Below are 203,612 nucleotides of genomic sequence, written 5' to 3'. Positions count from 1 at the left end.
GTGCATTTTTCACTGAAATTGCTTGCACAAGTTGCAGAAACATGGCTGAGAAAATGTTTAAAATCCACAGAAAAACTGCACTATTTAGGTTTTGGAATAACAACATAATATACTTATGAAATTCCTAAATTACATTGTTTTTGTTCATGTTTTAATAATACTTGAATAAGATTATTATGTGAGTTGATGTGCTTGGGTGTGTCATGGTGCAACAGCCCTGAGATGACTTTAAAAGCAGGTGTGTGTGCATGCATGTGTGTGTTTCTTTCCTTCCTTCCTCCCTCCTCCTTTGTGTGTGTGTGTGTGTGTAAGGTGGCGCACTGAGTGAGGGAAGGGGGGGTGTAAGCACAGACAGCACTGCAGTGCAGATAGATGAATGCAGTGGCCTGGGCTGAGTCAGCAGCATGTTCCCAATAGGCTCAGACTGTACAGTGCACTGTATAGCACCTCCTTACCCAAAGCAAGCAGAGGAAGAGCGAGCTACAGCAAGAAGATGAAAAGTAAAAGAGAACAATGAACACAGGCACACACAGTAAAAAGCCTGTCTGTTGCTATGGATTTCTCCTTCACCTCCTACCTGCAGTGCTGCATGTCTTTGGACTGCATCACTTATTTTGTGCAGTTTGATGCTGTATTTTACAGTATACTCACACTGGCTTACTGAATAACAAATGATAGTATTTTACTATTATGATGATAAAATATTGATACATGCAACTGTTAATAATTGGTGTGTTAAAAATGTAATTCTTGAATGTTAAAGAAACATGTTTTTTTAATCATTTAAAGGACAACATTGGTAGGGATTCTTGATTTCTGTGTGGCCCTGTAACATTTTGTTTCTCCTTGCATCCATCTGAATTGCAGGACTTCGTTGCAGAGGTGGGACGTGGATTAAGTAGGACACTGGTGTGATCTGTCGGGCTGTTCGGGGTGGGAGCAGGTTTGTGTGAAGGGGAGAGGGAGACTGAGGGAAAAGGAAGTGTATGCGTGTAAGGCAGACAGCGAGGAAGAGATTGGATGTCTCTAAGGTATCAATGACATGTAATACTGCAAAACTGCTCAAATATCTGAGTGAGGTAGTGTTTTTTCTATTTCTGTGTCACGTATGTTTCAGCATACAGAAGAAGGGGTGGAAAGACAGAGGAGGCATAGATCAAATATACTGTATCTACAGCAGGTAGACTGACCCACATACTAAAAATGCCCCACTACCTCTCTTAGGTTGTTTTTCTTTTTCATTCCTGTCCGCTAAGAATGTCTATACAAATCACAGATGTTAAGTACTGTGTTTATTAACCTCTCCAACAGATTCTGGAGAAGTGCCTCAGATGGGCAGTCTTACAGCTATCTACCTCCCTCTAGTGGGACCTGAGGTGAATGACTCAAGACAACTGTGCCAATTCATGGGGTTAAAGGGATAGTTCATATTTGTTGACATGAGGTAGTGTGAGTTACCCACTGATGTGGTTGTGTTATCACATATGGACTTTAGCCCTCAGTCAGTTAATCCTGTGGTCTCAGCAAACCAGCAACTTGTCAGACAGAAATGAACAGTAAATGTGGCCAATCACAGTCAGCCGTGGTGGCCCCTTGACATCCAATGTTTTTTTAAGGGTGAGCATTTGGAGATTTAACTGAAATCACATTAACTATCCCTTTTTGCAGTCAAAATTAATATCAGTTGTTTAAAAAAAGGTGTTATTATTATCTAGTGTAGTTTATATCATTAAAAAGAAGGAAAAAAGGTATTTTGGAAAATATCAGAAATGGTAGACTGAGCTTCAGCAGGGGAGCAAGAGGAAAAAGTAAACAAACTTCCCTGATAGTTTACAAGCCAGGGACAGACAGTGTGTTGTTAGCAGCAGTATTGAAGAGTACACATAGTGATATTCAACCCAGTCTCACATCATAATATGCAATAGCGACGTTACTCCACAATGCAAAACGTATTAGTTTCACAATAACGGCTCTAAAATTGTTTTTGGTTTTTTTGGCCTAATCTTTTTTACTGGCCTGCGTCCACATCACATGACGTCAAGTTTCTGTCTGCGAGAGCGTTTGACCTCAGCTATCATGTGAGTATAGTCAACCACTGAGGGCGCTGTCAAATATGGGTACAACATGGCTAAAATTAATTTTCAACTATTTAACAATTAGATATTTAATATCTGAACGTCTGAACCAAAACCTAAAGTCCTCAGTGTATTTTCAATTCAGTATTTACATTTATTTCTAATTACACTGCACTAGATCTAGATGTTTGTTTATTTCAGATATCACTTTATTTCTCAGAATCGAAGGAGAAATAATTAAAACTGATGGCCTTAACATTTGCCTATTGTATTATTGAGTTATTAAGGATACTTTCTTGTATTTGTGTTGATGTTGTTCAAGATATCATTAAAAAAATCTATGTTTTTTTATTGAAAGAACATCATCAAACAGTTACATAAAATAGCGTAACACAAGCATAATAGCTTAGATAACTACACAATGCAAAGACAATGATTCAAACATATAAGCTAGGTGGTTTAAGCGATAGAAGCGTCCATAGCAACCACCATAGCAGTATGAAAACATGTTCTCCATCTAGGGAGAACTGACGGTAGTCTTATGAATCAATGAAAAGATAGGGGGCCTTTCATGAAACCAAAAAATATACACTGTAAATGCTTCCCTTTGGTTTGTGATTTTTTTCTCAAAGGAGAACACAGGGTGTGCGATTTACAGAGAATGCATTTTCATTTCTGTTGGACTTAATTAATTTAAGGTATGTACACTGAAAAATGTTATTTCAACTAATGGTTCTCTACTCCTGTGTCCCTTTGAGATACTGTTTTGTATTGTGCTTCACCGACATGGATACCTCATAATATTAAAGTCCCCCTCCTCTCAAAAATGTTTTTCTTCTTGTTGAATGTTTTCACATTCATCTGCTGAAAGTACAAAGTTTCTCTGTGCTCACTGAAAATCTGATTTTAAGGGCCTACAACCCTGATTTGTGACATCACAACGAGTTTGGAAGCCAATCATGGTCCAATATTCCATTTACACAAGTGTGATGTGGAAACCTGAAGCCTCAAGCGCACAAACATTGAGAATGGACTTAATACTGAAATACAAGACCTCTTGTGTCCAGCAGTAAAGCTTTTAAATGAACAAAATAAGCATATTCATAGATTCTGGATTTTTTAATGAGGAGATGCCATTTTAAGGATTTTAATGTGGTAATTATACTTTTTTTGTGGGAAAAGCATTTCAGACACACATTATTGTTCCAAGCAGAGTATTTTTATATGTAATTATACATGTCTGGAGGGGATCTTTAAGCATACGTTATCTCTCCTAAAAAACCTTTTTAACATGGACACACACACACACATAAAAAAACAACCCATAAATCTTGGGAAGTTAGTGTTAGTTTTACTTAAATTCAACTTTTTTTTCCTTATATTTTAAGTTCCAAGGCAGGTTTTTGTAGCCTTTCTACTTGCCCTCTACCAAACATTATGCACACAATAAATCATTTAATATTATAATGATATATAATATTATCTTTTAAATTACTTCATTGAAAATAACCTTATAGGCTACTTCTTTACCAAATTTTAATTTTCCTTTACAACCTGAATGTTAAGGTGGCCCTTTTTTTAAATTGTTTAGCCTGTAAGACCTACCAGAGGGCTAAAAAAACCCACCTTCATATTCGTTAACTTCCAAGCTAGCATCAAAAAACGTTCAGGCTGCTGCTACCTGTTCAGGTTTCAGTTAGAGGGTCTAATGAGGCTTATTTAACAGTAATTATTAAAACAATTAGTCTACCTTTAAATGGATTTAAGTCGGATTTCTTTACCTTTCACTGACAGCTCACCTGGTGGTCGTTTCAAATTCGCGGGCCTCCACCGTCTCCCAGTCATCAGGTACCCGATGTGACTGAACCAAATACTGGACTGGAATTGTTTGAATTGACTATGTCAAATGGTGACTACTTCTTGTGGTAAAAATGTGTGATTATTTATTGCTACATAGCAAATTATTGACAAAAAATGTGGTTGTTACAGCAGGTCCCTCCAGTTCAGACCATGGAGTCCCGAGGTCGCCCCTGGTGTTGAGCCTCAGGGAACATGCAGAGCTCCCCTCTCTGCAGTGAGTCCGTCTGCTACACCTGCACACTTCATTTTAACACCATTGTCTGGCGTGTTTGCCTACAAAGCTGCAGATAGAGCTCCGTATAGCGTAATAGCTGCCTAGAAATGAGTAAATTATGATTTACTAAGAGTAACTTAATGATTGGATGGTGAAGTATTGGTCACACAAGAAGGCGTGGTGGAAAGTAGGCCTAAATACTGCAGGACTACTCAAGGACTGTAGTAGAGTGTACAATATTGAGGTTCATGTACTTTTATGCCTCTGTAATACCTTTATTCAACCAAATTTCAGAGGGTAATATTGTTCTTTTCACATCACTACATTTGGCAGTTACTTAAGATAGGAACAAAACATATGAAATGTCACATATCATTAAATTAAACTAAAAAATTAGTGGTAATACCCAATTAGAGCTGAAACAATTCATTGATTGTCATAAAATTGATCTCAATTATTTTGATAATTGTTTCAGTTATTTCTCCAGTAAAGATTTCACTGTCAAATGTGACTATTTGATGCTTTTGTTTGTCATATATGAACAAAAAGAATGTTTTGTTCATATATGACATGAAATTTCACTTTTAATGACATTTTATAGACCAAAAGATGATTAAATAATGGAGAAAATAATCAGCAGATTAATCAATAACAAAAGTAATCGTTAGTTGCAGCCATATACCCAACAAAGTAATACATACACACTCTGTCTGCATATGACTATTTTTACTTTTGATATTCTAATTTTGCTGATAATAATTTAATACTTTTACTTGAGTAAAATTGCTGACTTTTACTGGTTACAGAAGCTATACATCTTTCACCACAATAAGTTTGTCTATATTTGACTGAAGAAGACAAGATAAAAAATGTGCCAAATTGTGCCATTTTCAGACTTTGCGGTACCATCCACCCCAGTCCAGGACACACTGAAGTTTCCCATTGGCCAGAGGGACAAGCTCTCCAGACCAGCTAGCAACAGTACAGTATCTCCACTGGGTAAGATCCTGAAACATCAGAGTGACACTCTGGGCTTAATCAATGAACATTCAGCCCATTCAGGTTTAGGAATAGTATATTTAGTAGCTACCAATTGTGTTATGCCTTTTTGTCCCTATACTTTTTTGTACAAACACAGTGCAAACTGTGCCTACCTTTGGAGAGCAAGAACCTTATAAAAGTGGACCTAAACCCAGAAAACTGAAAAAACAAAAACTGAGCCTGGAAGCCTACAAGATTTAAGTTTCCTTGCAGTCATGTTTTGTTAATTTGCGTTTAATTTGCTATAACAACATCAGTGCTGACAAACAAAATGTATTTATACTCTATCAGAAGGTCCATGATAAATGCTAATGCATTCCTGTTTATTTCTGTTTTCATTATATTTTATAACTAACTTTATAATACTGTTTTTATTAGTTGTCCATCATTACACATCTTAATTCTCACAGTTATTGATTGTAATGAACACCTGAGGTAATTCATAATAATACCCTGTAGGTGTCACTGTTATATTTGTTATCTCACATTGCTGCAGCTGCTGCAGTACGACTTTAACTTGTGGATTGGAGAAGAAATTGTTACGATTGTTAGAGAGACAGAGACACAGCACTTTGGCAAAGGACCATATGCATCTCACAGGTTAAAAAATACATTAACATTAAAAAGATCAAACCAACTGAGCTGATTGCTAATAAAGAGAACTGAACCTGGATCTGAGAGGCTGCTGATATGAGGTTAATAGATGGTAATAGAGGTTTAGTGAAAGTTTTATATGAAGATGGCTGGTTAAATGCTTGCTCTCATGAATACTGTGTGGTTTGAGGTTTGTTTAAGATGCAGAGACTTTAGGAGGGTGATGAGGATTATAGTTAAAGACAAGTTTTATGTAAAACCGTTTTGGGTGAAGAGGGTTTTGCTGTGAAATGCCTTGATGTTGCAGCAGGGTTAGAGTCACTGTGGATGAAAGGACAAAAGTTTTAGACATCTGTCACACGCCACCGCATGCCCTCTGCCCTCCAGACAATACAGCTCTGGATAGGGGGGTGTCCAGTGGAAGAGGGTCAGGATCCACTCCTCTCTTCCTGTCTTTTTATCCAACACTCTCTTGAGCCCCTTATGAGGTCTTTACACAACACAAATCGACCTGTAGTTCCTTACCAATTTTATAACTTGGATTAAAAAAATTGAATTTACCAAAATTACAGTTTATTCACAAGAGGAATAAAGATATGGATAACACTTTACTTTACTGGTCTCTTACTACTGAGGGCTGATATTCAAGTTAGTTGAGTTTAAAAGCAGTTGTTCATTTCCAGAGTATTTTCCACCCAAATACAAATGTAGAATCATTCATGTATTGTATTTAACTTTACTCTTCTTATATATTGAATTGTATTCTTGTCTTTAGACAACTTGTACATTTTTGCATGTTTAGCCAACCTGCTGTGCACTGAGTAAAAGACTCCAGGTTAATTAATTGGAAGTGGGACAGTTCTACATAAAAAGTGCCACATTACGTGTTTTTTCCCAGGAAACTTCTAGAAAATTATTAGGAATTTTTCATGAATATATAGACAGGTAAAATAAAGTATTGCCAAGATTTTAAATTAGCCATCAAAAACCATATCTCAAGATTATCACTGGTTGAGTGGAGCAGAGCGAATAGACATTGTGGAGCATATTCCAACTAGAAACAAAATAAGATCTCTGTCTACAGGAAATATGGAGTGTGGCAAACAGTTTTATCAGTGTCCAGTTGATGTTATAATATTGGGTAGGGCAGAGAGAAGAGCTGTATTTATATTCATTTAATTTTTGTCAAGTACCCTGCAGACATATCTTGCTTCGATATGAAATTGGACTTGATCAGTATATTTGTAAGGATAAAACACCAGCGGTTCTCATCATGTTACATTTTAGTGAAAGATAGCAACACTCAAACCTCAAACATTTTTGAATTCCACAGACAAAAAGACAAAGTCAGATTTTTTTGGTATGATATCTTCATTTCCATGACACAACAGTCTTTAGTGAGGTAGACTATAACAGGTCAAGAATTAGAAACATTGCTCCTTAACTGGCATGTGAAATTACATGAAATAAATATTTCCATGTACAATGTCTTCAAAATGAGGTAGAAATGGTTACAGAGAATGTACAAGATACAACAAAAGTACAATTGAATTACAAAGATAACACTGAAATCCAATTTTCTATCTGCTGGACAAATTCAGTTCCACTTAACTTCAATGAATCAGAGTAACACCAAGAGACAGCAAATACTGTAGACTGTGTGTAGATCAGTACAGAGCACATTCTTTGTGTGACATTGAAGAGCATTCAATTTATGTAGCTAAGCGCTTAAATACTTTTAAAATCTGGGGGTAAGAATACATTATTATTTTCTTAACACCTTTTTAATTATCTGTATTTTTTCTTCAGTATAATTTGAAGCTAATTTTTGCGTGATTAGGATATTTTTTTCCACACTCAACCACATTCTGAGTAAGTTTAATTTTATGAATGTGCTTACTTTTCCAAAACAGGCAGTAAAATACCTTTTCATCACACTGGATCTCAGACTAAATCTGAAGCACCATTTCAGCCTAAATCTTACTATAAAAGGGGATCCACTCCGAGAGCATGCCTTTAGATAGGAGTTTGGTTTTGGTTCATTTGCAAAACTAATAATATGGCACAAATTCTGAAGAGATGGCATAATGGAGCAACAAAGCTACAACTCAGTGGGTTGTAACTGTACATATTTCCTGACAGTGCACATACTTTGTTAATATTTGTCACAATTAACGTCATGGTGCCAATTTATGTTAGAACTAAAATCAAGCTGATTGACTGGCGACAATGTGTCAAGCGGTTTTAAAATACTGGTGTGGGAAGTAGAAATGGAACACTTTATTAAGACATTTAATAAACATACCTATTATAGAGCGTATACTGCAGCATGTGTTTGTCTTGATATGTCAAAGGTGGTTCGTCAGGAGTGCTTTGTTTTGACAGTTTGTCCATAAAACCGTTTCCCCACTGCTAACTACAGTACGTACACTAACACTTAACATGTCATTCATTTCTCCACCAAAACCTATAAGAGAATTACATCTATACATGAAGAAAATATGTTTCATATATCTAAAAACATCATTGATGTACATTATGGCATGTATTGTCCTTTTAAAAAAAATATCTGAATTACATTCAACATTTCAGGCCTTGGTACAAAAACCTCAAGTTTAATTTCCCAGAGCTAAGAAGCAGTGTGGATTGTGTGTGTGTGTGTGTGTGTGTGTGTGTGTGTGTGTGTGTGTGTGTGTGTGTGTGTGTGTGTGTGTGTGTGCGCATGCATGTGTGTGTATGTGTGTTTTCACTGTTAGTATCAAAGGCCTTGTAAGTTCATCGTTTCCCTGAAGTGTTCAGAGTATATTTCGCGCTTAAACAAAGCCACGGCTCCGTTTTCATCTTGCTCCATAAAGCTCCCTACAAACACCCTAAGGTAATAACATACATTCTTATTTTATCATTCTGAGGTAACAATATTCTTCCTGAGTATTCAATAACACGACTATAAATCATCCTTTTGAGAGGCAAAAGTAAAGAGAATGCATATCAAAAAGTAAAAAGTAAATCCTAGCAGACAAGCAGGTAGATCTTCATAAAGAATGTAATGTTGAGCAGAAATGTTCAGAGGCACTCGCTCAGACTCATACAGTATGTCCTTACTGCAACCTGTATTCTTCTCAGTCTGGGCTGTGCATCTAAATGCAGGCAACAAACAGGTTTACGTCCCTTTGAACTGTTTGCTCAGAGTGAAATTTAGCTGTATACAGACTTTAGAATGGTTGTCTGTTTTTTGACAAGGCATAAGCTAGACCAAATATTACATTATTCTCAGATTCTTTAGAAAATACACCTGTTAGTTGTAGGATTAGCAGTTGAAAATCTGCATGTAAACAACACGCTTTGAAGATGATCTGCATATACTATGCACTATGTATACTGTCACTTTGTGAATGCTAAATAAATTTTTAAAATGAACATAAAATCTTAGATTATTTCCCCACTCTTTCTTTACATCAAAACTATTTAAAGGGCGGCTTCATGTATACTATGTAATCATTTGATAAGCAGCTTTGTATGTATAAACTGGACACAATCATAAGTAGCTCAGCATTGAAAAAAAGGTTGAGAACAAGAGGCAGGTCTCCAGGATAGAAATTAGATACAGAACAAGAGAAAAAAGGGGTTTAACTGAATAAAGTCGAGAATAAGTAAAGATAGGGGGAAAGCAAGGGGTGAGCAGGGAAACATTCATTTCTCAAGGCCGAGTGGCACAGCAAGCCTTGAATCAGCTGTGTAAAGTAGCAGTGATTGTGCTGAAGTAGTATGGCAATCTTACCATTTTAGTTATTGCTCTCCTTACTTTTTGGTCAGAAAATGATTTTTGTGGTGTGGTAGAATATATTGCAGTCAAAGGCCTTTTACATACATAGTGGCCACAAATAATTACACCAACTTCTAAAACAGCAACATTGCAGTGCTGCTGCCACAGCAGAAAGGAAATAAATAGGATCCTGAGAGAAACAGACACTCATACATTTAGACTGTCTTAACGCTATCTATGTAGAGAATGCCTTAACCTCACTCCTAAGACTTACCTCAACCTTACAGGGCAAAACACCCCTGTGAATCTTTGGAAAAACATGAATAATGAAAATGTTACAGATGCTCAAGAAATTCCACTTGTGCCCTCTTGTGTTTGCTAGTGATATTAAACCTTTCATTGACAAATCCAATGTTAATTCCCAAGTTTATCTGCATTAAGAACCCTGGCTGGTTTTGGAGAGTGAGGGAACCTTCTCAAAAGCCGACCAGGGCTGTCAGCGCCCTCCAGTGGGGTCCTCAGATCGTGTGTGCGATGCAGGTATCTTCATAGACATTCTCTGCTGCTGAGGAAAGTTGTGCTCCCCGCTTTCTCCCGCTAGGCCTGATGGTGGGCTGTAGTCCCCTGTTCCGCCATAAGGGGGCGACATCAGGGGCTTTCCAGGTTTGTAGGCCTGTGGGTCTGAGGCTGAGCCACTCATATCGTAGCCATTGCCGTGCCCGTTGCCATGACTTTTGCTGTGACAGTTTCCATGGCCGTTGCCATACTTTCTGTAGCGTGATCCCTCCACCTCGACTCCCTCTTGTCCTTCCTCTGCCATCTCAAAGGCCTTGCGTTTCAGTGGCGCCCCTGCCTCGGAGCTCCCTCCCAGGCTGTGAGATGGGTAGCTGTAACCTCCCCCCACCATAGTGGGCCTAGGGGCCAGAGGAGTAGGGGCACTAATCCCAGATGGTAGGTAGGAGGCACTGGGGTGGCTATATCCAGAGGACAAGCTGGTTTGAGGGTAGCACCCTGGAGGGTAGTTGTAGACAGGAGTGCTGGCGCTATAGCTGGGCACTAGAGTGGGTCCAGCCTGCAAAGAGTGTAGAGGGGCAGGGGGAAGTGCTGTGCCGGGCTGAGGGCAGTATCCTGAGGACAGGTAGGTGCTGTTGTAGGCAGGAGGATATTCCTGAGATGACGGGGCACTGCAGGAGCCGGCACCACTGTAGCCTGGATCAGAGGCCAAGTTACTGCTCACTACTGTCACACTTCCTGTAGCTGGGATGCCCACAGATGCAGAGCCCACTTTGGTGCCAGTTAATGCTTCCAGTCCAGGATAACACTCTATGCCCTGACTCAGAGCCCAGGGCTCAGCTTCAGTTTTTAGGAAAGTTCCAGGCTCTGCGTAGGCCCCTGTAGCGGGGCGTTCATAGGACAGCTCCAGGCCTGAGTACTTCTCAGCATAGCGTTTGAGCAGAGAAGAAGCAGTAAGGGCTGATATGTCATCACTGGCCCAAGGGTAACCTGCAGGGGCATAGCCGCGGCGAGCAGCTGTAGCATAGGGGTCGTGTTTGTGGGCAGTCGGGGGTGAGGTTGTAGAGGTGACATCTAGGTGCTGCTCAGGCCACTGAGATAAGGGGGCGGTGTGCTCCGGAGACCAGTGCATCTTCAACAGACCTGTCAGAAACAAGACCAAAATAGTTAGTTCACATGATCATAAAATGATACATTATCCAGATCAGATGAAGGTTGGACATCTTTCTCTGCCTTCCAAAACTCAGCAGGAAGCTAAGAGTCTGGCTTTACGAATATCTGCCCTCATAATCACCTTGCTTAGCTTAGCCTTTTCCAGAATCATGTCAATGCTTAGCCTGTGCTCTTCTACACAGTCTCATCCAGGCAGGGGACAACAGTTCTAATCTTTATGTGGAGCCAAGCTGCCAACATAGCCCCCAGCCTGGTCTCCACGGCGATAAGCCTCTATCAGCCTGCGCACTGCCCTCTGCCTTTGCCTCTCTCACATTGGGGCCATTGTTGTCTCTCTGTGAGTCTCTTAGTCGACAAAGCCACCCCCACCAAGCGTGTGATCTAATTCGGCCCAAACCTCAGGGGTCTGCTGGACAGGGGGGAACAGAGGGTGGGGTCTCTGTGTAGAGGGGGATCAGAGTAGTTTTTCATACTGGACCAGTATATTTACAAACACTAATATAAGTGTACCAATTGATTTAGCAGTCAAAAAAGTCTGGTTTTCACGTGCCATGTGTGATTATACATGCACATTTACACAAACAGAGTAATCCACTGGTTTAGTGGTTGTGGGCTTTGATTGGCTTTTGCTGGCCTTGTCTTTTTGAACTGGTATTAGGCTGACATTCCAGGCATTGCAGAGTATTATTAAACTGTCCTGACCCCAGGCCTGGACCAGAGGGGCTTCCCTACAACAGCACTGGACAGAGGAAGAAGCCACCGCCTTGGTTTCACCAATAGGAGTGATATCTATTTCTATCTGCCAATCATTTTCCTGATTATTTCAGTAAAATGACAGAAAATAGTGAGAAAAGCCCAGTAAAACTTTCCAGAGCCCAAAGTGACATCTTCAAATGTCTTGTCTGAAACCTAAAAGTATTCAATTTGCAACTGGGAAAACAGTATATCCTCACATTAGAGAATCTGTAACCAGAGAATGGTTGTTAGTTTGTTTGAAAAATGATTCAATTTATTAATTTTCAAAATAGTTCTGATGCTAGACTAATCGGTTGATTGCCTTTATTCAGTTCATCTAAATATTGATTGGGTCAAGTTTTTTTTGAGGATTCTATCAGGACAAAGCAGGAAATAATAGCAGCAGTGGTAAGTGTTGGGGTTCTTCGTCATTAGACACACACACAACCCACACACACGCGCTCACTCACACGTCTGGTCTGAAACTGTCTACATGTGGATTACACCAGGTTGTGTCACATGTCCACTAGGACCACCAGATGGGCCTCTAAACGGTCCACATGTTGATCCCTAAATTAAATGATCCTTCAGCCCAATAATCCCACTCATCCAATCCAGGGATAGCAGCGCTCTCAACCAGCACAAGCTCCACCCTAGATCTGAGAAATCCCTATGCTCCAGGGAATTCTGACCTATCATGGCACTAGCCCCGACACCAGAACAAAAAGTATTACAGGCACAGGGCTAAAATAAGACTTTTCCCGCCAACATACATTCACACCCAGGTAAACACAGTAGTAGAGACCCCCCTAAAAAATCAACAGGAGACAATATGAGAGATAATCATTTACACTAAGGTTAGAATAAAAATTATATCATGACCCAGAAATATACTTAACTGTGAATCGTTGTTTTTCACACTAAATCTACAGATCATGGTTGGATTATCGAATGGGTCCAAAGGGTTAGTGGGGTCCATAAGCCAGAGCTTCTGCTGTGAAACAACTGTTATTAACATTTCTCATTAATGAATTAAGGACTCAGTCATTCGTATCATCAGAGCTCTAAAAGTTCTTCTGATAACCTGAAAGAATAAACTAAATGTTCACTCTGAAGATGTCATCATGACATCCTTAGAGGAAGTGTTTATCCACTCATTTTCTGTAGGGCATTAAAGCCTCATACTCTAACAACACTACTCAACATTAGTCCTTGACTTTTCTGGTGATCACTTGATCAAACAGTTGATTTTCACTTCGCTGTGAAGGTTTACGCCGTCAGTCGTGTTGGGATATAGGTGGGTGGGTTTTGTACTGTGCTGTTGACATCCATGTTTTGATATTCCTCCATTATATAAATACACATGGAAAAAATGTAAGAATTGGAGGTAAGCAAGATATAACACTGGCTTGGTGGATTTCCAACCAAATCATTGGCAACTATTTTGTTTACCTAAGGACCATTATTTTCGATTAGAAATGTTAACTATAATTAATTAATATTACTGATCAAACAAAAGGCAGTCTGCTAGCAACAAAGGTGTGAGTGTGTAAAGAGAGAAATGTGTATGTACAGTACATGTTTTCACTTGTAGAAGTACATACGGAAAAGATTGATCTTAGGTAAACTGATTGCTGTGTATACCTCCAAAAGTATCATTCACAATTCAGTGCTTGAAGGATATCACCGAAACATTTGTCTAATTGTTAAAAACACTTATTCTAAAACAGGAAATGGAAATGAATACAAAAAAGGAGAATCATATGGGCTTCCAACGCAGACTACAGCTTAAGTCAACTTGCAAGCTGATTGAACTTGAATTGTATTTTGCAGCTAGTGTTGAGAACCCGGTTGAGGAAAATCTTTTTGCAGCAGTGTTCAGTAGATAGAGTACTTACTAATTGCTGTGCTGTTTTGTGTTTAAAATTTTTACTCATCACTTACTGAAGAGCAGAGAATTTCCTATGAACAAGTGTTCTTGCAGTTAAATTAAAACTGGATTAACGGTGCAAATAAAGACAGCAATACCTTTAGTTTTATCTTTGTTGTTTGTAATGTGAGCTACAGAGAAGGGAGGTCACATGTTACATCAATTGTGCAGGTCTTCTCTGATATCTCAGTCAGAGTATCTAAATTCATTACGTGATAAATTAGACGTAATGTCTAATTATTATTTAAAGTACATACTTTGACTTTATTGGATGATAACATCATTTGGATCTGTCAAAACAAGGCTGCCCTGCTGGTTGTAAAAACAAGACTGAGATATTGGAACATTAATCTATCAGTAGTGTGCACAAAAATCCCATCAATAAGTAAAGAATTATATTTTTTAAATCCAGTTGCCTTGTGACAGTGTTCACACACATTCAAATCCAGGCATCACGCATGCAGAGACACATACATGGTCATCAGACTGATACTCACTGGTCATGCTGATTGCAGGCATGAGCCTGAGCCAATCGTTTGCTGCTTTGCTTTCAATCTACTCCTCTCACCCCGTCTTCACCAGATGGTCTATAATCTATACAAGACATATTCGACCACAGTAATCTACTGTGACTAAAATCCTGATCAAAATTCAGCAGAGGAATGTGAAAACTGATCGAATGGATCACTCTGAGATCAAACGATGGAAGAGTGAACCGGAGGGTCTGCATGGGTTAAGGACCAGACTGAGTAAACCAGACTAATGAAGGATTAGAGGTTACAAGGCTTATGGCACTGTCAGTGCTTGGTGGCAATCTGACAGTCATGGACAAGAATTAAAGAAGCATCACCACTGGAGAACTTACTCCTCATCTTCACAATAAGCTTGTAACTTAGATACAGGCTTTATTCCAAGATGGGGTAACTATTTAACAAAAACTGAAATCTTACTTGATATTTACAGTGCAAAATAATGATGATTGTCTAAAAATGAATGGCCATTATTCAGGATTATGAGTAACAGATATGTGATTGCAAAAAAGTCAAGGCAAAAGTAACTTGTGCATTGTTGCTAGTAATCATTCTACTATCAAATGTCCAGCTATTTCTCACTTTTAAAAAAAAGAAAACTTTTCTTTCATATACACAGACACCACTCTAGTTATAAATATACTTAACTACAGTTAGGTACCTCCTAATAAACATAATTGTTTTTTTAATCGACTGATCAACATCACGTTCTTAGTGCATTATATTCCCCAGAGCAGACGTTCTTTCATATTTTCACTCTGTACATAGTAGGCATACTTAATAGGACATATTTGTAAGGTATAACAATTTTCCTGGACATGTGAATTTCTGTGACTGATTAAAACCTCTTACTGTTCATATGTGCTGTAGCATCAGACATCTGTGTTAAAGTGAGGATATTAGGGTTTTGGGGGTTTGGGTATTAGGAGGGATGATTGAGGGAGCCCCTAACCCTAATCTAGCATCTCACGTTGGCTTGGGACTTGGAAACACCCCTCCATTCTCAGCCATGCTTGGCTTACCAGGAGACAAAGATGAGAAGTAAGCCGGCTTGGTACTGTTAAAGCTTCCCTTAATCATTGTGATTATCATACTGCTGTACAGCACCAGTGTTTCCTCTGGGTGCGTACTGCAGCAGTTTGGCTAGTGTGAGCACATCAATAGGCAGATAAATGGAAAGTTCACAGGGACGAGAAAACCAGAGAAACAGAAAACAGCATTTATGTCAGTTTGATATCAGCAGTTGTGAACTAAAACACACTTTGTGCCTCTTTGTAGTTATTCTGTAATACCTGTTTATTGTTGTAGGACAGCTGTGTCACTGGTGTCACTTCTAATGTTTGGTGCACCATGAATTTAAAGACCCTCAAACTGTATTAATTTTAAAGGACTTTGATGTTAGTCCAGACAAGCATGAAAGAAATTTAAAGTCATTTTTCCTCACATCCCCCTAAATCATGACTTTCCATGGCTTCTACAAGGTAGTTGCAAGTTTTCTGGGGATCCAACATTTCTCCCTCCATCTCCCCAACCTCTTCATATGTTAGTATTTAGGATTTATATTAATTTCACCATGATTGTTCACTCAGTCATGTTCATTTAATTGTTGTACACACCAGGATTTATCTGGGTAGTTTGCACCACTTTTCTGTGGTTTAGTTCTAAAGCTGGAGCTCTAAGTTATTGTTGTAATGAGTTGTCTTGATGACAGTTTCTACATTAAAAAACATGCTCCTGCTGCACAAATGCCACTTATCTCTTGAGGAGTAAATAATGACACCCCAGGAGTATGTGATGATGATGATGTGTGTAACCGTGTGTGTGTTTGTGGCTGAACCCAGTTAGGCTTGAGCACCTGCTCATTCTTTCCCAAAGCTGCTCATTCTTTCCCAAAGAATGAGCAGCTGAAGATCAATCAGTTTTGTGTTACTGTCAAACCTGACTTCAGTGATAGTCCACCTAAGATCTAACATGTGAGTATCAAACATCCCCAATCAACCCCTGTAGGCTTGAAAGGGGGCTGTAAAAATTTCATCATTGATGGGGAACAGAGGTTGTGGTCGCACTTAATTCCTTGAAACCGCATTTGTACCTACATGTTGGTGTTACTGATGTATAAATCAGCCTCAGTTCTCTCTTCAGACTTTTGCTTTAAGCTCTATCCAGAATTACTAACTAAAAGAGAGAACTTTTGTGCATTATGTTATGAGTAAAGCCTGAATATTTAAATATTGAGGGTCACTGTAGTAACACAGTAGGAACCTACAGTATTGTAAGATTTACAGTTCTGGTTATATGCAGTGCCCTTTATTACAGTAGTATTATCTAATTTATTTTATAGCCATGATGAAGATAGTATCTGCACTACAAATGGCTCTGTTAGATGAAAAAGAGCTAATATGTGTTGCAGTATCGATAAAAGCAAAATTACATGAGAAGAGGAGATGGACTGGAAGACGACTGAACGTGTTGAGGCAGGAGGAGGGGATCACGCAGAGGGAGGTTAGAAGGAAATACAAACATCTGAAGTAGACCAATCCTGCATAGACACTACATATGGTTACATAATTGAAGAGGTGCATGAAAGCAACAGCAAAGCCCTCTGGGAAAGCAAAAAAAACCCCACCACAGTCACCTACAGTGTAGCTACCATGACACTTAAATGCAAAAGTATAAATCAGCCTCGAGTTTCCCAACACTTGTGAGTCTCCTGCAATTTGACCAGGGCAGGAAGTGAAGTAAAATTACAGCGCTGTGGTAAATCCCCTGTCCCCTAATCTGTCTGTGGACACCTATACATGGATGTCACATGGCCTCAGGGTCCACCAGCCAGCAAAATTATATGCAGTACGTGTGTGAGTGCACCAGTGTGAAAAGCAGGGAGTAGGGTGCTTGTAAACAGCAGCCCAATCGATTCAATAAAGAGATGGACTGAGAGTAACCCTTCCACATCTCTGTCCAGACCTCAACAGCCTCCACTAAAACCAGTTTCTGAGGTCTAACCTTTCTTTCTTAATGAAAAAAATCATCAGTAGGATATTTAGCAAAAATCTGGTAACTCTCTCACTTGCCTCCCCACATGATTTTCTCTTTTAAGGAAACACAATTATGCAAGTCATGAATGTTTGCTCTGCGTCAGTGGGGGCTAGTTTGACTCGTGGTCCACTGCATGGTCAGTATGAGTAATTAGGGGTTAATTAGATGAAAGTGCATGTGGGGGAAGGGGCTAACTGGAATGGGATTTGGGGGGTTGTGAAGCATTTGAGGTGGCTGGCTGGTTGGATGAGGAGTGGAAGAAAATCACCCCTCTGGAGCTGAAAGGTTCTCTGTTAGTGCTTTTTACCCCACTCACAATAAACAAAAACTTTACATTTCCTGAGGACAGACAGACACACGCACACACACAAGATGCACACACACAGGCTCAAAGCAGAGTATACTCCTATGTTGTGGTTTTGGTGTAGTGTTTAGCCTCAGCTGGCCAACAGACAGAGAGACTCTTGGTCATCTATCGGATGAGTCAGGCTGCTGGTATGCCAGGAATCTAACCTGAGATCTATTTACAAAGCACATATCCTCTACATACGCTCGACACACACTGCCCACTCCCGGGGTAAAAGAAGGTAAAGAGAAGAACATGCTTGCTTACAGTGTTGATAAATGACCCTATCAGCTATTTGCACATTATTGGGTGATTTGTATTAGTTAGAGTTAATTCACACTGCTGGCAAGATCAATACAGAACACATCAAGAGGAGCAATGGGATATGAATATACATGGAGCGTGTCAAGACACACTGTTGTGAACACACACACACACACCACACCGCACCACTATCTCTGTCCTCCTCACTTACAGAGTAAATGAGGGTTTGATTGTTATGTAAGCAGTGACCATAGTCTAAAATGAAGAGTGTGAAGAAGGATCCACTGAGGAGAAAACCCTCCCTCTCCCTCCTCTTTCCCCTTCCCCCTTTTCTCCTGGCCTGCACAGTCCACCAGACCGCTCTGCTGTCAGCTGTCAATCAACTACTGTACCATATCTGATTCAACTTTTACACATCTCTAACCTACAAGTCACTTCTAATTGCAAATCACATGACGATATAAGTCAGAATAGGATTTTTCCACTCAAACCGATACCAATCACACAGTTTTATTTCTAAGCACTACTGAGAAACTAGTTCACTTTAAATAATATTGCCCCTCCTTTTCCTTTTATTTCATTTTTCATTTCTCTTTCACTCTGATTTCTTTCACACTCCAAAGTCTTCCTTTACTTCCTTGAGCCTCCCTCCTTCTCTCAGTAAAGACAGGACTGTGTCCAAGCCTGTGTGGTCAGTTTTTCCCCTCCCCCACTCCCTTAGCTCGCACACACACATGTGGCAGAGGCTGGCCTGGCCCCCTCTTTGCTTATTGTGTCCACTCATATATCAGGCTGCAGCTGACCAGTCCCCTCCTCATGTCTTCTCCATCTGCCCTTCACTTTGCTCTTTCTCTGTCTCTGTCATTTTGCCACCAGCACAGGTCTTTACCACGACACCTAATGAGGATCTGAGGTGTGCAACAATTTGCTTAACAAGCTTGCATGATTACTGTAGTGGACTGGTGTGTGTGTGTGTGTGTGTGTGTTATAGGACTAATGAGAAGCTGTTGACACCAGAGGCCACATGTATAAATGATACGTACACACAAACACCATAAACTAACCAAAAGCTGCACATAAACTTGTATTTATAAAAACAGAATGTGTGCACGTCACATATTCTTCAGACCAGGCGTACACATGTTTTTATCAACGATCTGAGGGTGATGTGATGAGGTGGAGATTAAATATAAGGTGAGAGAAAGCATCGTTTGTTTAGGTTGATAACCAGCTGCACTGATTGTGTGATTGTTTTTTTTTTACACAGAGATTTGTAAAATGCCAATCAAAGGTGCATTTATTAAGGTAACATTGATTAATTACTTTTGTGTGATTAATTTTATCATTCTGCATTTTATTTTGCTGTTAGTTGGTTTAGATATGAGCACTACAAAGATTACATTTTGAGATATCACTGCTGAAGATGGTTCATGTGATGAATTAATGATATGGATGGCATAACAGCCGCATGGCCGTGCGTAATGGTCACACATATTGACTGTTCTGACTGTTGAAGAACCTCGCCGGTGTAATAAAATTAGTGAAACGGCACTTTTTATTTCCTGTTTGTTTCATTGACAGGTGTAAAGACTGGTGGAGCAGGTTCAGGGTGTGTCCTCATTCATTTATGGCTAATTGTCCTCCATGACTGAGATTTGTAAAACATGCGTACACACAGCTTTATAAATCTGACCAAAAAAATGTGCAAGCATATTTCTGTCTGTTCTGTATTTCTGTCACTTCACCCTGGTAACTGGCAACTAAAAAGGGCTAAAACTGCTCATCACTACCTTCATGTCACATCATTATAGACAGAGCCCATAATGAGGGTTGGATGATTGTGATAGCATGTTTACTTGTTTGTGTGTGTAGATTGGAAAGAAACCTGTAAATCTGTGAAATTGTTAAAATAAATGCCAGCATGAGTGAGTTTAGTCGAGGTCCCTGTGGGAAGAAATCTAACAAGACACTGCGAGTCTTTTTGAGGGAGGAATGTGACAGACGTACGTTAGTGAAACTTGTGTCTTCCCTGAAATACTCCAAGAAATTGTTAACATCCACCTCTGTGTTACTCTATGGAATACAAAATACATGTAGTAAAATGGAAGTAAATCCCTGTTGCATTATTCCAATCAGGTTAGCGTCGTAATCCTGTTAAAGCTTGGCCTAATCAATAGCCCAGTCAATCAATATAAGCATATTCATCATCAGCCTGGGTAGCAACCTCCCATGATTAGCATAAATACATGGACCATTCTGTGATGTGTCAGTGAGATTAATGTGATTTAATCTGCTTCTACATACTGCTGTTGCAAATATAGAAAATATATCTGTCAACTGTGATAACACTCAACACTTATTAGGAGTTTGGCTTTTCAGCTTGCAGGACTGACTTCAGAGAGAAGAACAGTTCATCCAGACTGCATTTTTATTAATTGTGCAGAATTGGTGTTTCAACACAAAACATCTTGATAAATGTGTTTTTGTATCAAAATGTCAGCTCTTTTCCACCTCGCCAGAGCTTCTGACTATGCTGGTGCTGTCAGTTTTATATAAACATTATATTTCTTCCATTCTTTAGCAAAAGCTCAGAATACAGTCTATATTAACTTGCTCTGTAGGAAGGACGGTGGCACTGTAGGTGCTTTAGGTCAAACTGTTATACTATATTCACATGGAGGGGCTGAAAAAACAGCGGCTGAACAGTTTCTGTGAAATTCCTCAATGCAAAGCCCGGAGACTCAGCTGTTAAATCCATTAGCGTATCTGCCTTCTCAACATGACTTCTCAGAGACCCCCACCCCCCCACCCCAGCCCCTTGCTTCCCTCTCTACAGCCGCAGGAGATTAAATCCTGGACAAAAGAGGAGCCAAAAAAAAGGAGATGTACAGAAAAACAGACTCAGACCAAGCTGGGTCACATTGTTCACGTACAACAGGCTGAACAGACCCCCTTCACTGGACATGCCCACACAACATATAGAGCTAAGCAGGGGCAGCAGGCAGGGTACGCACGTGTAAAAATAAAAGCAGTGCAGACTTACTGTATGGGGTGACAGGACTGAGCATTCTGCAGCCCTGGCCCCAGGTGAAGAGGAAAGGACTGGATCCACTTGGGTGCTAGTGAGGGCGCAGCTGCATGCTGTGGGGCCTCTCTGGGCTACTGCTTCTCCTGCTGCTGCTGCTGGTTGCACGACCGCTGGCTCGGCTAGTGACTGGCCTCCTGCAGCCCTCCATGGTTCATCTCCCACTTCAACACCGCTCCGACACACTGCCACCTGAAGAGCGCACATGCCAATATCAGAGCCAACAGACACCATGAGTATGACTAGGATGTTTATTTTGATTGCTGTGGTCACTCAAAGCCAGACAAAGCCAGAAAAAAATGAGAAATTCCTGAGAATACATAAATGTATGATACACGGTTAGTTAAATTTAGCTTATTTTTTGCATTAATTACATTTAAAGTTCAGTATAGGTATTAAAAAGGGAAATACTTGCAGTACGAAACTGATATTGATTGATATTGAGCTCAACATGCTCTCTACATTTCTGTGTGTTTGTGTGTGTGCACATGTGTGTGAGAGACGGATCCAGAGAGTTTGAATGCTAAATGCCCTGACAGAGAAGGGGGCTTTTCCCCTCTGACCACAAAACCGCACGGCCAGTGAGACAAGTTTCTACTTCTTTGAAGCCACCCGTGTTACCACACAAACACTGCAAACCATAACAGCAAAGAGAACTTTGCACTTTCTCCAGAGTGAGAAAGATATGCTGTTTTAAAAAAATGCATAACGAGTGTTATGTGAGGGAGTGCACAGGCTTGTAACAGCCCCCGCCTGGGTTGACATATACAGGACAAACTAGTGAGAATGCCATTCATATATATATATATATATATATATAAAGAAAAGAAACTATAGCATATACACAGGAGTAAGGAGAAGGAAAACATAGACAAGGGCATTTAACACAAGAAAGAGAGAATAAAGAACACTGAAAAGGACAGGAATGTACAAGAAGCAGCAGGAACATTGTCATTACTGCTGAAAACATAGAAAAACAACATTTTTATCTACAAGTGATTAAATGCTTACTGACCTGATCATGCCTGTATTTGCTCGATGAGTTGTTCAATTTTGAAAGTAATCCGCTATTCCACAAAGTACAACAGGGGAGCCGACGTGTGTATGTGTGTGTGTGTGTGTGTGTGTGTGTAAGTGTGTGTGAGGCTTGCACTCTCTTCTGGGACCCTATCTTTCTCCTCTACACTCACTCGCTCGCCCTCCAGCTCCCTTCTCCCTCCCCCTCCTGCTCCCTCGCCTAGTGACAACAGAGCAGCACACACATCCCCTCCCCCAACCGCGCCACCCCTCCCCCTCCTTCTCCCTCTCTTTTGTTAAAACTATTTCAGCAGGAAGGGAGAGAGAGGGAAAAAGTGACCAATCATGCAGTGTCAGAGAAGAGCCTGTTTCCCCCTGCTGTGTGTGTGTGTGTGTGTGTGTGTGTGTGTGTGTGTGTGTGTGCATGAATATGAACATGTGTGTATGTTCTTATCTGTGTGTGTGTGTGTAGGCTTGTTTTTTTGATAGGAGAAGACCTTCAATCTGATGAATGGGCATGTGGGACACATGCTACTGAAAAATTGTGGATTTTCTCCTTCGCTGATCACATGAGAAGTTCAGTTATTGTCAATGACTTCTATTGATCTGGTCCATTGATCTTAGTATTGTTGGAAGGGTGGGGTTGAAACAACCGTGTCAATATCACCTAATTCCTGCAGTACTCCCCCCCCCTTTACACACACACACACACATACACACACACACACACTAGCCTGTACACATGCATGGGCAGCAGCGAATGACCTCTACATTGGCCTCAAACCCTTGACTAAGAAGTAGGTTAATTTCTTCACCTGTAATTTATCAATATCTAATATATTGCTCGCCTTGCTTTTATTTAATTTTCATTTTCAAGGTTCATTCAACTCTTTCCCTCTCACCTCTATTTTGCTCTAACCTCAGTCGCTCATACATGGAAACACAGCTGTGGTTCTGCATTTAGAGTTATGGTGTAGGCGGGACAAACTGGTCCACTCCTCATGTTACTCTGCTGTAAACACTCAAGGCCCTGCAGGACACACTCCCTTGGCTTTGGCTGGTCTCAACACACATACACATACACACACACACACACACACAGGCACATGTTTGACATGTGTGAGCTGTGTCTCAGAAGGCGGTTGTTCACAGGACAAACTGAATCTTTCCCTTGTGATTTAATCTTATTAGACCATAATCACACTTCTATGATTACTAGTTATAACAAAAATAAATACTTTTTTATGATCACCTCCCTCGTTGTTACAACAGCTCAATACCGGCTCACTGCAGTCCTTCTGATTTATGGAGATAAAGCTCCTGTGAGCCAACAGCCAACTATTATCTGAAAGTACCATGACTTAAATTGCCGCAATAATAGCAGTGGAGGTGGAGGCTTGTTACAAGACCTTTCATCAGGTGACTCAGAGGAGTAATGGCTAGTGCAGTGCTCAGCTCTTTCTCCCTTACCTGCTTTGCTGACAGACACTGAAAAAAAAAGCCATGCTGTTGTTTTGCAGGCAAGGCAACAATACATCTAAACAATCGCAAATGTGCTGCGGGGGCTGTTCCTTTCATCATAGATAAGGTAGGCTGTTTGATACATTCTCCGTGTTGAGTTGAAGCCCCCAGATGTGGTCTCTTGTTACGTCAGGATCACCTCCACATGTAGCCATGCGGCCCTAAGCAGGTCACTGGGACAAGCAGAGGGACAAAGGCCAGAGTGTGCGCTAATGACAGTGGGACCGAGACGTGCAGCTATCAGCAGGTTGGGGTTTACTGGCAGAGATAGAGGAGAGAAATTTACTTTGCAGCTCAACTAGTGGGACAAATATAACACGAATGCACACAGGAAGACAGATATCCACACACACACACACACACACACAGAACGGCAATGCTGGAAATTGGACATGGTAACTCTAACCCCCGGGTCCCTTTGGCCCTGTGGGTGGGATAGGTCACATGATAGCACCCCAGAGAAGCTCAGCTGTTTGCCACTCTAATTCTGTCTCAAGCAGCTGAGCACTGGCCCACTGCTCCACTGAACTGTCCCAGTAATCATAATAGCGCGCGCGCATGTGTGTGTGTGTGTGTAGGAAGAAAGAATGGGGTTAATAATGAAACAAGGGCCAACTCTATAAAAACTGCACCGCTGTTGCAGTTAAATACTTAGAATACAAATTTCATTCCCACATGCCCAAACATGTTCACATGTTGTACAGAAAATGATGTGAGGGGTGAATTATGAGACAGCGTAGAGAGGGAGAGGGCAAAACAGGAACAGGAAATCTTTGGAAAAAGAACAGGAAATGTGTGTATTGTTGGGATTGTCTCCCACAGGCGATGCAGTGTCAGCGTAGTACTGTGCTTGTATTTAAAGGATACGGCTAGTGATGCTCTATAGTTTTCTTATTGTCAACAAATCCAGTGAAAGGACCAAAACCAACAATGAATTGAACGTCAAAAGCTTGAATTAGCCAAATCCTCTGTGCCATAGACCTAAACTATTAAAAACATAGAAATGAGCCACCCCGTTGCACTGGGTGACATGTTCCTCCATCATGATGAGCTAGGCCCACATATACTGACCTAAATACTCATAAATACTCACTAGAGCACCACATGTGTATTGATCCACAACTGAAAATAGTCCCCAACAAATGCACTATTTACTCTGGTTTGGGTGATGTTTGCTAAAACTACAGTGACCAGCTGTTTTAGGAGATTACAAAGCCTTTTTAAAAAAAATGAAACTATATACTTGTGATCTGTTTTTAAAGATTTATGTCCTCTGTAGGAACCAATGGGCCCGGGGGCTACAGATAGGGTAGGGAAAGGAGTATTGAGACATTACCCTATAAAAAGGGCACACACATTCATGTACTGTATCAGTACTTTTACACACGCAGCACACAGACAAGCACATGCACTGAAGAGTTTAATCATAAGGCGATTAATATTATTAATGCTGTGGTTCTGTTATGTTAATTCTCATGGTTGTCTTGTCAAGGAAACACAATACTGACTCTAATTCACCTCCTTAAAAAATCAATAAAAAAGAGGAGAAAAGCATATCGGTACACACACACACTAGCACATGTGTATGCACACTGACTCCTCGTGTCCTTTCTTCTCATCAAGTACAGAATGTCAATTAGCCAGGTTCACATTCAGAATACTGTATGTCTCCTCAAGGTTAAATGGCACTGCTAGGTCCCAATGATTTCCAATTATAGCACTACAGAGGAAGCAGTTAAGTGTCCGCCAGAGGCTACCTCATGTCAACTGTTGTGTAATATCGTATAATAATGTTGACCACTGTCCCTCTGAACAGAAAAATCCGGGCAAAAGAGGGTTTTGATTCACATTGTTTTATATGTAATCTACAAAACACCACCCAAGGAAGCTTACTGCATGCATGCACATACACACACACATGAATGCACAGCACACACACATGCGCTCCCCCTCTAACACACACACACACACACACACACACACACGAATGCACAGCACACACACATGCAGCGCAGTGCTCCATGTTAGAGTGGCTTATTGTTCTCGGATATAGAGGACACAATATCCAAGTCTGGTAATAGAGGTTAGATTAATTGCTGACAAATCTGTATTCAGCAGTTCCCTTTCTCTCTGCTTGACAGATTTATGACAGAGATTGATGGAGGGGAGGGACGAGCTGAGAGCCGTCTCTGTTCAGTGAGAAAAGAGGACAACAGCACAGCGAGTCAAAGAGAGACGGAAAAAGGAAAAAAAGAGAGAGAGAGATGAATAGAATTGTTTTGGTTGGATCTTACACATGACCAACAATTTTGTCTTTGAGCTTGTATGAGGCATTTACTCTCATATTATGTGCTGTTCTGATCAGAGTAGTTTAGTTAGAATAGTGTTCAGCATGTATAATTTTTATAGCTCACACATTTAAACCTAAAAAGATATGTATTATTTTTAATATAACTAAAATAATAATAATGTTGGAGTGAAATTACGAGTTCTTACCTTCAGGTCACTCTTTAATGAGCATTATGAGGAAAAATCCTTTAGTGCAGCACACATTTGGACTTGTAGGAAAAGCACAGGTGTTACTAATAACATTAACGATGGCTCTGTTCTATTCAAGTGTTCAAAACATTAATTATGGCCATATTTCATTCAGGTGTGTCACTTTCAGGGCTTAGTGGTACACCAAAATGTAACAGATTTTTATAACAATGGATCAAATGACTATGTATAGAGGTCACTCGTAGTGAACCCACAGAGAATTATGACCTGACCACAGTTTCCTTCAGCTCTTCAGAGGTTTATACTGTGTTTTAACTCTTTATTTTGGTCGTATGACCCAGTTTGACTGTTTTGGTTCAATCTCACAGCTCTGCAGTTTTTGGTTGCAGCAAGCAGCACCAAATGACAGACAAAAATGTTAGCAACTTGCTGGTCAACATTGTGGAGCATTAAGTAGCTGGAGTGGAGCCCAAAACATAACTAAAAGGAGAGAAAATATTCACATTCAATACTCACATTCGCCAAGTGGACACAAACTTCAAATGAATGCTACATTTTGCTCTTTGTTGCTGTAGGTGTAAATAGTGTGCACTAACAAGTTGGCCAACTTAAAAGGTGATACTGCTGCCCCCAAAAATCTTTTATTAGTTACACCTGTGCTTTTCCTGCAAGGACTTTTTCTGCTGTAAAAAAGTCCTACTGCACAGGCTCATGCACACAATCTCAGCTCAGCTCCATGGTAAATTAATGACAATGCAAACTATTAAAACATCATTAATGCCCCCCCAATCACTGATAATCATTTAGCATTTTGTGGCAGTCCCACTGAAAAAAGGGCATTCCAGTCTGCATTCCAGCTCATGTTGGCTCTTCAGCTCTCCTTCACAAAAAACCACAGGACCTTCACATGAGCACAAAGGATTTCTTTGAATGCATTAGTCTTAAAACAGAGACATTAGGGCCAGGGTCCGTCCTCAGCTGATTGGCTAGGTGCTGGCCATAGGCCATAATGACCGGACCCACATGATAATAATCAATGTAAACAGACAAGCTGAGATTACATAGTGCAAAAATAATGTTTGTTTGTTGTTGTTTTTTTGCAACATTCAAAGCAGTGTAGGGGATCCAACACAGTTTAATGGCTTATGTTGCTGATCCCTGCTTTAATACATAAGGTAAAAACCATCTAAAATATCCTGCACCTCCTTTCTTCCATCTGATGTCACAGTCAACAGCTCGTCCGATTGGTTGAGGTTGCAGCCCGCCAGCTGTTTGTAATCAGGAGCATTTGGGAGTCAGGCTCACATGACACCCTCAGGGTACACATGCACACTTAGGTATATACATACAGAGTGCAGTGCATCTTTAACCTCGTAGCCCTTCCCACAGGCTACTCCTTTGCAGTCAGGATCACCTCCAGATGTGCACACTGTGTTCTCACCTCAGGATAAAAACCGGGGGAGGGGCGCGGCACAAGGAGGGAGGGGACAGTCCCATGAAAATGGAAACAGCTCCAAGAGGTTGGGAGGAAGGTGAAACAGTAAAAAAGGTTTTAGACACCTCATGTGAGTACTTCCTAAAATCAGGGGCTGGAATGAGTCTTTATCTTTCTTAAAAAAAAAATAATACTTGAATATGAATAAACATGTAGTTGGCAAAGTCCTTGCATGCAGAATCAGCTTTAAAGGATTCTGACTTTGCTGCCTCCTAGTGGGACAAACATTAACTACATCAGTATTCATTAATGGGTAGGTTCACAATTTCACAACAAAATCTGTCCTAAACCAGTAGTCAGGTGCCCTAATGAAGGTTGACACATGTTTTTCTTGCTGTAATCATTCCTCCTGTTCATACCGACTATAATGCACGTTCAATGTGATGGTGATGGTGGACATAATGCACAGCCCTCCTTCCATTAAAAAATGTATTTAAAAGCTCATTTGAAGCTGAAATGAGGGTTCAGCTTTCCAAATTAGTCAAATAAATCCAATATATTTCAAAGTTACTGTCTTTTTAGTGTCAAATTTCCTCTTTCTGTTACAATCCTTCCACTGCAGCATGAGAGGAAAACACTCAATACACAAAGAGATTTTATTTTTACTAAAGACTAACTGTCGAAGATGTCCACTTTATTTGACAAACTCAGAAAGCTGAAGTCTCATATTATTTTCGTATAAGTGAAATGAATAGAGACAGAAATTGTGAATCTATCCTTTAAAGCTCAAACACACGTTTCAGTGAAGTATCTCTTTTTACTGCCGAGTTAAATTATTTAACCAAACATCACAATGCAATAACTCAAACCACATTCTTTTCATTGCAACTGTAATTGTTTATTTCCATTTTTCCATAATCAAAAATTAAATTACATATACATATAAAACATGGAGAATTCTTTTGCGTAAGACTAATCATTCAGTCGTTGAAGAGACAAGGCAGCACTCTTTCTATGGCTCCAAGACTGTAGGATTAAGGTTACTGCAGTACAGATGCTCTTTTCCCTGAAAGCCTCTCTCCATCCCACATCTCTCTCTCTCTCTCTTCCATTTCCTCTCCTGTCACCCTGACCTTGTCCTTGAAACAGACACAAGTTTTGTCTTATAGTCATTAGAAGGACATAGCCTCACACGGTGCACAGTTTTCACTTTTATCTACACATAAAAATGAAGTAACAAGGGTCTTTTGTTGTGTTTTTATATGAAAAAGAAACAGTACGATTGTCCAAAATGGGACTGACATTTAAATGGTCTGTTTTTAGTTGGATGTGAGGTGATCAAAAGTTTAAAAAACTGACGGCACAACAGGAAGTGGTTATGCACTATATGACAGGCACACATGTACATCACTTATATTTACACTCACATCCATTGAAATATACAACCTCTCCAGGTCACATGTATATGCAGTCGTCCTACAGTATACTGAAGTCATTCTACTGTATGTCTTCCATACATTCACATATACATTAATGTGTTGAAAATCAAGTTTAAGACACATGATGTTCATCAAAATTACTTTAACAATCGCTAAATAATTAAATCCTTTTATTAGAGCACATCTACAGTCATTGAACACTGGATGTTTAACAAACATCACAATTTGGTCTCGTCCTTTATGGAAGCTTTTTTTTTTCATAATTTTTCTCAATTGACACACCATTATTCACTCTTTGCATCGGGTGGCACTCACTTGGGTGATTTTGAATATATATTTACACAATTAATAATATTTCGTCATGCCATTCATTAGTAAAGTTATGGGTCCTCAGACACACAAAGAAAAATTCACATTCAAAAGTCTGACAGAATCCAAGCAGAAGTACATGACAGCAAACACACTGTACAAAACTTTCATACATGTGTCGGAGGAGGTATTACTGAATGTGATGTTACAGTGATAGATTACTGGACTTCTGCACTTTGCTTTAATGATGGGGAAACAGCCTCAAAAATGGTCATAGAGCAATTATTTAACTGATATTTAGTTGGGCAGTAAAAGTCCAGGCATTTATTAAACATTAATGAGTGAATCCATCAATTAACAGGTAAAATATTTTAAATGGAGTCATTTATATAGATAGAATATTTTATTCATTAATTGATATTTAACCAGACAGTAAAGATCCATCTTTAAGTAGACTGATACTAAAATATTGAGTCTTTTATTTATCCCTCTCTTAATTCTCCCATGAAATATTGATAAATTAATCATTTTATTACCAGTTTCAAGGCCCTCTATGTCCTCTAAAAGGATGTGACAATTACAGCTTATTGGACAAACTCCTGATGTCTCCCATCGGAGCTCTTTGCTCTCCATGTAATAACCTGACAGTATTTTATTGAGTTCATTCATCAAAGTATTATTCATGTGCTGCATTCTTCAGCCTCTCTCTTCTCTCTTCTTGATTATTACAGTATATATACAGAAAGAAAAGGGAACAGGTTGGAATTTTATATCTAAAAATAAATTATTGTAAAATCATTTTTTTTGCGTAATCTCATTAAAAATAAAATATATCATAAAGTCTTTATCTACAGAAAGTGCAACTACAAATAAAGTATTACTGAAGATCATGCTCTCAAACGCTAATCTCTCTGACCCCTTTAGCTCGCCGAGCTTTGAGGTCACACTGGTGTGTGAAACTCAAAAAGGAGAGTCTAAAGGACACTCGCTGGATGTGACTGATAGAAAATGAAGGGGCGTGCATCACAGTAGAACCTTGTTTATCCGAGATGACGTCTTTAAAACCAGCATAATGAATGAAAATGTGTCAAAATATTGTCTTTTAATGTTGTGTAATTGCAGATTTTCCTTTTTGGAACAATGTAATGAAGTTCTTTATGGCTTCAAATGTTGTATTTTCCTGAACAGCCTCCACACAGTGATGGATAAACAATGTTGACCCAGCACAGAAGAACCCTGATAAATAAGAGTTGTGGTAAGATTCATTTTAAAGATCCTTGAAGGATACACTCACAATTTTTTAAGTCTGTCTTAAAACAATACATATTTATTTAAGGCTTCATATTGGCTTCAAATAAACTTTTACATACATTTTTGCACCAATTGTGGGTTGTGGATTTTGTCCCCCGTCACTTACATTGAAAGTGCATTATGAGGGGATCTCTTAAAAGCCAGTATGAATGGGAGGAATGACTGCAGCAAGAAAAGCATGTGTCAGTTTTCATTTGGGCACCTGACTGTTGTTTTAGGACAGACTTGAAAAATTGTGAACCCATCCTTTAAAGTCAATTTGGGTATGATTTTGGGTAAATTATTGCTAAAATGAAAATCCTGTAGCCCCCCCCCCCAAAAAAAAAACCAACAACAAATAGTTATTATTGTCCTGATACTCAAAGGGTTACACACACACACACACACACTCTCTTACACACACACACACGTTTTCTGCTCTGGTTTCCCCTGACCTGACGTCATTCAAAGTGCCTTGCAGGAGCATTCATTAACTTGTTTGAGGTAAAGAAATAAGACACTATACTAACACATGACAAACATTCTGTAGAACAACCTCCACCCTACACAATCAGTAGTTAAAAGACAAATGTCCATAAAGAGAAAAGATTACACCTAAAAAAACAAACAAAAAAAATGTTGAGGATGCCACTGCTTCGAGTGAAGTGGGTCTTCTGACATTTACAGTTTTCAGTTTACATTTTCACACAGAACTGACACTGAGAACTGAGAAGTTTTATGGCCCAAAAGAATTGTGTGTATTACTGAACCTGCAATGTATTTTTATCTACCAAATACTCGACCATATCATCACTATTAGAAAAAGAACACACTCTTGGCACATTAAATAAAAGAGACTCTACTAGATTTAAGGAATGATAAACCTAATTATATTAATAAAAAGAACCTGGTTTGTTTTTAAAGGAGCATTTACACTCCATCATATAGCCCAGCTAAGTGAACGATAGAGGGTGAAAGTTAGGTGTTGTTTTTGATGAAACGCTGACGGTTATTCAATGTGTGTGTGTGCTCTTCTGTCTTTGTGAGGAACACATCTTCAAAACTGTTGGTTCTTACTTTACCCACATTACACTGTAGTCAGTTTATTAGATACATCTAAACTAATGCAGTCTTTAGTCATTGATAAAAACAGGGTGGACAAATGATTAAAAAACAATTCAACAGCACCGCAATCTACAGCCAAGATGACTGTAAAGTTGAATCAACACCTCTCTTAAACTGTGTGAACAGAAAACTGAGTTGTGAAGGTAGGATTTAGTGCAGAGCTGTTGTATTAGACTGCTATCTGTACCTAATAAACTGGCAACTGAGTGCAGGAGCAGTTTAAATCTGTGCAAGGACTCAGGCTATGGCTAGTAGATATTTATAGACAAACAAACAGCTGTCTCCTCATGTGCTGGAAAACAAAGCATCAAGACTTAAACTGATGATGTTATCAGGTGTCATTTTTCGAGCAGGTTTAATGACACTAACTTACTGACAGACTGACTGGACTCTTAGGCTGTTTAAGATGTTACATCCAAATGGGTTTTATATGAATATAAAGCTTCCAGATCCCCGTATCTCAGTGAAATCACCATGGCTGCCGGCTGCTGTCACAGAGTCCTCGCAGTTATTTCATTATTTATTGCCACCATCAATGGAGCGGCTTCAGGGTGGATTTGTCTCTAGATTACATTTTTTGAGCCTGTCTCGCTGCTCTTCACGAATTAATTACAACTGAGCAGTTCGATAGTATCGAATTATCACAGGTGAGGGCAGTTAAATGAGAAAATTATGTCTGTAAGTTTTATCCTTTGTGTCATTCTTCAACTTCACACTGAAGATAGAGATATAACATCCTCCCTGCCTGGTTTAGCAGCTGAATGTAGAAGATCCAAGAATTAATGGTGGTTAAGGTGACTGAGGTTAGGATTAGATTAGGATTTATTTTGATTTTAGAGCTTCAGTTTGGGGAAATGCAATTTTAAATACAGCATATATTTACAGCCCTCACAAAGACAGAAGGAAGTATATGTGTATGTCTGTGTGTGTGTGTGTGTGTACTGCAATATTATGTGTTAAGGGTAGCTGGTAGAAATCATTGAGACTTGTTTCTCTAAGCACTGAAATGGCTGACAGTCGAAGCGGCAAAATCCCACCATCCTGTGGTCCAGAACTTCACGTCAAGCGGCACAGTCGAGTCTGCCAGGACTGCGGAAATCCTTTACTCGTCTATGAACGTGATCCCTTCAATCCTAAAACATACAAGCCCAGAGTTAAGACAGAAGAGAGCACAGCTTGGCTGCCCTCAATTTACAATTACAAGTCAATGATGAGCTCTTGGAACAACAATTGGAAAACAGTAAAGTCACAATGTGTAGTGGGATGATTTCCAGATAACAGGGGTGAGGAGACAGAGAGAGGGTGTGGCCTTGCCTTCTTAGCAGCCACAGGACGAGAGTCCTTCTTATTGGAGTTGAGGGATTTCCACATGGTGGTTTTAGACATTTCATCAGAAATATTAATATCAGAGGGGTCACACCTAAGGAGCAGGGAGAGGAAAAGGAGGGTGAGATCAGAAGGTAGGTAGGAGGACAGAGGGTGAGTTAGGACTTTGGGAGAAGTGTTAGTATTCACAGGGTGCAACTGAAAACAGACCACCACATACCAAACAAGACAAGCGAGCATATAAATGGACATTAACGTTAACAGTTCTTTCATATTTGTACCAATCTAATCAATGATCTGATGCCCATGCTGTCCATTTGAGTGTGTAGTACATGTGTGTGTACTCTACCTGGGATCATGTGCTTTTGGGGTCTGAACTGGCTTGCAACTCTCCATGGGAATCTGAACTGTAGTTGTATCTTCCGTCTTTGCACTGAGCATAACCTGTGATTCCTGTAAGACACAAATTCCCGCCATCAACAAAAACAGTTGATACTCTCAGGTTTAATTATTATCATCTGTGCCAACGAAGATTGAATTTAAACTACCTCCTCTATCTTTTTGGAAGCATCATCTAGATTTTTTTTCTTCCATTCAGGCATTAAGTCATCCAGGTAGCTTAGCTCTCGATTAGAGAAGCACAGGTCCAGAAGTTTGCGGACGAATACCAGAGCCAGCACCTGCAGGCACAGGAGAAAAGGAAAAACGTGTTATCTCAGTGGAAAAGTATGAAAAGACTACTGGAGAAAGAGGGAGTTGTCGGTGGTGGAGGTGGTCAACTCACCATCATTGGGAAGACGATAGCAGCAGGTGAGGTCTTGATGACCCAGAGCAGCACCAGACAGGTGAGTTGGGTGAGAGTGAACAGGTGCACCTTCCTCAGGGGGACATGGCGCAGGTAGATGAAGTCTGGCTGATGCTTCGCTGGCATCCCAAACAACTTTAGACGGTCAAAGAACTGAGACGTATGATGTATGCATGATAACAGGTGGTGGAGATAGAGATAGCAAGAGACAGAGAGAAGTCAGAGAAATGAATTAATGATTGCAGAGAGACAGATGGTGAATATGGCAAGAGAAAGAAGTGATTATGAATGACAAATATAGTTATATATTTCTGCTAATTAACTGTCAGCCCTCGTTGAATTTTAGCAAAATTAATCTGAAGAGACAGCCAAACTAGTAAGAGGCTGGGATGCAGAGGGCAACATAACATGAAATACTCTCAGCTGGAGCAATGACTTGGTATATGGTCAGTTGAAAACAGTGCAGCATAATACAGCTGGACACAGGTTACAAATCATTCTGATGGCATACATTTTTGATTGTAGAAAGATTCGACAATCCAAAGTTCTGCACACTGTTGCTTTAAACCACCTTCCTGTGTCGCAATTATATATATTGCAATGTACAGTGGATACCTGGATGCCTTTTAATGAAGAAGCTCCCATGTAAAGGAAAACACCATACAACACCGGCATAGGAATAAACTGAGGGGAAAAAAAGATACACAAATCACAAAGTATTCACAATTTCATTCTCTCATTCCACTGTCTGACTGTCCCAGCCAGAGGGGGGCAGCATTGCATAATTTGTTTTACTGACCTGCAGGGCTCCAGTCATGAATACAGAGCAGCCCATGAGCAGGAAGATGACCAGGCCAGTGAGCCTCTGCTCTCTGATGCCCAGGAAGCGAGGCTGCTCTCCTGGAGCTGAGCTCTCCGACTCCAACTTCAGGCTGTTGACATGAGAGATGGACAGGACTGTGGCGGCTACGAACCAGGGCAAGCCCATGATGGAGCACACCGCCAGCATCACCCCAACCATTAGCAGGTCCAGGTGGTACCCACAGCCTTTCTGCAAGACAAACAAAAGGACAAATATGCTTGTGCATAACTGAGCTACAACTGGAAGTAACAGTGCAGAATTGAAAGTTTACAGATTATGCAACGTACAAATAAATAAAAGCTCTATAATCTAAACTCTGATATTTTCTCTTACCAGCAGTTTGTGCTCTTTTCGGTTGATGATGACGGCAGTTATCTGTTGGTCCATGAAGATGAGGATGGTGCAGAGAAGAGCAGGAATAGAGGCTGCCAGGACTGTCCACCATGGGTTGCGTCCTATTGGATTGATCAACCACCCTCTGTCGTCTCTGGTGGGCTGTTGGAGCACATTCAAAAGGTTTGGAGATATGACACAAATGTAGTTTTATGGAGTTTTATATAAACGTCTACAAGTGGCATATTTCATCTCTACCTGGAATTTGCTGGGCACCTTTAACTTCTGGGAGGGCACCCCAATGACATAGTCAAGCAAAACCATGACGACAATGGTCAGGAACACTGCAAAGTCACTGATCATGGACCGCACCTGAGCACAGGAGATAACAGTTAATAACAAGTTTGCCAATGTCTGATAATCACTATTTTAGCCTGCTATCATATTTGTTGTTTACCTTGGTGGGGAAGTAACGACTAGTTTTGAATTGTTTGAGGAATGCAGACACGAAGAAGGTGGAGAAGAACAAAATGGTAGACCAGAAGAGAACGTCTGGGGTGTAGGGGCCATGGTGGCCACATGCTGTCCCGACAAAGTGTCCCTGCAGACTGATACACTCCTGTAAAGATTCATGGAGGTTACATTAGAACAAATTTGCCTCAAGTGATACCTCAAGGGAAAATAGAAAAAAGACACAAGTCTACAAAACCGAACAACGGAAACAAAACGACCCTTCAGTGTGCTCAGTTAAACACACAGCAGTGAAAGGTTAATCGATCGAATGTCCTTGTCAGTGTTTACAAAGGTCCTTAAGAGAGGTTAGCTGCTCAAAGGAAGGTTAAGGGGTTAGTTGAATGTTAACAAAAGTAAACACACAGGAGCAAATGCAGCGTGTGCTTTCATGTGAATGATACACTGACATTAGACATTTGAATGTGTGTTTGTATTCACATAGCTGCGTTACCTTGACAGTAAGGTTGGCCCAGGGTACAGCAGCAGCTGTGATGTTTTTGTCACTCCACAGCTCTAAGGTTTTATTACTGGGATGATCAGGCTCTGCACACCTACAGCTACAGAGAAAGAGAGAGCATGGCAAAGAGCACATCAGTGTATGGCAGCTGACTAAAAAATGATGGGTTAATGCTTTTATTAGTTAAATTAGGCCAGACACAAAGGGAACTGCATGCAGGGATGTGATTTAAAAGCTAATAGAGGAGAGCAGGGATAGAGATTCAACAATGGCAGCTGCATATCTTAAATGAAGAAGAATGTATATATGAAATAAATCTACCAGGTGAGCATGCAAGTGATACTGTAAAGGAAACCCATAAAGTGAACATAGTGTTCCTCACTATGCCAGCGTGAGTTTGTCCAGATCGCTGTGTGTGTTGAAGGGGTAGATTTCTCCCAGGTGGAATAGCTTCTCCAAGGCTTCATAGATGAAGATGAGGCAGATGAGAGCAGCGAAGGCCTCTTCTGTGAACCGAGTGATGTAACACACCAGAGAGCTAGCATCTGTGGCAACCAATAACAAACACAGGAAAGCTGTCCACAGGCCAATGCAAGTCCTCAGTGACAGATAGGACAGGTCGTAGTCCCTGAGAGTAAGGAGAGGAGAGGAGAGGAGAAAAACAATCAAATCACACAAATGTCAGAGCAGTGATCATAAAACTGTCACAGAGAGGTTGTCGTAATACATACTTGCAGAATTTGAAGAGGATCTTCTCAAAAACCAGCACAGGGCCTGTGCTGCCCAGGATGGTTAGAGGTTGGCCAGCAAACAGAGAATAGGCAACTCCCGTCATAGACGCACCAAGTAAGGACTCAATGGCACTCTAGAATACAAAGAGCATATCTTGTTCAGAGCTGCGTCGATTAGACTATTAATCAATTAGTCAGACAGAAAAAAAAATCAGCATTCATTTTGATAAGTGATTAATCATTTCAGTCATTTTTCCAAGCAAAAATGGCAGATATTCTCTGGTTCCAGCTTCTTAAACGTGAGGATTTGCTGTTTTTCTTCAACACTGTATTCACAGTCAATTGAATATGTTTGGGTTCTGGACAGTTGCTTCCAGGAACTACAGTACATACAATTTGGGACTGTGTCTGTATCTGTGCAAATGTTGAGTGTTTGTGCTCTTACAATGCGTCCTTCAGTTGCCTCTCCCAGCAGTCCTCCAAAGGTGATGACAGGAGACATGCAGGCACAGTAGAGGAAGAGGAAGGAGGCCACACACTGGAGGCTCAGACCATCCCTAAAGTCACTCACATAGAATGGAGCCTTCCTTTTAATGTCCAGTATCAGACCACCAAACAACCTGACCACAACACATATGGAAAGAAGAAAGGTGTTACAGTTTAGGGAGCAAGCTGATGACTAGAGAGGGAAATTTCAAGTTAACTCATTATGGTTATTACATGATCATTTGAATTTCCATTTTTAAAGGAATAGTTTGAGATAATCTTATTCGCTTTCTTGCCAAAAGTGACTCCACATAAAACAACAATTAGTTGTTGTAGTTAGTGTACGGATTAAACAAACAAGGTACAACTCCTTAATTAGTTCACTTTAGATGTGCTTATAAACCTATTTTTTAACTTTGGTAAAAGTCTGGCCAGCTGGTTGCTTCCTCTTCTTATGTCAAGTTAAGATAATCGTCTCCTCTGTTTTTAGCTTCATAGTTAGCACACAGACCAATGGTAGCAATCTTCTCATCTAACTCATGGTTAGAAAGCAAACAAGTGTATTTTCCAAAGTCAAATTATTCCTGTAAGGAGGGAAACAACTAATCCTTTTCATAAGGAGGTAATTCCAACATATTAAGAGATGGCTAGCTGTTAGCAAAAAGGCATAATTTAATGTTAGTCCTATGAAATACAAAATAACTAAGAAACTTGGGTCTCATTAGTTAACTTTACTTCTTTTAACAAATGGCATGGTGGCATTTTGAAGATTACTGTTTCACTAAGCAGAAGCCATGGTCCTCCCACATGGGTCATTTCACTTATTTTCCCTGATTAAAGTTCTTCTCAGAATATGAGGGTGTGGGCAGACTGCGCTTGACTGACATCTCACTTACTCTCCTGTCGAATCTGTTATTGATACACAGGGTTCGGTGACCTCATGTAATTCCCAGGGCTTTTAAAGAACCTGTAACCACACCCAACATTGATGTCACTTGGTCCTGGAGTACACCTGTACATCACTACAGAAAGGTGAGAAGTTCAACCACTGGAGCTCAGCAAAAAACAAGATTATCAGGGGTGTTGACTTATTCCTTGAGAAATAAAGTGTTTTGTTGTGTCTTCAGGCTATCACACCTGACAGTGGTGGTTGTCACTTGTTTTCCCAGCTTCTCACAAATCCACACTTATCCCCAGCAACTGACATGGTGGTGAGTGCTAAACTCAGCCTAGGCTTCGACACATCTTTTCAGAAACCTAACAGGAGCAACCCCATGTTTTTCCATAGACTTTATGAGAGTATCCTGATATTCACCATTTATTGTGTATAACATTAGTTTTTTGATGTCTGAATTTAGCTTCCACTGTATATTTACAGTGGATTATGGCACAATCAAGCAAGCTTATGTATTGATAAATAAGCTTCCAAATGCCAGTTTACCTTCCAGTTCTCTGCAGCTCTGGCCCATGGTGCTCTGCATGCAGCTCTTCCTCCACCTGGCAGGCTGTGCCATTTGGGACTCCAGGCATCTTCCTCTTCTCCTAGAATAACCCAGTGACAGTCCAGGACCAGCCAAAATCAAATACAGCTATATACAGTATATCACTCAAACAGTCACTGTTATTTTCTTTTACACCAAATCAAAGTTTTAGTTAAAATTCAGACCTGAAAACCAAAGGCTTATCAGGGTTATGTACCTGAGAGGGGACATTCTTAGGAGGCTCGATGCGGATGGAGGGGTCCCACTCCCCTGGTGGCAGGACAGTCACCTGGTCCAGGAACTCATCTATCCCAGCTAGAAGGTCACCTCTGTCCTTTGCCTTGTACGCTACATCATGGAAGATCTGGTCCAGAGAGAAGTGAAGGACAGAGGAAACTTAACTTTGCAGAACATGTTGATATTTGTTCTGTGAAGGTTTCTGAAGTTACATTTTAATTGAGCTCTCACCTCATCAGTCATGATGGTTGCCATGGAGCGTCCAATTTCATGGTATTGCTGAGCCTTTCCATCTGGGCCCAGGAGAATGAAGAGGAACCTGATAATTGTCGGCAGATGGTTAAAAGTATGTACATCATATTAAGGTTTTTGAATTCACATAATTCATTTTTATAACCAAAGCTGCAGAGAGCTGTGTACCTGGTAGGTATGGGGACTTCAGTGAGTCCAGTGAGCAGCACAGCAGGGGAAAGGCGGACAAAGGCCACAATGGGCCTCTCCAGGAAGTCCAGCTCTCCCACCAGCACATTGGAAGCCTCTGCACCCTCTGGGATCTTCTTCATGAAGTGCATGTCCACCTGGTGAGACAAAGCAGAGGTTGGTATCAATTAATAATACAAAAAAACCCAAAAACAACTCAATATTTACAGTGGAGATTATTTTTTAACTGATGTACCCCTTGCATCCTGAAATGTTGTCAATCAAGGCACTGTACAAAACCGCAACAGGTACAGCCTAATACTAGAGCACCTAGCTAGCCTATATACGGTGGTGATATCAAATTGGAGAGATAGTGTGTACTCCAAGTTCTCTGGTGTAAGTTAATGGCTAAATGGAAGCTTTTAGTCGTTTCCTGTGTAGCCGGGCTTTACAGTCTTAGACAGCTGCTGCTTTGAGATGCACTTTGTAAAAATGTACCATCATGAATAACAAAAATTACAACAAAACAAAAATAATAGTATAAAATCCTATAAATAATATTGTGTAATAATATTACAATTATGTTTCATGCCAAGAAAGCGTATTGACTTGAATTCAATGGCACCCACCACTTTTTTCATAGGGAAGTATATGCGGTCAGTTTTGACCCATAATACAACAGATGTAACAATAATTGCTTATTTTAACCTATAAGAAAATATAAACAAGTTATTTTGGGAATTATTTTGTTTATCAGATCACTCCATGGTCTTATTTGCCTATTCTGTTCATTATAAGCAATAAAATAGATAAATTGTGCCTATTTTAAACAAAAAATGATTTGTGCATTGTAAGTTAAATGTAGTCTAAGGTACATAAAATATCAAAGTAAGAAACAAAAAATAAACATTTTACTGGATGGTAATTCGTTTTTTTCAGTGCTTGTTAATGAATTCAAACATGGGTCAAATTTGACCCATGAACACTAAGGGTGTAAACCCTTTTCAAACACAATAGGAGGGTTAAATTGCTGATGTGTTAAATTGTTAATGGTTAATGTTTATCATGAAATGTTTTTCCTCTGATACTGTTTTACTTATATTCTATTCTACAGCATCCATCCAACAGTGTCAAAAAGGGCACACATTTATGTGGAAAAACCTCATACCTTGCTGAGATCCACTTGTGTGCTGTCCTGTCCGGCACCATTCTTAGCTGGTTCTGTCACTGGAGGAGGCTGGGGCAACGTGGTTGACCCTGCTGGACAATCAAGTGAGGGTATGTGTGTGTGGGAGAGAGAGAAAGAGAGAAAATGAGAATCAGAGTCAGTACATTCTGTATTTTTATTATGCTTCCAAGTACAAAATTAAAAAAAAAAAATTATGAAATCTATGAAGTCAGTAATGTTTAGCTGCCAACAGATCGCCCATTTGTCTGTTTGAATAGTCAAACAGATTTTGTACCTGAAAGCATTCAGTGTCACTGTTTAGAGATAACACTTTTCTCTATGCCTGTCTCTTACATAGTCTGGTTGCTTTTGGTTTCTTGCTGTCCATGTTTATTCCTTTTATTACCTTGCATTTCTCCATCTATTAAACAGAACTGTCTCTGATTTAAAAAATTCTTTTCGTTTTGTTCGTTTTCTTCTGACAGACTACACTAATCCTATCAACAAATATACAATAATGTTATTCCAAGAAATCATCTGAAATAAATATTTTGATGCCATTGACAAAATTTGATCATAAATATATTTGTGCAACATGATACACAGTATGAAACCCACCTGTCAGAAGGGGCTCTGACTGCTTCCGAGTTCCCTCTGCAATAGAGCGTACAATGGGGATCAGGTTCTTCTTCTTCTCATTCTGGTGGTGGTGTCTCTTCAGCAGGGCCTCACGTACCTTCACCCTCACACTGTCATCCAGCTCATGGGATGCCTCCTGGTGGTCTAGCACCATGTCTGTAAAATACAGACAAAGAAAAGTACACTTACGTTACTCACTCACTCAGTCAGACTATCATGAAATTATTTCATATCAGTGGCAGCAGACAGCTTATATTTGTACAATCCATGTGTTTGTGCTGTTTTGACCAGAATTTTAATCATCCATTTATAATCAATAAGCTCTGTGCACATGAAACCTAGTTAATAAAGAATCCCAATTCTCCAACTATAGAGCCTTTTCCTTTAATTGCTATAGTTAAAATGTAATAAACCTCCTCAGACATGTGTCAGTATTTTAAGGCACAGTGAAAATGTGTGTTGGAAGGGTTACAGTAGGTCAATATGTGTCCAACACATCTGGTCATGTGGGACTGCAGCGAATGATCAGCATCTTTCCATCTTCTGCTCTCTCCTCCTTCCTCTGGTCCTTTTTTTCCACACTGACTTGCTGAGTCAGCACTGGATCTTTCCCTCCTATCTTCCCTCCTTCCTCCACAGTCAAACAGACTGTCTGATACACACACACACACACACACACACACACACACACACACACACACACACACACACACTGTGGTGCCTGCATTGATTCTGAGCACACTTCAAGGCCAGTGCTAATGTGTTGAGCTCAGCATCTGTATAATCAGCCATGTTAATAAGGAGAGTGACAAAGAGGCCTGAACTTAGATCAAAACTCAAATTTGACTTTAACATCTTATGTAGCCTCCACTCACACTTCATGGGCTTGAGATGGATCAAGTTCCTTCTAATTTTAGACTACAGCAACAGCTCCGCCTACTCCAGTGTCTCATCTGACAATCAGCAATCAGTAACTCATATCAACATCAACATGAGATACATTCAGTTATATCTGTCATGTTAAAAGTTCTGGCATATGCTGCCTGCTTTATGTGAAACAAACACCCAAACATTTTTTAATGATAATTCAGTTATATACAATCTAATTTAATCATTATAAGTTAGATATCTAATTTTTAAAACCCAGAGTTTGATGTAAGAGTATGTTGATTTCAAACATCAGAGTTTCATCACTGATTTTATCTTTACCCTGTTGAATTCCACTAAAATTATTTACTGGAATATTTGGTCACCACGGTGGTGAGTTGAGTAGGGAGAATGGCCTTCAACCAGAGAGCCTGTGTTCAAATACATCTATTTTTCATGCACTTATTCCTATTACATCCACATTTTCTAGAAAAATCTTGTCATTAGACAAGCTTTCATATCATGACTTAGACTCAGATAATCAATCTTATGACTCATTGGGGCTGCAGAAGATCATTTCTTCTGTTTCTGTATTAGGATTAGTTAGTTCATGTAGTGGCTATGGTAATGTGTATTTTACTGATGTAACTTCATGTTATTGCTAGCAAGAAATTTACTGTGAAGCATTTTCTATTACTCTCTATTGCATCAAAGTCACTGTAGAAATACATTTTATGTTGATTTTCTTACTTAATAATCAGTTTTTAAACCTTGCAAAGATACACAGGTAAATAAATCAATCCCCTTTTTTGTTTCTATCTCTTCTGCCATCTTGACTGCTGTTTGGAGTCCAGGTGCTGCTGGCAGGAGTCAAATGGAAAAAAGGGGGAAGTGAGAAGAGGAGTGGAGAGCTGGAAAACAGGAAAGATTGCAGACAACAAGGCTGTTCAAGCTATAAAACCTGTGACACTCTGACCATGAGGAAGACAGATTGATGGAGAGGCTTGTAACGTGGTTATTTGTATGCGTGTGTGTGTGTGTGTGTGTGTGTGTGTGTGTGTGTGTGTGTGTGTGTGTGTGTGTTTGTGTGTGGTGGGTGGAGAGGAATGAAAAAAAATTAAATTTCATGGACATGGATGTACAGGAACAGTGCTGACCAGTCGTGTGTTAATTGCATACTTGCATGCAAATGAGTTTGGACTGTGGTAGCAGCTTTGTCTAATTGCAGATTTTATGCAAATCTGGTTCAACAGAAGTTCAGCAGCAATATTCCAGTAGAACACAACCACAGAGTGCAGAGTTAACGACACACAATTATTCTGTTTGTTCAGCTCAATGTCACAAACTGAGCCTTTGTGCTTGTTTATGTTTACATCATAGGAAAGTAATTTTGTGTCAATTTAGACTTTTCTGTGACTGACAAGTTGAGTCTCTGTGTGTGCCTGTTTGATGATATTTCCTCCAGGCCTGTACTATATATGTGTCTTTTCTCTCAGAAGGATAGATGGACTTATATCACACACCCAGCAGGCATCTCAGCTGAGATATAGAGCCTGTTTTGAATCAATGAGTGTAATATTTACTCAAGGACAGAGGCAATAAGACTTTAGGGAAGAGCGAGACGGGAAAATAAAATGTCAAATCATATCGTCATTTGAAAAAGCGACACCAGTCACTTATTGTATACAAATGATGAAAACAGATTTCTTGCAAAGTCTTTCTAAAATGTTTGTGATTTTTTTCCACTCAATTCTCTGGGATACAGAATGGTCATGGGATTTTCTGATCATCTAAAATGCAGCCAAAATTGTGGACAGTTCTTTTTCTAGAACAGCACTCTGGTACTGAGATGTTTTAGACATCAGTTGGAAATACACTCACCTGCAATCTCTTCGATGCAGTCAGCATGCATGTCAAGCAACACGCTGCCATTGATGATGCAACTGCGCAGCTCAAACAGACTGTGGAGGGAAAGAGTAGCAACGTAGGGCTTACTCCACCTCTCCCCGCCATCCTCCACATCTTCCTCAAACTTCAGCCACCTGCAAGGTAAAGACAGGCAAGAGATCAGGGAGCAGCTCAGATTATGCATTATTAAAAAAAGATACTTCCCATCCCACACACACATCAACTTTACGTCTTTTACATTGTGGTTTACACCATTTCCTCCCAGGAAAGTGTTTGACATGTGAAACTTAAATTTGACATTTGATCCGCATGAATGAGCTCACAGCACTGGAGCTTTTCCCCCTTGAGCAAACTGACCATAAAATGATCCTGTAAGCTTTAAATGTAACTACCACCTTTACATTTCTCTTCGTAAGAGTACAGCTGTAGAGCTGCCGGGCTGTCAGAGACTTTACTGCCAAGCTTTGTTGCCTACAGCTCCCACAGGAGATCCTGACCTGGCTGTTTCCTTCCACTCGGCATCCTTGCCATCCTTCACACAGATCTCATCCAGCTCAGTGAACAGCTCGTGGGCCACATGTTCAGCATCTTCCTCTGTGCCCAGAATGAACTGGACCCGCTGGGACGGTGTATCTGATGAAGTGAGAGGATGTGAGGGAGGACTCAGAGGTGAACTGTGAACACAAAACACTTTCGCAAACAGACACAACACTACTTTCTTTGTCATTACATGCCTTTTAAATAGCCACTGAGTCCAGACTCAAAAAGACAAAACCACAACCAAATCTACCTAAGCACATGCACACACACATGCAACATGCTGACTAGTTCCTGCTATTTGGTAGCTAATTAGTGGGTTTGTCAATTTTAGCCAGGGGGGTTGTGCGCACGCGCGTCTGTGTGTGTCTGTGTGTGTCTGTGTGACGTGCTTACAGTATTGATTAACAATGACCACCTCCTCTCAGAAGTGAATGTTCAAGTATTCATGCATGTTCAACACCGAGCTATGACCAAATACTATAAATACTCTGCCTCTTTCTCTTTGATACTGAATTTGATACTGAAAATCAAAAGACACTGATAGCAAGGAGTAGCCTAAGAAGAGGTTTGTGTGTGTATTTGTTTGTGTGGTACCATGAGTGGATGTGGTTTTCTCAGTTCCCTCGCTCTGTTGTGTTGCGATGCTTCCTGCCCTTCTGTCTCTCTTGCGGTGCCGAGAGCCGTGGGCCTTGTGGTGACGATGGCTCTGCCTGGGCATCCGAACTCCCACATACAGAGTCCTGTGGCCTGAAAAAGAGACACCAGAAGTGATTTTATCTTTATTACTGAGTAATGCTTTTATACACTTACTTTGTGACATTATATAAAAAAGAGGCAAACATTTGAAACAATTTTGCTGCAATATCATCATTAATGTCTAATGTTTTCACTAAAAAGTCAATTTAAATGTCAGTGTTTTAGTTGTACCACTAAGTGCAACCAAGTTTTATTAGACAAAAATACAGTTCAACAGAGCATTGGAAAAACCATGAAACATCATCATATAAATGCCAGTAAAGGTTCTGGGGAGTTCAGTAACCGCTCATTACAGGGATACAGGGGAGGACAAAATGAATAGTAAGTAATTAAATATGAATACTAATCTAATAAAGACAAAGTGCCTGTTGTCCTCAGATGAGCTTTAGGCATTCTGAACTGTTCAGGAATACACTTGAAGAAGAAGGAGAGTAAGGACAGTAAGAGCAGGAAGAGAAGACTGTTACTTACGTTACGTTTGGAAAGTTATCTGATGAAGGTTGCAACTGAAACATCATGCCTGTCATTTTTTAATATATTTTTCCCTTGGGGTGCACATTTACAAAATGTTTTGGTAAAGGTTTTTGATTTAGTTTCTTGGCAACTACCCCAAGAAACAAAATTGTTACCTTCACATTTTCTTACCTTTAAAATTCTGTCTAGGCTCAGTATACTGTTGCTTTTGCAGTTCTAATGAAATTTCACTGCAGTCTGACCCATCTTAGTTTAAAAAATGTTTGCCTGATTATCAAACCTCTGTTAGACCTGACATACTGTTTAGTACTTATTAGCCCTTCAGCATGTGTGCCTTTCTATCATTGGGGTGTGGTGTTTGGGTAGCTTCTGTAAATATGTACACAAGTACATTTCATTTTGGCCTGCCTAATGAAATCATTTGAAATCATAATTAGCTGAGGATAAAAAAGATTCATTCTGTATTCCAGACAGACCAACTAAAAGAGAAAAGAACTGCTAATGGGCAAAGCAGAGTTAAATAGGGTGCACTGTCTCTCAGTTCAGATGGTTAAACAAAGACTGAAAGTGAAAACTATTACACTGAGGGTTAGATGTTGGCCTGAAGCTCCATGGGGAGAATCAACACTCTGCTTCCTGTCCCACATTAGTCTTAACCACTGCCAACTTTAATTATCATTAGTGCTTTCAGTGTTGAATGCAACATGCTGTGACAACAAGAGACTTGCACATGCACGCGCATAACACTGACAATGATGGAGTTTAATTTGAATATCAGAGCAGAGACTTCTAAAATTAAACCTTGTATGTTGTAACAAGAGTTTTGGGAAGTCTGAGGCACTTTGATGTGTGTGGGCATGTGTGTGTGTGCATAACAAATATATTTTGGGGTGCAATGAGAATACAAAGCTACTGAGCTGCAGCTGAGTGCTCCATCTCTCAATGTATTATTATCCCCCCAGGAAAGCGGTAATGGGCATTGTAACACACACACTGAAACACACACACACACACACACACACACACACACACACACACACACACACACACACACCTGTCTCCCTCCTGTGATGACAAATCAACCTCCCAGCCTACTCTGGATAGATGGAGGATTCATTATTAATGTTCAGCCTTATTCATTTCCACCAGACAAGGCGACAATATAACATCCCAGTGTCCTCAAGACAACTCAAACTGTAAACTATCTGCAAATGCGTGCAGGCACACACACACATCATACACACACACACACATACACACGCTCACAAGAAGTACGACAGAAATTACTCAATCATGCAGATAACTTTGCTCCACCACATTGTACAGTCTAATAAAATATTTATAACATAAGTGATCTTAGGAGATCAGCTGAAGGCTGAGTAAGGTCAGGTCACCTGTGGTTTGAGGTAATTACAATGAGAATGCAGTATATTACTGGTACTTTTCCTTATATCCATTGTTTGAAATACTTCTTTTTTTATACTTCTGCTCCACTACATTTCAGAGGGAAGTAAAGTACTTTATACTCAACTTCCTCTAGGCTATCTAATCAATACAGCAATGTTTTTCATGCAAAACATCTGTTGAGCTTATAAATATGATTCATGATTAAAGTTTGAGCTAGCTAGCAGTACGACTGTGGAGGATACAGTTTTTTCCTGATGAAATGCAAACTGTGAGTACATACTGCTCAGTGGGTGCAAGGAGCACTATTTACCATGCACATGTTGTTGCCAAGCCACTGTTAGCTTAACAAAGTAAAAATATGGACAATGTTGTTAAAACTAAAAAATTAACAAACAATAGAGCTCTGCTACTGAAATGTATATATATGTATATATCTTCATATGTATATATGAAAACAGTTCTGTTTGCTGGTACTTGACGAAAAGGAAATAGATCCAAATGTAGTTACAGGGTAAATCAACACCCACTCAGTTTCTGCTGCACAATGGTTTGAAAGCGTGCTTCTCTTCTGGCAGCTCTCCAATCAGTGATATAACAGCAGAACTTTTCAATCAGCTGCTAATGACGAAACACCTGCTGCGACATCAGTGATTGGGGTGTAGTCAGATGTGCAGCAAGGTCTTAAAGAGCAACAGTGAGAGCAGCACCTTTAAAGTTGACAATAATGACCAGTAAAATAACTGTGTCCCTGCAGTTTCAGCCTTTTGTTTTCTCTGTGTGACACTGATGTACTGTGCAATTAAGAATAACATTTACACCACAAAGAACATCTGAAATGTGAGATGAATGGCTCAGGGGAACATAAGCAACCAAAAAAGAGAAAAATGTGCAAGAGCGCATTCTATAATAATACAATAATAATATGGTGTAGTGAAAAGGAAACATTCTTCTCAAATGAAAATTGTAAGTCTTTCTACAAAAACATGTTTATACAATATATTTATAGTCATACAAACATGTATGCCATCAGAGTCATTTGAAACAATCACATTAATACTCTACATACAGGGCTTTGACTGTTTTTCCACCTGTGTAGGTCACTCACCTTCAAGTTCCTCCTTCTCATAGTGGATGTTTAGCACTGAGCTGGTCCCTCCCTGGTCTACTACCACCTCCTCATCAGGCCTCTGATGGACACACAGACACACAAAAGACACGTGTGAGTATCATGTTACTGTTCCTATTAGTGACATTCATTGCAGATAATAAGTTTCTTTACAATCCCCTCTGTTTCCAGCAGCCATACTGTGCTCATGGAAAAATACAACTTTGTAAAACACCTTCAGCCCTTCAAGGAAAAGAATCCTGAAAGGTCATTGTGTCCAGAAGTGTCCTGTTAAAGAGAGGCGACTGACACTGTAACAGAGCCACTAATTGGCAAAACTGGCAAGAGCTTTTCAAAGATGGGCATCAAATTCCAGACAGTCTATTCTCAGACTGTCTGGCGCAGACACACAGGGACGGACAGGCAGGCATGCATACACACATCCATATAAACGCACGCACAAACACATGCCAGAGGTAAACAGTACGAGTATGAGTCATTGGGAGAATGTGCTAGGCTCTACTATTCAAGGGAAATCAAATCAAATCAAATTAGCAGAGTGGCACATCCATCAGTGCGCTGCTGGTGGCAGTGTGCTGCAGGATGTTGCTGTATTTTACTATCCCAGTAACAAGGCATTCTCATAAAATGTTGCTTTCTCACATGCAGTGGTGATCATGTATCTTATCGTGTATTATCCTGTGATAATGAGGGCAGAGTACTGCGGAGTAGTCTGAATGTAAATGCAGCTGGATGCTTCCTTTCTCTGTGTGAACATACAGTATGTAAGAATTTGCAAATGCTGCCAGTAAAATCATTAGCTACAGTCTATAAATAAATGCAGATGGTTCAGAGGTTGCAAAGTCCAAACATGCCAGCCAACAGCAATATACAGATGTATTTGACTAACTGCACACATACACACTGGTGTATAAATGCAGCTCTCTACATAAGCTTCCACCCACTCTAAAAGCATGCATGATCTGTATGTACTGGACATGTTTTTTTGAGTGTGTGAGGGTGGTGGATGCAGAATTGGCTGGAACTGAAGACTGAACATGAGACCACAATATTTGGCAAAACTGACACCAACCCTTTAAATATGATTAATGACTCAGAATGTTAACCTTATTGAAGAAATAAATCAATTTGGAAATATTTATAACTAAATGAATAGAAACACAGTAACATAGAAAGACAATGCAACTGAGAAATGACACAGTAGATGACTATATAAGAGAGTTATCGTTCAACAATGAAACTCAGGGTGAAACCATGTAATAATTAGTTAGTTAGTGTTATTGTCCACAGTGTGAAACATTGTCTTTGGCTGACCTCTGAACAGAGATGACCTGGAATATATGATACATGATTTAAAAGGAAACGTTTAAAATACTGAGGGGTTATAGCTGCACTGTTTAGTTGGTTAAAAAGGAATAAAGAGGCATCAGGTGTTATACATTTAGTGTTTAGTAAGTACATTTGCGGATGACATACACAACTGGTGGCTTGTAATTGCTTATCGTTCTACCTTGAAGGCATTATGCCCTGAAAAGAGATTATGAATTGTCAGAATATATCTATACTGTCAGAGATAGAAAGCAGAGACAGATCCTAACCAAGTACAGGCTCAGTCACAAACTGGCAATCGAGAAAGGAGAACACAAATAATCATGGCAAACAAAAGAAAACAGAATATGTGGTCACTGTTCAACAGGTGAGGTTGAGACACTGATGCACTTCCTCCTAACATGTTAAACATTTAATGAATTACGGAACATTTACTTTAACAGGTTCAACTCTGTAATTTCAGATTTTAAAGAGCTTAATGAGCTCTCAAAATTAAAAATACTTGTAGGAGAAGGAGACAAGGCAAATCATACTGCCCAATATGTATCAACATGCCACAACCTGAGGGACAGTGAATGACCTACACACACACACATACACATCATTAGTATATATCAATCTTAATGTTATGTTAATGATCATATTATTGTTATTTTGTAATGTCCAAATATGTGCACAAGTTATATTTTGATGCTCTGGCAACACTGTTATTGAAATATTTCATGCCAATAAAGCCCATTGAATTTAACTAAATTGAATTATGTAAATTATGAAGATTTACAGTCTCTGTCATGCAGTGTTTTATTGGTCAGTCCAATATCCAGCGAGCAGCGAATGCAAAACGCACTGTGTCATTGACCGCCACATGACGGCCACAGAGGCAGTAATAATTACAATTTGTCTTCCTGAAGTGCTGTTGGAAAGAACTGAGAGTTTGTATTAGTGGACTGGAAATGAAAACTTCTTGGTTTGTAAGAGCAGCATTTAAGAGCAGGATCCTCATTTATTCTGGATGAAAACATGAAACCATGTCTTATGAGAAATATAAAACTATATGTCCTGTTAATGGAAATAATTGGTCCCTTCATTAAATACGAAATTTGCTTTAAACGCACAATATGTAATTTCAGCCGCTAGGGGTCTCTCAATCAAAACAATAACAAAAGACGGAGTGTGATTACGGTGTGAAGTAGCAAGGGATCATGGGAGTTGTTGTCTTCGTTGTTAAATAACCAGCTTCACCGGGATAGGATTACTCCAGTGTTAATCATTCGGGATGTTTTTACATTTGGGAGCTGAATTACCCGCAGAGGTCTCCTCCTCTCCAGAACAAATGGACCCGGAGATTACAGGTAAAAACACTGAATAAAGCTGTTTCACCTAAAAAATCAGTGTTTCTCTGACGATGTACGGCGACCACCGGACGTCCAGTACGGGTGGCTGTTAGCAGAGCTACTGCTAACACTTTATTTCTCTTATAACTTTAGATCCAGACGTTCAGCTGGTTTCTCCTGGGAGCTGAATTATCCGCAGAGGTCTCCTTCTCTCCAAAAACAAACGTACACGCAGATTAAAATGTTAAAATACTAATTAAAGCTGTTTTACCTAAAAAAAAATCAGTGTTTCTCCGACGATGTACGGCGACGACCGGACGTCCGGTACGGGCTGTTAGCCGAGCTGCTGCTAACACTTGTTCGGTTTATTTCTCTTATAACGTAAGATCCAGACATTCGGCCGGTTTCTCCCGGGAGCCGAATTATCCGCAGAGGTCTCCTCCTCTCCAAAAACAAACGTACACGCAGATCAAAATCATTAAAAATACTAATTAAAGCTGTTTCACCTAAAAAGTCAATATTTCTCAGACGATGTTCGGCGACCACCAGACTTCCCGGAGGGGCTGTTAGCTGAGCTGCTGCTAACGTTTGCCCAGTTTATTTCTCTGATAACTTTAGATCCAGACAGCCAATGACTAAAATCCTTCTTCCAGCTAAAAGATATAGTTAAAAGCGACCTAAATTTATCATGAAAATGTGGCTTAAAACTGAACAAAAGTCAGTTTATAACAGTTTCTGTGGAACAACCACAATGTCTTATCTTGTATGTGTGTAAGTTACTCTTTGGTAGACGCCATTGTAGCGGACAAACACAGTGCCCCCATATGCATCTTGTGTGTGTTTACTCTTTGGTATGACGCCATTGACATGCAACCAAATGAAACGGTCCGTTACTTTAATTAAATTACAGATTTCTCTGGGTTTGAAAATTGTTGGAAACATTTGGGATAATGTAAGTACACAACTCAACAAAATATATAACAATATAGTTGTTTTTAGACATTTTAATGGAATAATTACATATTATACCTTTAAAGCACCCTGTGTGTGTATAGGACTGTGTGTATTGGGATTGTATGTATGGAGCAGGAGCAAGCAGTGATTTTTCTTAATTCTCCTGACGTTTGGCTGATAAAACACCACATATAGTTTATTGACTAAAAAATCCCTTTTTTGAATCATGCTTGTTTCCGCCTGCAGTTATTAAGTGTGATAAATGGGGAGGGTGCTGTACGTCTCTCTCTCTCTTTTGAAGACTGTATTTACATGCACACTAAAGTCCCTAAGCAGTTTTATATCTTCTGTCTCATTGCATTAGCCGCTCCATGCTGCTAAAAATGGAAATGTTAAGCATGTTAGCACAATATTGTGATAAGAAAAAACTAATTAACATGCCATACAGACAGATAAATGCCTTACCTGATCAAACGCAAGAATTTAAATCCAACTCCAAAAGCTTTCCGTTTTGTTTTTATGCCAGCTGCTCTGATATCAACTCAGATAGCCACTTGTAATTCACACAATTGTTGAAAACAGCTTTTGGATCCCAAGACATTCACTGAATTCACAGGTGTGGGTGGCCTAGCGCTGGCTTCTTGCCTCTTTCCACACTCGCTAGTCGCCACCATTTAAGTGCTATGGGATTTCTTTCTCTTTCCATGACTGAACACTTATTTATCCCAAGACAATTCTGTCCTTTTACAGAATAAGGCTACTCAATTAGCAAGTCATGCTGGGACCAACCACTGAATGTGACTCATGGTTTTATAATTATGTTTATGCAGGGGGTGGAAGTGTGGTGACAGAAAAGAGGCTATGAAATGGGCTTGTGACCCTGTATGTAAATGTACATGCAACACTGTCAAAGTGCTCTTAAGCAAGACACTGAACCAGCACTTGGACTAGTGAAGATGCTCATTAGCTAACAGTCGCTTCAATGGTGAAATGAAGTGAAGATATAAATGATGCTGTGTAGTGTGAACTTAAATCTTTGTAAACGATTAAATAAATATTTAAGCATGCCTGGTTGAAATACCTTTGTAAAGAATGGTTTCTCTTTTTATTATAATTACTATTTGATTATATTCCTCATTTGCTGTAATTCCTTGTTTCGGTAATTTTTGACAGTGTTATTATGGGTAATAAAAAGCATCAAAGTTTTATTTTGTACACAATACCTCAACATTTTGCAATAAAAAAAAGTACAAAATTGTCCTTGATTCTAACTCAGGATTTCTAAAAATATATAAAAAACTACACAAAAATACAGTGGAGTTTTGTTTTATTTCTGTCTGGTTTTAGCCCAGTTTGAAGTAATGCAGAAGTAATATTTATGACGAACTTGACAACTGTACAGACCAATATGTAGCACAACTGTTTCCAAGTCATTTCTGCAGATCTGTCTTATATTGGAAAGTTTGTCTTCCAGTAAGCTGTTACTTTTAAATGCATCACTGATTAAGAAAACAATGTTATGCGTACACACATTAGTGAATCTCTCCTTTCATTCACACATGATCTTAATTCCGGTAGGTGATTTGTTAATTTTTAACAGGGGGGATAACCCAATCCTAACCCTAACCCTAACACTGCAGGATTATCATATAGGCCTAGCCTAATTCTTGATATTATAATTGCGATTACGATTTCGGTTTAATATAACTGCTATCAGGCTAAGTACATATTTTGTGTAGCCTACTCTTTTACTGGATGTGGACATTAAGCATATTTATGCTTATTTTTCAAAACGCGTCGTAGATTTGATGGCTCAAACTTTACCTCAAATTATGTAACTATAGCAGCAGAGTGCGGTGTGGCCAGTGCAGGTTAATTTCCTCAGGACCATTGCCTGCTCCACTCCCAGGTTACACCAAACATCTACTGTAAAAACTCTATCTGTAGCCATGTCTTCCCTAAAACATTTTGTTAGAGGTGGCTTGGTCTGGGGGTGTATTTTTAGCAGCACAGATGCTACTCAATGAATATAGAAATATTATAGGAATATTATAGGAATACTACAGGCAATGTGTGTCTATGATTCTCTCGCACCTCCGTGACTACACATTACTACTTGTCACTTTGATCATGAAGGTGACGCTACTCTGTAGAATATATAGCCTACAATATAGTTGAATATTGAATATTTATAGTATATAGTTTAGAGAAACTGACGAAACTGACAGAAGGGCGAGACTGTATAAATCCGTCTGCTACTTCAGCACCACGGACAGTGCCATGGATTTAACAATACACAGCACAGTTAGGCTACTGATATTTCAGAGCCATGGTCGGGGCCATAGATTCTAACTTGCACAAACCTCAGTCAGATAAAGGATCAATGAGTCAGGCACTAGACTAACATAATCAACTAAACAACCCTCTCTCTCTCTCTCTCTCTCTCTCTCTCTCTCTCACTCTCTCTCTCTCTCTATCCCTCTCTCTCTCTCTCTCTCTCTCTCCCTCTTTTTTTACACACAGTGTTATCAGTCAGAGCAGCTGTGGCTGGTGAATTAGGGCTTCTATGCAATGTGTAGGTTTGGGCTCAGGCTTGAGGCAGTCAGCTCCATTAGAACTGGGGCTTTACCAAACATACATATAGACGCCATACCAAGAGAGCATGGATGAGAGAGAGAGAGAGGGAGAGACTATAAAAGCTCTTTGTCCCAGAGAGGATGGTAGACCATCAAGTCATCAATTAGTTTGGATCCATTTGGTGCACACACACACACACACACACAGAGAGAGAGAGAGAAAAGGAGGAAAATCATTCTTCTGGGGCTCATTCGATAACTACAGAGTGGGCGAAATTGTGTTTCAGAGAGCAAGGGACATGACATGAAACAAACATTTCTTCTTTTAGATCATCTGTTGTGAGCGAGATCAGATAACAATTCTGGAAATCCATGCCATGATTATGATGTTCCTTGTCCTGCATGAGTCCAATCATAATATAAAACAGTTAGTCTGTTTTCATCCCTTTCACAGTTCACTGGTGCACTTAAGGAGCACCTTCTTAATGGCAAATTCATGCAGGTATGTGTTTTTTCAACAGGTTAATGGTTCCCTGTCATTCAAATCTCACCTCCCTTGTGTCACATTAGGTGCTACAGATAATTAAAAGCTCACATGGCACTTGACTTTTTGCTTGCTTTCTGTGTGGGAAAGGGCGAGCACATCTGCGACCCTCTGAGCATGCACGTGTGCATTATTTTCCACTGACAGGGCAGATAATTTGTGTTTTGCCGCCTGCTTCTATCTCCTGGCAACCGTCCCTTTTCTTTACTCCTGTCCTCTAGCTTGGTATCAGTCACAGTGCCGAGGAGGATTTATGGCTCAAAAATAATTTTCCACACAGATTACTGCAACCCCACCATAGAAGCTGTCCACAGATAGCCACAAAATGGCTGTCTGTCCTTGACTTTTTGTCCTTTACAAGCATATCAATGGAGCTGTCTTGTGGCTAGATATAAAAGGAAAAGCACATGACCAAAAGCAAAATCAAAAGGCCTGAGGATACTGTCATGGGAATATGCAAAAGCAAAAAAAATAAACATTACAACTTAAGAGCATTGTATTCTTATAAACACACAGCTCTTTGATATTTTGCTCTAGTTAAGATCTGCTGAAGTGGAACGAGACAAGTATTTGCAGCCCAAAAAAAATCAGTCTGGCCCTCCAAATTGTTCCAACATGATGGGTTATTAACAACATTCTCACCTTATTTAGTAACAATAAGCACTTTAAAAAATCCTTCAATTTAACTCATTCATTTATTCTTTTGGCCCTCTAACAGATTCAAATGATGAAGACTTTAGAACCCCTAGTCTAGCATCTCAGCATTTAAAAGCTAAAAATAGTGAGGTGCTATCACTCGCCTACGTTTGATACCTAAACAACTACAAGATGTATTTTCTGGCAGGGCAGATTGTCCCAGAAAGATGTTACATTCCCAGAGCAGAATAGACAGTGCAGTCGTGCAGAGTGTCCTACTTATGACGCTGATAAACCTCCCTTTGATTCAGACAGTCATTGTAGAAACACACACACACACACACACACACACATGTTCATGCATTGGATTTAATTTGTAAACTGTAACTGAAGTATTACCTCACCAATCATATATTCTCATGCTGTTGCTTCATGACCTCAAAACTGGTTTTGGTTTTTCCTGCATTAAACCCTCATTTCCCTTCCTTCCCTTGAGTTCATGACTTGACTGCCCAGGAAACCCATTTAGGTCGTGTCGTCAGTGTGTGCTTAGAGCAGATTTGTCATTCTTGGGATTAAAAATTTCTTGGAGATAAAACAAGTTTTTCTTAGCAGCAACTTTAGGAAATATCAGAAAGTATTGTCAAAGTGTATCACAGTGAAACCCATTGAACTGGTTGTCATCCTGAACAAATAGAGCAGCAATGATTTGCATCCGTGTCTCCTGACTGAGTGGGGCAATCAATGTGCTTCCAAAATGCCCTCTCTCTCCATCAGGACTGTGAGGGTGCAATGGCCAGAGTCAACGTCAGAGAGATGAGGGCTGCTGGTTACTATAAAGAGGCTAGAGAGCTGGGGGAATAACTGACAAGACACATCACAGATACTGAGCAAAGCAGGCTCATTCTCCAAACAGCACCAGTTTCGCCAGTTACACATATAGCCATAGTTGTTGGAGCAAACGTTCATTCTGTATGAAACTGACATAACTATATAAAGAGTGTAGAGAACAGCCCTGCAAGACAGTGAATGGTAGATTCATAAAAATGCATCCATGATTCAGCAGCACACCGTATGCTTTTTCTCAACTTGCAGTTACCGTACAATGACTTCTTTCCCGCAAGTGAAACACTTGTTGAATATTTCTCTTGAGAGAATTTCCACTACTCCTCTTCATTGTGTTTCTCTGAAGTTTTCTATTTTTATCCACCCACCCCCCCCCAACACCATCCCCCCCCCTCCTGTTTCTAAACTGACCGCTCTCTCCCTCCCCTCCCAGAAGCACCCTCAACTGACAGAAAGGACAGAGATCCTGACTCAGACAACTGGGCCTGTCACTTCCATACTGGGCTTTGTGTCTGAGAGGCAGAGGTTGACACTCGGGTGCCTCAGCCACAGGCTACAACTGCCCCTTCGAAGCATTGCACCATCGCTATCATCTGCTGCATACTGTAGGCACATGTGACAGTGCTTCACTCAGAGGTCAGGTAAACATGAATGGATGAAAAAGATGTAACGGTGAAAAAGTGAGACGGGAAAGGAGAGAGCTGGAGGAGATAGGATGAGAGGGGCGGCTGTTTTGACTGCCTCAGCCCACAAGTAGCATGAGTCATACACACCTTATTCAATGCCACATACACAATTCTCCCTCTCCACAGCCCTCGCTCTCTAATTGTTTTCTTTCTAGAAAGATTACTGCAGCTTTGGTTGGTTTTGTGGGTGAAATAGAATAATATGCAGTATAATACGCAATACCACATTCTGAAACTCCAAACCTTTCAAAACATTTATTAATTTGAGACAATAAGAATATTCCAAATCAAAAACAAAGACTCAAGAGACGAACTGGTGATGGTTGGATGATTTTCAGTCATCAGGTCATATGATATCTAAAAGTAATGAATACGTCTTTGCACTGAACTTGTGAGTTTCCTGCTACACATCACTGCTCTCAACCCTTCACCGCCACCAGTTTCTGGACTCCACTGGGAGTCTAGTACAGCTCATGGCATGACTACCTCCTTAAAATGATGACGACAGGATGGGGTCTAGTCGTAAAAGACTCCCCACATATTTCTTCAGCTCTCCCCATTGTGCATGTAATATCAAATAAAGTTAACTGAATTACTCTTTGGGGCTATCTTTCAATTGAATCTCTCCTGATTGAAATATGAAAGTTATCTGGACCTGCTATCAGTTCTACTGACTGGTGAGGACTTTAAACCTCTGTTTCACTGCAACATGTGTGATTTCAGGCTAAGTGATCCCCATTAAATGTAGGCTTTGGGTGTGCCAGACAGAGAACTCGTTTTCAATAAATTTGATGGACTTTTCCTTTTGGAGATTTGTACAAAACCACAGTGTTTCTCTTTAAAATGCATCATTCATCATCATTTAAAATTCATTCGTCTGCTAGACTATAAATTTGTCTCATTTTATCCATTCTGTGCTGCCAAAATGATTAAAATGAAAGCTTTTTAGGAGGAATGCCAAATAGCTACTGTAAAGGAAGTGAGAAAAGGAACTATGACAAACTAGTGTTGGACAACCTGAGACAAATTTATGATGTGGAGTGCCATATAACAAAACTAAGGTTTGCAATCTTTCACTCTCAGGCATACTGACATTAAAAGATGTAGTATTTATATGTTATCTCTTAGATGCACATCTGCAATTATGTGCAGTCTACACATATCTCAGGCTCTTCACATTGTTTTAGTTTGGCTCATTTATTGTACTGTACAGTATTGTATGACTGTACTATAGTACGGTTTGTGATTGTGTTTCTTTGTGTGCTTCTTTTATTTTGCTTTCCTTGGGCATCTTTATTTCCAAGCTTCTCTCTGTATGGTTATAAATATGAGGAGAATCAGCAGTGCAGATGACACTGGAGAAATACTGTAGATATTCTACCAATATAGTGCTTCTCTGTGCTGCAGGTAAACACTACGCATCAGTGCCAGAGAAAAGTAGTCAATACCCAGTGAAAATGAAGACACTGTTAATATGGAGAATACGGTATTTGATTATGAAATTGTGAGAGGTTTTCTTATATCCATAATTAAACAGTCAATAGGAACAATCAGTAAACAGTTTAACGCATCCTTAACACATCATCTTGGCATCTTGGACATATTTAACCATAAACATTGTTTTCCTGGGTTTTGCTTTATATATTTTTATTTGCTGCTCTATGACATCATTTACTATGTGGGATGTTCTCATCATTTATTTATTTATTTACTAGTGAAGGATTATAATGTGTTTGGTAACATTTTATAATAAGGGTACAAATAATATTGTTAGGCAATGCTTAAATAAAGCAGAAGTCATGATGATGTCATGCATGAATTAATGCAGGATGTATTATGAATACATGTTGTTCACCATTAACAAATGATCAAGTCACTATGACTTTATGTGATAAATTAGTGAATGTTAATTTAATTGAAATCTACAGTTACTGCAGTGGCATTATTCAACCTGATCATATATAATACATCTGTCTAGTTTTGCTAGCTTGTAAACAAGGCATTAAGAGCACTGGGTCCTGCAGCAACATGTAGATGTTTGCATCTGACTACCAGTTTGATAAAAGAAATAGTAGCTTCATAGAGGCTGATCAAATGCATGGGTATAAAATGCCCTTTACTATAACTGTAATTCAGCTTATTTGGTGGCATATCAATTCATGTATGAATTAACATTCATCAATTGACTATCAAGTGTGAACTAATCACATAAAGTCATAGTGACTTGATCATTTGTTAATGGTGAGCAACAGGAATTCATGATACATCCTGTATTAGTTCATGCATTAAGTCATCATGACTCATGCTTTAGTTAAGCATTACTTCTGTACATGAGTTGTACCCTTATTATAAAGTGTTACTGTAATTTTTTTCACTTACACTCTGAAAAACATTCAATTTCACACAACTGCACATACGATAGGAAGCTATAATAACCTTTGTTTCGTTACTGCTTGTCACTGAGCAGCTCTGCTTCTTTACTGAGCTAGAAGTGAAATGAAAGAAGTGAAACCTAATCACAGTATTTACTTGCATCTTGACTGCAATTTTGAAGTACTGGTAGAATTTGTCTTTTTTTGTGTAGTTTTATAACTTTACTTTTACGAATACATTTCAAAGGAAATATTGTACTCTTACTTCACTGCATTTTCAGTATCTCTGCAGATGAAAAATAAAGGCACAACATTAGAGCTGCAACAATTAGTCAATTAATCACTTAGCTGCAAAAATGCCAAAACATTCTCTGGCTCCAGCTTCTCAGTTGTGAAGATTTTCTGCGTTTATGTGTTTTATATGATAGCAAACTGAATAGCTTTTGATTTTTGACTGTTGGTAAAAAAAAACAACAAAAAAACATGCAATTTGAAGACAATAATGAAAATAATCATTAGTGCCCTTTTGTGTATCTAGTTATTATGTAGTAAACTTAAGGCCACTTGGATCACCTACCACATTAATACTTGCTGGGTACAAATGAATACATCAATAATTTACCACTGTGGATACAGGCTCTGCATGCTTTTGATAGCTTTCTTAAGCACATTTCACTGAGTAAAATGTTTCATTTAGAACTTTTTCTTGAACTAATTGAATATCTTTATATCTTCATTCCTGTATTTCCATTTCTACGCAAGCAAAGGATCTAGATACCTTTCCCACTACTTGGGACACCTCAACAGCACTTTTGCAACATTGCAATAGGCTTCAGTTAGGGAGAACATGCTGATCACACCAACATGGTGGAGAAACAAACTAACAGGTTGTTTGTAGTGACAGTAATCTGGAATAACCCTAATGTTTGAATAGTGAGGCTCCAAGGCAGCTTCCCCTTCCTGTCTGAAAGCGGTCTAATCACATCAGAGACTTTCCTGGTCACTTCTGGTCCCTCTCCATCCGCCTCCTGCAATCAAACAGGATGCTGATTATAAATCATCAAGATGGCATGACTACTGGGGTAGGCTACATTAAGTCCATTAAGCCAAGATACTGCATGACATGGTTATAGGTTACACAGCATGAATAAACATCCCACAGCGCTGCTGTGCTCAATGGTCCATTCGTCCTTACTGGTTCCCCTTTTACCCATGATCATCAGCTGACCTAGGTCCTGATAATGGATCACACATCAACAGGAAATTAAGGATCAGTCGATTTTCCCCTTGAAACCTCACTACACCACAAGCTGTCCTCCCCCTGCTGATGCTGCTGGATTGGCTGATAACGAACATGTATGGAAATAGACAGTACTGTGTGGTGCACGGCGTAAGGATGGCGTCAAGGTCATTTGAGGGTAACTGAGAAAATAACATGCCGTCTTAGCGGGAGACATTTTTAAAAAATCCACCAAACTCTCCCATTCCTATTAGCTACTGCTTCCACACATGCGAGTTCAGGGCGAGCAGTTCACATTTTAAATGAGCGCTGTGTGTATAAAATGTATCGGCATCAAATCCATAAGCCGTTGCATTCTCACAGTGTTGTGGCCACCACTTTCCCACAACACATTTAAGAAGTCTAAATAACAAAGACATGTCGGTGCGATGCAATGTGATACGCTCTCCCAAATTACTGCACGTGTTAGCGCCTCAGAATAACAACAACAGCCTCCGCATACAGCACCAACCTGCAGGGTCCCGACACAACTCAGCCACATGGGATAACATTAAATGTAAAAGGTTTAGTCTTTATTTAGAAAGCTAGTACATTTAAAACATTACAGCAAGCAGGATCTGGATGGGAAAAACGCAACAGTCAGAATGGTTATGACATGCAATTGAATAGCTCCCTAAAATTGACACTGTTCATCTCTCCAGTAGCCAATTGTGAGTTTCTAATGGAGCATAAAATGTTAAACTGAGTGTTACAGTTGTTGGAGCTTGTGCACATCTTGCGCTGTGCCACCCCTTCTAGTGTCAAAGCAACGCGCCATGCATTAGACATTTAAAGGGCACTTTACCTGGTAGCTCAGTATGCTCTCGGAGTCGTTGACGGGCATACTCGTGGCCTTTGGGTTAACCTGCTCAGTGTTCTCGGAGTGTAAAGGTGAGACTTTCACAGGGGGCTGATGAGCCTCCCAGCGCTGTCTGAGGACGTTTTGAAGAGGCGGTCACGAGTTGATCACAGCAGCTACTTCTGTTTCTACAGACATGTTGAGTGTAAACATCTCTTCCAGATGAGGAAAACGGTGAAAAGGATGTTTTTTTCAGCCTGTGTTATTATGATGATTTCCCGGCCGCGCTTCCAGCTCCCCTCCCTCCTGTCCTGGCTGTGGGAGCAGGATGCAGAGAGCATCACTTTAGTCTCAGCCAATCAGAGCGCAGAGGCGCACCACGGGCTGCGACGCACTGCTGCTACCCAACACAATAAAGCCAAGACCATTATAAGCTGATAGAGCTACTTCACTCTGCACAATGTCGAGTTTGGCAGCTTCTCGCGTTCAACAGCTATAGTATGCTGGACTGGGACCAATGTGCACAGAAAACCGTTCTGCTCCTTCTTCAGCATTTCCTGCCCACATTGTAATCACACTGCACCATGCAGCAGCATCAGGCAGCTATTGAAACTGAACATATGGTGGCAAATGATACAATTCAGACGAAACTTTGTTTATTTATGTTCACTTTATTTATTTTCTTTAAAAAAGTCCAGTGATGGAAGAAGTACTTAGATCATTTACACACGTAAAAGTAGCAATACAACAATCACAGTAATTAAGTAAAAGTTATCCTGCTTTCAAAATTGTGCTTGAGTAGGTTATACTAAAAGTATAGAGGAATTAGTAGTATCATGTACAACAAATGGATGAAGTAACACTAGTCATTATGCAGAATGGTCATTTCAGGGGTTTATATTATTGGATTATCATTATTGATACATTACCATGTAAGTAGTATTACTTATGTTGCAGCTGGGGCATATTTAAACTATATATTGTCAGCATTTTCAATTCATGAACAATGCATCATGAGATTATCATATATTTTGTATGAAAAAAAATATCTGTAAAGTAATTAGCAATAATATCTATGAAATACACGCAGTGGAGTGGAGTAAAAAGTATTTCCCTTGTAAATGTAGTGGAGTAGTATAAGTATAGGATAGTATGATAATATGGAAATACTCAAGTAAAGTAGTGCTACCTCAAAATTGCACTAAAATGCAGTACTTGAGTAAATGTTCTTAGTTACTTTCCACCACTGAAAAGGTCAGTGTGTAATTAAATGGTTGATACAAGATAATCTGGCCCACTGAACCTAATAATAATCAAACAAGACATGAAATGGCGATACAGTCTTCGGTACTGAAACATGAGCGCAAAAGTGAGCAGTGAGCACATTCAGATGAGAGAGAGAACATGGAGAGTGATATTATGGACCTGATTGATCATGTGACGCACTAGAAAGCATTGGATGCCACCTTGTGGGAAGCTAAAGCATTGCGCAAAGTAGATACACGTTATACATGACATACAGCTCATGCGCACATGCCTTAAAGAGTGACGATGAATGAAGGGTTATTATTTTAAGCAGATGGAGATTATGAGGGATATGGAAGCTATGTTGAGCAGTATCACTTATGTTTCACCAGCATTGACCTCAGCCAGAACTCTGTTCACTGAGTTACAGTAGCCTATGTCCACACACGCGGTGTTCCGCTGCTGATTTAATTGTTCTTGTGCATATGTCCTACACGTGTAAACTACACTGCAATTGATAGCGCCAGTTAAGCGATCCACCTTCTTCAACGCATGGCTAAAGGTGGTAGATTTTTCAGCGCCCTGCATGGCGTCCTGTTTCTCCTGGGTACGGTTGTTATGGCAACTATAAACATTTTGCGGGAGCATGCATGGTTGTTATGGGAACAGTCTGCGGGAGCATGAACGAAGCAGGACTGAGCGAGTCTCTGGACAGAGTGGACGGGTCATTGGAGCAGTGGCAACATTAGGTTTGTACATTGATATTAAATGTAAAATCTCACCCGTTTCTGTTTGAGATGCATTTCAGGAATAGTTTTTATGCATGCCTAATCGTTGTCATAGATGACATGCAGCTTTTTGCATATGCACTGTAGCTATGTGTGTCCGTGCGCGCGCGCCCGTGCGTCTTTTTGCGCATGGGTATGTCAGTGTGAAGCTATGACAGACTCAGTCAGTTCTGTCCAGATTTAGATGCCTACGTGACCCAATTTACATCCTTCTTCAGTAGCTACAGAGATTTGTGCTTTCTCTGTTTATTCCTCAACTGCAAAGGAGACCATTTCGACATGTTGATGGTGATTGGGAAATAGGAAAAAATTATGTTGATCATTCTTTCTCCAGTCAAAACAGATTAAAAAACTATGTAGGCTATGTGTGCATATCTATTTATCTAGTCATCTAGTCCCCTGCTAATCTCTATTAATTAATATTTCTCATCCCAATATCATCTGTCTGATTCATATTAATTTTGAAATTAAGTATGATGATTTAAAACAATATGTTGATATCATATTTCTACATGCAGACAACAGAACACATCACCCTAACCAGCTAAAGAGAGAACTATAAAATGCAACAAATGCCAGGTAAGAGTGTATGGACATCCGTATATACATTCATGCAATGAATTATCACACAAATGTATAGGCTACCTCTGAGAAATTTGACTAAGAAATTTGTTTCAGTATTACACTCTGCAGTGGCTCCGGTGGAGGGGAGGTTACGTCGCAGTGTGCCTAGCCTTCCAGCAATCAAGCCAGACAGGCTGAAAACAGCTAAAGCACTGGTAGAGAAAGCAGTCAAGGTGATTATACGTACAAACAAACCAGACTTCACTGTGTCACCTCTGTATATCCTCCCAGGAGAAAAGCTCATGCACCCCTTCTTCCCTCTCTTTAAGATGCGGAAAGTGTTTTCAGTGCAGGGACCTTATCCTGTGATCCGTGCTGCTTTATGGGCCAGAGGGTGGGTGGAACGTCGTTTGCCCCATCCTGCCCAGAAAGCACCTCATTGCCATGGCGATAAGGAGGAGGATGGTGATGATGGTGATGTCAGTGCTGATGTTACCGGTGAGATGAGGTGTCCCAAAAGCTAAAAACATTGATTTTGGGAAAACAATGTTCAGTGTTCATGCCACTAACACAATGTACAGCTTCTCATTTTAAAGATTAGACATATAATTCATACAATTTCCCAATTAAAGATTTTTCCCCATCATTCATAGATTGTTTGCTAGTCCATCCAGGGATGTAAATTTTGTCTGAAAGCTGGATCAGTAATATTCTTCTATAATTGTCAAAACTAAGAGTGCAGGAGGGTTAACGTAGATGTAATTGGAGCATCTGTAGGAGGGACAGATGGATACCCCTTCACCTGATAAATGATACATGACAGGCACCAACATATATCACACAGACCCCTACTCTTTGTACACACCCCTGTATGCATGTAAGCCTGCGTGCTCACCCTCCCGCTCTCTCACACATACACACACATGCAGCTCTTTACTTATCTCTTTTCAGAGAGAGTGGATGAAGGCGAGAAAGAGGAGAACCTTGATGACATGTATGACCTCATGGTAAGATAATGTTCAAGTGGACCAACCAGCTTGCTTCTATTGTTGTCACATAACATTACTTCTGTGAGTATTTTTGTCATGATGGTGTGTATTCAGTCAGCTCTCTAAATTAACTTAATTTATTCTAGTCTCGCATGGTTCGAAATGAAACAACATATTTCTACTGGACGACACGTCGGGATTACATAGACTGTCGCTCTTTACGGAATGACCAGACGACCAATCACTATGCAAATGCTGGAACGTTTACTACCAAGGTGTCACCTCTAAAGAGTTTTTAATGATTTACAAGCAAAAATAGAAGTTGTTCAACTTTGGCTGTAGGTCAGCCTATACTCTCTGTCTGTACGTTTATATTTCTGCTTGTTTCAGGTGGGGCTCTGTGTGAACTTGCGTAACCTTCAGTGGTTTGATACAGCAGATCCTGACACCTTCTTCCCAAGATGTTACAGGCTTGGGGCAGAGGATGAGAAGCGTGCATTCATAGGTCTGCTTTATAGCTCCATTAACGCAGTCAGAATCTGTTTTATCAAAGATGCAAGGTGTAAACAGGACATGAAAAAAAGTATAAATGGAGGTGTTATATCTTAACCAAACCTACATTCATTTTCTGTCTCTTGTGTTCTTGTCTTCTCACTTTGCTCTTTGTAAAAACAAAAAAAAAGGGGACTTCAGGAGGACGGCATGCTCCAGCCTGTTGCAGCATGTGGTTGAGACAAGTAGATGGAGGAGAGAGGGAGCAGAGGTTGAGAAACAAAATGTCAAGAGCAGTTTCTCTGAAGGTAAAATACAATGATTGATCAGGACAAGGGAAATGTAAAAAACTCTTCTATACCAATCTTGTTTCTCTTTACAGAGATAGAAAATGTGGAGCAGCTATCTGTTGGTCCGGGAGTGATTGACACAGCTTTACAAATGTGTCAAGAGTTTCTCAATGTTTTAGAGCACGGTGACATTGATGTGACTGTGGAAACACCCCCCTCAGTGGAGGAACAGCAGTGGGCGGAGTTTCTGCGAGATTACTACATGGTTGTGCAGTGAGTCTATTTTCTGAGAGTTTCCTGGTATTGCTAGTCTTCTTATGTCACACTAAATGTATCTTGTACAGGACGGACAGTCCACCATATCAAATGAAGATTAGCCATGAAAAAGTCAATGAAAATCAAACTAAATGTATATCAAAATATTGTCAATAAAATGTATACCAAGTTCTGATGAGGTGATTTTCAGTGAGCAAAGAGTTTATGTTAGGAGTTGGGTTAGGCTTAAATATAGAGTCAGGGTCAGGATCACAGTTCAAAATAGGATTATTAGGATATTATGATTACATACAAAGCACAAATAGTGTTTTTTTTAAATGAATATTTGTTTCATACAAATATTTTAAAAATTATTTGTTTTTGGTAAAAAAAAGAAACGATGTCAAATACCAGCGCGCAGGCCAGTCTCTCTCCTCTGCTCCGCTGTTACGTCTATCAGCAGGTCTCAATGAGGGGAGTCACATCCACCTGCTACATGTTGCACATTTCCTTATTTGGACATCACTCTCGGAGTTGGGGGTGTTCCCCAGAGATAAAACTGAGCTACTGACACATGTTAAGTGCTCTCAAGGGACTGTTCCCCTTCTCCTTTCCACAAAGTTAAGTTGTAAAAAATAGGCAATAAATGAAAAATGCAAAGCAAGAGTTGCCTTTGAAGTTCCTCCCTACACGTTACATGGTGTGCTGTCTCTGTGTTATGGGTGTATAGATAGGTAGAGGTCTGTCTCCAGTTAAAGACCCGGTTTGGGGACCTCCTCGTAAAATAGTTTATTCATGAACACTTACTGTAATAAATTACAATTACAAGTACTGGGCTCTCTGCACATCCCTACTGTATAGTATATTAATACAACAAAGTATACTTTGAACTATATACTAATGTATCTATAGCGCTCTATTTTGGGAGTGGTATACAAGAAATGTATATAGCATACGGTTTTATTTTAACTGTGCCTTCGGAAGACTACAGCCAATGTCAACATTAAAACAAACAGGACATAAATTTTGTTTGGGTCGTTTTTTCCAACTTTGAATAGTTCCTCTATTTCAGTTGTCCATTAACATTACGCTCAGAAATTGATTGTTTTTAATATGCATGCTGGTATTTGTAACTGACTTTATTTTGTCTCTGTTTCAGTGTGAATATATGCCTAGTTTCATAATTAATGTTAGAACACATTTAGTGTCTGTAGTGTCAGTGAGTCTAATAAAACATTGGTGCACAGTGACAGTGCATTGATCAGGGGTAGCAGTGTGTTTGTGGAGCGCTGCCAGTCCATGTTGGCCAGACTACAGGAAGTTTGTCCTCAGCTGGACACAGATGGAGTAAATAACATCTGGATCATCAAACCAGGCGCTAAGTCAAGAGGAAGAGGTGAGGCTTTCTTTCACATAATAACAGTTACATCATGGAGTATGTTGATCTTTTACTTCTTCTCTAAGGCAGTACAATACTGACAGAAATACTGAAAAAAATGCACATTGAACATTGGGAAAAAAAACTAATTCCATTGTTTTGTTTTAGCATTATGGTTGCATTATGAACTGTGTCATGCAGGTGTTGATATTGCTTCTATTTTCTATGTTTGATTGGAATAAATGAAATTAAATGAAAAACGCTACTGAAAGGAGGAATTTTTCCAGAGCTCCATTTTACTTCTTGTCCTGCTATTGTGCACAACATCAAAAAGACCCTCTAAACAAACCAAGAAACACTGCATCCTGTTATTTCTGTTTACTGAAACTGTTACAGTCAATAATGCAGTTTCAATGTGTTTCAGTGGGTTTGGTGCTTTATTTCTTTCACATGTCGCTTCGACTGTCAACATCCAGGTATAATATGCATGGATCGCCTGGATGACATTTTAGCGCTGGTGGACACTGACAGAGCCTTGGCTAAGGAGAGTAAGTGGGTGGTTCAGAAATACTTGGAACATCCTCTGTTGATTCATGACACCAAGTTTGACCTCCGTCAGTGGTTCCTCGTCACCGACTGGAACCCTCTGACTGTCTGGTTCTACGGAGAGTGCTACCTGCGGTTTTCCACTCAGCCCTACTCAACAAAAACCCTGGACAGGTCAGGCAGGGGGGTCAGTCAAAAGAGAAAAACAAATGATTTACTTGTACTTGACCTTTACAGTATCGTCTACCTAGTTTTTAGAGGGATGTTAAAAATGCAATTAGGACTAATATACCCATTTTATTTAAAGCACATTTCATGCTTACTTTGCGTTATTTTCCTCAGCTCAGTCCACCTGTGCAACAATTCTATCCAGAAGCACTTCCAGCCATCCTGTGACCGCCATCCAGGAGTGCCTGAGGACAATATGTGGTCCTGCTCCCAGTTTAGAGCTTTTCTACAGCGGCAGGGCCATGGGGCAGAGTGGGAGTCAGTGGTGGTCCCAGGCATGCAGCAAGCTATAGTGCGTGTCCTGCAGACAGCCCAGGACCTGGTAGAGCCCCGCAAGGCAAGTTTTGAGCTCTTCGGAGCTGATTTTATGTTGGGCAGAGATCTGAGGCCTTGGCTCCTGGAGATCAATGCCAGTCCAACTATGGCCTGTTCCACTGCTGTGACTGCTCGCCTTTGTCCTGCTGTGCAGCTGGACACACTGAGGGTTGTGCTGGACCGACGGACCGATCCCAGTGCTTACACAGGAGGCTTCCATCTAATCTACAAACAGGTTGGAATGTTTTATGCATCACACCTAGAGGCAATAGGTATTTATTTCAAGGATGATTCTGCTGAGGAATAGATTATACACCATTTGTGTTTCATTTTATCACCCTCCCAGGCTGCAGTTGAAGTTCCACAGTATGTGGGAGTGAACCTGTTGGTGGAAGGAGCACCCATAAGGCGATCCAGACCTCCACTACAAAGACAAACAGTTATTTCTAACACACCTCTCGCTGTCCACTTCCCATCAGAACACTTGTCTTCAGAGGAGGTTGAAAACACACATAAGCCATCAGGTCAGAAGTCCTGTGCAGTCTCTGCTTTTCGCCGTTCAGGCAAGGAGAACCGAGCTGTGGGAGAGAAAAAGAGGCAGCTGACATCAGATTCTCCAAAGAGGGAGCAAGAGGGGAGAACAGAGGTTCAGAATACCTCCTGTGTTCGCAGATCCTGCCGCAGTCTGGTGTCTGAACAGCCTCTGATCATACACACTGAACCATGGAGGAAAGCACGACGTTTGGGTCTGAGTCTCAATGGGGCAACTCTGGTCCCACGGAGCCTTTCCTTTTCCCTCAGCCCCCCTCACAGCTTTTCAGATTGTAAAACCCAAATCAAACCAGGCCGTCGATCACATATCTCTAGATCCTTCCTCCCCCTGGCAGCTTCTGAGCCTCAGCACAGGACTTCTACCCGGCTCTTTCCTTCCCTCCAGGGTCAGCTCCCTACCCTGGAGGTCTTTAGCTTGCGACCAAACATTGTGGCAGGAACTGTTGCCTGTCGTAATCCAACCTTTTTCTCTCATTCCAGCGTCCACAGGCATCAGTTATTCCTCCACTCTTATAGGCAAACTGTGACCAAATGTAAAGGAGACTGCACAGGAACAGGACACAAACACTAGTGTGAGCATGTTAAGGGCAAAGAGAGGAAAGTCTATGCAGGGCAACAGAGTTTAGGAGGTTTTGTCAGCAATGATGTCGTTATTAATTTATATTTCAGCAGATTGAAAGCCTGGACAACATATTACCCTTATTCGCAAAACATTAAAGCCCCTGCGTGTAGAATTTTTATGAGATTATATCATTGTTTAAATGATTGTGGTGACAAAAGATTTTGTAGAAAGATTGTAGAAAAATGACACAATCTTGGTGAAATGAGACATTTTCAAATCCCACACATAGGGGCTTTAAATATACAATATATGGTTAAATATGGGTACTTTTACCTCACGTTCAGAGTAAAGTGAGACACATACAATATATTTTAATGCTAAATTTGAATAATGTCTTATTCTAAATATATGTAGATATGTTTTATGATTATTATCTTATGAATATAACTACAATCACTGTTGTGTTGAAGTTCATTTATATTAAAACAAATAAGCAAAAACAGCTCATTCAAACATGTCTCTAATGTGGTGGGTATTCTAAGGTGAGTGGGCAGAAAATAATGTAGTGAAATGATCACTGGTTCCATCTTTTTGGGAAAACTGGCAACAGGATGGAGGTATTTTAGCCCACCAGCAGGTGGCAACAAAAGCCCAATGATTAAAGTCTTGCTGAAAGAATAGGCAGCCCTTCTCCATTTGTTGCTTCATTTTGAGCAATACCTGGTTCATTAGGTCTTTTAGCCTAATAATTGCCACATATTTCACCATATAAATGTAATGCACAGTTTTTGGTGATATTTTTGCCTTTATTGGATAGATTCATAGAAATAGAAACAGAGAGGAAACACTGGGGGAGGGAGAGACGGGTATGACAAGCAACAAAGGTCAAACAGAGATATTATGGTTATATATTATGTGTCTTAACCACTACGCCTCCAGGACACCCCAACTGCTGAAATAAATATCAAAATCATAGTTTAACTATTGCAAAATGTCAAATGGGTAGGCTGCACCTCTAAAATTAGTTTGCAAATGATGTCTCATGGCAGCAACAAAAATGCAACTCCCACTTGAACAACTGAATTCAACTGAACTTCAAGAGAATCAGTTTAGCGGGAACTAATGACGTTTAGGTTGCCGTTCATGGCCTTGCACTTCAGTTTATACAAAACCTTTCGTGTAGAATGAAATAACACTCCTACAGCTCAGACAAAAATGATAGTGGAAACAATAATAATATGTGGTTTCTGTAGTTGAACATTGACACTGGGCTGGGCCTGTGTAGACATGCAAACATGTTGATATCTGCAGTATGAGATAACATGTGACTGTAAGTACTATCACACAGCTGTAAAATGCTCACAGAATGCAGTACGTAGTTGTGATTTATGCTTCTACATGTTTTAAGGGACTTCTCCAGTATGAATGGTAGGATGTGAAACTGGCATTTCATAATGCATACAGTCATATGATACAATCATACAGTCAATAAGACATGAGGAGATGTCATCCTGTCAGGCTGTTGACATGATGCAGATGGATCCTGATTATTGCCTCAGGAGATTAACCGAAACCGTTTACAATCATGTGTGTTTACTTGTTGTTGTATTAGCGGGCACAGACGGTCAACCAGCAGGAGATCTGGGCTACAGATCTGCCATTATATAAGTGTTCCCTGTCATATGAATGTTGCGGTGCCATAAAAGAACAAAATCTGAACAGATTGTATTTCATTACTAGATGTGTTCACACACACTCTCCTTCTTTCTCACACACATATAGTCAAAGCCATTTTCCACGGGAAAAAAATACTTTATTAATACACTTATATAATGTATATCAACATTTATAGACAAAATATGTACATCAAACATCTTTCATGTAGGTCCCAAAATATAAAATCTCAAGTACCTCTTTCTATAGAAAACTAGTCTTCTGGTAAAACGTTTACATTCACTTCTCTTCTCCTCACTCCTTTGACTCCAGTATTCATATGTAGTACAGAGAATAAACATCTGAGATTTATTAGCTTTTCACAAGTAAAAGGCAACAGCAAGAACAAACACCAGGTTTGACTTGAGCAGAAACAGATGTTGAGTATGCAGACCAGGTCCAGCACAGTGCTACAGTATGTACACAGTTTCTGAGTACACAAACGTACAATTGTCCACACTCTGCCCTCCTATCTCTGCGGACAGAGTGCAAGAACGGGTATCAAAAATAGAAATGTACAAGAAGTCTATGAACAATAATTACAGAAAATCCATCTCAACTGTCTGTGTTTGTCATTGAATAACAAGACTTCTCATTCAGCGTGGTCATGTGGTGGGCCGTTCCTTCATCCACCCATGGGTGTACCCATACTCTTGTCTGTACACACTTGAGGAAACCCTTGGATGTTATGGTGCCAGTCATCATAGTGATCTGGTTCAAAGGGCATTTTAAGTGATGATAATGGTGACCTACAGGACACAGGCGACAAACTTTGGGTGACGTATTACTGCTAACATCTGGTGCAATGATTTTCTAGAGTACAAATATGGCGTGTCACTATCGCAACAGCTACAAGTGAGATGCATCAGTGTCATCGGCGTTTATACTTTAACAGCAGCATCTGAAACATTTCTTTCTTTACATTCAACCAAGTGTATGTGTGTGTGTGTGTGTGTGTGTGTGTGTGTGTGTGTGTGTGTGCAGGGCAGGTCCAGTTTATATGATATATTTGCACTGAGTATTACCACTGAGCATTAAACATTCAAACTTTGCATTCCTCCAATGTGGATGGATGCTGCCAACCCTCCCATCCCACCCCACCCCGACCCCCTTATCATCTCTACAAGTCCACTTGTTTACTGTTTGACCTCCGGGCTGAGGAACAGAGGAGAAAAATGAGGATGGATAATGGAACGACTCAGTCATGTTCTCCCTCCTACTATGGTCTCTGCTGCTGGATGCTAGCAAAGGACCATCTCGTCAACCCTGTTCTCTCATCTCTCAGTCTTTGGTTTCCAGGTTGAGGGGTGGTACCTGCTTTAGTGCCTGAAGGAGGGCAGGGGAGTCCATGGGGGTTTGAGATATGGCTGGGGCTGGAGAGCCTCCTCTGGGAGACAACACGAGCTGAGGTGGTGGCGGTCTTTCGCTGGACATGGCGGGTGCTGCACCTCCCATGCCAGGGTACAGCATGGGCACAGCTCCTGGATACCAGCATTTCTCCAGCATTGGCAGGTAGGCGGCAGCAGAGGGTGGAATGAGGTAGAAAGGCATGCAGAGGGGATGTGGAGGAGGTGGATGGTTGGGGGATACACTCATGTAACTACCGTAACCACTAGAGGATGACGAAGTGGATGACTCTCCACCTGAGAGCAGCTCATCCTCAGATGATTCCGCCCGGGGTCGTTTGTGGCGCGGCTCATCGTCCTCCTGCTTGATGCCGGAGCCCTGCCTCTCACCCAGCGCTCGCTTCAGCTGGCTCTCCTGACTGTAGTAATCTGGACGTCCCTGTGACACCCCTGACTCATTCTTCTCCAACTCTCCTCCATAGCCGCTGTCTGTATCCGTATCACTGCCACTCTGCTCCCCACTCTGTGGAGCGTACGCCCGCTGGATGACAGGCACACAGTTCCTCCCATAGCCCTCACTGGGTTTAGGGGGTAAGCTGGTGGGGATCTCCTTGTGAGGTTGGTGCTGGTGGTAGGCAGGAATTTCCTCAGGTCGAGGGCTGAGAGGAGTGCGGGGTCGGACCGGACTTTGCAGCACCTCTGCAGCTAACTTGTGAAGGTGACTGATCACGTGGGACGGTGTGAAATCTCCTTCAGTCTCATGACTGGTTAGATATTGAAGGATCTCCTTGGCACACATGTGGAAGCCAGAGCGGAACATCTCCTCTGACTTCTCCTGACTGACGGGAGGCTGCTCTGTAAACACAAGAAGAAACCAAAGTCAGAAAACCTATAACTTTACTACATGTGAGATTTCCTTTTTCAGCAGCTATGGCTATATTTATAGTCACTTATTTGTCTGTAGTTCAGCATAATCTGGTCACTGTGTAGTCATCATAGTAATTTGCATTCTGTCTGACAAAACCATCTTGATTCACATGTACATCTGTGTGCTGGGGTGTTATTTCCACTGGGGACAGGGAGGTACATGTTTCCCATTCTTTTCAAAATTTTGTACCCCCTTTCTTTCAAAATCTTTTTATTATTATTTTTTTTAACAGCAAAAATCATTTGGCCAGCCATCAGATTCTGGCTGTGAATGTGAATTGAGCTGCTGATTGTAAGGCCCTGATATACCCCAAAAAATTGCCATGTATGAGTAGCAGACTCAGACAGCCTGCCTACATGGTTCTATAGTGCATTTTGGTGTCTGTGGACACGGACGTGTTGCACACTTGAAAAATTACTCACTGAATGAGCAAGCGGCAGCTCATAAAAATGAAACGCCAACAGCAGCAGTTAAATTTAATGTTAAGAAAGAAAGGAAATGTGAGTTGGTGGATTATAGGTTATGGGTTAAACAATACAGAAAGTATGACAGCTTTTTCTTATGCATATTTAGTGCTATTCTGGCAGAATTTAGCATGATGACCAACTTAATTATTTCCTGGATTTTGTATTGGTTACCGTAGTCCCTAAATGTACATAGAAATGCAGGAAATGGAATTCAAATTGCAATTTTTTTTTTTGGGGGGGGGGGGGGGGTTTATTGTGTCCTCCCCACTTTTCAAACCAAAGTTACGCCCTTGTCTGTCTGTGTGTACAGTGAGTGATCTGCAGCTCACCAATTTGCATGCCGTTCTGCAGAGCGAGGATCTTCTGCTGTTGTTGCTCCAGAAGAGAGGAGAGGGCTTTCACATGCTTGAGCGTAAGCTCTAAAACCACAGCCTTCTCCAGATGGCCAAGAGTCTGTAGGAGACACATACTGTCAGCACATCCTCACCTCTTACATAACACATACGAACTAAGCTTTACTACCCATGTACACGGCTGTCACACATCATCATCATCAGCAATGCAACAGTTGCAAGGGGCAGTAAACATGTTCTTAAGAAATGTTTAATATTATATGGAAAGATATAAATTATAAATGTTAATACGTGACAGAAGACACATCCTCTTTAAGTCAACTATGAGCTGTCACTCACTGACTGCTGACGCACTAAGAACAGAAGATGCAATACCACTGAGCAGCCACTTGATGGTGCCTGCCACTACATATAGTGAATCACATTATATTTCCCAGCTACAGCATGAACTTACCGTGAGTTTCAGGTGCTCTGGCAATAAATCTTTCAATTGAGCGATGCACTCGTTTATCCGGTCACGCCTTTTCTTTTCAATAAGTCTGTGAGGAAGCTTGTAGGTTTCCTGCAAGAATAAACACCATTGTTAGGTGAATTCAGCTGATCTGAGAGCACACAGCTAGTTCTTTATGATCAGAGGCTGTTACGCCGATAGGGAGGACTCCAGGAGTTATGTCATAGCAGAAATTAGGTCAACCATTTATGGGACTACAGGACTACTGCCAGCATAATTCCCCCCTTGTTGTTCACACGCTTTAACAAAAGCTCCATAAGTAGGACAAGTTGGCAATAAACAAAATAATAACAGACCTTGCTCTCCTCTCCTCTCTTCATTCCTCGCCTGGGTTTATAAACATACATCGGGAAATCCATCCTACAGAAACAAAGAGAACACAGCAGTCATGTATGAGGTAATGGTTTGGTGAAGTGTGAGACAAGCTACTGAATAAATTATATAAACAAGTCTAAGACATGAACAAGGCAAGTAAAGACATTTTTTTAAAAGTGTGACTTACCCCTGCACGTCTGACAGATCAGCTTGGTGTTTGGACAGAGGAGGTGGTTGCGCGCTTGGAATTCGCTCCATTCTCTTTACTCCAATTACGCAGTCAAAGTCTTTTCCAACGCGTGATTTTAAAAAAAAAGTTGCACTAAAAACGCTTCAAAAAAATGTCAAAATGTTTTCTAATTTCTCATTCTTTACCACTAATCTTAATAAAGTAGAGGTTATTTTGGATGCGAAAATGGTTTTCGAGTTAGTCCCTAGGATCTCCACGCTGTGGTCCCGCCGCAGAAGGAAGGTAACCCTCTTGATGGCGCGTTGGGAAGGTGGGGGAGGACAGAGCGACGAGTTAAATAAACTGACTCTCCGCTCAGCCTGACCTACCTCTATCACATGAGGCTCACGTGTTAAACGGCGCTGTATCCTCGGTGGAAGGACGGCCCACTTGCTACAGATAAGAAGTCTCAGTGGGCGGACGGCCGCGGACGTCAGAGCGGAGGGCGGCGCGTTTCGGATCCCGTGTACCACCATGCTGAAGTGTATGGAAACAAGGCTGCGCGAGCCACGGAGGGGAACGTGCTGGCAGAGAACCAGTGCAAGAGTTCAACGGGCACAGGGCACGAGCGGCGAGTGGGCATGGTAGTACCCACCGCCAATAAAAAAAATGTATAATAACACAGTTAAAAGATTATAGCAGCCATAATAGGACTGTTTTAAGGCAAACAATCCCATCAAGCGCAATAAATTATCTTCAAACAGAGAGCAGTGTTTTTATGGTGCCTTTCAGAAACACTGAGCTCAGCACGAAACAGACATTGTCTGTTAACTGCTCTGTATATATTCAGGTATTTAATAATGCAGGAACAAACGGCAACTTCTTTAGCCTCATTATTTCAGTCTGGTTTGATATTATTACTGTAAAACACGTCAAAAATAATAAGAATAATTATAGATGCAATACAAAAATATAAACATTAAGTGGTCTGATTATATTGATCTGCAGAGGGCAGGTGGGCTACTGTATAAACAGTGGGGTCACGGCGGGAGTACCACGTGCACCTGTGCATGGATGAAGTCCGTGTTTGTTGTCATGAGGCGGTGTAGACTGTCACGTTGATCTCCTCATGGCCCCGGGAGCCTGCTGGGCAGGGCACGTCCAGCACATCCAGCACGGGCAGGCTGCACCTGTCTGCTGCAGGCTAGAGGCACAGATCATATCAATTCATCCTCCTTTAATGCTGATTTCAGCCAAATTAAAAGGTAAGTAGAGACAGATTTGTTGAAATTCACATTAAAATCATGTTTCCTCTAATATTTGCCCTTAAATAATATCCCTACATCAATGATAAAGCTAAATTAGCAGCATAAATGTCTTTTAAACCCACTATTGAGTACCACAGACTCACTGTTTATCTCTACAACAGGATATAGTGATATAAAAGTACAATAAGGTTTCTTCCTGACAAATTCAATACGTAATGTCATTACCAGACTCCACAAGACTATTACAGTCTAATCACCGGTCATTAGGGATGATACAGGATAATTGGCCTAATGCACAGAACAGTTTATTGGTGTCACATGTAAACAAGATGTGTGGCTTCATTTTTGGGTCACAACCATCAAGGTGCAAGACCTCAAAGTTTTTTATTAGTCTAATTAAAATCTGCAAATTGTTCCTCTGCTAGTTAAAGTCAGTGTGGATTAATTTCCTTCTTATTGATAAAGACAGTTTGTGAAGCTGTAAGCAAAGTTTAATTTATAATGTGATTTGAGAAAAGTTGCAACATTTCATTCTCCCTCCAGACATTTTTTTCATTATCTGACCACATGTTTCTAAGGAACTTTGCCTGAGGATTACACTCAACAAAATCCCTGTAGTGACTGAATCATATGGACTCATGCCGAAGGTCTTTTTTTGGGACAAATTATTGATTTCAAAGACTTCTTTTCAAGATAGGAAAAACACAATGTAAGCGAGATAAGATTCACGAGGCTACACAAAATGTGCGATGAGGGAACAACATCCCTCACACATGTTGAGGATACTTTGAAAAGTAGAGCTTAACAGCCTCATGACTAAGCATTTTTAATCAAAAATCCATAGTATTGTTTTTATGTACATTTAATGAACCTAAACAACTTCGTGAAAATTCACTAAAGAAAAATGATTATATGAGGTCATTAATTTTAACTATTCATCTATCTTATAAAAGGAAGTAAAAAGCAGTCACTGCCATCTGAAAAATCTGGCTTCCATGAAACAAATTGTAAAATAACATTGATTAAATTAATGTTGAAGTAAGTCTTGTTGAATGCTTCTCAAAGGCTCACATCCTCACATCAGTTCCTTCTGCTAAAGGCCTCTTGGAAAATTCCTAGAGTGTAGTGAATAGAGATGGGACTCAGCAATTACAGAATGACCAGAACACAGGTCACAGTGATTGAGCTATAATCAAATAACCACTATAACGATGGAAGGCCCCCTTGAACACAATCTGGGTAAATGTGACACAATTAGATTGAGATTAGATTAGATTGAATTAGATTTTTTTTAAATCCTGACAATAGTTACTTTATTTCAGTTCAGTTGTAACATTCTTGGAAAATATTTGGGAAAATACCTCTTGGCCTTTTATTGTTTTCAGCATAAAGCCAAAAAAAGTGTTTATTCTGTTAGACAAAAAAAATGTTTGAGTCTTGTATAATGTTTGTATGATGTCAATTATAATGTTTTATAATTAAAGACATGCTTGAAAATAATGTTACTTATGTAACAAACAAATCTTCTGACAAAGGACAATATATTTAAATAGTAATGTCAAAAGTGTTACAATAAACTGTTTCAAAAACTTTTTCTGTGCATGTTTGTATGGATTATACGTATGATGTAATGTCAGAACATCCAAATAAATGGCACTTATACAAATTTTAAATGCTATAAATGGTCCTGCACTTTGCTAAAGTCCACAAAGGTCCAATTAAAACTGTGCAACCCTTGTATGTACTCAACACGCTACCATATTTCCTCATGTGAAATGGTTGAAAGATAAGGACACTTCCTCATTTGTAGAGAACTACAGATAAGATTTCACAGTTCATCTGCCGACAATTTTCCAATTGAACTCTTGTATGAGGCTCTTCATTCATCTGTCTGCAGCACTTTAAAGGAATGGTGCCTCTCAAGTTGTCAATAACAAGTTGCACAGATCATGTGCTTATGTATCCAAACCGCATGGCAATGACTTGGGGAAATGACATATTTGTCACCTTTACGCTCACATTTGTTCTGATTCTTGAGTTTTTTGCAGGTAAACACACTGTTTAACAATCACCAGCAGCTTGTTTTACACGCTTGTTTATTTAAATAGACTCCAAGAATGGAATGTACAATTCAGACACAAACCATCCATTATTATAAAAGGTCAGTTCGGTCAAGCAGCACTCCAAATGACATCTATTAGTTCTTTTTTTTTCACATACACTCAAACAGTCATTCTCTTGTGGATCTTTTACAAAGTGACCAAACAAAAAGTAACAATCGTTTGTGTGCTACAGAAAATATCAGTGCTTGAGGACTAAATGAATTAAAGGAAGATTAAATAATTCAGTGCAGACTTTTCAAAGAAGATAATAAATCAAATTTAACATTGCTTCAAAAATCCTTTTGGGTTCAGTTCTTTCAATGAAATCAAAATCACTCCTACTATTAAGCACAACATGGGACTCGCTTCAGGGTGAAGCAATCACATGATGTGCTCCCTCTCCCCAGTAGGTTTCATTATTCAAAATAATATTTAAAGAAATGATTGTAATAGGTCCATAGAGTTTTTCCTGACAGCAAGCTTACTTTATGTATTTCTGTACCCTCAAAAAGCTCATTTGAGTGTCCTGGAACAACTAGAGCTTTCATCTGAGATTACAAAGACATATGAAAGTGATAAGAAATGCTTGCCCACAAGATAAAAGTCAACACTGTATAGGTTTTATAACAGCATTTAGAAACTTTGTAAAAGTATGGTGATATCTCTTGAGGACTGTTTACAGGAATTGTTTGTCTCCATATTTTAAATATATGATAGTATAATTTCAAATATAAAACAAATACCAGTTCCCAAAAATAGTTCATTCATATTTAGACATTGCATATCATAAAGTATTCCTATTGCTGTCAGACAAAAGCAAAATATTAAATAATTTTGTTGAAACATTTAAACAAACCTTCAAATCCACATGTGACCTGAGTTTGCTGGTGCAACACTGAGGATTAAAAACCTCAATACAAGGCCACATGAGAGGAATACTCCCTTAGAAACAATGGCTGAACTTTGGCATGCTGCCAAAGTGGTACAATGCAGAAGGCATTAAGGGTAGTAAAGCTGAAGTCAGTGTTTTCGTCTCCTAAACCCACAGGACTGGCTTCAAGGTCCCGAGGCACTTGGTGCACACTCCACCCACACAGACACATCCACACTACAGACCATGAGTAACATACTCAGATAACTTTCCCTTCACACAGGCACTCAGTAGCACATATGTTGTAGAAACACTTATTGTAGGAGTGTCTGGTAAAGTATACAGTCATTCATCAACCTAAATACATACTGGAGACAGACACATTTTGGCATTCTCCTCTTTAACACGTGGTACACTTTCAGGAGTGTTCAGGCACTAGTGAAACTGGCCCCAAGGGCCCTCAGGCGGGCTGCTGGGGATTGATGTTCATGTGAGGGGGATGACCAAGAAGACCAATTCGTTGCTTTTGCTTCCTCTGTTCTGTCATCTGCATGGGAAACAGAAAGAACAGTTTAAAGATGACATTCAATCAGCTATCACATTTGTATTCTGACTTCAATTCTTAAAACCTAACTGTAGCTTAAAGGTACCCTGTAGAGTTTTTGACCACTAATCTAGCTAGCACTAGCGCTATGGAGCAAGTTTTTATGAGTGGGTCCCTGTTTTATTTGTATTGTACATGTACACAAGGATGTACATGTATGCTTCAGAACATGTGGCTAACATGATTCCTGCTGCTGGTTTCTTGCTAATTCACTGTGGTAACGTAAAAAGGTGCTAACAAAGGTAATGAAGAAAAAGACTGCAAGCTAGCAAAATGGATATAAACCATGCAGGATTTGAAACACATAAAAACTGAAGTGTAAAAATTCCATGCTGTGGTTTTATGTGGTGGTTATGTGACGGATTACTTCTTGACTCCAGAAAGTTACTGTGCCTGGCCAAGAAACAGTCTGGCACATAACCCCTGTAAAACCATAACTTGACTTTTTTAACACTTTGGTCTTTGTATGGATTACAGTAAACAAACAAGATATAATGTGTTATTTAGAGAGTTAGTGGTAGGTTAATTTTGTTAGTGTTGGGTTTCCAATCTCACAGTCTAAGCAAAGCTAAGCTAAGCTAAGCTAAGCTAAGATAAGCTAATTGGTGGTAGCTTCATATTAAGAGTACAGATATGAGAGTGGTATTGATCTTCTCATCTAACTCTTGGCAAGAAAGTGGATAAATGTATTTCCCAAAATGTTAAATTATTTCTTTGAGACTCAAAGACAATGGTGTGTCCCTTATATAGCCTAAGATCCCCTCCAGCCATGGCTTATACACAAGATGTATATAAAATACATTGAATAACAATCGATGTCTAACATGTTTTTTCCAGAAAAAAAGTTAAATTATCTCATTAAAATCCTTAAAATTACATCTACTCTACCCTTCACTCATTAAATATTTTAACTGCTGGACACAAGACACAAGTACATTCTCAGTGTATGTGCTCTGTTGGCTTCAAGTTTCCACATCACACTTGTGTTAGTTGAATACTAGACCAGGACTGCCTCCAAACTACTTGTGATGTCACGTATCACATTTTTAGGTACATGTCTTAAACTCAGATTTTTGGTGAGCAAAGAGGAACATTCCCCCTTCAGCAGCTGAGTGTGAAAATGGCCTTTTCCTGTCAAACTCTGCACAGTGAAACTCAAACAGAAGCGGTGGGTGGAGGGAGACTTTAACCTTTTCAGATAACAGCTATGAATGCAAAATGTGGCAGTGCATACATTTTAACTTGTGCATGAACACACCCACTCAAAATAGAAAAATGAATATATACTAATCTAGGGGGCAACAATGGACACTAGGCTACGTCATCAGAGTCAGTTTCATCATGGGGATTGTATAACTGTTAGCAACCAGTCCCCAATAAATCATCATGTGTTAATTAAAATGTGATGGTCTTGAGTAATTACTGCTTTGCAGGTTGTCAATAACTTCCCAATGGCTAAACATAAAAGAAACAATCTCAGAAAAGCTTTCTCTGTTAAAATGGAGGCAAAAGAGAATATATCAAGGCTAACGTACTACAACAGGAGGGAGTGTGTGATTTAATGTCACATGATATACCTGCTCCTTGAGCTCAGTCAGCTGTCCAGACAGGTTGGCCACCAGCCTCATGGTTGACTCCAGCTTCTCCTGCAGGTTCCTGATTTCGTTCTGCTCACCCTCTGCATCGCTGCTAACCAGTGACATGGCACGCATCCGTGGAAACCAGTCCAGGTTGTGCTCCTGTGGTCAACCAAGTGTTTTATTGGGTGTTATATCAAAAAGTATTGGTAATTTTAACAAGAAGGTGCTTCTGCTTGGCGATCAAGTGCTTAAATGTTAACTTCAAATGGCACTGATCTACAATCTATGTTTTGGAGGAACAGGCTTAAATGGTGTAGCGGCTTGAGGAGTAACAATGGAGAGTGGATGACCTCAGACTTGAGCACACACACTACAGTAATGGAAATCCCAGTGACCAACATTTCCTTATCATACTTTGATCAGTTTTAGGATCAGACCACAGCTCATGTACAGTCTCGTTTCACTGACTTCCTGTTTGTCTGCCCCTGGCTGTTTGTGTCATTAAATGTGCATGACTGGCAGGTCTGTCAGTTGAGATTAGAAAAGAGGAACAGATTATTGTACTAAAGTGTACAAAGTGTATGTGTGTGTGTGTGTGTGTGTGAGTGAGACGGGCCAGCACATGTTTACAAGTCTGACTCAGTAGCATAACCTGATGAACTACGCTTGATCATAGCTAGTGTATCAAAAACGTGACACAGAAGGAAACGCCCATCTTACTGCTTTTTCATTCAGGATTGAAGGCACATTAAATCCACAGAATGACTTTGAAATAATCAACATACAAGGATCAAATATGTATCGTAAGTCATTGAGCAGTGAAGAACTCAGTGGAGCACAAAAACTAGTCTCTTCCCTTATATATTCCCTGCATGCAGCATTAGATCACCACTAACTCCAAGACAGCATGGACTGATTTACATTTACAATACTTTCATGAAACAAAAGTAGCCCTGTATCATTGTACTATCATGTGCATCTGAGGAAATGTGCTTTAAGGGTGTGTCTGTTCTTTTTGTTTACCTTGATCATCTCAGCCACGTAGCTCTCAGGGCCCGTGTACTCGGTGGAGTCTTTAACTTTTACCAGGACAATAAAGAATAAGTAATGCCACATGTTGTGCTCCTCTTTGATGTGCTCCTCAAAAGTCACTGTCTTGTTGTCAAACTTGTCACGCTCCAAGCCTGTAGAAGGGCAATAATGAACATGACATTTATGGTACGAAGTTACAGTATGTTTAAGAAAAAAAAAAAAAAAAGACGCTGTTCTACCAGTTTCTTTTTCACAATACGCTTTTGCATTGAGGGTTTTTGAAAAGCTGAAACATGACATTGCGGAAGGGAACATGCCTTTGTAAAAATGAACAAATGAAAAAAGTGGGGATGAAACTGTGACGAAATAATAGTTAGTCAAGCTTTATATATTCAGGAAGTTTCATTGAGGTAAAGAGCTCTTTTGCAAGACAAACAACAGAGAGGAATGAGCGTCTCTAACTTCAGTTTGTTTTGTAGTGTATTTTAGCGATAAGGTGCATAGTAGAAGGAGCCAGCATTCCCCATTGCAGAGTTGGTATGGGGAACTTTTAAAACAAAATTATATCCTGTGATCTGAATAGGAAAAAATAACTTGAGTGAATATACAAGTAACATTCAAGATTGTACATAACATCTATAATTATGACAGTGAAATGGTTCCTTAAGAACAACAACGTATATATGACAAAGTTGGAGTAAAAAAAAGACAAACAGATAAGACATATTGGTGACAAATAGCAGAATACAGGTGTCTCAAAACTAGCATAAAGCAAGGTTCATACAAAAACAAATGCATCTGCATTAAATACAGGTTAAATCTCCAGAAAATGATGCATCATCTATGACAGGTTGTCAGATGAGTGTTGTGTCCATGAAAAAGATGAAACAGCAGATTTTTTTTGTTTTGCAGTGCACTGCAGACAATAATGACAAGATAACACCAGATATGTATTTGCTTTGGGGATTTTTTAGGGGCATTTGACAGAAAAATGTATAAATGTAGCCTCTCTGCCATAGTTCAAAAGCAAAAGACAAGAGTTTGCTTCACACATTATAAGTAACTCAAATATGCACACAGAAAACTTGACATAAAAGCTTTTTTAATCTTATGTCTTTTATTGAAATATGTGTGTTTGTGTGCACTGCTGCATATACTTTAATTGCCCAACTAGGGATGAATAAAGCTCTTTGAATTTAATTGAATTGAGGAATAATACAATATTATTAATTAAAGATGATTTTCTAGGGAAGCTGTTGGTTCTCAACCTCAATCACTCCTGTAAAACAGACTTCAGTCAATTTAATTCTATTCTAATATTCTGTTGGTATTCTGTTGTCCTGTCAGTTGGGTCAATTAAATCCTACAACATGACATTGCAAATTTTAATCTTGGCTCAACAGAATGAACACTTTATTTTACACTTTACCTAAATGTACTGAAAACACTCAAGCAGACTGTGTACCTGTAAGCAAATCTGAGTCCTCTGGCTGTATAGTACATAGTTCAATAATGTTACTGACGTAAATGGAGAAAAGGGCAGTGCCAGGAATAGAACATGGGGGTGGGGGTGGGGGTGGGGGGCGCTCGATTTAAACAAGCATGGGTTGACACAATATTCAAACCTATGCTATAAGACGCAATCAATATGAAAGTGCCCCAACATAGCAATTTTCATCTTTAATATGAGATGAGGTGGGATATTCAGTCATCCATTAAATGTACTCTTTGTAATGAAAACAACAACCAAACAGTATGCTTGAGAGAAAATCAACAATGCTCAGTTGGCTGTTGACAAGTTCCTCTTTTAATTTTTCTATAGTAGACGGAGGGTGAGGTTGAGCCTGATTCCTTGAACAAAAGGAACATCATTTCAGCTACAGGTAAAGATTTGTGACGTAAATCAATCATTGGCTACAGACCCAAATATCTAAAAACTAATACAAGATTGAGAGGAAGATCGATGGCTTATAAAAACCGAGCTAGAGCCACTTAAGCCTGTGGAGATCGGCTCCTAATCTCTGCATCTCCTGTTCCCTTGTGGTCCTTCTGGAAACCATAGAGACGGCAGCTCCCCCTGTGGCCTGGCCTTATTTAACATGAGTGAGTCAGAGCTGATGGCTGGCTTGGTGACATAATACTGTTCTCGTTCCATATGCTTACCTGCCCTGACTGCCTGACCAAACATACGTACGTACACACATGCTCACGTATAACATGTACTGTTGGGCTCACACGCATAAAGATGTGGATGCACATACATATAATGTACAGTCACACACACACACATACACATGATAGCATGTACTTATTTAAGCACCTATAATGGACATATGAGGAAATGCAGATGAAGTTACACAGAGAGACAAAGGCAGTGAAGTTGCAAAAAACATATGGTATGAAAATCAAGTGTATGTGTGTGTGAGTGAGTGGGAGAAAATGTCTGTGCGTGTGAGACAGACATGAATTATGGAGGCGAGCGGAGCAGTGGCAGGAAGCCCTCATGACTCAGCCTTCTTTGGAACGACAGTGGAGTGAAAATGGGGGGAGGAAGAGAGGAGGGCAACTGCAACAAGCTACACCTTAACAGACTTACCAGAAACCATAAACACACCAAGAAACCAAACATTCTGAGAGGGGAATTTGGGAATTGACCAAGTAACATGAGGTGGATTGTAGAAGAACACTGATAATGTTAAGTCTGAGACACAGAGCAGCACAGATTAGAGAAGTAATCCTGCCACTGGAAAGTTAGAGGTTTGATTCTCATGACAATATCCATAGGAAAATATTCCAGTACAAGCCACTAAATTGTTGGCAAACAATGTGCCACATAAAAGATAAAAAGCTACGAGTTACACAAAGCAGTGAACCTATCGCAGAGTACTTCATATGGCAACTGAGGGGTGAAACAAATTTGGGAACTATTCTAACAACTATTCCTAAACAGATCAGCTAAGTCGTCTCACCGCAGATGAAGCAAGTGGTCTTCAGGACTTCTTCTTTCTTCTGTTTTTCACTCCTCAGATCAGCAAAGGTGTCAATGATCACACCAAAGATGAGGTTGAGGACAATGATGATGACCATGAAGAAGAACAGCAGATCGTATATCACTCTGGCTGCAAACAGTGGCTCCTGTGAAAGGAATACGCACACGGAATTAGAGTCAGTGACCAGAAAATGAACAGATCACAGTAATTATTCACTTTAATGTGAGGTTAGAGTGTTAAGATGATTTTGTATCGAGGCTGACTGATGAGGAAGACTGTCCCATTTAAATGTATGACCCAAAGGACAGGCCTTTACATAAACATGTGCTGGGAAGGATGTTATGAATTTAAAATGAGGTTAACCTTGGTCATCATGGACATTAATGGAAACACTAGACCAAAGGCGTAACCTGCCAGATGCTACAGTAACAGAGACGGCAGAAAGCCGGTCAACCTGATGCAGCCCCTCTTTAGAAGACACGGTTAAAAACAAAAAGATCCTTCAAGTGTGAAACTTGGGTAAGAAATGTTTATTTTTCGAAGTGGATTTTAATGTCCGATACATTGTCTAGTTTCAATCGCTCTTGAAAAGAATGGCCCTCATGCAGTCACACGCTTGCACTTACTTAGGACAAGCTTGTTTTAAAGCAGCAACATACTGATCTACTGTGTCAGCCATGTGAGCATATGGTATGGTGCCACTTTACTTTACCAATCAAAAAGACTTTTTGGCCCCACTTGCACTGTGTTGTGAATTCTTGAAGCACACATTCACATCCTCTTTTGACATCATTAGTGGCTGAGCCTGAATTCAATGGAAATCTATTTTGACATTTAATTCTCACACAAGGCGGAGGCGGTACAGCTGTAAGGAAACATTGCGAAACCTCTATGCTTTTGAAATAAAAAAACAAGTTAAGAAGATGGGCCCATAGCCAGCTCACATGGCCCGTGCTGCAGCTGCGGGAGTTACACCATCTCAACCCGCATGCACACACACACACACACACACACACACACACACACACACACACACACACACACACATTCAGGGCCTAATCAGGGTTAAACATACCTCTTTGGACGGCTTGCGGAGCACATCCCCAACACCCCCTCCACTCCTCAAGCCGTGACTCAGTACAGTGACGATACACATCAGTAGAGAGTCACAAGTCCGCTCCATGTCACTGTCCTCATCACTGTCACTCCCAAAATCTGAGGAAACAGAAAGGAGAGCTTTAAACAAATCTTTTATTTGGCATGAGAAGGCTAGGAGGCTGTTAAAAGTGAGGTTTATTAATCATTAGTAGGTACATTTTTGATAACAGAAAACATACCTACTACATCGCAGCATATTTATATCACACTGCAGCATAAGAGAACATCATTAAAACTATAGTGCTTTATAAGACTGGTATAACTGAGTAATCAGGACCACTTGGGCCTACATATTTTAGTTTATGAAACGTCAAAAGCATCAAGCTATGGCTCATGGGAGATTCTAACAACTGACAGTCTGCCTGTAGATTTACAATGAACTGTAAAAATCTTAACTGTATGACAGGAAAAGTAACATCAGGCATGATAATATACATTTATTTTAATTATACATTGTAGAATAATTCTGTGAGGTAACTTATTGCCAGGTTTTAAAAGCTCTCTTCTCTCTCGCTGTACTACTCTGTGAAAAATATTCTCTCAAATTATACAGAATACATGCATTTAGCAGTAATGTGGCAGCACTTTAAACACCAGTTTACTACTGAGGTACTGAAGTAGTCATTATTGTCCAAACAATTGCTGCTGCCATCCTGGAGGTCCATTTTGTGTTCCATTAAACCTTCACAAACTGCATTTTAAATGCATCTAAGATGAATTATAATATGCTCATAATGTTCATATACTGTATTTAATGATGATAATAACAAACAATACAAGAGGAGGATTTCCTTGTTTTAAAATATTTACTTTGACTATAAATTAGCATTTGATAGCCTTGTGGCCACAGTACAAACATGGGGTATCATCTGCTGTTTGGTCATAAATATTCTTGGCTTGTCTGCAGAACTTGATATCTATTGAAACCTTGTTTACATGTTTTGGTTCACAGTGTGAAGACAGTCAGTCAAAGCAAAAGTGTTTTTGTTTAGATGGAATGTGAACTTATTCTGAGCCAGGCAGAAGAAAACTGATTAACATTTTTGAATGGCTTATGCAATTCAATAAGGTTTATAGGTCATTGTAGAGTAGTTAAGAAGAAGACACGTTGAATATAAGGACCTCGAACACAGTCACATGAAGGACAGGATGGAGCGCATCATTGTCCCCTTGTGTTTATTATTGGCAAAATCATTTTATATGTCTGGGCTGATGCGTAAGGGACTGATACTGATGTTCTGTTTTTCACTTAACTACAGCAGTTTATATATCTTCTTCTCTGTGGGACGTTTATGGGTCTGACGATGTATCTTTACCCTCTTCATGGCTCATTGCTGATGTAACAGCTCCATACCATGTGTTACTTTGTGTGTTATTGTGTTGACTTTGGTGTCTCCAAATAATTAGTATAGCACTGTAGCACCGAGTCAAAGTTAATTGTATTTGCTATTTTAATCTTGAAGGCACCACACATCCTGACTGGCAGGAACTTCCCAGGCATTTAAACTTTTTTCGGTACATTCATTTGTTAATGTCACATGAGGGTCGATGAGGTTACATATGAGTCTTTCAGGTCAAGTGGCAGTCATGTGATAGCTGATGGAGTCACATGAATTAAAGAGTGAATTAGTGTGAAACTGCACAGCATGAGGACACAGAGCACTATCTAGGCAAAAACATCCCATGAGACCATGAGAGATTTCCCAGTATTTCAGATAGGTTCTACTATACATGATTGCCAGTTCTGTGCTTCTCTCAAACATCACCATGAACCCTTCCTACATGCGCCCCAGCTGGGCTGTCATTTGTATTTGCTCCCAGTTTGCAAACATGGCAGCTGGTCTATACACTTGAACAAATGTCTCCTAAACTATTCACCAAAATCATTTTATGAATAAATGATCATTCTCTCCAGCAATTTATAGTCTTGCAGTTGCAAGAAATAATGCAAACAACAAATTTGACAAATGCTACATTATTTGTGAAAGCTTTTGACTTTTGAAATGCTCATAATACTTTTGCCAAAAAAAAAAAAAAAAAAAAAAATCAATCACTGGCATGAATGACTTATGACCACTGTCAGGATCCCAGGGACTTGAAATCAAACTTTGTCCTCAATAAACCAGTTTGTTTACAAATATGTTACACTTCCAAAGGTCACCCGTTAGGCCAAGGTCAGCCCCACCAATGTCAGCAAGATTACCCACATCATATATTGAGCTTGTTAACAATATTCGATTGGTTTAATTTAGGTTTAATTCAGGACAAGAAATTCCCACAAGAACATTGAACATTTGAATAATATTCATGGAATAGCTGTTTTTAATAACTTAAATATTTAGTTGAACATACGTTTCTTAGGCTACACCTGGATGAACCCCAGTGTTGCAGTATACAGTACCTTCCTGCAGAGTCTCTGTGGTGCAGTTCTCATCAATCCCTGCCCGACACATTCCTGTAGACAAAAACTCATTGGCCAGGCTGGCTCCACTTTCTGTAAAATAAGAAGGGACAAATAGCAAGTTAGCCAGGCTTTTCAAAATTAAGAATCTTCATAGTGTAATCTTTAGAAGCGTTTACAATAATTAATGAAGTCTGTCCTCACTCCAGGTTGTGTTGGGGATACGATCCACCTCCAGGATGAAGTCGTCTTTGAAGAAAATGTAGCCAACAATGGAGAACAAGTAGACCAAGATGAGAGCCAGCACAGCGGTCAGTACAATGGAGCGTCCATTACGTGTCACACTCTTGATTACATTCAGCAATGTCTCTTCTCTGTACACCAGGTCAAACAGCTACAAAGGAGAAGCACATGTTACAAAATAAAAGTATGACACTAGGCTAAATATGCCAGTAAATATGTAAGATTCACTGTAAAGTTATTTAACACCTCTCAGAGGGCAAAATCTGAAATTGTCAACCTGTAGTTTATTAATTAAAGTCCCCCTCCACTCAAAAATGTGTTTTGCTCATTGTTACTTCCGTTGGCTGTTTCTAGCGTCACTGTGCAGAATGATGTATATGCAGAGTTCAACGCTAGAAGGTTGTTTTCAAATTAATCTGCTGAAAGTGGAGAGTTTCTCTGTGCTCATTGAAAATCTGAGTTTCAGGGGTGAGCCTACGGGCATGATTTGTGACACATCACAACTACGTCACAACATCACAACTGTGTTCTAGTATGCAACGTACATAAGTGTGATGCAGAAACTTGAAGCCTCCAATGCACATACAGTGAGAGTGGACCTTTCAGTGGAGTCAGAGACATCTTTTGTCCAGCAGTTAAACTTTTGAAATGAAGAATATTTGCTTATATTTATTAATTCTGGATTTTTCAATAAGGGAGAAGGAGATGTAATTTAAAGGATTTTAATGAGGTAATTGGACTTTTTAAATGGAAAAATCATGTTAAACATATAGTATTATTACAAGCATTTTTATGTTACGACATGTCGAAGGGATCTCTAATGTTACATACCACCATCTTGTATGTGTTGCAAGCTGAATGTGGAGTTACACAAGCATGCATAAGTTGCAAAATAAAAAACAAAACTGTGTTGGATTAGATTTCTGTGCATGATGTGCCTTTTATGCTTTTTTCTTCTTGTGTTGAATCCTCAATTTTCTTTGACATAATTTTTCAGCATCTTGTTATTCAACCAGAGAAAACCCTCCAACTCTCCAAATACTGGCATATTCAGACATGTTATAAAGCAGACCTGATCCTAACAACAACAACAGCAGCAACACTAATACACCACCAAATAAGGAAACATCTGGCTTGCTACTAGGATATGTCCTTGAATGCACCATGATGTAACACTAGAGTTGTATTCAGAGAAAATGTTTTTTCTCAAAACCATTCTGGCAAAGATGCTGCCTTCATCTTTCTGAATGGTTTCACCTGCCTGTCTTCACTCCTTCTTAAGAGGTGTGTATGCCTAAAGTTAAAGAGGATTCATAGTATGCGTGTATCCACATGTATGAGTGTATGTGTGTTTCTCTCACCAACAAACTGTAGAAAAAGACGTGGACAAACACCCCCAGACAGCAGATGATGAGGTAGATGAGGTGGTAGAGGAACTCAAAGTCCATCACCATGGCTTTGTAGCCCCGTGTGAAGGTCCCCCGGTTCCCCACAAAACTTATCAGGAAGATGATTTTATTGCACACCTGGAAGATAAAGTCAATCTCTCTTTTATAATTAGAATGCAGGGTCAGTCACTGATCATCATCATTTTAATATTGAAGATTTCATTGTAGATGTCAGAAATAATCAACAATGGCCTTTGCTGAGGGTTCTGGGGCAGAAACTGAAAGCGTTGACAGCAACATGTTTGGGGTGGTTTTTAAGCTAAATGAGGACACATTCAGCGAGTAAAATAACCTACTTATTGTTGTCTTTCTGCAGTAACTTGATTTCTAAAACATCATGTAGGGTAAAGCAGAAACCTGGTTTCCTGAATCAGGGTAAGGGATTAAACGAAACCCGGTTAACACAGCTACAGTAGATACCAAACCTGATTTGGTCATGTATACGAGTTTCTAATGGGGTTTTTGCAAGAGTGCATGACAAAGACTTCAGACAGGGAAAGTATCACTGTGAAACAGTTTTTTTGGGGGAGGCGCAGTGCATCCTTTTATCTGGAATAATGAAATCTAAAGTCTGACTAAAAGTTAAACTGACACTCAAATGAAAAAGTGAAAAATAAGTCAGTATACAGGTAAAAAAAAAAAAAACGAAAACTGTACAAGCTTTGATTTAAAAATGTAAGACACATAGCCAAGGAGAAATGTAACTCCTGAACAGCTGCATGTAAATGCAGGCTATAGAGTAACCAGGTTACTGCAGTGCATGGTAACGTGTTCTCTGATTTCCTGTCTTAACCTGGTTTCTCTCAATAACCCAGTTTCATGTGTGTATATAAACATAGTGAGGAGAGATGATAGAGGTGTGTTCAAGCCTTTATTTTGTGTGTTTATGTGTCTAGATGTGCTCTAAAGCACGTCTAGAAAATCTCTGGCGGGTGAAGGGGTGGTGTCACTCTCTCTAGGGTCCAGTGACGCACTTCACACCCCATAACACAGTCAGACGCTGCCAGGGAGAACTGTAGGGCCAGGGGCGACACCACAGGCAGACGGGGCACCGGCCTGCCAAGTGGGCATGAGTGTAAGTGAGAAAGGAGAACTGGAACTAACGCGGTAGAGGTTTCTCAGTACGTGAAAGTGCATGGTGCATGTGAATGGTGAAATAGAAGTGGTGTGTTTTTGGCATATCTCTGGGGAAAATTACAAATAAACCACACAAACACTCACTGTCACACACATAGTTGAAATTGTTTTTTCATCCAAATAATAAAAATGATCTCCCTTACTGTACTTCTCATGTGGTATCTATTGTAAGCCAGTTGAGTGACATTTTTCAGAAACTTTGCTGTTGAATTTTTAAAATATAATTTTAAACACTTTAAGCACCACAAACAAAATTTTATTCACTTCCGCTGTAATCGAGCAGAGGCAGAAATTTCAATCATCTCAAAACCAAAACTCTCTGTATTGTTAAGACATCACTACAGGAAGGAGAGAGAAAAAAACCCTGTAAATTGGGTGAAAGGAGTAACTACGACTCACATTGAAGGCACCCAGAAGAAAGAGGGTGGGCTCCAGGCCAACAGAGAAGATGAGACGGAGGATAGTGACAATAACGAGGGCACGGATGCCCAGCGGTTGGGGCATGATGATAACGATGACCAGTGTTGCCAAGACTCCCATCCACAGCAGAGCAGACAGGTGAGGATCCAGCATACCTGCAGAAGATAAATGCACACACACGAGGTAACCAACTGTTTTAATGCACAGGAAAGTTATGAAGGACACCTGCTAAAACTGCCGAAGCTGTTACATAGTGAATTTGCCATATGTAGAAAATATGTGACAGCATCATGTTAAGAGGATGACAGTTCAGGTCGTGGCTTAAACCAGGCCTCATCCAGATCAACACAAGTTTAACTGGCTTCTGCTAAGTTCTGCCTCTCAGGCAAGCCTGGGGCCTTCATTAATGAGACTTTGAACTCAAAGAGTGCAAGTTACATAACACCCAAAAGTATATGACATACTTTTTTGTGTATGTGTGTGCTAAGCTTTACAGTAGTGACACCCTACCAGATGCTTTACTTGATCCTGGGGTAAATCCAGGATTAGTGTCCTAGTCAGTGGTTTCATGTGGCAACGTGTCACTCAGGTTAAAAGCCTCAACCAGGTTTGTCCAGCCAAAAAACAAGGCCACACCCAACCCGCTGCCTCTGTAACCAACACTGCTTTCTTAAAACACAGGACTAACATGTGTTCATTTGTTCTTTTGTGTGTACTCTATGAGCTCTGGACAAAATGCAACCGCAGAGAACTCATAAAAGGAGCAAAGAAAAATTCAGGATTGTGCTGATGTTAGAAAGGTAGAGATAATATGAATGGAAAACATGAGAAGACAGACAAAGGGAAAAAAGGGAAAATGGGGCAGAACTGCAAGGATTAAAAAAAAAAAAGAACGCTGAAAGGGTGGGGGTGCTACTGCAGGCAAGGGAGACCTCCTTTCCTCCCACCTTGCCTCTCCCTGTCTCCTTCTTTCCTTCCCTTCCTCTAGTTTTCTCTCCCTCCCAGTCCCTGTGGAGATCACATGACAGGTGCCACTTACATAACAGCCCTCTCTAAAAATACCTCAGCTGAAAGATTCATGAGGAACGAGCAGGGAACAACACACAACTCCAGTGATGTGGCAGACTGAAAGAGGGGCGCTTACGTGCACTCACAAACTCGGTACCTACTTTACACTTTAGTTCAGCAGCAAATGGATGATTGTGTGCAAATATACTGTAAGAGGCATCTATAAAAATCAGAGGTGGAGACAGCTGCAGGCATGAAGTGTCTGCGTGTGAGCATGAGTGTGTGGTGTTAACCAAAGCTATTCATCAAAAGGCAGTCAGTCATGCATGCAGGCAGAACACACTGACCTAGATCTGCTGCTCTTATAACCCTCATTCCAAAGCCCCAAGCAAAGGAGGGTGGAGAGCAGAGAGAGCACAGTGTGTGTGAGTAAGAGAGAGAAGGCAGGGGCCCAAAGCCATAAAAGTGCCTGTTTAAGCAGGCCAAAGGTATGTTGGAGTCTCACGTGATCCTGTCGTGCACACAGACCCGAGCTCCAGTGTAGACGAGGAAATACAGTCAGACCTTACTCAGGTTGAGTGCTCGTTTTGTACAATGATCAATAACAGGCAAATGGCATTTTAGCTCTGTCAGAAGTAAAAACTATGACATTTGTATTTACTATCACTCAGCTAGAACTCCTTACTGTTTTTGGTGACTCTTTACTACACTATAACCCAGTATAATTCTTAAAGAGCAATGGATGCAAACTTACAGTAATGTGCTCTCAGAAATGTGGTCATTGAATACGTGTAACTAAAACGTGAAACTTTGTCATTTTCTTTACATGAATTGAAGCAGCATGGAAGGTGAACTGAACCCACTAAGAGGTAACACAATAGAACCAAGTAAACACACAGTAAGTGTAGGGTTTGGTAGCTGAATATATTATTTATACATTTATACATATATATATCTTTATATGAGGTGTAAACATAATGTGTGACTTCTTTTTGGATCATCTGATGTGTTGTGTATGACTTGTCCTACCTGAGCCAATGTAAGCACTGTTTATGGGACAGTAAATTGCACAGGGCACTCCCGTGTTTATTGTGGTTTCCATAGTACTGAAAGTCAAATATGAGCTTGAGCTTTAAGGCTATGTGTTAGCCTGTGAATGTGTGTGGGTGTGTCTTAAACAAAGATAGAGGGCTTCTCAGGTCCTGCTCCTAATCCTTGTCAGGTGATTGAAGTCAGCAGATCAGAACATTACGAGAAAAAGGAGATCAGTGGGTCAAGCGCCCGGTAGTAGGATAGAGAGTCAGCTTTTTTTCCATAATCTATCTCTGTGGGTGGTTGCAGCATGTGATATAGGCCATAACAGGTAGTTTTCTTATTTCAGAGTGAAAAGTGAATGGAAAAGAAAAAACTAATAGCTACAACATAAAATGGGTGACATAATGTGGCACTGAGTTGGGGTTTTTTTTTTCTTTTGAGTTTCATTCGTACTGGGGCTTTATTGCTGGCTGTGACAATTGGTGCAATAAATTTAATATCATTGTAGATCCACACACATGTATTCAATTCACCTTTAATCAACACAGGCCATATCAGGACAGATTGCAAAAATGTAAGAGGAGCAGTTTGTAGCGGAGAAACATGACAACAAGCCCCTGTCCTTCCTGTTTTGCATGGTAGAGCGCATAACCTTTGTTTGACCCCAGATTGTGAAAAAGTCTGAATGCAAAACAGTGCAGTGCAGACAAATATGCCTCCATGGTGCTGCATCACCATGCATGAAAGAATCTAACTGCAGAAACAGTACATTATGTTTAATATGCCTGAAAGAGCATCATCAGAACTGCACTGATATCCCCTTGATTGCAAAATATGTAAAATAATAAAGAAACTTAAATCACTGAGTCTCTGGAGATGCATTGTGACATCTAAGAGATATGAGTAACAGGATGTGGAGAATGGAGGAGGATTGGATGTCATTTTTAAAAGGGCTGTTCACACACTCAAACGTCTACTTAAATACAACTGACCTCCATGTACCCCCTCCAGGGGGTAGAAGAAGCAGACCAGCAGGTTCATGAGTACAGCCAGGTTGAAGGAAACGTTACTCCACACTGATATGTTTCTGGAGCACCAGTACAACACTGGCTGGGCTGGAGGTGATAGACGGGAGAGACAGGGAGAGACATTACACATATTTTCCAAACATGATCCATACACTTTGGTTTATCCCAAGGTGACATTTTTCTGTCTTGTCCTTGTTTCTTTCTTGTTCTTGATTTTTTGTTTTTGTCTTACAGACCAACAGACCAAAACCCAAAGATGTTAAATTCAAAATGGTATAAAGCAGAGAAGAAGCAACCAATCCATATTTATGAGAAGCTGGAACCAGCGAATGTTTGGCATTTCCGCTGAATAAATTAATTAAGCTGTAAATTGGTTATCAAAACTGTTTTCAGTTAATTTTCTGTTGTTTTCAGAACTAATTTGATTATCACATACCCAACATGTGAACAAGTTGTGGGGTTCATTTGGGATGTCCACTAATCAGAAGGTTGGTGCTCCTGTCCGCATGTTGAAGTGTCCTTGGGCAAGACACTGAACCCCAAATTGCTCACAATGGCTGTACCATTGGTGTGTGAGTGTGTGTGTGTGTGTGTGTGAATGGGTGAGTAAGCATTAGAAACATTGTGTGCTATATGGGTCCTGATGAGCAGGTTGGCACCTTGCATGGCAGCCTCTGCCATCAGTATATGAATGTGTGTGTGAATGGGTAAATGTCGGCATGTGCTATAAAGTGCTTTGAGTAGTTGGTAGACCAGAAAAGCGTTCTATAAATGCCGTCCATTTACCATTTACTATTCATTTGGGAATAAGGCGTGTCCCATGTCATCTACCCAATTGCTTCATTGGGTCAACTTTCCCCAGTTACTTTACATTAGTAATATGAGGACTTGGACACTTTGAAAAAGAAATTACAGAAAACTACAGAAAGAACCTAAAACAGCCTAGATTGTTAATAATGTATGCTAAAATTTTGATACTGAAGTTTAAAAAGGTCAAAATAAAGACTGTTATATGCCACATTGACCTTTTCTTCAGACACATACCCTGACTTATAACAGACTACTTTTTGATGGTCTGTCCTCTGCTGTTAGTGGAAAAGGAGAAACAGATGCAGGGACTTTTCTCTGTCCATCCCCTCTTCTGTGCGAGAGACAAAATATGGCTTTGTGTGGGTATGTAAGTCCTTTAACGTGGATCAGTAGTGTGACTGAGTGTGGGTGCCGGTCTGTGTGCGCATGTTTGTATACGTGAGCAAGTAAGCTCTCAGTTGTGATTCATAAGGTTACTGTACAAATGTTTCACGGCTGAGAGAATGTGGAAAGCCCCTGTCTGCTTTTAGACAGTGGAAACATGCACACACAAATAACACAAGCACACACAGGATGACAATGTTAACCCTGCTGTCAAGTTGGGGATATGCATCCTTCCATTCATTTCCCATACCCGCTATATCCTGTTCAGGCTTACAGGGATTAAAGTCTACCCCAGCATCTATTGGGTGAGAAGTGGGGTACACCCTGGACAGGTCGCCAGTCTGTCTCAGGGCTAATATACACAGACAGAAAACTACATTCTCAACTACAGTATGGGAAATTTGGTGTTTCCAATCCATCTAACCTGCATGGACTGTGGGAGGAGACTGGAGCATACAGTCATGATGAGAGAATGCAAACTCCACACAGAAAGGCACCAGGCGGTCATCAGGTTCGAACCCAGGACTGTGAGGCGACAGTGATCTAATCATCATGCCACCATGCCACACCCAGGTTGGGGATATTCATCACATTAAAGGAAAGGTTTACGATTTTTCAAGTCTGTCTTAAAACAATAATCAGATGCCCAGATGAACAATGAAACAGACTTATCTTGCTGTAATCATTCTTCCTGTTCAAACTGGCCATTAAGAGAAACTTTCATAATGCACTTTCAATGTAAGTGACAAAATCCAAGTCATTTTGGGAAAAAAAGGCACTGAAGCTGTGCACATCATCACCTGATGAGCATCAGCTGACTCTTAAAACAACTATTCACTGAAGACAATGAGGCTGTCTTTGTGCCTTATTATTATTATTATAATTATTGATAATAATAATAATAATAATTGTCATCAGGTTCAAACCCAGGACTGTGAGGCGACAGTGATCTATTATTATCAATAATAATAATGATAATAATAATAATAATAATAATAATAATAATAATGATCAAGAAATAGCATTTGGTTTCACAAGCTCAAACGTGAGGATTTGGTGGTTTTCACTGTTTTTTTTAATCATTATTAACTTAATATCTTTGTGTTTTGTGTTGTTGGTTCATTTTCTTCTGACATTTTATACATTTTTATAATCAATTAGTCAAAATATATTTTTTGACTAATTGATAATAAAAATATAATAACTTTCATTATTAATATCTCATATATCAGCGATACATATTGGTATGGTTCTGTTCTGGACAGCACTAGGGAGCGTTGGGGGTTACTGCATTCCTGCTTGGATTAATTGTGGAGGAGCCTCAGAAGAAGAGCTGAAGCCCAATTAGTAATGTGTATTTGACCAGTATGTGCACACACACACACAGCACCTCTTACCTCTGAGCTTCTTCTGCCAGTTCATCTCGTTAAAGAGGTCCTCTGCTCTCAGAAAGAAGTCGTTGATCTTGCTGCCTTGCTCGTCCCTCTCTGTGGTGTAGTAGACTCGCAGCTTGGACTCTGAGGTCAGGAACTCACAGATGTTTGGCACAGGGAACACTATCTCCTCCATGGTGCGGTCCTGACGCACAATCTAGACAGAGAGACACATGGTAACCTCCAAGGACAAAATACCTGGTGCATGACAATTTCTTTGCAAATATACTATAAACATTTAAGATCATTCCAATTATTTGTGTTGTTTGTGAAATTGTACTACAGAGGGCTTCAACTGGTTAATATTTTGTGACAAAGGTTGTGTTTATGACCTCTATCTGAGCAGTGTGTTTGGCATAAAACTCCAAGGCCTCATCTCCCTCTCCACTGGTCCCTCCTGGCTTCAACATCATGGACAGCTCCTTATTATGACGCGCCAACTGTATGAAGGACACACAGACAAGAAGTGAGCTGAGCTTGTCACAAAAAACAACACAGGGACAACGTGTGTCTCCTCACACTCCTGCATGAAATTAGAGGTTAATAAATGATCTTTTATAATTACATAACACTATGTGCTGTGCTATGCAGTTGGGCAACCAACATGGGATTCTACAAAACACGTTGCAGAGATGAATACCAGACCTGGTGAGCTAAAATGTAGATGTTGTGTCCAACATTTCTGGGGGAAGCGGCATCATGTTCTTCCTCTTCCCCATTATCCTCCTCCTCCTTTGTGTCCTCAAACTCCACCTCTCCCTGCAGATAGGCCTTTTTTATCACCTCCACCTGGAGAGACACAAACATGCCCACACAACTTTCATTATCGCAGGAGGCATTCAGGATAATATGTCACATCAAAGCTTAGTGGTACTGAACAGCCAAGGCTATAGCTTAGTAACTGCTGCATTTAAGATGTAAAAAGAAGCTGAGGAAACAAATATAGGTTCCTCACCAGCTCTTTAGGCCTCATGTTGTACAGGATCCTCTCAGCATTCTCACTGTCATGACGGCTCTCCATAATGGCGAGCAGCAGCTTGGAGGCATTGTTCTAAGAGTGAAAAAAGAGAGGAAACAGGCAGGGGACATAAAAAAAATCTTCTAGATAAGCCCTGTTAGTTTCTTCATCCAATGAAAACAGACAGTATCCCTGGTGCTCTAGGAAAATGCACTCTGCAGCTATTTGTCTTGGCAGGTATGCACTAACACTAGCTGGAATGAATGTCCAACTCCTATACTTGTAGCCTGTTGGTGATATTCCATCTTTCTGTGAAAGGAAACTACTTCACAGTTTGGTTCTCATTTTTGTCCCGACAGCCAAACCAAAATCCCCGGTTTCAAGCAGAGGTGTAGATTCTTCCACCAGTCCTGCCGACTCACCTTGAGCTCTAACACCAGGTCCATCCGCTTTTTCCCAAGTGGGTTGATGTCATTAAGGATCAGAGCGATGATGATATCAATACCATTGGACTCGTGAGTGGCGATGCAATTCTAGAGGAAAGAGAATAGAAATGTGTAAGAAGGACTGATAGTGTCTTAGTAGAGTCCCAGATTTTGCATATGTCTCTTGTGTACCTGGTTTTCATGGCAGGGGCCTTGGCAGTACTCCGTGAGACTCTCCAGGGTTTGGTTGATGAGGGCCACATTCTTCTCGTTGATGTACAGTCCCAGTAGACCGAGACCTCCCGTGGTGCTGCCACAGATACAGTCTAAGAACTGCAGAGTCTCACACACAAGGTTGTAGTTGTTTTTGTTGTTTTGACAGCGAAGGAAGTTCTGAAAAGATAAAAATGGTTAGAGTCAGAAGGTAAAATGAGCAGCTTGACTGTGATAGGTCTGTATCGGCTGAACAGGATATAAATGATGAGGAGTCAACAAATCAAAAACCAAATACACAGTAAGTACATAGCATTAAAGGAATAATAGTTCAGCTAAAACTGAAAATTACTAACCGTCTGTCACTCAGAACTTATTAGAAGTTTTTAGAAATAACAAAGACTGAATGATTTGGTCAACTGTTGAATTTAAATTGCAGATTTATTTTAATTATCAAGTAAAACATCTGCAGGCATCGCTGTTAGGTTTGTATTATTCTCCAATGGCAACAAAGCCCTCCAGCTGCATTCTTTCTGGAGCCAATCCTTGGAATACAGAGGCTCAGTGGAAGAGCAAGACACGGAAAAAACAAGAGGCTCCGTGAGCACAAATTGCATGAAATAGGAAATTCTCCTTTCATAGCTCTATGAAAAACGATGTGCCAGAGAAGTCATCTCCATATTCTAAAGAAGTCAGGCCTGACCTCTCATACAAATGACAATGATATTTTGATTTGATGAAGGTATTTGTATTAAAACCATGAGAATGTGTCTGGACTGTGTCTAAAAGCCAGCAGAGAAGAAGCAAACACATGCACATAGAAGATGTCACAACCATTTATCTATAGAGAGAAGGCACTGTACCCAAGTGGGATGCACTTTTGGATTTCTGTGAAACTTACAGAATCTGATGCTCAATCTGACCCACCTGTAGGTCACGGTTGTGATTCTCACAAAGCAACTGGAGGAACCGAAGGATGGGCTGCATGATAACGATTACGAAACTCATCTCTCCTTCATCCTGATTCTTGTCCCCACCGCTGGGCTGGCCGTCTGCTGAGGTGAAGTGGTCCTCCGGGTCAGCCTCACGCCGGTAAGAGTTAAAGGCTTTCTTGGTGGCAGATGAGGCCTCCAGTAGTTGCTCTCGCACATCCTCTGTCATGACCACTGCCGAGTCTCTTGCTAAACAGATATAGGCACAAAAGGGGGACTTAACCATCACTGCATAAATCATCTTTCTACTCTGGATTTTCAAATAAATTGTAAATTATACAAATTGTAATTTCATACATTAAATTACAACAGGTGACCTCTGACCTTTTTTGCGGACAGGGACGTCTTTGTCCTGGCTCTCATCATCTCTCTTCCTGTTTCCCAGGTCGCTGGTGTTTACTGTCACTGTGGCTTTGATCTCCAGCTGGGCCACCTTCATGCGGTCGTAGAAGACCCGGAAGAACTTTTCTGATTTCTTGTCTTCCGTCAGACGGCAAAAGAACGAACGCTGGACACACAGCAAGCACAAGAAGAGCATTATTGATCTTCTTGTCAGCTAAGAAGTAAATAATTTATTCTAAAATACTAGGTATGGTGTGGACAGTGTGTGTTGCTATGAATATAAATTAGAGCTGAAACTATTAGTCAATCCATAGAAAATTACATTGGCAACTATTTTGATGAATTGTTTCAATCATTCTTTAAGAAAAGACAACAAAGATTCTCTGGGGTCAGCTTCTCAAATACGAGGATGTTACTACTTTTCTCTATTTTATGTCATTGAAAATGGAATATTTTTAGGTTTTTTTGACAAAAGCATTTTTGTAAGTATTTTTAACTATTTTCTATCATTTTATAGACAAAATGATCATTTAAATAATTGAAAAAATAAGATTAAAAAAAGAAGAAAAAGATCTTAAAGATATTATTTTCAGCCATAATATAAGGCAAAGTAAGGCAAGTTTATAAACTTAAGTTAATTTCAGAGTGTTTCACTTATATTTAAAAGAAAAAAATGACTATTAAAGAGTGAATCTAAAATCTATACAGTATATATGTAGTATAGAAAATAATACATGATATAAATTAACACATGCATTACATAGTCAACACTTTTTTCTTTCCAAGTTTGTATTATGCAACTGATAAGTTACTAAGAGCTCAGTTACTGTGAGTAAAACCAGTGTGATATAACAAGAATGAACATGGACCTGGCATAAAGTATCCAGTTTTAAGATCTGGTTTTGTTTAAAATACCTTGTCTGTCTACGCTCATATATTCTTCCCTATTTTAACTCGGCTTTTGAAAAATAGATCAAAACGGTCTTGACGTGACATTCACAAAACATTATATAATCATAGTGGAGCAAGTCCGGATTTTCGGTGATGCGAGGGTTTAAAACGCTGCAGTTATTGCTGAGGAATGGGGTCATGCAGAATTAGAACACTTTCGAGCCTGCGAGTGCAATGCATACACCGTGTCCCAACCCACAGGGCTGTTGTTTTGATTATGTAAGAGCTGTTATCTGCTGCAGCCTATGGAAAGGCCTCGACCGGCAAAAGACGCCTCACCACACTAGCAGGGTGAAAAATGACACGACAGGGAGACGCCTGGCCTACTTACACAGATAGAGAAATGGAGATGGTGGGGAGCAGGGTGAATAAAAGCTAGAGGCGAAAGACAGACACCAAAGAGGGAATAAGGGAGTAAAAAGGAGGGAAAAAAGCAGATGATTGAAAGAGGGGAATTGAGAGCAAGCGATAGGGAGGGAGAAAATGTTATCAGACAGTATCTAGGCCAGTTCTGAACGTTTGTTACATAACCATCTGTCTTTCCAGGTTAGATATAAAACTGGGCTACTGGAGGAAACAGATAAATGATAGTTACAAGGAAATGTTAAGCAAAATGAACAAAACAAGCCTTGTTTCCCTTACTCCAAGGACATAATGTGAATGTGTTTGTACTGAGCTATTTCTATGCACTGAAATTTAATGTTGAACACACTGCTACACCATTTCATTCAAAATTAAAAATAGCCATCATCAAACAAGAGCGTGTACGCAGCTTATTAACGCAACACAGAGCAGAGCTAACACAGTTTTGCAGCCAAATCTCCTCCAAAGCCAGAGAAACAATGACATAACTGTGTGCTTGTGCCCCAAAACAGATTCCAGAGCCTCGTGCCCCACCCCGGCCCTCCACCACTGAGCAGCAGCCCTCCTGCACGTACGCACTCTGCCAACACTCAGGGACAAGGATGAGATAGCAGAGTGGGGGGGGGAGGGGGAGGGGGGGGGAGCTACGGAGCAAGGCCATCACGCAATAAACTACTTGATGACAGAGTGGAGAGTACAGAGAAGGGATTAGTTGTGGCACTGGCAACCCACTCGCAGCTCACAACTCACAGCGTGCCTGAGATGGTAGGTGTGGGGAGACAGTGATGGTCATGCCTGTCTGTCTCTGCTCACATAACTCTGCCCTCCATCAGTCGGCTAAAGCGTGGGCCTGCGGGGAGGGGGGTGAGGAGGGGTGTAAGGAAGGCAGGGCTCAGAGGGTGAGGCGTGAGGCCCATGGCCAGGATAACACACATCGATTAGACCAGTGCAAACAGAGAGAGGAGCACTCACCCCCACCAGCCCAGACTCCCACCCTCCTCCTCCCACCTTAACCATTACATAACTCACACAGACACATACACTTGTACAGTATAAGCACACACAAGCTGGAGAGTGCATACGCTTATACACTCACTGACTTTTACACACACACACACACACACAGACACACACAAAACTAGGTCAGCTGTCTCCGGCACAGTCACATGCCAATTTCGAGAGGACACACCCACATATCACACATGCTCTGCAATACAGTATTCTTTCCCAAACTCTGTGACTGCCAACTTTATTCTTATGTAATCACATTAATTTTCCGCTGCCTATCATTTAATTCATGTCGCAGCAGTCGTCTCTTGGATAGCCCTAGTTAAAGACACTGCGTTCAGTCTCAGTGTGCAGTCGGGCTCACAGTGCAGGGTTGGCAGGACTAGTACTGTGCCGGCAGGGGTATTTCATTTATGGATCAGGGTTAGCTGAGCTATTAGATTTCACTGCAATGAAGGTAAGTTTGTTTGACGAATGGTGGCTGGAGGGGAATGTATTGGTCATGCAAGAGTTATTCATTATTTCGTCCAACAGTAAAAGTTTTCACCTGCAGCAGCAGCAGACTGAATTTTTTTTTCATTGTTTCTAAGAAGTGAGCTGACTTTAGTGGATTGAGTGAGTCACTGAAACAAAGACAAAGCCTGCCCATAAAGATGGAACACGATGGTAAACAATAAAAACACCACAGCAAACTTTCATTCTATCATTTCTTTAGAAATGTATGTGAGTTTGCGTCTTCCTGACAATGAATCAGAAGTGAAAAACCTGAACTTTCACACCTAACCACGTCGCTGTCTCTGTAGTGTTTCAATACTGGCCCTCACACCCTCGGTTTCAAAATCTGCGCTGCCACATCAAGACACCATCTGTGTTTTGATATCACTTGAAAAGCAAGGACAAGAGTGGCATGGTGGAGAAATGCCGTTATGGATGAAGTAACCACATGGTGGTCAAGGAGAGAAAGGAGTGATAGTAGCAGAGGAGGATGAAGGAGAAAGAGAGAGCAGAGGAAGAAGAGGAGAGGAATAAGCATCTCAGGGGCCCCCTGTAGTGTTGGGTAAACACAGAGCCTGTCTGTATCCATGGAGACAAGCCCTGAGTGGAATGAGACGGAGAGGAGTCGGGCGAGGTGGGGGCGGACAACACTGAAAAACAAGGTCACAGCGCTTTCCCTTCTCTCCTTCCGTTCCGCCACTTGGCATCAACAAAGGGATGTTATGTAACAGCTATTTATACTCGCACTCCTTTTCCCTCTCACCCTCCCGCTCATGTCAGGCAGCACCACATGCAAACCAAATGGAACTGCAGTTCCTCTCTCCTTCCAAGTCCTTTTCCTCTTTTCCTTTGTCTCTTAAAATCTGTCACCAACCTCATCATTTTTCTACCTGCATCAGACTACATTCAGTACATTTTTTTTTTTAATTTTTTTTTTTTACAGTAGTAAACTGCACCTGCAGTGCATGTTTTTTTGGAGGGAAACCGAACAGCATGCCATGCGGGACGAGTGAAACGTCACAAGTCTCAGTGTCACAACACAATTTACAGCTGGCTCTCTCATAGCTGTCGCAGAGAACGTGGAATGTGACCGAAATAAAGAAGAGCAGCAAGGAGCCAACGAGTCTAGAAAGCGCTCAAATGCATCGAGACATCTATGCATGGGTTTTGCATGACAGCAGAAAGAGAGAGCATGTATGTTGGAGAGTGACTGTGCATGCAATCCCAAGTTTTTTTGCGCGGGTTATTTCTGTGTGCTATGTAGGTCACGAGTAAATAGTTAACTGGGTTACGTGAGAAAAAGTTATCCAAGAACCAACAGGTGTTCAGCTCAGCATGTCAAATGAAGACACCTGACAAATGCCAACTTGAGTTTTTCTTGAAGAGAGCAGAAAGCAAACTCCATTTTCCGTCAAGGTGAGTTTGTGGGTAAAGGCGTGATTGATTTATGATCCAAGTCTTGTGATGTCAATAAAAAAGTACAGTGAGCACATGCGTGTAATAAAAGGCAGGGTTCATATTTGTTAGGAAACTATCCAGTACCTCAAAGAACACAAATATTTGCACTAGGTGGTACATTTGTCACACCGCATACAGAGTAGTTTTTCCTGCAGAGAAACCTCCTTTTCAGAACAAACTTGAGAATGCCAGGGTGAGAGGAGCTACAGTTTCTCTTCAATCCCCTCTGTGTTCCCCCGTCCCTCCACCCTCTCTCCCCACTGCCCCAGTTCCGGAGGCCCAGCATGACCCAGTTTGGGCCGGTGGGAGAACGAGGGAGCAGGAGAGAGGCTGGAATGTTTTGAAGGCTGAGACATTCCTCATTGTTCATTCACACAGGCTTTATGTAACACAGACTGATCACGTGACGCAGCTCTGCATCAGCCGTGGGAAGCCAAAGCATTATCTCCGCCACAGTGGCTTCCTCGCTCTAATCTGATTATGCAACCCCCATTCTTACACAACAACACACAGACAGACGGACAGACAGACAGACAGACAGACAGACAGACAGACAGACAGACAGACAGACAGACAGATTGGAAAGACGATGAGAGCAACAGACAGACATGAAAAAGACAAGCAGAAAGCTTAAAACAGGGTGGTTAGAATAGCTCAAGTTAAAGCAAATAGGGAAAGAACATTAATTTACATTGTCTAATGTGCACCGTCTGTAAGACAATCCAAAATTAAGACAAAATTAATAAAAAAATTTTAAAAATAGATTGATCTGTAAACTACTGATGTCATTAGCAGTTGGCCTGGTCTTTTAGAGAGATGATATAGCATTGGATATGAGTGGGATGGGAGCCGCCTTGGTAATGTACATGTGCCGCTATGGTGGCACACTGACCCACATACTGTAGATCCTCTAGTAATGAAAACTTCTATCCATCCATGATACAGCATGCAGATGATCTGCAGATGCCCTGTGGGATAAGCTGAGCCTTTGCACAGATAACACTGCAGATCAGTTACACTAGGTGTAATAGGTAAGTGTATAGCATTCACTGTAAGATTCAGGCATATTCCAGCAGTTTTAGTCGTTCAACAGTAGACGACAGATACAAAAATATTCTTTTACTTTCCAGTATCCATATTTGTATGATAGGGTGGGGTTAGCTGACCTGGATGGTGGTGTTTCCACCTTCCAGCAGCGCAATAGCCAGGAGGATGCTTTCTTGGAAGACTCGGTCACTAGTGGTGTTCATGATGAGGTCAATGACCAGGTCAGAGGCTCCTTCTTTGTCCAGGTGACACTGTACCTCTGCCAGGCTCATTTCCCCACGACTCAGGCCCCCCGGTCCCCCTAACGCTGCAGGACAGGGACAGAGCAACAAGTGAGGTCAGAACAACAGTAGGTATGTGGCCTGCAGTTCCTAACAGAGATGGATACTTTTCATTGACCAATCCACTCGTGTCAAATCTAACCAAATATAGTTTCATCAGCAACATAACCTACAGTAAGACAAAAGCTTGTGAAAGTGAGAGTGAGATACAGGATGTACACCACAACTTTATGATGAAGAAAAAAATCAGTTTGGTCCTAGATTAGTCATATGGTAGTTGCTAGCACCTTATCTTACAGTATCTAGGCAGAAACCTCATTGAATCTGCATCTTTGATATTGTTGGGGAAAATGAGCTCTCATTGTAGCCTGCCCTATGAACGTAGCACATGTTATTTTTCAGCTTATGACAAATAAACAGAATAATAACTATATAGTAATTGGATAATCACAAATATCTCTAAATGATATTTTAATTTCACACTAAAAATTTATGCTCATGCCTATTTTTGATATTTGATACACTAAACTGCGAAACTTGATACACAGCAACCTAATATTAGATAAAAAAATATCCTTTGATACATATTTCCTTTAGTCTTACTGGGTAAGACATTTATTGATCCGGTTTAACATATGGCACAGATTACTTGGCGAGTCCTACATAATTTACTAAAACATGCGAAAAGCTCACTGAAATTACATACTACAGTGATACTAATCCGTTCTTAGCAGTGTAACTGTACAGTTGTGTAAGTCATTGTACATGACTTTGCCCGCACATCCCCCCCTCCGAGGCCCCAGCTTCAGGGCACATATGGAATTCTCAGCCTGGCTCTTGTTTCTGCAACAGGTGCAAAGGCTGTTTTCACAGGAAGTAGCAGCCTGTCACCTAGCAACAGTGAAAAGTGGATACAACAGGGGACGGGGTACACTTCCTGTGGTCTGGAAGTTTGCCAACATCTTGGCGCACATGGGAGAGATGGTGAATTTTTTTTATAATCTCAAGTTCAGATGAAATACTATTTGCCCAAACAAATAAACATCCAGCCCATTCATCACAATTCTATAATATACATAATATGCAAACATTATGGTGTCACGGACTTGTTAATGACATTAATGCAACAGCAGACAACAAGCAATTCTGGTTACTAGGTCAATATGACAGGACTAAATTCATATGAAAAAACAGACTCATTGCATTTCCCTTTGGCACCAATGTGTCTCTCCAAAATCTATATGACGATAAGATGTTACCTCACATTGTACATGGGACATATCAGTAACCAATAATTCAAAAAACAGGAGCAACAGTGAGCAGAGAAGCATTGCTTCAGTATTTTGACTGCAGATAGTAACACAATGACTACGTTATCAGGTAGTGATAAGAGTGTTGTGCTCTACGTGCTCAAAGGGCAGCTTGCAGCACAACTCTGGAGCTGATAACCGGCTCATGGCCAGACAGAGTCCCATCCTTATATAACATATTGAGAGAACCTTGGTGTATTACAACCTGGGACAGAAAACATTTTGGCTAACCAAAAGGAAAAGTTTTATCTGGACTTTGCCCCCTGATAGTAGTTGTAGTCATTACTGGCACTAAAGTCATGCTTCTCTTTGGCAGAGGCTTTTGGTCAATGCTTCACAGAAACATCAGCTCAGTTAGGGATGTTGAAATCAGTGTTTTATGGCCTTGCACACTCTAAACTACATCCCTCTCTTCCTGCTGTAAAGAATTAACAACAAATATCTGTGTTGGGTGTTGGAGATTAGTAGCAGCAGTTACAGTGGCCCCACCTGATTGGTTTTTGCTGGGTCCTACCGGACTGAGGGGGCCATTGCTAAATGACGTCAGGCTGTCTCTTCGCCCACCACTCCGATGGAAGTTGCCATAGTAACGATTCACCAGAATCTGCCTCAGCGCCTCGCCCTATGAGAGGAGAAGAAAGGGAAGGATGTAATGACATGATGTCAACTACGGGGCGAGAGGAGAGGTTGTGTAACAGGGATAACATGCATCATCAGTGATATATGGTGCATTTTAGATCTCCATACACCCCCCCGACCTCAGAAAATGATAGCCTGTTTGCCATCACGAACACGCTCTGTAATCTATAGTTACTGCATGGAGCAACTTTTCATTTTAAATATTTAATTTAAAGAATTCCTACAGTTCAAATTTCTACGCAAGATTAATTTGCAGGCAGAACCCAAAGTTTATGTCACATACCACCCACCCGACCAAAACAGTTATGGTTATCATCAGCAGTGACCCTGTGTAGTGACAATGTGAGGTCCTGGTTTTCACTTAGAGAGACATGGGGCCAACCCTCCCACACTGTGACTCATCCGCTGTTGAGCAGTCAGCCGCACGACTTTGCTGTTGTTATGGCAACCGCAGCCCATAGCTACCTGACAGACCTCCCATGGGATAAAGTGAAGGAAATGAAAGAGAAGGTTTTTTTTGTGTGTTTGTGCGTGATTATGTGCAAATTATTGTCAGCTGTGGGTGGTCCTTGATAGACGACAGAGGCGTTATGTAAGCTCCGCTGTCGTAGTTATGCTCTGGAGGTCACGATTGGCTTATGTAGGAGGTGTGAAGAACAATTTTCTCGTCTTTTATTGGCAAGAGGTTAATCAACTATATGTGTTGTGTGTAATAGCACAGTATGATCAGTCCTAGTTACAAGAGTCAACTGGTCTCCTGGGATAATAATACCGTTTCTCTTTGGTCTTCAGTCATGAGCCAAACCCATCTTGTCTCCTCTCAGCATGTAACCTATCAGATTTAGTAATCTACTGAAGCTATGAAACCACAGTTCTGTTAAAATAAAATAAACTGATTGTCAAGACATTAGAGTTATGGCTATAAATAATATGTCAGTGATGAAGACTTATTGTTAGGAACATTTAATCAGAAGCTAAACATCTGTTGAACATCCCTCCTTGCAAGAGAAGTATGCTCTCCTCTTGGAGACAGTAATTATGTATTAATTAACTCCAATCAATATTGTTATTTTGGAATATTGATAATTAGCCTCTATGATGGAAACGCCTGAGGCTCTCTAAAGTCACTACATTGCCATAAAGAGCATCAGAGAAGACAGGCAGAAGCAAATATGGCGTGAAAGTTATCAAAATAGTTTTCTTTTGTTCCTCCAGTTAAATTACAGCTGTGACAAAGGGGTTAGATGTTACTGATGAGGCAGTGAAGTAGAGTGATCAGAAACACAAAAAGCAAGAATCAGGTAACAAAAGGCTTTTGCTTTATGTCTGCAACATGAAATCTCACCATGAATCTCAGTTGTGTTGAAGTTTTTGATTAAGCTGCCATGCTGTTGTAAGTACCTACCCTCTTCTGGTCCTCCAACAGCTTCTCAGGCTGGTTCTGATCCAGCTGCTGGGTGCAGTGAGGATTGTGAGCAGCAGCCAAACAGATACAAACATAGGGTTAATATTCATGCATTACACAAAAAGGCACAACATCACCCTTTTTTAACTGTTGCAAGAGGCCATGCAAAAGTCTGCTCAGAGCGAGTTGCCATGCTTTTGATTCTAGGTTCACAGGAAATGTTATGGATATGGAGGGTTTAGAGAGCTGGGGCAGGAGATGTGCACAGTGTTGACAATTAAATAAAATATTAAAGAGCATGTCCAATATGATTGGAGCTTTAGTTCATTTTCTGAATCAGTTAACATCACTGTAGGTTGTTTTTTTTCATCTTCTCATGTTGCATTTATTCTTCATATTAGTTGATTTTCAATTTTCAGGTTTTTGTTTTAAAGGAATAGTTTGACAGTTTGGGAAATTATTCTTTCTTGCAGTGAGTTTGATGAGTGATTGTCAAGTCTGTACAGTAAATATGAAGCTGGAGCCAGCAGCAGGTTAGCTTAGCTTACTATAAAGACTGGAAACAGCTATCCTGGTTCTGTCCAAAGGTATCAGATTAGCCAACCAGAATCTCTAAAGCTCACTATGGGCCCTATATTCATGGAGGCACAATGACCAGCACAAGCAGCACTATAACTGTTTGGTATTTTCCTGACCCTGAAACTTGCTTTGTGTGGTATTTTGGTGACCAGCGCACAGTTCACAGGTGGGTGGAGAGGTGCCAACAGGTGGGAGGTTCATTCAAATGAAGCAGCTCAGAGCGAGTTGTTGTACTTTGGTTGAAATTTGGTCTTAGATGTTAAGATGCAAATAGATGTCTCAGAACCACATCTGCTTCTGGCACTATGTCAATCCGCTGCCAATCTGGTGATTTTATCAACAAGAGCAAATGAAATACTTGCTGCAGATGTGCTGCAATAATGGATTAATGCTTGAAATATAAAGTTATTTCAATTAAATATTCTACAACCTACATTGGCACAGAAAATAATGTTTAATGTGGTTAGACCAGGAAGGTCAGTAAATGAGTCTGTATTGAGCTATAAATGAATGTAAGTGATTCTTACAGTAGGCCTATTTGTTTTCCACAGCTGCTTAAAACTGTATGAAAGGCTTCTCCATTATTTCATTGAATTTCTGCAGCATCTGAAGGCAGCTGATACATTGATATATCCGCAGCCTCTGATTAGAGAAGTGCTGCGCCAGAACGCAGTGCCATTATGCATGGTCGGTCACTATGTTTACCTTCATCAAATCGCCTGAAAACGACACCTGGCTGCTACCAAATAAACACACACACCTCTGCACATCAGACTGGTAGGTTATAACTTCGTATTCAGCCTGTTTATGAACGAGATGTTGGGTTAGCAGGGCTTATCCTGTTTTCCAACTTTCTTTTTAGCAAAAGTAGCATCCCATGTTTTATTCTTGAAATACACTGCAGTGCAAACCCTGTTTTGCAACATTAATTACTAAACTGTGTGACCATTTATAAGGTGAGATACATAAGAATTATGGCTGAATTAGTGTCGGTCCGATGCTATCATATAAATGGCTTCAACCAATTTATTTATTTCTATTGCTATAATAGAAACCAACTAATGAAAAAAACTACACCATCTGTCTTTGGCTCCAGATTTGTGGTGATTTGTGTTCATGTCATGATGCTCTGAACAGTCCAGACATTTCCTGAAGAAGTGCTATTAGTTTGTTGAGCTGTAGTTATCACGCTTAACTGTGATTGGCACAACTGTTTCAGAGCTATGAGATCAGTGATGTGACTGGCTGAGAGAGCATTTAATAATCACTACACCCACTGACCTATATTCACCTTCACCCAGCCCTTTTGCAATTTGTGCTGCTGCACATACATGAACCAAAATAGCAGGTTGGCATGGAGACGCCCATGCTGTCCATGTGCCCGAGACCTACCACGCTACGCTTGTCGTTGCGCTTGCTCAGTTAAAATAGGGCCTTTGATCTTGTTTGTTTAAGATGTACAAAAAACAAAATGCAAAAAACAGCATGCTGTAGTTTTACGAGGGACTCAAGGAAAAAAGTGAGTTGATCTATTTCCCAAAATGTCAAGATATTGACAAAAAAACTGAAATCACACTGGAACTGTCATTTAAAGTTGAGGATAAGTAAACACAAGGTAAGAGTTTCTCACTTTGAGCCGTGTTCTGGGAAACGCAAAGCACAAACATTGAAATGTAGACAAACAAGATCTGTTTTCCTTTGTTTGTTTTCCTAGTTTCTTTAACGGTTCACACAGACAATGGGAATTCAGGTAAGACACCATTTTTACGGTTTCAAAATCCAGCACGGGTACAATATGTACAGTATGTGTGCACCAAGGGAAAAGGAAACTGGTTAAGGCGATGCTCCACATAAACTGTTATGTAAAAAGACACACTAGGAGGGGCAGGCGAGGAGAGAGGCGAGGGGCGATGGGGTTAGAGTTACATAATCACTCCAAAAGGAACCAGGCCACTAAACCAGTGACACAGAGCTGCTTACAGTGGCCATCTGTCACCAAAAACACAGAGGGCAAGAGAGAGAGAGAGCAAGTGAAAGATGGAGAGGGAGAGAGAGAGAATAACAAACACTAATAGAGAGGATTTACATACTTTGACAGTTGAACTTGTCGCGCTCAGACAAGGTTGAAGGCATCATGTTTGTATCTCTGTTCAAGGGTGTGTTTACATTTAGTATGTAGTCTTGTTACTGACTGTAATCACCAAATATGGTATGTTACTAGGGTTTACCAACAGTATATACTGTAATAAGTCTGCTATGTAGTTGTTAGACCTGTGGACTCAGGCCACATCTCTTGACAAAACAGAAATAAAAACCTTGACTTTTACGTTATTACAAGTGACTTTTCACTTTCACTTTCCCAAAACTCAAAGATGAAAAAGTATACTCCTTGATGTTTGGTGAGGCCGTTGCACAGGAAGGAAGCATAGTTATGACTTCCACCTGAGTTGGTGTCTAAAAATACTCCTCACTCAAGAAATTCACAACCATGCTTTATAGAAATGAGACAGATGCTCTTAAAGATTTTTAAAAATAAACGTGGGATATGGTGTCATTGAAATATACATTGCTAGGAGAGGAAGAAGATACAGGCCATGCTGGTTAGGTAGTCTGTGAACACCAGATACAAATTAAAGAAAAGCTAACATGAAGTGTTTTTTATAAAGGTGCTCAGCTGCCACAACCCACCAGTAAAGCTTCAGTGCTCTTTGGCATCAATTCTACTGTACAAGTCTCTGAAACTCCACTGAGGGGATGAACACCAGATTTCCAAAAGATATTGCCTCGTGTGGTGTTTTTATGACATATCAGTCCAAAATCTCCCATATTATTAGTGTTAAAATTTGTTGAGATCTGGTGACTGTGAAGGCCACAGCATATGATTTGCACAATTTTCTTACTCATCAAACCATTCATGTCCTGTATGGGAGCATTACCATTATTATGCTTCTCTGCTGATTTATTCAGGTTTTTCTATCAATTTGTCAACCATCTGCAAATGGGTGACAAATTAAAGGAAAAACCAACATATAGTGTCTTAGTAAGGTGTTGGGCCACCACATGCCACCAGAACAACTTCAATGCGCCTTGGCATTGATTCTACAAGTGCATGGACTCTACTGGAGGGATGAACGCCATTTTTCAAAAAGATATTCCCTTATTTGGTATTTTGATGATGGCGGTGGAGAGCGCTGTCTAATACGTCAGTCCAAAATCTCCCATAGGTGTTCAATTGGGTTGAGATCTGGTGACTGTGAAGGTCATAGCATATGATTCACATCATTTTCATACTCATTGAACCATTCAGTGACCCCTCGTGCTCTATGGATGGGGGCGTTGTCGTCACGGAAGAGACCACTCTCATCAGGATAGAAATGTTTCATCATAGGATAAAGGTGATCACTCAGAATGACTTTGTATTGATTAGCAGTGACCCTTCCCTCTAAGGGGACGCAAACCATGCCAGTAAAATGCCCCCAACAGCATAACAGAGTCACTGGATCCCCTCACTGTAGGGGTCAAGCATTCAGACTTGTACTGTTCTCTTGGTGAACACCAAACATTCACTCGCCCACTTGTTGAGAATATAGTGCAGGATGACTCATCTGACCATATCACTTTTTTCCACATCTCTGTAGACCAGTGCCTATGGTTGGTGCACCACTGAACTCTCAAATGTGCATTCATCTTTGTAATGAGGGGTTTATGTACTTCAACCCTACTATAACATCTCTCTCTATGTAATTGTCGACGGACTGTTCTTGCTGACAGTCTGATCACTTCTGTTTTTCCTTTCATATCACACTAATGCACAACATCACAGTCATCAAATGTGTGCTGTCGACCACAATTTCCGACTGTTTACTGATGTCTTTCCCATAGATCTAAATGCAGTTGTCACTTTAGTAACTATTCGTATTGAAACATCAGCCAGTTGAGCAGTCTTTGTGACTGAAGCTCCTGCCATCCGTGCCCCAACAATGAACCTTCTTTCAAAGTCACTTACATCTTTTTTTCTTGCCATCTTGATACAAAACAACAACTGGATCAACTGGGCCTGCTCAGTATTTTTATACATGACCCAGAGCATGACTGGATGTTAATTGCTTAATTGTAGCCTACTGTACAGTACACCTGTGTGGAAGCATCTGCATTCATTGTGTTTCTCCACTCATTTATTCAGGTTTTTCCTTTAATTTGTCACACGTCTGTGTGCAACTAATCGCCCCCGGTCTGACCACAGACACCACAGAGTAACCCCTCACATCCGTCCTGACTACAGTGAATTCCACCAAACTGGAAACTCCCCGGGGCAAACCCCTGATCAGTCTCACACCTCTCAGTTCAGCAATAGAGGAAATGCATTTGCGCCACAAGCACATAGGTCGAATTCTACATAATGTTTCGGTGTTTTTGAAAGTGTGAAAATAAATATGTCTTTATATTGTTGCAGACTGAGTCATGTTTAAACCAGCGGTGAATGACATGAACACTGGGGTTTACCACTTGACTGCTTGTTATGTGCAGATTGAGAAGCAGATTAAATTAAAAAACTGCACTGTGTCATTTTCATTGCAGCTGACCTACTTCTACTAAAACTGTAAAATGAATTGCTGTCTTCACCAGAGTGGGCAACACACGGATGTGAGTGTGGGAGAAAATATATTGAGTAAATTAAAAAAAGGAGCCAGATACTATCTTAAAATCTGGAAGGAGAAAACTATTTTTCTTCTATTGATCCACACGTACACTTTCCAAAGAAACAGGGATGAAACATGACTTACTCCCAACATGGAGGGATTGCATAACTACTGTGACTAGACCACACACACACACACACAGACACACACAACGACACACACACACACACACATACACATACACACACAAGGCCAGGTGAGGAGGGGAGCCTGAGAGCAGAATCCCAACACTGTGTATCCTGAACTCCTCTGGCTCTTACATAACTGACAGCCAAAGAGCAATGAATTTTGCTGATAATCACCTCCCTGACATTTAGCAAATGCACACAGGGGAGGTCAAAAATTCATCTCATGCTATCTCTATTTTTAAAAAAAAACGGTAATACATGTTGTGCAGAATAATATAAACCTACTTCACAGTCTGTGACCCATATAATCCACATTTCCTGTTAACCAAGCTTATATATTCGCCCTGTTCCTCTTCAGTCATATCCTATGCTGTTCAACTTTACTGAAAGGGCAACAGAGGAGACAAGTGCTAACTACGCACCTAAATATCACAGCTTCACAAACACTCACAGGCAGTTTCATTAAGTTTACACAGAGTGGGTGCGTGTTTGCATCCGTGTGAGAAAGGGTGTGAGTGGAAGTGGGGAGCATTTCAAGTGGTTGAGGAATTTTGTCACAATGATTTAATGACGCTAAAACAGAGGAAGAGGAGACAAGAAATATGGAGAATGGCACATGGCGGGAGGAACATGTCTCCACTCAACTGCCACTCTTACATCAGAGCTGCTTTTCATGGGTAGACAGACAGAGATACAACACTTAACAGGTGTGTGAAGGGATCAAATCTCTCTTACACGCTCATGCAAATCCCCCCCCCCCCTCCGCCTCCACCACCCATGCTTACAACTTACATTTACACACACGCGCACACACATGCACGCGCACAACGGCAGTGTGGGTAAACAGCTCCTCCACACTTTTATTGGCAATTACTGCTGAAGGTCACACATCAGCAGAGGGGCTGAGTTCCAGGAAAAAAAAGCCTGGTTCTTATGTAACCTCAGCCCAGAGTTGGCAGGGGCCCAGGAATCGTGCAGCTCGCAGGCAAGAAAAACTAGGACACAGCCTCAATGACTGCCACAGCCCCTCACAGCCCCACACACTCATTAATGCACACACATATGCAGCACACACACACAGCCACAGTGCCCCCTATTGGCGCCGAAAGGACACACAGGGGAAACATCCTACAAAGAGCTGAACATTGACCGAGACAATAAAACACCTTGATGAAAAGAAAAGCAAAGAGAGGGAAGGAAGTGATAAAGCTTATATGGTCTTATCATCTCCACACTACTTTTTGAAAAACCAGACACTGCAAGTCTTCCCTGAGATACTGTAATGCACAGATATGGAAAACCAACCTATATATTTTTAGTATTGTATTATTATAAATTATTGTTCATTTTTTATGTCATCCTATATCACATTCTATGTTGCTTTATCCAGCATTCAAGTCTTTTTCTTTTTTTTTAAATGTGATCTTACATAGCTATGTTAATTTTGTGTCATTTTGTGTTCATTTTTTGTGTCTGTTTAAAAAAAAAAAAAGCACATCTTGACCTCTCTTTTCACTTCTGTTATCTGTTTTGACACTGTCTAACTGTAAAAAATAAGTAATTCATAACAATTTAACTGGGATTGATGTTGGCGGAAAGTAGGGTATGTAAACGTCCAGTGTGAGGACAGCAAGCAGACACAAACGCAGCTCTGGCATCTGGCCCAGCCAGCAAGTGACTCACCTTGGAACTTGGAATAACACAACTCTGCTGAGCAACAAGCAGTCAGCCACAGCACACATCTCCCTATCTCAATCTCTCTTTCTCTCTTCCTCTTTCTCACAGTTTTTCAGTTGATCTGCCCGCCGTTTATGACAGACTTTGCAGCAGGTGTTTCAGACAGAATCCACTATTTGTTACCAGCTGTGCCTGGAGCCCCCGCTAACTACAACACACAGCCACAGCAGCAGCTACAACACTTACAGTTACAGTACGACTTCTAGTGTTACACAGACATAACAGACAGGAGCTCAGAGAAACAAGGGCATGATTAGAAGAAAAAAGAGAAACAACCTTAGGCATATCCATCTCATCATCAAAGGCCCTGAGCTGAAAGAGAACAGAGGGTTTAGAGGGGTTAGATAACGACACAGGAAGGAGGAAGCTAAAGCAGAGGTCAATGATACAGTTCAGCATGATATGTTAGTTAAGTGAGTTAAGACTGTGGACATACTTATCAACTTCAGCAGCTCAGAAGAAGTAGCATTTATAAATGGATATTACCCACAGTGAGCAGAATTAGTGCAGTCTCATACAATGGTGACTGTGACTGAAAGAATTTCTGAAAAGCGTCTGAGAGGTGACCAGTCCTTATTTTATTGACTGCAGAGGAGAATGTGACTCCCTTCAAAATAAGGGTAGTGTTGGATGCTAATGATTGTGCAGTGCAGTACGTGTGTGTAAAAACCTTACATCAGATACAGAACTACAGAAATTACATACAGAAAGAATTTTTGAGGGTTTTTTTTTGGTTTCCATTTCAATTAAATTAAATATTTATCTTCTAGGGGATGAAAAAAAAATTGCTCAACTTTTGAGCATAATAAATCCTTTCAAAATACTAGTGGAGCGCATCAAAAGTATACGGTTAAATAAAACCAAGGCCTTTTTGTTTGTTGTTGTTTCTCCCAATAGAAATCCTACATATTTGTGCAAAATTTACCATGTAAAGAGTATGCACAGACATACCGCATTTATGACTCTGGAGTTTATCTGTTTTCTGTACTTCTCCTACCTTCTCTCCATAACCACGGTCTTTTGTCATCATCTCCCGAAGCGTTTGCAGAACTTTGATGCACAGTCTTTCCTCATTTTCCTCCAGCAGCTGCTTGGTGTGTTTGATCAGCCTGCACAAGTGCATAAATTCATAAGTCTCATTTCTAATGAGTACGCCAACTCAAATCAATAATAGATGTTGTTGCTTGATATTTGTGTTGCTTACTTGCAAATGAAACCTCCGCTCTCACACTTCTTGCGTGAGTCTGTGTTTTCTGGGAAGAGCAGTTCAGGTCGATGCAGCACATCCACCAGAACCGATAACTCGGCCTGGACCAATGGACGCAGACGGTCTTCCAGAGCTGACACAATGTCCTACAACCCAGAAATAATGTTACTGCCTGTATGAATGAATGCACTTGAATAAGCACAAACACACACACATACTGTACCTGCAGCCTCTCGATGATGTTCCTATAGTCCCGCGATGCTGTCACCACAGAGTCTCTACAGGCAGCATTGCGAGCAGAAAGTCTCCAGCTCATGGCTGTCTTCTGGACAATGTTGTTGGATTTCACAAACAGGTTGTTCACCTGGTTGTCCAGGTCCACAGGGATGGCTATTGCTCTGCCTTTGGCTGGCAGGTACACACAGACACACACAGGCAGTGTAAGAATAAATCAGTGCCAGTAATTTTTGCTCAAAAGTCTCTCCTGGAACTAGAAAATGTAACCAAGAATCATGATGTTAACAGTTTTACAGACTGTTAAACGTCCCGTACACTGTGGACTGATTTAGATCTTAAAAGAGAGGGTTTGAGAAACAGGAAATTTTAGAGGTTAATTTGAGTGTTGAGATGGGTATTGATCTTACCAACATCAGAGAGCACTTTGATACAGTTCTCAACAGAGCCCTTCTGGACGGGGACCAACCAGTTACAGTGGTACACCCTGAACACGGCCTGCAACAGCTGCACAAAGACTGGCTGCCTAGTCTGAGAGGAAGATACAAGAGAAAAAGCAGAGAGGCTGTTGATTATTACATTTATGTAGTGGGAAGTGACTCCTTTAGTCTTGAAAGGAAAACAGAAAAAAAGGTGTCCCTCTTTAACGTGAAAGGTACCCATCTGTCATCTACTGCACCAATAATCTGGACCATATTTTAATATCACACACACACACCTCTGCACACAGCGCTGTAGCTGAACTAGTGTGACAGCACCTGTCGTGAGACCAGCATGCTGACTCAGTGGTGGTTTGTTGCTTTTCCAGGAGACCCATCAATCCCTGAGCAGACATTTGCCCAAATCTAGCCCAGTGCAAATCAATTACAATGTACTCCTTACAGGATGCTCATAAGGTACAAATAAAAAGAACAGCATACACACAAATTAAGAATTGCCTCTTACACCCCACAAAAGTCTGCACCACCCAAATGTGTGCTATATTCCTGCTGAATTAAATTGCAACAAGTACCTGAAATATTTTCCCCAACAGAGAGGCCTGCAGCAGAGGATACAAGCAGTGAAGAAATCAAACATGCACAGAAAATAGTCAAGATGTGTCATACATATACTGCATTTCTAAATACATTACTGTACATTTCAGAGACATGTAAAGTGCTTGAAGTGTGAGATGTTTAAAGCCAGTCCAAAAATGTTTCTTTTGTGATTGTGTCAGATTTGATGAATTATTATTAATAGAGAACTGCAGAAGTCAGAGGTCTAACAACTGTCTTATGTTTTGTTCATATTTCACAATTGGAGCTATTCATACAAAAAAGACAATTTCTAGGAATCTATGAAAGGTCCCACACAAAAAGAGGAACTTTTTGCGTACAAAAAGGGGAACTTTGTGTATATCTGCAAAAAGGATGACTAACCAGCACCACTGGATGCCAAGATATGCAGTCTGCTGATGGTCTTAACTTCGCAATGCAAGATTAGCCCTAATGGACCATGACTAACACACGGCTGATTAACACATACGGATGGGAAGAGAAGGGGAGAGAAGGCGAGAACATTCATTCCCCATAACCACTCGCAGTGATGTTAATCAGAAGAAAATTTTTCCAAGGAAGCACTGGTTTTTACCACTTAAGGAGGCACTTAATATGAAGGACACAATCTAATCAGGCTTTTCACTGAGGAGTTTCTCTAGAGAAATAATCACAAAGGACAGCTAATACATGTTCTGTCAGTACTTACATACTCTCTGATGGCCACCTAAAGCACCACACATACATAAATAGGCTGGACGTTAGCCGGTGTTTACATAATAGTTATTAGGAGGGAGGAATCTGTCTCATGTTATCTTTTTTTCTTAGAAGAGGTTTCACCCCCGACTCCCTTTTCACACTCACCAAGCTTAATGGTAGGGGTAATTTAAAGGTTTATTCTGAGAAAGATGACCTTTAAATAAGAGTGTGCAGTCGACATTTTAAACATACTGTATGAGTCAGGGGTCATGACAAGGCTACAAGGAGAGTTCATAGCATCACATCTCTTTTTGTCAACACTTGAGTGCAACTCTACTTGCGTGTGTGACTGATATTTCTACAGCTGCTGTAAATCAAACCTACTTCAGTTGAATAATAATGATCTCAATCTCTCTCAAAATGTTTCGTTAAATTATATGTTCTTGAAGATTGAAACTGGATTAATATTCACATTCATTCAGCTACTGTATATGCTTTAAAACTCACTTGCATGGTGCTTCATACTGCAGCAGTTGTGGTTACATACCTGCAGGCTGGTGCTTTGGTCAGAGAAGGGTGAACTGAAGAAAGTGGTTACGATGCTCATGACTGTCTCAGTCACATATCGCTCCAGAATGGTGTCTGCATGCTTACGGTCACTTGTATTGTTGCACACCTGTAATCAACATACAAATAGCTCATCATGTTTCAATATGATTCTAATTTAATAATTCAAAGTTACTGTTTTATTGGTGCTGCCAGATGTTCCTTACTCTGCAAATGTCAACCAGGAAGTTCTCAAAGAGTTTCCACATGTGGTTGGAGGTGTAGATCTCCTTCATTTCGACCTCAGTGTCCACATAGCAGTGGTTCAGGAAGTTGATATAGGCGATCTTTACCTGGAAGATTATGATCAAACAATTCAACATTGATGCACAAAACGTCTTAGTAAAGGATTTTAAAAAGGTGCTTTATGAATAAAATGTTTTACTGCACAATATGAACAGCACAAAAGAGTAACTACAATATTAAAGAGTTCAGTTCTTTTGGGGGGTGTTTAAAATTCTGTGTTAAAGCTTCTGCATCTATAGAGTTTGCTTAATAACTACATTATTATTGTTATCTCATAGTTGAAAAATCCTAAACATGTCTGTCTGACGCTCATCTCACCTCGGGGATGCAGTCCTCGTGGGTCACCACCCGCACTATGTCATCCAGTGGTAACAGGGAGTTACACTTGATCTCCGTGTAGACGTTCTTGCCCTCAGTGCAGACAGCCAAGAGCTCCACCAGGTGTATGTGATACATCAGAGGACTGTTCTCATCCATACGATCCCGCTCTGAGCGCATCATCTGAACAAGAGTCTGGAAGGAGGCGCGATCATTATAGAACACCAAAACATCTTCGCCAGCATTCACCAGCTGTAGGAGGAAACAAATAAACACAATTAGATCAGGACAACAGGACAAACTGTGGCATAGTTCAAATATTAAAGAGGTGGCCCGACCTCTGCCATGACGATGTCCTGACACTTTTTGATGAACTTATTCTCCGCTTTGACAATAGTCTGCAGAAACTTGAGGTACTGGACATTGCGGCCATGTGTTTCAATGCAGTGAACAAAGTGCTGAACCACACGCTCATTGATCTCACTGCACAGCTGGAAGTTGTTCATGAAGATATGCTGCATGGTGATGGCTTCTAATATCTGAAAAAGTAGTTAGAAGTTTTGTCATTTAAAATCAAAAGCAGTGATTTTTTACAGTGAGAGGTATTGAATAGTGCATGGACTGCTCACCCCTGGGTTGAGGAAAAGATTGATGTGCTTGTGAAGCAGGGCTTGGTTCTGCTGGTTTCCTGCACAGAAGTTCTGTAGGAACTGATGAGCTAGCTTCATGATATCCTGCATTCGCAAATCTTCTCCCTAGAGGGGGAAATACTTGATGAAGGTTTGTTCACTTCTACACACAGACAGAATGTCAGTGAGCTGCATCTAATTGAAAGACATTGACACCTTCTCATATGGGATCTGTAGGAGCTCAAGGACCACCCCGTGAGCCCCCATGTTCCTCAATAGCCTCTGCTGCTGCTTCTTGCTCTTCCTGCCTGACAGACCTTCTTGGACACAAAGCCTGCTGAGCCGCAGCAGGATCTGGGAAAAAAGTGAGGAAAGAAATAAACATGTGAGGAGGAATGTGGAAAAAGTCTCTAGGGATATGCAAAATTTGCAACACAGCCAGATAAGAGCTTGTTAAACATGCTTACAAGTAAAATAATTACCTCTTTCACCACCCTGTAGTTGTAACTGCTGGTGCTTTCTGCTTTTTTTGGTTTGTCTGTGCCCCCCAAGTCCCCCTACAGAGTACACCACAGACAACATGTTAGAGGACAAGGCCCTAGTGTCAACTGGTTTTTCAGTGTTTGTGATTGGTTCTTTTAATATACTGCACCCTTTTATGCTCTGTCTCAGCAGAGAGCCCTTCTCCTGCATCCATGCCCTCATCTGGCCCCTGCCTCTTATATACCCAGAGCTCAGACTTCTCTACGATGGAGCGCAGCTGGTCCAGGTCTGACTTTATTTGCTTGTAATTTTCCACATCTTGGCTGGTGACCAGCAACTGGACCTGTTAACACAAACAGGAAGTGTTTTAATATTAAGTACAGAGCAGACTAACTAGGATGGAATAATGATGCTGATGACACATTCAAATGTTACTCTTGCATTGTGTAATTTTGTGTGTGTACACACGTATGTGTCACAGCTGCTCAGAGCAGTACTTGAATTTCCTACAACTGATATGATATAATAGAATGAGTGCACCTACTTCAAATGGTTATCATGGCTTACATTTTAGATGTATATATTAGTTGTTAGTTTACCTGCTTAAAGGCTTGCAGGACCTCCTGCCTTTGACTGAAGTGCCTGAACAGCAGGTGGAGGGCTCTGGACACCAGAGGAGGATAGTCGTGCATGGTTAAGTGGAGGAGTACCCTCAAGAAGGTACGGCCACCATGATCGTCCAGGTCCAATGGGGTGTTCTCTTCACTAGACACACACAGAAAACACACTAAAATGAAAACACATCCTCTTTTGCATCGTTTTGTGACTCCTTCTGCATTCAAACTGTGATTACCTTCCACCAAATATCCCTTCTGCCTGCTCTTCTATATGCTCAAAGTCCAATGCTCCTGAAATTACAAAAAATATTGTCAGTTCATTGGCCACAGCATGTCCTCTGTAAGATAAAGCCATATATTAATCTGACCTGGCATATTGTTTGGACCCTCCACTGCTCCAGTTATAGATAAGTCACTCTGGGAGTTACTTTCATCAAACTCCCTCTTAAAGATAGACAGCAGACAGGAGATCCTGTAGTCCAGGCGGACATTTAAGATGAACTGTAGAACAGAACAGAGAGAGAGTATTTCATACATGCTAAATGTCCTGTATGGATTCAGTGGGGTATGCCATTGCTCGTCCTTCACCTGCAGGATCTCAATGATCTTGAGCTTGGTGTCCATCACCAGTATGTCCTGTTTCTCTGGTTCAGTCTGAGTCTTTACTGTTTCTCCATCAGAGCTGTTGTTCAAAGTTGTGGGAAGGAAACCCCCTCCTCTCAGGACTACTTGGGACATGAGCTCCCCAACGCCATGAATGGACCTCATCACATTGCTGCCTGGAAACAGGCACACACATACATACATGCACAAGCACACAGATAAACTTTATGTTCATGAAATATTAGGTCCTCCACTGAACCCCCCAGGGTGTTCATACCTTTACTCTCATCTCCCTTGTCCAGCTTGTTGAAAGGGAAAATGGTGCTAACATGGACACAGTCTAGAATAGCCAGCAGGATCTTCGTTAGTCTCAGCAGGTCACTGAAGTTGTAGAAGCCGAAATAAATCAAATTCCGGGCCAGATTCACCACCTAAACAAGGAAGATGGAATGAATTAAATAGGTTTTGTGATTTCACCATGATGGTGTGATTGTGAGTGTGATCCAGAATGTGTCTGACTGACCTCAAAGGTGAGCTTGTTCTTCTCTTTATCTGCAAACGGGAAACTCTGACACACCACATCTCTCAAGTAGTTCTCAACAAACTCCATCGTCTGTGAGAATCGCTCTTTAATTTCATCTTTAGATGTTCCATCATTGTCATAACTACGATTAGATGATACAAAAAAGGACAAATGATTATACAACCTGAAAGAACTGCAAACACACAAAACTAAAAACACATCAAGTATTTAACTGAATATTTAAAATGTCTAATATTTAATACGATAGTATTTCATTTGTCCATTCACTTACTCGTCAATGGCAATTTCTGATGGGATCTCAGACCAGAGTCGTGCATATTTGACAGGCGTAACCTGCTCCTGAGGGTCACGGTCCACATGCATGTGCAGCATCATGCGGCAGAAGGAGGCTCGCAGGTCATAGGGCAGGTCTTCATCTGACATGCAGCGCAAGATCAAGTCCACATCCAGCTGGCCAGAGATCTTGTTGATTGCCAGGTACTGGCGGTCCAAACACATCCTGGCAAACAGGTTCAGCTGGTACCTGTTGCAGCATACACACACAAGTAGAGTTATACTTATAGTACATTTAAAACAGCAAAACTTGTCTTAACCTTCAGAGGTGACGTACTCCACATATGTTTTTCACTCATGAATCTGCCCCAGCTCAATATAAAGTCAGATAAGGGACAAGAACACTCTCCTTTATCCCCAACAACCACATGGACAATAAAGTCCAATAACTACCTGTAGTAACTAATGACCTCCTGGTCCTCCTTCTGGCCCTCCTTGGCATCCTGGGCCAGCTCCCTGATGCTTTTACTGCGAATCTCTTTATTGCTGTCCTTCCAGAACAACCACACCTCCTCCTCATCCTCCTCTGACTCCAAAGAGTTCTCCCCGAGCGGCGCTCCCTCAATCTCGAATCTTGATAGCACCAGTCTGCCGAAAGAGGGAGTAACGGAGAAAAGAAATAATACAGGAATTTTTTTGGTTACAAGCTGATGGAAATAAATGAGTAGGCATTTGTGACTAATTTCTGACACAAAGCTTGATCATATCATTACTGTTACCCTCACAAGCTGTTAGAAACAGTATATGAAAAGCTTACTGCACACATCTGTACTAATACAGAAAGTCTTTCTTTACTAAATCCCACTAGGCCTTCAGTGACAAATTATTTCATTATGCATTATAATTGTTGAAACATTTTTTCAATTAAACATTTAGTCTACAATATGTCATTCCCAGAGCCTAAAGTTATGTCAACAAATTGTTAATTTTTAAGTATGTAATTCAATGATATGGAACCAAGGAAAACAGTCCTTTTCCAAAAATGGAACCAGCAAATATTTGGTGTTTTTACTTGATAATTGACTGAATCAACTGATTATCAAAATAACTGTTGATACATTTTCTGTCAATTGACTAATTAATTAATCTAATGATTACAGCCCTATATCCCTTAATGCCACTTTATGCCTTTTTAGGCATTAGTCCTTTTAAAATAAGGACTAATTCTATATGATACAATTACAGAGTTTTTTTAATGATTAGTACCTAATTTGCTTAGGAGGTAACTGAGATCAATTTTATTTTACGCCCTGTTTAGATGTTATATAGTGCACATTGGCGTGCTGAGGGGTAAAAGACAGAGAGAGATGCACAGTAGGTAGAGGAGGGAGGACGTACTTAGTTTCTATTAAGATGTCTGCATTAGCTGGATCCAGCACTGCATTACAGATGAGCTCCTGTGTCACAGGGATGGACTTATTCATTGACACACACAAGTCTGACAGGTAGTCCAGGAACCTGGACACACACACACACACACACACACACACACACACACACAAACACACACACACACAAAATATGCAAAAATCAATCAACACATGATGCTTTGTAAAAAAGATACAATTAGTTAAGATCAACTCAGACATTGCCAGCCTGCAAAATCCTGCTCTCAGAAAGAAAATATACCATTTACATGACGTGTTTGGTACATCTTATGACATAACACTCCAAATCAGTCTGTCCATAAGACTGTCCTTCAGTATAGTACACTAGAAATGTTATGTTACTATAGAAATGTTAAGTAAATAGCAGTACACATTTATGAATTCAATTAATAAATGTCACCTGGGCTTTATGACTTGCATAATTCTTTATCAGTAACTGACTGATATAGTTTACAATACTGTATGAACATTCTGCTTGCGCGGTCTTCTTGTCTTACTGTATGCATTAACATATAGGGATACCGTATGATCAGTATACACAGAAAATGATCAGGATATTCTTGTTAACACATTATGTCTAACTATTCTATTTCTGATTCTGTCTATGACCACATAGATGTACAGTATGTTGCATACAAACAGACCCACACAAACCTGGGCTCACGGTTCTTGCGGACCAAGCTAACAAATGTGTCAATCTCCGCAGCAGTGATATGTTTCTCCAGCAGCTTGCGGTTGTTATGGAGCAGAGCTGTGATCGTGTCCTCTGCCAGAACATCATAGCCGATCTGTTTCTGCATGAAGCGAAACTGTTTGGCAATATACTCCTGTGGGACAGACAGAGAGACAGTCTGAACATACACAAACCAACCAATTAATCTGGCCCCTTTATCTCATCACATTCTCTACAAAGATGCTAAACCTTGTTAAGTCTCGATCCATTACTTATACTGACTGATAGAGGTCATTTTGGAAGGCAAACTCAAGCTCTCATCTGTCTGCAGAGCATGTTCACAAGCACCAGACTGTCTCCTCATTCAGCCCGGAGAGATTACCCCTCTAACACATACACTACAAGAGAAATCGACTGTTCTTAGAAAAGGGGATTCATGGATTTCACATTTGCAAACATTTGTTGTAGCATGAGCTTGTGGCTGTGGTTCTGCGTATTCTTATTACAAGAAACTTGATAAAGGGGCAAAGCAAGTGAGCATTGCATAATACACAGGGCATGTGATTACACATCTCAGATTCAGGCCACTTTTTGTTTAGATAATTACATCAGTGCTGCTACATAGCAAGGGCCACTATCATAAGCTACGATGTACTTTTTATTGAACTGCAGTTGTGCGTACATCGTTACAGGGCCACTGCTCATGAAGCAGACTTGTAGGCCCAACAAACTACCTGGTTCTTGCGGTAATCCTGCTGTGAGTGACGCAAAACCCGGTAACACAGGCGGCAGATGTGTCTGAAGGGGGCATGACGCTGGTCAGCCAGCTCCTCCAGTCGCAGCATGGGCCCGTCCCCACTGTCTGTGAAGGGGGCCTGCAGCAGCTTGAAGATCTGATACAGGGATAATGTTGTGACAGTTGTAACCATATTAGAATTAGAAGAAAAAATAACATGTTCATACAAATCTGACAACCATGCAACTTTGAGTTATGATAAAGAGATTTGAAGAGGAATTAGAAGGAAATTCAGTCAGGTTCAAACAAGTTCTCATTCAATGGAAAACTTGTGTTTGCGCTGCATCCATTAAGGTGATACCTGCTTGAGAATATTCTGTTCTCTCATGAGTTTCTGCCTTTCCCTGTTTGGTTTGTTGACCATGATCTCGAGCACATCCTGCCCGTTGTTGGGAATGTCCACAACAAAGAACACCAGGTCTTCAAGAAGCTTAGTGACCGCTCTGGTTGCACACGCAAAAAAACACAAACAAAGCAAAAAAAGACAAACAAAGCAAAAACACATGACTATCTTTTTCCTATAAGAAATTTTAAATCTTGCACAACTATGTATTTTATACCTCCTCTCATTCTGTGTGATGGTGCCTTTTTCCAGCTTTCCAGCGATAGATGCCAGCACTTTACTGGCATCGTTGGCAAAGTCAAGGTCTCTCACTTCAGCTGGGGAGACGGGCACAATTGCAAAAGCCTCTTTGTCCTCTTTGAGTGCAGAGGTGCCAATCTGGAATTAAAAAAGAAATGTACAACTTTGTCATCTATGAGATATATCTGAGTATCTAGTATTTTTTTTTGTGTGTGGTTGTTATTACAACAATTACAAATTAATTATCAAACCAAGAGCATATACCGACTCTGCGACCTTCAAGTCCATAACACCACAGCAGGGAGGGGAGGTGGAGTTACAGAGAAGCAATTTTATTCATTTTATTATATATAATTTTATTCAGAGACAGTCTTCAGTTTACAACAGTTTGTCCCTTTGGAAACAGTACACAGTAGTGCACTTAAAACTGTCACTTACACGCAGCATGACAGGTTTTTCCTCCTCCTTGTCAATTGGTTGGTTGGTGCTGTGAACCCATGTGTTGGTGCACAGGTGTCGGAGACGCACATACGAGTTCCTGAAAACACATTTTAATATCTTTTTGGTGCTCAGTACAAGCTGACACTTAAAGAGTCATATTTTAATGACACACAAATGTGGTGACTGCCTCTGGAGACATAGAGCTGAACTTTTTTTCTTGGGCGTCCTGAAAACCTGCATACCCCTAGTTGCTTGGAAAATTGATATAGACATTGAGAAGTTGGATAAAATTCAAATATAAACAATCAGACTGCATTCAAAACTATGTTGCAAGACAGGAACAAACACAGATGGAGAAACTCATCTCATCTGAACGCCTACCATTCTTGTGAATTTATTACCGCATCCTCTTCCTTGGGATGTATTCCTTGTATAAATGTTTCATCAAACATGTTGTATTGAACTTCTCACAGACAATAAAGAAATTTATTGCCACTCAAAAAAACATGCCCAAACACATCTGCTCACACGCTGGCAAAGATAACATAATTTTTGTGATACTGTTTAATGTGAGTAACGGTAAGTCACAGTTTCGGTTGCGTTAACAAACATTAATATACACACACGCACACAAACACATACGCTTTTCGTTGTTTTTTTTCCAACCGTTTTAAGATTACTTAATAGACGGTGGAAGTCCCCTACTTGTAATGTTTCCACTTTTTTGGTTTTCACTGGAAAGAGTGACGTCCATTTCCCTATAATCATATCCACAATAACACAGATCTGAGCAGGTCTGAAACACTTCTGCCACCTTAACGCTCTGGCCTTCCTACCTGGGTACCAATGAGTCTCCCCCTCTTAACGTGGTAGGGTCAAGCTCAAATATGGAAGAGATGTCATTCCCATCAGGAACAGACACCAGGGTGTACATGACTTTGTCCTGGATGTTTCTCAAGCGGGCCCGCAAGGCTTCTTGCTCCGTGTCCAGCTGGACGGAAAGTCGAAACACAGTCTGATTAGTAATTAAAAACCACACATAGATGTTCACTTTCAGCAACATGTGTGTGTGTGTGTCAGGATCAACAAGAGTCAGGTATTTCAGTGGAAGAGTTAATTATTACTGTGAGAAGATTTCTAGTAACTGAGTCTAGGCAGAAAAAAAAGGAAATTAGGCAAGACCACTTTCCTCAACAGAGAAAAACATTTTTTTTTCCTTCTGTCAACTGAATTTTCCCAGTAAAATGTCACAGACTTAATTCAATAAACCAATACTGGTTCGCAGGAGAGACTTATGACAAAACGACTTCATTAAATCAATTAAGGCTTTAAATAAATTTGTAGACTAGACACGATGAAATAAATATCTTTGTTCAGATATTTTCTGTTTTCATTAGGAGTCAAGCATAATGAAAATAGACCTCACAGTAAATTGGGAGCTATTTTCTTTTGCCTGGGGCCTCTGCCATATTTTGGCTCCTTTAGCTATATTTTTATTTTTATTGTTCATTTATTTTTACTGTAGTGGCGAGGCAGTAAACTCAGGAACCGACTGGGAGACGGTTCATTTGTCACAGACTGGTCAGCAGATGTAAACAGCTTCATGTTGACAGCCATAATCGGTTCAGTGAGCTGTGGCAAAGAACTAAGGTACCATGACAGAAAGATGTATTCATAGTGAAAGGCTGCCATCTGCTGGTCACTGAAATTTCATACCCGATCACACTGCAAATATACCTACAGCCATTTACTGCTGGAAATAATAAGTACTACATATTTCATATTTCAAGGGACATTTTCTCTTCACATTTGTGGGAAAAGCTTTTTTGACAGTTTGTTTGTGGGCAGTTCAACCCATGATTAGTTGAGTTTAGCCAACAAGTTAACTGGTTACAACAGTGTAAACATATTGTTACTATGGTTACTTGCAGTTAAAACACCTTGGCCATAGAAGGGAATGTTTGAGATGTACTGATGTACTACACAATTTTAACAGACGCTGACAGCCATTTAGACTGTAGTATTTCTGTGGTCATTGTATTACATCAATTAATTAGATTGGGCATACATTAGACAATAATGAAAACATTTATAACAATGAAAATGTATTGGTTATCTTGATATATATTGTAAATGTTATCTGTTATAGAGACCGGTGTTTCAGCATAGCACACTTACTGAGGAGCGGGACTCCAGGCACTCCTCTTCATACTCCGGATTCACCTGCAAAAATACTAAGTATTTCACACGTGGTACAAAGAGCTATAAGTCCAGATATTTTCTGGAATACCGTTTTATGTAATAACATAATTTATTCTAAATGAGTGTTTTCTTTGTCCTAAAATCTGCTTTATAAGTAACTGAGTAAAATGAACCATGAACATTCCTGCCTCTTTGGTCATATTTACATCACCAATGACATCTCAACATTTTCTTGAATGTAAACACCTGAAGCATCAACAGTAGTAGTAGTAGTAGAATTATATCAATATACAGTTAACTGATAGAGATATTTGATTCAAGTTATTGTGATGTTTTATTTTGTCAATGTCATCTAGCCTAGTAACATATAGTGACTAAAAAAAATTGTCTGCAGTGGACTGACCTCTGCAGCCAGGTAGTGTCCAGTGGCCAGGTGTTTAAACCTGAACAGGCTGTTCCAGTAGCCTGCCCCCCCTCGACATGGATCATGCTGCACAACCTGAAACCAGAGCACACAATAGTAACATCTTATGCCAATGCATTCAATTCATTAAACAAGTACTGATGTTAAGTGTGAAAATGCTGGAGAATAGATTTGCAGTCTTACTTTATGTTTATTGCTAGTATTCAGAAAACAGCTACACTACATTAGCAAAAAAAACAATACTCTTCTTCACCTCTATCTCCCATAGGGCTTTGCTGCTGGTTGCCGAGGTAGCTGACTGCCGTCCAGTAGTGCGAAGAAAAACGTATTGTTTTTTTCTGTGATCATCACATGTGAGGAATTTCTCCTGCTCTGCATGAAATAACCGTACCACATCCCCCTGAAGGGAAGGAGAATATTTGTCACTGCTAGAAATATTAAGCTTCACCTTAGTACAGCTAATTACACTTGAACAAATTTAAAGGACCAGTGTGTAAGATTTAGTGGCATCTAACGGTGAGGTTGCAGATTACAACCAACTGAATACCCCTCCCCTTCCAAGCATGTAGGAGAACCTACAGTGCTGCAAAACTCGCAAAAAACGTAAAAGGCCCTCTCTAGAGCCAGTGTTTGTTTTGTCCGTTCTGGGCTACTGTTGTTGTGGTGCATGCGGTGCAACATGGTGGGTTCTGTGGAAGAGAACGAGCTCCCTATGTAGATATGAAGGGATCATTCTAAGGTAACGAAAACACAACAATTCTTATTTTGAGGTGATTATACACTAATTAAAACATACTTATGAATATTATATTCTGGTGGATGCCGCTGAAATCTACACACTAGACCTTTAATAAATATATGTATTCTTGTGGCCCTACAACATGTTTCAAATTCCACAAGATTCATTCCTTGTAATGATCCAGAACCTATTCCAGTTACTATTTACGAAACACATAAGATCTCTGCATGTGACCAATGTGAAATGACACTGGTTTCACTAGTTCCTATACTGCCTGTCAAACGTTTGGACACACCTAATCATTCCCTTGAATGAGACAGTGTGTCCAAACTTTTGACAGGTACTGAATGTTCTGAAGGTGCCAAAACACTGGTTTAATAGCTGACATTCAGCTATTCTTGGTGGTAAAGCCTCTAATGTGGAGCTACTGAGCATCCAATATGACACAATCTAATTTGTAAGCACATAAAGTGGGCTGACAAAACTGAACTGGAAACAAACAAAACAACCAGCCCACTCAGCTCTGATGAGGTACATTATGCAACACCTACAGATAGAAAAACAAAATATTCATTGAGAGAGTGTGAAACAAGATCTATATATTGTAGAAACATGTCATACATTATTTCAATAGAGCCATATTGAACTCAGAAATCCTGGATGCCTGGAAACTGCTGACTTTTGCTAATGTGATGTATGACATTTCCACTTGTTCTATATGCATTTATAAATTGAGCTTTTGTATTAGATATAAAATGTTTTCTACCTTAGTCTCTATATAAAAAAACAGAAATAGAAAAGAAACATGTAATTCTCGCCATGAGACAAACCCCTTTTAAGATGATCTCCTGATTGTCGCTCCATTTCATAAACAAGACGATCTTCCAGCTGGTGTTACAGTTGACTGAGTTCACCTGAAAAACAAACAATCAGAGATCAGAGTTTGATGTGGCTGTACTGTAGGTATAATCTGCTGACAGGGATCCTGCACAGTGGGAGCATTGCAACACGGCCAAGGTTAAATGGATAGTGTCGTGTTTGTTTTCATTTTTTCCTCATTCCCAGAGGGAAACAAAAATCACAGATGCCTATTCATCTTTTTAAAGATAGAATAGGAGCACACTTTCAAACTTTTCTAAAGACTGATATCTTGACTAACAAAAAAAAAAAATGGAATTTAGACATTTACAAAGTCACTTAAATCATTATTACATATGTTTACATGCACTACTGTCATGTCAAGTTAGCAGAAACTATTTGATAACACAATTGTTAGGATTGTTGAAAGAGCTGCTGACCCACACTTTCATTCAATAATTTAAAACTGTATGCATAGTCATAAAACAGAAAATCAAGAGTCTGTGTCACTCTGAGCAAACAGGAAAATTGCTCAACTTCCCTAAAACTGACCTACTGTGCCCACTTAACTGTCTCAGTGTCACTGGAAGGCAATTGTAAGGCCATTTAAAACAGTAAAATCACATAACTGATGTTGTTTAGTAACTCTAGTGCCGCGAGAGAGAAAAATCATAACCTTGCATGTGCAGTGTCAGCTGCAGCCTAGTGCGTAACTGTCCTGACTCTGGAGGACAGTAGAACAATCCTGTAGTGTTTTACATCAGGCAGCTAATAACCAAGCAGCCGTGATGGGCGGAAAAAAAGTTATAATTAGATTCTACACAGCCGACACTCCCACTGAAACATCAGAGGAGTGAAGATGCTGCAGCTCAGACAAACCTCATTGCATCCTGGATTATCCACAAGCTGGTGTGTGCTGGCATGGAGAGGCTGACCAGCATTCACAGGGTTCAGAACCACTTTATCACCAATCACCACCTGCCATGACACACACACACACACACACACATATAACAGAAATAAAATAAGTACAGAAATTTGAAGGTTGTACATGTTGATCCTAGTGCAGGTAGAGGGATTTACAGGGACTGCAGGGTCAGGATTAGAGTGATTTAAGAAAGTGGACGGCTTTCAGAACCATCACATTTCATCAAAACACTGCCATCTCATAATGCACCTACTGACCTCATTTAGTCAGGGCGCCACAAATAACTAAGACTCACATTGTCTTTTTATTTATTTTACTTACATTTATGAAACAACTTACTTCAAAATGATTTACTGTATTTAGCGGTGGGTACTTGTCTACGTCTTCTTTTAGCACACTGCAACACATTCAATTGCAATAATGTACTCAACCTTGAATCTCTTACATCAGGGTTTCTGCAGTGTTTAGCAAATTAAATTTAGGACTTTAAGATCTTTTAATACCATATAGGATGCAATTTAATACCTTTTTCATTGTCCTGCTGATAGAAAAACTATTAGGGACAATAAGGTCTATGATTATTTATTAAGTGCATGAATATTTTGACATTTACATCACATTTTTGTCAGTACTTCCCAGTCAGACATAACAATTCCTAGTAATATAATAAGCAAATTAACATGACCTTGACCCAAATCCATCCATCAGTTTTCTGATTAAACAATTACAAAAAAAATTATTTATGTTTTTGCTATGATCTTCACTTGTCCACCAGGAGTAGATGAGTTTCCTAACTTCTGTATGTAGTGACAGTGTTTGCTATACGTCTGATGGTGCTGATTGAAACTTCTCAAAAAACGATTAAACAGCACTGGTCTCACTTTTGTTTATAGATGTAGAATGTCTCCTCATAGCCTGCAAGCACATACAAAAGCATTTTATAACTAATGTTACTGTCTATAGCAGGCCAGAGAAAACATATAAGACCTTTGTACATGAAATGTTATACTTTTTAATACGTTCTGAAGTTTTTTTTAGGGAACTGACTTCAGAGCTTTTTAAGACTTTTCAAGACCTGCAGATACCCTGTTACATGCATGAAGGCATGAGTCAGACGCCATCAGTAGCTCTTTGCAAGTCTTTGTCTTCTGTTTTAGGCCTTGTGCCATTGCTCAACCTACTTTGAGAGGAGCTTAGCAGAGCAGCCAACTACAGTCCACTTTGTCCTTGGGCACCACTCCATAACTTCCTACTGCAGGGAAGAAGAGCTGTTGCTAACAATAGCTTGTGATCAGGTAAACACCAATTGGGTGCTGGCATGTCCATCCATCGAGGGATAGATATGATCAAATCACACTGAGGCTTAAGATAGTAAAGAAGACGTGTGCCTTCGAGGTCTGCAGTTTTACTCTGCAGTCTTAACCTTATAATACTAATTAACTGTGTGGAAATAAGTAAATCAGAGAAGTAAAATACATTTTTTTTTATCTGCAACTGTAAAAGTTGCAAAAGTACAGTTTTTTTAAAGATTAGTTTTTGGAATTTTTTGCCTTTATTTGATGGAGGAAAGTACAGAAAGACATGAAACATGGCTGGAGAGAAGTGTATGACATGCAACAAAGCTGGAATCGAACAACAGATGTTGTGGTTATGTGGTATACATCTTAACCTGTAGGCTACTGGAGCGTCTCAAAAGCACAGATTTGGGGGAATTTTAAGAACTTTGCATACCGCTGTTTAACACTCAACTAAATTCTGATAAATTACAAAAAATATTTTTTTTTACTATTTGTGTACAGTACACAGTCTGCCACTTTAAAAGGCACCAACTGTGTTATGTTTATGCCTATCTATTTGCTACATTTCCTATGACTCACATATGTGCTGTAACTCAGTGGAGAAACAATAGGTGAAAACAGCAAAAAGACAAAGCATGATTGACACAAACCTGCAGGAATCATCCCTGGCATGAATCAAACCGTTGCTTTGTCTTACTTTGATTGACATACAGTACAGTGGTCCCACAATGCACCACACCCACAGACTTATACATATGATGACTCACACTGTCCCCGATGGAGCGTAGTTTGTAGAAAGGCTGGATGTAGAACCAGGAGCCCTCATTTCCAGCAGTATCCAGCATCACCCGCATGGCATTCTTCTCTAACAGCGCAGGCAGACGTTTATTCACTGTCAGGTATTTGTTGCTCTTCAGGTGGAGGAGCTGAGGAGAAACAATACACAGTTCACGACAAGATAATAAAACTGGAGATGCTGAAATAAGTAAGTTATTTAAGAGGTGAATTTCATACAACAGGTTAGAAATCTACTGTCTAAATACTCACTGAAAGTCATCTTCTTACTATACCACAACTATACTACAACTATGGATGGCTTATAGATTTCTGTTCCTTATATAGTGATTATAGTGTTGCACATACGTATGTGTGTGCGTGTTATGAATTATATGTGATATTCATTATTTTGTGTGTCTTGAGAGCCTCCTTCCAGTGGTCTCTGCTCAGGATGCATTACAGGATATTTATATGATATTAATTTGTGGTTTGACTGAGTATGACTGTAGGAGGTTTCGGTCTCATTCATTTTCATTGGGACTATGCCAAAACTCACAAAATTCTAATATGTAATATAGTATTTTTAGTATTTTTATGTAAGAGTTAATATGAGAGAACATACACTGAAGCTAGAGCATATTTCTCATTCCTGCAAATGAGGTGTTGGTGAAAATTTGTAAAACTGAGTCACCTCTGCTGACTGCATGTCAAGGCCAGTTTCAGTTTAGTCCAGACTCCGTGGTATATAAACAAAGTTTATCTGAATAAATGCAAAGCGATCGGTGGCTAGTTAGGAATAACAAACCTGAATAACATTCCCGTACTGAATCACTGTTCCAAGCAGCTTTTTGTTTTCAGAGTCATTTTGTTTCTTCTCCAGGTCAGCTGCATGCTGGGAGGCAAGAGAGAGATAAGAGTGGATAAAAGTCAAAAATGAAGACAGTAAAACTCACAACTACTAGATTCATTCATACAATTTATATACAGTAGCGTGGAAACAAGTGTTTTGATTGGTTAGTTGTTAGACAATGCATATAGCAGCAGTGCAGTAGCAATAAAGCTCTTAGCCAGAAGTGTACGCTTCAACAGAGGGGCTTTAAATGAAAACTCTGGCTCACATCTCCATGGAAACGCAGGAGAGATTGTAATCTTCCATTTTATGACTGTGTGGTCAGATAGCAGATTGCTTTAAATGGTATTGCATTGCAGCAGAAAGAGAGAAAGGAGAGTGTAGAGGGCAGAAAGGTAGGACAGTAGGAGTGAAAGGCTTCGGAAATGTCTATAAAAGGAATTTAAAATTCTACCACAGCAAATATACATAATCCCTTTGAAAACTGGTCTGAAACAGTAATGTGGAGTGAACAGCGTCCAAGCGGGAAATAAAAATGAAGACTTCTGAAAAAAAGTTTTCTGCACTTTCTCTTCAGCATGTGAGCCCTGAAGACAGGCCAGTGTGTAGTGTACTGATCTGTGGTGACTGCTGGGAGGTGATCATGTTGTCACTTCACTTACATGGAGCTTGTTGAGTAGCACCGTGTCCGTGTTCCCTCCAGGCTTCGCTGCTTTCCAGAACTGCTTCTGGGCTGAGTAGCGGTTCATAGGACACAGTCTGAAGAGACAGTCTGCACAGAGAGACAGAGTCAGAAATGAAGAGACAAAGATGCAGAGATAGATGAAGAGAGAAGCACAGAGAGATAAATATGAACTGAGATTCATTTAGACCGATGCATGCCAGAGAAGAAATAAACAGATGTAGCTAAGAATAATATATTAATGTAAATCAAAACAGGACAAAATAGAATTTAGAGAGAAGGAGATAATATATTAATGCACTCTGACTGAAGCCTGGAGAGGTCAGAGCTACAGTGTAGGAGACAGGTCACAGCCACAGCTTAGCATAAACTAACAAAGTATAGAAGTCTGAGTTGCTTAAGCATTATTATACATGATGTTCTGTAAACATAAAATATGGCACAAAAAATAAAAAACAGATGGCAGACTTAACTTAATAAATGACACCTCTCTTAAGACTTAACATCCAGAAAATATTAGCACAACCATGCATGTGTGTGTGCTTGCACTTCAAACACATTCATAATTCTGAATTGAGATCAAAGGGCTTTGTCTGCTTCAGGGTGGAGTGATGAGGGACAGGAAAACGTGTGTGTTTGTGTGTCTGTGTGTGTGTGTGTGTGTGCGTGCGTGCACCCGTGATATACAAACTCAGTAATACGCGGTTACATCCTGTGATTAGACTATGCTAATTGACAGCGCACAATAACCTCTATGTGTGTGTTACAATGTGAGACAGCGATGATAAGTCATGGTTAGTCAGTGTTCATAACCACAGCGACGATGTGATGTTGCTGTCGTCAGCGGACTCTGATTGTGCTACTCATTTTCATAGATACTGTCAGGAGGGGAAAACAGTCCTTCGATTTGCATGTGGACACAGTTTAACATAACAGAGTTCCTCTTCTGTCCCAGAAGAGTTCCTCTTCTGTACCAAGCTGCACAACGACTGCAACTAAAGAATAAAGAGGCTTTTTAGCGTGGGTAAAAAAAAAAAGTTTTCACATTCTTGCAGTTAACCAGGACAGTTAAACTAGTTTTGCAATGTTTTCCCTGCAGACTAAACCTCCTCCCTCTGAGCCCTGGCTTTCCTCTGATTTCACCTCTCATCAGACCAAAGCCCTCTATTCTGAGAGGGCAAAAAGAGGAGGAAAAAAGAACAATCTGTCCATCCTTCCCCCCTCTCTCTCTCTCCTCCTGCTATAGCCGCAGTAACATGACCAAATAAGGCCAGCCAAGGGAAGGGGAGTGGGATGACAGAGGGAGAGAGAAGAGGGTGGGGACTCCCTATCTTCCCCCTCGATATTCTATCATCCTTCCTTCTCCTTTCTGAATTCCTCTAACCATTTCACACACCATTCTCTCCCTCCGAGTTAATGGTCTCTATCTCCCAAATCTTCCTCTCGCCCCCCTCTAGGCCCCATCCGATATGGTTTACTTTAGTTTGACCCAAAATACTGTTAGAAAAACAAGGAGAAGGAAGTGAAAAAGAAATGAAGAAGACATGAATAGAGTGAAGGAATGTGAAACAGAGTGAGAGTGAGCACAGGGGGGGTAAGAAAGAGGAAAGCTAGAGCTATTTAAAGCTTCAGATAGAGTAAATGACTGTATGTACATCCCACGTATGTTCGCTTAAGCAGATCAAACTGTTGATAGAGTTCTCACCGGAACTGGATCAAACTAGCTTGTGTGAGAGCCAATCAGACAAAGAACACACATACACTAGAAGCTCCTGTCTGAAGAGTGAGCTGCCCTATAATTTGACACAGTAGATTTATCATACACTAAACACACAATCACAGCTTGCAATATGAGCACCGTGTGTGACAGATGATCAGCCGACACTGAAGGGTTGCCTTTAATCACAGTCAGCTGTGAGAGAAAACATGTTAGTTCAGTAGTATTGAAATCTGGGGTTAGAATTCCTTCTGGGGTCACTGAGCAGGAGAACTGGTGGGACCAGGTCCAGAGGGCAGAAATCTCAATGATTCATTAACATTCTCGCAACCGAAAGCAACCTTTTACTACCGGAACCCCCATCCCATAAACATGACTTTATTTAGCACTCAAATATCTATTTGAGTTCATAAACAAAGCTATCTTTGATACACCCTAAATCGTATGCACTTTCAAATGCTAACCCACAATTATGTAGCTGGTAAAAAAAAAAGATAAACATGCTGAAATATTACCAGAGCTGTTTGTAAGTCTCAAGTGATCGAGGGCAAGTCCAAGTCAAGCCACAAGCCTTGCAAGCAAATTTCAAGCCAATTCAAAGTCTCTGAATGCATAAAAATGGCATTGGATTTGAACAGTTTTTCTTCAAAGCTGTGTTTGCAGTATTTTTACAGAACCGAGACTAAGTTACAATGCACAGGCCTAAATATTAAGGGGCACTGTAATGAGGAGTGCTACTCAACCTGTGAACAGTATAATATCTTCTGTGGCTCTGGAGCTTTCTAAAAAGTGTGAGACAATATCCATGATGATGTCATCGGGGTTATTGAGTCGCATCATGGGAGGTGTTGCATTCAGTGTTTTTGTAACTCGACGGGCTGTGTCACTCCCTCATTCACTACTCCCTATACAAGAAATGTAGACACTCAATAGTTTACTCAATATTGAGCAGCAAATTGGGATTTCAGACTCTTGCTAATTATCAGAATTTTGTGTGAACTGTCAGCTGTTGAAGAATGGTAATTTTCACATCAATAAAATGTGATGCTTGCATTGTGGGATTGTTAGCAGAAAGTACAGTACTGTACATGCCATGGATAGTACTTTTCAGATACAGTCTCAAACTAGGGACAAAAAGTCAGTATATATTATTGTAAGTTGTCCAACTTTATTGAAGTACAACACTGAATTGCTGGAGTACCCTTTAAAATATTAGGGGTGTGTGGCTGTGGAAGGCATTAATCTTAATTCCCATGCTAGCGGCAAGGCTTTAGAATGGTAATGTCTTTTGTCCAGACTGAAATATCCCAGCATCTATTAGATGGAGTGTCATAAAATTTTGTACAGACATTCATGGTCCTGCTCATTTTGGTCATCCTCTGACTTTTCCGACCATGATGTTCACTTGCCATCTTCTTCTTTTGGCTGCTCCCGTTAGGGATCGCCACAGCAGATCACCTGTTTCCATCTCCTCCTGTCCTCTACATCTTCCTCTGTTGCACCAACCACCTGCATGTCTTCCCTCACCATATCCATAAACCTCCTCTTTGGCCTTCCTTGTTTCCTCCATTTTCAGCATCCTTGTCCCAATATAACCAGCATCTCTCCTCCACATACGTCCAAACCATCTCAATCTCGCCTCTCTAGCTTTGTCTCCAAACCGTCCAACCTGAGCTGTCCCTCTAATATACTCGTTCCTAATCCTGTCCATTACTTCGAACAGTTGACCCCAAGTATTTAACTCATATGTGTCCTCTCTCCAAATTATGCACATGTATTCTGTCTTGCTCCTACTGACTTTCATCCCTCTTCTCTCTAGTGCATACTTCCACCTCTCCAGGCTCTCCTCAACCTGCTCCCTGCTCTCACTACAGATCACAATGTCATCCGCAAACATCATAGTCCACGGAGACTCCTGCCCAATCTTGTCCATCAAACTGTCTATCACCATTGCAAATAAGAAAGGGCTCAAAGCTGATCCTTGATGTAATCCCACCTCCACCTTGAACCCATTAATCACTACAACCGCACACCTTACTGCTGTCACACTGCCATCATACATATCCTGCACCACTCTTTCATACTTCTCTGATACTCCCGACTTCCTCAAACAATACCACACCTCCTCTCTCAGCACCCTGTCATATACTTTCTCTGTATCCACAGACACAATGCAACTCCTTCTGACCTTCTCTGCACTTCTCCATCCTTCTCCATTCCTTACAACAAACATCACATCTGTAGTGCTCTTTCCTGTCACGAAACCATACTGCTGCTCACTAATCATCACCTCTCTTGTTAACCTAACTTCCACTACTCTTTCCCATAACTTCATGCTGTGGCTGATCAACTTTATACCTCTATAGTTGCAATAGCTCTGCACATCACCCTTATTCTTGAAAATCAGTACCAGTACACTTCTTCTCAACTTGTCAGGCATCCTCTCACTTTCCAAGATTGTGTTTAACAGTCTAGTTAAGAACTCCACTGTCATCTCTCCCAAACATCTCCATGCCTCCACAGGTATGTCATCTAGACCAACCGCCTTTCCATTCTTCATCCTCTTCATAGCTGCTCTCATGTCATCCTTAGTAATCCACCACACTTCCTGGTTCACTATCCCCACATAATCCAGCCTTCTCTCTCTCTCTCTCTCATTTTCTTCATTCATCAGTCCTTCAAAGTACGCCTTCCACCTTCTCAACACATTCTCCTCACTAGTCGGCATATTTCCATCTCTGTCCGTCATCACCCTAACCTGCTGCACATCTTTCCCAGCTCAGGCCCTCTGTCTAGCCAATCAATACAAGTCCTTTTCTCCTTCCTTAGTGTCCAACCTCTCATACAACTTGCCATATACCTTTTCCTTAGCCTTCGCCACCTCTCTTCGCCTTACAGCACTTCTCCTTGTACTCCTGTCTTCTTTCTTCATCTCTCTGTCTATCCCTCTTCTTCTTCACCAACCTATTCCTCCATATACTTTCCTGTACTTCCTCATTCCACCAACAACTCTCCTTGCCTTCACTCTTTACTGCCACCCAGCACCTGTCTTAACTCCTCCCTGAACTCCATGCAATAGTCTTCTTTCTTCAACTTCCACCATTTGATCCTTGGCTCTGCCTACTAATACATAAGACATAGTCCAGCTGTGTGCACCTTCTTCCACCCTTACACGTCACCCTGTGCTCCTTTCTATTCTTGAAATACATATTCACCAGATCCATTTCCATCCTTTTTGCAAAATCCACCACCATCTGTCCAACACTCTCTTCACTTCCAACACACTCTCGACATACTCTTCCTTCAGGATTACCCCTACTCCATTTCACCTCTCATCTACACCATGGTAGAACAGTTTGAAACCACCCCCGATGCTCCTGGCCTTACTCCACTTCCACCTGGTCTCTTGCACACACAGTATATCTACCTTCCTTCTCTCCATCATATCAGCCAGCTCTCTCCCTTTATCGGTCATAGTGCCGACATTCAAAGTTCCGACTCTCACCTCCACACTCCTAACCTTCCTCCTCTCTTGCTGCCTCCAGACATGCCTTACCCCTCTCCTTCTCCTTTGCCCAACAGTAGTATAGTTTTCACCGGCTCCCTGCTGGTCAACAGTACTGGTGGCAGCCATTGGTAACCCAGGCCTCAACGGATCCGGTATGGAAATCTAATTTATGATCTGCATATTTGATTTGGCATAGGTTTTACACCAGTTGCCCTTCCTGATGCAACCCTCGCCATTTATCGGGGTTGGAACTGGCACTAAGAATGCACTGGCTTGTGCATCCCCAGTGGCTGGATGATGGCAAATGCTTATCTTGCCATCGTCGGGTCAGAATTTAAATTTGTGCAATACTTTTTTGGTTTAAGTGTCAAATGCGTCAAACTTCATAGTAGTCAAGTACATGCCTTGTACAAGCCATGTCTCAAGTCATCATTTTTTGTGACTTAAAAAAGTCCAATCAAGTCTCAATCTACAGCTTCAATTATTACTGTATATAGGATCCTGTGCTGGGCTCACTATAGTCTTCAAACCCTACAAAATATTACAACATATGCAATGTATGAATGCAGTGTTAAGTCTAAAGAGTTTCATAATTATTGCATGATGGCGCATGTTAAAGATATATCCTGCCTAAACAATATTACCTGTCCTCAAAGTCCGAACAACACTGCTTCCTCTCTCATACATGAAGCGTACAGTACTTTACTAAGAGCTGGATGAGGGTGTAACATTCTGGTACCATCTTTAAGCTTTTTTTCACAAGTGAAAACTACAGTAGCTTAGTGCTAATTACATGCATGGCAAGTGTGAACATCTTAGCAAGTAACATGACATGGTAACAGACTGTTGTTGATACACAGCTTTTTTTAATGTCCAGTGTGTAGAGGCATCTAGCAGACGGACTTGGCAGAAATGGAATATAATAGTCATAAGTATGTTTTAATCAGCGTATAATCACCTGAAAATAAGAATCTTTGTGTTTTTGTTGCCTTAGAATGAGCCATTTATATCTACATAGGGAGCAGGTCCTCTTCCACGGAGCCCGCTATTTTGCACTGCCATGTTTCTACAGTAGCCCAGAACAGACAAACCAAACACTGGCTCTAGAGGGGTCTTTCACATTTTTTGTGTTTTCCACAAGTTCCTCCTACACACTTGGAAGGACAGGGTGAGGGGAGGGCTATTCAGTTGGTTGTACTCAGCAAACTCACGGCTAGATGCCACTAAATTCTACACACAGCACCTTTAAGCAACATCACCCTTTACAATGACAAACTGGTGTGGAAAGCTCATTTGAATATCATCATGATGTGTGAAATATGAGAAGTGAAACAACAAAATATCTGAGTATGGCATTACATTAATTGGTTACAGAGTCAAATAGTAAAATTATTGTTGGTGTGAGTTCTTTTATATTATATGTTCAGAATAATAAAAGCTTTTCAGTTTTAAATCCCTTTTTTAGACCTTGTCCTTTGTCTGCTGGTTTACAGTGACAGTGGTGTCATGCAAGACTGCTTTGAGTGGTCTTGCACGAGGGCTACAGATGACTCAGAAAGATCACTAACACCAGCTCTTTCGACATGTACAGTTCAACAAGAAGCTAATAAAAATCCTACAGCCACTGACAAACTTTGTCAGATCTAAGGGAACCAAGATGAAGATGCCTGTAGCACTGGAAACTATCAAAACTAGTGAAGGGCTATAAAGCCTACAGAGATGACTTACCTCTGACAAAAGCTTTATTATTAAGAGAGCAGAACAACCACAATACTTTGATTCTGTAAAAAAAAGAAACAACACTAACAGCTTTCAATTAGGTCAAGTGTGTGACAACACAGAGCTACATAATTTACAATGGTACAAAATTGAATGTTCAGTTTGTTAAGTGCAGAACTAGTAAGAATCCTGAAATTCAAATTTTCACTTCTACTCCTCTTCGTTATCTGCTACCCTGTTATGAAAACAGTTCAAGCACATCATGTGAGACAAAAAATCTGATGTATCCACATCACAAAGAGGTCATCAGTGTCCAAACACAAGCAGGGAGGCCTGGTTGTACCTGTGTGAGACAGTTGAGCTACTCTTTCCTGCAGTAGATGACATTGTCTGGCCAAGAACTTAGAGACTGTGTTAAATCAATGATATTCTCAATGATCTGGTTGTATAAACTGCACTGCTATTCTCTCTAAGGTTCTTATCCTGTTAGAGATGTTATAGAGGAAGCAACTAATCACTTGTAGTGCATCTAAGACAATAAATGGATCTACTGACAACAGCTTCCCTTGTTTCCTGCAGGACCTCTCCTCTCGCAATAGACAGGAAAGCAATACACAGTATGTGGTTATTAGGAGAGGAAGGGACTAAAGACAGCACTGTTTCTGGTGTTTATCCCAGATCAACCACTCAATTAGTCTGCAGTGTGTCTCTGAGAGCAACAGTAGTTTAGGTTGGCAAGCATGTGAGACATTTTATCACAACATAGTAAGGAGTTAATGCTCCAAAGTTTGTTGGAGTTTAAGAGGTTTAAATGTTTCAGGACACATGTAAAATATGTGCAAAACAAAAAAGGAAGTTATGGCAAGAGACAAAATATGAAATGATGACAAAAAAGTAAAAAACAAACAAACCAAGAATTGCAGACATGTGAAGGCAGGACAGGAAGACACTATCCACTTCAATGGTTTTCTCATGCTACTGATTTAGCAATGTAAATGTCAGGCGAATGATAAACAAGCAGGGAAATCAGCTCTTGTTGTTTCAGCACCTCTCTGTACAAGACGGGGTTTGCTTTGATGGTTATGTTTTGTTTCTAATTTCTAAGCCCATATCAATCTCTGTTTTTCCCTTTACAAACAACCAGTAATCATCAAAAAGTTTGTATATGAAAGAGCCTACATTATTCGAGCAAGTTTGTTGCATAGATCAAGTGGAGAAATAATTAAAGATTGACTTGGGTGGAACGCGGAGGTCAATTTGACATGCATGATGATTAAGTGTCTCTGATGAAACAGTGGGCCTACTTCACACAATTACCAACATCCATTTACTATAAATACAGTATGTCAATACCAGTTAGTCGCATCAAGCTTTAAAATGTGTTGTACCAATATGTGAACAGCCTCATGGCCACAGTCAGAAACAGAGGATGGTGATTTGATTGATTATTCTGTAAAGGAAAATTAAAAGTAGATGACATCTGAACAATGCAGCATTCATCTTATTATTCATTAACACAGTGACTTCAGCACACAACAAAAAGAACTGCCACCATCATTTAAAATCAGACAACACTGGCAAAACATTCAAACGACTGAAGTATAAATCACAGTGACTAAAAATGAAAAGAAGATTACACTTATTTAACAGCTCATACAAAGCATTGTTACAGTGTGAAGAGTTGTATCTGCCTCGGACTGACTGTTGATCACTGTTCTCTGCTGAACTCATCTGAGTGTGTGTGGGTGTGTGTGTAATGGTACTTCAAAGACCGTCAGGGTGAGAAACAAAGCAAAGCTACTGAGTCCTGATGTCTCCTGAGTCCTGATGTGCTTACAGGCTACATGAGAGAAAGTGTGATTGTGTGAAGGGTGCTTGTGTTTACATTAGGAGGAAATGTTAAGCATACCTTAGCAGTGACAGTATAAGGCCCAGTCGACATGGCTAGTCTGGCCCTGCGCCCTTATAGCCTCCACTGAGGAGGAATAGCCTACAACTGTGTCCCTTTCCAACAGCTGAGGACCCTCCCAAATGAGGGTGGGGGGAGGGGGGTGGGTGATGGCAGAGGATTGTTCATTCTGCCAGAGGACACCCAGAGGACTCAAATTAGAAGTTTCCAAAGATGTTTGGGGAAAGAAATGCAGATATGTAAGCACACTTAACCATGACTGTGTTTGTGGAAGTTTAAGCAGGGAAAATCTGCTGCTTGTTTGGTTTAATAATGTTTTACACTTATTGAGAAATATCTATGGCAAGTCCTCCTCAGAAACAAAGATTCTGCTACAGCCCTCTATTTTATTTTAAACCTCCAGTGAGGGTGCTATAGTTGAGACAAATTAATAAAATACCAAGAAAAACCATGAGCCACAAACATATTATTGCAATCCTTAACTATAGATTTTTTTTTTATTAGTTGCACCATGAAAAACTAAGAACATTTAATATCCATAAGCATAAAAAATGAAATCTATCATGACCTCACCACAGCTTAGACTGTGACTTGTTCTTTGTGGTGTTTATTATGAGACCTGCACATATAATATATAAACATCGGAAAAATGATTTGTCCACTATTCAATTTAGCATCAGTTCAGCAGTAGCAAATTTTCTAACAAACTAATAATTTGGATTAATTATTAGTTGTTTTGATGTTGTGGGATTAACTGTAATGACTAAAGAGTGCAATCAGTGTGGCACTCTATCACATATAGCAGGATAGACCTGTTTTACAGCAGATATTTTAAGCTGTGGCCCTATTCCACAAATCCCTAAGCCAGTTTTGAATATGTAATGAATTCACACTGCAAAAATGACAAAAGCAAGTATACTCAAAAAAAGTCAGTGTATACATGCACTAAAATTGCTTTGTTTTTGAATGTGTTGTTGATGTACACAATTGTCTCTGAATGCAATTAAAGGAAACCGAGCCTTCGCTCACATTTAAAAAACGAAAATTAAGATAAGTTACATATTGTCATGAGACATCACCAGATAGATTTTGGGGGAAAAAAACATTTAAAAAATGAAATCACAGTATGCTGTAAAGATAGGCTTTTTTCATTGAAGAGATATTGACATGTCACCGTAGGAAAAGCACAGATGTAAATAACAAGATGAATGGTGGCTGAATTATGTTTAGCTGCTTTGGTTAAGGGTCTTTGTACAGTACAAACAGGCTTACTGTCACACTGTCCTGGCTTACTGGGACACTTGAATAGAACAGAGACATCATTAGTGTAAGTAATAACACCTGTGCTTTTCCTATTATGACAAGTCAAACTGTCATGAAAAGGGCCTATCGGTATAAAGTACATATTCTATACAATTAGTGTGAAAGGGAGGCATATTTGACCTGTCATAAAAGAAAAAGCACAGGTGAAACTAATGTCATTAATGATGGCTCTGTTCCATTTCACTGTACCAGTGACCCAGCATGCAGCACACCAGAACCCTGGAAATGACACACCTAAATGAAATACAGCCACCATTAAAAAAAAAAAAAAGTCTATGGATTTGTGAAGTCTTCTGCAGGTGTCCTGAGACACGTTCAATTAAATAACAAGACCATATCAGGAAATATCCTCTGCTTATACTTGTGACATTAATTTTCAAAGTGTCTCTTTGAAAAAGGACCTTTTAAATATCCTTGGAAAAGAAAAGAATGCAGACATGTTTTTAGCCAAAATGGGAAAGGTCAGATTGCTATTTGAAAGGAGTACAGCAATCAACTATTGCACTTCCATTAAACTGATTCACAAGAAACCCCTAATCAAGCACCAAAAACACTGGATCCTTCATTTCCCATAATGCAACCAATAGCATGTTTTCATTAGAGCCTCCATTCCAGCTAAATGCTCCACAGCTGCAGTTTGAAACGCAGATTTCCTATTATAAATTTGTTTTCTCCAAGCGCAAGCTAAGATAACCCCTGATGACATCATCAGTGCTGTTTTCTCAGACTTTGGGAAGCTCCTCCGGAGCCACAGACATTATAAAACTGTTTTCACAGCCTGGGTAGAGATGAGTAAACTCATCTATATGTATAAAATCTGTGGAGTTGCCCTTTTATGTAAATCTCTTATCTTGCATCATGATTCTATCTCTATTATGTTACAGGGTATGTATGACTACACTGTAACGTCTTCTTTATGATCCTATAGCACCCATCGTCACTTCTTTCTGTTTTCTGGAAAATGTCCAGAGACCTCTCACAGTGACATGAAGGCGTCTTCTGATCAAGTCCAGCTGACATGGTGGACGAGTTACCAAAGCCACTTTTAACTGTACTCAGCGTAAGTGCAAGGGCGTTATAGAGACACTGATCCAGTTACACAAAATCTCTTGAACCTTCATCTTTAACTACAGTTTCATTTTCTCCATGTTGTTTTTATGGCATAAACATTGAAAAAAGTGAAATAATGAATACATAAACAATATGGCAAAGACTTGTAGGTGACGTTTCCTGAGTGTACTATACCTTGTGATGCCTTTTCTAAGTGACTCCATGGAAAAAGGAGTGTGGGAGGATGGAAGATTAAATGAGGCAAAGTGATTAGTGAAAGCCTTCTGTATAAGTGAACCAATAAGAAGCTCCCTCTCTGCAATCACATGTTTGCTGCCAAAAATAGTAATGCTAACTATAGTAATTAAATCTACAAACAGTTTGGATATTCCATGACTTAAACTCAGCCAGAACTGCATTATCTCTCACTGGTCCCATACAGTAGATACAGACACGCTGTCCAAGCTAAATAGGGAAGCTACTATATGAGTCAAATTTATTTTTTCAGCATTTTAAAGCTGGTTTACAGCAGAGACAGATGAACACAATGAACAAAACTGCAAAATACTGTGGCTGTTTATGCTTGGATTATGATTCAGATGGGAATCAACAGATGTTGAAAACACTTCTAGCATTTGCTACTTTTTCCCACCTCTCTGTGCACATTTGCCAGTTGTTGGAAAACACATATCGACAGAGAAAGATAGAAGGAGACACATCTTTCATGATGCTGCAGGCTTGGAGGTATCAGTCTGCAGTCTGTGTTTATCATGCTGACAGCGACTGTCTCCAGAGGGAGATAACCTGTCCTGGGACACCAGAGACCCATTGAGCAGCTAAGCAGTGTGGGCATCGCTCACATCAAAGCTTTCTACTTTCTAAATACAGGGCGATCTTGTGTCTTCCTTTGAGACAGCAGAATGCATCCCAAATACAAAGTGTGAGCAAGTGAGTATGGAATGCTCGCTATCCAAAACGCTTCAAAGCCAAACTGAAAAACAAACTCTGAAATCAAGCTACTTTACATGGCAAAGTCCATTTGAGGAGTCAATAAATAACATGTTGTTTTTACAGAGAGCTATGAAAGAATTGCGTGAGAAATATTTTTTAAATTCATATATAAAAAAAAGATATGCTTTGTTAGTAAGGATCTAAAACTAATAGACTTTTTGAAAAATCACAATCTCAAAGTACATTTAGTAGCTGTTCAGTAGCTTTCGATCATACCCAAAAGTCTTATGGTGCTCTGCATTTCCAGTAGTTTTCCTAACATGTCAAAATATTCATTTGAAACGCTCAAAAAAAATGAAAATCTAAACATCTACTTCTCAGTGACAACTTGGATCTGCTGATCAACATCATGTGGTATGATTGAAAGCTCCAGAACAGCTTCTACATGGACCTTAAGGTGAGACTGTTTTGTTGACTGTTGTTTCAAAGTCAAGACTGAAATGAAACCAAATTTTAGAGAAATGTTTTGACTTGAAAATTTCGGTCCTCCATTTCTTCTCAGTCTATTGAACATGATCTAGCAAGCAAAAGTCCAAGAGTTCAATACAATATTTGTTTATCAGCAATAAAGGAAAAGTGCAGTTATTTATAATTTAATAACCTGCAAGACGTACTACACAAGCCTTAAATACACTCATATTCTCTGTAAAATGTTGGGCCAGACCTCTCCCCAGAGATATAAACCTCAAGCCTGAGAAACGAGGGTCATGAGTTCCACTTCCTGTATAGGAGCTAATAATAGCGAGTTCACCCAAAGAGGCAACTCAAGGCTTTTGTTTGGAAAGCAGCTTTTCAAGTGTGTTGTTTTCCATTGAATCAACATCAGCTCTGATTCTCTCCATCTGCCTCTACCTCCACAGACGAGGTGTGCGGGCGAGCACACATGGCTGTAAACACATGCATGGATGCATAAGCATGCACGCGCACACACACACACTCCATTAACATTGTCAAAAGCAACCCTGTTTGAAGTTCAGTGGGCAGAGATATTGTGGCTGTCACCAAAGAAACACAGCATAACACATTCAGCAGCGTCTCTCACAGAGCCCACAGTATAAACAGAAAGCAGTTAGTGTGAAGATGTCAGGCCTCAAGAGGACGAGGGGAGTCCACTCTCTGTGCCTCTTACCTCTGAACTTCTTTGGAGGGTTGTTGAGGTCCCCTGCATCAGGCTGGACGACGCAGCGGTCGTCCACCAAGCTGTGGATATAAATACAAAATAACATTGTTAATCACACGCGTGTGTAGTACACACACCCCTGGTAACCAGTCAAACTGTGTTCTATGTTTCATATACAGTACCTGTGATTTTTGATTAGTGTGTGTAGTCAATATTTTTGCGTGCTTGTATATTATGTATTATTTTATGATGATGATGTAACACTGTAAGTAGGGCTGCAAGTAATTATTTTCATTATTTATTCCAAAGATTTAGTTGATTTACAGAAAATTAATCTGCAATAATTCTGATAATCAGTTAATTGTATCTTTTTTTTTTAGCGAAAACACCAAAAGAATCAGTTGGTTCCAGCTTCTCAAATGGGAATATTTGGTGGTTTTCTTAATCTTCTATGATATTAAAATGAAAATTTTCTGTCAATTTAAAGAGAAAATGATGAACTGATCAATTGAGGAAAAAAACTTTGGCAGATCAATCAATAATGAAATGTTATCTGAAGCCAAATGCATACAGTATAGTTTCCAGATTTTTATGATACAGTAGAGCTGCAAATAATTATTATTTTGATACAGATTAATCCCTGAATTATTTTTTAGTTAGTTGATGAATCATTCAATCTGCTGAATATGACAGATCCCAAAATCCAATGGTTATTTATAGTAATTTGCAATATCATCCCTGTGTCTTTTTCACGTGACGTATGATGGTTTGGGTTTGTGCTAAACATAGTAGTGGGCAAAACTACTCACAACAAAACCGTCTGCTTATACACTGAGTCTTTCCTGTTTTCATTGACAGCTCACATGTAGTTGCAGCTTGTTTACTCTCTCGCTCCACACAATAATGAAATAATTGAGGGTTAGATGACCTGTGGGCAGGCTGGAATTTCTGGTGACAAATTTAGCTTTTACTGGCTTAGAATAACACTTGTCTGGACACAGGCCAAATCCCACATCCATTTGAGGCCTTTTTCCCGGAGAATGTCTACAGTTGTCCAAACAGACCTGTCTACTTCTCCAGTCTGTACACCTCAAGGAACAAGGCTGCAGACTTTGATACAGAGTGAGAAAATATCCGGAGAGAGTTAAGGAGAAATGATTCAGTATGCTTTCAATGCATGCGTGGATGATGATGCACATAACTTGCTAATCCCTCTCAGAGTGCTCAGTGAGCAACCCAAGCGTAATAGCTACCTTTAAACAAAACAGAGAGGTCCTGCTGCAATCTCACCGTGCAAAGCAGCATTTTAACATTTCTAACCTTTTAATTTGCTCACAGACCCTTCTCTCTCTCTCCCGTTACCAAACATTAGCTGGGAATGCTGCTCAGCTGGAGGACTCAAAAAGTTTTCTCTCTTCTCAGTATGCTTTCTTCTTCTAAGGGCAGATGATCTGGAGAATGCTGCTGAGTTGGTGGTTATGCGTGGAGAAGATGGCTCCGGGCCAAAGCTGTCATGACACTTTTGTAAATACAGTACGTGCGCACTTGTATGTGTGAGTGTGTTTGTGTGTACGTGGGAAGCGCTGGAACTCTGGAAAAGGCCACAATGTCTCTATAGTGATTCAGTCTTTGCTGTAGGTCATTCCATTTTTCATGAGCGTTGGGGGGGGGTCCTGGAAACTGAGCTGATAATGCTGATACTGATGCTAGACACTACAGAAAGGTACCTGCAAAACATCCGTACAAGATGCCTCTTACTGCACTTTTTTACGTTCAGCTCTAAAGAGGAAGGTTACATGCAACAAGTGTGATTCATTATTGCATATTTTAATGATATTTTAAGGGCAATGGATCCAATCACTTGTCCATTCTGCAGCCCCTACTGATAAGAGTACATGATCAATAAACTCTTTCAGAAAATCAGCCCTGGTTTTATTGTGGGCCAAATGTGAGGTAGGATTGATGGAGGAAGACAGTGTAATATTGCTGAGATTGTGTGGGTGAATGAGTAGCTTGTAAATAGAGTTTTACTATTAGCGTTGAGTATTTTACACAACACCACCTCAGCGTTTCCTCCTCTGTCTCTGCTCCCTCTAACCCCTGCTCCTGCCACAGACACAACACAAACACTTTATCATTAAGTGTGCATTCACCGCCCCTATATTTCCTTTTCTCCCAGCACTATCAGCGGTGGGGTCAGTTGTGGCCAGTGCACCACTTCAAAGGCCTCCCACTGTTATCACAGCTTTGTTCTGTGGGATAAACTGCAAAATTACATCCATTTATCTCTTCTTTACAACATACTCCCATTCTGTCACTGACTGTGGGAACTGATGCCTCAAACGGATGTCTCAAACACAGACTAAAACGTAAAATGCTCTTTCTGATGGCACCGAAATGTGTGTCTCCCTAAATCGAACTTTCTAAAAAAAAAGAAAAAAAGAAAAGGTTGCCAATGCTAGAGTGATTTCATTCATTCCAAACATGGCTCAGCTTGCGGAGGAACAGGAGTGTGAAAGCAGGGCCCACACACATAATGTTCGGCCAGTGAGATGGACATACCCCAAGGTGCTGATGAAACCATTGGTGGAACCCTCTGCATACAGGGAGCAGATGTCCCCAATGTGTAGGAAGCTGGACATCTTATCCGACATGTTTGACACCTACAGCGGAGCAAAAAAGTAAAAATGAGTAGAGAATCTTGACTTAACACATTGTGTTCTGGATATTTGAAATGTTATCATCACTATACTCTAAAAAGCAGCAGAAACATCCCTGTTTTCTGTTCTGTCATGTTCATATTTCTAACTTTTATGATAATAATCTCAATTTGCATGTATCCATCTTCAACACTATTAATAGATTCCCATAGTTAATGCCTTCATCAGTGAATTCCAGCTTACATTTGCAGTATGATAATGGCAATGTACTCTCAATATCAGATCATGTAGCTTCAGGGTTCCCAGTTAGGTGGCAGTGCACTTTTTTTTTTTAAGAGGAGAGGGTTCCCTGAGAGGCCACTACACTGATACCACTGTCTGCCTTTATGGATTTGCATAGACGCTACAGGAAAAATTCTCTGTTTCATGTTACTGTAACCTGTGGATCGTGTTGGTGACTGAAAGCTGAATAGTTAATGATTAGGAGCAGCAACAGCTAACAGGAAGCTTAAGGCACCTGCATGCAACAGGTCATTATTGCAGGTCCACTTCACTCAGGTTATCTGCCTGTTTTTGAAGCGCTGCTCTCTAACTGAGGTCGACAAATCATGACAAAGTAGACAAATAACGGTGGCTGTAAGTGACTATAAACCTAAAATATCACAGCCAAAGTGCTCATCTTCCTAATGTGACCACAAACACACATGAAACATGAGAAAACGCGCGTTAATGGTAGTAGACTGTATCCGCAATCACACAGTTTCACAGCAGTCCGAAATTATTATTATTATATATCGGTGTCAGGCTGATTTAAGTCACCACACTGTGTTCACCACAAGCACTGGCCTTGTTGAGCTGTGAGCAATTTGTTAGCCATTTATGGAGAGCGAACTGAATCTTTTCTCTCTCCGCAGCGAGAAGATAAAGATAGGAAGAGAAGATGGTAAACTGTACAACTTGTGCGCTCAACTTTACCTCGGTTGTGGTAAACGCTCGGATGTTCAGCTCTCCCTGGACCAGCTACGACAACATGACTGTGGCTTTGCCCTCCACCGGCCGATGCTGAGATCCAGCCGTCAGCGACTGTAATAATCCAGTTTTTTTTTATTTTTTTTATGACAGCTCTATCACCTTTCCGCGCCTGGCTGTGGGTTCTTACCGGGGTTGTGTTCACTGAGGCAGGCTGCACACTGGCTGGCTGAGCTGCTGCCTGGCTCACTGCCACTTCTTCTCAAACGGCCGTAGTGTTGATATCTGGGAAATGATGTCCAAATCCATGTGGTCGCATCCTTCCACAGGGGAAATCCAAACTGTAGTATCCCTCCCAATGTGGAGCCTTGATTTATAATGTGGTGCGCAAAAAAAGTCTCTTATCTGAAATATTCTGTCAAACAACACTTTTATAGGTTTTGATTGATATTTGGAGTGGTATTTTTTAAATAAGGCTGCCTTTTTAATCAATATTAATCTCACTGTCATCTACTGTATTTACAAGCTTAATCATTAGTTTAAAATGTTCGTGGCAGATAATAGATATACTCACTCCGGGCAGGAAAGAGTTACTTTTGTGACATCGCAGCCAGCTGACTGACCACGTGACTTTGCGGAAGTAAAAAATATCAACAACATGAGCAGACCTTGAGCCGTGTCTTGCGAAAATGTTGCGCTGTCTGGCTTTGTTGTTCATTTTTGGCTGCGTGAACAAAGTGTTGTGTTCATACGGGGCTCAGTCGGAATCCGCCGCCCCGCAGGGAGCAGCGGGCTGCGGCTGCGACAAGCTGAAGAGAACCGCTGCTGTGGACGGTGCGGTGGAGCAGACAGCATCCTTACACACAGACGCAGCTGTTAAATACTCCAGAGGCGCGAATGAGAGGCTGTCTGAGGCTCAGGAAAATGAGAGGGAATTACAAAGTCAGGTAATCTATCACTGCTCTTCAGTTTGGGTGTATAATCAGTAAAAAATCAGGTGGTGCAGTGTTTGATTGGAATAAAAGACTACCACTTCCTGGGCCAAACTGTTGTAGTAGAAGACTGCATGTTGTTGGCAATGCAGTGATATTAGTGGACTATAATCTGAGCTCCCTCTCTTCGTGTCCATTAATAGATCCCAAACTAATATGTGTGAGGCTTTTACTCCCAGATGATCCTGAGAAAGGACAATGTGCTTTATACTCTGTGTTTACACCGTGTCTCCCTTAATAAGCTCCACCAAATCAGATGGTTATAATGGTTTAGGTTATAGACCGTTAAGGTCATGGGTAGGGTTTGCCTATCCCAGTGAGGAAGGCAAGATTTTCTGTTTAAGACTCAGCTCAGGTCACAAAGGTTCCCTGTGTGTGGAAAAGCTCAGGTAATTTTCATGCACAATACAAAATACATTCAGAGAGGCGCCTTCTGGTACCGCATTGTAAGACAATTTGAAGGGAAAATAAAAAAAACATATAAAGAAGAATTAAATAAAGAAGAACGGGGCTTTTGTGTATTTTCAGCTGTGTACATATGACCATTGACTTCTGCATGATCTGTGCATTTAAATAGCACTTATATGCAAGCAACTCAGTGTCAATCTCATGATTATGTTCAGTCTTAAGTTGTCTCTTTATTTGGTGTATTTACTCATTATCATTTTTTTAATGTGTATGTAACATGATTGCATAACAACATTGTGTGTCTTTGACTTCTGGAGCAGGTATTGTGCAGTCTAGTGGTCAAATAACTGTCAAAACTATCTTTGCGCTTAGATGAGATTAAGTTTCCAGCCTTTTTAAAGACTCTTAATCCTTTTAATTCTGTAACCTCCTTCTTCAAACTTCAAACAGATTCAAAGGACCGTTTGCCTGTTTGTAATAAGGAGATTAAAATGATTTTTTAAAAGTTTATTTCTTGCGTGCAGATGGTGCTGATTTCTGGAGGAGAGTTCCTGATGGGAACAGACAACCCAGGCATCCCTCCAGATGGCGAGGGTCCTCAGAGGCCGGTCCATTTGGACTCCTTCTACATGGACATCCAGGAAGTAACTAACCGACAGTTCCAGAGGTTCGTCAAGGCCACAGACTACGTTACTGAGGTATTAGTTAATGACTGTATGTTAACAATTGATGAAAAAGCTTTATTGTTGGATTGATAGGAAATTAATTGAATAAATCAAAAGTTTTTATTTAATGTTGCTCCTAAAGTTTTTATCTCTGTGCTTGTAGGCAGAGAAATTTGGAGACTCATTTGTTTTCGAGGGAATTTTGAGTGAGACTGTCAAAAGCCAAATCACCCAAGCAGTAAGTATATTTGTTCAGCAAATCTCACACATCTCCAACTTACCTGCACAACTCACTTTCTCTTATGTTACAAAAGTATGAAATATTGTTAGTGCCACGATTGTTAGTCAGCCCAGAATCAGCCCTTGTTTTAAAACTTGTGTACACCTAATATGAAGAGAGTCCGACAAAACTGATGGCCCGGGGCCAGTAAAAGTTAATGCAGGGCACGTTGATTGGCCAACAGCCAATCAGAGTCATGGGTAAGTCCCTTTTAAACACAGCCTTTTCTGCCCTGGCAACATTCATCCATCATACTCATTGTCATACTTACCGGTACTCGAAAAGAATGTCTGCAAAAGAAACATATGAGGCTATGAAAAGAAAGAGGGGCTTTCTACTTTCGTGGAAGCAACAATACTCCTTGGTGGAAAATAGCGACTGTGGAACTATGTTTTATACAGTTTGCTGGCGAAAAACTGAAAGGCTGCTGTTCATTAGCCTGAAGGCTCTAGACATGGAGCAGTTCAACTCCATGTCTGGAGTGGACAGGTGGCTCGTGGACGCAAACAGAAGGAGATCGGAGTGAACACGTGCACACAAAGAAATGTCATTATGTTCTTTCTCTCACTTTTCCATCTTAACAAGTAGATTTCTGCAGATCTGGCAGCATCGTCTTAGTTCTTAAAACAAGAGTGTATGATCAAGGTCATCCATACTCACTGAAATATTATTATCGTAAATTGTGTTCTCTTCTCCCTATGTACTCCATACTTTCTGGCTTTACACAAAATATGGAGAAACCTACATTTATACACCATTCATTTACTGATCTGATATGTGCCTAATTTTATATTTTGCATATTTGTGTAATATATCAACATTACATATCCATAACTAAAGGAAAACAACCAAATCAATACGATCAATACAATGAATAAATCAGCAAACTTATGGAAAAAAAGTTATTTTCATTTTTGGCTGCTGGGCCAGTAAAAGCCTGATCTACTGGCCAGTTGGGCCAGTGGGGAAAAAATATTATGTTGGACACTGACACACACACGATGGCACATACGGTACACACACCACACCACACACAACCATGTAATCGCTCACAGATAGACACAAACTCTTTGTGGTTGCCATGGAAACTCTGAGCATTCGGGGACAGGGGGAGAAGTTCACACGCTTTGTTTTTCAAGTTGGGCAGACTATGTTTGCTATGATAATTTTTGTTTTAATTGCAAAGCTAAAGTAAAGTTTAAAGTAGTTAAAATAAGATACATATTCCTATGTCAACAATTTAATACAGTATGTGCATGCCAATTGCAAGATGTATTTAGAGATAAATTAAATAGAGGGAAGATATGACAAAAATGCCTACAAATCATGTGGTGTAATGCTTTTATAGAACAAGAAGAAAGAGTTGAATGAGAAGGGCCTGTATCCTTTTGTGTCTTTTGTGTCATGTTCACATATTATTTTGATGTTCCTCCCACCATGATATATTTGAAAATCTTTAGAGTAATATATTCGCACTGAGCCTTTATCTAGAAAACCTACAGAGCACTAGCCTCATGGTGCACATATGTTTGGCTTTAGATAGACATGAAGACATATACTACCGTTATTTAAGAGTCTTGAGAATGTTCACCGATTGGCTGTAAAAGGCCTGAGCGCAGCAGGCGTCCTGTAGACGAAAGCCAGACAGCAGGGAATTTACTCCTTCATCTCAGCTGTCATGTGCAGCCTGATCATGTGGCTGAGAAGGTGCTGTGTACCTATGAGTACAGTAATACTGGAAACCATTAGTGCCCTTCAATTCTGTAATGACTGGTCAGATAAAATGACTGTTCATGATGAACCTTGAAGTATTCTGATATCGATCATTACAGTTTTTTAGATTCTAATAAAAAGAATACCGTTCAGTATATGTCACTGAAATTAATCAGAAATTCTACAATATGCTTCAGTAGACTTTATTTTCTAAACTGAAGTAATCCCAGTAATGCAATACAAAACCAACATGTAAGTATATATTCACTATACATACATGTAAAGGATATCTACAGATAGCATTTGGCCACAAGTTCTCATACAAGTCACACCTTATGTCCTCCTTATGTCCTTATATCCTTTCCTCACCTGGCACAAGTCTTTCATAGAGTTCCTCCAAGAAGGAAATGAGGCGCTCAGTGTTGGCCCATTTAGGAAATGACATATTTTTATTTTTCAATTATGTTAGATGTAGATGTAGCAGCATGTAGCAACCTGCAGTCTAATTTACAGTAATTTTGTGCTATGTAAGGTTTGTAAATGTAAATTTAATCATGTAAAAAATACTATATTAACATACATGTATGCAAAATGGACTGTAAATACACAGAGTTTTGGTGTGGTGGTGTTTGAGTGAGAAAATGATTTATGAAATTTGAAAGATGTTGTCACTGAATGCATTTTGTGTAATCCACAGTTTTGTTCACATTGTCGTTGTGCTGACTGTGTGAACAGAAAAAGTGAACTCGGTATTGAGAAATGCAGTGTCAATTTAAAAATAAAAAAATGTAACCATCATTTCCATCACTTTGTTATTAGGTGGCTGCTGCCCCCTGGTGGCTGCCAGTCAAAGGGGCCAACTGGAGGCACCCTGAGGGTCCAGACTCCAACATCACAGACAAGTGAGAAGATGCTCCACAGCTAGAAACTCCATAATATTTTAAAGAGTACCCATTTTTTTAAAAGTCTTTCCATGTTAAATATTGATATTCCTTTATTTCTTTTAATTATTTTCTGACAGTTATATGTTATGGCAAAAGTAAACAATGATAAACCAAAAATGAGCTCAGTAATTAAGTTAAAACCTGTTTTTTGTAGGCTGGACCATCCTGTTCTACATGTGTCCTGGGCAGATGCTGTCGCCTACTGCTCCTGGGCTAACAAGAGACTTCCTACAGAGGCTGAATGGGAGTACGCCTGCAGGGGGGGCCTGAAAGACAGGTAGGATATTAACTCATTATGTGACTATAATACGCATCAGTGTGCTTGTGCATGTGTTGAGCTCTTCATATGCTATGTCTTTATCTTTGCATTGTCAATTTCCTGATATACTCCTCCTGCATGTAGACTTTACCCCTGGGGAAACCGGTTGAACCCAAAAGGACAACACTATGCCAACCTCTGGCAGGGGGATTTCCCCAACCATAACTCTGGGGAAGATGGATACATTAAAACCTCACCGGTAAGAGACAGAGAGAACGAGATGCCACAGTATGGGTGTGTTAAAGATGCGTCATATTTTGGGTTAGGGAGGAGGAAGGGTGTCTGTGCTTATGAACCATTGTTACAAAAGTAAAACCTGATTTATAATTGACTTACTGCCTTTAGAATCTACAGGAAATGAAAGGTGCTGGAAATGAGAACTCATAGCTCACAGCTTCCCGAGATCAAATGAATAACTATTAGATGATATTAATCTAATCTCATTCTCCACAAGGGGGGCCTTTAAAGCCTCAATTTAAGAAGTATAAATCATGAATGCGCAGTATGCTCTCAAATTCTTTAAGGGTATGAGCTGCTAGAGGAAAATAATATTTCTATCTTTCTGATTCCACAAGCTGAAATACAGGTATATTTATCATGAAACATGCAACATGTTTGGTTTTATTGTTTTTCAATATATCAGCAGCTTGAGACTGGAAATAGCTTCAGTGGCATCTTGGCAATAGAAAAGAAAGACAGATTGAACTACCTGTAAATCCAGATTGCATACTAAATGATGTGTATTTGTGAGTCACTGTTGAACATAGTTAATTCTGGTCAACATACCACACATACCACATCCTCATACACACAGCAATAGGCTTTACATTTTATCAACGGTGTTTCTGATGGTTCATCCTGGTAAGATGTATTATTATTGCTCTCCCTACCCTGCAGGTGATGTCCTTTCCCGCCAATGGTTTTGGTCTATATGACATGGTGGGGAATGCATGGGAGTGGACCTCAGACTGGTGGACTGTGCATCACACCACAGAGCAGCAAGACAACCCAGTAATAACCCATTACCACTAAGCTTTTGGCTCTGATTGCCAAGAGTTTTTGAGGTTTCATTTTTTTAATATCTCCTCATTATTACCTTTTTCAGAAAGGTCCTCCTTCAGGCACAGACAAGGTGAAGAAGGGAGGGTCATACATGTGCCACAAGGTAAAGAATACAACCACTTCATCATTTTATGCTAAATATTCTCTATAGATTTAACCAAAAGATCAAGTTCAATGTCTAGATTGTGAAATGTGAAATTATTAACACCAGTCTGAATGCTTCATGACATATTTGAACTATTAAAATAGCCTCCCAGGTGGCTAGATTTTGTGGGCATTGAGGTATTTTCTTTTTAGATCAGTGAAAGTAAGATATCTCTGGCTGGAGGTGCAAACCTGTTTTATAGCAAGTATTGAATCTAGTCTACAACAGTGCTGACATTATGATTTGTAAAGAAGTAGGGGAGCTCAACTCTCTATTACTCTCCTCTTTTTTGATAACAAAAATGCCACCTATCCACTATTCTCTCTTTTCTTCCTGGTATGTTAGGCAAAGTAGTTTTTGTGCTACTGTATACAAACCAGTTGGGTCACTTGTTTCGTGGCTCTGCTTGTTCTGAATGCTGTTTCAAGACACTTAAAACTGTGAAATTCTCATAATATCCATGTGGGGTACGAGAGAAGTCATATCAACACAAATGGTACATTTACTTTATCTGCAACACCGCTGGAGCCACCCACTGGTGACCAATCCAGTTTGCTTGCCACCAGCATTGGTTGCCATGAGAATGTAACTAATTGCATGCAAAGTAAGTCCTAAGTACAGAGGTCTGTTTGTTTCATATGAATAAACCACATGAGGGAGGAGAGGACAACATTCAGACATGCTTGGAATATACACAGACAGGCTCTGTATAAGATGAACATAACCTTTTCTCAAAAGCAGATTCGCTCAAATCAGAAATAAAGTGGCTAAACTAAACTGGTTGGAGTGTTATGGTCTCCATTATTTGTGTTTTGAAATATAACTAACTACTTTTGCTTATTTATTGATGGTAAATCTCCCTCTCCTATCTCTCCCTCCTCTAGTCATACTGTTACAGGTACCGATGTGCGGCCCGAAGCCAGAACACTCCAGACAGCTCAGCCTCTAATCTTGGTTTTCGCTGTGTCTCTCAGGAGCAACAATGACCTGACTTACTTGACTGAAACACAGGGTCCCTTAAATCAGCTGCTCCCTAACCCAGTGTTGGATGCAGAGTAAACCCATGAAAGCAGTATTTAAATTTGATGGATGTTTTTTTATGTGCCAGCGCATTACCACGCATCTGAAGATGATTCAATAAAAGACAGAGGGCCTCACATGGTTTGGACTCGAGAATGTCCTACATTCCTGCAGATACACTCAGAACTCTTTTTATAACTTTACTTTTTTTCAGACTTTTTCATAAGAAATGAATTGAAAAGACTGTTGTTCCTAAGTCTCTGTTCTCTTTACGTCTCAGAGCACAGTTGGAGAGAACATTATTTCTACTTGGGTCAAAGGACAGGAAGATCAGCGTGGTCTTGTACTGTAAATATAAAAAAAAAAAACGTCTCACTACCTTTGAAAACAATTAGTTGTCATTAACAGCTAAGGGCTTTTGGACAGTTGAGATAAAGAAATCATTAGTAATTTTTTAGTAATGTATAATATTACTGTGAAATTGTGTAAGATAATGTAATATAACATTTCCAAATACAGATAGATCTGTGATAAAAGTTATCCGATTTATCTTTTCCATTGTGTGTATGTGTATGTATGTCTGTGTGTTCTAATTGGAGGTTCGTGTTTTCCTGAATTCTTTTTTTTTGTTGAGATTTTTGTTTGCTTGGTTATATCTCTGTTTATAGGATGAAAGAGGACGAAAGTGCCAGGGCCCAATGGTCCCTGGCGATGAAAGTGTGAGAATCTATTGTTTTTGTAGAGATTATTATTATTCTTGGATGCCATAGCATTTTTGAGGGGCTTGGGATGCTCACAAACTCACGAAAATTGGCACACACGTCAGAACTGACGAAAATTGCAAAGCTCTGTAGTGATTGGGGTCAGGTGTGGCCACAAGCACCATAGTGCCCCCAAATGCAGGGCCATGTTAGGAAAAAGTTGCTTTGATGTTCATGAAATTCAGTGGGATCATTGCTCTCATCATTCTATACATAATCCTTTTTTTTTTTTTTCGCCCAAAAGGAAATCAGCCATTTTGGATTTCGTGGGTCAATTTCCATTTTACAAACATGTTTGAGGCCTTTAGGATGCACAAAAACTCACAAAGCTTTGCACCCACATTCGAACTAGTAAATATTTTGATTTGATATCACAGTTGGGATTGGGCATGACACATTGTCTCTATAGCACCCCCTAATTACTTTTATCATTTTTGAGGTGCTAGAGTTGCACGAAAACTCACAAAACTTTGCACATACATCAGAAGTGGCAAAACTTGATATCTAATATGGGTCTTGGGCTTGGGTGTGGCAAAATGGCCTGAGGGTGCCCACTACAAAATTTCAAAGTCAAAGCCCCCACCCTTAAATTTGACATACATGTAATACATACATGTGCATATTGCACAGTTTAAAGCCATCTAAGGGCATTGTACTTTAACAAACTCTTCCTGGAAAATTAACCAGAGCAACTTCAAATTTGGTAGGTGACATCTTAAGAGCTTTGTGATGCTAAATTGCAAAGCTTTTGAGGTTTCATGGAACACCCTTGACGTGGCGTGCTGGTCAATTTTGCCCAAAATATTTTGGGGCATTATACAGGAAGTTGTTGTAACTTGTTGTACATTGTCAACAAGTTAGTTTTTGTACAGGAAGTCAGCCTTATGTTATAAACATCATCCGATTTACACAAAATGTGAATTGCCCTCTGGAAAATGTATTGCTGCTATTGATTATTAATAGTTCACTTATGTAGGATCTTAATTGGCACATAGTTCATCACAATTTCCAGTGCCACATACTGCACACAGGAAATGATATTTGAACCATTCACACAGTGAACAGAGTCGCCAAGTGCTTGCTCATGGGGGAATGTTGAGTCTCTGTAAATTAAAGAGTACGGTCTTGATCTGCTCTATTTGAAAAGTGCCTTGAGATAACTTTTATGTTGTTATGATGTGGTGCTATATATATAGAATAGAATAGAATTGAATTGAATTAAATGTCTGATAATCCTGAAAATTCAGAGCCACGTCAACCGACCTCCAGTAGTGATACCACAGCTGTCATTCCTTCCAATGCGTGTGAGGTGCAAGGGCCCGTTCATTGCTGCTTGTAGCTTTTATGTTGTGTGTAATTTTTCTGCCTGAAACAGACTGAATTTCATATTTGGCAATTAAAAAGTAAGAAATAGAGAAAAAAAAAACAAGCAAAGCACCTTTTTGTCTTGACGTGACTCCATATTAAATGCCCATGTTACAGTTACAGCTACTAGTGCATCCACTAGAGGGCAGCACATACTCAGTCTGTCTGTCTGTGTCTGAGGGGTATATGTATATGTGGAGAGATATCCATATTGAGAAGATTAGCTTACACAGTATAAGCTCTGATAGTTCAGCCGGTCTGCACTGTGATGGTGCCTGCCTAAACTGAAAGTATATAATATTTGTAGGAGGGGAAAAAAAGGCAAATTGTCTGCAAAAGAACCAAAAAATTATTTATTTTGACTTTGTCCATATACATATTGCATGAGAAAATAATAAACTAAGCAATCAACGAAAAAGTCTAGCAAATAAGTGAGCAAAGGGGCTTAAAGTTTCTAGTGTACCTTAGTAAAAAAAAAAAACTCAAATACAAATGTTTTAACAAACATTTGTATTTCTAGCATTTAACATCACATTTATCAGCAAACTAAAATACTATTCTCTTGCAATTTAAATCAGAAAGTTCAAAGGTATAGTTGATACAACATTACTTCACAATTGCTAACATTCAGTAGACAGTTTAACAAGTCTAAACCCCACTGTCAGCTTTTATTTGAAGTTTATACAAACTCCATTATCTATCAGTGCACAACAGATTACCTGTTTTACAAAACAGAGAAAGAAACACTGATCTCTACTAATGCTTCAAGAAGACTGTCAGCCCCTGAGGCTGTATTATTAACCCGAACAAAAGTGAGTCAAAAAATGCACCACAGAAACAGCATAGCAACTAAGACAATCTGGAGGCTAAATACAGCTGCCATCATGGAGAGTCCAAAACAATTAAGAGATAGAAAGAATCAAACAAAGGCGATACGCTATACTAATAAAAATCCTGTCCTTGATCACTCTGCCTCTTATTAGCAAAGCTGAGAATACAAAAAAACATTTGCAACTTTATTTGACTTTTACCCAAAATGGCAAAAGTGTGTCTTTTTGTGCTGCTGGAGAGGCAGCCAGGCCTCCTTACTAAATCCTCACCACATGTAATAGCTACGTGTGGTGTCAACAGGAGAGGGCTTTCCCTCTGTGCTGCCATCTTTGTCCTTTTCACCGTCAGCCTCCCACAGGTTGATGAGCGGCGGGTAAAGTTCATTCAGGGGGATGGAGGAGGTCTTAAGCATGTATTTCTTCAAGGAATGGTGGTAGTTTTTTCTCTTCCATCTGCGAGCCATGTAAATACCCACAGTGGCCAGACTGAGGAAGGCCAGCATGGTCGCCATGACAGCCAGAACAGCAGCACTTGGGTGCTGGTCTGATAGGTTCAGGGCAAAGGTAGCACCACGTGTTGTCACATTAACGCAAGACTTGTGTGTCTGCAGGTGGATGTTGGAGACTGTGAGGCATACCTCATACTCTGTGGCCGGTTGAAGATGTGTAAGGTTGTACTCATGAACATCGACAGGGACGCGTGCCGTATAGGTGATGTGGGGGTTGTCAATCTTCATGGTGGCTGAGGCCCACTTCAGATTAGAAGACATGACGTTTGAGTTGACTTTCCAGGAGACCAGGATGGAGTGAGACTCAGTCTGCTTGACATAGATTTTCATCACCTGGGCGGTGTCAAGTAGGGTCCCATTTACACGGACTGTGGCGACCCGTGTGTCCGCACCTTCTGTGTTCTGTGCTACACAGGTGTAACGACCAGAATCTTCCACTTGCACATGGGACAACCGCAGGGTCCCCTCACTGCTCACGTGGTACCGCTCTGACATAGTGTCTATGGTGATTTTGGTCCCAAGAGGAGTCACCCAGTAGATCTCAGGCTCTGGCTCAGACATGGCTCGGCAGTCAAGACTGACACTCATGCCCAGCTCGAGGTTCAAGTGGCTGGGGAAGGTATCATGGGATATCAGGGGGATGCACTGCTCTGGTGACTCGAGCAGCCTCAGCTCTCGAACTAGCTGGCCCCTGAGTTCTGGTGGGGATGTGCACATCATGGCCAAGGGCTCCATGAAACGCACAGTGGTCCTGTTGGAACTCATCCACTGAATGACACAGTCACAGCGCAATGGGTTGCTGTGCAGACTGATCTCCCGTAGATTAGGCAACACCTCCACAGTGTGCTGGTAAAGGGCAGTGAGGGCATTATTGTTGAGCATCAGGCTCTCTAGGGAGGGCATGTCCCTGAAGGCCAACCTATGGACATAAGACAGTTTAGGATTGTTGGTGGCCTCCAGCTTTGTCAGTTCTGGTAGGTTGTCCAGAGCATAGCGATCAAAAGACACTAGTTCCATCATATTGTTGATACCCAATTCCTTGAGATGTACCATGTTCCTGAAGTCTCCTTCCTGGATTTTGTGAACTGGATTTTTGTTTAAATCCAAGAATTTCAGATTGGGAACTTTCTGAAGGGCCAGTTGAGGGATTCTGACCAGTTTGTTGTCATAGAAAGAAATGCTTTCTAGGTTATCCAAACCTACAAATGCATTGCCTGGAACATCAGTGAGATCCATGCCAGCCAGAACCAGGCTCCTCAGGCTTCTTAGAGGCTTAAAGTTCATGTCTAGAAGGCCAATGACAGGGTTCTCTCCAATCATGAGGATCTCAAGGTTTGGTGTTTCTTCAAACCAGCGGCTGTCTATGACATGGAGTTTGTTGGAGTTAAGGTGAAGGCGCAGCAGGCTGCGCAGGCCTGCAAATGCCCGAGGGGAGATGGAGCTTATGTGGTTGTGATTGATGTAGAGCTCCTGGAGGTTGGAGAGGTTTCCCAGGCAGTGGTCTGGCAGCTGGGTGATCTGGTTCTCCTCTAGATGCAGAGTGGTAAGGTGGTTCATGCTTGTGAGGCCCACAGCTTCCACAGTGCTGAAGTTGTTCTGGGATAGGTCCAACTCTGTCAAGTTGAACAGTGCCTCTAGCTCCCCACTGGTGTGAGAGATGGCGTTACTTTGGAGCAACAACACCTGGGTGTCTGTGGAAAGGTTGGTAGGGATGTGTGTCAGCCTCAAGTCATTGCAGTCCACTGTAGTTGCCTCTTTGTAGGTCGACTGGGGGGTGAACCAAGGGCGGATCTCACATACGCACAAATGAGGACATTCTTTGCCATGTACCGGTGACAGAAAGGACAGAAGCAACCCCATGCACAGCCAGATTAGAGGAGGCCAGGGCAGAGAGCTGAGCGCCATGTTGCCTGCTCTCTCTGCTCACACAAAGCTTAGATGAGAGGCAGTGGTCTGGGGAAAGGCCTGGAGAAGGGAAGGTTCATGAGCATTAGTCTCCTTTGCTGCTAGCTAGCTGCAGTTGGCACTTTTCATAAGTGGTGATTTCTAATCCAGAGGAAAATATTTGCTGAAAGAAGGCCCAAGGGACATCTGGTCTTCACCTCTGCTGGTGTTTTTTTCTGTTCTTGGGGTTTAAACCTAAAAAAGACATAAAACAGGTTGATTATTAAAGCATGCAACATAGATATACAAAATTAGCTCTTTGCAAAAAGGTAGAGGATTAGATAACACAGTAAGGAAGTGAAACTGAAAAACAGCTGAATAGAGAAAGTGAGAAAATATGAGGAAAGTGGCAGTTTTCCACAGTGCTACCCCACAGATATTTAGGGGACTTGGTTGACATGTCTAACAGGGCAGAATGAATCTGTCAAATTTGTCTTGTTGCCTCGCTGTCATGTAGACATTCATTCATACCTTTTAATGATCTCCTACACAGACAGACACAGTTTGAAAACAGAGAAAACGTTACTCCTGGATGTTGAAAATCTGTTTCTGAAACTTACACCAAAAACTGCTTAACCACTATATGTTAAACAGTCTCATGGGTGAAAATTACTCTGTTGCTTTACACACAAAGATACCTTCTGTTATAGCTGTTAACATTAAGATTGTGTGTGCGTGTGTGTGTGTGTGTGTGGATTCAATAACAAAGATATTCTATGTAAAAAACAAAATGAAAGTTTTCTAAAACTAGGTAAACATTTTAATATGGAGTCTCAAGCCATTACCAGACATCTATTTTGACAGACCTGTACTTCATATTAAAGAGAAATCTATAATTTCATCATTCAAGTACCAAAAACTGCCATTTACCTTAGCATACACATAATCTAGCAGATATACATATGATGGAATTTTACTAAAATAAGCTTATCTAAGATGATAAGGTTGATATTAACTCTGCTTCTCTGATGTGTGGCGTATCTGTCTCCTCAGAGATTACAAACATGTTTTCCTCTTTGGGCAGGATAGATTATCTGCACACCAGCCTGATATCAGTGATCTTCTTGAATGTGTGTGTGGGGTGGGCACAGCCGGTAGCTTTGGCTGTGAGCCCATTACACAACAGGCTTAATATACAGGGAGCTCTTCACTGCAATTCACTCACTAGTTATGATACATGCCCATGGAAAGCAATCCTACACATGTGAATTCTACATGTGTAGAATTGTGTAGAAACAGTGTAGCGCGGTGCTGTGTGCACACCAACCTCATCCAAGTTTGTTTAAACCAAAACAAGTGAGGAGAGACATGAGGAGAGACATGTCAGCATAAGCAATGGGGATGAAGAATCAGTCATCATTTTCTTTGAACAAACCCAAAATGTATTCATGTACATTAAACTCTTGTGTAATCACTTTGACTTTATTTTAAAAATGGAAAAATATAACTACATACTCCTTTTTTTGACACACATTTTTGTGTGCAGGCATTACTGTGTTAGTGTTTGTGTGCAAGTGAGTGATAGAAAAATTGACGAAAATGGCAATTATCTAAACAACCAAAAGGAATAATCATCTTCTACTGTATATTAATTTATATTAGCAAGAGAGAAAGAGAGACTCTTGGCTTCCTCTCACTCACAAAAACTAAATGCCACTGCGTCTCCGCATCTAGTCTGACTCACACTCATAAAAATTCACATTTATCCTCATAAGCAGACTGAGACTGAGCATTCTGTGCATGTGTGTGTGTGTGTGTGTGTGTGTGTGTGTGTGTGTGTGTGCATGCAAAACAAACACAATGTTGGATGTATTTTGTTTCGCATTAAAACTGACAAATTCCTCTGATATTAACATAAAACAGATAGTGTTATCTCGTCTGTTCACGTGCTGTCTGTTTGTGCCCTTTCTTGCAGTTTGATATTGTACATTTGCATGTACAATAGGAATTCAGTTACAACAACTTATGCAGCAGAAAGTACTTTTAGGCATCATGGCACATCAATGTTTGCTTCTCTTTTATTAAAACCCACATGGTGCCTGGTATCAGGTGGCCTGTCTCTGCAATGACCCGGTCACACTCCAACTGAACTGATTCCCTTAGTGTGACTGAAATGTGACAGCAGCAGGGGTGGAGCAGCGATTTTAAAAGTGTGGGGGTTCTAGAGGTGGGACATGAGCACGGCAACCCCCCGCCTTCGAGCCCTGTTCCAGTCTCAACATGCCAAATCAAAATGAATGCCATGCATTTAAACAATTTTTTCTACTACTGTAGTTGTAACCACTGCTTCAGCTTACCATAAAATATTTACTGAGACTACATGAGTGTAAAAACTCAGCAGAATTTGTTTAGGGTCTCATAGCAGTTTACTACTTACATCCAGTTATTTGTATGAATTGCTGTACTGGAGCATAGCTATCCTTATTATACTTAAGATAATCACAGAGTATCTTTATCCTACTTCCTTACATACCTTATAGACATGAAATTAAAGGAAACTTACACTTCCATTAAAATGAAATGGATAGTTATAGATGCATAACAAATTGAATCCTGGTAACAAATCAGTATCAGTAAAGAGTCGTTTCTGAGTCCATGGACTAGTACAACCTAAACTGTCTTCAATTTTTTTTTTTAAAAAGTGTCTCTTTTAGTAGGAATCCAAAGGGGACTTTTAATTGTCTTTAATTGGAAAATTAAATACCAAAAGTTGTCCAGGAGGTTTTGTATCAGCAGGCGTCAGTTCCTCTCCAACAGCCACAGGGAAGAAGCGGCCCCTCTTCATCTGAAGTCCACCTCAAAGCTAACAGGAGAATATCACATAAGCAGGTGATTTGAGGCTAGTGAGTGAAGAGAGTGAGCAACTAGCTCTCACAGGCCACAGCTACAACCATCTGAACCTTTTTTAAGCTCAATAATAAGCTTTAGCTTTAATTCACAATCCAAACTAGCTCATTCTAACTTATATTAAATGCAAAACACGCATTACTCCCAAACATAAGGAGTAAAACTATGATGTCTAAAGCAACATATTCCTTTGACATTTAGATTAAAACAGCATGAACTATGTGAGTTTACATTCTGGACATAGATGTAACTTGTAAAAACTTCTCGCCAAAGTCCGCCTAGCATGGTGGCTAATTAGCGATTAGCATGCTAATAAACATTAATTTGGTCGTTAAGACTTTACCATAAGGCAGGCAACACATTGCCATAAGACAGACAGATGTTACACATCTTACATATGAATGCCCACCTTTGTCTATGACAATTTAAAACAACAGTAGAAGTGACTTTAAAAACCAAATAAATTTGACATCTGGTTTACATTTAGGATAGCCTATTTCATTTATGTTCAATGATGTTAGCTGAGCTGACACATCACATAACAAGACAAAGTTACAAAAGAAAATTCTACATTATGTTTATGTGAAAGCGCGGGTGTCACAACACCCGTAACACCCATGGCTGCGACGCCCCTGGACAGCAGGGACCTGCACCTTCTCTTGGCTAGATTCTGACTGAGAATAACTGAATGAATGAATATGTGGCACATGCTTCTGTCTTGAATCATCTATCATTCAATTTCTCAAGTAATCCATTCATATGTCTTTCAATTTGCCTGTAAATATACTTTGCCATGGCATATAGAAATTTACTTGGTAATACATTTGTCTGTCCACCATGTTTTTCACTGCTTGGGTATGAAATCGGAGGAGACAGGCAGAGTAATCACTGCTTTCATGCTGAGGCTATAAAACTCAGACACCTGGCACCAGGTTTCTGGCAGCCTGGCAGCACTATGGGGGTCTGCATCCGTTCCCACCTATCTCTCACTGTGTGTATGTGTTGACCTTATTGACCCAAGGAGGCTCTGCTGAGCACATATGCTCTTTTTCACTGATGGTCTGCTTCATAATCACTGTGGTACACAAATCCATACTTACAAGCTGCCCACTATTACCTCTGTACTGTTACTTATTGTTGGCCACAGATCAGTTTCACTGTTTTGACTGTAATTAAGCATCTTCCTTAAGCCTAACTTTAAGTCTTACCACATAGCTTTGCCAGCCAAAGACATGATCCTTCACTGGCTTCCCACCTGTGAACAACACAAAGATTTCCTGGCTCCTGCTAGTCAAGGGATTCAAGCTGGCATGTAGCCTGCTGCTCTAACCTCTCGGCCACTGTCGCTCTGCTACACTGTGTGTAGGATAAGATTTACTACAGCCTAAACCTAGATCTACATCTCACACAGTTAACTTAGTGCAGCAAATAGCTTCCATATAGATGCCATTGTTTTTGATATACAACATATTCACGTTTGGACCTCTACAGCCATTTTACCATCCACCATCCATTTTCTACCTGAGTCAACGCATAACTAAACTTTCCGACTTTCCTGTGTCTAGTAACTTACAATTCCCTGTCACTTTCCACCTTTTACATAAAGTGATAAAGCACATTGAAATATTCTTTACTTGCATACATGCATGTAGTCATGTGTGTGCGGGTGTTTCAAGGAATACAGTATTTAGATCAAATAAAACGGATGAATGCCATTATAGGAACAAAGAGTGAGATTTTTTTACCTAATAGCACATATCTATTGTCATAACTACTGATAGTGGATACAAATTAAATATGCTTTCTTGATTTGGAAAACTGGCTCTACAAAGCACTTTCTCTTCAGTACTGTATAAATACTGTTAATTCCCTTATCAGCATTTGTTTTCAGGGTGGAAATGACATGTGCATTGTGAGGAGAAATAGCTAACTTTGTTTTATTACCATTCTGCATCAATGTACTGGCTATCATTCTTGTCTCATAACATGGCAAGAACACCAATAGAGGAGAACTGAGATCCCAGAGGATCATTTTCCTGAGAGAATGAGGTCTGTTATAGCATCATGCTGCACAGATCCACTTTGGTGGGACAACACCTCTATGAACTCTTGTTCTCTGGGATGTGACAGAGATTAGGTCTGAGATTAATTCTCTTGCTGCCAAAGCAAGACTGGACCCGTGGTGCCCCAGCACCTGTATCCTGAAAATCTATTGCTAATCTGTTGGCTGGTGCAGCAGATAGCAAATACACTGTCCATACAGTGTTGTAAACATAGTTGAATGCAGGCATATGTAGTGTGTCTACAGCATCCATATCTCCACAAAATACATGTTCAGTTTCCCCTTTCCTATTTGACTCACACACTGCGACATGCATGTATACACAGACCACTGGAAGGAGACAGAAAAATCCCTCAACAGCTTGGCATTATCCAGCTGACTGTCTGAATTGAATCCTCCAGTAGGAGGGATTTACTCTCTTTGCTCACCCAATCCTTATGAGGTTTTAATCTAAGCACACATTGCACATATAAAACACACATGTACAACTACATATCCACAGTCGCTGATATTTTCACTTCCCATAAATCTTCACTGGTCCTGAGAACCAAAGCAAGAAAGCAAGATGTAATTGTGGGACATAATGAGGCTTGTCTGCTCCATGCCAAGGACTCATAAATACATTTATAAAACAGGGTCTCTGGACAATACAGGGACCAATGAAGATAATCAGAGCGACTAACGAAACACAGGCGTGCAGTCAGACGCAATGTGAGTATATGTGGGCAGGCAGCAGTCACTGTTCTCAGCTGAAGATGTAAGAAAGGCTCCTTGTTTTGTGGACTGGACTCACCAAGAGGACTTGTCAACAGTCAAACTCTTAGGTTGTTTTGAAGTGATTTCGGTAACCTTGATTTTCCACCTTTTAAGAGCTTAAATGCAATGCTACTGACATTACACTTTGCCATGTGCCTCCGGTGCAGCCAAGAGGAACCTCACTTGATAGCACACTGCATCATTTTTCATAGGAGGCAATGCTTCCCCCCTCTGTTTCTAAGGCCCTTTTCACTGGGTGCAAAATGTAAGCAGTGTTTCTGAATCAGCAGCCGCACAACAGGCTCACAGACATGCCGTCCCCATAGCAACGGCTATGCCACCGGCATGTCTGTTTCATAACCAAATGAGAAGACATGAGAAGACAGCTATTAGTTCCATCAGGCAGCTAAAAGAATATGCCAGTGAGAACTGCCACCAGTATAAGAAGGTGAGTGCAGCATAAAACCACATATAATAACAGAGCATGTGTGCATGATATGGTTGTGCTTATGCTATGATTAGTAGCACCATATCATGCACATGTGCACAAATGTCTGACTCTTTCTCCACATTAGCATACACCACATTGCAATAATATATCTCCAGATTTCTACAGTAAAGCTATCAGTTTTAATCCAGAGCTATCATGTGGTGCTGGAAAGCTGAGTAGTGCTGCCTGATGTTTTCTCCATGTCCTCACTGCGCTGGCCGGCCTGAGAGACATCCTATTCCTACTCTATTAGTATGCAAGAGTCTCAGTTCACATCACACAAGGCTTTGGTGCAGCTGCTGATGGCAGAGGTGTAGAGCCGAGGAGGAGAACGATGCATGTCCACTCAGTCAGAAAGAAGAGGGAAAGTAAAGAGGGAGAGGATGGAGAGCTCTGCTTCAATTGGAAGGCCACAGGAGGAAACTGCTGAACTGAAAAAACGCAACAGGGCTGAAGGTACAATAAGAAGATCCAATACTATGTATGGAATTTAAGAAAAGTATGCTGCATAGTGTAACAATGCTTCTTCAGACTCCATTAAGGTTTAAAAGTCACAGTGTGGCAAATTGTCTCTGTATTTCTATTTACTGCAAATCTATACGGTAGCTTTATTTCCCTGTGGAACTCAGATGGATCTTGACACAATTTTTCTTCTCTGGCTTTCTTTTTTTTTCTCCTTTTTTGCCCTCATCCTCCCCCTCTACTTCATCTCTCCTTCCAGTTGCAATGTCGGTGAAAAGCCAATATGCTGTCATTGGAGCATCGATCAATCATACTGACTGTGCCAAAGTCTCTAATCTCAGGGGAATCCCCATTTGAAACAATGTTGAGGACAAGGAAGATTAACTTGCGTGGTTCAAATTGACTGCAAAACCAAAGAGAACATGCCAATAATAACGCTTTTAAAATAGACTTTTATAAATGTGCATTATTAAAACATTGTTGTGGATGTAATTTTGTTCTTGTTAAACTGTAATTGCGCATTTTATTTGAACTTTTCTGAAGTGGTATACAGAATTTAAAATGTATGATTACAATTGAAAGTCTCTTACACCATATCTATCTAGAGGTGGTGGTCAAAGTGATCTCAAAAATTAATTTTCAGTGTATTGCTGATTAAAACAAAGGAAGACAAAACAGCTGACTCACTTCTAACATCTTGACAAAACCTCTCAATGGCCCATCTTGTTTCCGTGTTCCCCTTGAGATCACACTCACAAAGGGAGAAGGTCAAGCTGTTGCACCCTAGTCTCCCCTCCACTGCTGTGGGAACCCCAGCACCAGCACATGCTACAGAGTTAGGCACTAGCACTCACAATGGCTCCAAACACACACACAGACACACCAAGATGTGTCTTTGTTTCGCCAGGCTCTCACACTTCTCATTACCAGCTGAGGAGATGCGTCACAATGCATTGTGAAGATTGGGGGAAGGTGTGACAGCCCCCTAAACTCTCTTCACATTGGCTCATTGGGTGACATCTGGGTCTCCTTTTATTATCAAGACAAAGTAAACTACACAAAGTTGTGTGGTTGAGGTTGCCAGAAAACATGATAAGGGTGCAAATCATAAGCTATAATGCAGAATGTTTCTCTTGTCTCAATAAAAAGTAAAATGATGAACTGAACTATTAGTCAGATATTAGTGAGTTCTTTGTTGTGGTTGTGATCTCAGTAACAGGTGCCGCTGTAATGCAGCAGCTGAAACAACAGAGCCCACTTGACAAAGGTGACCCTAATAATGCAGACTCCCTTTGCTTTCTCAAACTTCTGAGTAGAAACACTGTATTGTCTGTCTTTCTCCCCCATGTCTGCATTTCAGACATCTCCCAATTTCCCGACCCTTGTAATGTCCATACAAATAGGTCTGATGGAGCACATGAGCCCATAGCTGCTACTCAGCTGTTTCAGCTGCACTCTGCACTGGCGAGTGATACTGCAGTTTGTGTAAATGTTACACTACATTGTCAGTTGAACCCTGTGTCACAGTGCAGTCAAATGTCAGGGCTGCTGACAAGACTACAGATTTAATAATGAGCCCTTTAGAGAATCAATTCACATTGATATTTTGCTTGATATGGCAAAAGCATAAAAAAAGCATGCATGAAACTAATAGTACTAATAGCAACTTAACACTGCTGAATTGGTTCCTGCTGTCTTTGTTTCTTTCCCTCTGATCTCTGGTCACTTTATATTTATCAATAGTCTAGTCTTGAGAAAGCTTCATAATAATCATATATGTATGTTGACTGCAGAGCACAGTGTCCTTGCAAATCTAACTCTGCTATAATGCATTTTATTGATAAGACTGACCCAGTGCACACATTGCAGATAATTGCTGAGCAGACATTGATAAATATGGTCAATTTTTAGGATCTGTATTCTGTCTAAATGCAATCTTTGTTGAAGCTACAGCCTACAAACATTATCTTTCCTCTTTGCGGTGGTAACACGCGCTGCACGAGGAGCCACAGCAGGGAGAACGCGTTATTGTTTCATTTCATCTTTGTTGATCTGTGCATTTCTTAAAACAGAAAAAAAATGATGACTTCATCTATCCGAGTTTATCATTCTGGACGGGTGCTGGAATATTTTCTCATTTCTATCGAACAAAAAACAAGAAAATAATTTGTGACATTCAATATAGGAATCAAATTTTAGGACATGCATAAAATAAACAGATTGCTCTCACCTATGAAGCGCTGTATCTTCCGTAGGCAAGACTGCTGCAGGCTACTGTATCTGACCCATGCAGTATCCGCAGCTGATACGCGAGGGGTGCAGATTATGTGTTAGAATATTAAAAAAAAAAAAAAAATCAGCTTTATGAACGCAGATGAATCATATCAGTGGAAAACACCACCTCGGTTGTAAAAATCGGCTCTGATGCCCCGCTGTTGGAGAGACACGGTGATACTTCAGGAGTGGAAACGCTGCAGCGCGCAGCTTCCAGTGACGAGCAGCTGCCTGGTGCAGGTCAGCTGGACTGAGACGAGTCTGACACCGACAGCGGTGCCCGAACAGGCAGCCTCACCATCTGTTCTGTCATCGCCACCATGGGAACAAAAGTCCCACCCTATACCCGGCCACGAGCTGCGAAGTACGAATTATGTGGAGGTGATGGAGCCGCCGGAGGAACCAATGGCATCCAACCGCACTAATGAGATCTCATTGTTTGAATGTTTTGATGTCTTTGACATTTGTTTCCATCACCACTCTTTAAATCAACATAACCGAAGTTCATTCATCATCAGTTAGGAGAGGCTCATTCGAGAAGGATATCAAAAGACTTTTGGGGGTCATGGACACAGAGTTGATAGAAATTTAATGACTTTCTAATTAATAATTCATTATAATTATGGAATGAAATGGACTTTAAAGTGGATCTTATGAGTCTCTCTCTCCCTCTCTCTGCAAACACACACACACACATACACCCAAACCAACACTTGCACACAAGAATATGTTGAAAAAGAGAATTGTCTTTTCTCTTAGACCTGTCATTTGTTTGTATTCTTCCTCCCCCTCTTCCTCTCTGTGGGGAGCAGTAAAGTGACAACGTTTCATCACTTGCTGTTTGAGCTGCAGCTTTGGGAGCTGTCTGGTTGGTTCTTCATCTATACTGTAGCTACAGTGGAAGACTAGGTGTGTCAGGCAGGTGTCATGTGCAGGTTTTGGCTGAATTTCTTCATTTAGGAATTCGGTTACACTTACAAATGCAGAGATTTTACTGTCAGAATCATTGGAAAATTTCAAGCAGCGTTCTGGTGGCAACCAAAACAGCTATAAGAAACTTAAATCTAGGTTTTTCCTTTAACTTGTCACCAATTTCTATTTCCTCAGTTTGTATGAGATGAAATCAGAAAAGGCATGTTGGAGATTTTACACAAGTATGGAGTTTCCTTATTATAAAATGGAGTAAACACAGCTTAATGTATTTGGCCTAAAGTTTTCTTTGTATTTTATTTTATTTATATTTATTTATACATTAAATGTTTCAGCAAAACTGGCAATAAAGTTGATATGGGCTAATAAACCTGATTCAGCTTTGAGCAATGGAGTGTAGTGACTGATACATTTCTTTTCTCAATTACTTACCACACATCAGTATACTATATTATACTATATACTGCACTATTTCCTCAATACATGTCAGTTGAGAAGATTCAAACCTGAGGGGATAAACATTTCCTCTTAAGGTGACATGATGACTTCTTCCCTGTAATGTCGTCAAGGTGAACATTTAGGCTATTGCTTTAGTTTTTTTGAAGGGCTTTTGGGGTCTTTGTTTTTGCCTTAAATGACTGAGCCCTTTTACTGCAACAATCACTCACCTAAAGGAATAGTTCAACATTTTGGTAATCATGCCTAATCTCTTTCCTGCTGAGTGTTGGATGAAAAGATTGATACCGCTCTGTCTGTACAGTAAATATGAAGCCAGGGTCAGGAGATGTTCAGCTTAGCTTAGCACAACGACTTGGGGAAACAGTTCGCCTGGCTCTGTCCGACCGTAGCAAAATCTGCCTGGCATCACCCTTTAAAGCTCACTAATTAACACTTTATATCTTGTTTGTTTAATAAGTTTAACATCAGCAGCTTGTGGTTTTCCCAGCAGTTGTATGCCAGACTGTTTCTTGGCCGGAAGCAGTGACTTCCTGAAGTCTCCGCTAGCAGTCGCCCCCATTTCCAGTCTTTGTGGTAAACTAAGCTAACCAGCTTCATATTTATCCCACAGACATGAGAGTGCAGTCGATCTTCTAAACTATTCCTTTAACACATAGAAGCACAGGCTTGGAGACCTTCAGCCTGAGTCTAGTAAGCCCAGGGACCGTAGTACATCCCTGACACTATGATGACTCATGTTACAGTAGTCAACCTCAAATAGCAAGCATATTTGTGTTAACTTCTATTATTCCTGCACACAGATTTTCTAAAGCTTTTTATCCTAAGAAGATATGTGTTAGGGAGTCCCTTTTTGAGATGATTAGGCCCTCTGAAACCAATCTGAAAAGTGTTTTGGGATATTTTATTACTGTTGAATTTAAGATGTAGTGTAGGCATATGGCAGATATAGAGAGTAAAACTATTTAACAAATACAATGCATTAGTGAAATATTCTTCATTTTGCAGGGGGCCAACTGGAACTTGTTCAAAGGCCTGTCCGGTGTCCAAGAAGCGCACTTTGGGAACCATTTGTGTCGTTCTAACACCACAGTGAGCCGAAAGTTGATTCAGCAGTCACCCTGTGTGTTAGTTGCAATCATAATTTCCCACCATTAACCTGCAGTGCTTGTGGTGTGGTTGCCATGGCAACAACTCCCTCCCAGGAAAGGCGTTGCAGCATATCCACCGGTTTATTAGATCTCTGATCACACAGCTCCCTCCACATGGCCATCTGGGAAAACCAGTCACACAGAAACGTATGCCCCCTGTTTTACCTTTCACAAGTCTTCTCATCATTTTGCCGCATTACACTCTGCTGAAGTAAAGACGACGTGATGTTTTCCTTGTCAGTGCTTGTTTTCAGTCATAGACGGGGAGAATGTTAAATGAGGAGTGCTGAGTTGAGGAGTGATGCGATGTATATTGCACGAAGATAAAGTGGAAACTGAGAAGTATAGGTTCAGACGCCACACCACTGGGTCACCACATATGACTTGACTAAAAGTGAACTTTATGACTATAATAATAACATACTTCCATCTTTACCAGAAGCATTTGTCCGAGCTCACCTACAGTTTATTTTGATTGTGTTAAATAATGTCTTTTAGAACACAAGAGAACAAATAGTTTTATTTGTAAGATAAATGTGGTCATTTGTATTTTTTTATTTCATTTTTTAAAATTAAATCTGATCTTAATTGTGATTTATATAAACATCTTGATGCTGTGTTCAGCTTCAGTGGAGCAGATGCCTGCCTCTGAACATTTAGCACATTTCCTACCTTGTTGTGACATGATGTCACTATCACACCTTTCCTGGTACCATAGCTACCTTCTGCCAGGTTAGAACAAACACAGCTGACAAATTGCAAACGTTTCATACACACACACACACACACACATACACACACGCGCATGTACCTGTACATGACAAACACTGTCGCTCTCTTGAGAAAAGAGGCAGCTTCAATTTTATTAGAATTTTCTTTTCTTTAATCTAATACTGAGGTAAACGCTGTCTGGCATGGTCCAAATCTCTCCTCCTTCATCTTGCAGGATGATAGGTGAAACAAATAAGCAGCAGACAGGGGCTGGACACAGAAACACCTTACAATATGATGCAATCCAATACAACAACACCACAAACTACAGCTGCAAAATCCCCTCTGAGTTGAGTCGGCACATCTTGTCCTCAACACAAATTGAACATTATAAGCTTCACAAAGGTTGGATTTATTGCAGGGCTGTTATATTGGATTGTAACAGAGTGTACAGGTGGTGCTTTTATTGTTTCCTCTCTAGCTTTTGCCTGGCTCTATATGCTAGATTTATGTCATTCCATTATCATATCATGATATCCTAATAATTTACACATTTTATTATTTCATTAATGTTTAATGTGTCTTCCTTAAGTAATAAAGTGTACTGTGGATGTGTGTTAGGATAAAGCAGTCATATTTGGAACCATTTATATTCAGCTGCAGAAGAGGGATAGGGTGACTCTAACGTAAGGGTAAACTAAATCAAATTCAGTTATGCAATGGACAGTGACTGTCTCAGCTATTGGCCAAATGTAGACGGAAGTGATATGAGAAAGTCCTGAACTGTTTGGACCTTTCACCGTATGGTAACTGAAATGAACATTTTCTGTAATAGTGTCCAGTTATCTCCATCCTTCCTTCCTGTGTGTAAACTGTGTCAGTCATTATATAGAAAATGCTCTTTCAGCAGTGCTGGTATTGAATATTTTCACCCAGTTGTACTACCAAAGCTCAAGGTGAGTATGAGTGGGAAATGTCTCATCGAAATCGGTCTTAATAGCCATCGAGGTGATGAGGTCCTGACTCCTGCCACACATGTCACTTTGCATTAGTCTCCACATTAGAGCCCGCCACTCCGCACCCAATCAGAGCCACTTAACAACAAAATCAACAGATCCCTTTATAATTGCTCCCGAGCAAAGCAATTTAGCAGAGGCTCTTGGGGATTGACTTTCATTTTGGTTTGTCAAACACAGGCCCTGCTTGATTTGTTTTGGCCCAATTGAAAATTAAAATAGTTTCTGAGGCATGTGCGTATGACTTTGTGAGGTAGTGGTTTGTGCTGATTAGCTTTACGCAAAAATAAATTAATAAGAGTAATTGTTCTTAGATGTGCTGCCTCGTTATAGACTAAAAAGTAGAATAATAGCCTCAAGTTACTCAATTTTATTAATACATCCTTATGTTCCCTCTCAGACAAACAAGGACATTTCACCATCTGTTTTTTTTCTGACTTTCAGTTCTTCCATAAAAAAAATAGACCATTAATATTTAATTGACATGTGGCATCAGCAGTTTTTTTTTTACATCTCTGATGTTTTGCAAAGGAGGAGAAGAAAACTGCTTTGACAGCCTCAAGTCAACTAATGGAGTTTGTTTTTTGAAGCATTACATTTCAGACACAGTAGGGGACACATGAGAGGAGAGTGCCATCAAGTTAAAGCATTCTTGAAATAATTCAGCTCTTTTCCATGCATTCCATCGCAAAGTAAGACGGCACAGAGTTAAAAGATGTCTCTACCATCTGTGTCTCATCATTAAATAATTATCACAGTATGTTGAGATCATGGTACCCAACAGGCTGTGTTGCATCTCTAGAGACTGAAGCAGAGAAACACAGAGAGATTGATAATATGTTTACTATACTTTTTGAATTTCATATGGGTCACAACACAACATGTCTTCACCCTGGGAAGATGTGCAAACAATATGTTGCTGTAGTGACCTCTGACATTGTCAGCTATTGCTTGGATGTTACCTTGGTTATATCTGCTGTAATGCTGACAATCACAAAGAGGATTTATACCACGCTCAGGTTTTTAAAAATGCATTGCCTTGACTCATCCTTCCAGTACCGAGATGTACTGTATGCTTAAAAGGAATAATATTTATACCGCATTGTAGTACTGTATATGCTTTGCTGTGGGTATTCTAATATATTAAATAGTCATTAGACCTACCTGAGTGAGCACAGTATTGTTTAAGAACATGTAGTGCAAGGCTCAGCGCCTTAACAGGTAGCGTTGTGTTTGTGTATGATTAGTGGGGGAAATTTTGCATCTCTGCTTTTTTTGTGCTCATACAGAGAAAAGGAAAGTCAGTGTCTCTCCCCATCCTCCATCCTTATCCCTCCTTGTTCACCCCTCCCTCTCCTGCGCCAGCTGAACAAAGACAACTGCTCTTTGTTAGCTACAAGCTCTGTCTGAGACAGAGTCAGAATGTGTCTTTTTAGTGATGCTGGTGGCAGAGATTGTGGTGGTGCTGCCGCTAATGTGTGTGTGTGTGTCTATGGACAGTAAAAGGAAGGAGGAAATAATCCTGAAGATAATATTAGGCCTTGTGCCCACTAGATCTCTGTTTGGAGAATCAGCGCCTTTTTCAGACGTGTGTGTGTGTGTAGAGCTGAAGCAGCTGTCTCTATAAAAGCGCTTTAACCAGCACCTTTTCTTGTTCAAAACACTCCACCTTTTTGTTCTGCTGCTCTGGGTGTTTCAATTTGAAAATATCTCAGATTTTCAAAGGAAACACTGCACTTTTCCTGTCAAGATGATGAGATGTTGTCAAAGATACAGTACCAACACACAGCACTTTTTTCCCTCTCACCACACCAAAGCACTTCATCCCTGCGGCCTGCTGGTGCTTTTTTGCAAGAATAATAAAAAAAAATGCCCAGAGAGCACAAGGCTTTGGGTTAAATGACAGACTGGGTTGCCCCACTTGGGAAGAAGCAAGGTGAATAAAAACATGTTGGAAGTGATTAGGACCAGGGGGGAAGAGGATTTGCATTAGGAGGAAAAGTGAGGAGAGTGATGGAATTTTCTATCCCTCCTGCACCGCCCTGTTTTGTCCATATATGGTTGGACTGATGTGCTGGGGGCTGATGAAGTGGTTTACCAGTCTGTTCCCTGAGGGTGTTATTTGGGGAAGGGGGTTGGGTGGCCTCCTTTACTAGTCTGGTTCTCCTATGAAATACTTCTCGGTCTGTCTTTTCTCTGTATTTCACCTTATCTTGAGTATGTCGCTAATCTTTTTGTGTTGGTTTGGTAAGTTGAGAAAATATGTGTATGTATGTATGATAATATATACATAATTAAATTGCTATGTGCAGTTGTCAGTGGGTTAAGGTATGTCAATGTGTGCACACTGCATAAGTGTTACAATGTACAAGAGGCTCCCTTAGAGGGTAAATCCTATGGACTGTTAAAGTCACCCGGTGAATGGGATAATTTAGCTCCATTTCCTGACTGGCTAATATCAATAGATGGAGAGTTAACGAGCGTGAAGAGAGTGGGCAGCTATTAGCCCTTATAAATCACACTGATTCTAGAAAGAGAGAGAGAGAGCTGGAGATAGAGAGAAGGTAGTGGGTGGGTAGGGGTGTCAAGGGCACGAAAACTTCAGAGAATCTAACTGAAATAGTCTCACTCTCTTTAACAGAGTGACCAACTTTCTCATAACTAGTGCTGTCTAACATGGAAACATTGCCTGAGACAAAATCAAGACAAGCTATTCAATGTTAGATCAATATTATGCTGCACTCTGCTGCCCTCATTGTACATGATATACACTTAGACGCCTCGTTGCTATTTACAGTTTTCAGCAAAATATTACATTTTAGTTTGAAAAAAAGAACAACACAGGACTGCAAAAGTTAGAAAAAAACAATAGCCTGTTAAGCATCATACAGTATGAAGGAATCCACGTCTGCAGGGGATTCCTGCACACCCCACAGCACTCCGTTGGCTTCAGGACTAATTGCAGCTGCAGGATTCAGAGTAGTAATTGGAACGCATTTGGGATTTTAAAAAAGTGCTTCATTAGGTTAAATCAATAAAGACCGCTCTTCAAAGGGACACAGTGAAGCAGTGTTGCAACTCCAGTGAGCCTCATTACATTTGAATAATTAGTGAAAAACCGTTTTAAGTAAACAAACAACATGACCCGGCTGCTCCGACCTCAACATCTACACACTGTGTCTTACATTTAGTTTTGCAATGGCTTATTCTAGTGAGCAACAATCTTCCACAACAACTCCACCGTCTTTACTGTAAAACTCTCATCACTGCAGAGTGCAAAAATGTGAAAATACAGATTTTACCTCAGCACGCCATATAGTTAGTGTGCTAGCCTACACTTATTGACTTACCTGTCAGGGTAAAAATTTGCTGTCCCACACTTTTTTGGCAGTGCTGCAGAAAATATCAGACTAATACATAAAGTGAACATGCCTGTGTTACGTTCATAGAAGAATTGCAAAAATGTCAGTTTGTGACAAAGGATAACGTAATAGTTGTTGAGAAAAAATAGTGTATACATCAAATGATCTTATATTTCTTATTTCTGAATTCTTTGCTATAATGAAATTTTGATGGATATGAATTGATTATTTGCCTGTTTGTGAAGATATTTTTACAGTGTGGGTCAATTTGACCCAAAACATGATGGATTTTGTTTGTTTTTTTTTTCAACATAACCGGAGGGTTAATGGTTGCTAGCTGCAGTTTGAAGCCTTTCTCTTCTTCCACCGAGGCTATGTTTTCACTCACCTCAAAATAAAAGGAGATGATGGCCCCCATCTTTCAAGCTTTCTCTCCGCTGTGATTGCTCCACAACACATGTATTGCTTTCTACTTAAGTCCTGTTCTTTCTTTCCAGAAACTCTTGGCCACTTTACCTAAGGTCTAAACCCGACAACCTTTGCTCAGTTAGAGGTCATAGATGTCTCTATGCCTGTAACTCTGAACCTGAGCAGATTATTGCATGGCATCAGTATGCTTTCACTTCAGCTCCAGTGAAACTGATTCCCTCTGTCAATGCTGTCACAAGGAGTTTACTTGTTGTCAGATAAATTGTCTCACAACAGCCACTGGGTGATACCAGTTAATCAGTTTCTCATTCGTAGAAAGGGATATTCCTAAGCCTGTGTTATTGCAAATGTAGGGGAAATCTTATTTCTTAATCTGTTATTCTGATTTGGTGTGTTATAAATTGTAAGAATGATGTAAGGACAAAGTATGTTTGAATGAACTGTACAAGTGAATAGCACTGAACTCAAATGACTGTCTTAAACAAGCTGACGCCCCTACGTCTAGACAGTGGACGGAGTTGAACTGTGTGAAATCAAGACAGACGTCAAATGTGTATGTGACCATCTGCATGGATCTGTCTACATATTAGGACAGTCATTTCAGTTGACCTGTGTTCAGTCTCTTGATGCCACCTTGGTGGAGAGAGACTGCACCCTATTCGACCGAATAGCGAGACTCTGTCTCTGTTTGCTGATTGCTGTTGGTCGTTCATATTAATTTGACTTGATACTCCGTAATAAATTCCTTAAATCTGAGATCAAGCTCAGTGTTATTAATGAGTCTGTAATTTCTTGTTCCTCACCACAGAGCAAGGTATTTTTGCCTCTACAGCAAATACTAACACTAATACAACACGGATTGGGCAAATTTGGCATTACAGTCAATGTTATTGTTTGTTGATGTCATGGCAAACACTGTCAGTCCACTGCTTCCCTCTCCAGGTAGAGGGGACTACAGATACAGACAGAAATAAAGAGATCAATAAGTCACAGGTTCATATCAGTGAGCACCTTCTGACTGATCACCACCTGATTGCCAAAGCCCTGCTACCCATTTCCCTCCCTCCCAGCACTGTGGTTCTTGTCACTCCTCACATCTCAGAAAAACATGAAATTTAAATATTAACCAGCTCCTCAGACAAGACACGACATTCACTCTGGGACAACCGTACAGATGGTGTTGGTGGTGGCAGGTGGAAACCAGCTTAGTGTAACCACATCTGCACACCTATCATAGTCAAACCACAGCCATCGCATTAGAGATTTACACTGTGTTGTGATTGGAGTCACACGGCATGAATAAGCCCATCAGGGCCAAAGGTTTGGCACAAAGATGATTGTTAGCCTTGAACATCTTGTTTCCTCCAGAGGGAGTGGAAAATCTTATTCATGTAGAAAATGTAGGCCTACACATTTAACTGAAAAATTCATGTCTTTTCTCCAAATTGGAAGTGCTCCAGTTGGCATAGAGCAAGAGAATTGTTTAATCACTGTTGACTTAAGTGAGCAGAGGCTGCCATTAGCCAGCTAGCCAGTCTGTGATGACTTCGCTGCTGAGCAACTCCATGACCAATTAGAGATGGGGGCTGGAGGTGATGCTGTGGGGCGTAGAGAAGCTGAATGAAAAAGAGGCATGATGGAGAATTTTTCCTTCAGCTAGTGCAACTGAGAAATGCTGAGTTCACATCAAGGTTACAGTATCATTAGATTACTATGCTATCACCGACTTCAGGCTGCAGGAGGGGACATCTCTGTTCATTTGACCCAGAGCCAAAGGCAATGCAGTCATGCCAGAAGTGCTTTAAAGACCGCTGCATAATACTGTGACTCCCACAGTCCCACTGTCTGCAAGTGGCATCCTGCTTCCATCATGGAAATGAGGCAGTGTGTTGAAACAGGCCTGTAGTCCCCCAGTGGAGAGTATGGTTCCATTTGGTATTTAAATGGGTCAAACTGTGGTGATTTATTCATGCTTGGAGTCTTTAGTGCCACTCAGCCTGACAGGCAAGCTCCAGGCTCACCCCCCAAACATAAACTCTGCCTCCTTTTAGCCCACTCTGACACACCGTGATGTACAGTATACATACAGTACAATATACAATCCTCTGGGTTATTTTCTTCTTCTTTTGTGTTTGTGTGTCTTAGTGCACCTACAGAGAAAGTGATTTCAAAGTGTTTCATTCCCTCTCAGCTACATGTCAATGAACACAGAAATTAAACTGTTACTGCATCCCCATTCCACTGTCAGGCACATTTAAAGTTCTTCCAAAAGTAATTTAATTATTCTCCACACAAATTACGGATAATGAGCCACTAAACTCATATATATGGTAATATATAGAGAGCTGAAACAATTAGTCGATTAATTAATTATTCTCTGGTTCTAACTTCTAAAATGTAAAAAAAATAAGGATGTCACCTTGGGCTCTGGGAAAAAATGGTCAGTTTTTTTATACTATTTTACGACATTTTGTTGACCAAATGATTAACAGATTAATCAAGAAAATAACCAATAATTATTAGCTGACAGCTGTGTATGCACATAAACTATGTGGACAGTATAAAATTGACTATCACACAAATGTAACAAATCTAAGATCTGAGTTTGATCCTGTGAGTGTAATTATTAACAAGCTCAAGCCCTTAGAATCGCTCAACCCAGAACAAAAGGATACAAACAAACCTCCTCTGAAGCACCTTGGCTCTAGTGGGCCTATGTTTTTATTTCTTACATCAAAAAGCTTTCAAACAGTGCTGTCAGATGAGAAAAGTATCCAAACCCTCTCAATCTCCCTTTGAAATCTGCAGGCCGGCGCTTCTGCTTTCATTGACTCCAGGTCACCCGTATCAGGAGCGATACAAAAGAATAGGCGCTTTGTTCACTGCATTCAAAATGAAAAAAAAAATACTCTTGAGAAAAACATATACACACACAGTCACTGACACACAGAGTTGCACTGTGGTTGTTCACTCCTGGGAGGTGTAAATGATGGAAAGAAGTAGAAAGCAGAGCGGAATGACAGCGAGAGGTTGACCCAGGATTCGCCTCCAGTGAAAGTCCTCACAAAGACCCACTCACAGTGTGACAAACAGGATGAGATTCTTATCAAGGTCACCAGGCAGCTGAGCTTGATTCAATTTCTTACTCATTCATGGCCTATGGAAAGGTTATTTATCTTTGTATCTAGATATTTGTATCTGTCTAAAATTATCATCTCAGGCAAACAGTGTCAAACATCCCACTTGAAAATATAAAGAATTTTGTTTTGTAAACACCATCACACTCTAATTATTCCATATGCCAAATCTTATATCCACTGTAATCAGCTGTGTCTTATTTTAAGGCTTGTTTAGGCCTCTTAAATGTAATGTGATGTGTCACAGTTTGCAAACAGTGTGTAATAACTTAAATCAGCTAATTGTTAATGTGAGACATAACATTTCTAACATTTCTTATAATTTTTTACCTTCATTTAGACAGTCAATAGCAGAGAGGTGACAGGAAATGAGGGTAGAGACAAGCAACAAAAGTGCCCAGTTGGATTCAAACCAGGGCCATTGCAATCACATTGCGCCCAATGATAAAACATTTCTTATGGTTATACCCAACGCCAAATTCAAAATCCATTAGCAACAACCAAACAACCAACAAAACTCTACATAAACAATTAACACACAGAAATGGCATGGCTATTTATTTCAATAAGAATAATGTTTGATGATGAAAGATGCAGGACTCACTCAATCATTACAATATTAACACAGCAGAGGCCTAAGCATAAGTGACATTAGAGTACTAAAAATATTCAATTTGATACCAAACTTCCAGTGCTAAGTTTCAGTTTTATCTAATCCACCTGCAGAAGCCGGGTGCAAAGGGGTTTCTTAGGCCTGGGAAATCCACAGTAATTACACTAATACGGCACCCTCTCAGCAGGCTCATTTGTTTCGTTTCCAATAGAGCCGACCAGATGGTCCCCCGAGCCCAGTAGTCTTCCATATTCATGAGATGAAGTTTGACCCTGCCACCGCTGAAGGGCTGACCTCTAACCTGGACTCTTTAGGACATCAATAGGATATGAAAGAGGGCAGAGGGAGAGGCATCACACCAAGCACACCAACCCCCCTGCCCACAATCCCACGGGTGAGCGGTCGACCCCTCTGACTGAAGGCATTGGATATGTGTGAAGACCAGAGTGAGCTCAAACCAGGCGAGCCTTCACATGAATTCCCAGGCTCTGATTGAGGGCGTTGTCTCTAAAAGTGAACATCTGTCCTAACCACACAGAGTCCCATACACTGAAGGGTGGATGGGGTTTGGAGCCCAAAGACAAAGCCAAGGAATCAGACTAATGATGTCAGACCACATCAACAGTGTTCAAGAGCTTGGCAGTGAACTCTGACCTCTCTGTAGGATGTTTGCATGAGCACGCCCAATCTATGGGAATGTTCAATGGGATTATCAGTCAAATAAAGAAAACATAGTAACTGTAAATCAATGGACTGGAAGATTGATGAATGCAGAGTCTGTGCATATAAACATGTTAGATGTGACCAGTTGACTTTTAGTCTAATTCCACTCTTAGTTAACATTGTCTTCCTCCTCCATTGCTATTTTGAATGGAACTGAATATTTCGCACAAAGGGAGGGGAGTGTGTTGCATATGAAGAAAAGAATAGATTCAACTGGGATATCTGAATCACCAAATGACACAACATGCTGTGCTTTGTTATAAAAGTACAGAAAATTATTTTGTAGCTGTGATGCCTGAAAGAACAGAAAGTAACATACTATATCTCTACTGTCAAATGGAGTGATAACCTGAGGTTTTATAGATGTTGATGGTTCATTTATAATTGTAAAATCTCAGATGTACGCCGCTTTGGATAAAAATACGTCGCTTTGGATAAAAGCGTCTGCTAAATGAAATTGTAAGATTGTAAAATCGGAAATCTTGTGTGTAAAACTAGTGATATTAAAAAGCCACATGACAAAGTGAAGTTGTTTTAAGTCCCCAAAATCTGCTCTTCGGGAAAAACCCCATAAAAATAAATTTCTGAGAGATAAATACATTTATAGATAACCAAGTTCCTGTGGTCTTTAAATAGTATACAGAAAAAAACATCATGCTCCACCATAAACCAACCCACAGAGGCATATTGCACAGTGGTGCTCCTGCTGTGGAGGCAGTGAACTGTTGACAAAAATGTATAAGAAATAGATGCAGCTTCTGTTTTTCATTCCAAAAGCACAGCCTGAAGCCAGTTCTAATGACTACGTCTGTTTACTCGCAGCCATTCTGCTGTCACTCATTCATTCCACATCACTGACATTTTGAGGATATACTTTAAGTCCAAGAGACTACATTTAACTCTACCAATTAGAAATAATGTAACAAGAGAGGGAGAACTTCCAGAATAACTTGTGAATTACAGTATAAAATTACATACTGGGTGATTCCGCACCTCAGGATTTACACCCAACAGGGTGTAGCCCTGCCATCTGACTGTCATTCAAATGACTGGAGTTCAAATCCTGTCACAGACTTTTTTATTAAATGGAACTATGACATTTCCCTAACCTTAACCAAGTGCTTTAGTTGCCTAACCCTGACCATACCTTAACCATAATTTATTTGCCACACCTACAATCTTTCCCTAACCTTAACCATACCAAACTGGCCATGCACAGATAGAAAATGAGATTTTTTTAAAAGTACACTATGCAGGACTTTCCTAAAAAACAATGTATAGACTGATACAAAAGTAATCCCTGTAAATCTTCATTTATGACCCACTAGAAGTGTGTGGCGATGTATGTACCTTCAGAGACCTTGCCCTCTGCCTGTATTTTCTTATTTTCTTATTATTTTTCTGTGTTTGGGACACTTCTGGGCGTCAGTCTTTGGGCAATGGGTGTGTAGCCCCCAGCCAATAACAGCGCGTAGGGTGTGAGGTCGGGATATGTAATGTAGCGACCAGGTTACATTGCTGTCTCCATATCTCTCTCCTCTGCCTTGCTCTGCTCTCTGTCTCCGTGTCATGGATGTATAAAGAGCTGCAGGTCTGTGCGTCTGCTTGACCGAAGGTGGAGCAGAGAGATCATAGCGGACTGGATGAAGCTCTAAATTCACATAAAATCTGGCAATGCAACACCTTCCCGCAGGGTTGTGCAGAGGTGTGAGCGTGTTTATTTGTGCTTTAGAACATAACCGTCATGAAACAATCAGAAAATAACGTTTTATTTATCTGATTCACAACTTTGATCTTGCCAGTGCCACTCACTCTCTTCATTCACTCTCTAGCTCGCTCAACCACTGCTGCGCTCTCTCTCTGTCTCTCTTTCTCTTTCTCTCTCTCTCTTGCTCACTCACTTGCCAGGGAGGAGGGGCCAACTTTGAATACTGTGTGTTTACAAACACCAACCTACAAATCCTGTATAGTATACCTTTAAAATACTAGCACTGAACATTAAAAAAATGTGGAGTTTTGCAGAATCATCCAATATTGAAATTCTTGTCTGGGAATAGATTAGGTTTGTGGAACTTGACTCATACTAGGGACTAAAACTTGAGACATCTCAGCTTCTGTTAAATACATTTTGCCAATTTTTGTTTTAAATCTTGCCAACCAACTTTATGACAAGTGCAATACTAAATTGTTGAAGCACTGCTTTAAGATATGGACTCTGAGGCATTATCCTCTATTGATGCATGTGATGAAAAGATTGGACAATTAACTCACATGACTCACATGTATGTCAAATACTCGATTACCTAAACTCTCTAGTTGAAGAAGCAGGTAAAATGATGTCATTTTTACAATACAGTGAAGGAAGGTGCAGAGACAGCCATGGAAGTGTAGAGATTAGAGAAGCAGTTTTTTGTTCATGCAATACTGTTCCAGTTTTTAATGGTATTAAGTGATATGATTAGATGAGAGTATATATGGCACCACACAGCAGTAACCTTTGCTTTTTCTTCTTTAGCTGCTGTGATGGCAGAAATATCAGCAAGGTGGATTCTTTTATTACTGATCTTATCCGGGCCTATTCGACCACAGTGGTTTACAGGCGATGTGTGGTTGTGTGGTGGAGATGAGCCAGAGTGGAGATAACACTGCACCTCCATCTGACTAATTGGCTCTACAGTGCAGCCAGAGGGGGAAAAAAACCCGTTGATTTATAGGGCTTGAGAATGCAGTTCCTCACTTTAAAAATATCTATCCTTCTTTATCAGCTTACACTCAAGTCTGAATTTAAAGCCCATTTACCAATTAAAAAATTTAGTCTGTGATCTCATTCAGGATATTCTGTCTGCAGTGCACAGTTAATATATAGTATGATCATGACAGAGACTTCTGTTGCTCAGACTAATTGTGGGCATTTGTTGCTTGCTGAGAGTGTATTGTAAAGCAGAAAAGAGGCGCAAATGTGCAAACCCCAGTGCGATGCCACCTCTGGCAGGCTAAAAGCCTTCAGAGGGGGACCATACAAAAGAGATTCATCCATATAAGCCGATTATGTTCCTCCCAGAGATGATCATGTAACACTTTATTTTGGGTGGCCAAAAAATTATCCACCAATTATGTGCACAATGGCATTCATAATTTGCAGCCCCTCTCTTTCAGTGTCCTGACACTCAATAGGCTTTAACAAGGATATTGGTAGTTTTAGTGTCTCTTTAGCACAATCTGTGCCCCTGAGGGAATGTCACACACAGTGATGACATACTGTCTCATGACACAGGGTAGACAGTCCTGTCGAGGCTTGTCACACCCCTCTGCAGTGCCATCGTGGATACATGTCACAATTTCTACCATCGCACTTGTCACAGGAATTCCTGCCACTGTCGATACAGTCCTTGTCACAGCGGATTCAGGAAGTGACAGCGGGGGAGTTTGTGGGAAGTGAAAGTTTGATAGCAGTGACATATACGTGGCAATGTGTGTACAGGACTTGATTTCGGATCTTAGCAGACTGAATCACTATCAGGCCAGTATGAAATGTGTCCATGTCAGATCACAGAGAAAAACAAGAAAAAAGTGCAGGGGGACTTCCGGTCTAGCTGGCCAGGCAATGGCAGAATAGAGCGACAGGTTATGGACAGTAAAAACTAAAAGTTGCCCGATATAACTCAAATTTTCTCTGAGAGGCACTAAAGCAATTGTAGATACAGCGGGTGGACAAAAATGCCTAAAAAATGAAAGAAAAGTCTTGCACAAAGTAGACAATACAACAAAGAAGAGTAGGTCAACGGTCACAAGCTAGAAGCATCATGGAGGACGACATGCAGCTGGAAACTGACTTGGAGCAACCTGCAATGCCAACTTGGGCTTAATCTTGAAAGATCTACAAGAATTCAGAAAAAACTCCAGCCAGCAACTAAACAGCATAGAGACGATATTAATAAAATTTACAAAAGAATGAAAGAAGTAGAGGAGCAAATCAATATGGCTGAGGCCTGAATCCAGTCATAAGAGGATGTTCTGTCACAGCTGGTGAAGCCTCAGGTGTAAGCAGAGGCTAAACTGACCGACTTGGAGGGGCGACAATGTCAGAATACATGGGGTAACAGAAGGAGCTGAAGAAAGCATGACTCCGTTCTTATACAGCGCTAAATATCAAGAGAGCGTACCGGGCGCTCGCTCTCAAACCCCACCAAGATCAACTGTGGTCAAGTTTTTAAGCTACAGAATGAATGAGGATGTGCTCAAAAAAGCTTGGTAGAAAAAATGATTTAATTTCCAAGGGAAAAGAGAACACTTGGACCATTACTACACACCAGAGCTACTGAGGAAGTGGAGGGAATATGCAGGAGCGGAAGTTACGCTCAGGGAAAGAAATATAAGATTTCAGACTCCGTTCCCTGCCAGACTGAGAGTGTTTTATAAGGACGGCACAGTGATTTACATCTTGGCAGAGGAGGCAACAGCGGACATGGCAGAGAGGGGGATACCGGTGACAGTTCTGAAAAATCCAACTTCCCTTTTGGATCAGATCAGCCAGCTGACATGGCGATTCAGCAGAATGCAGGGATACTGGGAGAATACAAGCTTTAAGCAGAGCTTCAAGGAACGGCTCCAAGCATTCCGGCGTCAGGATATTTGATAAGTACATTTGCTATGACAAAAATACATACAGTTACAATCTTATAATCTATATCTACAATCTATATCTTCCAGGAATCTTGAATAATGCTGAGAATAATGTTATGAGACAGATGACTATTAACCTATTTCCCAATATGATACCTGTGAACCAATATGAAACTTATCAGGAGGATAATGTTAAGGACATGTGGAGGACAGATTTGGAGTTAGGATACCTCTTACTGGACATTATGGACCTATGTATCAGCTTAAAGGCGGAAGAGGGCCCTGTTTCATTGGCAAGGGGAAGAGACTTTCTCTCTATACTCACATTCCAATAGACTCATAAGGCCTTTAACGAGGCCTTAAAATTGGAAGTCAATACTATTATTTGTGATTGGGATCATTATTTTGTTACCATGTTACTAGTTAATGTTCATGTTTGTGCTACTGTTCCTTGCAGCACCAGGGGTGTAAGATATGTTTTATGATTTAAAATATACACAAAGACTCACAATGCAAAGTATGCCAATTAAAGTAACCACTTATAATGTAAATGGTCTGGGAAATCCAATCAAGTGGAGCAAAGTTATGGCAAAATTGAAGACGGAGGGTGTAAAAGTAACTCTCCTTCAAGAGACTTATCTAACAGAATTGGAGCACAAAAAACTTGAGAGATGGAAATTTAATCAGTACTCATCTTCCTACAGCCAGAGTTCTAGGAGAGGGATAGCAACTCTAACCTCCAGTAATTTAAACTTTGAATGTACTAATGAAAAGAAAGATGGTGACGGGAGATTTGTACTGGTCCAGGTATATCTGCAGGGTGTTTTAGTTACTTTTCTGAATGTTTATGCTCCTCTGGGTTCTGAATGGAAATTCTATAAACAAATCTTTGAATTATTAACATTGAAGGCTCAGGGTATCCTAATTTGTGGGGGAGACTTTAATGTTAGACTTCATCCAACCCTGGATAGATCAAAACCTCCTCAGGAGAGAGGAAAATTACAAAAAATATGAAATTAATGATAGGGGAGCTGGGACTCTCAGATATATGCAGGGATCTGAATCAGACAAAGAGGGACTATACCTTTTTTTCTCACCCGCATTCTGTCTATTCTAGGCTTGACTACTGTTTTATATTTCAAAGAGATTTATCTAGGGTAATAAATTGCAATATTGAGACCGTGGACTTGTCAGATCATAAGCAAATCTCTATGGACCTATTATTAGGTTCTGAAAGGAAGAGTGCTATCTGGAGATTAAACACAGGGATTCTTAATCAAATGAGGCAGCAAATAAGGATGGATATAAAAAATGATAACAGGGAAGTTTCCAAACCGATTCTTTGGGACACATGCAAAGCTGTTCTCAGGGGGAAAATAATATTGGAAAAATTGGATCAGTTACAAATAGAATTTAAAAAATTAGAGAACATATATAAAACAAAAAAATAGATATGAAAAAGAACAAATTGAATGAAATCTACCCAAATGACATTAATGACATTTAAAAAACCTTCTAAAACAAAGACATTATGAAACAAGAGGAAAATCAGCTAAACTACTCCCTTACAAATTAAAAAAGCAACAAGCTGAAAACACAATTTATAAAGTAAAGAACCCTACAACACACCACATACATATGCCACAAATTAAAATATATACAACAATCATTTGAAACTTTTTAATAAAAATTTATATACACAGCTCAAAATAGATTAAATGAAGACGGAAGCTAACACCTAAAGTGAGGGACGAACAAAATAAGCATCTAATTAGTGAAATTACGCATGAGGAAATTAAAAAGGCAACATCAAATCTAAAACCCAATAAGGCAGTAGGACTGGCTGGTTTTCCCTCTGAATGATACAAGGAAATGAAAGATCTGCTGACTCCAGTAATGAAGGCCACATTTAATCATGTGTTCAAGAATGGTGTAACTCCTCCTTCATGGAGAGAAGCGGTGATTTCCTTGATACCAAAAAAAGATAAAGATAAACTTGAATGTGGAAGTTATCGGCCGATAAGTATACTGAACTAAGATAATAAAATTGAATAAATCCTCCCCCAGATAATAAGATCAGAAAGGTTTTCTTCAGCAAAGGCACACACAAGATAACATTCGCCGAATGCTACATGTAATTGAACATATAGTGGAAAACAAACTCCAGGCAGTATTATTGGGCCATGATGTGGAAAAAGCTTTTCATTGAGTCAACTGGGAATTTTTACAGAAATTTGGATTTCATCAGACTTTTATTAAAACTATTCAAGCATTGTACAATAGCTCAAGGGCAAAACTAAAAATAAATTAAGCCATATCAAACTCCTTCGGCCTGGAGAGATGGACCAGACAGTCCATTACTGTTTGCAATATTTATTGAAGCGTTAAGTCAGGGGATCACTCAAGATAATAATATTAACAGGTATAGAATGCTAGGTCAAGAACATAAAATTTCCTTATTCACCGATGACATTTTAATTTACCTGTCAATCCCAGCGAGATTAGTTTTGAAATTATAGTACTGTCATTCTCAGATATTTTTAGTTCTGTTTTTAGGTTATAAACTGAACATTCCAAAGACCCAAATACTAAGTTTCAAATGCAGGCCTGGCCAGAACATAAGCTCCAACATCCAACCGGATTGGGATTTGGATCACATGAGATATCTAGGAATAAACAAATTTGTGTGTCTTAAATTTTAACCCTTTAAAGGTATAATATGTAATTATTCCACATTAAAATGTCTAAAAACAACTAGACCTATGTTATATATTTTGTTGAGTTGTGTACTTAGATTATCCCAAATGTTTCCAACAATTTTCAAACCCAGAGAAATCTGTAATTTCATTAAAGTAAAGGACTGTTTCATTTGGTCACATGTCAATGGTGTCATACGTCCTATACCAAAGAGTAAACACACACAAGATGCATACGGCGGCACTGTGTTTGTCCGCTACAATGGCGTCTACCAAAGAGTAACTTACACACATACAAGATAATACATCAGCGTTGTGGTTTTTCCACAGAAACTGTTATAAATTGACTTCTATTCAGTTTTAAGCCACATTTTCATGATAAATTTAGGTCACTTTTAATTATATGTTTTAGCTGGAAGAAGGATTTTAGTCATTTTAGTCATTAGTCTGGATCTTAAGTTATCAGAGAAATAAACTGGGCAAATGTTAGCAGCAGCTCGGCTAACAGCCCCTCCAGGAATTTTTTAGGCAAAACAGCTTTACTTAGTATTTTAACATTTTAATCTGCGTGTACGTTTGTTTTTGGAGAGGAGGAGACCTCTGCGGATAATTCGGCTCCCGGGAGAAACCAGCCAAACATCTGGATCTAAATTTATAAGAGAAATAAACTGAACTGAAGTGTTAGCAGCAGCTCGGCTAACAGCCCGTACCAGACGTCCGGTGATTGTCATACATCGTCGGAGAAACGCTGATTTTTTAGGTGAAACAGCTTTATTCAGTGTTTTTACCTGTAATCACCGGGTCCATTTGTTCTGGAGAGGAGGAGACCTCTGCGGGTAATTTGGCTCCCGGTAAAAACATCCCGAATGATTAACACTGGAATAATCCTATCCCGGTGAAGCTGGTTATTTAACAATGAAGACAACAACTCCCATGATCCCTTGCTACTTCACACCGTCATCACACTCCGTCTTTTGTTATTGTTTTGATTGAGAGACCCCTAGCGGCTGAAATTACATATTGTGCGTTTAAGTCATAAAATAAAGGTGAATAGAAAGAGATTAAATTCCAATATTAATTTCTGAGTCACGAATTGAGTCAGTGAAAATGAATGTCTTGCCCAGGGTATTTTATTCTTCAGACTCTTCCAAGTGAAATAACAGATAAACAGTTCAACAAATGGCATAAATTAACATTGCGGTACATTTGGCAAGGGAAAAAACCAAGGATAAGATTTCAAACTCTTCAATGGGGAAAGAACAAGGGAGGATTTGCACTCCCCTGCCTAAAGGACTATTACATATCACCCCAATTGGGGAACTTGTTTTGTGGGTGCAATTCTGATTACCAAGCAAGATGGAAAGAAATTGAAGAGAACGTGTCTTGGGAAATTCCAATTCAGACATGTTTAGGGGATAAAAGACTAATTAAAAACCTGATAGAAATAGGCAATAAGTGGATAAACTTATCTCTGAAAATATGGTTAAATATTATCACTGGGGGGGGCTTGCTTGAAAAGATAAAGATTCTGAGATGGTGCTCTCATGACCTTGACTTTGTCCCAAGCAGGTTGGATGCAAGCTATAAGGGATGGGCTAACTGGGGCCTCTCCTCATACTGCACCTTCTTTAATCATGGGACACAAAGCAATTTTCAGACATTGAAAAGACTACACGGGTTAAATAATTGTGAGTTTTTTCTTACATTTCTTCAGGTATGCCGTCACATAAAGAGTTCTATGTTGGAGGGTCAAAAGGCGTTTGAAAACAACCTATTGAAAGTTTTTATCAGTGCCTATGCTGGGCTTAAAGTAATTTTAAGACTATATATGGGACTCCAGGAGGTTAGCAAGTATCAGCTACATAAAACTAAAATGGGAAAGGGAAACTAAGAGTTGCATTTCAGAGGAAATCTGGACAAAATATTATGAATTTCAATGGAGAGTGTTTGGCTGTTAGTCTTTGTAGATACTTCATCACACCTGTTCAGAAGTCTCACCACTCAGGCTCTTCCAGCTACTGGGAGAAATGTGGCTCCCAGGAAGCCAATCATTATCACTTTTTTGGGCATGTCCAAAAGTAAATACTTTTTGGTGTAAGATTTATATAGAATTAGTGACTATATTCGGGCAAAAATTACTTTTAATTGGGACAAACTCTTTTTTGGGCTTCTACATTCAATATTAAAACAAAATACCTATTTGGAATACGTAGCTACTAGAAAAGCAATTACAAAGAAATGGCTTAAGCCAGACACCCCATCAATAGAGGACTGGTACAATATTATTTATGAAATCTTTGTAATGGAAAGAATTACCTTCTCCATGAGGCTTCAGGAAATTAAATTTGAGGAAATGTGGGAGAAATGGGAAATGTATATTTCCCCAAAATGCCCTTGTTCTGTTTATATTTGTTTTTTTGTTTGTTTCAAAGAGAAACACCCCATGTTCTGTCTTTTGTGTTCTATAATTACACTGGAAAATGCTGAAAAGATGGATCACCCTGTAAGGGGCTGTTTTAATATTACGTGATTCCAAATAAAGAAATTTATTCAGAACACAGCATTTAACCAGTGTGAGCTTTCATTAACATTTATTTATGTCTTATGTCTTTATGTTTAGCTGATGAACCTCACACTCAGCAACAATCTGTTTTCAGTAGCTGTTTCACATACTCTTACTCTTGCACCAGTCTGCTGTAACATATAACATTGTTATAGCCTTAATACAGAGCATGATCGTGAAGTGCAGTTTTACCCAAAATTTAACAACTCTTTCTCTCCTCATCATAAACTTATATTTTCTTAAGATTTGAAATCTTAAACATTATCACTTTCTAACAAGACATACTTTATAAAGGGTTCAAATGGCTTTATTAAAGAAATAGTGTGACATTTTGTGAAATAAACTTGGTTTATTTCCCAAAATTTTCTTGGCAAGACTTAAATGAGAAGATTTAGATACCACACTCATATCTGTTCATTGAATATCAGGCTACCACCAGTAATAGGTTAGCTTAGCTTAACATAAAGACTTGAAACTGGGGGAAACAGCTAGCCTGACTCTATCTAAAGGGAACAAAATCCACCTACCAGCACCTCTATAACTAACTAATTAACATGATATCATGTGTGTTAGATTTGTGCAAAAATTAAGTTTTAAAACAACAATGTGTGGTTTTACAGGGATTTATGTGTGGGATTATTTTCCCAGCGAGGTGCAGTTACTCCTGTAAAATCAGTCTTCAGCATGGAGATTCAGCAAAAACAGTTTTTTTTTACATGTTGTTTTTTGTACAGATTAACTAAACAAGGTATAATATGTTAATAAGTGAGCTTAAGCTGTACTTATGGACATTTGTACTATTCCCTTAATGATTAATAAAGCATTTATTATTGCCTTATAAATCAATGATAACCACATTTTGGGTCGCAAGGTTGTAGAAAATCCCCTTAGCTGGTGTAGATCTGCCTCAAGCATCAGGTGAGCACCAGTGAATATGTGCTTTCAGGAGCAGATATGTACCTTAGTTCCCTAATAAAGAGCCCTTGAACTCACTGTGACTCTTCAGTAAAGCAATAACGCGTTGGTGTCCAAGCAGACATTTCAGCTCTAAGTAAGACTCACTTCTCTCTTGCAGGGATCAAGGTCTGCACAGTCGATATCCCACAGATGGTGGGGGAACAATGTGATCCGTGCAGTCATCAGAGCCTCTTAACTCATTGTGGGGAATGGGAGGCCTGGGCTAAATTGGGAGAAGCACAAGGTAAAGAGGTGGTAAATGATCCCACAGCTGTAGGAACAGGAGACGCTGCATTAGCCCTGTAATGAAGCACTGAGAGGCTACAGCCTGTAGGAAGCATTTCATTTCAGACAGAAGTTGAACTGAGCCGCATGACACTGAAAAGATCAAAGCAGTCCACTATCTCAGATATAGTGCCTTAGGATAGCTCAATCATTAGGTCAATATGAAATTTTGACCCCCGACCCTAACCCATAACTTCCATCAATTCATCTGCCATTTGACTAGCATGCCTCATTAAGCTCTGGAGTTAGTTTAATCAGTTTAATGACAATGAAACCATTAAGGAAAATGCATGTGCTTGTTTTGCATGTAATTTATCATCCCAACAAACATCGTGAAATGATGTCATTAGTTTGTCAGGGTAGAAGCATTCATTACATTTTGTTTACCACAGCTTCAAGTGTATCAGTACAATAACAATAACTTATTAACAACTGAGGCAGTACTGTAGACAAATCAGTGGAAGGTTACAGTACCAGAGTGAACCACAAAATACACCTACACTTAGAGATGAAAACATTTGGCTTTTAGCTTACAAAGACTATACGGCAAAGGTCAACTGACCAACAACTTCATATGCTATGCTCGTATCATTACACAACATGTAGGAAAAGACACACACACCCCGAGGTGGTACTGTACTGTATAAACTGAAAAGAGCTACGGACCTGCCTGTCAATCATGTGGTTGCTCCGTGATGATTGATTGGTTCCACTCGGTGCCCCCACACCATCAGTCAGGGGGAGGAGAAACTGCCTTCATCAATATTAATTTTTCTCTCATCTATATGCATATCCTCATTCATATTCATCATCGGTTACACACAGCAGATTAGGGAGCTTTGTGTGCATTTCTGTGGATCATCATTTGAGATGACGAGGTGGGGGAGTGCACTAAACTTACACTCCTCAACAGAAACTGCAGAGAAAATTCTTTTATGAGTCATTTGCACCGGTTTATGCACATAATTTACACATAAAATGATAGTTTTTTTTGTTTTGACATTGTTTTATTATGCTGTTGGTATAGTGACAAGAGTCCACAACCATGCTTGCAGGTCTTTGAGGCTGTGCTTAGGCACTGCAGCTACATGCTAACATCAACATGCTAACATGCTTACAGTGACAACGCTAACAAGCTAATGTTGAGCAGGCATAAAATTTGCCATCATCATTATCTTAGTTTTGCTTGTTATTTTGTGTGTAATGATATGTATTTTGCTAATTGGCACTAAATACAAGGTGCAGCTGAGTCTGATGGGAATGTTTTTTAGGTTTTTGGTCGTACTGGACAAATTAACATTTTGACCTGGTGGCATGGTGGTGCAGTGGTCAGCACTGTTAGCAAGAGGGCTCTGGGTTCAAACCCATGGGCCGGCTGGGGCCCTTCTGTGTGGAGTTTGCATGATCTCTCTGGGTACTCTGGCTTCCTCCTACAGACCACAAACATATAATTTAGGTTAGCTGGTGACTAAATTACCTGTAGGCGTGAATGTGAGGGTGTATGGTTGTTTGTGTCTATACTATATGTTAGCCCTGTGATTGATTGATGACCTGTCCAGAGTGTACCCCGCCTCTCACCAAATTCCCTCTTTTTGTTACTATCCTATCCACTGCAGCTCCACATGGAAACCCTGTCCAAGGGAATGCAAAGAGGGAATTTTATGTTTAAAAGACAGTAACTTTGATGTTTGATTTGACTAATTCCCCATCACTTACATTGTACATTTGAAGGGATCTTTTAATCTCTCACCAGGTACCCACAATACAAAGGTTGCTGTTCTTCAACAATTTTGGTTAGTCATAACCCTGGTCTCATTTAAGAGGTAACTCTTTAAATTTTACAACCATAAAGTCAGAATAAGTATAAGTGATCCTGAAAATAGTACCACCAAGGCTAAAGTGTCCCACAGGTCCAACAGGGTTGTTTAACAGGTTAAGTTTAACAGGCCAGTATTATCAGGATGAATCATTATGTTGAGCGAAACCTGGGTACATGACTATTGTTTTAAGACAAACTTGAAAAATTGTGAATTCAAACCTATCCTTTAAGGGGTCACCAAAGTTATAACAGTTCATCATGAGAGGAACATGCATGTGTGTATCAAATTTCATGGCAATCCACCCAAAATCACAAATGTGAACCTCATGGTGGCACTAGAGGAAAAATCAAGGACTCACTATAGTCATTAGGATTTATCACCTGGGAACCATGAATTTCTGTACAAAATGTCATGTAATCTATCCAATGGTTGTGGAGATATTTCAGTCTGGACCAAAGTGGTGGACTGACAGACCACCTTTTCCACTCTAGCAACATGGAAAGAAATATAATATTTAGTGATTATTTTCATTTTCTCGTTCAAATGCCTCCCTGATCTTTCCATAAATATAAAAAGGCCAGATAATGTCACTTACTTACCATTTGTGAACACGTCAATACAGCACTTTGTCACAGTAAACACCCATCATCACTTACTGTGGGTGTTACAATAATATATCCAATAAGTAATTCAAGCCTGACTCATGTAGAACTGGTGTTGTTGTATTCCCCAGTGCTCTGTACCTCCAACTCTCTTTGCAGAGGAAGGGTTAATCCCCGCACAGAGAAAGCCCATTCAGACAAGACTGGACACACTCTCCCTCATCATTCATTATCACTCCCAGAGAATAATTCACTCAGCTGTCTGACTTTGATTAATAACACTGCAGCCACGTAGAAAGAAAGATCTGGATTCTTTAAAGATTGTCCAATTAATTTCCTTTTTTTTTCAGAAAACTGTGTGCGTGTATGTTTATTCTTAGTCGTTCTCTAGTTATACTCCATTCTTCTCACTTTCCTTCGCCTCCATTTGCCTCCTCCTTCCAAACCAGCTTTCCTCTAATTTCCCCTCATTTCATCCACCTGTACTGTTCATTTTCCCCCAACCAGCCTCTAATTGGCTGCTTCACACTATATGAGAAAGGCAGAGATAGAGCATGCTGTTGTACACCCACACACACACACACACACATCAACAGACACGTGTGATGGTGGGGAGAAAACAGGAATGCGGCTGGTAGGGCTTGTTAAAAATGTACCATCATCACTTGACTTTGTTCCCTCTCTCCCCATGCTATGATAACACTCTCTATAATGATTTACCATGTGCCATACTAAATGACACATTTTGATCCATTGAGAGATTTTTTTAGATAAATTTACATGAAATTCCCTTTCCTGTTATAAGCATATAGCTTCCGTGTGGCTTTACTTGTGGGTG

The 203,612-nt window shown here is 40.2% G+C and overlaps 7 protein-coding genes and 1 long non-coding RNA gene across 22 annotated transcripts; 3 read left to right on the top strand and 5 right to left on the bottom strand.

Annotated features, from left to right (window-relative positions):
• Positions 1-3,694: 3,694 nt before the first annotated feature.
• LOC121890703 lies at positions 3,695-34,816 on the top strand. Of its 3 annotated transcripts, XR_006093888.1 has the most exons (6): positions 3,695-3,923; positions 4,065-4,149; positions 5,044-5,148; positions 30,568-30,634; positions 33,719-33,965; positions 34,731-34,816. It is a non-coding gene; the product is annotated as an uncharacterized LOC121890703 (long non-coding RNA). The 3 variants fall into 3 exon arrangements; XR_006093890.1 differs by lacking the exon at positions 30,568-30,634; XR_006093893.1 differs by lacking the exon at positions 33,719-33,965 and having other exon boundaries at positions 34,731-34,772.
• si:dkey-195m11.8 (fidgetin) lies at positions 7,125-27,742 on the bottom strand. Of its 5 annotated transcripts, XM_042403113.1 has the most exons (4): positions 26,713-27,742; positions 26,194-26,255; positions 21,118-21,351; positions 7,125-11,203 (listed from the first exon to the last, which is right to left on the bottom strand). In XM_042403113.1, exons 3-4 carry the CDS (start codon positions 21,140-21,142, stop codon positions 10,044-10,046), a joined length of 1,185 nt encoding a protein of 394 aa, XP_042259047.1. In that variant the 5' UTR covers positions 21,143-21,351; positions 26,194-26,255; positions 26,713-27,742; the 3' UTR covers positions 7,125-10,043. The 5 variants fall into 5 exon arrangements, with proteins under 5 accessions (XP_042259047.1, XP_042259034.1, XP_042259051.1 ...); XM_042403100.1 differs by having other exon boundaries at positions 26,194-27,742; XM_042403117.1 differs by lacking the exon at positions 26,194-26,255.
• Positions 30,741-62,754, bottom strand: slc4a8 (solute carrier family 4 member 8). 2 transcript variants are annotated; one of them, XM_042403194.1, is made up of 24 exons: positions 61,692-62,754; positions 48,310-48,391; positions 45,162-45,314; positions 44,525-44,660; positions 44,001-44,161; positions 41,232-41,408; positions 40,614-40,705; positions 39,446-39,603; positions 39,257-39,344; positions 39,006-39,152; positions 38,749-38,849; positions 37,267-37,441; positions 36,822-36,955; positions 36,473-36,718; positions 36,085-36,190; positions 35,578-35,739; positions 35,379-35,492; positions 35,121-35,282; positions 34,725-34,976; positions 34,541-34,609; positions 33,905-34,078; positions 33,669-33,800; positions 33,470-33,573; positions 30,741-33,214 (listed from the first exon to the last, which is right to left on the bottom strand). In XM_042403194.1, exons 1-24 carry the CDS (start codon positions 61,728-61,730, stop codon positions 32,992-32,994), a joined length of 3,387 nt encoding a protein of 1,128 aa, XP_042259128.1. In that variant the 5' UTR covers positions 61,731-62,754; the 3' UTR covers positions 30,741-32,991. The 2 variants fall into 2 exon arrangements, with proteins under 2 accessions (XP_042259128.1, XP_042259117.1); XM_042403183.1 differs by lacking the exon at positions 61,692-62,754 and having other exon boundaries at positions 40,614-40,672; positions 48,310-48,387.
• ttll3 (tubulin tyrosine ligase-like family, member 3) lies at positions 39,550-71,928 on the top strand. 3 transcript variants are annotated; one of them, XM_042403063.1, is made up of 17 exons: positions 39,550-39,622; positions 44,021-44,168; positions 44,570-44,696; positions 48,301-48,423; positions 56,983-58,721; positions 64,237-64,297; positions 64,397-64,515; positions 64,612-64,780; positions 65,234-65,289; positions 65,418-65,546; positions 65,662-65,776; positions 65,955-66,071; positions 66,146-66,326; positions 67,556-67,704; positions 68,163-68,406; positions 68,575-69,010; positions 69,122-71,928. In XM_042403063.1, the coding sequence occupies exons 6-17, from the start codon at positions 64,282-64,284 to the stop codon at positions 69,896-69,898; spliced, it is 2,508 nt and encodes an 835-aa protein (XP_042258997.1). In that variant the 5' UTR covers positions 39,550-39,622; positions 44,021-44,168; positions 44,570-44,696; positions 48,301-48,423; positions 56,983-58,721; positions 64,237-64,281; the 3' UTR covers positions 69,899-71,928. The 3 variants fall into 3 exon arrangements, with proteins under 3 accessions (XP_042258997.1, XP_042259007.1, XP_042259015.1); XM_042403073.1 differs by lacking the exon at positions 56,983-58,721; XM_042403081.1 differs by lacking the exons at positions 39,550-39,622; positions 44,021-44,168; positions 44,570-44,696; positions 48,301-48,423; positions 56,983-58,721 and adding an exon at positions 62,883-63,679.
• On the bottom strand, positions 71,878-76,128 carry LOC121890628 (class E basic helix-loop-helix protein 40-like). The gene is made up of 5 exons (XM_042403094.1): positions 75,710-76,128; positions 75,504-75,567; positions 75,151-75,258; positions 74,673-74,796; positions 71,878-73,803 (listed from the first exon to the last, which is right to left on the bottom strand). Exons 1-5 carry the CDS (start codon positions 75,778-75,780, stop codon positions 72,884-72,886), a joined length of 1,287 nt encoding a protein of 428 aa, XP_042259028.1. The 5' UTR covers positions 75,781-76,128; the 3' UTR covers positions 71,878-72,883.
• A 2,916-nt stretch (positions 76,129-79,044) lies between these two features.
• Positions 79,045-155,422, bottom strand: LOC121890376 (inositol 1,4,5-trisphosphate receptor type 1). 5 transcript variants are annotated; one of them, XM_042402564.1, is made up of 62 exons: positions 155,043-155,422; positions 154,859-154,966; positions 153,786-153,886; positions 151,233-151,303; positions 137,847-137,956; positions 137,140-137,226; positions 136,325-136,483; positions 134,211-134,309; positions 133,304-133,387; positions 131,988-132,134; positions 131,714-131,809; positions 131,287-131,331; positions 129,945-130,099; positions 129,106-129,205; positions 128,645-128,805; positions 128,386-128,527; positions 128,023-128,181; positions 127,270-127,442; positions 126,566-126,685; positions 125,621-125,815; positions 125,166-125,417; positions 124,874-125,015; positions 124,628-124,781; positions 124,336-124,526; positions 124,116-124,248; positions 123,984-124,038; positions 123,730-123,895; positions 123,300-123,473; positions 123,130-123,204; positions 122,864-123,001; positions 122,648-122,773; positions 122,357-122,557; positions 122,019-122,270; positions 121,622-121,747; positions 121,396-121,524; positions 120,128-120,154; positions 119,526-119,646; positions 119,105-119,289; positions 118,879-119,027; positions 118,672-118,783; positions 117,951-117,986; positions 110,531-110,578; positions 108,976-109,108; positions 107,015-107,202; positions 101,556-101,739; positions 101,167-101,420; positions 100,219-100,419; positions 100,024-100,134; positions 99,599-99,694; positions 99,289-99,432; positions 98,976-99,083; positions 98,608-98,800; positions 95,981-96,103; positions 92,925-93,100; positions 91,302-91,466; positions 89,902-90,091; positions 89,698-89,790; positions 87,214-87,353; positions 86,118-86,283; positions 83,140-83,300; positions 82,114-82,275; positions 79,045-80,479 (listed from the first exon to the last, which is right to left on the bottom strand). In XM_042402564.1, exons 3-62 carry the CDS (start codon positions 153,875-153,877, stop codon positions 80,393-80,395), a joined length of 8,262 nt encoding a protein of 2,753 aa, XP_042258498.1. In that variant the 5' UTR covers positions 153,878-153,886; positions 154,859-154,966; positions 155,043-155,422; the 3' UTR covers positions 79,045-80,392. The 5 variants fall into 5 exon arrangements, with proteins under 5 accessions (XP_042258498.1, XP_042258514.1, XP_042258505.1 ...); XM_042402580.1 differs by lacking the exon at positions 117,951-117,986 and having other exon boundaries at positions 154,859-155,422; XM_042402571.1 differs by lacking the exon at positions 120,128-120,154 and having other exon boundaries at positions 154,859-155,422.
• Positions 155,423-155,453: 31 nt separating this feature from the next.
• sumf1 (sulfatase modifying factor 1) lies at positions 155,454-162,542 on the top strand. The gene is made up of 9 exons (XM_042402608.1): positions 155,454-155,799; positions 156,777-156,950; positions 157,081-157,155; positions 159,730-159,812; positions 160,009-160,131; positions 160,258-160,372; positions 161,071-161,184; positions 161,279-161,338; positions 162,265-162,542. Exons 1-9 carry the CDS (start codon positions 155,542-155,544, stop codon positions 162,364-162,366), a joined length of 1,104 nt encoding a protein of 367 aa, XP_042258542.1. The 5' UTR covers positions 155,454-155,541; the 3' UTR covers positions 162,367-162,542.
• A 2,356-nt stretch (positions 162,543-164,898) lies between these two features.
• On the bottom strand, positions 164,899-176,729 carry LOC121894130 (leucine-rich repeat neuronal protein 1-like). Of its 2 annotated transcripts, none has more exons than XM_042406496.1 (2): positions 176,657-176,729; positions 164,899-168,004 (listed from the first exon to the last, which is right to left on the bottom strand). In XM_042406496.1, exon 2 carries the CDS (start codon positions 167,768-167,770, stop codon positions 165,623-165,625), a length of 2,148 nt encoding a protein of 715 aa, XP_042262430.1. In that variant the 5' UTR covers positions 167,771-168,004; positions 176,657-176,729; the 3' UTR covers positions 164,899-165,622. The 2 variants fall into 2 exon arrangements, with proteins under 2 accessions (XP_042262430.1, XP_042262428.1); XM_042406494.1 differs by lacking the exon at positions 176,657-176,729 and adding an exon at positions 170,514-170,580.
• Positions 176,730-203,612: the final 26,883 nt, after the last annotated feature.

This window comes from Thunnus maccoyii, chromosome 3, assembly GCF_910596095.1.
Source record: "Thunnus maccoyii chromosome 3, fThuMac1.1, whole genome shotgun sequence".
NCBI lineage: Eukaryota > Metazoa > Chordata > Actinopteri > Scombriformes > Scombridae > Thunnus > Thunnus maccoyii.
Note: the sequence above shows the minus strand (reverse complement) of the source record. Positions and strands in the feature narration are given on the sequence as shown.

Bases quoted from the DNA above. Each gene is read 5' to 3' on its own strand.
- ttll3 (XM_042403073.1), top strand. The intron at 64,516-64,611 runs GTGATTATACGT...CCTCTCTTTAAG, and splicing joins TGGTAGAGAAAGCAGTCAAG to ATGCGGAAAGTGTTTTCAGT. The intron at 67,705-68,162 runs GTGAGGCTTTCT...GTCAACATCCAG, and splicing joins CGCTAAGTCAAGAGGAAGAG to GTATAATATGCATGGATCGC.
- LOC121890376 (XM_042402564.1), bottom strand. From the start codon at position 153,877: ATGTCGGATAAGATGTCCAGCTTCCTACACATTGGGGACATCTGCTCC. The intron at 151,304-153,785 runs GTATGTCCATCT...TTATATCCACAG, and splicing joins GGTTTCATCAGCACCTTGGG to CTTGGTGGACGACCGCTGCG. The intron at 124,782-124,873 runs GTCAGTCAGACA...TTCCTTGTTTAG, and splicing joins AGAACAAGCTCACCTTTGAG to GTGGTGAATCTGGCCCGGAA.
- sumf1 (XM_042402608.1), top strand. From the start codon at position 155,542: ATGTTGCGCTGTCTGGCTTTGTTGTTCATTTTTGGCTGCGTGAACAAA. The intron at 159,813-160,008 runs GTGAGAAGATGC...TGTTTTTTGTAG, and splicing joins GACTCCAACATCACAGACAA to GCTGGACCATCCTGTTCTAC. The intron at 161,185-161,278 runs GTAATAACCCAT...TACCTTTTTCAG, and splicing joins CAGAGCAGCAAGACAACCCA to AAAGGTCCTCCTTCAGGCAC.
- si:dkey-195m11.8 (XM_042403100.1), bottom strand. From the start codon at position 21,142: ATGCTCAGTCCTGTCACCCCATACA. The intron at 11,204-21,117 runs GTAAGTCTGCAC...TGTTTCTGACAG, and splicing joins CAGTCCTGTCACCCCATACA to GTCTGTTGAAGATGCACTGG.
- slc4a8 (XM_042403194.1), bottom strand. From the start codon at position 61,730: ATGCCCGTCAACGACTCCGAGAGCATACTGAGCTACCAG. The intron at 36,191-36,472 runs GTGAGGAACACT...CTTTCTCTGTAG, and splicing joins GACAAACTCACGCTGGCATA to CTGTAGGTGTGCAGAGCCTG. The intron at 33,574-33,668 runs GTAGTTTAAATT...TGTGTCTTACAG, and splicing joins CTTCCAAAAAGATAGAGGAG to GAATCACAGGTTATGCTCAG.
- LOC121890628 (XM_042403094.1), bottom strand. From the start codon at position 75,780: ATGGAGCGAATTCCAAGCGCGCAACCACCTCCTCTGTCCAAACACCAA. The intron at 75,259-75,503 runs GTCTGTTATTAT...TTATTCTTGCAG, and splicing joins AGAGAGGAGAGGAGAGCAAG to GAAACCTACAAGCTTCCTCA. The intron at 73,804-74,672 runs GTGAGCTGCAGA...TTGTGTTTACAG, and splicing joins GCAGAACGGCATGCAAATTG to AGCAGCCTCCCGTCAGTCAG.
- LOC121894130 (XM_042406496.1), bottom strand. From the start codon at position 167,770: ATGGCGCTCAGCTCTCTGCCCTGGCCTCCTCTAATCTGGCTGTGCATG.